We start from the raw sequence: 221,434 nt of genomic DNA on the forward strand, positions 1-221,434 counted from the left end.
CCCTGGGACATAGGACCAACACCTGGGGACATGGGACAAACGTGGTTCCATCGGGTGCTCGGAGGTCTCTCTCTCAGCAGAGCAGGTGGAGAGGCTCCTCCTGCTAAAGGTTTATGGGCTGTGACTGCTAAAGGTTTATTCCTGCTGTGATTATCCCAGCTCACTGGGATGCTGAGATAAGGAAGGAAGATTGGAATGTCCAATAACTGAGTAATTGTCCCTGTTCTCGGAATATAGGGCAACAACTTGCAATGGGTCTTATCTGTCCTTACCTATGTCACTTTTATGGATACTCTAAAAGCAATACAATACTGTGAAAATTATTAGGTTGCATTAGTTCTTTAATATTTACTAAACACTTATGGAAAGAAGCAATGTAGTTTCTCTTCAGACGGATTCTTTACATTTAATGTCCATAATGTTTATTCCTTTCAGTCTTTACATTTTTCACACCAACTGGCAGTAAATTGGGCTGAAGTTATTTCTGAACCAAAGCTGCTGCTGGTTCCTGATGCTCTCTGATAGATCATGCACTGCCCCAGCAAGAAGTTATCTTACTATTAACTGTGCCCATTACACAGCAGGATCACCTGGGAATAACAATGATCCCAATCAGGGCCATGGCCATTAAACCACCCATTTACTCCCTCAGCTCCCATAGAGATCATTACCAGGCTGATTCGCCAGTAACAGTTTCCAGTTGACTTTGGCTTGTGTTTCCAGAATGAGAATTAAAAAACACTTCCACGGAAGATGCAGCGAGCCAGGGATACACTGTGGTCAGTGGGACAAAATACAGGATCACACACAAGTCTTTACAGATGACATGGAAAATGGTATCACCACTCAGTGTCCCTTGGGAGGACATGGCTATCCTCGGGAAGGGCTGTCCCCAGCTCCAGCGACTGGCACAGCAAAACCCAGAGCACAGAGTGGCTCAGCTTGACCTGAGCTGAGCTTTACCTGAGCCCACCTGGCAGTGGAGCCTTGTCCCCCAAGCAGGAGGACACAGCCCAGCACAGCCCTGGTGGAGGGTTCTGACAGCAGGTGTCAACTGGAAGGGCCCTGGAAGGATTTTCTCACTCATACAGTGACATATCTTATCCTAGACTAACACATTGATAATATCCAAGAGTGACTCGAACTGGCTTGTGAGGGGCTGAATGTTTACACTTAGACCAAGAGAGCAGAGACTGTCATTCCACCTCCAGTGGGATTAAGGACAAGCTCCAATGCCGAGATCCTGCCAGGCTGGCTGTTTAAACCCAGCATTTTCCATTTTCCATTCTTTCAGCCAACCCCACTCGTGCTGCTGAGGGTGCTGAGCAGCCGTGCCAGCAGAGCCTGGGAACAGGAACTCCCAGGCACAGGTCAGCAAGGCAGGAGCAGCAGGAGCTATTTGTGGGGTGGATCTGTGCCAGGATCCGGAGCACTGCTCACGCAGCCCAGCACCACATCCCTGCCTCACACTTCCCTGCACACAGAGCATCCCCCAGAGCTCGGGACAGAGCCTTGGGAACACATGGACACACCACTGGAAACAGGAGCTGTGCTGAGCTCCAGGCAGCAAGTCCAGGCTGAGAAATGAAGAACAAATTCCTTCCCGGAGTTTTCTGCACAGAGGCCGAGCCCCTCCATGGGCTCAGGTGGCTCCAGAGGTAGGAGCAGGTGGGATCCCACAGCAGAGTCCTCACACAGGCAGGATGAGCTGGCTGGGTGCCCTTTTGCAGTCAGATGTTGGAGCTGGAGCTACAAGGATTTTTCTGGTTTTTTTACCACAAGAAGGGATTATGTGGGAATTCGTGTTTCCCACCCCAGGCCTGGAGGTCAGCTGCAAAGGGAAGCTGGTGGCTGCAGCATGAGCAGAGGTGCAAAAAGCTTTATCTGTTTTCTACCTACTTCTACATCCCTCGGTAACTTAAATTTTCTTCTTCCCTTTCCTTTCCAGCCAAACAAGAGGAAAAGAGAAAAGCCTCTCTGAAAACCCCCGTGCAGGACAAGTGCCACATCCACAAAGCCAGTGATCCCCAAGGCCTCTCCAGCTGAGCGAACATTCCCTGCAGGCACCGGAGAACATCCTCGGGGACACTCCCAGCACGTGAGCCAGGCTGAGGAGCAGAGCTGGGACAGACTCGCCCTTCCTGCCACCCTCCTCTGCGGCAGGTGACACTGCCAGCCCATGACACATTTATCGGGCAGGGCTGGAGGTCACATCCAACAGCGCCTGCAGCGAGGGCAGCACAGAGCTCCACCCGCGGCTGGTGAACAGCCAGGGCTGGCAACCAACGGAGCCATCTGCGTTTGATCTGCTTCTCCTCACGTGAGCCAGCTGTGCCCCACTGCCCCTGCTAAAGGCAAGTGCAGAGCACACAGCAGCAGCAGCTCCCTGGTGGGACAGGGCAGTGGGGATGGAGCTGCTCGCTGCTCACCCCTCACCCAGCCCAGTCCCACGGACTGCCGGCGGCACAGGAGAGAACTGGTTTCAGACACACCCCGAGAGCAGGGCGATGACAGCTGAAGGAGCAGTGGGAGTGGAATGAGAAACTGTCCTGTGTGCCCACGGCTGCCTGGGCAGGGCACTGCGGGGAGCCCCAGAGCCTCCGGGGGATGCCAGGGGCACAGGGAGCTGAGCCCTTGGGTGCTGCCCTGGCATTCCCAGGAGATGCTGCAGGGCACAGAGGGCAAGGAACACACTCAAGAGATGTCCTGGCTGGGGCTGTGCCAGGCACTGGCAGTGAGGGCACAGCCAGAGCTCATCCTTTACAGGCTGGTCCAACTGAGGAAGTTCCAGGCTCCATTTTTACCTCCAAAGTTAAAATAATTTCAGTTTTTATTTTCCTCTGCTGACTCCTTCCTTTCCCAGCAGCCACTTGAAAAACTCAACCAGTGAAAAAGGGGAATAAAAGTGTCTTCCTCTGTCACCAGTGGTTGACTCCAAGGATGCTGCTGCACACAGGAACATCAAACATCACAACTCTATTCCACTCACAGCTCTGAGAGAATTTCATCTCTTTAGGCAAATGAATGCTACAAAGGAAAAATTATGTTCATGTCATAAACATCACAAGCTATGAGGAATATAGATCTTTGGAGGGAAATGCATTGATCAGTTGTCATTATCCCATAAACTGCAGCAGAACAGTCCATAGTGTCCATTCCAACACACATCTTCCCACAGAAATTACTCTACAATCTACCTTCTACTTTGCACCCCAAGTTCTACAAGTGCTCAATGAGGATATACAATAGTTCTACAGAGAAATCACTCAAGTGGATACATAAACGGGCCCTTGGGGGTTAAATAAGATTTTCAATAGTTCCACAATGCTACATTCATGCTACCAAGTTCACTGAATTGGGATTTGAAAAAGAGAAAGGAAGAACAGTTTGCCTGTCTCCAGTTAGGAGGTGAAAGGGTCAGAAAGGGAGAGAGTTTTGTGTCAGCATTTTAATCCTCCCACAACCATTTCCTTCTCCAGATAATATGACTTTGTGCTTTCACTGCACCTCTGGCTCCCACCTCTCACCACAGAGCTGGTGGAAGCTCCAATGTTAAATAATAATTTCCATAAATTTGGGGTTCTTTTTTTTTTATATCTGGCATTTTCTTCCAAAAGCTACAGACTGGTGCCTGTTCTCCCCTTCACTGTAAGTCTGGCAAACCTGACTGAGTCCAGGGATGAGACGTGGCCACCAAAGCTCCTGAGGTCAGGGCAACTCCCAGCCAGGGGAGAAAAGAGCTTTCAGCAACTTTAAACCATCTCTCTCCACCTATTCCTCTCTTTACTTTATGTACACTATTTCTTCAAAGTTTTGCTATAAAACTGCTCTAAATGGAAAGGGTTCAGCAGTTCTAGCCAGGGGTCTGCTCCCCGAAATTACAACCACAGGTATGGCACAGGGGAAGGAGGACTCTACAGATCAGAACACCTAGTTCTTTTTGTAAGTAGTTAAAAGATTTGTACATATATTTTCCTTCACTTCACAATCAACAAATTTTAGATACCAGGAAATCAGGAAAACAAGGTAATCCTCCCCTGTTACTTCTTTTGCTTGTGAAAGAAATAACTTGAGTCACCTCCCAGAATTGCCAGTGACCTAGACAGACTCTAAGTACTATTTGTCCTCTGAAAGGACAGTAGAATGTGAAAAAAAACCCCATTCCCAAAACCAAAAAGCACCCCTTGACCTAACCAAACAAAAAGTAAAGATATTCTAAAAGATATCATCAAATATCAAGCACAGACCTGGGCTCTCAGGCTGCTCTGACAGAGCTTGGGGTTTTCTCTGTCCTACACAGGAAGGGGCTGAGCAGCTCAGACCAAGAAACAGGTCCTTTAGCAGGGAAAAGGGGTGAGTTATGCACAAACAACTGGCAATCAAGTGAACAGAGGGAAGAGTCAAACTCATGCTCCAAGCCCGTGCTGTGTCCCTCCAGAAGCATTTCTTCCAAATGCCTCAGTGCTTCCCACACGGGAAGAGAGCTCCTCTCCCAACACACAGCAAAACATTGGCATCAACAAGTAATTACCATGGCTATTAATTTCTAATTCATTTTTATACCAAAGCGAGCCTGACCGAGGCTTCCCAGCCAGGTCCCGTGTCTCTAACCTAAAGTATTTCAGCAAAACTAAAGTCCCATAGTTTTGCAAGCAGCAAAATAGAAAGTAATGAAGTTGTGGCTAATTGGAGGAGAACTATACATTCGTGAGAGCACGGACAGGTAGTGCAGCACAGCTACTCTGAAAGGAACCAAACCAATGCAGCAGACATGCAGGGTCTGCTAACTTATGTCAAAACCATGTTTGCTGGTGATTAAATATGTCTACAGAAGATATATTACCATTCTGAATATATTTTCAAGCAGACCAAAAATACCTCATCTATTGGTTATGGTGTGTTATTTTGAACTAATTAAATATCAGGAGGGATTTTACCCCCTCCCTCGCTATAAAAATTGCACTTATTTTCTATTAAACAAAACAAACAAACAAAAAAAGAAGTTAAGATTTCAACTCTATATCCCAGTATATATTCACATGGAAATGGGATCATCTTGCTCTAAGCTTGCAGGAGTAGGTGTAGCAGTCCTTGCTCTCCGAGACTCCCAGCACAGAAGGTCCCACCAGGACAGCCCCCTGCTCTCTCTGTGCTCTGGTGACTTCTTCACTGTAGTGCATGGGTTAATTGGGTTTGTTTTTTTCGTAAGAAAACCTGAGCTTCAAAAGTCTTTAAAAGGACCTGGAATCAAATCTGGCCCATTCTGACCCAAAACAGCTCAGTTCTGCCAGGAACTCCATCCTGTCCTGGTTTCACACAGCTCCTCCTGAGGCCCCACGGCTCGGACTGAGGCCAGCGAGGTGTCACTGTCACCCCCTTTCCCTCCAGTCTCTCTTAGCCCAGGAGACTTTTCCTCTCGACACTTCCGAGGGCTCCTCCTTCCCTCCCTTTAGCGCTGCTGCCTCCCGTAGGGCTGTGAAGGGCTCCCTGTGCCAATAAAAAAGTCTCTCTGCAATAAAGCATGACTTCTTGGACACTGGTGATGAGCTTCCTCTTGCAAAGTCTTCTCCAGCTCATAAAATGTCATCGTAATCCAATAGTTTGGAGTGCTGGCGGGTCTTCCAGAGGCGGTAAAGGCGGAAGTCAAAGTAAGTCTCAATCATTTGCTTACCTAGAAGTGAAAGGAGGCAGAGAGGTCACACCCTGGAGCACGAGGGGGGCAGGAGAGAGAACACAGCAGCACAAACCCCCAGCCCAGCCCGGGCAGGGCACAGGGACCCATCCATGGCAGAACACTGACACTGGGCACGTGGAGAGGCCCGTGAGAACCAAACATCTTTTTAGATCTCCTCAACCATGAACAGCTCTCAATAATCCCTTGGCAGGGTTTGTCCCCAAGGGCAGGAACTGAGCACAAAGTCTGTCTCCAGACTTTGACCTCTCTGCTCTGAGTGCTGGGGGGTGCTGGAAGCTGAAGCAGATCAGCCAATAGCCCCAGTGACCTGCACGAGGCACAGAACCTACAAACCAAGAGTTAACTTACTGTAAAGAAACACTAAAAATAATTAACACTGAAAATTCAAATAAAAAAATATATTTTTTCAAATGATGAGGTCATCTCTGTCCTGCTCCTGTCTGTGCTCCCAGCAATGAGCTCACAGGACACAGCAGTGCCAGCTCTGCCCCTCCAGCCCCTCTGATTGAAGAGGGTGTCCCAGGCAGCCACAGAGTGCAGGCCATGCCCAGAAGGTGCATTTGGGAACACAAGGGCAAACAACCCCACACTCAGACAGGGCTCAAGGAGGGGATTTTCACTTGTGAGGCCTGATTAAGATTAGTTTTAGATGACTTTACAAAGGATTAAGAGGGTACACTCTTAGTGCGTCCCAGACTGATCCAGGGGATAAATTCAGACGTATTCTTCAGCCCAGCCTCCTGAAAGCTCAGCTGCTTTAATGCCTGCAAACAGAACCCACTGCCTGGCCTGCTGAGCTTCCCACAAAAGCAGGAATTTCACTCAATTTCCCTGGCTCCTGAACACATCTGAGCACAGTGGCTGTGGGATCTGTGCAGGCACTGTGTGCAGCTGAACTGATCACACACAGACAACTGAACAGCCTGGTCTAGAGGGAGGTGTTCCTGCCCATGGCAGGGGCTGGAGCTGGATGATCCTTAAGGTCCTTTCCAGCCCAAACCAGTCTGTGACTGTGATTGTTTGAACTCTGTGATTGTGTGAACTCTGCACAGCACCGATGTGCTTAACTCCTGCACATTCCTGAGGGTGAAGGGAGGTAAGAAAAACCCAGCTGAGTCCAGTGCTGTGGGCAGCAAAGAAGTACCCACAGTGGTTTTATCTGCCAAGAAAACAAAGTGCCAAGGACTCCAGCAAAGGTAAAAGAACTTGGGCAAATTCAAAAGCTGTTGCTTGTGGAACTGCACTGCAAATTACTGTCATTGACCAGGGAGCAGGAAAAATCCCTCAGCCCCTTGAAATATCTTGAGCTACATGAAAAGAAAGGGAAAAAGGCCAACAGACTGAGCTGTAGAATGGCTCTGATGGGCCATATCGCAGTTGCTTTTAGACACAATTCCCTTGGTGCCAGTGGTTTGAGCCCTGGAGAAGAGACTCTGGCACACACAGGAAAGGTTCTGCTCCATGTGCATTTCTCCCACAGACTCTTCATGCCCCAATAATGACAGATTCTCCTACACTCAGCCTGGAAAGCTGCCTCCTCTGCACTGCCAGGATCCTGGTAGAGATCCCTCTGCAGCCTCAGGCACAACAAACAGGACATTTGAAATGTGAACATAAGGAGGGGGAAACCAGGGGCAGCAGCTGAACTACACAAGGTGGTCACAAGCAAAATGAAGACCATGACAGGACTTAAGGGAGTCAAAATTACTTTTTCAGGAGGATGCCTTCTGAAGGAGGCAGACAGGTTAGCAAGGTGTGTGTCTTTGTACAGGAAATAAATTACCTTGAGCTGATAGTTCAAGTGGAGACTCAAAGGCAACCCTATAAGGATTCATTAAGTTTTTCAGATTCTGAAATAGCTGAAAGGAAAACATATCAGAATTAGCAGGTGAAAACAATGACTCCTGAGCACCCAGAATTGCCCATCTTTGTTCCCTCCCTCTAGAAAACCTTCCACCCATGTCCTTTAAAGCATTTATCTCACCAGTAAATAAATAAATAAAGTGCTTTGAATGACTCTTATCCTCAAAGGCTTCAGTTATTTGTCCTGTATGTCACTTATCCTTCCTCCCCATCCCCTGGGAAAGGCACAATCCAGAGGATGGCTCTCCCCCTCACAGCCCCCATGGACAGCACATTCCCACCCAGCACAAGAGGAAGGTTTAGAGCTCCCAGTGTGACTCTGACCTCCCTGGGCCCAGCAGATGTTCCAGGGGTGACCCAGAAGCTCCTACCTTCTCCCCATTGGGGTTTCCAAGAACATAGCAGCCCATGATGTGGATGATATTTGGTTCAGGATTGACTTTACTCATCAGCCGGCTCAACCTCTTCCAGAAGCTGGAAAAAACAGAATGCATCATTAAAAAAAAAGTCTCTCCTCATAGGCATGATTAATCCCAAGGATGTGAGCACACACCACTCAGACAGGGCCCAAGGTTTGTAGCCTGGGCAGGAAACTGCTCAGGAAAAGCCACTGGATCTTAGACAAGGAAGAACAGGGGCAGAGCAAGGGCCTGAGGAGCAAGTCCAAGTCATATGGTAGAGAAGGAGGAGCAGCCCATCGAGCCAAGGAAACTCCAAGGTGAAGAGAAAGGAGCAAAGTCCCCCAGGAGTGTTTCTGGAGTGACAATTTTACCAAGCATCCCCTCCAGCTTCCTCTCTCCCACTTCCATCAACAAGTGCCCTTTCTGAACACGAGGGTTATCAATGCACTGGTTCGTTTCCAGGGCATGAATCAGCAGGGAACAGCTGGAGAGATTGTTCTCCAGAGTGAGACACAGCACAGCTCCATGTCAGCCTGTGCTTGGTGCTGCTCCGTCACACCCACTTGATGTGTAGTGACTGTGACCAGGCACTCAGTGCCTCAGAGATGTGAAACACAACCCCCTCCCCTGGGCAGAGGCTTGGAGCACACTTTTGGGGAGCTCTAAAGCCCGGAATTCCTCTGTGGGTTTTCCAATCAGACTGTAGCCTCAGCTCCCCTCAGCACTGCCTCCCAGGGGGGCACAAGCTCGATGGAGACATTAATTTCCAAGCTCCCAGGTTTTCAGCTGCGTGTTCACAGCTTTCTGCAGATCCCTGATTTATCAGCTTGGGAGCAGCTATGCCTGGGATGTGCTCAGAATCGTGGATGTGCACACGTGCTGGAGAATTCCACAGCCAGTGTTTGTGCCAGAGCACGAGATTGCCGAGCAGATGTTGATTTTAATACTCAGTTCTCATGCCAACAAAAAGTTGTGTAGGAACAGGTTGGTATACATCCTCTCCCCCACAGCCAGGCACTGTTAGCCAAGCAAGTTTCAGCCAGCACAAGCGAGTAGGCAGCAAAACAGGCAAAGCTTTACTCTCTGCAAGGAGAAGCAAAACTGCTCAGCACTCCCAGCTGACAGGCTGGCATGTTAGTGAAAAGCCTCCTCAGTAACAGGCTGGACTTTGAGCAGTCTTTGCAGAGACAAATTCCACTTCCCCCTGGCCAGAGCCAGCTGTGGGGGAGCTGCATTTCTGCTGCACTCTGCATTTCTGCCATAGTCACCAGCTTAGCAATGCTATCACAGCACCAGAGGCTCGAGGTGCATGTTCTGGTTTCTGGTCAGCAAAAAAGAAATACCTTTTTTTTTCTTTTCTTTTGACAGTCTCTATCCAGAGAGACACTAAGCAGATGAAAGTATAAATCTCCTGGTGATCAGGGCTGCAGCACCTCAGGGGTGAGCTCAGCTCTGTCACCTTTGCACCTGAATGAGCTGTGAGGTATTACTCAGTCCCCCATCAGCCTCCTCATCCCCTGACCAAGCCACGCCAGCTCCCTTCACTTCTCCTGCTCCACCACGTGCTGCAAACATTGAGCAAACCCAGCAGAAAAATGCCATGCAAGCCCAGAACACAACACAACCACTCACAGGATCAGATCTTCCTCCTTCTCCACTTTGGCAAAAGTGGCCACTTTGTTCTTTAGCAAGTATAAGTGCCCAGGGCCTCCCTGCAAGAGAGAGACACAGATGGAAATCCCTTTACACAAACGCCAAGGAAACAAACCCTGGATGCATTTGCTGTCCTGCCCAGCCGTTCCCAGAAGTGCCACAAGGGAGCAGGACAGCCCTGCACTGTGGAGATGCTCAGGGAACATCCACACATGGGCAATGAGCTGGGCGTTGGAATCTCTGGTTTTTGCTGTTCTAAGCCCATTTCACTCTAGAAAGGCACAATAGCGGACAAGAAACGCTGGAGAGTAATAGGGAAGACAGGAAAGTCCCTGTCACTTAGGGATGCTGGGGGTGGGCAGAGAAGAAGCTGAGCACAGCAGAGATAGCAGGCAAGGGACAGCACTGCAGAGGAACTGCACTTGGGCAGCAGGAGGCATGAATAGACACAAAACCAGGAACATTAAAAGTCACAGTCTCCAGGTCAGGGTGCAGCAAATCTGCTCCTCTGTAGCACTGGGCACTTGGGAGGGAGTTAAGTCAGGTCAGCTCCCTCACTTCTCATGGCACAGCTGCAGGGGAAATCCACAGCTGACCACAACGAGGAACAGCAAACCCGGGAAGGAAATCCCCAGCAACCCCCAGATCCAGCAGGGCCTGGACCTGTCCCAGTCACAGCTCCAGCCTGACCCTTCTCCTGCACCCTCTGGCTTCCAGCTCCCAGCTGAGCCATCTGCCAGTCTGACCCACCACACACACCACTGTGTCACTGTCACACACCACTGTCACACTGCAGCTGGATGGACTATGACTATGACATAACTATGACATTGCAAGTGCTTGTTCCTGACTCTGGAATCCTTTCTAGGTCTGTGCTGACGCTGCTTTGCCTGGGGTTCCTTGAGAGCAGCTGACAATCAGCCCAGCTCTTGACTTGGCTTCACTAAATCAGATTTGATTTCCTGCTGTCACACCAACTTGAGACTGCTCTGTGTCTGGGAAATGGGAAGTGAAAGCTGTGCCTTGGCAGCGACTTTAATGGAAGCTGACTCTGGAATATTGGTTCCTCTATGTCACTTGCCCTATAGAAAAAGACAAATTTGTAACAAGTCACCCAAGTGTTTAACAACTTTCATGTACCTGGCAAAATATCAGCATCTTCCAAATTTTGCAGCCTTTCCGATAAATGTTAAGTTTCTTCTCTATTTCCTCTACAAAAAAAAAAAAAAATCATGTTGGAAAACATGATCCATGGACAAAGTTGAAAATAAATCCTATTTTTTTACACTTTAGTCCTGAAGGCAGGAGGCTAAGCTGTCAGAGGTGTTCAGCAGGGAAAGCAGGAAATGCCAGCAGGTCCCAGGGCACAGAAGGGATGGAACCAGACACTGCTCTGTAGTGACCACAGCTCTGGAGCAGCCCCAGCCCTGCTGGTGCCCTGTTAATGCTCCCTCCTACAACCACAGGTCCAATGAACAGGCACCTGCAGCCCTGTGCCTCAGTTTCCCTGCCACAAACCAGGAGATTGGCATAGAAAATGGGCTCCAGAAGTAAAGGTTTATTACAGCAGTAGATTCAAGAGCAGCTGACTGACTGTCAGGGGTCACTGGGGTGGCAAAAACACCTCTGTGAGTGGCAGCTGAGGCACAGGGCAGCTGAGTGACTTAAATATTGATGGTTACATTTGAAATGGGCAGGAGGTAAGAAAAGGAGATAATATTCACGTACCCAGGATGTCATCAAAGGTGGCATGTTCATGGTCCTGGAAACCAAGACAGAAATGTAAAAATTCACTGTCACTATACCAGCTCCCTTGACATTATTATGGTCTCTAATATTCACACAAACCCATTTCCAGGTGAAGGGATGCTCTAAGAGCACAATTACACCAACTGATGACTGCTGGTCACAGCAACAGCAATCCCCATCCTAAATCCCATTTCAGCACAAAAGCTGAAGACTGAACAGCCCATGAAGACCAAATCCACCTGAAGGCTTGAAGCTGAATCCTGCAGACACATCCACAGCACAACTGTCCGTCAGTGCAGTCAGCATCAGCAATGCTATTTGCCTCTCAGCCCATGTTTTGTAGCAACCCTCTGGCATTACCCCTGTCCAAGCTGGCTGACAACAGCTGCACCCCCAGCACAGCTGCCTGTGGCACAGCAGGGTCACAGCACAACTGCACAGCTCCCCAAGGATGAGAGGCAGCAAGGTTAAACCCCAGCAGCGCTGCCTGCTGCACACCAGCACTGGCCCTTCTGGGCTCTCAGTGCCACCTTCCCTTGCACATTAAGTGACTAGGAAAGAGATCCATCACTCCCTATGGCTGTTTCAGACACCTGCTCAGGCCAGACTGAAAATTCTGAGTGTAAAATTTGAGTTCAATTAATGACTGACAGGGGTGCCCCACTGCATGTAGGATGATGGGTTTGTGCTTCACTGCCAAGCTCTGAGGTCCTGCTTATCCCAGGGATGAGCATGAGGAGGAGCCCTAAGCCTGGCAACAAACAGCTCTGCCAGTGATCCAGGCTGCCCTGCCTTCCCTTGATAATCCTCCCACACAGCTTGGCTGGCCCTGCAGAGCCCAGAGCCCACGTGTACCATTTCAACCCCACCTGGCTGTTCCACCTAGACCTGAGCCCCCACAAAGCTACCCCAGACCCCAAAACTGGGTTCAACACACCCCCAGCCCCCTCTGGCAGCTTTCCCAAATCACATCAGTGTTTTGGAGTCACCATAACAGGATTTATGGAAATAAATACCTATATGACTCCTGTTTTCAGGCACAGCAGAAATGAGTTACTTACATAGAGGATGGGGATGATGGAGGGGTCGTCCCTGCGGATAATTGTGGGGACATACTCTGCTTTGGGCACCTTGGAAGAAATGAGCTGCAAAGGGGAAGAAAGGTGCAACAGCATGAGGAGAAGGCAGAAGAGCCTGGACAGAAGCACAAAGGCCATAAAACAATGCCCTGTTCAGCTGTTCTCAGGTGTTACTCAAGGAGCAGCACTCTATCCACATCCCAATGGAAGGTTCCAGCCCAGAGCACCCCCAGGCCTGCCAGGCACCCCAAGTGTCACCATCTCCTCAACCCCCATCACATGAGCACACAGCTCTGCCCCACAGGCTGCACTGAGCCAGCAGAACAGTCTGGAAAGGGGAGACTGGGGTGCCCAGAGGATGGAGCAGCCTGAGCATCACCAGGGGTGGCTGCATCCCAGCAAGGATCAGTCCTGCACAGCCTCCTGCTGGCTGTAGGGAGTGCTCAGTGCCTGGTGGGACATGCACACCTGCACAGGGAGCAGCCAAGGGCTGGCACAGCACCAGGCACAGCACCAGGCACAGGGCTGCAACTGTCAGGCAGTGCCTGGCAACTCTGGCTGAACCCTCTGCTCCCTCCAGCAGCACCAGAGCCTGAACTCTGGTGTGATTCCACGCCCTTCCACTCCTCTGCTGTGGGAGCAGAGCTGGCAGTGGTGCTCAGGTCTCTATTTTCAGGGTTTACAAGCCTCAGGCTGACTTGTGTTGGTGTCAGTCCTGCTCTGACTTGGACTACAGGTCCCTCTTTCTAGTTTTCTTTCAACACATTATCTCCTGCAATAACAGATCTAAACCCATGTCATGTCTTGGCTGATCTCTGAGTGACCCTCACACACACCTGAGGCAATGCTCATACAACAGACTTCCCGTGAAGATCATGAACTTAGCAGCTCTGAAGGGACAGAGCCCGAGCTGGAAATCCTCACCATTATTTTTGGTGGAATAAAGTCTTCTCCGTCACATGCCATGGCTTCAAGTTCCTTTTCTGCTTCCCAGTTCAAGTCAAAGTCACCATCCAGAGTCCCGCAGGAATCCTGAAGGTCATGGCCTGCCAGAATACAGGGAGCATTACAAGGGCAGAACAGCCTTCCCCACTCCATCCTGCTTGGCAGCTTGTCACAAGAGGTGCCACGAGACTCGTGCTTTCTTGTCACCCACAGAGTGACAGACACCACTTTGGGGTTGGTGTCTTCAAACAGACAAACACGTAACAAATGAAGAGTGCACAGAGAGCTCACACCATGTGTCACAGAACTTCATCACTCTCGCAGTCACCAAGCTTGGTTTTCAAATGCTGTGTCACAACAGTCACCCTTGTCACTCCAGAAATGGGAAAGGAGACAGAACACAGACAGACTCTCTACACTTCAGCACTGCCAGGCTGATAAGCAAAAGTCCAAAGATTTCAAAGCTGGTCTCCTTGTAGTAATTACTGCTCTGACTACATCTTTTGAGGGATTATAAAGAAAATCTGCCTTGTTGGTCAGACTGATCCTGGCAGAGAAGTCTTAGAGCGTGCGTGAGGACAGCTGCAACAAACACAGTCATACTGCAACAGTAGACTCGAACTTGCTCTCCAAATTGACCTTACCTGGTGGCCTTCAATGCCTCCTGGGGAAAAAAACATCTGGAAGGAATATAATTAACCATTAAAGATTAAAGATAGAGATGATTGCTGGACTGAGGAAAGAGAACCGAGGTGCCACTGTTTGTGCCTTTGGGGATGTCCGAGTGTCGCTGGGCAGTGCCTGGAGCATGTCTGAACCACGGCTTTTCCATGGCTTTTCCATCCGCCTCCGGGCAGCTGAGGGAGCAGGGAGGAGTCAGACTGCCAAACAACGGGGTCATGCTTTGAACCTCCCCCTGCAACCTGGGTCTTCTACAGCTGGCAGGGCCAGATCTTGTGCTTACCTGGTAGATCAGGTCATTTCATTAGTGAAATTCACCTCAACATGGGCAAACTCACATCCACCAAGCTCCTGCCTACAGGCTTGCAATAAAATCTGTGTAAAACAGCCATTCCATTTATAAGAATACAGTGGGAAGATGCTGGCATTTCTTCCTGTAAATTAACACAACAGCATCTCAGTCCCCTCAAGCAGAACACGGCAGCATTACTGGGGATTCCCAGAGGGATTCCTAGCAGCCCAAATGAAGATCAGATTGCCCCAAGCTATCACCTGTGCAGCCAGCACAGCCAGGAAATCAAAGCTTGATCGTAATAGCTGTGTTCTTGAGCTATTCCAGGCTAGGAAAGAGCTCAGAAGGGGCTCCTGCATGGGAAGCCACGTTAGCCCCACTGTGGTGAAGGTAGCCTTGGACTGGTGAGCTTCCAGAGAGCTTGTTTTGGTGCCAAGAGGATAAAGGGATGACAGGAAGAGAGGGCTGTAAGAGAGCTGTACCACTGGGTACACTTTGGCAACTGCTCAATAACCTGAGGTTGGATGAGTTGTGCTCTACAAATAAATACAGTACACACAGATGAACAGGTACATACACCTGGAGCGTTACCTGCTCCGATCTCAGGAAACTAAAAAAGGATCACAGACAGGACAGAAGGGCACAGAGGAGTTACTCCAGTGGGACTCCAGTCAACAACTGCTGGAGGGTTTGCCCACGGGAGGAAGCTCAAAGGACTCAGAACTCACTTTCTCGAGAGTCATGGAAGGAATCAGCTTTGATGGGAGTCGGGTCACTCCAGGACCTGCTGAAGCTCCTCTCACGCCGTTCGGCAAATGCTAGGATAAAACCAGAGCACGACATTAACAGATCCCAAAGCACCTCTGCTGCTGCCAGCAAACAAAACATCCAGCAGATTGCCACCAAAGCCACACATCACAGACTCCCCTGGGCTGCTCCTTCCACTTGCCAAACGTGAGTCCTTTCCACACAGCAAACATGGGTCTCTCTTCCACACAGTAGAGACAAAGTGCCCACTTGTGCACAGGACAGGACGAGGAACACAGAGAAAAGACAACACTGGATGGTCTCTCCTTAAACACACATGGCTCAAACCTCAGTTTAGCCAAGGCCATTCCACTGTCCCAGTGTAAGTGCTTGGACTGCAAGGCCTTACAGAAACATGCACTGCACAGCTAATGACACCTGCATGGCTGCAGCTCTCCAGTCAGGTCTCCCTTCACGTTCTGCTGGCATCCCAATCGGAGCTGGACCAAACAGCAGGGTGGGGATGTCTCTGGGATGTCTCATACTGTCTACATTTTGTCGCAAAAGAGGAAATCCTTCAGCATTAGCTTGCCTGCACTCTTGTGAGCACTACTCATGGCTTTTTTTCCTCCCAAGGAGTGTTGTATTGTTTGTACTGGCATTTCCCAAGCACAATCCAGGGAGCTTGGCTCAGACAGCTGCACCACAGGCAAATTCCTGGGAACTGGCAACCACCACGTCTGACTTGGCAAGCCCATGTGAGAGCCATTATGCCAGGATTAACAGCCACTTATGGGCACTAATACCTATTTCTGGTGGCAGACAGAGTCTGCAGCACGGAACTCAGTAACAGCAGCACAGGAATTCACTGCGGACCTGCACAAAAACAGCAGTCTGGCCCCTGCTGAAGTGTGTCCAGGGTGGGTGTCCATGGAGACAAACCACATCTTCAGGTCTTCAGGTGATCTCCATCCTCAGCTTTCAGTTAAACCCAGGCATTTAGCTACTGTGCACATGAAGAAAGCTTTGGAAACCTGACCCAAGAGTTCCCGAGGCAGACAGCCTGAGCTTCCCCACAGCTCTGGGGGAGGTGAGCCCTGTCCACGTCAGGCAGTGCTAACTCAGATGCCAATGAAGACTCTGGAAAGGGCAAAGCTCTTTGCTGATCACTCCCACAGCAGATGAGAAAGGAAAGAATGCAAATTGAGCTCAGCAGTGCTTTGCTGTGGGCAGTCTACACATGATGCCTGGCCAGGGGGTGGGAAGAGCAAGCTGTTTTCTCTTCTGGAGCAATCTCAGCTCTTGGGAGTAGGTTACACCAGTTTCACAGCACTAAGGGAGCTGCCCAACCAAGTCATGGAGGATTGTTGCCTTCCTCACGGAACTGTTATTTCCCAGGCCTAAGAAGTGATTTCTTCCCCAGTGAGGCGTAACACTCCTTACTTCCCCCTTGCTTCAATCTCTTCCCTGATCTTCTTTCTTCCTTCCAGCATTCTCTCAGTTCCCACCAGGCAGCTTTCCCCCAGGTCCTGCTGTGGAGATGGCAGTGGGACAGGGGACGAGGGGACAGCCAGCAGTCTGTGTGGCACATGGAGCACCAACAGTTCCAGGGAGCCACAGCTGGCCACAGCTGCAGAGAGAGGCCAGGCAGCTCTGCTGAACCCCCAGCTTGGGTTCTCCTCGCTGGCTTCCACACCAGTGATCACCAAAACCCACACACAGGACAAGGATGCTGCAGCTTTCCTTCCATGCCTTGCATCATAGATCTCCCACAGCCACTGCAGAGGGTCCTTGGAAACAGCCTCCAGGCTGCTGCAAGCATCCACATGCCCTGGGCACCTGCAACCACCTGGCCTTCTTGTTTGTAGGGTTAAATGGCACCAGCAGGTCAAATCCTCTCTCCAGCCCAAAGCCAGGTCCTTTCAACCTGTATCTGCATGTGACAGAATTCCCACAAACCCCAGCTGCTCACAGCCACACTTACAGGTGATCACTTACTTTGTGCTTTAACCCTTCGGCTCCCCACCATGCGGAGGTGCTTCCGAAAATTCCTGAAAGAAAGGCAAACAACCTTTGAGAAAGGTGACACGAAGCGACACCTGGGACCAGCAGGACTGAAAAAACAGGGAGGAAAAAAATACAATGGAGATGACAGCACACTTCCTTCTGGGCATTCCAAAGCTGGAGACCAGGTCCCCAGCCTGCAGTGATTCAGTGCTGGGGATGGTGATGTTTGTTGAGTGGGTCTGTTCTGAGCTGCTCTGGCTGATGGTAGAGGGCAAGTGGGGTCCCACAGGGCAGCCCCCTGCTCATGGCCTGCTTTCTCTTTTCTGTGATTAAGGTTTACCTGTGCTGTATTTCCTGAGCACACCCACTGCCCATGCTCTATTCCTGTAAAGAGCAGTAACTGCTCCCCCCTCTCCAGCAGGACCATGGGGTACCCAGGCTCTGCTCATTCTTAAACACAGCAGCTCCTCAAACCCCTACTGTGCTGTTGGTCACTACGCAGCCCATGCTGCTCTCCAGGCAAAGAGCTGGGGGAGACCACAGCAGGTTCTCCCTCTGTGGACAGCAAAGTTCAGTGATGCTGCCTGTCCCCACGAGCCTGCTCTCCCCACGTGCTGCCCTGCCCTGGACTCACAGGCAGGTCCAGAGGGGCAGCAGGACACACAGCTCCAGAGGAAAGCTCTGGGGAGCAGCTACACCCCATAGTCAGGTCTGTGTAAATAGAATGTCCTGACCACTCCTCACAGGCCATGGCACAGAGACTCTTTTCCAGCCCCTCTGAGTGGAAGGGGCCAGTTTCTCCTAGTTGTTCATCACTCACTAGGCAGAAACAGGACAGGAACAGACAGGACACGAGAAGAGACACGGAGAAGCAGTATCAAGAAAAGTGTCACCTCTCCAAGAACCCTATTTAGTCAGGGTGGCTTCACCCCACAGTGCAGCCCCAAGATGACACAGAGCCCATGCACTGGGCACCCTACATGGAGTGGGGGAGTCTTCTGGATTCCTTGTTCCCCCAAACACACAGGGCAGACACCAGGCAACAGAGACCACAACTAGTGAAAGGGGTAAGTGAGATGCCATCTAGCTCACACACAGATTAGTGGGATGAGTAGGTACATGGTACAACCATGCAGATGCTTTAGCAAACTGATTGGACCAGAAGACATTTTCAGTACTGACACAAAGTTGTTCAGAGAAACTCAGATCCATCTGCTCCTGTCCAGGAGATCCACACAAACACAGTCCTCATGGGAGAGCATTTAACCCACGTCACCTCCTGCACTTGCCCCCTTTTGGCCTTGGATCCCTTGTTGTCATCAGGATCCAAATTCAGCAAGAAGGAAAACCAGCAGCTGGAAGCAACATTATTCCATACCAAACTTCCATCTGTGCTTGGGCTATTAATGTTTTCCAAAGATATATTTTCTCTTTACTCGGGTACATGAAGATTCACTGCTCTGGATCAGACAATTACCCCTTTAGACACATCCACTGGACTGGCTCTCGTTCAAAGCCTTCTGGGGTGCACCATCACTGACAACTGGGTCTGTCTTACAGTACTTTAGATTAAAATCCAAAGAAATACAACACTTTAAGGGAACCAGGGCTTTTCTTGACACAAAAAGGTCTTAGACATATGTTATATGGAAATCTTTATGGTCTATTGTGAGCCTGAGATCATACCAGACACTGAGCACCAGTGTTAATCACCAAGGCCATTGTCACATCCTTTGGGCTTTTGGCATTTTGGAGTAACATCCACTTTTCAGTTAAATGCCCAGCTGTCCTCTCCACATAGGGGTTTCTTCAGACCCTTGGGGCAGAGGGGGTAAAGCAGTCTTTGCCAGAGAAGAATGCTGCTCTCAGCTGCCTGGACAGCTTGGGCTCTCCCATAAGAGACCTAAATACTGCTGAGAGCAGCTCCAGGGAGAATCCAGCTGTTCAAGGTTAACCACTGCGCTAAATGCTCAGAAAGCAGAACAAAGGCTTTGTGCTCCATTCTTTTCCTCTAGAAAAAACAGCACTTTGGAAAGAAGATGCAAGCCTAGGACTGCCTCTTCATGTGGCTATGCTGTGAACACCTAGATCCTTCAGAGGGCTTTTTGCAGCTGCCTTGCACATACCTGCATATCAGGGTGACAGGACTGGCCCTGGGGAAGCTGCAACCACTGAGCAGTGGGGCACCCCAAACCTGCTCCATCTTCCAGCCTGGCTCCTCCAACGCACCCAGAAACCCTGTGGCATCTGATCACTTACAAGATCTCTTCACCCATCACACCACAATCAGAATCCCTCAAGTTTCAGTAATGAAATCTCCTTATTACTCCCTTTTCTGAACAGCTTTCCTCCTGACAGGCTCCAGCATGCATGAGCCCCCAAAGCACCTCCAGGATATCAATCCCAGGTATCCTTCCAGGGTATCCATCCCAGCCAGAAAGGCTCCCAAGCACTGCAGCCCCACTTCACACCCTGCAGCTCTGCCTGCAGTGGGTCACCACACTCTGCAGAGAAGCCTTTTCACTACCCAAACTCCTGGCAGCATCTCTCACATCCCTCTCCCTGGCTGCTCCTGCAGTGGGCAAACCTCTGGGCACTGCCCCACTCCACAGGCAGCATCCCTGCAGCCACACCCCACAATCCAGCCTCCCTGGGCACCAGGACTCAGCCCTGAAGGGGCTGTGTGAGAACAACTGAACCTCAAAACACTCATGAAGGGCTGCACAACAAGCACCCAAACCCACAGCAGGGTTCTCCTCGCTCCCTGCAGGAGAGAACTGAGCTCTGCCAGCAATCCCTACAGCCAGAATTGCACCAGTGCTGTCCCTCCTCCTCTCTGGAACACAGCAGACACAGACAGATTCCGCCTGGACAGCCCTGTACCCTCCAGTGTGCACAGGAGAAGTGACACACTGGACACATGTCTTGGGTGACTCCATACTCTCTCCTACACAGCACCACCAAGGTACACAACTGCTCCTGGACTCACAGCCCACATGAACAAGCCATTTTCTAACCAAGATTTGCCTCTGCCTAACAAATTCTGAGAAATCTCTCTTTTTAAAGATACACTGTCTATTTGTTTTGAGCATCTTCAGTTTGAATTTTGATTTCCCTTTGTTATTGATGAAAAAAGCTCACCACCCTGAAGTTGCTAAAATAAATTAATATTGCCTGGCAATTTCTCAGTTAAGAAAACCTGATGTTTTTCTCCCACTTGGTTTTGAGCAGTGCTGAAGTGATCATGGCAGTTTTTAACCAATGACACAGATGCTGTGTTATCCTCTTCAGCAGGCTGCCAAAGTACATAAGCCTTGGCACATTTGAAAAACCAAACCAGTTCTGATTCCTACTGTGAGTAAACAATGTGCCACAGGAAGCCTGCAGAAGGAAACCAGGTCCTTTGGTAATACCTAGACAAGGAATCAGTCCCCATCCACTTTTATTTCCCTTCTATTATAGAAAAAAAACCATTTAAAAATAGACTTCTGGTTACTAGAGATGTTAATTTTGCCTAGATCTCAGATTTTTGAGGTGCATTTGTGTCGCTGTTGAGCAGCTAGCAGAGTAATGAATGCATCAGTTCTCAGTGGCAAGAAGGAATGACCTTTATTGTTTTGATTTCATCACATATATAGAGTTCTCAAAAGTCACCCAGATTGGTCAGTCAGAAGTCTTCCCCCAGGCCTGATTGGCCAGGCCTGCACTGCCCAAGTTCTGGGACACTGTTCCAACAACATCCAAACTTTATCTTTATTTATAAAACACAAGAAAATTTCTCATGGGAAAAACCTGTGCTAGCCACACATTTGTAGATGCAGCAACAGCACATACAAATATTCAGCTAGCCTCAAACAAATTCCTGCCTGTGGCAGGGGAGTTGGAACTAGAGGATATTTAAGGTCCTTTCCAACCCAAGCCATTTTGTGATGATACAAAATTCCAAGCTGGAATGGAGAAATTGGATCTCTAATTTTTTAAATATATATTACATATTTTTCTGCCTGAGGCACAGATCATGTCCACTGTATCGGGAACGTTAAAAGCAACTCGACAGTGTTCTTTAAGAAGATGGAGATCAGCTACCCTGAGCACCATTCACCTCCACAGCTGCAGCAGAGCCACTGCCAGTGTCCCCAGGACAGCACAGAGACAGGGACAGCCACGGTCAACGCCACCAGGGTTCACTAGTGACCCCAAGGGCCCATGCAACACCAGTCACAGCTACGGGAGGGAAGGGGCCCTACCTCTGGATAAGAGCTGCAGAATCATTCTCTCGTTTCCGTCTCTTCCTCTCTGCGTAGCCCCTGAACGCCCTGGGAAACCATTTCAAGCCATTAACCAAGTCCACAGCTTGGAAGTGCAGAGGACAAGGGACACACAGAGGAAAGCTCTTGGCACACAACGGAGGTTGGGCTGCCCAGGGGCACAGGCAGCACCGTGTGTGGGTCAGGGCTGGGCAGGGCACTCACCAACCACAGCTCCTCACTCCCTAGGGCTGGACAAGCAGCTGCTCCTAGAATATCAGAACATGGCCCAGAGGAGCAACCACCATCCCTGCTCTGGAGAATGGACCTGGGAGCTGCAGGCACACCCTCTCTGCACACCTGGATTGAGAGGGACAAAGTGTGCCAGCAACTGGGGGCTGCCCTGGAGGATGAGGATGGTTTGTGGGATCCATGTAGGTCTACCAGGTGTAGCCACCTAACCTCCTGCCAGCTGACAGACAGCTCTAGCATGAGTGAACATGATGGACAGGAGAGGAGAGTTTATGCAGGACACCAACACACAAGGAAATAAATTAAGACCATACTTACGAGATGCTAGAGATTCCAGGAGACGCAGGGAAAAAGAGAGAAGAGGAATTCATTAGTGCTCAGCCCCAGCCAGCGTTCTGAGGGAATTCTCACTCCACAAGGAACTTTTCTTGTTAGACGGAAGGAAATTGCTTTTTAAATTAAACATTTCTCAGTGGTGAGACTCCTCCTTGACTGAGCTCAGTCCTCCCTGGGGCAGGGTTGCCATGTGGCTTGGGTGCAAACTAAGCTCTGTGTAGAGCCAGAGAATGTGGAGATGTACAAGAGCTGTGTGTGGCTGTCAGACTGCACCACCACGAGCTCCTGGAGCAGGGAGAGCTTCTCCCACCATGATAAACACTGGTAAAGTTGGCTCATGCTGTCTGCTCCATGAAGGGAGCAAACACAGCAGGATGGAAACACTGTTACAGAGGCCAGGGGCACCTGGGGAGCTACCTCAGCATTTTGAGGACATATCCTAAACTTCTTAGAGGTGTTTCTGTGCAAGTTTTAGAGGCAGCACAGAAGCTCCACAAATGCTAACCACGGAGCTACATTAACGAAGGGAGTTGTGCTCCTCAAGGGTTCCCTCAGGGCACTGTACCCCAAACCATCGTTGGCCTTCAAGCCCTGTAAGCCCTGCCATGGGCCACCCTCCTGTAACAAATCTGCCCAGCAGCTATGAATTCAGACAGCCAAGGCTGTGTCCAAATGTGCTGATTGTGCACATGGTTTGTGGGTCAGATCAGAACTGTGAAATACCACGGACTGTTAGCAGCCAGTATTTTTAAAGTGACTTTTTCTGGGGGATGCAACGACCCCACTCCTCAGCTCCAGATCCAGCCCTCCCTGCATCAATCCTTCCAGGTCTGATCCAGTCTGGGTTATCCCAAGAGAAATAATCAGCTTCTTTTCAGGATTTGGGAAGGGAAAAGTGCAAGGGAAAGAAGAAATGTCAGAGAAGCAAGATTACAAAAAGGACAGCAGATTAGACAAGAAGAAAAGAGAGAGAGCCAGAGAGCTGAGGGTGTCCCAGACATTAGAAGAAACACACAGGAAAAGTGACTGGGCTGGAGAAGGGCCTTGGAAGTCAGAACGGTGTCTCATTTTCCTCACTGCTTGCCTTGGTTTTTCAGTAAGGTAGGAAATAGCTGAAACCAGGAAGGCAGCACTCCCTGGCAAGCCAGGTACAACCTGGAAACAAGGCTTCCTTTACTCTCTTCAGCCCTTTGAGAGCTGCCCAAACACAGCAGCCAGGGGCACCAAAACCTGCATGGAGTGTGGAGGGAAAGGCTCCTCCTAACTCACATCCCTTCATACTTTGCAGGGATTTTACTGGCACCTTCACATGTGCAGACCAGCACAGAGCTGTAGAGTTACATCTTATCCCAGAGAAAGGCACCTCTCTGGAGTGGGGGATGCAGGGCAAGCCTGGAATAACCTTCCCTTGGGAAGTGGGTGCAGCAGAAGCAGCTGGTGGAAGGTCTCAGCCGGTGCTCTCCCAGCACCCTCGCTCTGCAGGGGCAGCCAGGGCACAATGTCACAGACAAAATCAGGGCAGCACAGAAGAGCTGGGTAGCCCAAAGAGTTAAGGAAGGCAAAACCAAACAAATGAGAGCAGTAGGAAAGAACGAGTAAGTGGGAAAGAAAATTAACAAGAGACAAGTTTCTCTCTTTCTCTCTCATCCCTGGACAGTGATGCCAAACACTCAACTCCTGCTCCAGGCTCTCAGCTTTGAGCAAGTCTGGACTCTGAGATACACAACAAAAGCCACAGCAGTGGTTTCACTTACGCTTGCATAGTTGTAGTAGCAGTGTGAAAACTGAAGAGGTTCTCTTTTGGGAACCAGGTTCGTATGGGGACATCATCTGCAAGAGAGAGAGAGAGCAGAGCGTGAGCACCCAGCAGGCACAGACATCCTCCACACAGCCACATTTCCTTCCCGAGCTCCTTCTCTTAGGACTTTCCCTCAGCATCCTGCTCTGACTGAACAGGAGCTCAGGAGTCTCATCATCCTCATATAAAAGCACACTACCACTGAGTTCTGTAAATTCATGCTAAGCCCGTCTATCAGGCAAGTAAGTGAAGAATAAAAGCTCTATCTTAAGCACGGGAGATTAGAATAATCCAGGAATTACAGAAGTGACATCTGAACTAGAAAAAAAAAGGGGGAAAGAGACTTTTTTTTATTAAAAAGCATTTTCCAGCCTCTGCCTTTTCCTTTATACCACTGATTTAAACTGTCCTATTCCTCCAGTTCTTTCTGATACAGGCCAGTAGAAGATGAAAAGCATTTAATTTCCTCTCCTCAGCACTGTGAGCCTGACACATCCTCTCTTTTCTGCCACTGAACTTTAATAAACCCCTCCCACACCTGCTCCTGGAGACTTGCCCTTTAGGAGTTTGTCTGCTTTGGAAGTCAAACCACCCATCAGCCCCACAACCTGCAGGTAACTGAGCTGATTTAGTCACCTCTGCAAACTGCCATGCACAAACCAATTGTGGGTTTTTTCCTAATTCCAGGGCATCAGGACATTGCATCATCTTTATGGAATGACCACTAAGACAAAAAGCAGGCAGGAAAGTAAGTCACCACTTATGTGTGTGGGATGGTGGTGACCAGGAGGAGGAATCTGCCTGAGCTGAGGCTGGAGCCAGGCAGGCAGGGAATCTGAGGGGTATTGAAATCCACTGGCGCCTCTCAGAGGACTGGATTCCTGGGGTTTGGGCTACCTGATTTTTCATCTTGCTTCACACCCAATTTGTGGCTCCCTTGCCCAATGCCTTGCCCCATGCTGCTGATTGTTTCTTGCTTCAGTCATTCAAGTCTTCAGATCTGATAAGATACCTGATAATATCTAATATTCTGGCATTGTCAAGGTATTTTTAAATTCACTTTTGCTGGCTCAAACCCAAACTCCACATGCCCATTGCAGACATAATCACTACAGATCAGCTATCTTACCAAATGTTTTGTACAGATCATCATATCCTATGGACTATTCCCTAAAAGTACAGAAAGTGGCTGCAATTACAGATGCAAAAGATGCTAACTGCAGCTGGGGAACCTTCCTTTGAAGTGCAGCTTCCAAGAAATCTATAGAAAGCTGTACCAGACACTCCTTCTCAGCTCACAGTTTACGTCAAGTCTTGTTTAAAGGCGCTCCAAGGAAATATATATGTTAAATGAAACTGCATTCCAGTATGCTAAAGACTTCTGATGCAGTCCCAAAGTCTGCTCTCCTCCAAAACACAGAGTCAGAAGCAAAGCAGAACAACTCAGACTGTAAATTAATTACTTGTTTGAAGTCTCCAACCCACAGAAGTGGTGAAGGAGAAGTCGTACAAATTCCTTTTTAGCCAACAATTCTGTACAGGCTTCTCAGGGACTACTTATCTCAAAGGACTGACAATCTCTTAATGTGTTTTACAGCTTTTAAGCCACTAGCTTTGGTTCAAAGCAGAGCTTATGAACAACAGCTAATATCCTTAGGAGGCTTTGCTGGCACCATTGCTGGGAGATTTTTCTCCTTTTCTCATAGACTGAAGTTAACTTAGGAAAAACATCCCTGCCCTCCACACAGTGCTCAATGCAGAACAAAGCATTTGGGACTCTTCACAGGTATCTCTTTACCAGCCAGCAGTAGAACAGCTGCAGAGGAGCTCACAGGTGGGGACTGGGCAGCACAGCTCAGCTCCAGAGCTCACTCACCAAATTAAAATTCAGATTATAGGTATGGTAGTTGCTGCCAGGAGCAGGCAGCACATCCTTTCTGGCCAGGCAGAGGAGCTTGTTCTTCTTTCTTGTCACCATCAACTGTGATGAAACAGTGGAGGAGCCACAGGCCTGGTAAGACTGGAGGGACACCAGCACCATATCCACTGCACCCAAATCCCAGCACCTCTGTCCAAGAGTGGATGTATCTGTATCAGATGCTGGGAGCAGCCCAGGAGATGACAGCTTGTTCTTGGAATGGTGTCAGGCATCATAAATTCAGCATCAAAATCCATATTCAATGATGCCAATGGGCCTGGCTGCTGTAAGTGTTGGTTTGCAGCAGCAACTTGTCATGTAAATGCAAACAGAAGCAGCACTGTCAGGTGAACCCCTGGGGAAATCAGCCTCTCCTGCCTCCACTCCTCTCTGCTTCCTTTTCCCTGCTAGCCAGGCAGGAAGGACATGCCAGGGAATTCTTCTGGCAACCTGTGACACTAGTGCTGTTCAGCTCTGGAGTTATCCCAGTGACAGCACTTGAATAGAGAGTGCAAATGAGACCAAGCTGAGGAACTCTCCTTCCATGGTGCCAGTGCTGGGATGGAATTTGGGCTTGGAGACACAGCCCTGCCTCTGCAGTCACACAGCCAGGACCCAGAGGCTTGAGACAACACTGAGGGAGCTGCTGCCTGCTTGTCTGAAAATGGAATACTCATGGGGGCATCCACAGGTTCAGCACTGGCCACTTTGTTCCCATTTCAGTAACTACTCTGACATCTTTTCAGAAAGACAAATCTCCACATTGATAACTGGCCCCAATGAAAATGGCTGCCTAGTTGAAAACAGATACTAAATTCCAAGGCTCAGAAACAGAACATGACATCTCCCTATGGGATTTGCCAGGACATGTTTTCCAGCAAACATACCAGGTTAGCTGCAGCTATGAGGAGTCAAACCCCTCCATTAGTGACGCAGAGCTTTCTTTGGTTGAGCATCAATAAACTTCCTTCAGTTCCACAGTGCAAAGTGCAGTTCTGATTTCAAACCAGGTGTGCTGGTTTGGGCTGGGATAAAGTTCATTTTCTTCACAGGAGCTGGTATGAGGCACATGCAGTGTCTGATGTGAAGCCCAAAAAGTACCAAGAAACAGAGGAACAATGCTTAAAAATCCCGCACAGGATTTCATGGGGCTGTAGTTTTTCCATACGTTTGATAATCAGCTATTTTTTCAATATTATTCTTCAGTTTAGGCCATATACTCATGTAGTCCCATAATTTCAGGTATCTAGGCATGAAAACATGGTCCAGGACCCAAACTTTTGGTGATTTTACCTGTAGTAAACATCACTGTAACATTTACTAGAAAACTATGAACCCAGGAAAGCTGGACAGTTTGATCTCCATGAGTCCTTATACACAGTTTCTTTCCAAGGACAAAGCCTTGACCTTTCCTGACCAGACTCTCTGCTCTAAATGCCTTGATGTGTGTTTACAGGAAAAATCAGACAAATTAGGTCAGACCCTTTGCCAGCCACATACAGGCAAAGATGGACTGCACATCAGTTTATAATTTAAAGCACACAGACTGTGACATATATTTGATTAATGGTTCGGTTTTTAAAGACAATCTTTCCTTTTTTTTTCTTTAATGTAATTGAATAATTACAAGCCCTATTCCCTGAGAACATTGAGCAGGGAAGAAAGCAGGAAAGAAAGTCCAATACTGTATTTATGGGAAGCCCATGAGGTGGCACTACATAGTGGCTTCCAGCCCTGCAAACAAGCATTTTGGGAACACACCAAAGTACAGAACACCATAACCTGAGCCTGAGGCACCACAAGCTGAGGCTCCCACAGAGCATTATGTTACATTCATGAAGATTTCCCCTGCCCAGCATAAGACAGAGAGAGGGTCCTGCTCTGAACTGCCTCTGGAATGAGCATGGATGTAGGGCTTTGAAAGTCCTTCCTCCCTTGCTCTTCCTCCACAGTAAGGGAGCCCACAGAGCTCAGCCCCACTGAGCTGCGTGAAGGAGTCCTGAAAACACCCAGAGCAGCTGCTGATGACCAGGAGCTTGGATGAGCTGGCCTCTAACTGAGATCAGCTCACTTCAAACTCTTCTTTTGACAATCCCTTTCTAGGAATGGGAATCCAATCCCTTTCCAGGAATCGGAATCCAATCCCTTTCCAGGAATGCTGGCCTAGAAGAGCCCAAAATCAACACCCCAGTGCTGGGATGAGATGGGCGTCACCTTTCGTGTCACCCAGCGCTCACTTACCAGACACTCGGTCGACACTGTACATCCTCTCCAGCCTTTTCCTGTGCCACCCAGCCTCGCCAGGCGGGTGCTGCTCCAGCTCAATGGACTGCTGGGAAGGGGCAGCCAGCCTGGTGCAGTTGGGGCACTCCTTGGAGCCCTGGCGGCCTCCTGGCCAGGCCTTGCAGTGCCGGCCGCTGTGCGAGCCGCCGGCGCCGTGCGCGTGGTGGCCGTGGTGACACTCCTCGTGGGCAGTCCCCTTCATCACCACCAGCTCCATGCTGTCGTTCTCGTGCTCCGACAGCATCGGCCTCTCGCCAGAGATGGTGTACACTCGTGGCTTTGGGCCCTCGCTCGGCATCTTCTCCGCCTGCTCCTCGGTGAAACTCCTCTCAAACTTGCCGTCCGAGATGACTGAGAGCCTGCGCTTGTTCTGAGCCGCCTGCTGCATCTCAGGGGAGTCCTCCTGCCCGATGTAGGAGTCTGCAAGCAGGTGATCTGAAACAAAAGGCACATCTTCCTTAAAGCAAAGCACCCCAGACACAACAAATTCAGGAGGGCTCTTTGCTATGGCTGTGGAGGGGAGACAGGTACAGAAGGTCCCTCCAGGAACCATTTCAGATGAACATGTGCACCTTCTAAACCTCCAGAGCTGGCACTGAAATATTTCTCACAAAGAGGCCCAGTATTTTAAGCATGTGTGGCCACCAGGCAATTCTAGAAGTGAATGCAGGTCTTATTGCACACCCTGAAAATACTGCCACACAAGACAGCCCTGGTTCAGCTGTGGCTCTGTCTGCTGCTCACAGTGCAAGGACAAGGACCAGCAGCAACTTCTCCAAGTGCCAAACTCTGAGTGTTTGGCGCATTAACTTCCTTCAGAACACTGGCAAAGAGGCAAACCAACAAGGTTTGGGTTTTTTTTTTCCTCCTGATTTCCTGCCAGGTGGTTTGACAGGAAAGAAATGCAGCAAGACTTCAGCTGACAGCTGCAGCCCAGCATCCCGCTCCCGGCACGCCCCGGTCTCACAGATGGCCACGGCACGGCCCGTGGGAGCTGTCCTGAAGGAAAACACAGCCACTCCCTTCATAGGGAAGAAGATCGAAAGGAGAGAGGCCCATGAGTGCAACTATCTTTGGAGCCCACACACTGGATGAAGTGCCAGGAAATCTCAGCATTTCCATGGCAATTCCATGCATGAACCCAACAGTAGCTCCCACCCACCTGCTAATCCTTTTTCAAGTGGCTGTTAATTACCTCTTACACTTCCCTTCAGATGGGAAGCAGCTCGGGGACTGGCAAAAAGGCTCAGCAGGGAATGCATTATTCATGTGACTACTACCCAAAAAATGAAATCATTAGTGTCCAGCACAGACAGCAGCACTTAAAACAGAGGCAGAAAGCAAATCCAAGCCTCTACTTCAGTAGATATTTAAGGAACATACTTTCTTTAGCTACTGAGTCATGACCTGGAAGAAGTCGCCCACAATTTGAGGCTTGGCTACCTTGCAGCTGGCCACAAAGTGAAGAAGGAAGAGGAGGCAAGAGTGGTGGTGCATGTGTGTAACATGGAATGTTTCATTGCTGCCTCGTTCTGCTGCTTATCAAGTGCTCCTGTGCCCCTCTGAGAGGAGCCCTCCCAAGCTGATGCCATACACTGTCAGCTTTTGAATCTGAAATCCATTCTGGATCATGTTCCTATTGCCCAGGGCCTCACCCCCTGCTCTGTTTGCAACCAGAACTGAGCTGGTACTGGTACCAGGGTGTCACCCTTGTCTCATTTTTCTGCTCGAGATACAACTTCCTCTAGCACCACTAGGAAATAAATCAGTCTCTGGCCACACCACTCAAGAAGTGACTGTCAGGGTCGTTCAGGCTGACACAAGTCAGGTTTCATTTGTCTCCTCACAGAATCTGGACTCCTGGAGCTGGCCAGGAGGAGACACTGTAGGAGTCCTGAAGAAAGGGCTGTGCCTCTTGAACCTGCAGCTGATGCTCTTTGCAGGTTTCACATGAAGTCAAAAATCCATGCCTGGGTGTGGGGAGGGGTAGTATCCCTCAGATACTGCACAGGTAAAGTGAAAGGCTGGCAGGGTTCTACCTCCCCCATGGTCAGTGTGGACATCTGCACCTGCTCCTTGTTGCCTGATGGACAATAAGGGCCATTCCAGTGGAAGAAGGTGCTCCACAGGCTGTCATCCAACAGCTTGTCCACCCACCTGCAGGACACAGTGTCACCAAGCAGTGCAGAGAGCGGTCACAGGCTCCAAAGTCTCTCCAACCACGTGTCACCCCCCAGGAGGCAGCAGGTCCCCATCATCTGCTCTCCAGCAGCTCAGATCCTCCCCAGCTCCAAGATTAACTGTGCTCTAGAGTGGGCACATCTTGGGAAAACACCACCAACCGACTCCCCGAGATCTGCCAAGAGCTGTGCTCGCTAATAGTGCCAAGCAAACCATTTTTAAAATTAAAAACAAAGGCCAGCCCTAAGTACTCGTCTCAACTTGTCAAATTTACTAATCTGTGTGGGCACAATGACGCTACAGATTTCTTAAGACACCACAAAATCGTGGCTGACAGCTGCCCCTGTTCCTCCTGAAACTGATACTTGTGTGGAAGATGCACAGCCCCCTCAAAGGGAACACACAGGAGTGTCACCTGCACTCACACACTGACAGCTCCAGAATGCAGATCCAGGAATTCCTGAGCTCAGGGACCTGTGGCAAAAAAGAAAAATAAAGCCCCCAAAGCACAGTATGCCTGAAAATGCTGATGATCTCAAGCAGAAAGAGACCGATTGCAGTCTCTGTTTTATAAGCATTGAGATCTGTTCAGCTCCATAAAATGTATGGACATGCAAGTGGGCCATGACTGGTTTCAAGGAAGAGTCAACTTTTTACTGAAATCCTGGCAGGATTGACCAGATATACTTGACATAAACCACCTACCTCACCCAGCATGCAATATGTGAGGATAGTTCTTTCTTCCTACCTTACTTGCCCCCTCCTCAAGGTGTTTTCACTTGTACTTATGTAGGAGTTTTCATGATCTGCACTACAAAGGGCTGCCAGCACCAATGTGCTTTCTTTTTGTAAAACAATTGGATAATCTTCATCTTCATTCAATTTAGCACCTTCAGTAATTACACACTGGAGAAGCAACTTCATATGCAAAGGGAATATGAAGCTTTATTCTTATTTAAAGAGTTGTCATTAATAAAGAATTTATCTACAGAAAAAAATAGTGTGGAAGGAAAGGAGACTCAAATATCCATCATAATGAACTATTGGCCTCTAAACCTGAACACACACCATTTCAGGAGCCTGTGCTGGAGGTCACACACCAGCAGCCCCAAGATGTGACCAGTGACCCTTGTCTATGCTTGCAGTGAACTGGACTCAGGTGTCAAAGCACTGCACCTGGTGCCATGATGGCATTTAGGTCAATAGTTTGCTTCTGCTAGGAAAGAAGTCAGGCTGGTGCAGGAATCAGTGCTGAATTAGAGCTGAGCCACAGGGATGTTCAGTGAGGAGAGCTGAGGGACACTTAGGGGAGCTGCCTTCTGGAGTCAGCTGCAGCAGGCTGCTGTTAACACCCTCGCCTGCTACTGCTGCTCCCTTTTCATTTTCACATTGCTCTTGCCACCTCTCCCACTCCCAGCTGCTCCATCAACCTGTCACAGCAGCCCTGGCCAGCGTGACTGGAAGACTGGCACAGCTCCCTTCTCTCCAGTGGAGCTGACCTGGGAATGACTCTGCTCCACCACCTGCCTTTGTCAGCAACACCTTTGTCTCACACAGCTGCAAAGCTACTTAGGACCAGACAGAGCAGGTTCCCCTGGCAGATTTCTCTTCATCTTGATTCTTGTTCTACATGGATTTATCGTGCCCAAGACACTGAAGATGAAGGGAAGAAGACCAGCGTGCTTCATCTCCAGATCATGTGTCCATTGGTACCAGAAACATCCAGATGGTATTTCCATCACTTCCCTGCCAACCTGGGCCAAGTCCAGCAGGGCTTGAGGTTCAGTCCTGAGGGGCAAACCTTCTCATCCCCCTTGTTATGTACTTGAACATACATCTTTGTCTTTTTGGTTTCACTCGCTCCTGTCTGACATTTCTTTCTTCACCTTCCACACAGCACTGCCCAACACAGGGCACACCAAAGAGTGACAGCAGTGATAATCTGTGCTGGGCAACTGGCAGTGCCTTGGGAAAAAAAGAATCCACATTCTCAGTACATGCAGCTCCTGATAATGAATGTCTTATTAGTATTAGATACTTACAATACATCCTTTCTCATTCAGTAACTCGAGCACTCACTCTGACTTAGAGAACTGAGAAAGGACTTGCACATTTTCCTTTCATTGCCACCACATTTCTCCAGAGCAGGGAACAGGCTGGGATCAGCCCCAGGTGACTGATGCCCATCCACAACTGCGGAGGGACTCACCGAGCCAAACTCCTATCTGCTGCAGACTGCCTTGTGACCCTGTGGGATAAGAAGTTTATAAATCAAGGCAGAATATAGCCACAAGGCATAGACAGAAGCTCCAAATTTATTCCTGTATTTAGCAGCTAAACTGATGATTAAAGCACCCTAGATTTAAAGCCTCCGCTCCAGCATCAGAGGCAAAGTGGCAAAGGGGAATCCAGATAAATCCTACTAAAAGAACATCTGTCATCTCAGCAAAAGAAATTTCAATGAGAGTTCTCTCTTCCCTGTTCCTCCTCAGCTGGAACTCTCTGGACCTGATGTTCATGACAATTAAGTTCCAACTTTAAATGAACAAACTGCTCTAGTCACTGAAGATTAATGGAAAGTTTTTGGGTGTACAGCACATAGCCTTGCAGAATTGCTCACAGAGTAATAATAAAGCAAATTATGGTTTTACCTTACAGCAGGAGGAATCCAGGTGATTCCCTCAGTGAGGAGAGCAGAGAGGTGCTCTGGCCAGAGCCCAGGGCACTGCAACACCAGTTAACATCCTTTCAAACAGCACAGCTGGGCAGTTTCTCTTGAGATCTCAATTTCAAGACCACCCCATTCCTGTCACTGCCCCTCAGGTGCGCTGGCAGGTCCTGGTCTCCTCTGCTCTCTCTCAGAGACATAATGCAGAGCTTCACCCATGCCAGCTCTGCTCCTTCAGCAATGTGACCCCCAGCACAGGACAGACAGCCCTCCTTGCTGGGCTCAGGGCTGAAACATGATCAAGGAATAGTCTTGGGAAGAAATGGGAATTTTGTTCAAGTTACTGAAGCATGAGGCAGGGATATAAAAACAAGAGATACAACAATAAAAAAGGTCACAGTGGCATTTCAGCCATGCAGTAGCTTCAGAGCCAAGTGAGTAGACAAAATATCTGTGGTTGGAAGTGACCTCTGGAGATCACCCAGTCCAACCCCCACCCAAGGCAGGGTCACCTGGAACAGGTGACACAGGAACCTGTCCAGGTGGGTTTGGAATGTCTCCAGAGAGGGAGGCTCCACACCCTCCCTGGGCAGCTGTTCCAGGGCTCTTTTTACCTTTCTCATGCTGATGTGGAACTTCTTGTGTTTTAGTTTATGGCCATAGCTCCTCATCCTGTCACTGGCAGCAATGAACAGAGTCTGGCATCATCCTCTGTCACCTCTTGGAGATATTTATGTACATTGATGAGATCCCCTATGAGTCTTCTCCTCTCCGGACTAACCAGACCCAGCTCCTGCAGTCTCTCCTCATATGAGAGGCACTCCAGAGCCCTCATCATCTTTGTGGCCTCTGCTGGAGCCTCTCCACTAGCTCCTTGGCTTTCTTGAGCTGTGCACAAGGACATGTCCAGTGTTCACTATGGGTTAGTCTGGCCAAGCCAGCCCCACCCTGCCTTTACTGGGCACCCTGAGCCCCCTGCTCCAGATGAAGGAACATCACACACTTCCCTGCAAAGCCACAGGCAAAATGCAAAGGCTGCTTCTGTAAGGAAGCTGCTCTGAGGAACCAGAAGGTCACTTAACTATGACAAAATGGTTCTCATTAGTCTTCAGTGCTCAAATGGGCTCAGAAAACAAACAAACCCAAGATAGCATTGACCTGGCATCTCATAGGTGAGTAACCTTTTAGTCTGGCCTGTAACGTTAATGTGAATAGATGAAATTGCTACTGTGAGACACGACCCAAAGGAGCAAGTGGCAGCTCCATCACCGGCCTCAGCATCTCCATGGTAACACTGTGACCTACCTCTTTCTTCCCTTTATAAGCCAACAACATATTCCACAGCAAGTTGCAGGATACACCCACACCATGCTTGCACTGGCTGATGCTGCAAGCAGCCTGAAGCCCTCAGAGATGAGATTTCACATCCCTGCTCTGTCCTGAGCTCAGGCCACTCACAACTCCCTCCAGAGCACGGGCTCTTCCTAAAAAGGCCTCCTCCACCCATCAGCAGAGGGATACACCTAGGGCAGGGCCAGGTGCACCACTGGGTCTACTGGGCGAACATCCTCTAGAGAAAGAGGTCAAGCTGGTGCTTACCCTGAACCAGGCTCTGCTGGCAGCTCCACAGTCTGAACCCAGCAAACTGAATGTCCCTCTCAGAGCACTGAACAGCTACAGCTCTGCTTGCTGGCTGCACAGAAAGCTCAGCTCGCAGGTCACTCAGCCTGAAGCACCTGTGAAGCCTCACCTGGGGTTCCTCCAGCCCCATGCCAGTTTCTGACAGTATCAGGAAGCTCCTTTGTGCATGGCTGCTCCCCCCAGACACACCCACAGCCCCTCCTTGGAAGCAGCCAAAGCTCAGGCTCCAAACACAAGTGGCTGATCCAGTCCTGGCTCCACTCCTGGCTCAGGAACAAACACGGTTTTGCTCCTGCCACCCCTCCCCACTTGGCATGGGGAAGCTCACAAGGGCCCTCTTCTCCTTACACACTCAAACTGATGACTGAAACATCATGCAAAAAACAAAGGAAGACACAAAGATGACTTTTTTGAGCTTAAAAAGAAGTTTCTTCCAGTTTCATGTAACTGCCGCCTTTGGTTTGCCCTGATGCAAACCAGTAGCCATGCTGGTTTAGCAGGAGCCACAGAGAACTTGGGTCAAGGCCTGCTAGGCAGCTCCTGCCCAAGGCCCATCACCTCTGCAGCATCATTTTATATTAGATCTCTCCTTCTCTCTTGCTTCCAGAGCCTTTCCCACACAGCTTGCCCAGAGCAGCCAGTCACAGCAGGCAGCCTGGTGCTGCATCCCACAGCCCCACGCTCCAGCAGCAGCAGCTGCCCTCCCAATAACCCCAATGGGCGAAACAGATTTAAAAAGTAACAGGAAAACCCCCCCACAGCTCCCTCCCTTTCCTCAAGGGATGCTTGTGTCTGAATCCCAGCTCACCAGGATGAATCCCTGCTTCCCCAGACAGGAGGGAGTTTCCCAAAGGCACTGCTTGCTGTCCTTTTCAATGTCACTGCCCCATGCCCTGGGTGCCTCTTCCTCTCACAGCTCCAGAACATGGAGATAAAATCTAACGCATTATCTCAGCGTGGGCCTCTGACACCTAAGCTGGAGAATGTCCAAAATTCCATGAGCTCTGAGAGACTCTTGAGCGATTATTTCTTCCATGCTTTGTTCTCTACAGCCTTTTTACACTTCTCTTTCACAACATTTTAATCCCTTTCCCCATCTTTCTTCTAAGTCTGGCCCAAGGGACATCCACTTCTACGCTAAAAGGTACCAGAAAGCTACAAAAGCAAGGATTCTGGCCACAGCCTTGGAGGCAGAATGAATGCTGAACATGGGAGAGTGCTCTTTGTGGGAACCTTCCCAGACCTTCAGCCTGCATGAATAAGCCAGCAATTAATAGAGGCAGGAAGAGAGCAGGAGATGCATCACCATCCTGGCACCACTTCCCTCAACACATCCGTATCTTGTCACCTGCAGAAGAGTCCAACCCTCCCTTTCTTTCTAATTCCTCAAAATATCTTAAAGTCCAGGGGAAAAAAACTGAGTGATCCCAAAGGGACAATTCCTCCACCCTCTGCATTCACACCCCATCACCAGGCAACTGCCCTGTTCCAAAAGGGAAACTAAGGGAAGAAAACTCTGTGCTGCCATCATCCCTGACGTAACCTCTGAGAAAGAGGGTAAATGCACCTCTCCAGTCACCTGGAAAAAAACTCTTCCAGAATAAGACACTGAAGAGTTGCATAGGAATAGTCACACAACCTTTTTGAGCCATGAGGTTCTTGGGCCTCACATCAGGAAGAATCGGAAGTTGTAACCAACAGTAAATGCTGTCCCTCATATTTTTTCCTTCCATGGACACCCTGCAACACCTGCAAGCCTCTCTACCTCCTGCAGCTGCACAACTCCACACCCACTGCCCCAGCAAAGCAAGCAGAGCATGAACACACTGAGATTTTACTGAAAACAGAAGGTAAACACAGCCTTCCACATAACTCAGCCCTTGTTACAATGCCTGGACGTGGCAGCTGGCCCTTCCTGCTGATCTACAATCCCTCTGCAGCTCTTCATTACCACTCCCCAATTTCTCAGAGACATTCTGCCACACACATACACACCAGCTCTCCAGAGGAGCCACCAGAAATAGAAGTTATGACTGAAGAAGACGCTCTTTGATCAGCTGTGCAATGTGAAGTTATGAGGGATGCAAAAGCCATTAAATCTTTTCCTTTCCTTGAAGCCAAGGGACTCTGAAGATAAAAAAGGCAAACCAAAATGGACAATCCTCAGAGAACAAAGTGTAGCAGAAGTGGAGCAAGCTGAGGCAGAGTCTGCACACTTGGCATCTCCCTCCATGTCTCCGTGGGTCTCCTGGGGCTACCTGGGGTGTCAGAGCTTCATCCTTCTGCTGAGGAGCTGAACTAACTGCTAAAGCAGCAGAACTGACATCCCAAAGGCTCACACCTGCCTCATTTTCTGTATAAGGGCTGCCCTGTGCAGGGAGAGAGAAGGGTGCTAACTCTGGGGTCCACAGAAAAGGAGGATCCTGCCCTTCTCTCCTCTATTTATGCCTTCATTGTCCTACTGATGGCTCTACCACCTTCCTGCTCTTCAAAATCCTTCTTTCCTTTACTTTTTTCATCAGTGACTTTAAACCTTTCTTAAACCTTTTTTTTTCTCGACTGAATCAAGGCCTGCCTCCTTCCAGTCATATTTAGGCCAAAGCCTTCATCCCAGCTCAGTCTACCCAAGCACAGAGCTGGGGTTATGAGAGCAGAAACAAGCCTGTCCCACCAGGTACAGATACAAGGTGAAAGTCCAGAGCACCAGACACATCCAGGCACTGAGGACTCAATCCTTTGGAGCACTGAGCTTCCGGGACCTCAGCCACCAACACATGCAAGTGGGAATTCAACCACAGGATGCAGGTGGGCTTTGTACAGCTCTTCCCTGCCTCTCTGTGCTCCCTGAGAAGCTGGAGCAGATTCAGGTACCTCTGGATCTGTACTATGTCCTCAACTTCTGCAGCAGAGGCCCTTCCTTTGTTTCCCTGGAGTCACTGGATGACAGCTAATCCTGGAGCTCCAGCACTCTGCCCAGCCAAAGGTGAAGCTTCCACAAACTGGCACAAGAGATGGAATTTCTGCAGGAAGGAAAGATGTGACTTCCCTGTGATTGGGCTGCTGGGATGAACTAAAAGGAGCCAAATTTTCTACTCACAGCATTTTTTATTGGATAGCAACCTTCCTACTGGGGTTATTTATAAAGAAGTGTTACAGACTGTGTTAAGTTATACATTGCAGAATTTCGAAAGATGACTTAAAAATGACGCTTCTTTTTTTCCCTCCCCTCTTCTTCAGAATTTTGAGTAATTTCTAGGGAATTTTATTCCTTTCCAAGTGAATACTTAAGGATCCCATAAGTATTGTGGTATTTCCATGTGTGTCTCTCACTGCTTAATTCTTGCCTGCGGCAATTAAATTCACTTGGATTCAAAAACGATCTCAAGGCTGATACACCAATGGGTTAGTGGGTAAAAAGGCTCCCCTAGAGAGCTTATGGATGTCACAAATATGGAGAGAGCTGAAATGCTGCTCTGGAGAGCCTGGTGCAGCACATGACCCAGCAGTCACATCAGCTTCACTTCCACGCTCTCATCTATGGCCAGAGAGGAGCCAGGAGCACCCCAAGGACGAGTTAAACAGCTTTCTAAGTGCACATCAGAGAGGCTCCAACTCCTTGGATCTGACCAGGGCTCCCCAGGCACCTGAATGGATCTGAAATTTCCCCTTTTCTCCATCACAGATTCTCTGCCTGGCCCTACCATGACCCCTCAGGTACTACAAGGACACTACAAAGTGAGCAGGAGCCAACACTTCTCCCTGTTGGAAACTAGGAGGAGGGGGATGCAAAAAGGACTGGCAAAGACCACAGAAATGGCCATGATGGAAGGAACAAAAAAAAAAAAAAAAAAGAAAAAAAAAAAAAAGGTTTTGCCATTCTGAGAAGCTCCTGTCTCTACACAGTCTGCCCAGCCCTCCCTTCCTGCTGTCCCACAGACTCCTCAGCTCAGCTGCACTAAACCCCAGCTTTTCTCTACCCTTCCCTTCCTAACTCCATGTGCTGTTCTTAGATAAAATATTTTAAGTAAAGTGTCACTGGAGTTCTTAATGAAAAAATCCAAGAAAACTGCAGTATATTGTCTTAGAGCACTTCCATTCACAACATTAGCACAATTCAGCCAAGGACAACTTGAAGGTCATTAGATCCAAGAAAAAAAGCAAAGACTCAGCTGGCTGCCAAAGACTGTGTGACTGCTCTTATAGCAAGAGATATCTCCTGCACAGGTTTAAATGCACACAGCTTACCTAAAACGATAACATCACTCTACATGACGTTGTATTTAATAACTTTATCCCCTCCAAAACAGCTCAACATCACAGAACAATTTGTTACTTGTTCACACAGGATTTTCTGTGGATTCCACAGGATTTTCTATAGGTTTTGTAGTGAATTTGTTGTCTAAAAACTATTTTCTTTCATCACAGAGAAGACACAGCCCTGTTAGGAGTCAAGTGAGTTTACCTTGTGCTCTCCTGCCCATCAAGCAGAACTCATGATAAGCTGATGGGGAAAATATCTGCATGTAAAATACTGATACATTAGCCAGCACATGTGGTGCCCTCATCCAGGCAAATTTCAGTTTAATCCCCGTTGAAACAAACCCAGGGAATAAGTCCAGATGTTACCTTTGCCAGCAAGGATTCAAACAGTGAACAGAATATAACTCACCTTTTTTAATTCCCTGGTGAAAGTAAGACCCAGGAGTGCCAAACAAGTGCAGAGCCCTTGTGCAGTGCTATCCCTTCCCACCTGAAACTTCTCAAATAGACATCTGCACCAGAGGTGAATTTATGACAGGGCACTTGTCCACTAAATGAACTCATCCCCACAGACTGCCCAAGTCTTGGGTCACCAAACTGCCTTTTGAGTCACCAAACTGCCTTTTCTCCTCGAGGGCAACTCCTCCTGCCTCTCTGCTGCTGAGATCTCATACTGTTTATGACAGATAAATAAATGCACTTTCATTTTAAGGCTATTAACCAGAGGTTGAGGCACACATAGGCATAACCAAGGCACATCAGTTCTCTTACCTGAGCCGTTTCTGCCTTCAGGATGGTTTTGTGAAAGGTATTCTCCAAAAGCCCTCGCCGCTCTGTGTCCCAGCATCAGGAGGCAGCACAGGAGAGAAAGAGAGAGATGGGTGATGGTCAAAAGGCAAGAAGGAACAGTTCAATACCCACATACTGCTGTGCTCCTGCAGCTGCCATTCCCTCAGCCTCAGGTGACACCCATGGCAATATGCTGCTACAGCAGTGAGGATTCCAGTGGTTCTGGTTGATACCTCAGTGTTCCCCTGCCCAAAGGGGGAAAAAGAGCTGGGTTAGAAGTCCAGGACTACTTTAGGCTTTAGCTTCTCTGTTATAAAACTGAAACATAAAATTGAAATGCACCTGCATTAAATCTGTGACGCACGTAGGAACTGGCTCACTGCCTCCAGCCCCCCTGAGTTAAGCCTCTCCTGGCAACCCCAGGAAGGTTTCTCCACCCCAGAGCCAGGCACTACTCCAGGCTCCTGCAGGTCCTGAATGCTTCCACCTGGAGAGCCATCACAACTTATATGTGGATGCTAATGACCATTTTACCTACCTGAACCCTAAGTGCTCAAGCTCCAGCTATGTCAGTATTTGGATTACTGGACAAGCTTATTTGAGAGACACCCACAACCTCCCACAAAAGCAGTTCCTGCTTCTGTGACGGATTCCGGTCCTGTGGATGACCGAGATTTTACTGGAATATATTAAGAATCAAACAAGCAGGGTGAGTTCAACCCTTATCACACATCCAGGCCTACGTAAGAGAGCAAACCTATGAATATTCCAACCAGGGAAGAGCTTTCTGCTTGCAACCCACACAGGAAATGAATCCTTGGTCAAGGCATGCATTCCATGGAGTACAGGAACCTCTAGACTCCAATTGCCAGGACCTTTGTAATGTCCTAGTGCTGTGATTGCTCTCCTGTACCCGACAGACCTGTGACTCAAGAGAGCCAGTACTAGAGCCAGCTTTTCCCCAGCCATCCATTTTGCCCAGGTTTGTAGAACAATCTCTCCAAGGTCTGCAGCATCCCAAACAGGCTGAGCTGCCAATGGGCAGCCCGGGGTGAAGACTGGCAAAGAAGGAGGTGAAAACAGCCACCCACCTCCTTGGCAAGCCAAGCCAAGCCAACAAACCCAGAGCTGAGAACTCTCAGCCCTCAAGCACATCAGCATCTCCTGGGGAAGGACAAGATTTGCTGCAACAGAGAAGCCTCTCCATACCAAGGCATCACATCCACTGCCCTCCTTCGAAGGTGCTCAGCCTCAGAACATCCAGTTCAAGCAGCTGCAAAAGGCTCATAATGGCCATTAAATATCTAAGTGGAAAATGGCTTTGACCTCCAAAACTACCTTCTGCTTTGCATATACCAATCTGTGTTGCCAGGATCTTCCCCACTGCTTTTACATCCCACCTCCCAAAGGAGAAAAGGTTAACAAGGCTACAGTGCACTTCCCAGAGTGACTCGGGCTGGAAAGAGTGGGAAGTCGATTTGTCATCCACGGCTGGCAACAGAGGATCAATATGAACGATGAAGAAAGAGTAATTTAATCACCCCGGGACTAAATTTCAGCACTGCCAAATGCAAAATGCTTTGGAGCAGCACAGCTGGACTGTGCGAGAAGCAAGGTTTAAGATTCTGCATCTTTACAGACTAACAGACAGCACTGAGGTTTTCCCTGTTTCTGGATTCTTACGTGTCCAGTCCCAGGCTGTACCTTTACACACTAGCTTGGGGTGGCAGCTGCCCAAACTGTCCTCTTCAGAGCCTAACACCTCCAGAGATGGTCACACAGGGGATCTGTCACATGGGAAGCTGTACAGTCAGCCCACAATCCCCACTACAAAGAGCAAAGGGATGACCATCATGGTTCACCCATCCAGGAGGACAAGTACTTCATGGATGTTCCTGGCACCCTCAACCTTTCTGTCCAGGCAAAAAGCAGGACTTGATCCTGGAGCAACACACAAATGCAAAGCTGAGAACTGGAGTGTGGCTACTTCAGGCAAGTGGTTGAGTCACCAACCCAGGAAGTACAGATGTGGCGCTTGGGGACATGGTTTAGGGGACGTGGAAGGGTCTGGTTTGCAGATGGACTCATTTATCTTAGAGATCTTTTCCAACCTAAACCACTCTGATTTTAACATCAGGCTACTCAGCTGCAAAAGAATTCCCGAGCAGCTCCTGCACTCCATCTCAGAGGTGGTTAAAATTCAGCAGAAGTCACATCTGATCTTGCACACCACCAGCAACAGCACAGCTCTCAGCACATAGCTAGACATGAGATTTCAAGATCTCTTCCACCAAAACTTCTGGGACTCCAAGGCTTCCCATGGAAATGTCTGTCCTTGCAAGGCATCACCAACACCATTCACTAACAGGGCACGCACTTACACCCTTGGGAAAGACTTTGAAGCTTCTCTTTTGCATCAGCAGTCATTTCATGTAGAAAAAATAATAGTGAGCAAGTTCTCAGGTAAATTATCAGTAAGAGAACATGGTGATTTACACAAAAAATGACGACAAAATTTAGTCTGTAACTAGTTCAAAAGCCCCAAATTCATCTGTCATTCTGTCCATCCATCTCTTTACCAATGCCTGAAGATCTCATCTGTCTGAAAATCTGAACCAATACTTCACCTTTAGCCTGCAAACCACAGGCTCAAAAAGCCAGTACCAAGCACTTCCTAAGATCCAAACTGAAAAATGGCTAAGACAGAGACAAGGAAGCACTGCTGCCCTCCAGCCTACCTTGTTCCATGGTGAAAACAGTGTCACTCAGAGTAAGAGCCCAAGCTGGAAGGTGCTGCAGGGTCTCTAACCTCACTCTCTGGTTTCCCCAAACAGAGGAGGTAGGAGGCTACAATGCCAAATGCCAGAACTCCCAGAGAACAGTTCATACCCAGAGAACAGGCCACACCCAGAGCTCCAGTGCAGGTCAGCAGCACAGTCAGGGAGCACGGAGCTGCTCAAAAGCATTGCTCCCTGCCCAGGCTGCAGCTGCAGTTCTGTCCCGGCTGTTCCACCCCACAGCTCTCAGACCCTTCAGGCCAACCCAAAAGCACACAAACATGGACATGTGGGCACAGATCCCCAGCCACGGCAAACATGGCAACAACGCCTCCACAGCACAGCGTGCAACAGGGGGTTTCCAGCCAATTACACTGGAAACTTCACACTAATTATTCTGCCTATTATCTCAGTGGTTCCCTTCTACATTCCCGCTTTCCAAGTGCCATCGGCTTCTCCTTGGCTGTGCCTCAGTGGAGCTCCTGCAGATGCCTGCACGTGCCCTTTGCCAAGGGGACTCTGATGGCCACACTTGCTCCTTATGGCTACTTCCCCCTTGCCAAGCCTTTTGTGTTCCTTCCCTGCTCTCACTGTGCTCACAGTCACCCCAGTTCACCAGCACTTGCCTGGATCATTAATGTGCCACTTCCCCCCTGTTCTTGGCTACCCACTGGCTTGATCAAAATAAAGCCAGAGCAAAATGCAAACAGATGGTAGCTGTTCTATTTATCCCATTCTTTTCTCTCTCTTTTATTTATTACCACAAGTCACACAATCAGACTTTTCTCTCAGCTCAGCTTTACCTCCACTATTGCTGCCAATGGAGTTCAAGTTCCCTCATGCCATCGGACGGCACTGGACATAAAACCCTTCAACTGGGCCCTGAGCAGAGACACCTTGGGATAATTTAACTGGCAACAGATGCAAAAGAAACCTTGTTTCACATAAATGAGATGAAGTACAAGGTGCCTTACAGCTCCACGGGCCGGTGAGCTATAACCCTGAGTGTATGATACTGCAAAAGCTGCATACAAATGAGCAGGTAGCACTGAGAGGTGATCAGCTGATGACATGACAAGTTTAGCCCTGACTCATCCGGAGAGAGGTTTTCATTTTAGTGGCAGATCGGACCTGCAAGTCACACAGTCAGCACAGCTTGATTTAACAAAAGGACATCAAGCAGGGAGCAGGGCTCTAGCACGCTGTGCTGCTCAGTCTAACCAGCACAGACAAGCCTCAGAAAACGCCAGCATTTCCTCCAGCATTCCATCAGAATGGCTCCAGGGAAGGGAGGAGAGATGGGGCAGCACAACACAGGCAGGAAAGGCAGCTCCCCTTCTGGGGGCATTTTTCAGTACTCACTGTGCCTCAGATGTCAGAGCGGGACTCAGGTCTGGAAGAGAACTGTGAAGAAGCACAGACAGTCTAGACAGAGATTTGCTCGAAGGAGCAAAGCCGCCAAATAACTAAGATCTCAATTACAATGTGATAAGCACAGAATGGCCTTCATGTCTCTGAAATAATCACATCAAGAGGATAAAAGGGGCCTTGATGCACACGAGCAGCTATGAAAAGCTGATGCACATAAATTTATTCACCAACCTGACACTTACAGAGTGAAGAAATGCGGATTGAAACACTCAGAGATACAGGGAAGACCTCAGATAACTCCATTTAGAGCACAGCAGAAAGCTAAGCAAAACCTGGGCTATTCAAGAGCATTACATGGAAAAATAAAAAACACCCACCACCTTCTTGTGCTCCTTCAGAAGTAATGCCCAGAGGAGTTGCAGCAGGAATCTGTTGTGACAGCATCTGACAGTGCTGCATCTCAGGCACACAGGAGAGAAGAGACCTGCATCACCAGGACCTACGTCCTCCTACAGTAGCAATCCTGCTCTTGTCACCAAGCAGAGAAGGGAACACCTCCAGCACATCCACAGTTAACAGCTCAGTCATTAAAGACTGTTGACACCTACGTTATTTAAGCCTAATAGTAACAATACCCTGACAAAAACTAGTTTTCAAAAAAAAAAAAAAAACTATGTAGAGAAAAGGTAGCTGGAAAATTGTAATTTTAAAATTCTCACTCTCAGGAAAGGGAGATTGGATGTCAGCAATGGATCTCAGAGACCCCACAGTCATGGAGCAATTTATGATCACAAAGTTTAGACAAAGAGGAGAGAGGAAGAGCAGGCAGAAGTTAAAAGAAAAAGGCAGTCAAAGGGACAGTTCATACCACTCATAGGAAAATTCACAAGCAGAAAAAAAAATCTAGATTCCATGAAGAACCCCAAGCTAAGCCAAAAATCACTCACGCAGCAAGAAACCTGGGATAAGGTACATGGTCACTTACCTCTGCATTTTCTCAATGAAAAATGTACCCTTTCACAGCAACTAAAGCCACTTTTCATTCCTTTCTAGGCAGTAGAGAGGGACTGAGAACAAATTCTTATCTCTCTGTGGGCTATCCTGGACTCAATGCCAAGGTAATGAAATTGGGCAAGACAAACCACACTCTCAACTCACGTATTTCTTGCGCAACAACAGCAAGAAGAGATGGTTCTGGAACACTCAGCAAAAGCCTCATGTCTGATTGCTCTCACCGTCATGCTCTCCTAAAGAACAGCTGTAGGCCAGCACACTACAAAGCAGAGCTACAGGAAAACATCTGCTTTATTGCAACATTTGGGGTGCCAGTGTTTTTCTGTAGGTGTCAAGGCAGCACAGGCAAAGAGAACCCATTTCTAAGGGCTTTGGTTCTTCTGCACCCTTGGAAAAGTTCTAAGGAAGCCAAGGAGCAGGGGTGAGACACCCCCAGCCAGGGCTCTGGAGAGAACCTGCTGAGCCCAACCAGCAGCAGCCTCAGCGCTGCCAGCAGAGGGGCAGCACCAAGGTCACCACTCAAGGACAACTGCGTCAGCCCTGCCTTCGGCTCTGGGGCTGCAGGGCAATAAAAGCACACGCAGGGAAGGAACAATCCGACGGGAGGATCTCGCACCCGAGCCCTTCGGAGGTGATCAGAGCAGCAGCACTGAGCACAGCCCCTTCCCGGGCGCACAGGGCGCCGCAACTCCCTCAGGAGAAGATGGCCATGGAAACCAAAGTCAGGAGCATCGTGGGTGCTCTCCACAGTGTTGGCACAGGGTAATTGTGTTGTTAGTTTGTAAGAAGCTACTTAAAAGACCCAGCACACAACAAGCTGCATGGAGCTTAATTAATTCTCCTGGGACAGGAGACTCCCGAGTTGCTCTGCAGAGATTTTAATTTAAGAATCTAGGGAGCCTGCACCTCCTGTTTGGATCTCATTAATCACACCAGCAAACAAGCACTGCTCCTCGCTCAGTAAGACAGTCAAGTGTACACACACACACTCCAGCCACACATAAGAAATACACACCATGGCCACTTGGACTTGCAGTGGAATTCCAGCAGATGATCTTTCGCTCTAAAGAGAAGTCATGAGAAATATGAACAAGGCAGAGCCCAGAAGATGCAGAGAAGCAAACCGAGGGTATCTCCTTCTGCAGCACAAGAACAGGATCCCCCAGCTGCCTACACCCACAGGGCACATGATCATTGCAGCAGTGCTACCCACACAGGTGACCCAAGTGCCCAGCCCTCATGGGGTGGACAGAACAGGCTGTCTCTGTAGCCTTATCCAGGGTCCTGCAGAGTCCTTGCTGTAGGTAAGGACATGGGGGATACGTGCAGGAGGACCCAGGGCAGAGCAGAGGAGCTGTGTGTGATGAGCTCCAGGAAACCTTTCAGCAGGTGGGTCATCACCTCAGAAGAAATTCCAAGCATGGCACAGCCCGTGGAAGCAGGGACTGAGCCGTGCCTGGAGCCCCAGGATGGAGGCACATGGACAGCACCTGCCACCCCCAGCACCTTCTCCATGCAAAGAGGCTCTGCAGAGAGGCTCTCGATAAGTTCACTGTCCTCCTCAAATGACTTTTGGATCAGGAATTTCTAGCACAGGCATCAACAGGGAGAAACATAAAAGCACTTATCTTGTGCCATGGTCTACATGACCAGACACTCCTCAAGGGCATTGTGTACCCCAGACCAAGCCCACTCAGAACTTTTCTGGTCAAACCACCTCAATTCACACCTCCCAGAGACACCTCAGAGTTCCCACAAACCTGTATCTGCAGCTTGTCGGTAGTTACAGCAGGTATGGAGCAACCCAGAACCCCAGAGGCACCTCCTGGACTCCACAGAGTTGATACAACCAGAGTAGCATCTGCCCACCCTGGTGTAGGCTAACAAGTCATTATGCTCAAAACACATTAGTCGCTCCCAAACACCCACACTACCATTTGAAATCCTACCAATTACTGAGTATGCTGTTTGTGTGACTGCCTAATCCCACTCCCAGAGCCCCATCACAGCACTTATGGTGCTTTACGTGTCATTTCTGTATATACACCTGGCTGACATCACCACAAAGAATCCCACTGCCAAATCTCTGAATGCCATGGAAAGCATTAAAGGTTTCATGACTGGTTATGGACCGGGTGCAACAAAACGTGGGGAAAAGTTGCAGGCTCTGCCTGGAGAGCTTTCCCTTGAGATACTCCAGAGTTTGAAGGATGGATTTCTTTACAACTCAAACAGATGGCAAGATACAGACAGCTTTGCATCTCTTCACTCCAAGCCATAAGACTTCTCTTTCCTCCCAGCACAGCAGAGATGCCATAATGCTCAGTTAAAGAGAGAGGTGACTGCGATCTCACAGCAACACGGACTGAGCCCTACACATGACTCCAGGTTATTCTAATGCAATTCTGTCTAACAACACAAAGAAGGTGTTATATAATGCGGCTTGAAAGTTCATTTCTCCCTAATTTTTCCCCAGCAGCAAAGAGCCAGTCTAGCAGTAGCAGGGACAGTGACAGACCTACCCCTGGCACAGCTGTGCTGAAGGAGCAGTTAAAGAGCTGCGCCAATGCCCCCAAATAGTCACCAGATGATTGTGGTGACAGTTGCACTGCAGCGCGGGAGAACAGTCCTTTTATCTGGGAAAGGGCACTAAGGCAAAGCTCATCTGTGACAGCTTTTTAAACCTAAGTACCATTAAGCAGCAAATGTATTTGCTAGGCTTTTCCATGTTTGATACTGAAAAGCACTGGGACCAGGCAGTGAACGAAATGCTACACTGTAGGACAAGCAATATAAAGCCAGAACAGGCACAATATAGAACACAAATCCCTTAACTGGTCCATGTAGTGGCTTGGGACTCTGCTGGGGAGGGCAGAAGTGGTGGGTGCAGATTTTCACAGCGCAGTTTTTCCACTCAAAAGAGCGAGACCCCTTGAAGGAGGCTGCTGACTTTGCCCTCGGACACGCACACGGCATTTCAGCCCAGAAGAAACCACCCGGGCAAACCGACCGCGCTTCCGAATTCCCGACAATTATAAAGATCCATCCCTGACAAACCCACTTCTGACACGCTCCTTGCCAAGCCAGCGAACAAAACCTGCGGTGCTGTGGCCGGGCCGGCGGCGGGGACGCCTCTGGAGACAAGTGACCTCTCCGGAGGCTGAGGGTCCGCGGGGTGCAGGGGAGCACGGCTGACCGCCACCACCAAGTGCGCGGCTGCTTTGGGGCGATCGGGGCAGCCGGCGAGGGGGACCCACCGGCAGGTGCCATTCCCCAGCCCCAGGATGGCCCCGGGGGACAAACCCCAGGTCGTGCCCGCACCGGTGCCCGGGCTCAGCCCGCGGGTCTCAGGGCTACCGCAGCCCGGCACGACTCCTGAGGCGGCCGGGGGCGGGCAGGGTCCCGGCACCGCGCGGCCCCCCGAGGTACCGCCCGCCGCGCCCCCGGCACCCACCTCACTTTGGCCGCCACGGACGACATGGCCTCGTTCCTGAGCGTCTTCCTTTTGGACACGGCTGTGCCCATATTCGCGCGGGGGGTCGCGGCCGGGGGAGCGCTCATCGCCGGGCTCCGCGGCTGCCCATGCCGGGGCGCGCCGCCGCCCCTCGCCGCCGCACCGCCTCAGCGCCCCGCCATGCCTGCCCCCGGCCCGCGGCCCCGGCCCGCGCTGCGCTCCGCACCGGCCGCTGCCGCCCCATTGACTGCGGCAGGAGGGAGGGAGGGAGGGAAGGAGGGACGAGCCCGCCCCGCCGCCCAGGAAGCGCCGCTATATTTGGCCGGCGGCACCTCCTCCGCCCGCCTGACATCATGGCCGGGGAGGGGACGCCGACCCCGCCTGAGGGCCGCGCGGGGCGGTGGGTGCCTGCAGCGGGAGAAGGGAGGGGCGAGGGGACACCTCAGGGGCTGCAGCCTGTTCCCGAGGGGTAGCTCCCATCTCTGCTCTCTGTGACAGGGACAGGAGCCAGGGAACGGCTGGAGCTGTCAGGGAGGGTCAGGCTGGAGATCAGGAAAGGTTCTTCCCCCAGAGGGTGCTGGGCACTGCCCAGGCTCCCCAGGGAATGGGCACAGCCTGAGGCTGCCAGAGCTCCAGGAGTGTTTGGACAATGCTGCCAGGGATGCACAGGGTGGCATTGCTGGGTGTCTGTGCAGGGACAGGAGCTGGGCTGATGATCCTGGTGGGTCCTTCCAGCTCGGGATACTCTCTGATTCCACGATTCCACCTGAGGTTAACATGCAGCCATCAGCCGTCAGACAGGCTGCCAGGGGAGGCCCAGGGGTCGCTCCCTCCAGGCTCCTGTCAGGAAACAGACATGTAACCTGCAAAAAAATCAGTCATTTTGACACAAAACTGCTGCCTGCCTTTGACAGATCGGGTGAAAAGTTTCACACACGGTTTATTTTCCACAGCTGGGCGCTGTGTTGGCAGCAGGGCAGTGGGTGAGTGCAGCCATGTCCCTCTGCTCGTGGGGTGCACATGGTCACGAAGGTCGGGCTGTCAGGTTTTGCACGACAGCCCTGAAGGATTGACACAAACACTGCTGGCTTTGTCCCCTGATGGTCACTGCTCACCACCATTGTCCCAGAGCAGGCACCACAGCTGTTCCCAGAGTCACTGGAAGCAGCGGAGGCATGAGGCAGAGATGGGTGCTCAGACACCTCCTTGTGCCCAGTGTCACCTGCCAGAGCAAACACCTGCCTCGAGCTCATGGAATGCTTGAAAACAAACCCAGCACAAGGAGCTGACTGATCGCTCAGTCAGCCCAGCCTCAGAGCATTTTCAGTTCACACAGTCACAGAACTGCTTGGGTTGGAAGGAACCTTCATAGATCACTTACTTCACCCTCTGCCATGGGCAGGGACACTGTCCCAGGCTGTTCCTTGTCCAACCTGGCTTTGGACACTTCCAGGGATGGGGCAGCCACAGCTTCTCTGAACAACCCCGGGGTCTCATCACCCTCATAATAAAAAATTTCTTCCCATTACAAAACCTGAATCTCTGCCTCTTATCCTGTCACTACAGGCCCTAATAAAGTGTCCCATCATCTTCCTTATAAGCCTCCTTTATATATTGCAACACTGCAAGAAGGTCTCCCCAGAGCCTTCTCTTCTCCATCTGAACAATCCCAACTCCTCCAGCCTTTCTTCACAGCAGAGGGGTTCCAGCCCCCAGATCAATTTCATGGGTTTAGGTTTCGATCCCTAGGAAGGCTTGGAAAAGTGCTTTGGGAAAGTATTTAATTTATAAAATACTTTGGGAAAATGTTTTTAGATTTTTAGATTTTATAAATCTACTTTCAGGGCACTTGAATGAGTGGGGCAGCAGGTTCTTATATATTATTCATAATATATACAAAAAAAGCACTTGGATTCTCCCCCTGACTATGTAGGTGAGTGCATAAGTCCCAAAAATTGAGAGCCACTTGTTCAACAATATTGGACTGAAGGGTAAAAGTTTTATAGATGATTAAAGTTCCTACAGGCTTTATGAAAAGAGGCAGCTGAAGGAGGCAGTGACCAGCTCACCTTGTCTTGTCTGTACCTGAGGAAGGGCTGTAGCATAAGTTTGTGTTTCACTGTCCTTCAGAGACCCTGCGTGAATAGATCAAAAGCTGGGGGAAAGCTTCAATTCTTTCTCTCCACAGATTCCAAAGTAAAATCTGCAAGAAAATATAAGAGGATTTGAACAAATTAAGTTTCTTTGGTCTACTAATCTACCCATTGAAAAATAAAGTAATTTCTGTAGAGAGAGGAAGAAAGATGAAAAGGTACCCAACTCCCCTGGTTTGTGTGGACAGAAGGAGCAGGATACAAATACCTCACCAAGCAGAATTTTATCATAATCTGGGGAATTCAGATTATGTTATGAGTAATGTAAAATTGTTATGAGTAACAAATTTTTAGAGCTGTATCTTTGCTGAGACTCAAGCTGTGAGCAGAAAAAGTGCCATGTGTGCACAATGAAGACATGGCAATAACTTAAAAAATAAGGTCAGCCTATGGTCCCCCTGCCCCTTTTTCCCTGTATGTAAACTAGATGGGGGAAATGTTCTTTATTTCTACGTTTCAATATTTTGCCATTTGAGGCAAATGCTATTCCTTAAAGATACAACTCACCCTCCAAACTAGCAGGCAGTTACTAACTCTAGTTAGTAACTACTCTATGCCTGACAGAATCCCCAGCAGATCTACCTGGAAACACCCCAAAGTTGCTCACAGTGACATTTTTCATGTACAAAACAAAACCCAATCTCAATACATTGGATTTTTTCCACCAGAAGATGACTCCCATTAAACCTCTACTCATGACTGTCCCCCCACCCTGGTTTTTGTTGCACAGTCATGTCACCAAAGAGTTCCTACAACAGAAAAGGAGAGAAAATCCATCTGTTTTGAAGGAGCAACTGAAAAACATGTGTCGAGAACTGGAGCCATGCGAGCAGTTACAGTCTGCATGAAGCTGTTCCCAGGGCTGACAGTTCCCAGAATTAAAAAGCATCCACATGGATGCCTCCATCTTCATCCCATGCTCAGGCTGCTCTTACTGGTGCCTCTTGGAGCTCCCTCAAATTCTCCCTTGCCCATTCCCTGGTAGGTCACTCTTTGAGCCTGAGGAGGGTCCAGCCCAGAGCAGGCTCACTTTGAAGGCACATTGGCCCAATGGGTTTATTTTGAACACCTCCAAGGATGGAATTCAAACAATGATTCAAAGCTCTGATCCATGCTCCAGGGCTGCACCACTCCCACAGGGAAAGATTTCCATAGATCCATTGGGAATTTCCCGTGTTGGTCTGTGTGCCCTGGAGATGTGCCTGGCTCCATCACTCCATAGCACCCCAGGAGCCCTTGCCCATCTCCCTGCAGGTTCCTCTCTTGCTCTCTGCTTCTTCCCTGCCTTCCCTTAGGGTTTCCTCCCTACCTTTGGGTTTCTCCCAGGTATTTAGGGGTCTGGGTTACCCCAGAAGAGGAGACATGGGTCCCCAGCTCATTACAGCCAGAGATGCCTTTGCTTCATGCTAGGAAAAAGAGTCAGCAGAGCCAGGCAGACAGTTCCCATGGCTTCTCCATGGCAACAGGGCCTCCCAGACAGATGCACACAGGCAAACGGGCCGAGGGGGCCGGGAGCATCACAGCCCCTCCACCCCAGCCCCAAACCTCCACTCACGGGGCTCTCATGGAATCTTACCCCGAAACAGCTTCCAAAATAATCACAGCTGGCCAGAGGATGCTTCCTCTTTCCACTGGTGAAGGTGCACTGCCCTGAAGCCCAAGCCAGGCAAAATCAATCCCAATCAGTGATGGGTTTTGTCCAGAGAAATGTATCACACTTGAAAATCTGGTGTCTCAGCATCCTGTCAAACCAGACAGCACATCTCTGCATGGAAAACCCAGAACTTCAAACCTGATTAGGTCTAGATCTTAGATCAGATTCTGATACTCAGATTTTAAGGAACCAGTTTTTTATGTTTAGAAAAGTAATTTTTGTCTAAATGAGAAAAAAATGTGTATCCTGACAGTTTAAATGCAAAAAAAAGGAGAAATAAGGCAAGCCAAAACCAGCCACAGCAGCAACCTGCAAAATGGAGAGGCAAACAATAATAAATACTTCTTCAAGCACGTCAAACTGGAGAGTCAGAAATTGGCTATGGTGCAAGAGAAGCATTCATAGGAGATAAGGTCAGAACAGAAAAACAATGAATATTTTGCATCTGTAGTCAGTGAGGAAAAGCTTGGAGATGTTCCTGTGCCAAAAGTCATCTTTATATGGACGGGGCATTGGATTTGGCTCATGTTCAAGTGTCAGCAGAAGGAGTTGAGGAATAAATAGCCAAACTAGAGAGTGCAAATGCATCAGGCTGAGATGGTTCACCTAAGTGCTCAGTGGGAGCTCAGAGGTGAAACAGTTTAATTACTTAATTGTAGTATGTAATCACTGTGTGTAACAGCCTCAGTGTCTGAGAGCTTCAAGGTGACAGATGCAAAGGGTTTGAGGTTAAGACAGAACCTGAAGTCTGAGGTTCCCTCCTGGGCAAAGTGAAATTGTCACTAAGAATCCCATTAGTGCAGAGCTGGATACATCTGAAATACTGTGAAGAAAAGAAAGTTGGGTTTCCTGGAAAGAACAGAATGCTCCATAAACCCGTTAAGAGTTCTTTAGAGGGGTCAATAAGCAAGTGGAATAGTCTGCCTGGATTTCCAAAAGGTCTGTCACACGGGTTTCTTACAGGAATTCAGCTACCACGGGATTGATAGAAAAGGCTTGGAATAGATAAATACCTGGTTAAAGGATTCTCAAAGAGCAGCTCTCAGTAGGCAGGCTCCTGAATGGAGGGAGGACAGCAATGGAGCCCCACAGGGACCTGGGCAGGGCTCTGCTCACTTCAGTGTATTCAGAAATAATCTTGAAAATGAATTGAAACAAAAAGGAGTGACAAAGCTTGCTGCTGATGTTAAGGCATTCGGGGTCATAAATACATGAGACAATGTGAAGAGGTATAGAAGGACCTCATGGTAGTGAATAGCTAAGCAACTCAGGACAGCCAGAGGAGATAATTACAGAGATAAAAACACAGGAGAAAAACAATCCCAGCTTCTCAAGCACTGGGCTCTGCACTGATCCTTATCCTCAGAAACAGCCTATTTTTCTTCCAGGTTCAGCCGAATATCATCCTTCACACGCCAGCTGCGTTTGTGCCTCATGCTGACCCCTGGCTTTGGTGGGAATGTAAACCTGGGAGGAGAAGGGAAGGGACTCAGCAGTGTGTAAGCATAAAACCAGGATCAAGTGGGGTGTTTAATGGCCCATGTGAGATGACTGCAGTTCCTGTGGTCCAAATTGAGACCAGGCTTGTTTGTGGTCCATGCAGAGAACACCGTCAGTCACTCAGGTCCTGGGAAGGGCAGAGAACCAGGGTCAGCAGTGCCAAGGGACGTGTGGGACACCCCCCACCCCACGGGCATTTCCCAGGGCTGCACATCACCACAGCTTAAGCCAAAGTGCAGGTGCCTCCCCATGTGTGCACATGGTGTGCTCAGAACACAGAAGTGGCACAGACAGGACAGGGCAGGGATGGTTTTAGCCTCCTGCCCCATTTCTCTGCACAAAACAACTGGCCCAAGTGTGTTGGTACTGGAGGGGGAAAGCACCAGGCTGAAAAGAAAGGGCAAACCTATGTGCCCACTGTCCTTAAACACTCTGCCCCAGCTGAGCTCTTCTGACAAGCCACAGCAGCCCTGAGAGCTGGTAATAAACCCACAACACTGAGGCAGCTGAAGGTGCTGATGGGGTTTAGTCACACAGCACTGTTTGGAAAGAGTTTGAGGAGAATGGTTATGGCCAAGTGCCTGAGAAGCTCAAGGTCTCCAGAATGCCAGAAGGTCACTGAATTATCACCTCTCCACCTTCCTGCTTGGCCAGTTTAGTCACTTCAAGATGTTGCTGTTAAATTCATCAAGTACATACTTCACTCTAATGAGGCACTGTAAGAAAATATCTCTCCCAACACTGGTCTAACTAAATTAGACAATATATCACTGAAGCAATATCAATAGCAAACAAGTTGGAGTTTGCCAAGAATTATGGTTTTGCTTTGAGTGAATTCACTTGAGCAGAGCTGGCCAAGCATTTGGCATCAGGGAAAAGGAGCTTGGTTAAACCCAGACCCAAAAGTAGTCCTGATCCCCGGGTGAACAGTTCCAAACCAGCTGAGATTCAGGACACTCAGACCCCATGTTGGCCAGGTCAACCCAGCTATATTTAGTAAAAGACCTAATCAGTGCTTGCCAGGGCTGGGTACAGCCTTTCAGCCCTGCCTTCTGCTACTGACATATCCCAGCCCCGATGTGCTCCTGAGGGCAGCACTGCTGGGAGGGGAACTCAGCTCCCTGAGACACTGACCACAGGGTTACCTGTGCCCAAAGAACAAACCCTCTCCTCCATCCTCCTCAGTCACTGCATTTTCCCAAGTTTTATAATTTTTCTAGCATTATGAAGAGGTTGAATGTTATTTTATATTATCTGTCTGCTCCTGCACAAGGCAGCAAGGTCCTGGCAGAGGAAACCAGAGCAGCCCTCCCAGACTGGAGATTTGGAAGGGAGGCTCTGTGCTCAGCTGTGGGTGGAGAACAGGGAAAAACAGAGCTTTTTATCCCAAATTTGGGAAAAAAAACCATTGAAAAAGGTCTTGGGGGCTTACTTCCCATGCATGGTCACAGTCTGGGGTGATTTGAGGGCGGGATGCACTCTGCTGGGATGAGAGCAGCAGCCTGGCTCTGGCAGAGCATGGCTGGGAGGGCACAGTGCTCTCCTGCTGGGCATGAGGGGGTTCCCAGGCACAGACACCTGAGTGTCCCTCAAATCCCAGCCCCAGAGCCGCTTCCTCAGCCTCTACTGACCTCCCAGGCTGGACCAGCAATGACTCAGAGCAGGAGCAGTTCCAAACTCGGTCAGTGGCAGCAGCCTGACTTCCCACTGGGAGACTCCCAGGGTAGCACTGGGTCTGTCTGGCTCTGCAAGCACAACCTGAGCACACTTCACGTGCTGTTTGGAAAGGTGGGGAAGTGATGAGTCTGTGGGGTTTATTTTGCCACCTCTTCACAGAGCCTCAGCAGCTTTCTCTGAGAAGATATTAGAGATGGGGAGGAGAGGCTTCAGCTTAGCACCATCATGCAACAGCAAGTGGCTGGGCACTGCCTCTCCCTGCTCCCTGCACTGCAGCAGCAGCACTGGCACAGCACGACCCCAGTGGGAGGCATCACACCACTTAAAGAAAATTATGTTGCTGGCCTTTTCATTATGTTGCCCAGCAAATGTTCCCATGAAATATAGGCCTAATTATCTACCCACGTTCAGATTACTCTAAGATGCAATTTCCTTCTACTCTGTGGAGTTTGCTCTCCTTCTGTGGATCTCATGATTGAAATACACTCAATTAGTTATTACTCTGCTGGCTGAAATCTTGAGCTGCCTTCCTGATAAGACTGCTCCATTTGGGTCTTGATGACCTTACAACAACCAGGTGACACCAGGTCACAGGCAAGCCAGAAAGATGTCTCAGCACTCAGGCATGCCTGTTATTTATTAGATTTGTATCAAAAATAGAAACTGGTCAGGACTGAGGGCTTGAAATGTGAAATATCAGCATCATAAACCATTAAGGTTGGAAAAGCCTCTAAGATCAGCAAGCCCAACCATTCCCCCAGCACTGCCAAGGCCACCACCAAACCATGTCCCCAGGTGCCACATCTACACATCTTATAATCCCTCTGGGGCTGGTGACTCTACCAGTGCCCTGGGCACCCTACTGAACTGAGAAAAGAAACAGCCTCAGCACAGGTGATTGCTGTGGTTGGTGTCCATCCCTTGGGTGGGATCTTTTCAAAAGCATGATCCTAAATCCCTGTGAGGGAACTGCCCAGGAGAGGAAGACTCTGGGTGAGACACCATGATTCTGAGTCAGGAGAGCTGACAGGAGAGTGAACATTTCAAGAGCAGCATAACATTACATACCTCTTTTTCCCTTAAAATGATCCAGTGGGTGAAGAGAAACAAAAGCAAGGAGCATCAGCTATAGCAGGAAGGAGGATTTGAGCAGGGTGGTAATGTAATTTCATTCCTATTGACTACATCAAACTGACATAAACCAGTCCCTCAGAATAAACTACAATAAATAATAAAACCAATTAATATAACAGAGGAAACAATGATGTGGATATGTCATATCAAGAAAAGATTCCTTAACTTCTCCACAGAGTTGCAGAAACCCTGGTGTGAAGGCTCTCTGGAAGTCTTTGCTGAAAGTCTGGCACAGCAACTTCTCTTGCTCATACTGACACATTTGCTAGACGTTGATCTGTCCCAGGTTGACCTGTTCCACACTTGACCACCCTCCTGGTGAAGGGAAGCTAATTTTGTACCTACCAGAGACATGTTTTGCTCCCAGGAATCCAGGGACTGCTCAGCAGCTGTGGGGGTGCAGGACTTGGCCCTTCCAATGGAAGTTTCTCAAGGTTGGGACTCCAGAAACAGCTCCAGAAACAGATTGGGTGGTAATTGATTGCTCAATGATTCAGTGATTACTCAGTTTTTGCTCCATCCACATCTCAGTATTTCATTGTTTGGCAAAATATCAGCCTGACTTTGTCCTGACATTGGCACCACGCAGCAGAAGAAGAGCTGAAGTTTGAAGTGACTGTGTCATATATAAGATGGAAGAAAAAATGTTGTGATTATGGGAAAGTTTGTTTGACTGTGTCCCTGGAAACACCTCACTCCCAAAATTCTGCTCCAACCCTACCCTGCACCGTGTCCAACCCTTGCTGTATTTAAAAGTTCTGGGTGCAGAAATGAAGCCATTGAAATGACACATCTGCTGGCAGAAGGACTCAGATTATCTGCATCAGCAGACAATGGGACTGCAGATCTTATCTATATGGACTTCTGACAGACCTTTGAGACAGTGCCCATGATTGCCTTCTCTCTTAATTGGAGAGATGTGGACCTGATGGATTGACTGCTTGGTGGATGAGGAATTGGTTGGATGGTCACATCCAGTGGCCAGTGGCTCAATGTCCAGATGGAGATCAGTGACAAGTGGTGTCCCACAGGGTCTGTATGGGGCCAGTGCTGTCAAATGTCTTCACCAGTGTCACAGACAGTGGGATTGAGGGTGCTTCAGCAGGTGACACCAAGCAGTTGTGGTGTCAGCCACCAAGTGGTGAGGTTCACACACCTGAGGGAAGCTGGAAGAGCTTCTGAGGGCAAGGAGCTGGAAATGCAGCTCCCAGCAGAGCCCAGGGCATGGCAGGAACAGCTCCCTCCAACACGATGCTTCTGCCCATCACGAGGCTGCACAAGGGAACAGCAGTTGGGCACATGGGGACTGATCCTGCACAGAGCAGGGAGAGAGCAGGGAGACACATTCAGGGAGGGTGACTCAGAAAGTTCAGCTGGAGGATGAGGAGGGATGCACACACAGTCAGGGCCATCAGCAGCTCCTGGCCATGGTGAGGGTGTAGCAAAATAGGTGCCATCTGCTTCAGCTGGAGCATCACACAAAGGCACAAGCAGGAAAGAGCCTCTAGCTGAGACCCTGTTGGCAAGGAGAACACATTGCTACCAAAATAGCCCAAGGCACAGGAGAGGAGTGGCCACAGTGCACATGCAGGTTTTCTGTTCTCCTGTCCCTGCCCCACTTCCAAGCTGTCCTGTGGAGAGGAAGGAGAGCCCTCCAAGGGTTCATAGGGATTCAAAGCAGTGCTGAGTGGCATTTGGCAGAGGGCTTGAGATGGGCAGCAGCTCAATCCATCACCATTCTGCAGGAAAGGACCTGGATGCTGCTGCAAATCAGCAGAGGAACCAGAGTCAAAAGTGCTGTGCTTGTGCAGAACAGGAGAATGTCAGGGCACAGGAAATAACACAGTAATGGTGCCATCGTGTGTGGGCTATGCAGGGCTGGGACAACCAAAGCCTGGGATGCTTCAGAGGAGATGTGGACTGACTGGAGAGAGCTCAGAGGGAGCACCAGGAGGGGCTGAATGGTGCAAGAGTGCAACCTGTGAGCAAAGGCTGAAATTAAAGACCTAGGGGAAGCCACAGCAACACACACTGGTTCTGTACAAGGCTGAAGACAGGACAGGGCAAGGAGCAATGGGGTTATACCATGGTGGGGAAATTCAGGTTCCACCTGAAGAAAAACTATGTAAGGATTGTGAAGCAGTGGAACAGAGTTCCAGGGAGAGCAATGATGCTCCAGAGTGGAGCGAGCAGTGCAGGTGTGACCAATTGGAGCAGAACCTCCCTTTGGCACCAGGTCAGATGGGATGGGATCAGCACAGCTGCTCCTGCCCAGGACATGCCACAGAGTCACCCAGCCCTCCCTGGGCTGACAGGGCTTGTTGGCCTCTTCATCACTCATGGAACCAGCAGCTTCACAAACCTCATGGAGATGGTAACAATTCTGAGAACTCAAGTGAAAAAATCTGCAGAGAGGGAAATCAGCAGTTCTCTGAGTTGAGCTTGCAACAGGGCAGAAAAGCTGATATTGCAGAGTCAAGAAAATGTAACTTTGGCTGAAAGCCCATCCTGTAAGTTGGTAATCCTGAAAACAGCCACTGGAAGCAAAATGACACTAGATATGAAGAGGAAGAAGGGAATACTGATCAACATGCAGCAACCATCACAACAGGCTGTGGAGCAGAGATATTGATAGAAGAGGATAAACAGACAGAGGAAAATCCATGTCTGGCAAAGCCACAACCAGTAAAGAGTTGTTCACTAAATACGTTAGAAACAAAAGAAACATTAATGATGTTGTAGACTCATTTCATAGACTTAGAGAAGCATTAAAGGATCTGGGTCAGAAGCAACCTCAGGTGTCTCCAGTCCAACATCCTGCTTGGAGCAGCACTGATATCCAGGTGACACTGCCTTGCTCAGGGATCACCCAGGAGAATTTTGAAAATTTCCAAACATGGAGAGGCTCTAGCATTCCTAGATGAGGAGGTCTGCCAGCAACCAGGCCCTCAGTGGGTCCCTTCTGCTTTTGGAAAGGATGGGAATGTCAGACATGAGGATGATGAAATTGTCTGTGGTCTAATAACAGCCCAGAGCATATCTCGGGTGCCATCTGTGGGGTTTTGAAAGCAGCAGATCTGTGTGATCTGCACCTGAGGGCCCTCGAGCAGTGCACTGAGCTGAGCTGAGCCACCTTCTCCCTCTGCTGAGAGTCTGGAAGCCTGGGAGATGCCAGCTTTGGCAGGATGCTGATGGGGTGCTCGGCTGCTCTGGTTAACAGCTGCTCGGGCCAGCACGACACATGCAGATTGAAAAATGGAGAGGACAGAGGATTCAATTAATATAGAATTCAGGGATTAAAAATACACCCATCAGCATGGTACAATGGAAAGTGTCTTGTCAAATGAGCCTCAGTTCATCCTTTGAGAAAATTACAAGTTTGTAGATAAAGGTTACCACATAGCCATTATTTGCTTAGCTTTTGGCAACGTGTTTGACTTAATATCCTATGACACCCTAATTACAAATTTAGTGCTATACAATCCCAATAAAGCCCACATTAAATGGATGGAGAGCTGCAAACCCAGCTCCAAAACAAGGACTCGTCAGTGAACAGAGATGATTTAGAGGGATTCTGCCGGAGTTGGTCCCAGCCTGACACTAATCAATGTTTTCATCATTGATTGAGAAACGAGCACAAAACACAGCTGATAAATTATACAGCTGCTGGGAGCAGAAGGACTGGCAGTGAATAATTATGACAGAGAAGTTCTACAGAGCGACTGGGATCTTTTCTGTGCACAGCCCATTTTCACTTGGCAGTGGTAAAATAGGCCAGCTTTCAAACAGGAACGGAGGAAAGGTTTCATCCAAAAGAGCTGGGAGGAAACATTTCATCCAAAAAAAGGATGGGAGGAAAGGTTTCACCAAAAAAAGATGGGATGCAAAGAATCTAGACATCATCAGGGGAAAGTAAGTCAGAGCAGCTGCTCTTGCATCACTCCAGGACCACAGCACTGGCCCTGGGTGCTGAGACTGGAGGCAGAGGATGAAGAAAGAAGGACAGTCCTGCAGTGCAAGGAATGGTGGGCAGAGGACATCAGAGGTGGCTCCATGGGACAGCTAAAGTACCAAAGGAGTCAGACAAGGCCCCAGAGAGGAGATGGACAAAGTCCCCAAGCTGCAGACACCCCATGGATTGCAAGTCATGGGGCTGGGAACAGGCACCAGCTTGAACCGACTGTCACCTCACCTTAGAGCAGCACAGATACCTGGCTATGCTTGTCCCTGCAGCACCACTTGTCCTCGTCCTCTTGGTGGCCTCCAAAAGCACAACATTAAAGGAAAAACACTTTCACAAAAGAAAAAAATTGCTTTGCTGAGCTCTTGCATCAGGCTGGGGTTCCATCCCTCCCCTTGCCATTATTTTCTGCCAGTAATTGTTAACACGAAATGAAGGGAAGCTGAGGGGCTTTTCTGAGGGGGCAGATGAGAAGGCTGGAAATGAGACATCCCAGGCTCACAGGAGGGTCTGTGCACAGAGCAGGGGCCCAACTGCCAGGTGACCTGCAATGATTTATGCACCACTAGCAGAGAGACATTTTTTTGTGTAGATTCTGCACCTGCAGCCCCAGAGAGGCTTTTCCATCACCTGCTCCTAAACCAGCCCAGCCCCAGCAGCCCCAGCAGCCCTGGTGACCCTCTGATGGCCACAGTCCGACCCGGTGAGGCCATAGCCCCTCGCAGCTGCTGGGGAAGTGCTCAGCTCTGCCGGTATTTTTAGCTCTGCCCACACCATCGCTCGAGTTCACGGCGTGACCTACTTTGGGAAGGCAGAGCACTCGCCCTGCTGGGTCCCCACGTGCTGGGGAAGATGCTGCCAGCCCCAGGAACAGCCTCCCCAGGGCAGTCTGTCCCCAGCACGTGGTGCTTTGCCTCCCCGTGGATCTGCACAGAACCCAGGGGCAGATTCTGGGGAGGAGGAGGAGGGTCCTGTGGGAGCCAGGGCTGTCTGCAGCAGGGCCATGTGCAGGGCTCTCAGGTGGGTGCTGCTCTGCAGGGACTCAGCAGCCTCTTGGCTGGGCTCTGCATTTCCACTTTTCCTTCGCCTCGGATGAAATCAGCAGCTTCCAGATTGGCACAGACACAGCCTGGATTTGGGTACCCAAGGGAGTTATCTGCAACAGCTCAGCTTCCCAGTGGGCCAAACTGTGTAGCCAGCCCAGCTGGGCCTTATGGAGCTCCCAGCTTGACTCTGGTGATGATAAAATCACAGCCTGGGTTGAGAGGTACCTTAAATCTCATCGTGTTGCCATAGGTAGGGACATTTCTCAATGCTCCAAGCCCTGTCCCACCTCGCCTTGAGCACTCGCAGGCATGGGGAGTGGAGCTGCTCTGATGTGTGCTCCATGCTCAGGGGCTGGTGTCCATTTTGCCCATGGCTCGATCAGGGACCAGGCTCATTCCCGTTGTCACTGAGCAGCTGATGAATCTGTCCTGATCTTCTCTCTCGGGCACTTGGGAAACCTCTTTCCTGACACTTGGAGTGCATGGCAAGGTTCACTTCTTTGTAGAACAGCTCTATAAAGAGACACACTCAGCCCAATACCCCTGCAAAGTTCAGCTCTCCCCTCTGCTTTCAGGACCAAAGTCTCCTTCAGCACCAAGTTCATGTCCCAGCACGAGTCTCCAAGGTGGCTATGGCTGCTTGGCTGTTCAGCCCCGTGTCAGCACTCGTGTCAGCAGCCCAGGCACTGACACACGAGGCCAGAACAGCCTCATCCTGGCCAGCTCTTTGCTGCCTCATTACCCCTGAAATCCCAGGGGTCCATCGCTTTGCCAGCCCAGCTCGAGAAGCTTTTCTGAACTTTACTTCCTTAAAAGCTTTCTATTTCCAGCAAGGATGCAAGTGAAGGGGAGGTATTTTACAGCCACCAGGTGACAGTGCTGGGGCTGAGCCATGGGGCAGTAGTTCAGTGTGAGAAGGGGAGAGAAAGGGAGAGAGAGGGAGAGAAGTCACCCACCTACCACTTCCAGCAAATTCAGCACCCAAATCAGGACAGGAACAGCAGCAACAACCTGGTCACACCCTGGGGGAGCAGAACCACACCAGTGGGAGAGAGGAAAGCACAGGACTGAGAACAATGACACCAAGGACAGCAGAGCTGACACTCGTGTCCCTCATCTGCCCATACAAGAGCCAAAACCCCGCACAGGCTGGGCAAATGCTCATTCCAAATGCATAAACAGCCCTTCTGGCAGTGGCAGGGATCAGCTGAAACCTTCCCCCGAGAGCCTGTGCCTCGAGGCAGCCATTAGTCACTCGAGGAAGGAGGGTTTCACAGCTCAGCCCACGCAGAGCTGGACGCTCACGTTTCAGATGGAGCAAAACCTCACGCTGGATGCGAATGCAGCTGCAGGCACAGCCAGGGCCACAAAGCACCTCCCTGTGCCTCCCTGGCTCCAGCAGAGCACCCTGGCCAGCAATGCCAAGGGCAAACAGGGCATTTGGGGTCACCTGTGACCTCTATACTTGCCTATGCAGCAGCAACGTGCTCAAGCACACTCAGCCCAGGGCAGGGCTGCTCTGCACCAGTCTTACCCGACACATTCCCCTGGGGCTGTGCATCACGTCTAATGTGCCTTCTTCAAGGAAAAAATGTGTCATTTATGGTACATTTAAAATTAATGCACATTTGGTGTTCTTGCTGATCCCAAATTATCCCCCGCATGAGTGCTGCAGTGAGGAGCTGTGCTCGGCCCTGCCAGGACAGGAGTGCCCACAGCACTACTGAGCCTCCCTCACTGCCAGCCACACTGCCAGGGACAAATCCCCAAAAAGGAGGATTTCCAGCAGCACTGCTCGCACTTGTACCTCACCAGTACCAACTCCTGCCTGGTGTCAGGGGTGTCTGTGCCATCCAGGGCTCAGCACAGCTCTGCCTGGAGGGCACGATGGACACAAATGTCACTCCTTAGGGATAAACCACTGCCTTTCGAGAGCTGGGGCCCTGCTGCTTCCTGATGGGAAGCTCATTCCTGTCCATAACCCCTGAGTGCATGAGGCTTAATTAAAGCTGTCCTGCTGATGCTGGGGTGGTGAGTGGTGACCACAGCTCTGCCACATGAAAATGCTACATCTGAGCTAAGTAATGCTCAGACCACAGGCGCCTTCCCAGTGCTCAGAATGCTGCTCCTGCTGCCTGCAAGGAACCTCCAGGAACCATTTTGGCACACACGTGTATATTTGTGGTATATTCTCTTCCAAAACCAGGAGGGACATTAGTACCACTTGGGGTTTACTTTTCATTTTCCATATTATTTTTTTTCAAAACAACATGCAAATGCTTTCATTGCCTTTGCTGGTGCCACCAAAGCTTCCCCAAACACCCCCATGTCAGAAGGGGGTTGGCAATGCTGACTTGAGGCATGGATGTCCCCAGGCTGCAGTGAGCTGGACACGCTGGCATGTCCCAGCTTTCACACTCAGCATCCACAGGTGGCTGTGCCCAAACCCAGTTTCCCAAAGCGGAAAACATGGCATGCAGGTAAAAGTGTGGATGCTCTGCCAGCTCCTTTCAGCACTTTTTACCAAAGCCAAATTAAAGCCATGGGGAAAAAGAGGGTCAGACCCTCCATGAACAGGGACAAAGAGCACAAATGCAAACCCCACCAGTGCCAGTGGGAGCAGAACCAGCCAGCAGCTGGGAAGAGATATTTATGGCACTCATTGCCAGCAAAATGTCCCAAAATCCTATTCATCAAACAAACAACACCTTACCAATGCCAGTGCCTCCTGCCCTGGGACAGCATGGTGAAACCTGGTGTCCCATGGCCATGTTTTGGTGGGCCTCTCAGGATAGTGGCAGTGGCAGGTGCCAGTCCTGCCACGTGGAGTCCTGGAGGGAGAGAAAAATATTTTCCATGTATTTCTTGTTTGCTGATTTTCTTGCCAGCTCTTGCAGCAACAGCGAGTGAAAACCAGTGGCTCAGCAAAGCCCCCACATCTCAACAGCTCAAACAGCCCTCGGGTGGCACACAGGGAAAATCACACCTCGGGGGAGGTCAGGGAGCACGAGTGAAGAGGATGAGATTAATTTGGGAACAACACGCAGGGAGAATGACGTCTGCCAGGGAAGGAGCATCGCTGGGCCCCAGCACAGCCTGGCCATCCCTCTGTGGAGCAGAGCCTGCAGGGGCTGCAGGGACACCTCAGCCCCACACAGGGACAGAAACCTGAGAAACCACAGCAGGAGCTGTCACAACCAGCTGGGCATGAGCCAGAGCCCCACTGCACAGATCAAAGCTCTCACCCAGCCTGGGCAGGCTTCTGGAGGTTTTGGACAGGAGCTTCCTTCTTCCTTCTAAATCCCACTGGAGATTCTCTAGGTACTCGTGTGGCTGCTTTAAAGAAGCAACTGAGTTTGTTGCTTGCGCTGAGCCATTTGCAGTAGATTGGCCTCAGGGTGCTGCCCATGGCAACAAGAGTGCCACTGCCACCAGCCCTCAGTGGGGACAAGCCCAAACACCCTCCCTTCCTCTCCAGAGGGAGCCTGGTTCCCTCCCTGCTGAGTGGCCTCAGGACAGCAGCCCTGGGCACTGCAGAGCCCATGGGTGTTCCCTCACTCTGGCTGTTTGGAGGGCTCAGCCCAGGCAGTGCGCAGGATGGGAGTTCGAACTCATTTCTGCATGCTCAGTCAAGGCTTTACCCCCACCAGATGTGTCAGCAGAAGGTTTGGAGGAGAACATTCCCACTACAGTTCCTGCTCATGGCCATGGCTCCTCAGCATCTTGCTCCAATCCTGCTGCCTCAGGGTTGGCACTGGCTGGCACCAGGTTTGTTGTGGGAATAAGCTTTGTGTCTTCATCCTCAATGAAGCCTTCAGACCTCAGCAGCTGTTTCAGCTCCTCCAAGAAAGCCAAATTCATCCCACTTCTGGCCAGATTTCACCTTCCTGGGGATGTCACACACCTATGAGGAAACTGCAGGGTGGTTTCCAGGTGGCACCTGGCCCAGGCCAGGAGAGAGGAGCCTCAGGCTCTTTCAACCATGCTCCTCCCACAGCATTTCCAGCAAAGCACAGCCTGGGGGACAAAGGGGTGACACAGCACTGGCTCCTTGGGGCAGGACTGGTGTCCAAGTGGGCAGGGAACGATTCAAACCTCCTGCCATGGAACTGCACAGGGACATTGGGGTGCCCCTGGGAGTAGGAGCAGCACAGGGCTGATCCACCTCTTGGACTTTGCCTTGCCCAGTCAGGCAGCTGGGCAGCACCCAGCCAGCAGCAAAGTGAGATGGAAAAACAATTCTGCTTTTAGATTTGTACCATTATTAGTTTGCATTCCTCAGCATGGAAGAACAGATTGGTTTAATGTCCAGGGCTCAGTATGGAAGAGGCAGCAGGGAGGAAAGACGTGATCAATTATTTAGGAGAGACTTTCAGTCTCGCATCAGAAGTTCATCTTCTGAATTCATACATCTGAACTAAGTGCTGTTCCCCCGTGGCACAGGGTACAAAGCAAATAGAGAGGCTCTAATTAGCACACTCAGGAGCCCAATATTTGTGTTTTCTGTGGCTCCCTCAATGAGCCCAGCATTTCCCACCCAGGCTCCAGGAGCACGTCTGGCTGCCGGGATGTTTATAGGGAAAATACACAGCTTGGAAATGAATTACCTGTTTCAACAGAGGGGAAGAGCTCTCCTGGAACTCGAGCAGCTAGGCTCAGGCTGAAAGAGCTCTCATTCTTCTGGACAATAACCCGAGGTGCCTGTTCTGTCCCTGGCTGGGGGATGCCCTGGGCAGAAGGAACACAGGGAATTGGCTGCTGCTCCAGGAGCACAGCACAGGGATGTGACAAACACAGTCTGTCCATTGCCAGGAGGTTGGATCCAACTTCTGCTGAAGGCACTTTCGGTTTCAGTTGTATCCTTTGGAGGCAGATGGCTCAGGATGGGCTTGGTAAGGGCAGCCAGAGGACCTCGGGCATCTCTGGGGTGTCTGTGCTCCAGTTCTGATCCCCATTTTCCAGGGAGAGGTTCCTGGAGTGTAACCACCTATAAATACAGACACTGAAGGGCCTCACATCTGGTTTGCCAATCCCTTACCAAGCAAACAAAGCTCTGAACTGTGCTCCTGCTGCACAAGATGTTTGCCTGGAGCAGATTTGCTGGAAGCTGGGCACTCAGCTGCACTCACTCACCTGCACTGACCCATGCTCACTTTCAGGAGTAGTCCCAGCTGAGAGCCTTTCCCACAACCAGCACCACCATCGTGTAACCAGCCTCACCAGAAATGCAATCTCTCCAGCTCCACAGGCAGCCTGTGCCTCCACAGAAGCCCCCGACTGCTCTACCTCCACTTCTAAATCCATTTTTAAATTTTCTTTGTGAGAATGAACTCTTTATAATAGCAGGGAAAAGCCTCCAGCAACTGCAACATATTCTATACAACTGCATTAATCAAAATCTGCATCAGAGATGTGGAGGATCTTTGCAGGGAAGATTTCCAACTGCTTCCATTGCTTCTGGATGGGGCTGGGGCCACAGAGAGGTGCAGCCGGGCTGGGTGGTTTCACCTGAAAACAAAACACTGACCTGGGGCTCTGACACTTGAAAATCCCATTTTGTGTCAAAGGAATGGCCTCCCTGGGTACAGGTTGTGCATTCATGGACATACCCCATCCCTGGAAGTGTCCAAGGCCAGGCTGGACAGGACTTGGGGCAACCTGGGATGGTGGAAGGTGTCCCTGCCCATGGCAGGGGATGGAATGGGATGAGCTTTAAGGTCCCTTCCCACCCAAACCATTCTGGGATTCTGTGACAGAGTAAAATACAATGCAGGGCAGTTAGAGGAGAGCAGGAGTCTGACAGGAGAGGAGGTTAAATGCAGAGAACAGGGCAATTCACAGCTTTTACAACCACCACGATCCTCAGTGGTGCCACCAAACACATATCTAGCCTCAGGGTGCTGCCCAGCTCTGGTGATGCCTGGAGGGCCAGGAGAGCTGAGGGAAGGAGGCAGCTCTGGGGAACGTCCTCGGTGCTCTGCTTGGATGACAAATCCCTTCAAGGCAACAACACCTGCAGCTGGGGCTGAGCTGGAGTTCACATACAGCCAGAACCAGCTTGCTTATGCAGCCATTGGCAGTGACAGATGTGACACAAGCTGAGCAAGCACCACAGGATGTCTGGACAGAATCCAACTCCCATCGACAGCTCCAGCCCTGGGGACAGAGCACTGGAGATATCTTCCCAGTGCCTGACAATACCCAGAGTGACTCCTGCTGGGGTGAGCAGCTGGAAACCGTGTGTGTTCCTTTGCAAGTCTGATAAAAGCAGAGGCAAGCTGGGCTCTCGGTTGTTGACAGCTTTCTCTTTGTAGGATCTGATGCAAAGAAACACGCAGACATTTCAGTCCAGCAAAATAACTTTATTTCAACAGGGCAAGTACAGCCAAGTGGTGACTCCAGAGTTGCCCAGCAAGTGTCAGTTCCATGATCCATCAGTAAATGTCCCGCTGATGACTCGAGGATCCAGGCTCTATGGCCACCCTTCATAATGATCTCTTAGGTTTAGATTTCAAGTGAAATACATTCAGATTTGCTCCTGTCGGAGCATTGCTCACCAGTACGTGGTTGGAAGTCACTGAGGAGTTAATTACACAGTTACCTGATTTGTAGGAAAAGAAAGCAACGCTGCAACCCACAAACCCCTCCCTGTCTCCAGTGCTGCTGCTCGGAGCCTTCCCAGCACCTTGCAGGGGAGATCCCGGCGTTCCTTGGGCCTTGGCAGTAAAAACAACGGCTAAAAACACGGCAGCAAACACCAAGGCAGCTTTGAACTGCACATTTCCCCTCCGCCAGTCTGGGATCAATACCTGCTGCTCCTGGCACCTGCAGAAGGAGTGAGGCCATGGCAGCAGCTCCCTCTCCCTGGAGCTCCAAGGGGACTCGGGCACAGTGCAGGCTGTGCTCAGTGCTGTGCCCAGCCCTGGCTGGGGAAGGATGAACTCTGGCTTCATTCTTCTGGGCATTGGTTTGGTTTGGTGAAGTATTAAATAAATAAATACGGCTGCTCTGGCAGTAGGATGGGCTGTGGCTCTCAGCTGGCAGCTCAGGCCCTCCCGAGCTCTATCCTGGCTCTCCCGTGCTGCTCGCCTGGCCCTCCCCGCTGGGGACATTCCTGCGCTTCCTCAGCTGCATGTCTTCATCCTGCAGGAGAAAAGGAAGAACAAACTGATTCTTCAGTGCCCTCTCTGAGCTGGATAAAACCCTCAGCCTCTTCTTTCCCATCAGCTTGGATAAGCCCAACAAACAAAACCCCCATCCCTCCAGCTCGTCTCTCCAAACAGTGACCCCATCTGACACCCTCACATGGACCCTTCCAACCCACCCTCGTGCTCCCACTGAGGAACTGTCCATGACTAACACAACAGGCATCTTCCAAACCCACCAGCCACACTCAGAGCAGCAGGGGTGGGACCTGGCTGAGCTGTGCTGCTCAGCTCGGGGGTCACACCACAGCACACCTGGTCTCACAGTGCACATTTACCTCAAGGTGCACCTGCTGTCCCACAGAACCAAACCCCTGTGGTTGGAAAGGACCTCTGGAGGATAAATCCAGCCATCTGCTCTAAGCAGGGCTGACTCAGGTGCTGGAGCTGGTTCTTCAGGGCATCGATTTTGCTTTTCAGGTATCTACAAGGGTGGAGTTTCTGTCTCTCCCTGCACAGCCCATGGTGGTGTCAGCTGTGTGCACAGGGCAGTAGTTGCCACTGCACCCAGGGAGGGTTTCTCTCAGCACAAGTTGTGCCTTGTCACCTCTTGGCTTTTTGCTGGGCATCTCTGCTGCCATCTTCCCCATAATCACCTTCTCCATACCCACCCTGCAGGCAGCTGGCAGATCCTCCCTTCAGCTCCTCCCTTCCCAGCTGGAGGAAGCAGCTCCCTCAGCCTCTCCAGCCCTGATCCATTCATGAACAAACCCACAGAGCTGCAGGACCAGGATTTAAGTGTGGCCAGGTTATGCCACATGTGGCACACTGTAGCTGACTGACCTGTTCAGGGTGAGCATGTGCCACTCAGTGTTTGCCCTAACAAAAAGCAAACTCCTTTCTGCACAATCCTCCTCGGCCAGTCTTTCCCAGATGCTTCTCTCAGCATCTTTCCCAACACATCCACCTCACCCCACTCATCCAGGACTCAACAATGACCAGCCACTGCTTGTTCCAGTTCAGTTCGTACCGAGTCAGAGTCTTCCTCAACCTGGTTGCTTATGAAATCGAGATAATCATCCTTCTGGTTGTCCAGAACTTCTTCCTCGTACTCAGTCTGGTAGTCTGACTCATCTAAAGAGAGGAGAGAGAAAGCACAGCGTTTAACTGGCAGGCAGAGAGGCACAGGGAATGGGGAGAGGAGTGATTGTCACTGAGCACAGCCATGGGCAGGACAGGGCCAGCAGCTCTCTGCAGCTCAGTGAACTGGGACTGCTCACACAGAGCTCTCACCTCCCCAGCCACTTAAAAATTAACCATCTCTGTAAATTGGTGTCCTGGAGCCCTCCAGAATCCAAGGAAGCACAGCAGGAACAGCCCTGTCCAGCTGTCCAGGTCATTCTGCTGGGTGCCACTGCCCAGCCCAAGGGACAAACCCTGGTACTGGGGGGATGCTCCCTGGGGAATGTCCTTCACAGCACAGCTGCTGTTCCACCCCTCAGCCCAACCAGACCTGTGGGACACCTTCAGAAGCCTTTGAGCTACTAATCCAAACTCCCCATGACACAGCAGTCCCAGACTCTCTGGAAACAGGGATCCCAGGCATCCAGTGAGCTCTGCCTGGAGCAGAGCTGATAACTGAGTGTCTCACAATCTCTGTTCCACAGGGGATGGGGACACTCACATGCTGTTCCTCTCTGCAGAGAACAATCACTTGCTTTCTCCAGTAATCCAGCAGATTAACATAATTTAGGGAGCCTCGAGAGCTGTGCACTGCAGCAGCACACAGCAGCAAGGCCCCAGTCCCAGCCTGTTCCCATGGCATGAGGACACAGCAGTGCAGAGCCAATTCCCCTCCCAGCACCTGGAGATCACTGAAACAGGCAGCAGGAGCAGGACCTCACAAGGGCCTGGAGTGACAGAATGAGGGGGAATGGCTTTCAGATGAAGGAATGCAGAGATAGATGGGACATTAGGAAGAAAGTTCCCTGTGAGGGTGGGCAGGCCCTGGCACAGGGTGCCCAGAGAAGCTATGGCTGCCCCTGGATCCCTGGCAGTGTCCAAGGCCAGGCTGGACAGGGCTTGGAGCAGCCTGGGATAGTGGAAGGTGTCCCTGCTCATGGCAGGAGGTGGCACTAGATGAGCTTTAACGTCCCTTCCAACCCAAACCCTTTCATGACTCCACCTGATGTCAGAGCTGACTCCCCTCAGCAACTCCACACTCATGTGCCAGGCTGGGGAGCCCATCAATGGCCCCAGCTCACCCCAGGGCACCGGCAGCCCCTGCAGAGCTGTCCCAGCCCCAGGTGACACTTGTGGGCAGCGAGGCAGAGCCTGTGGCAAGCAGCACCTTCCTGTGCTGGCAGCATCTTCAGGAGGCAACTTAAGGCGTGACAATGACATTTTATGGTGACCATTAAAATCCCGTCTGTGTGACACCAGCTCTTCCACCCCTTTCCTGAGTTAATTCCAGTGTGCTCTGAAGCAATACCTGGGATTCAGCCCACTGGGGAAGAGAGTGGCTCCTGTTTAAACCGGATCCTTGATTAAGTATTTCTCCTGGGAGTCGTCAACAGCATCTGCTCCATGCTGAAGACAACAGCACAGTCTGTTCCACAGCCGTTTCTCCTAACACACAACCACAACCAACTGCTAGAACATTGGGATTAAAGACATTTGGTCTTTTTTATTTTCTTTTATTATTTTAGTGGGGTTTTTTTACTGTGAATTAGAGAGTGATTGTTAGTTTTTACTAAACCCTCTAATGATAATACACCAGAGAAACTGGAAACTCATCTTAACAGCAACAGACACCACAAACAAGAGTTTGGAGTTTATACATCCAATAAAACCAGCTGCCATCAAAACCAAACTCCTTGATTTTCCCAGAACTACTCAGCATTTAACAGGTCTTTCTACAGACACAAAACCAAGAGAGGGGTAACCCTCCTCACATCTTTGCAAAGGAGCTCTGGGTGCTGGAGGGGAGGAAATGAGAGCAGGAGGTGGCCCTGCTGTCCCCAGATGTCACCTTCCATGGAGGCTGAGGCTCACAGTGACTCTTCTGGGCACTACAAAACCTCCCAGAGGCACCAAGCAGGACTGAGGCCTCTTTGCTGTGCTTAACTCCCCACCACCCAAAGAGCACAGCCCAAAATCCAGCCAGCCAAGAGGAGGTTCCAGCATGGAAAGGTCCCTGAGCAGGGAGAGCACATCCCTGCAGAAAGGGCAGGTTTTCCCCACTCAGAGATCTGCCTCATGCTTCTGCAGCTGGTGGTATTTCTTTGATAAGTGCCTGATTCCTGCAGGCACAAAGCTGGAGACACTTGTGGTGTGGCTGGAGAGGTTCCCACAGTGGCACTGCCAGGCCTCGGGGTAAATCAGGAACCAGCAGCTCAGCACAGCCTCAGCCACATTAGTGCTGCTTCTGAAAAGTTCTTTTTAAGCAGAAAAGACACAGAGAATGACCTGGTGCCTGCTAATTGTGTCCCTGGAGAGGTTTTGGGATGTCTCCTGCTCCAGCTGAATGGCAAACCCAGGCGTTTGACACCACCATTAATATTTCTCTTTCCCAAATCCTTTTATCCAAAAAATTACCATTGCTACAAGTGCTTGATCTCCTGGGCTCAGCTATCCCTCCCAGGTGGCAGCCTGAGCAGGGATGTGACAGAGCCACCCTGGGGAATGGCACCTGTGCTCCCCTGGCCACAGCCACAGCACTCTGAACCCAAATTACAGCTGAACAGATGGATGATCCTGGCTGAGGATGGAGAACAGGAACAGGACCACCAATGCTGCTGTGAAATGAGGCACCTGTGCCCCAGCACTCTGCTACCTGGGTCCCTCTGCTCAGCCCTGCCTGAGGGACAGGCTCCCTTTTAAAAAAATTTAAATGGCTTTGGTCACTGCTCTCAGTGTGCTCGAGAGTAGAGAAGAAACTCCCCAGCCCTTTTCCCACAAAACCCACACATCTTCTGCCCCATCCAGGCTGCTCACCCTCTGTGCTGACCCTTCCCCATCCATCAGAACGTGGGCCTTTCCCTTTGCTTTCTTCAGAACAAAATTACTGACACAATTTCCTCACCCAGCCTGAGAGCTGCCGTGTGATGTCAGAACAGGCAGAGCCTTTTAGTCTCTGTGATCAGAGTCTCCCTCAGAAGGGATTTCCAGGGAGAACAAAGGTGACAGTGCAGGTTCACAGCCAGGCCACCAAGCAGCTCCCTGTCACCTCCCTCCATGGGCCACAAGCCTCAGAGCACCTTTACCAGCACAGCAGCCCAATGCCAGGGCTCACCAGCCTGGAGGAGCCATAAGGCCACCCCAGGGAGGTGTCACCCTCCCCCTGAGCTCACCTGCCACACACCTGCCTCCACAGCTCCATGTACCTCTTTAGCAGAAATGGTGTTGTGCATCCAGTACACAGAGGAATGTCACTGCTGTCACTGCCACCCAAACACAGGCAGGGGCCCTGCAGCCACTCACAGCAGCAACACCAAGGAACCTCCACCACACAGTGCCCACGTGCACGACTCTCCTGCCATCCCATCCTGCCCTCCCCCAGACTCTGGAGGATGGATTGCAGCATCCTGGAGGAACATGTGGCTCCTGCCCATCCCATTCCATCCCCAGCAGCCCCTGCACTGCCCCTCCTCAGCCCACAGTGTGCCACATCTGCTCCCTGAGCCAAGTCCATTTGCTACACTCACATCCACAGCCTCACTCGGCAGAAAGCAGGATCCTAACGAGGGAATAATCAGGAACTATATAAAGGAGGAGGATCTGTCCCAGTGCTCTGGTTAAATCTTAGCAAGTCTCAGTGCCTGAGCCTTAAATAACCACATACCATGAACTCTTCACTCTTATTCACAATGGCTGCTTCAACCACACTTGATTAATATTTTCTTCGTAAGGCATATGATTGTAATTAGCATTTCAAATTACCACAGGGACATCTCTACAAACAGTCACAGATGGGAGCACTGCTAACTTTAGCTTTCCCTCTGCAGGAACAAGAATCAGGAGGAGGGGAAGAGACTGTTTAGAAAGAGCTCCAGCCCTGGTGACACACTCGGGGGTTTCAGGCCTGCAAGGCTCTGATCTGGGCTCTGATTTTGGATCTGGGAGCTCCAAGAACAGGGAGCTGCTCTGCAGGGCAGGGCTGTGCCAGGGCACAGAGCACCTTTGTGTCACCATGCAGGGGATACCTGCTCCTCACCAGTTCACTCTGCTCCCATCACAGGAGCACACAAAAAGCACTGAGCCAGTGCTGTCACTGAGTCACTCCTGATCCTACTCACGACAGCAGGGAAAACATCCTGCAGGCAGAGCTTTAACTCAGCCTCCTCCCAGCTCAGCACCAAAGAGGAGCAGAGCCAGCAGAAGGACACAGGACAGCCCCAGGGGATGGAAGCTGAGCTGCCACTCTTGTGTTATTTCCCTCAGATGAGACTTGAGCAGGGATTATTCCCACCAGGACCTCACACTGGAGCACACCAGGCTGCCAGCAGGTGCCTCACCATGGCAAGGACATCCTGACTGATCCAACTGTCCTGGAGGAGGTGGCAGGAGGGGACACGGAGGGTCTGTCCTGTGGCACAGCCCAGGAGGGGCTCTGGGGGAAGCAGGGAATGTCCCCCCATGGCTGGCAGTGCCTAGCAGGCTCCTCCCTGCTCCCAGGGAGCAGGCAGGCTGGCAGGCAGAGCAGGAGCTGTCGCTGCTGCTGCCCTTCCCTGCCCCACTCACCGTCTGCCACTGGAGCCTTGACAGGCTCAATGCGGGACACGATCTCTGCCAGGTCTGTGAAGGACGTGGTGGGACAGGTCACGTTCTGAAACACAGGCACAAGGTGAAGGTATGTTAGCAAATACACACAGAAAATCCAAACAAGTCGAGACTGGATAAAAACGATAGCGAACAGACAAAGCTCCAGACACACAGATTCTGCACAGCTGCCCCCTCAAAAGCCATTACTCATCAGTGAGAAATCCTCACAACAGCTCTCCTGAGGCAGGTCTGGTGGCAGAGATGGGATTCCCAACAGTGGAGCATGCTCTAATGGCTCCTATTCCACCCATGCAACAAAAAGCCCTATTAAAAATCTAGCCCACTATAGAAAAGACCCCAGAGACCAGAACAGGAGGGTCTGGGCCCTGGGACAGACAGAGCTCACTCCACTTGTTTACTCTCCATCAGCTCCACTTTATAAGAGGGTCTGGCTGGGCCAGGTGCAGCTCCCAGGGAGACTTTGCTTTCCCTTGGGAGGTGTCCAGGTGGGACACACATACAGCCCACCCCTCAGCTGGAGGGATGCCACAGAGGCTGCAGGGACAGGTGGCTGCTGGGGTGACCAGGAACCCCCAGGGACCCCTGCAAACCCCAGAGCTGTAGGGGCTGCAGCGAGCAAGGTCCTGCAGAGAGACATCTCCCACTGCCCTTCCTCTTTCCAATAACCTTTGCTATTTTTACTCCATCTCACCCAAGCAGTGAGCTGAGTGCTCTCTGTTTTGAGAAGCTCCTGCTCCACTCTCCTCTAAGAAAACCCAACTCTGGCATTGAAGAGCTGCCTGCAGCCCCACCTCCCTGCTCGAGGCCAGGCACAAGGTCACCAGGGGGACACCTGAGCACCTCTCACCTTTTTTTAACCCCAGGGAGTTTAATGAACACAGCAACAGCCCCAGCCCAGAGGAAAGCCATGGGGAAGAGCTGGCAAGGGGACTGGGCTGCCAGGAATTGCTGTGACAGTTGTCTTTCCAAGCACCCAGACCTACCCACATGCTCCCAGCCTGGGCAGCTCCCTAACACAGGGGTTTATGAACAATCCTTTGCTCTTCTGGCAAGAACAGCAACCCTGAGAATCATACAACCCCTGTGGGGTCACAGCAGCAGCCCATTGCTGCTGCAGCAAAGTGCTCTCAGTTGACCTTTCATCTGTAGCTGATTTTGATGTGATTTAGAACAGCCACAGCACAGAGCAGATCCAGGACATGCAGCTGGTGGGCAACAGTGGGCAGAGAAAAGCCTGGAGGGAATGAAAAGGTGCCTGTATGAAATGGAACAGCAGTAGCTCAGGACACACACACTGGAAAATAGAAAGAGGTTGGGAAGCTCATTGTGACTGTGAAGGAGCTGCTGGAAAGGATTAGTCAGCCCAGGCTCACTTTGAACATCCAACCTGAATGTTCCCAGTGCAGCATCTGCAGAAAGCTCTCCCCCAGGACAGGGAAGAAAAGCTCCTTGGCAGCTCCACATGACTCAGTGAGGGACACTGCAGCCTCTGGCCACCCCACAGACACAGCCATGGCTGAGGCTGTCCCTGCACCCCAAAACCCATGGGGACAAGGACAGAGCACAGAGCACAGAGCACTGGGGCACACAAGGCCAGGCTGTCCCTGGGAGCTCCCAGCAGACAGAGAGCAGCTTGGGATGGGATGGGATGGGATGGGCACCTGAGCAGGCACATGCACCCAAAACCTCAGCACCAGGACTGGAAAACCACTTGTGGGAAACCAGGTGTCTTCCCACACTCCTTTGGTGCTTTACAGACAGGAGTTTAATGTTTAAGTGCTTCCTCTCACTACTTTTAAGGACAAAATCACCCTCCCATCAGATAACACAAAGCAAAGAAGTGTCTCAGATCCACCTGAAAGCTACTCTCAAACCTCTCTGATACTTCTTCTTTCCAAGGAGGAAAGTCTTCTCTTTGGCACAATCTTCATGAAATAAATTAGAGGAGAAAGACAGTTACTATTGTAGTCTGCTGGATTATATTTAGCTTTGACTATGAATAACACCTCAGTAGACAAAACTTCCCCAAGGAGATCCAATTAACGGTGCTGCAGCATTCCATGCTGGGGAAGAGTAAGGGCTGCACAAAGTAAAGTTTATGTAAGGTTCCTGTTGTTTGTGTCTTCAGTATTTGCATTTTGCAGACAAGATAAACAGGGACTGAATGATCAAAGCAAAGGGAAAGCATCTAAATGAATAAATATCTGGATTTTTAAATAAAATTTCAATGCTCACGACATGGAAACGAGACGATAAGAAATGGCACTCAGCTCTCAGATGTTGTGCACTCCAGAAATAGATGAAGAACTGAAACATATAAAGCATCAAAACCTTTGCTAATGAAAGGCAAGTTAAAAATATCAGCTGCTCTGCCTGGAAGATAACACAGCTAAAGGACTTAAGTGACTCTAACGGACTAAGGAAAGCAAGACAAAGGCCCCAGTGGGAGCTGCAACAGCTGTTATTCCACAGAAATAAATCTCCCAAAACAAAAGTCAGATGCAAAAATCTTGGGTTTCAGTGGGCTCTGGAGTTTTAGGAGGATGAGCAGATGATCCTGCAGGTCCTTGGGAGCACAGGCTGGAGCAGGGATGCACAGAGCCCCTGGTTCCTGCTCTGTAACCCGTGAGGTTGGTGAGTCACTCTCCCAACCCTGTTATTTCCATGCTTTGGCACCTCAGCAATCAGCACTTGGTGCCTCATTATCGAGTGAGTGCAGGGCCAGGCTGTGTGTGCCATGAGGAGGTGAGACATTTGATCTGCAGGGCAGAGAAGTGTCACAAAGCCCACGGTGGGTGTGACAAATGTCCATCACGCTGCTGTGATACCATGATTTAAGTGAAATATTCCCCTCCATTACTGTATCCCATAAAAGGGCAATTTTAAAAGCAGCCTTCTTTAAAATAAGTGTTTGTCAGAGCAATGGAAATGTTTGAGCCTTGTTACTGGCTGGTGATAGAAGGGAGGCTGAAGTAGGACACAACAGTTTCTGAGACACACAATTTCCCCTCCCTTGACTTCTCCTTCTGACTTTCACCACAAAACCTGAACCCCTCATGTCTGATCAGGAGAGATCAGAGGTGGATTGAGGACTCATCTTCTGCAGTCACACTACAGCACCTCCTCATCCAGGAGGAAATCACAGCCTGAGGGGTCTGGGGGCTCCTCAGCCTCATGGATCACCTCCCTGGCTGTCCCTGTGTGCTCCTTCCAAAGGCACTCTGGCCCTGCCAGGCAGCGTGGGCAGATCCACCTGCTGATGGAAGTGTCATTCCCCTGGAGCTGGGGTGACATTCATCTCATCCCAGCAGAGCCATTCCATCCCCTCAGTGACTCACAGCCTCTGCTGACACTGAGGGATCATCCACCCCTCATCCCTGGGCTGTCCCTCCTGCCAGGGCTGCCCTTCCTCTCCACATCTCCAAAGAGAGCCAAAGTGCTCTGCCTCCCACCCTGGAGAGCTGCAAATCCTCAGTGTCGTCTGTCACCTCACTTGACTTCCCTCAGTGAGCCTCACCACAGTTATGATTCATTCTGGCCATCACTTGAAGAATTACTGCTCATTTCCCTCTCTCTACAAGATGATAAAGAAGAATTATTGGGTAAAACGGGAAGCCTTTGTAGCACTTGGGTTTCAAATCAGAGGGATGCAAAGGAGAGGAAGGATATTACATTAAATATATTATAATATATTATCCAAATTCCTCAAAAAGGTGGTAATTGTTTTTTAAAAACTGGAACTTCCCCACCAAGAAATCCAAACCACTGAGCTGTGAAACCAACTCCAGGGGCTGAGTTCAGGCAAAACCAAGAGGTTTTTCTCTACTTGTAAGTAGACATCCACAATCACACAGCAAGAGAATCCAGCCTGTGGATTTACCATCCCCAGGAATTCACAGTAACTGCTTGGCTGTGCTGAACTGGTCAGGATGAGGTGTGGGACATCCCTCAGCAGCACCACAGACCTCAGGAAGGCTTCTACAAAATGCCTTTGGGAAGAGAGGAGTGAGGAAGAAAAGCAACAAAACAAGAAGGCTCCATCCCTGCAGAGATGTGAATTCTTGGCTAGAAACACCTCTCCAGCAAGGCTTTAAATCAAGTTTTCTGAAAGCATCTGAGAGTCTTTTGAGTCACAAACTGAAAGCCAGCTGGGATCAATGCCAGCTATCCTGATTCACATCCTTTGGGACAGAGCAGCTCCTTGTAGCAAGAAAACTTCCAGGTACCACCCCAGGTTTGTGGAACAAGAAATGAGAAATAACTCTCCAGAACAGAGCATTTCACTGAGCACTTACATCAGTTTTGGATTTGCAGATCTCTTGCCTGTCCTTTAACATCTTGTCAAGGACTCCACTCCTGCACCACACATTAAATACAGTTTTCCCATGCTGGTATCCCACTTCCTGGAAAAAATAATCAGGACAAAAAAAAGTAATTAATAACTGCCACTAGCATCGAAACAACTGGAAAAAATAGACCCATAGCTCCAAGTTTTACTCTTTTTCTCAGAACACAGTAGAAATTACATTGAAAAATCAAATGGGAAGGACAGAGCAACAGGTTTTGAGAGCCCTGGATCCCATCTCTGGGATCTGGCAGCAGCACTAAACCTCTGCTGTTGTCTCTCCTCTGGTTTTTGGATGAGCATTCAGAGCATGGGAGTCAGTCAGGCTGGAATTCACCTCACACAATCTATCCCAGCCCAGGCTGGGGGTGATTACCCAGGAGAAAAAGGACTGACAGCTCTGCCCTGGCTGGGTCAGGTTGACCCAAAGTGACCATGAGAGGCTGAGCTGCAGGAATGGACACAGAGCCACCACTGCTCTGGGATCACACACAAGAGGGCTTTGACAAAACCAGATTTTAGTTCCTTGGCAAATGCTGGTGCCCATTTCTATTTTCTGTAAAATCCAGGCACACAGCTGAAATGAAACACCCACAACTTCCCAGCCCCTAAGGATAAAGGACTCCCTGGTTGTCCTTCCCCGTGAGGTCAGTACAGTTTGAAGCTTCCTTGTGGACAGAAGTTATTTAGCTGTGCTGCAGGGAATGAGGACCCAGGAGGTGCTGCCCCTCCATCCCTGCCATGCCTTGTGCCCAAAACCTGCTCATAGACTGACACATTTGAGGAACTGCACTTCTCTCAAGTTTTATGGCACTGACAGAATTTGCCTGGTGCCTTTACATCTCTTTAACAGCACCACATTAGAGCAGCATGGGGATGTGACAGCTCACGATCTGTTCCTGTGATGAACTACCACACCTGTCTGTCAAGGCTTTCAACTCAGCCAGGGCTCTCCAGCTGGCAAAGAGTATTATTTATCAGCAAAGTCCTAGATCCACTGGCAGATAGCAGTGTTTGCCCAGGAGCCAAGAGGCACCAAATATCCCACAGAAAACATTTAGACTGGGGAAATCAGCTGGTGGTTTGGAGTTTATGGTCATAAAGTTTGTGTGTCCTAAGGAGTTTCTCAAATGTGAAGCTGCAGGATTGAGTTTGGTCAATGTTTATGGGTTTGGTCAGTGTTTATTAAGCCAGGACCAGAGAAATCACTCTGCAGACTAAGGAGCATCACAGCTTCTCTCTAAACTGTAACTGAGATGAACCTAAAGAAGGAGTGGTGGTTTTCCAGCCTGGGAGAGCAGCAAAGCTCTGCAGGAATATCTGGAGATGGAAGATGCCTGCCTGGCTAAAACAGGCAAAGAATAGAAGGAGACAGTAAAATCACCTTCTTGACAAGAGACACTGAGCCAGAATGGCTTTTGCTGCCTGACCTGGGCAGGGACATTTCTGTGAACGCTGGGTTATGTCACCAAAACAATTCCCTGCACACCTGGAGCCAGCTCTGCCCATGCTGGGTTCTGACACAAACAACCCAACCCCAGTGATGTGTAACCTGTCAGTCTTTCCACTGACATTGGTGCCATTTCCTGAGCCTCTACTGGGTGCAGAAGAATTGTGGATGATGTTTTATTAACAGAAGTGCTGAAAAGTTTAGAAAACCAGGTACTTTCTCACTGTTTCCAGGATTCAAGGTCTCCCTGACAGACTTCTGCAAATCTTTCAACGCCACAACAGCTCAAGAAGGAAGGGAGAGCAACGGCAAACCCCAACCCAAACCAATGACAAACCCCAACTGCCCAGAGCAGCTCAGCCACCCACAAGCTCCCATCGAGCAGCAGAGCAGGAACAGAGCGAGACAGCCCATCCCTTCCCAGGTCATTACATAATCAAGATTACTAACTCAATTCCTGCTGCTAATCCAATCTCCCGGCCAGGATATCATTCCCCAGCATTATTGAGCGTCAGTTATTCACTCCCCGCCAGCCAACTCCTCTCCCCTCCGCCAGCCCCAGCAGCCATGAGCAGCAGCAGGCTGTGAGGAGCAGCCAGGGGAGGCACTCACACAGATCTCGTCGAACTTGCCGAAGTCCAGCGTGCCGTAGCGGTCGATGGGCGGCCGGATGTACTCGCAGTAGTCGCTGTTCTTCACCATCTCCAGCTGCCGCACGCAGCACACGTACGCCAGCCGCGTCTGGATCTCTGCCATGTTCAGCACCTGCCCAGCACAAAAGGCACGAAGGCAATTGCTCAAATTGGATTGCAGAATGCGTGCTCTGCCTTCTCCAGTTGTCACACAGGGCTTGGGGATGTCCTCTCACTGCAGCACCTCCAGCTGTGTCGCAGTGGGGACAGGCTGGGATGAGTGTCCAGCAGCAGAAAGGGAATTGTCTTCCAACAGATCTCTGCAGTTCAAGGTTGAGCCAAGGCTTTCATTCCAGGATATAGTGAATTATATCTACGTATAACTTATAGATCTGTGCTGAGGAGAGGGTCACAGAGATCCTTCAGGGCAGAAATCAGTGATGCCCCTGGATCCCTGGAAGTGTCCAAGGCCAGGCTGGACATGGCTTGGAGCCTTGGTGTCTCTGCCCAGGGCAGAGGGTGGAACTCAGTGAGCTTTAAGGTCCTTTCCAACACAAGCTATTCTGTAATTCCATGATTATCTGATCTGTCCAGGGCCAGGGCAGAGATTCTGCAGAGTGGCTGAGGTGGACAGAGACCCCTCTAGATTGCCCAGTCCATCCCTCCTGCCCAGGCAGGGTCAGCTGGGGCAGGCTGTCCAAGACCACATCCAACTGAGTGCTGACCATCTCAACAGATGGAAACTCTACCATCCTTCTGTTCAGCCAGTGTTTCACCATCACCAGTAAAAAAAAAAGTGGTTTGTGGTGTTTAGAAGGAATTCCATGTTTCCATGGGAGCCTACTGCCACTTGGGCAGTTGGAATATTTCACTGGGTACTACTGAGATCAATTCCAACTATGGAATGCAGTAGAGAGGAAAGAATTAAAAGCAATATTCACTTAGGGGGCAGCTGCAGAGCCAGGTAATTTAGGAAATGCAGAACAAGGAACAGAGTTGGCCTGACCACATGCAACAAAAGCAAATAATAATAATAAAATCAAACTCTGCAGACCCATGTTTATCAGTTGTACTTAATTAGTGCCTAGTGCTAAGATCTTCCCATATCAGCAGTTCAGAGATATGCAGGACAGAAACACCGAACTGGACAGATTTACTACTTTCATTGGCAAAAATAACAAATTCTGACTTTACCAGAACTTACGCAGCTCTAAGATGTTTCTTTGCTCTAAAAATTCTGCCAGCCCCTTCCCATCCTGGGGCCCTAACCCCTCCCACATCACTGCCCTCCCTGTGTGTTCTCTGCACCAGTTCTGTGCTGTTCCTGCCCAGCTCTCTGCACAAGAACTCGATTCCAGCAAAACAACAGATCTGTCACAGACTTGCTCACTGAACAGCAAGGGAAGCTTCCCACTTCTCCCACCATTCCCACTTGTGTGGAAACCCAGTTGCCATTTCAGTCTAGCCCCCCAGTACCTTGACTTTCTCAGCCAGGGGGTTCCACCTCTTCCAGAGCAGCCACCAGCCGGACAGGCAGTCGCCGTAGTTGGTGAGGTCAGTCTCGTCCCGGCTGCCCACGTCGATGGCGATCACCACCTTGGCCCCCATGGACCTGGCCACGTCAGCTGGGGGACATGAGGTGTCAGAGCCCCTGCTGCCCTCCCTGCTGCCCTCCCTGCTGCTGCCCTCCCTGCTGCCCTCCCTGCTGCTGCCATGGCCACACAGGGGAGCATACAGATGTGTGTGGCCCAGGTGTGTGACCTGAGGTCACACCTACCAGGAGGGAGCAGCCTGGCAGAAGTGACCATCAGTGCCCAGCCCTGCAGGGGGTCAAAAGCCAGGTGGATGTGGCACTTGGGGACATGGGCTAGTGCTGGGGGAACGGTTGGACTTGATGATCTTAGATCTTCAACCTAAACAATTCTGAGATTCCCTGTGAATGTGTGCAGCAGCTCTGCCCAGACCATTCCTGCTCAAGGACGCTCCATGTGGAGGGAGGAATCCCAAATCCTGCACCAACCAACCCCTGAGGGACCCCAGGGTGATCCCAGTAATCAACTGCTGGTGGACATCACTGCCAGGGAATGCTTTGCCCAGGATCAGTGGGGTGACCTGAGCGTCCCTGTGAAGCAGCAGGGGACAGGGGTTGGGGCACACAGCACCAGGACAGTGACACCACGTTGGGTATAATGGGACAGAGCACATCAAACCCACATTAGTTCCAAAAAAAGACCTGGGGGACCTGCAGAGGGAACAAGTGGCAGTGCTTTACAGAGGGGAGGGAGGCAGCAGTGCCAACCCAGCAGAGGGAAGGTGACAATGGGACCTGCCAGCGGGGAGAGGCTGGATGTCAGCCTGAGAAAAGCTCTGGGATCCAAGAGAAAGATTCACATTTGAAAGTGGGAGAGAAATGAGGCAACACTTCCTACTTCAAGGTCAGTGAAAGGACGAGCTGCAGTCTTTGGATACGGGTGAGGATTTAGGGAAGCGCCAAAGGAGGGAAGAGAAGGACATGAACCTCACAGAATGAATTTATATTTCTTTCACACCCCCAGAGTCCAAGATAGTTGCAGTTTCCAGAATAGTTTTGCGTAGGAAAACCACAGCTCTGAAGAGCCAATTTAGAGGCTTAATTTAGACACTTCTTTAAACCAGATCTGTTCTGTAACTTGTATTTATATTCCTGGGCTCATTCTGTCTATTGTGTATTTCCCACCCAGTGTCACCTGTGTGTGTCTGCTCTTTGCTCTCTCCAGCTGTGCAGATGGAAGAGGTGCTTTGGCTTGCAATTCCTGCAATTCTGTGCTTCCAGACACAGACAGGGAGTGCCAGATGCTGATTTGGGGGATCTACTCTGTGTTATTTCCATTTCTGGTTTTTAGGTAAATACAGCACTGATGGAAAAATATAGTCAGGGTTTGTCAGGAAGAGGGAACTGACTAGGGGTGCTCAGGTGGGGAGCTCTGCCTGGACAGAAACTCCAAGGTAGACTACATCTGTGGTTTGATTCCTACTCTCTCCCTTCAATTAATTCCCTTCAAATTATTATTTTTATATATTATTTTATATATTATTCAAATTAATCCCTTCAAATTATTTAGCAAGCTCTAAAATAATTCAGAATTATCTGGGAGTTGTATGTTCAGAATAGGGCTGTCAGGAAATATTTCATAACAAAAGACAGTGTTAATCAAGCCAAGATAAAGGAAACACCCTGGAAACTGAGAGCAAGGATTGCAGGTAACCAGCATGAGGTTAAAGATGTCTGTGAGATTTCTCCTTGTTTGAGGGGAAAAGCAAGAGGCCCGAGGTTTGCAGGCTGTTTGAGGGGCACTTAAGGGAATTCCTCCCACCTTGAGCTGTGCTCCTACCTGGCAGGTTGTTGATGTAGCCTCCATCCATGAGGAGATGGCCATCCTTGGGGTCACACAGGGGTGGCATGTACCCCGAGAGGGACATGCTGGCACGGACATACCTCCACAGGGAGCCTGCAGGGAGGGCAGCACCATTAATTACCCACCATTAATTACTGCCACGCAGGGGAGAGCCTGCTGAGCTCATTAAAATAATCAAGAGATAGAGGCTTTCCTCAGAACACCGCAAGGAACTTATTAAAGCAGTTTATTATTTTCTGTATCATAATCCTGCCTGGGAAGAAACAAAGACTGTGCAGCCATCAGGCAAAAGCCCCAGAACCCCCAGTTTGAAGCCCATTCCTCACATTTACTGCTTTCTGTGAGATCTCAGCATTTTCCTGACTGCAGGGAGCACCAGGGCTTGGTGGAGCTGGGGCTGAGAGGGAAGGGAAAGCTTTCTCCTGAGGACAGAGGGATGGACAGAGCAAGTGCAGCTGAAATCACTGTGCTCTACAGAGATCCACAAACCCCTGACTTTTAGCAGGACCTGAACATGAAAAATACAAGCTGCAGAACCTCCCAAAATTCTATTTTCCCTCCTCTGCAACAAGCAAACATTTTCACTGTGAAGCCACTGCAAATGCCTGGTGGGGATCATTATCTTCTCTCGGGTCATTTCTGTTAGTGCTGTAAGGAAGAGTTATAATCCTTTAAGCTGTTAGAAACAAAGTTTAATCAAGTAGAAATTGATTGGATGTGTTTCCTGTAAAACATTCTGCTTTAAGGCTCTTATACACTGATTTTTCTCTTAACATTTGCATCAGCCAAATTGGGAAGACACTGCATTTCCACAGGCCAAGAGTCTTGTCTGAGCAGTGAATCTTTAAAATACCAAGAATAAGTGAGCCTTGCAGAGTTAACTCACTGCTCAGTAATTAACTGCTTGGTGCTTCCAACAGCAACTCTTCCCAGCAAATTCCCTGGGAATTGATTTTTTTTCTTTTCAAAACAGATAAAAGCTCTGTTTCTAATTATAACCCAAGCACTCCTGCTGTTAGCACAGGTTAACACTGGCACATTTGGGGTTTATTGTTAATAATTTTAGTGGAACTTCCACCTGAGGGAACTGCTGATGTGTGTTACACCTCACAGACCCAACCAAGAGGGGAAAAGGCAGCAGCTGGGAACTTAATTTATCTCCATTCAGTGGAGACAACCATAACCATTCTCCAGCTGATTGCTATCCTTACATCAAACTTCCCCAGGACAAGCAGCTGGATGGAGTGAGTTTCCTGACCTCAGCTGGCTTAACCTGCTGTGGAATGGGAACACAAAACCTCTAAGAAGGGTTAATCCTTTTTCTGCTTGTTTTAGCTGCCCTGATCAAAGCCCAGAGTCCTTCAGCAGCCCCACAGCCCCCTGGAACGGCAGGAATGGACAGTGTGACCTGTGCCAGCTGCAAGGACAAACATCAGAGAGGTGGCAGCAAAGGCTGCAGCTCCCCACAGGAGTATCTGGGGCACCTGGAGGCCTCCAGTGCAGTCTGAGTCACTCAGTCACCTCCCCTTAGCCCAGACAGACAAAAGTCCAAGGCAGTGTCCCACAGGGACACATCCCAGGCACCTCAGATCCTTCTCCCCTCTTCACTCAGGGAGAAACAGAAAGGACTGACCAAAAAGGAGAGCCTAACCCAGCCCCTGCTTCAGGCAGAGTCTGTTCTGGGGGAAGACAGCTTCATTCATAGGGAATTTGAAAATTCAAAGGTTGCTTTAAGTCTGATTTATGGCTAAAACACCTGCACTTCACTTTAAGGATGCTTTAAGGAAACAGCAAGGTGCCAGTGGACCCACTTTCTCCTCAAACAGTGAATAGAGCATCTCATTTAATTCCTTCCCAGCAGCCCTGTAACATGTTAGCTGTGTACAACCACAGTTTGGTGCTCAGCAAACAACAGAGAAGGGAGAAACAAAAGGGAAGATAAATTTCAAAGGTGAGGAGAAGGGGTGACCCTGAATGTCACATCATGATTTAAGAGCTGGAGAGGCCATGTGCACACTCACCATCCCTGTGGACCCTCATGGCCGAGGCAGTGATGTCAGTGGTGATGGTGAAGTAAGGAATCCACAGATCCTGCAAAAAAGGAGTCTCAGTTTTACTAAATCCATAACCTTGTACTTAACCACACCCTGTGCCTGACACACCAGAGCAACAACCTCTGCACCTCACCAGACAGCTACAGACACACCTCTGCATGGATGGAGAAAAACCCCTGAGCCCTAAATTTAAATTCACAAATCTGCCTCTCATGCAAACAATTCATTCAGAGCCAAGGCAGACAACAATCCTCATTTCCTTTTTGCAATACAAGAACCTCTTGTTCCAGCAGTGTGCAGAGGCAGCACACAGAGCTCCTCATGCAGAGCAGTCACCTTCTGCAGAGTGTCTTTATTTTCATTTCAGATGAAGGGTGGGGTGTGATGGTCACTCTCATCCCAAGGGATCCCACAGCTGTTTAGGGCTGGAGAACAATGTGGGGGAAGATTCACCTTTCCTATGTTTGGTTCTCACCTCGGTCCCCCTGCTGCTCTTGGCCTGCCCTGGGGACACAGCCCTGAGCAGGAGAGACCTCTGATCTCACCAGTCTGACCACTGATTTCACCCAACTCGTTCCACCCAGGTGCTGTTTGTTCCCTAAGCTGAACAAATCACTCCATGGATTTGGAGACACCTCTGGGCAGAGGGAAGAACATGATCCATGGCCTCTTCACTGAACAATGTTCAATTTGGACCTCCTGGTGATGGGGCCAGAGCTCATTTCAGCAGGAAATGCAGAGCCAACATCTTCTGGAGTCAGAGGACAACCCCAAACCTAGGAGCACTGGCTATAGGAACAAAGCACCCTGCCAGGTAGATCTCCAAGAAGATTCTAGAGGTTTTCTGAGATGTTGCAGGGTAACACAACAGTGGGGAGGGTGGGACAGAAGGAGGCTGAGACACAGAAAGAATGGCCAAGGGTTTATTCAATGGGGCCAGACCAAAGCACCCAGGCCAGCTGGTTTCAGCTGTGCCTCACATCCCACCAGCTGGAAAAGCCAAGGGAAGGTGACCTCCCAGCTGTGCAGGGCTTTGCTGGAGAGAGAACAGTTTTGGAAAGTTTCCATGGAGCCTGGTGAAATGGTAGCTGCCAAGGGGAAGGAGGAGGACTTGTCTGAGTAAAGTGAGCTTCTGGAACAGCTGATACTGCTCTGTCAATCAGAAATGCTGAATCAAGACTGAAGAGGAAAACCTGCTCCCCCAGGCAGCCTTTGTTCACTGGACACAGGGTCTGGGCTTTGTCCAGCACAGCTCTGCTGGGCCTTAAACTCAAACCAAACACAGGTTTGGCCTCCAGGACCACTTGGAGCTGGAAGTCTTCCCTCACTGGTCAGGCTGCAAGTTGTGGTGTGATTTCTGTGCTGTTCAATCTGAAATTCTGCACTGCCAACAAGCAGCAGTTTTTTTGCTGGTGAGTTTATCTCTTCAGCAGCTCTGCAAAGCTGGTGGGACTGGGGAGGACTCAGAGGCTGCAGCATTATCACAACCCTGCTGTCAATGCCAGAGGAAAGTGGATGAATAAAGTGTAATCCAGAGTATTATAAAATAATACCAGAGTATTAAAACATCAGAGTATTAGGGTGCCTCTCCATGCTGAAGATATTCTGGTGATTGCAGTTCTCAGAGCATCAACCATATTAAGCAAAAACAGGGGAAGGAGAAAAGAAGCCTCTCTGACACCTCCTTTCCTGCTCAGGCAAACACCTGCACAGAGCAAACCAACCCAAGCCCTCCCACGCAGCAATAAAATCTGCACTGCTCAGGGATTGTTCCACTCATTTTGGAACAGAGCATCAGTCAAGTCTGAAACAGGACTTAATAAAAGTCTTGTCTGACTCCTCACACCTGAACCCCAAGTGAGATGATTTACAAGGGCATTTTGGCATGGGAATAAGGATTCTGGCACAAAGAGTACCAATTCCACAGGCTGATGTTCTCACAGAAGAGTGGGTAATTGGAGAGGGAAATAGCTGTATTTCTATTTCTTGGGAAATTTCTCTGAAGCACCCTGTCCTGGCTTGGTGTCCAAGTGCCCCATGTGGGTTTCTGTGAGCTCCCTGAGGGACTCACAGATCATCATCACAGGGATGATCTCTGCTTGGGCAGTGCCTGGGGCTGGAAGCAGTGCAGGGTTCTTGTCACCAGAGCCCACAGGAACAGCTCTGCTGGGAATCAAGAGACACCCACGTTCCAAGGGTTGGCAGGGAGCAAATTCAAGAGAAAATGGAAACCTCCCTTTCAGTGTCAGAAATAACAGCTCAACGTAAGAGCTGCTGGCTGTGCTGTGGGAGAGGGGTGAGGAGCTGTGGGAAGCACAGGGGGGGCACCTCACAGCCACAGGAGCCAAAAGGAGGGTCTGGCCCAGAGTTTCTTCATTTTAAACTTTTCTAGAGCCACGAGGGTCAGGACTCACCCCAGCCCCTTGGGTAGGAAGTTCCCAGGTTTTCCTGGGATCACTGCAGATCCTCCCAGGAAGGAGCAGTTGTGGCCAAACACCCAAACACAACCTCTGCTTGTAAGGCTGTAATTAACCCTTATTAATATTAATTTTCCAGTGGAAATCATTGCTATCCACCCAAACCCACCCCAGTTAGGGAGAAAATACAGATGTTTGCAGTTTGGATGCTTTAAATGCTTTGAGAAAATATTTTTTCAAGCCTCAATGTCCCTGGTTCAGCTCCAGTTCCTTTCTCAGCCTCCCTTTACTCCAGGGCAGCTCCCAGTGCCAGGAGTGGTTATCCCACACTGACAGTGGGAATTGCAAAGGAGTCACTCCCTCTGTCCTGCCTGAGCTACACAGCATTTTTCCTTATTATCTGAGGGAATTCTTCCCCCATGAGGAAGCCCTTGGGTACAGACTGAGGGGCTGGGATGGTCAGCACACCTCACAGAGGTGATGCTGTTGGATGCCTCAGAACTGCACTTCTCTTGGACAAAACCTCCCTGTGTCTGCAAGGGAAGACCAGAAAATGCAACTACAGCTGTTAAAATTCCTAAGGAAGGAATGTGCTGCATCTTCAAAGGAAATACAATGAACTGACTGCTGGAATCCAAAGCAGGGATGGACAGAAATGGCCTCACGTTGCACATGGCGAGTTTAGGTTGGATAGTAGGAAAAATTTCTTCATGGAAAGGGTGGTTAGGCATTGGAACAGCTGCCCAGGGCAGTGGTGGAGTCACCATCTCTGGAAATGCCCAAAAGCCATGTGGATGTGGCACCTGGGGACACGGGTCAGTGCTGGGGGAATGGCTGGACTTGATCATCTTCCAGGCTTTTTCCAACCTTAATGATCCCTTGATTCTCCAAAACCTGCTTGGCTCCAGCACCATCCCCTCTGCACAGCAAACTGCTATTTTAAAGCCTCATGATGATTAATCACTTACTTTCATACTTCCATTTAGGTAGGGAATGTTTGGGATTATTTTTACCAAATATATTTAAAGTATATACAGTGTTAATTTGCTACATGATCTTTCATCACAAGGATGCAAACACAGGAATAATTTGGTTAAAATTGCAAATCAGGTAGAATTCCAAGGTTACCCAAACACTCTCTAAACTGGGTAATGTAGGAAGACAAACACTGATAATGTGCTTTACAATCTGCTGCTGCAGAGGGTGGAGGAGAGGTGGATTCCAAAGGTGGCTCTTGGCTCAGGTGGACCACACAACACCCAGGGACTACAAAAAGGTCACCAGGAGCAACCCAGGTCACAAAGGACTCTGTCTTTACTGCAGTTTCCAGTAGGCTGCTCAGGAGAACTCACTCCAGCTTCAAAACTAAAATTCCAAAAAGCCAAACCCATTGTGACCCAATTCAAGCCCTTCTCTGGTGTGCCCTGAAGGTCTCTGAGACCTGATTTGCAGAAAAGTAATGATGAAGCATTCTCAGCTGCTCTTCCTCAGAATCACAATTTTCACTTCTTCTCTCAGACAATGGGGTCCCTTTGTCAAACAGAAATAGCTACAAATCATCTACAGCTTGTGTTTTCTAAATCCACCAAAAAGAACAGGCTCCTTCCTGCAGTCATGCAACACCACATTCACAGTTTCACCACGTGTTCAGTCACCCAACAGCTCCAGATTTCCCATTAGCATGAAAAAAAGCTCTTTCTGCTCCAACAGAGCACAGGGACATAATTTCCTATCCACGAGGTGAATAAACAACCTACCTCTATCTGCTTATCTTTGAAGATGTTGTTGATGCTGTTGTTAAAAGCTGCTCCAGAAAACATAGAGGTTATTGGGTATGTCAAGTCTAGAATAGTCTTAAACACTGAGTTCATAACCTAAAGAGAAATAAAACAAAAAAAAGGCATTTAAAAGGTAGAAGGTAGATATAGGCCAGAATCCATAGGAATGTGTGCAATTCCAGAGAATATTCCAGAGCCCAGAGCCGACATGCTGGAAGCATCACAAGTGCAGAAAGTGTTGAGGGGACAGAAATACAACTGCAAAATCTACAACCAGGAGCTCCTTGTGTGGTAAATTCACATTTAGTAAATCCCAAAGCAGCAGCAGCAGCAACCCCTGGCTCTGCAAGAACGTGCATTGCTTCCCCTGTGCCCCAAAATCTGCCCCAAAATCAGCCCCAAAGCAGAGTGTTCAGCACAGCTCCCAGCCTTTACATATGGACATGGATGGTGCAGCTTCATCCTCTATATTTATTTAATTTAAAAAAGATGTTATGAGTTATCTTCCTCTTCACTATCCTTTCCACAGCACCTGTGTGGTTCAGTGGGGTGGGAAGGAAGCCATAAATCCATGGTAGAGGAATTCCTTCATCCAGCTCTTCTCATTTGAGGATCACACCTAAGTTTTCTCCCAGACTTTTCTCTGCCTCAGTGAAAGCACTTAGAAAATCATGCCTGGGATTCTCTGGGACTGCAACAAGGTTCAGGCAGGCACATGTTAAAGAGCTTTAAACACTCTCTGTGTGTCAAGGTCCATTATTTTCCATACAGTGAATTACTGGGATATGTTATGGAGCAGCATTTAACTGCTGCAGACTCTGCACCAGCCAGGGACACCAAACCACTTCAGGTTCCTTAAAGCACTACAGATCCCTGTACACCAACCCTTCTGAACTCAATTATTCTAACACACAGATCCTGGAATTAAGCTTTCATGGATTCCTTTTTTCTCCATTTCAACAGCATTATTACACCTATGTACTAACCTACAGGAGAAAATGATGAAAATCCCTAAACTTTATGGCATTAGGGCCATAGAAATTGTCCATAACCAGGCTAGTGCTGTCAAATCCTAATAAATCTTAATGAAAGTCAATGCTTAATATATTACATCATAAAGTGTAAAAGAAGACCACAAACCACATGAATCCCTTTCAAATTAAATAGGGTTTCACTGGATGAAATATTTCTACAAGATGAAATATTTTCTCTCTCTACATGTTCTCTGTAATTTAACAAACAACTTCCCAGAGAACAGGGCATGTTCCCAGGCACACACATGGAACAGCCTCAAACCTGCCAGCTGTTAAAGCAGCTGTGAGCAACATCTGGCCTTGGCTTTACTCTAGCAGTGATTTCAAGAGCAGCAGGATCAGCCTACATTGTCCTGCCCAGCTGCTTTTCAATTTCCATCAGGGATCTGCCCAGAAAATACATGCAAGGATAAAAAAAGATCATTAAGAACAAGTATGGGAACAGGAAATGTGGGAGAAATGTAAAAGGCTGAGCACAAACCCAATTCTGAACCGTCAGCTTCATTCACATCTTCACTCTGGGTTTGATGTGGTGAGGACAGTGTGCCAACCTAACTATAGACTGCTACCCACAGCTTCAGAGGGAGATGGAATTAGTGCTGCACCTAAAATAGGGATTAGGTCTCTGACAGTAGTCAGAGTGATTAAATCAGGGGAAGAGGCATTTACAAAGAGCCCTTTATTTAATACCGAAGAAAAATCTCTCCCACTCAGCACCAGGCTTCCCTTGTTGCAAATGATATTTATAATGCTGAGTGTCTACATTTCTCCTGATCCTGAGAGTGGTCTTGTCCAGGGACAAAATACTTCTAATTAACAGTTATTTCTTAATATTCTCATTTCTCAGAGCTGGAAGATGCCCTTTAGCTGATGCTGATGGCCAACAGCCTCCCTCAGCCTTCCAAGAATAGCTGCTACCACCTCCTGTTCCCTGGATAAACTCAGTTAAGATCACCCTCTGGGAAGGCAGACAGAGCCTTCTGGCTTTGCTCCACTTCCTCCCAGGAGCTCAGGGATCACAGCTCCAGCAGCTCCAAGAGCTTCATCCCTGACACCAGCAGGATGGGAAGCCCAGCCCTGAGCCAGCAGCTCTGCCAGTGCTCTCAGGGACTCTAGAGGTCATGGAATCACAGAATGCACTGGGCTGGAAAAGACCTTAAAGCTCATTTTGTCCCACCCCTTGCCATGGCAGGGACATCTTCCACTATCCCAGGCTGCTCCAAGCCCTGTCCAGCCTGGCCTTGGACACTGCCAGGGATCCAGGGGCAGCCACAGCTTCTCTGGGCACCCTGTGCCAGGGCCTGCCCACCCTCCCAGGGAGGAATTCCTTCCCAATTCTTCAGTAACTTCTCATGGACTTTCATTTCTACAGCTCTGCTGCAAGTTGAGTTTTCTTTTTAAAAAAGACCCTCAATCCTAAAATGATTTTTGAACATGACCCTGGGGTGTAAAAAACTTCAATAAGGAACAGACAAGGTTCTGCTCCCAGAGCAGAAGGACAAGAGCAAACACATGTGATGATGGACAAGAGGAATCTTCATCTCTGGCTCTTTTGTTCTTTGATGCAGAATTGTGGGAAACTGGTGTGAAAAGCCAGTATAATCCCAGGATTTTTCAATGTTCCTGACTATTAAAAAAAAAAAAAATCCAAGGGTATGGGAAAACTTACGCAACAACAAACATTTCAAACTATCCAATATTTTTAAACTACTCAAAAGATCACCCCATGCCTTCTCAGCATTCACCTATACAGTTTCAATAAAACAAGGAAAGGAATTCACACAAAATGTTAAATAAATCAAATAAAAACATAACGCAGGGCAGCAGTTTCAGGTAAACAGCAGAAATAGCTGTTTCTGTCAAAACAGAAAGAGCTACAGATAATCTACGGCTTGTATTTTCTAAATCCCCCAAAAAGAACAGGCTCTGCTGTGCCCCTTGGCAGGGTGGGGTGCCCATCCCTGGAGGGGACACCTGGGGACATGGTTTGGTGGTGGCCTTGGCAGTGCTAGGTGGATTTGATGATCGTAAAGGTCTTTTCCAATGGCTCCATGATTCCATGACTGTAAGAGGAGTATCAGGACCCAGTCTAGGAGCAGCCTGGGCTGACCCAGCTGAGGCTGCTGCTCTCCTCCCCCAGCCCTGGGCCAACCCAGCAGCTCCTGGGGCTGAGCTGGGTGAGAATCAACACAACAGGGAAAAAACAAACAGGGCTCATTCCTGGCCAGATCAGCTCTTTAACCCACAGCATCTCCCAGTGTGCAAACAGAGCAGGTCAGAGGCAGAACCTCGTGGCTCCATGCTCAGAACCCCACATTTATTTGAGCTCTCAGTGCCACCAGACAGGACAGGCAGCAAACGATGGCAAGTGTCCCACCCAGCCACCCTCCTTCCCATCAGGAGCAGCTTGTTAGCCACACACACCTACAACCATATTCCTTTTAAAGAATATTCCATTCTCTGTGAAATATTTATACCTCAAGGTATTAATCCTCTTATTAAAAAACCCAACAATCTGCAAACACCAAAGCTTTGGCTTGTTTGCTTTGCTGGTTTAATAGAGGTACAGAAGACACACAGAGACAATAAATAGTAACTAATCTGACTGGGAATTTTCACATTTCCCCCCGTATTTTGACAAGAGTCATTTATTTCTTTGCTGCTTCATTAGGTCCAGAAAACACATCCCTTTAAATATATCTCTTCTCCCAGCACCAAGTGTACAACTAGAGATACGCCAACTTCTAAAAATACCAAAAAGAGAAATAACTGCAGGACAAGCAGCATTTAGTCTGATGGATTAAAGAGATACACAAGAAAAGCTCAGAGTTAACTAATCCATCCCAATGAAGACATTTCCCAGCTGCCCCCAGGCTGGAGTTGCCAGGCTATAACTCAGCAATAACCTTCAGCAGCACAAGCTGACAGCTTGAGGAGCAGGGAATGCTGCAGCCTGCTGAAGGAAGGAGCTGAAGGAAGGAGCTCCTGGGGCACCTCCTGCACAGCAGCTGCTCTGGGGACAGCAGGGAAGGTCCTGCAGCTTTGGGACACGGGAATTTGGGGTTATCTGAGGGATGTTTCACCTCTCTCACACTCAGTCCTTTGGAGTGTGTGGTGTTAAACACACCATCTCCACCATGGCATGGTGAGGACACTTTATTGCAAAAATCCAGGGTTCTTAAACTGTTCCTTTGTTATGAGTTTCCATACTTGTGAGGCACAACAAATGTGCTTAACCAACACCACAGACCATGATAGGAACATCAGGTGTGACCAACCACAGCCCCACTGTGTGAGCACTGATTGGTTCTGATAATTGTTTTACAATGTATAACTTGGTTTTTACCTCTAGTTTAGCTGAGTCATTCCCAGAATGCTTTTCTAGTTAGCCAAAGGAACAGAAGTGAGCAAGGATTTGACAAGGGCAGCAAAGCCCTCACTTTGCAAAACCTTTCTGCTCTGCAACAGGAGTGGATCTTCCAAGAATCCCCAGCAAACCTCCTGGCTGTTTCCCACACTCTGGGGTCAGGGAAAGGAGCCAACCTCTCCCTGCTCAGTATAAACACCATACAAGAGTCAGCAGCTCAGAATAGCCACTGATAAAGAAGATTTATCATCCCCCAAACCCTCTGTACATTCAGGGTGATCTTGGGGATTTCAAGGCTCTCTTCAGTTTGCAGCCATTCTGCTGGACATCACTGATGCTAGTGGAAAGAGTCTCAAACAGAGTAGGCTTGGTTTTTGCTCTTCTCAAGCCCTTGGACAATTTCTGGGTTGGACATGGACCTGCCAGAACACTCACGGAAGTCCTGAAAATCCATTCCTCATTAATAAGATGAAATATTTGCTCTAACAGAGGTCATTAACCTCTTTTCCCACTACTTACTGGCAGATTTCAAGGCACCAACACCTGGAAAAGCCCCAGGCTGGGCCAAAAATTACCTTTGAATTTGTGAAACATTCTCTGAGCTTTGCAATTTGTATTCAAACATTAATCAATAGATTAAACCCTTCATTCCATCTTTAACTGCTCCTGGTCAAAGTGACTGTGACTCCAGCTTAGGCTGGCAAGCTCCAGAAGGGGAACACAGTCCTGAGAAGCCCAGGAAACATCTCCAGCTCTGCCTCATGCCCTGCACAGGAGAGATCTGACAAACAAGAAGAGAATCCTTTGGACACAGAGGAAAATTCCATAGCTGTAGCTTAACCAAGAGCTGGGAGAGAGGGCAGAGAGCCACAGAGAGCTGGGAATGGCACAGCCCTGCAGGGAGGTTATCAGCACAGCCTCAGATGCTGCCCTGGAAGCATCTGCTAGTGACCAAGGTGGGAAAGGGACAGCAAGGTTAAAGGGATGTCTGACACAATTCAGTGCAGTTGGTTTTATGTCTTTAATCTTGAGCCTCCCCCAGCTTTGTGCTTCCAGCAAACTGCTCTGGATCATAAACAGTTTATGTTTTGGGTGCTTCCCAAGCCAGCCAGGCACAAGCAGTTCTTAAATAAAAAGCATAAAATCTATATTCTTCTGGCAAGAAGTGCTGGGGAGGTGAATCACTCCCACAGTGCTCTGCCCACCAGGACAGCACAAACATCCAGGGCCTCAATCTGTGTTTTAATGCCTCAGACAATCCAGTTTCCAAGAGACAGATTTTGTTGCAAAGCCACAGCAGATTAGAAGATCCCTGGGAGACATAAACAGTGCCCATGTGCCAATGACAGGCTCCTTCCTATTTCCCCCTGAGATCCAAGAATCTTAATCTCATTTATAAAATTTCCTATGTTACTCCATTTTCAGTAAGAAAATCTACAGGAAAGTGTGGTTTTGACATGAACAACACGAAGTTGTAACCAGCAAACTACAGAAATGACCCTCACCTTCAACCAGTCTGAACCAGTGTCACCTGGGACAGCTTTTATCCAACATCTGATCAATACATAAAACCAAGGCCAGGTTGGACAGGGCTTGGAACAGCCTGGGATAGTGGAAGGTGTCCCTGGCCATGGCAGGGGGGAATGAGATGATCTCTAAGTTCTCTTCCAACCCAAACCAGTCTTTGATTCCATGATAAATAAACTTGCCTGCTGAAGTCGCTATTTAAAACAACCTTCCCAAAACTTGGGTTAACTTTAAAAATAAGATTTTGTTTGTATTCAATATTGAAAGTTCAGAATTTCTCCTGACCCAGAGTCCCACCGCTGTGGAGTGCACAGGCAGGAGCAGGAATGACACATTTGGTAGTTATTTAGAGAAGGATTACCTCTGTCACTCAGTTCCACTGACACATGACAGCATGTGAGAAAGAGAGAGAATTACACAAGAGAGAAACACATTTGTTGAGAGCTGGAAAGGAAACAGGCCCAGCACATAAAAACAGAAGATAAACCAAAGATAACCACAGGTGAGCACACTGAAAAAACATCACTGCATCGACAGTGAGAGCAGAGCCAAGTCAGGCAGTTGCCTCCTGACTCCTTGGACATGGAGCAGCTTTTCCAGGTGATCCATCAGTGCCAGGCAGGGCTTGTTCTGTGGCACAGACTGAATTTCAGGAATTGCACCTTGCTGGGGTGCTGCTTGTGCCCTGCTGTGCCTGGAAAGGGCAGGGAAGTGCAGCATTCCCAGTGGAGGGAATCCAGGAGGGAATTGAGCATTCCCAGGGGAGGGAACTGAGCATTCCCAGGGGAGGGAGTTGAGCATTCCCAGTGCTTACCATGGCCCACTGGCGAGCTTTGATCCTCATCTGGTTGTAGCTGCGCTCCTCGGCGTACAGAGCGCTCATGAAGGCGCCGATGGATGTTCCCCCAATCATGTCCACGGGAATGCCAGCCTCGATCAGAGCCCGGATCACACCCACCTGGGAGCAGCCCCTGTGCCGAGGGAGGGAGAGGGAAAGGGAAAAAACAGCCACTGTCAGACAAGCAGTCATTGAGGGAGTGTAAAGACATGAATGGTGCCTTCTAAGGAAGCCGAGCCCGCGCCAGCTGAGCTGCCAATCTCTTGCTAAACAAGCCCCGGTGCCAGGAACAAACATTATGAATGCAGGAATCTTCCCAGAGACTCCCAGAGGATCCCAGGGAACACGACCACGCAGCCTGGCTTCAGTGGGAAAGGCAGGGAGATGAAATCAGCCAAGAGCTGAGCTGTGGATGGGCGAGGGGAACATCAGTGTGGATTTGAGGGAGCAGAACCTGCTGGGCTCCTTCCCAAGCAGCCAGGAAAGGCTGGATTTTAGAGCCCTTCCTGAGAGTTTCTTTTCCAGTGATTCTTCACAGAAAGTGAGCCAGCCTGGGATATTGGGAGGGGGCACCTCATGGATTAATAATGAATTTGAAGGTGGAAACAAAAGCATGCAGAGACAAACAGAATGACAGCAACTCAACTACCCAGGAGAGGGGCAGATGAGGAGACAACTTTTGAGGATGATACAAATTCCCTCAGGAGACTAAACATAGTCCTTGATGTTAAGTGCAGAAGGAATTCTGAGCAACAGTGGGGTCAAGTGATAAACAACAGATGAACCTCAGTGCTGATGGGACAAGAGGAAAGCAGAAGCAGCAATGCCCCTACAGCAACCAGCTCTGCTCACATGGATTTGGGAACCCCTGGGGATATTCCCTGAGAAATATTAACCCACTGCTCAGTGCAAGCTCAAGTGGCAAAAAAAAGAAACGAGAAAAAAAACAGAAAACATAAGAACATACATCCAGGATGGGCCAGCATTTGGAAAACTGCGAGCAAGCTCAGACTTCTCGCCCAAAAAATAGAGCAGAACGAAAAAATGACAGAGAGAAGCACAAAAGTTGACCAGAATATGGGATGAACTTCACAGAAGGAGAAACTAAACTCGAATCACTGACTGGGGAAGATCCTGAGTGATGGGAGACATGCAGGGCCAGCAATGATATCATCATGCAGAGATTTTAATGGAAAGGAAAGAATTCACAGACAGGTGTACACAGAGCCCAAACTGGGGAAACCACTGCTAGCACATGCTGGAGAGGTCACAACACAAATGGATTTAAATGTGGAAAGGATGAATCAAAGGTACCAGGCTGTCAGTGGCTACTAAACATGACAAATGGGAGGTGCAAGCTGGTGTTCAGAAGGCTCAGAAGCTGCTAATTGCTGCAAATAGTTGTTTTTGAAGCAGTTGCTGCTACCCACCATCGGAAATGAGGGAGCAGAGGTGGAACGTCTGATCTGATCCTGTGAACATCTGATCAAATCTATCTTTTATCCCCTGGTGGGAGAGGGATCCCTGTCCATCCCACACACCACTGCAATGAAGGCCAATTGCCTTCCAAGCAGTCCAAACCTACAGCCTCTGCTTTCAAATGCTTCGTCCAATTAGTAAAAAAGCATTTTTGATTAGTTCATCCCACCTATGATGGATGCTTTACAATCTAAGCCATAAAGCAGTAAAAAAACTTTCCTTTTGCCATTTTCCTCCCATTTTCTGTCCCCCACAGTTTGCTCTATTTCCATCCTCCTTCCCCTTACTGTTTACATCCTATAAATACTTGCTAACAGCTGCCAAGTCCACCGTAGGTGTCATTTGGCCAAGCTAAGCTGAGTACATTCTTTCCATCCCAATAAATCCCCTCCAGCTGCTGAAATGCTTTGGGACAGGTTTGTGCTTATACTGGGTGCAAATGACTTCAATGACAGATCAGTGCTGCTGTAATCCAAGGGCAGAAAAAGGATCATTTCGCTTTCCTCTCCAAATTCTTTCCTCTCTTCTACTGCTTAGATGCCCTTAGTTAAAGGAATTATACTTCTATCCTGCCCATTGTTTTTAGGCTTTTAGAGTGCAGCTATTTTTGCACTCTGCTGCTCGTGCCTGGCACTTCCCACTGCCTCAGCCCTGATATTCCAGCAAGGAACAGAACTTACCCTACGCCAACCTGCTCTCTGGAGACACCCCATGTGCCTTTCTTAGGGCATGGGAAGTACCTTAAAGCATTTCCTACTCAGAGGACAATTTTAAACAGGCCAGGAGTAGCTCCAGACAGGATTCTCTACCTTTAACTGTTTCTCCTGATTCACACATCCATAAGTACAAGGGATTTGACGTGATCACTCTGGATTTGCCCCTACTTTGTTGCACGGTGCCTTTGAATGAATAACAAAAGATCATTACTACTTTTATTGGCAAGTCATCCCCTCCTTGTGCATCCACAGAGTCCCTGCTAATATCCCACTAAACGTGTGACAGGCACAGATCTCCAACAGATTCATTGATCCCAAAGTGGAATGGGAATCAAAGTCCTTTTCCTGCTTGTAAAGGGACCTCCCATAAGCTGCCTGACTAAATTATGTTTCATTTACACACAACCACAAAGTTGATTCTTCCAGCTCCAGCACCCTGAGCAGGAGAATTCATGACGGAATTTGCAAACTAAATTCTGAAAAAAGGCAAATGTGCCTGAGCACTCCCTGTTCTCCAGGTGCCTCCTGCAAGATACAATTTTTTTTTTCCCCTTCTCTCTACATCTTTAGGCCATCACTGCCCCAGCAATGTTACTACAAGAGACTTCTCAACAACTGCTCTCTGCTGGCTCTCTCCTGGGCACTTCTTCCAGCTCCACACACACGGGCAGGCAGCCAAGGGAAGCGTGTGCCGGCACCCTGCCAGGCACTCACATCCCAGAGCTCCCACTGAGCTGCACTGGGCAGCTGCACACTGAAGAGGAAAAGAAATTGAAGCCAGGAGCAAGATCCATGTTAACAGCCAGAGGAGTGGTGCAGATAAAAACAGGGATTGTGCAGTTCTTGTAATACCAGGCCCAATTTCACAGGGGACGTGTCCTGGTTTAGGGAAATATGAAAATACAAGTGTTGGGCAAGAGGAGAACAAAGGGAGATGGCTTGTGCCAGTGCTGTACCTGCACAGCAGTGACACCACAGGGACAGGGAAACCCTCCTGGGTGATACAGAGCTGAATGTCACTGACTGCAGAGGAAAAGGACAGGGGAGGAAGGAGCATCCCAGAGAGGGGAGCACACCCAGCATGTCCCTGGAGCTGCACAAGCAGCTTCCTGAACCCTAAACTGCCTGGAGACCTCCCCTGCCAGGACTAACACTGTCCCAGGGTGGGGACAAGTGACCAAGGACAAATGACCTACAAGATGACTTTCAATCATTTCTATCAGAACCCAAAGATTTGCCCAGGCAGTGCAGTCAGTATCTAACCAGAAACTCTTTTCCATTGTACTCACTGCCTCAGACAGGCCTGATTCATTAATGCACTTTGCAGAGAGCTGAACCAGCATCACCCAGCTCCAGGAGGAGCTGGAAGTCAGAGCCAGGCTGCTCTCAGGGTACTCTGAGCATCAGATCCCCAAGTGCTGCTTTGTGCACTCACCAAATCATAATCCCTGTGCTGAACAAGCCTCCAAAAGCAGTGCTGTGCTGGCTAAACTCCAAACATTGCTCCTTCCTTACTCCTCATGATCACAAAGAGGTCACTTGGTCTGGTCAGCTGGACAAGAGGAGACTGAGGGGAGACCTTACTGCAGTCACAGTTTCCGTGTGAGGGGAAGAACAGGGGCAGCTCTGATCTCTGCTCTGGGACAGGAGCCAGGGAATGGCTGGAGCTGGGTCAGGGCAGGGTCAGGCTGGAGATCAGGAAAGGTTCTTCCCCCAGAGGGTGCTGGGCACTGCCCAGGCTCCCCAGGGAATGGGCACAGCCTGAGGCTGCCAGAGCTCCAGGAGTGTTTGGGCAATGCTGCCAGGGATGCACAGGGTGGGGTTGTTGGGGTGTCTGTGCAGGGCTGGGGTCCCTTGCAGCTCAGAATATTCTGAGATTCTGTGAAAGGAATGACCACAAAACGAGGAGAGGAGTTGTGGGAGACCTGCTTCCCTAAATACCACAGCCCAGCTCACACAGAGAGCTCAGCCTTTCTGCCAGGAGGTCTTGCAGGAAAATTCCTGCTGCTGAAATGAGCCCTTGCTTTCATCCCCTGGGGAAGTGCTGCTGGCATGTGACTGCAATGCACGAAGGCCAGAGCAGAACTGATAAAAGGAAAATTCCCCTGTGAGCTGTGCATGTGTCAGCTCTGCACGTGCTGCCAGGGCTGGGATCAGATCTGGCTCAGGAGGAAGGCAGTGAATGCAGCAGGACATTCCAGATTAAAGAGCCAGCAGGAATGCAGGCTGCCCTCCCTGCTCAGGCCAGGGGCTGAGGGAAACACAATCAATACAAATCCTGTGCACCAATGTTTTCCCCACAAGCCACGTTTAACACATCAGCAGATGTTGCCTGCCTGAGTCTGAAAGAAAAACCCGAGCCTGGGAGCAGCCAGAAGGGACACTCATTTTTCAGACCATGGCTAAGGGAGACACCAGGTAAAGATGCAGCTCAATCACCTCCAAAGTCCACTTTAGCTTCAGAAAGGAAGGGAGAATGCAGCCTCAGGCACTCAGCCTCACCAGCACCCAACTCCCCTCCTAACTGACTCAGCAGGATCAAGGAGATCTCCCTGAAAGCTCCAAAGAGATGCTATTTCCTTTGGTTAAAAAAAGGATTAAGGCCATGGCTGCTGCAGAGCTCTGCTGTGTCTCCCACCAAAGCCTCCCCAGAGTGGGACACACAGCTTCTGCCTCTCCTTCCTGATGGAGGTACCTGACAAAGGAGGCAGAAAAATAGAGAAATTGTCAAGGCAACTTTATTAAGCTCCATTAGAGCCCAACAAACCTGAATGAACACACCCTCAGTAGCCTAAAACTCCTGAAGCAGCAAAGCCATAAAACCAACCTTTCCCTGGAAGGGTTGTCTAACCCTTCCCAGGCTGCCCAGGGCAGTGGTGGATTTCCCAGCCCTGGAGGGGTTTAAAAGCCACGTGGATGTGGCACTTGGGGACATGGGTTAATGGTGGCCTGGGCACTGCTGAGGAAATGGTTTGACTTGATAATCTTAAAGGTGTTTTCCAACCTTAACAACACTATAATTCTATGAATTTGAATTTACCACGTCCCCTTTAGAGATGTGCAAAAAGTGGTGCACTGGGCAACCACTCCCCCAGCTCTGCTCTGAACCCAACAGAAATAAACTGAAGATGCCTGAGCTTCCAATCCCATGGGAGTACAGAGAATATCCTGAAAGCCACCAGGACCACTGACATTTCTGGGACCAGGATCCCAAAAGTGGAGCTGATGACTGAGCCTGCAGCTCTCAGAGTAACAGATGCACTTCAACCACCACAGAACTATTGTCTGAGATAGTTCTGGTGGAAGGATCTACATCCAACTGGTGCTGGTGGATGTAGATCCTTCCTGGGGTCACTGTGGAGGTTCTCACTGTACTGGAGCAGGGGAAATTGGATCTTGTTTATGTGAAGAGCTACACAGAGTGGCATCACCAAAGGTGACATCAGGAAAAGCCTCTTCTTTACATAAACAGCAGCATTTTTTGGTGTGTTCTGCAGTGATCCTGGCACTGAGTGGCTCAGTCACTGGCTCAGAAATGGAGCAAGTCTGCTACAAGTTGCAACTGGATTATCTCCAATTGGCACCTCACAGCTTTTGCAGCACCATCAATATACCCAAACATTGCTTTGAAATCTAATCCTAGTTATATCTTTCCAATAACATTATTTCCCAGCTTTCCTGACCATAAAACTTCTCAGGATCATAAATCTGCCAGAGCTGTTACAGTGATTTTCTGCCAGCTCCAAAGGAAACCAGACCCCTGCATTTCTCCTGTGGTACTACCTGGGCACTTGCAAGGAAGTTTCCAATCTTGACATTAATTAACTGATCAGCTAAGCACCATTTCTAACCTAAATAGAGAGAATAACCACACAATACTGGATTGTCATCCTAAAATCCAACTACCAGCAGGATCTTTCCCAGCAGCTGCCCTGGAGGAAGCTTTCTTTCTTCCACAGCCCACACGTATTGATCCAGAGAGATCTGAATTTTTCCTGTCTTCCCCTCCATTAACAACAGTCTCATTCCATCCTCCCACTTAGCTTTGCTCTCAGATTTCCACCATCTCCTTAGGGCAGAAATCACACATTAACCCTGTGCCAGGCAGGCACATCTGGCAGAAAAAGCATCTTCTGTTTATCACAAGCCCAGTGAAACTCCCTTCCTGCAAGAAAATCCAAATATTATGTCCTTTTATAGCCCTGATCTTGTTTCTGCTTTATAGACTAACTGTAGAACAAGCTTTAAACAAAGAGATTTGTGCCTGACACAGAAATAAATGAGCAAAATGTGTTCAGCCATTCCAGGAGGGCTGTCAGGGCTAGCCAGCCCTGGGGTGTGAAGGGATACAAGAGTCAGGCACTGTAGGGGAGAAAAAACACAAAATAGTCAAAGTAAATCATAAAATACACCAGGATTTTTGTTTTCTGATCCCAACTGGCAGCAGCACTCTCAGACAGGGGCACAGGAGCACGGAAGAGGCTGAATGGCAAACTGGACCCACTTGGGGATGTCACAAAAACCTGTCTCTTACTCTGAGCCAAGGAACAACTCAGTTTTCATCTGCAAAGGAAGACAATTTCTTCAGAAAACAAATATGTCCTCCTTCCCCACCCTTTTGAGACTTATTTATTAAGGCCTTGGAAGAACCCATTTTGAGCACAACATCTGGAAACTGCAGAAATAAGACCAAAGCATTTTAAAGAATATAATTGTGAATTTACTGAGGACTTCTCTTCAATCTCCTTTTCTTTAACAGGAAGGCTCACTGCCCAGGTGGGTTGGCCAGAGATCTCCCAAAATCTCAGGAACCATACTCCTGTAAGCACAGGGACTTACCAACAGAGCTGTACAACTGCTCCATGGGAAGTGAACACAGCACATGCTTTTACATCTGATAAAAAAAGGTGCAAAACCAGCAACAAGAGCTGATCCATAACTTCACCAGCTCCTTGTTTAATTTCACCTGTTTATCAAGGCACTGCTGTGAATGAATGAGTTGGGTGGGTTGAAGGCTGGAGAGCAGGACAGGAGAGTCCAACTCAAGCACCTGTAATTAATTTTAGGGGGGTTTTAAGCCATAACTTTGGAGTAGATGACTCCCAAGCTCCTGCTGCTTGAAGGGTTTAGTAGAAGCTGTTATAACCTTCAACCTCCATGGCAGATGGGAGCAAATGAGCAATTACAGAGGTGCTGCAGATGGGAAAAGGAAAAATCAGCTCATTAAGCATTCTGTGGGTGCCAAAGCCATGTGAACACAGCTTTTGTGGGCACGTGGTGACCCAACTGTTACACAACTCTCCAGGCAACTGGCATTCAGCTCTGGGATTTTGGGAGCAGCCACAGGCTCTGCCTCTGCCCCTGCTCACTTGGAGGCAGAATTCTGAATTGCTGCACAAACACAATTAAAACCACGCTGAATGCACTGGGCATCACTGGGGATTGTCCCTCCCTGAGGAAATCAAAGCAGAGCCTCTCAGGAGCAATTAGGCTGCAGTCTCTTCCCATCCATCTGCAAACACAGAGCCCAAGGCCCTCAGAGGAGCTCCCAGCCTGTCCCAGGAGCTTTGCTCAACAGCAGCAAATTCAACTCGCTGATTTATTTTTAGGGGTTGTTTTTTGTTTGTTCAAACAACTAACTCCAGGGCTGACCTGGATAAGACTCAAATTAGATATCCAAACACACATTATTGCCATCTTTTCCAAGTAGGAGCCCACCTTCCTTCCCTTTCTCCTTCAGCCTCTCCAAAACAGCAGCAGAAAGTCAAACATCAAGTCATTAAAACATCAAGTCAAAGGTGCAGTTTTATATTTAAGGATAAAGAGTTTTGCTGCTTCTCTGTTATTTTACCTCCTATATATTGTCCTGGAATCCAGTCTGGTTTTTGAAAGACACAGGGATGCCAGGAGCCTGACTCTGGAATTCAGCTTTCCCTCTGCTCTATCTGCATGTGGCAATGGATGCTCCACTGGTGACAAGAGCACAGCCAGCCAGCCCAGGCCACTTCTCTGAGCAGCTACAGGAGCAATTACAGCTCTGGAGCCCCTAATGCATCAGTCTGAGCTTCAGAAAGGGATATCACACAGAAAAATGCCACTCCACCATGCACTGAGGTACAGACATTTATCTAAATACACAAAAGTCGTCATACAGGTCACCAAATAGTTTCCCCTTTCCCAAAATGCTCCCAGCCCAGTGCAGGCTGTGTGTGATGGGGGAAGGCTGCAAAGGCCAAGAGGATTAACCTCAGGGCTGCCAACTTTCTGCCTTTCCAATGTCAAGAGACTGACTGGCCTGGTGTACACAGGGATTACTCTTAAGAACAGGAACTGGAGGGAAGATATTTCAAGTATTCAGAGGTTGGGGTGGGTTTTTTTTTCCATGACACAAAGCAGATTCAGCCCCTTTTGTATCATTTTCCTGCTTCCCTACTGCAGAAATCCTGCTTCCTCAGCTGTTGCTGGGCACTGACAGACTGCAGATGCTGCACAGCAAGCCTGATTTTTCCATTTAAAACAAGGGGAAGAAGCATTTTTCAAGTTCCTTTCATACCTCAGCCTAATTTGCTGGAACTTTAGAGCATGATCAGGGTGAGGAATGGGATCCTTTTAGCAGCACATATTCTTCAAGACCTGTCTTGCTAGACAAGAGGAGAGCACAGCCCTTACATGCCAGCTCTACCTTCAGCAACACTTGGAAATGGAACAGGAATTTCAGGGATGCTGCCTGATTGCATCAGGGGGAGAGAAAGAATTGCAAAAAAATCCTTGCTCTTGTCTGGCATAAGTGGAAATCAGGAAATGGTGTGAACCCAGTGCAGAAGGGCCTGGGCTGTGCCAGGCTGGCTCCATCCAGGGCTGCCAGACACCAGGCTGGAGACAGGGATCTTGGCCAGCACCCAGATCCCTGCTGCCAGAGGAGGCAAAGATCCCCCAAAATCTCCTGCAGAAACCCTGATCATGCCATGCACTGCCCCCAGGCAGCACAAGGTGTCACCTGGTCACTCCTCTGCAGGCTGGAGTTGAGTCAGATCGATCAGAGTAACTGGAAGGGAAGTTTCAAGCAAATTCCCCAGACACATCCAACCCACGAGGAGACAGCATAAATCCATTTACATTTAGAGGTAACAACATCCTCCTGAAACCCCAAACAACAACTCCTGGTAATGGTTTATATTCTCATCCCCCAAGTGCTGCAGAGCAATTTCCACAGGGGGATCTGCCCAGCTGCCCAGCTGCGTTTCACCAAAGCAGAGCACAGTTCTGAGGGTTTCAGCCATTTCCTCAATTCCATCAGGAGCTGAACCCCAGCACCATGAAATCCTTTCTGTCCCCTCCTCTCTCCAGTGATTTAAACCCCCAGAGCTGCCTGTGGCTGATGGCACCATGAGCACCTTGGAGAGGCGGGTGCTGCCCTTCTAAACACCTCCTAGCCAAGGTCACAACGAAGAACAATGGTTTTAGCAACAATTTTGTTCCATAATTTACTTCAGAACAAGTATTTTCTCAGACTATGTTTTTTGATCACTTCAAAAAAAAAAAACAAAAAACCAACAACCCTGAATCCAATTTCTACACATTTCAAGCTGTCAGCTCTGTGCCCTGTGAATTTTAAGCAGTGAGGCAGAGACACCAAATTAAGGGGATACCTGTACCCCATTATAAACCACTGAAAACAAAATTAAACATCAATAACCTATTTGCACTCTTGGTGCAGTCCTGAAGCTCACTGCATGATCTGGAATGATTTCAAAGCCAAATGCATTTCTGTTAACACACAGGGACAGCTCCAGGATGGCAGAAGCAGTTGGCAAAATGCATTTTTTTCACAATAGGTCCTTTTGTGAGAGGACTTGAAAGCAGAGACTGAGAAAGGAACTAAAGGGCAGGTGTAAAGAAGACAAGAAGCAACGAGTGTGGAGCAACAAGAGAGCAAAGAAATTCAGAAATCTCAGGGCTTGGATGTGTTAGAAAGGGAAAAGAGACTTCCAGACTGGCAGACACAGTCAGGTGGGAAAAGAAAAAGGGAAAATAGGTTGGAAGTGTGGAGAAGATAGGAAGGGAAGTGTGGAGACACATTATTAAGCAAGTTCTCAAGATATTACTTTTATCTTCCAGCACAAGCAACCGGTTCCAACAGCATTTGGGCTCCAGAGACTCCTTATCCCTCCCACCCTGGGATGTCCCTCAGCAGACTCAGTCCATGTTAGGTCTTGAGCCCAGCAAAGGAGCTGAAAAACATTTACTGTGTTCCAACTTATGTGAGGAACATCAAGAGCACAGGAAATTCCCATGGGAATTTTCTTTCATCCCTTCTGGAATTCTACATTGAGTGTGTTTAGGATCCCACAGGGGAAAACACTGCTGTTCTTTATGGTCTGGGTGCCTGTGGTCAGGTTTAACAGCTTAAAAAATCAACTCCCCCCATATTTCCAGCTCCTTCCCTGTGTCTGAGGTTCAGTAATTGATCTTATGAACCAGCTCTATCTCAAGTTCTGCAGCTCTGCAGTCAGAGTTTAAACAACATCCACACACATACACTTCTCCTGACATGGTTAAAAAGCCTCCTATCATTAGTTACCTGCCTTAGCTGAGGAATAAGAATTAATCTTCCTTAACTGCTGGAACTGAACCTGAAGCACCTGCACCATAAAACTTCACAGAGTCTCCCCAGGAGGTTCTGTTATTGCCCAAGATTGAAGCCCAGGGTTTCATAACCACAAAGCAGGAAAAGGAGCTGCAGCCTGGGCAGGGAGCTGTCAGCACCATGGGAGCTAACTGCCCATCCCAAGGACACCACTTGTCATTGGAGCAGCATTTCCACCTCAAATTTCAGCTTTTTATCCCTCAGGTGTGGCATCACGTGCTGGAAGTTGGGCTGTGAGGTGTCAACTCCATCACTGCACCACCAGCCAAGCCCTTCCACCCCTTGGAGCCAAACCTCAGTCCTGACAAGGGGACATCACCTTTATTAGGCCCTAGAAGACTCACTGAACTTAGATATTTTCTGTTTTCTCTCCCTGTGCTTCTTCCTGCTTTTATGGACCATGGAGTAAAGGATGACATCCCAGGAGGGATCTCAGCTCTTCTCCACAGCAGCAGAACTGCAAACCAGACCTCCCCATGTTGCTGTTTGACCTTGGTAGAACTAAAAACAGCCCCAAAAAGCAGAGGTGCTATTTCTACCCTCCCTTCCTCACAGCACATTCCCCAGCCTTTCCCACTGTTGCATTACCACGTTATGCTGACGAGAATTTAAATGTTCATTAATTCTGGCAGCTTGTCAAATTTTCCTTAACGAATTCAAGCAAGGGAAAGAACTTCATGGCTTCTCTCAGGAAAAAAAGCTGATGAGAATTTCACAGGAGGAAAGAAAGGAATTTCTTTGGCCTGCAGTGCCCCTCTTGCCAAACACCAGACCTGCACCATGCAGTGCAGAATGGAAAGTTTCTCAGAGTTAACACAGCAAAATCCAGTTAAGGAGCAAGTATTGAGAATCCAATTAACAGGGTAACCACCAAACCCTGTCTGTTCTCAATTAGCATGAGACAGGGACAGAATTAAGAAGCAGCTGCCCTCAGCCAGGATGGGACCACAAAGGTTTTGCTTTAAGGCTCCTCTGCATGTTAGAACAAACCAAACAGAAAAATCAACCCCCAAAACTTACTAGTGTCTTTATTAATCATTTCTGACTCCTCACAGGAGCATACTGCAGATTCAGCTTCTGCATCCTGCCAGCTCTGACAGCACTTAATTGCTGGGGGTGTAATTAAAATGCTGTGTCACCAGCCATGGAACAGCAGCACCACAGCCCTAAAGGCAGCCAGGAGCTCCCCAGACAACCTGAGGAGGAATATCAGATCTCACAGCACAGCACTTACTTGCTTTAAAGTGTTTTACATGGATAGATCAGGTCATCAATCCCCAAACTCCATTCCTTTTTTAGCAGGATGGAGCGGGGGAAGCACCAGAGGGTTTGTTCTAGGCAAGAGCTCCTCACCTCCCAGCCACACTTGCAGGCTAAAAGCACCAACAGTCAGAAAAGGAACATGATCTTCTAGAGCTCTGAAGTTCTCAAAATCTGTGTCAAGTTTTTCCTTATGGCATGTTGGGAGCTTTGCATCATTTATTTCCTGCCATGATTGCTCAGGGATGCAAAGGGACACAAAGGGGCAAAGCCCTGCCATTGTGCTGCCACCCTGAACTCAGCCCCAAATCAAAGCTCTGGTGCCTCACTGGAGATGCACAAGTGCATCCACCATGTCCCCAGGTGGCTATGGGCAGATCCCACCTGCTCCTTGCTTGCCCCACAGTTGAGGACAGTGTGACCTGTGCATCCCTTCCAGGCACAGAGTGCAGCTCTGCCCATCCTGCCTGTGCCAGGGGTGGCTCAGAAGCTGCAGGGCTTTGTCCCACTGCAGACACAAATTCTTTGTGTCTTCTGGAAGAACAGATCAGTGTGTGGTGGCAGAAAAAGGCAGCAGCATTGATAAGTAGGTTTTTACTCAAAGATGCCTGAATGAGCTGGAGCTGCAGCCAAGTGTCACAGCACAAAAAATCCTCCATGGTTTATTATTCCTGCAATCCAGGAGGTCAAACACAGAGTGCAGAGAGCAAATGGGATCTCCTTAGAGTAGAATAACTGAGATCTGCCTCTCAGGGACTCTGCCAGCCTCTTTATCCCTGGGTAAAGCCATAGAATGGGAAGATAGAGCCAGGCTTTAAGGAGCTCAGACTCTACTGCTGGGCTCAGCAGCAGCCCATGAGTGACCAGGTAGGATGGACCTGTCTGTCCTCTGAGAGCTTGGAGTGTGAGCACCCTGCACATGGCCCAGGCTGCAGGAGCACAGACAGGCAGAGGAGACAACAGGATTGTTCATCAGACACAGAGATCCCACAACAAAAAGGGCAGAACTTGCTTCTCCTATACTGCTGCTTTTATCCTCCTGTTTCAGAGCTGGAAACAAAGAAAAGGCAGAAAGGACAAGTTGCTGAAACAGGCCAACTGCCCAAAATAAAAAGGTCTGAGCCACGTCTGTAGAGTCAGCAAGAAAACCGTGTGCAAAAAAAACCCAACTACTTGACACATCGAGTGGTGAGGTGAGATAATAAGTTTGAGGAGAAAACTAAACAGAAAAAGGAGAAATGAAAAGACGCCCTGATGAAATATCTATAAATATCCTTCAGCAGCAGCTCCTCAGGAGAGGCTGAAATGCTCTGCCTGAAGGGCAGGGCTGTGGGGAGAAGGGAAGGGGTGGTGTGTTCACAGCCTGGCCAGCCAGGGCTGCAGGCTGGCAAAGGGCTCTGGCACCACACCCACTCACCCCCTGCATGAACCTGCAGCTGACAACGAGTGGAGACAGCATCTCCAAAAAAGACCAAAGATTCCTTATCCCAACAGCCCCTTCCTCCTCCATAAGGGCATCTCCTGCACACCATGGATTTGTATCAGGTGATCAGGTGCTTTACTGCAAACACAGCTTCTCACCCAGCCTGGCACAACTCTGATGCTTTGACTTTTCCCTTTATGCCTGTGTGGGACAAGCACAGGCACTCCTAGAATAATGGCACTAGAATCAACCCCAAAGCTTGTGATCACAGCTTTGCTGAAGTCAGGCACAGGGTGGGCTTGTTGGGGTGTTTGTGCAGGGCCAGGAGTTGGATTTCAATGATCCTGGTGGGTTCCTTCCAGCTCAGCATACTCTGATTCTGAAACAGCTCAACCCATTTTCCCCGAAGTCTTAGGGATCCCCAGATAGTTCCGTAATAATTATTTATTTCCTACAAATTTCAGTTTTAAAACAGTTCTGCTAAGGCAACCATAGCAAACCAAAGAAGAGGTGAGCTGTATGTGGGAGGGCTAAAGGTCAGGACAATTATTTATGGAAGGTTCATGCCTTTGTTGCAGGGCTTGATGTGTCATTATTCTCATAACTACACCTCAAAGGTGTTATTTTCCTAAACACAAATCCCCTTTCCTTCCCTCAAACTCCACAATGTTTCTAAGTGAAATTAAGTTAGCATTTAACAAAAGCGAAACACTGTAATTTTAGAACAGTATCACTTCAAGTTGTTTTATTTTTATGCTCACAGGGGAAAGAAAACCTTTAGTTCCTATGAGCCTTTTGTCATGACAAACCACAACGATAATTACTAGGAAGCTGCTCTTGGTAAAACCTCCCAATGCGGCTGTCACTGGGAAGCCAGACAAACATTCCCAAAATAACAACTAAATAATTGACATTACTGGAGTCACACAACACAATACAATACAATACCTTGAACAAATACCACTAGCCAGCCCCTGTCACTATTCCCTCTCCCTGGCTGGGTGACCAGCGTGATTCCTGCTCTGAGAGCAAGCTGGGAGGTTACTCATGTAATTATTATCCAAAGGCCATCAAGAGTCTGAGCAGAGACCATGAAGATATTTTTAATCTCACTGTGCTTTAATCACAGGATGATTTTAAGTACCTGGTGTCTAATCTCTTGAAATTCCCTTGTTAGTAGAAATGGGCAATCTAAGAATTGACTTTGTCCTTATTGACTTTGTCCTTCCAAAAGCAGAGGTTCAGAGCAATTCTGAACAGTTCAGAGTGATTTTGTCCTTTCCCCAGTCTTAATTATGTTCTCACTTACAAAAATGTTTATCTAACCACAATTTAGATGATTATTTAATGACTAGAATAGCATTCTGTACCTTTCCATGGAAAACACAATGCTCACACCATCCCTGTGCCAGCCTGAACTCCCTGAACAAGCATTTCAATCTGTGGCATAGAAAGCCTTTCAGAGAAGGAAGAAATATCCCATTTATCCACTCTGCCCTTAATCCTCTCCAAGTCCTCCCTGTTGTAGGGATGCAGAAATGAGCATATTGATGGCTAATGGCCCATGGCTCATTGCTGAATGGGTGATGAGCATCCAGAGACCCCAAAGCCAACACAGCAGCAGAGCAGCTTTGCAGAGAGGGACACACAGGACCAACACAGGCTCGGTGACCCTGCTCCTCCTTACCTCAGATCCTGCACACCCGCAGGTGGGAGCTTGCAAATCAAGCAGTAGAACAAAAAAACATAATAAACAGTTTGGCAAAAATTACAGCAGAGTTACAGAAGGAAGGGAGGGAACGAGCAAAATGTGCTGCCAGCAGTACAGGAGTGCACAGATTTAGCACGACACAGGCTTTGGTAGAGGTAGAGATATCAACTGGGAACAAAGAACAAACCACAAATGCTTTGCATCAGTGGATGAGAAGCCTCCTGAGATACTCAGATAAAACAGAAGCTCCCCTCTGCTGCTCTGCTTTGTGTCTCCACAGGATAGAGCTTGTCTCAGAAATGAAATCCTGAAACCAGCCCAGGTGAAGGGCTGGGGAAGGGAGCAGGATCAAGGCACCTGTGAGACACTGGAGGAAGCAGCTCTGGCTGTCTCAGCACCAGGGACTGCTCAGGAGGAGCACAAAGGAGCTCCAACCTTTCCTGCAATGAAGGCTCCCCCAAAGCACGCGCTGGCCCGACGACAAAAATGTGATATTTCTGTGCACTTAAACAGACAGACTGCGTGCAAATGAGGGATTTTGGTTTTTTTGAGAGCTGCATTTCAAAGCACTCTTTTAAAGCAGGGCTTCAAGAACACAGCGATGGAGACAACGAAGGCGGCGCTTGCTTGAGACAAAGGGCAACTCAACTCTGTCTCAACAGAAAACTCTCCAAGTAAAAAGGGATTCCAAAGAAAAACGCCAGTAATAATTTATTTCTAAAGCTCACTGGGGTTTCAGATGGAATTCTAACAGAGTGCTCAGCACACACCTTGTCCTTGTGTCTGCAAAAATACACTCTTTCTGTAAGGTAAGGCTGTCAAAGCATATGGGCACCTGGGGGTTTGGAGGATTATAAAGATGAGAACATTCTCCATTAGAGGACATAATTCCTGTTACTGCTAGGACTTTGAAGAGCTTTGAAATACTGTGAGCCATTTTCTAATATAAGAATCCATAAGGAAAAAAAATCCATATTGTAGGCCAACAGAAAAACGTCATCTTTAGTGCCCTAGTCACCTCCTGGTATTAAACCCAACTTATGAGAGGTCTCAGGAGGTCACAAACACTCCTGTTCCTTCTGCAGAAATTCTGCACAAATCCCCACAGCAGGCTATGTTTGTTTAACTCCTCAGTGTGTCCTCCCCCAAATGCTGCTTACTGGTGTCACAGGGTGTTATCTTGAAGGATCTGTCCCAGCCCAGGGACAGCAGGGCTCTCGGGTCTGGGAAGATAGACCAGCACACAATCCTGGAGTGGTTTGGGTTGGGAGGAACCTCAAAGCTCATCCCATTCCACCCCCTGCCATGGGCAGGGACACCTGGCACTGTCCCAGGTTGCTCAGAGCCCCACCCAGCCCAGCCCCATGCAGGATGCCCAGGAGCAGTGCCCTACCTGGCCCCTCCGCCGCCAAGCACCAGCGCGATGGCATTGCCGGTCAGCACCCTGGCCAGCCGCGAGAAGTCGGAGTGCCGGTCTGGCGTTTTCTGGAACACTCGTTCATACATCTCCACCTGCAGAGGACAGCCAGGCATGGGCACTGCACAGGCAGGGCACAGGCAGCCAACAGCATCCTGCTAAAAGCTGCTGCGAAGATGGGGAGACTGCAGCATCTCTTCTGAGGGAAGGCTGCAGGAGCTGGGGCTGCTCAGCCTCAAGGAAAGACTGAGAGGGATCTCATCCATGGCTGTCCCTGTCTGCAGGGAGGGCTCACAGAGCAGGGCACAGGCTCTGCTCCATGGGCCCAGAAATGGGACAAGAGCAACAGGCAGGAGCTGATCCCAGGGAGTTCCACCTGGACAAGAGGAAGAACTTTGCTGTGCAGTGACTGAGCACTGGACAGAGACCAGAGAGGGTGTGGAGTCTCCCTCAGTGGAGATACTCCAAACCCATCTGGGCACAATCCTGTCACTGCGCCAGGGGATCCTGGTGAGCAGGGAGGTGGGACTGGAGGAGCTCCAATGGTCCCTGCCAGAATGAAGCTGTCAGAGCTGTTACAGCTCTTCTTCAAAGGACCAGAGGCTGAGGAACCACCCAAACAGCTCTAGTGACCAGTGGCATCTCTCAGTCTTTTACAACCTCCAGGAAAATTTCATGGTAGTCTTGTATTTCCTTTGGAGCTCCTTCTCTTCCTTGACAAGGATCTGATGTTCCTGGGAAGCATCCCAGGCTGCCTCTGCCTTATATTCAGCATGGCTTTGGGAAGCACAGGGATCCTCCCAGCAAAAAGGACTCTATGGCCTGGACACACCTTCCCAAGGGACTCTGAGATAGTGTCACTCATTTCAGGATACTGAAATTACTCTTTTCAGAATATCAAAAAGCCAAGTATGCATCCATAAAGAAAACCTGGCCCCTTATCCTTGTTTCCTAAATCAAACTGAGGCCAAACAGATTTAAAGTGAACACTGTCTGTGTAAGAATATCATGGAGTATCATTATCCCAGGTTCCCTTTGATACACAGATTACAGATAAAGTGGGGGACAGCAAGAGACCAAACACCAAATCAGGAATCTCTTACCAGCTTGGGCAGACTCCTTTTGGAGAAGACTCTGCGTGGGCAGTGGATGTGGAGATGAGCAGAACACCAGCTCCGCATGTTGAGCCATTCCACAGTGCGGGAGGGGAGAGGCCCATCCTCCTTGTGCAGCAGGATCAGCTGCTTCTGGGCTCTCACTGCAGTGTTCTCCAGCATCCTCTCGAGCTACAGCAGGTGGGCACACCCAAGGAAAGGGCAGTCAGCTCAAAGCTGCACCAGTGTCAGTGTGAAATGCATCCCCACCCCTAGTCCCACCTGCATCCAGACAACTCTGCACACTCAGAACCCCCAAACATGATGGAATTAGATGGCAGTGCTGTTAACTCTGGGCTTACACAGCACACAGAAGTCTAAAATCAGCCAAGGATTCAAATCTGAATGCTTACAAATGAAGGTTTTTGACTTAAACCAGGCCATTAAATGCACAGCACAGGCAGGCACTGCTCCTGCAACGTGAGATGCTGCCCAAGTCAGGCTCAAGCCTACAAATATTCCATGTTTTTTTCCTTCCCTTCTCATCAGTCCACTTTTTTTCCTCCTTGCATTTCTGATTTTGATTTTTTTTGTTGTTGTTTTAGGCAACTGCTGGCAGCCTGTTCTGCCTGTGCTTCCTGCCTCCCACATCCAGGCAGGAAATCTCACACAAAGGGACACACATGAAAGCTGCACGTGGGACCAGCCCAGGCTCTTTGCAGGTCACACTCAACACTTTACCATCCTAAAAACCCCCACTTGTGATCCCACTTTTTTAAATTTCTTGCAGAATTTTTGTCAGGTCATACGACTTTGGTCATAAAATATAAACCCATAAAAATACATAGTAAGGGGAAAAAAAATTACAGCTTGAGATCTGTAATAAAATATCATAAATAATTCATAAACTGCAATTTAGATCTACTTTTTCCTAGGCACACACCATGAATTTGATCCAGGAAGAAAATAATTTCTCTGTGTGGAAACCCTGCAAAGAAATTCTGGGCAGAAATGCAAAGCTTCAAAGCAATTTTTGATTTATCATTGGCCAAAATAAATCTTTAGAGGAAAAGAACTTTGCTAGAAGTACTTCTACATAAAACTTCCCATTCCAGAGGATTCTCATGCAATTCTTTTGCTATTCCTAACATGCATTTCTCAGGAATATTTCATTACATATGCCTCACTGGCTGTTAAACCCAGGAAAATACACGAGTGTGAAGCAAGCTGCTTTGCCCTGGCCTGTTCCCAGGGCCAAGAGGAGAACAGAGCCATTGCCACACCTCTCCCACAGTGGGCTCCTGGTCTCCCAGCCCCACGATGAGGATGCAGTCAGCCTGGCGGATGCAGCGCTGGGTCCAGGGGGTCAGGGTGCTGTCAGCCTGGTACAGCACAATCCTGTGGATGTCCTCCTGCTGGCCCAGCCAGCTGGTCAGCCTGTACTCATGGATGCTGGGGACAGAGAAGGAAAATGTGGAATTTAACTGGTTTTATAGCACAGCTCCCAAGAGAATAGAGGGGAATCTTACACAGGCAGAGACCTGCACTTCCTGCTCAGCCCCAAGCTCCTGCTGGCTCTGTTTCTCCAGGATTTCTACCACTATTTAGATACACTGAGGCAAGAGAATGCCTCACTTCAGTAATGCACAGCATCCCTAAGAACAAACACACTTGGAGCAATTCAGCTTTTCCAATATCACAAGCAATAAAGCAACTTTGGAGAAAACCCACCCACACCTGCACCAAATACTCTTGAAATGGTAATGTCTCTAACACCTGGACCTGAAAGCCCAGTGTATGTGAGAACACAGGATTTTATTCCCAAACTCTGTATTTACAGCATCTTTCTGAATTCCCCTGAGCAGCACCAAGGGCACTCACCTGTCGAGAGCAGCAGAGCCCAGGCGCTGTTTGATGTTGTCACTGGTGAGCAGCAGGGCAGGACCTGGGGGAACAAGGAATTTCAGTTTGAACTTGAGCTCCTGATAAACTGCGTGGAGAAAACTGCCCAGAGAAGCTGTGGCTGCCCCTGGATCCCTGAAGTGTCCAAGGCCAGGTTGGACAGGAATTGGAGCAGCCTGGGATAGAGAAGGTGCCCCTGCCCATGGCAGAAGGTGGAACTGGATGAGCTTTAAGGTTCCTTCCAACCCAAACCATTCTATGATTCCAATAATTCAATACCATAAATTTGCTTTGAAGATAGTGATGGATCAGTGCATCAATCAGAGCTGGCATGAAGTCTTCACAAAAATTTTCACACTTTTCTAGGAGTACATCTTCCAATCCTCCCTATTCCCAGAGCTCTGTTAATGCATTAGTCACAACCTGCAAGCTCTGTTATCCCATTCCTGGTGTCATATAGGATCACAGAATCATGGAATGGTTTGGGTTGGAAGGGACCTTAATGTTCATTTTGTTCCACTCCCTGCCAGTGAAGGGACACCTTCCACTATCCCAGGCTGCTCCAAACCCTGTCCAGCCTGGCTCTGCTGACAGCTCCCATTGCAGCTGCATTTTCCCAAACTCAGCATTCAAAACATCACAGACTTTTACAATCACAGAAAGCCCAAGAACCTGGTTTCAAAGAAAAAAGCTATTCCACTGACCTCCCAAAATGCAGAATTTGTTCATCCTGCACTGAACCAACTCCCCAGGTGAACCCTAAAGCTCTCTGTAGCATTATTATTTCTCATTCAACATGCCAGCAGGATTCTACACCACTACCAACCCTGAAAACATTCCACAATCTGCAGGGCACAGTCAAGCTCCACTAGAGACACAGACACATCTGGCAAAAACCTTCTATCTGAGTTGAACTCTGGTGCACATAAAGCTTCTTGCAGGCACTTTAGTTTAATTTTCTTATTAGCAATTCTATTGCAGCAGCAATTCGTGCCATATGTGGTAGAGGTTGCAGAGTAACTGCAGCTAAATTAAAAAAAATAAGCAAAGAAAACATAAGGGAATAACTCCACACCTAGAGAAAATATTACCTGTCTCTTATTGAGAGGGAAATTCATATTTACAAAACATGACAGAGCAGCACTTTGTATTCGTGGTTTCATTGTGCAATCCCTCATTGTTTCATTAATAACAGAACTGAAATTCATGTACCAAATAACAAAACACTTCATTATGTGAGGCGTCTCAAGGCAAGGTTATAGTGTGTTCAGGAAAAATCCAGCAACTGTGAACAACCAACACGGGAGAACATCCAGGTGTTCAAAAAGCAAAACCCACATGTACAGATGTGGAACTGGCAATCCTGACCTTCAGGGCCAACTCATCTCCCCCCTCAGGGCTCAAGTCCTGCTGCAAAGGCTTCACTCTGCTTTAATTGACTTTACTATTAGACTTGAAATAGTTCACAAGTGTCATTTTTCAGCTCATACTTTCCAATACCCAAATAACATTTGCTGTTTGCCACACTGATTATCATGGAAGAGCAAACAGAATTGGACAGAAATATCCCATAAGCAGAGACTAAAAAATAAAGCTGGTGAGAGAGCACAGACAGCAAGATGACCCAAGAACAGAGTTTGACCTCCTCATCCTCCAACATGAATTCTCTAAGTTGGTTCCTATGAAAGCAACAAGTCCCAAGCAGAGGGAATGAGCAGCATTCCCAGAGCAGACCTGGGCTAGCCTGCCTTCCCTCCTCCCTCTGCTGCTCCCTGAACCACCCAACTGCAGGAACAGCCCCAGGGTTGGAGTGAAGGGTTAGCACCTTATTTTTAACACTGGTAGATTCTTTTCTCTGATTCACTGTTCACCTGATGTGAAAGCTGGTCTGGCACAGCTTTGAGTGGCATAATGAGATAAGAGAGATCTCCCAGAGGAATTACTTGCACAGGATGGAACAGCAAGGGAGAGAGGGCAGGTCAGTTCTGCAAGCATTCAGCAGCAGAGTGATCATCAGTGTTCATTAACGTGTCAGAGTGCTCAGCTAAATAGAAATTACATGTAGATTAAATATTCTAACAGGATATGTGGCTTACAAAGCTTTCTGGCAGAGGTGGAAGTTTAGTAGATAAAGACAAACAGCCTGGAATGCCAAATGAGCCAAGGAATGCAATAAAAATGGGAAGTAAGAGAGACAACACCAGGGGAGCAGCATGAGCATCTCTGCCTGTCCTGGGCACTGAGATTTAGGAACATCAGCCCCTGGGGATGCTCTGGGGCCAAGGCCCTCAGGGGACACCATCAAAGCCAGGGACCTGCAGCCAGAACACCTTTCATCCAAGGTGAGAGGCAGAGCTGGTAGGGCTGGGGTGGATCTTTGGGCTCCTGCAGCCAGAGCTGCCTTGACCATGGACAACACATGCCCAGCAAGAGTCTTCAGAGCCTTAGAGAGGCTTAGAAATGAAGCCCAGACGTCACTTGTGATTTGGGACAGCAGCAGCTCACAGAACAGGACACAAACAAGGGTGCCCAGAGGGACCCTGGCTGTGCCAGCTCAGGGGAAGCCTGCCCAGCACCCATCCCTCCACATGCCAGGGACACGGGACAGAGATTCCCAGACCTTCACTCAGCCCCAGCATGGAACACAGTGATGCTTCCAACAGAACCAACTTGTTTTGTCTCAGAAATATCAACCATCTGCTCTGTGCTCCCAATTTCTAGCAGGCTCCCAATTAATTAGCCATTAAAAAACTTCCATTAATGCGACCAAGAACATCAACATATGTGAGCTCAGAGAACAGAACCAACAAAAGTGTAACTTAGACTAAACTGCTGAGAGGAACCAAGTAATGAAAAAATATTATTCTCATCCCTGGAAGACTCCAAGGTCAGGCTGGACAGGGTTTGGAGCACTCTGGGATAGTGGAAGGTGTCCCTGCTCATGGGATGAGATGGGCTTTAAGGTCCCTTCCCACCTAAACCATTCCATGATTCCATGATGATTCAACTCCACACCCCTCAAACAGCCCCACAGCAGGCAGGAGTGACCAGGTCTATGCACCAGTGCATCCTCCAGTGCATTATCACAGTCACACACCTCTAACCACCCTCTCTCCACCCCTGGCACCAGCCTCCTGGGCACCTTCCAGCTGCAGTTGGCAACACTGCACATCCCTGCAGCCCTGGGTGCTCTGGCTGGAGGATCAGGCATGGGCTGAGCAGCTCAGAGTGAAGAGCACACGAGAGGTGATGTGAGGTAACATGAAATATTTACCCAAGCCCTGTGGTGTCTCTGCCAGCAGCCAGCAGCAGATTGCTGGGGAGGAGGAGCACAGCAAGGAAAACTCAGTGCCATTCCCTGAGCCTCCAGCAATCCGCAGCTCGTGGATCTCTCCAGCCTGAGGTGGTGACTTAGAATAGCCTGGCAGACTTTTCTGTCAGCCAAGAACTCCCAGGGATCCTGAATCCCAGGACTTCTGTGCTCCAGGCTGAGAGAACTGCAGGCAGTGGCCTCAGCCCAGGCACAGGGATCGTGGTTTCTGGGAAAACCTCATGGAGCATCTAAAGCTGTACACCAGAGCCATCTGTTTTTCAGTACAGAACTAAGAATTCCAGGAAAAAGAAGAGAAGGAAAAGCTGGCAAACAGCAGAGGTTTGGTTCATTTTCTCTGCTAAGAAACAAGGACACTGAAGAGAAGGGCGGCAGCAGCCCTGCAGCAAAGCTTCCAACCTCCTCTCCCAGTGAGGGGAAAACAGCATCACACAAGACAAAAAATCCTCCCTTTCCTTCCAGGGTTGAGCAAACTACTCACTTTGGTCATTGTTTTTCCCACAAAACATTAATTTCCTAAGATATGCAGGAGCAGAAATACAGGTGTCCTACTTCTAAGTCTAATAAAAACATGGTCCAAAAGTTGCCTCGAGAAATGAGAGGCCAAGAGGGCAAAGAGTGATTTCTGAGGCTCAGAAATGGTTGCAAACCCACCTCACCTGAAAAAACACACCCACATCAAAACACAAGGCCAGCACAAAATTTAGCATAGAGAAATTTTAGCAGAGCAAAGTTACTTGGTTGGACTCTATCAAAAGAAGATTTACTTTTGGCCTAATAAGAGTCTACAAAATTATGTGTCAAAGTCACGTAACTGATAAATTAGATGGATATCAGAGGATCTTGCCCAGCAAAAAATACCAAATTATGCCAGGGGTTCAGGCACCACAGTGAACATTTCACATTTAAATCTAATCTGTGTGTAAAGACAGGCAGAACTGTAATTAAAAACTCCAATAAATTATTAGCAAAGATATTTCAGTGAGCTCTCCAATACATTTTACATTTTTAGAACTGAAAAGAAGGCTTAAATTTAAAGGGCAGAAAGGAATGAGAGAGACACATATGTTGGATTTGAATCCCTCTCTACTTCAGTTTGAAATTCTATGAGATCAGAGGGCTCCCACATAGAACCAGAATTTGCACAGCCATGTGGCGTCTTTTAGCTGGTCTCAGTAAAGGAACAAAAAAATAGTCAGGCAAATACTTTTGAAAAATCTGAACACTGCAGAAGAACTTCTTATCAAAAGATGCTCTCAGCTCTACCAAGATTAAGAGGAAGAGAATTAATAATAAAAATAGACACCATGAACACTGACCAGAATTCATCAGCATGATGAATTGCACAGCAGTAAAACCTGCCCCCCTTCCTGGCACTCCAGCTCAGAGCTGGAAAATTCTGTTCCTGCTTTCTGGAAGTTCTACATTCCACAGCTTCGTTCTTTGGAGACCCAAAGGCCCAGATTGAGAGGAAGGGCTGTGACACTGGAGCCTGCAGCACAGCCAGGGGACAGCAGGGACACAGCCTTGGGGTCACTGTGCCCTGCAGGACCTTCCTGCTCTGCCCGCAGAGCTCAGAGCATTTTCCATTCTCTGTCTCAAGGTGAAGGCATCTCCATACACAGCCAGATCCCAAATAAATCCTTCATCACACAGCTCTAGATAGCAGCAGAGCTGCCCCAGCCCTGGGGAACAGCACAGCAAGGAGCTGGAGCTGCTGGAGAGAGTCCAGAGGAGCTCCAGGATGGGCAGAGGATGGAGCAGCTCTGCTGGGAGGAAAGGCTGGGAGAGCTGGGATTGTTCAACCTGGAGAGAAGCTTTGGGGTGACTGAATTGTGGCCTTGCAGGGCCTGAAGGTACAGAAAAGATGGAGAGAGGTTATTTACAAGAGTTTGGAGAGCCAGGACAAGGGAGAATGGCTTCAAACTGCCAGAGGGGAGGTTTAGTTTAGAAGGAAATCCTTCCCTGTGAGGGTGGGGAGGCCCTGGCACAGGGTGCCAGAGAAGCTGTGGCTGCCCCTGGATCCCTGGCAGTGTCCAAGGCCAGGTTGGACAGGGCTTGGAGCAGCCTGGGACAGTGGAAGGTGTCCCTGCCATGGCAGGGGTGGCACTGGATGAGCTTTAAGGTCCTTTCCAGCCCAGGCCATTCTGTGACTCAAAGCTCCATGGAAGCACAAACATCCCTTAGCATTTAACTGGGACACAAGCACTGTCTGGAAACAATATGTGAATTATCATAAATCCCAGAAACACCAAATGCCAAAGGAAGCAGCACAAATGGGTTGGGGAAAGCTGTGGGTGGTCCCACACGCTGGTGCTCCCTGTGTGCAGAATGCACCCCTGATGGAGAGCAGGCTGCTCACCTGAGCTGTTCCCATTACAAATCAAAACATTAAAAAAAAAAATTGGAAAAAAATGCAATCAAACATACAAAAAATAATAAAGCAACGAAACCACTAAGCCCTGTCTCATTACATGCAAAAGTGTTTGAGGATTTTATTTCTGGGGGAAGGAAGACTCTGAACACTTTTCCAGTTTTTGTGGACAGTATATATTCACTATCAGACCGAGATTTTCTATTTATTATTTTTATATTTCTTTAATAATACAGAAGTAGCTATGAATTACAAAAAAAAATAAATCCTGTTAAATAGATTAACCTGCAGCTAGCTCCAATTCCAAGCACTGCCCACAGCCTTCTCATGCCAATTCCAGTTCCAGGAAAAGGAAAAGCACTTTTTAATTGTTGTATTACATGACAACCCAGCCTGCGTTCCCACCAGGACTGGGCTCAGCCTGATCCCAAGGCAAGGCTCCTTCCCAGAGCTGCAGCAGCTGATGATTCCTGCAATGATCTCTGTTTCTGCTGCATCCTCCTAATTCCCTCTATCCTCATCTCCAGTCTGCAGCAGGGAAATTCAAGGCATCACTGCAATATTCAGCTAAGTTCATATTAACAGGAAGGGGAAGGAATTTTCTATAATGAATGTATTTAGTTGCAAAAGAAAGCTAAAACCAGCTGCTCTTCCCTCCCCACATACTAAGGCTGCTCTCCACTGCTCTGGAACGTATTTGAAGCCCAGAGCAATGAAATTACATGGATCAAATGTTAAATATGGATTAAATGTTAAGTATTGTAATCAGATGCTGCCATTTAACTTACAATTAGAAAAAAGGTTGGTTCAAGAAAAGAACCAAAACATAAACACCAAAAAAACCGTGAATAGCAGCAAATCTACCCAGCAAACCCCCTTATTTTCCAAACTAGGAATACTGAGAGTTCCTTCAGAAAAGATTCTCAGTGAAGCTCTCTCAAGGACATGAACACCTCTCATTCCCATGAAGCCAGGGCAGGTCTGATCGGGTCACACCCAAAGCCCAAGTGCTGCTGAGCCCAGCTGGGAGCTCAGAGAAATGCTCAGGTGGCAGCAGCTGCTCAGCCAGGCCCCAGGGCAAACCTTTCCACACGGAATCATGGAATGGCTTGGGCTGGAAAGGACCTTAAAACTCATCTCATTCCACCCCTGCCATGGCAGGGACACCTTCCACTATCCCAGGCTGCTCCAAGTCCTGTCCAACCTAGCCTGGGACACTGCCAGGGATCCAGGGGCAGCCACAGCATCCCTGGGCAGCCCATGTCAAATGTGCAGGTGAACAGCAAGACAATCTGAAAATAAATCAGAATTTCACTTCACTACTCAGTTCATTTTTTGTTGCAAGAAGACAGAACAAAAAAATCATTCTCAAACCCAGCCCCTTCCCTGAAAGGAAAGCAACATCCACATGTGGCTCCCAGCACCTTGTGAGGCACTGAGAAGGAACACCAAACAACCCACAGGCAAAGGGGAAAAGAGAAAATATAAAGGCTACAAGTTAGAAAAAACAGGAGGAAAAAAGAGAATGCTGCTTCTGCTAAATAAAGAAAGAAAACCTTCAGGCTGCCAACAACCCCAGCAGAGCTCTGCAGAGGCTCTGCACTGCCTGGGAGCTCCGTGGGGCTGAGGGAGCTCAGGCTGGGTGAGGAGCAGTGCCTGCTGAGGCCACAGAGCTCCTGTGCCAGCGGTGCTGGGGACAGATGGCTCCCTGTGTTTTCCCACAACACTTTCCTCTTCCCACTGCAGCCGTCTGCTCCCTTTTGGCAACAGCTCCAGGTGCCAAGGGTGTACAGAACCATCTCGAGCTGCCAAGCACTGCACAGGGCAAAGAGAAGGAAAAGGGTGAGGGAGGAGAGGCTGAGTGACCCCACCAAACCCTCTCTGGCACATTCCTGTTGCTGTCAGCTCAAAATGGGCATTTTTATTCTGAACAGTCCATCTACCTACTTAAGTTTCTGTTTGTTTTATTTACAGGCTCTTAGTGTTGTCACACATCAAAACAAGCTGGCAATGATCCCTAAGGAGTCCCCATTAGCAACACAGCTCCATTATGGATGGAACATTTTTCTGCCATCTCAAAATAATAAGAATCTTCAAACACCCACAAGTTCTCACAGTACCAAGTCTCCACCACAAGCTGCACACAAATTCAGACTTCAGAAGGTTAAAGAGCTCAAGCACCATCAGCTTTTTTCCTGTGCCTGTTCACCCAGAAGATTTTTAAGCACAAACAGGAGAGTCAGCTCCAGACACCAAAGGTCAAAAACAAAATAACCAAAAAATGTAAGTGGTTACACCTCAAGCACCAGATAACCTGTACTTATAAAAATTATAAGCCACGAGAGAACAGACTAATAATTCCTCAAAGGACTACAGAGATTCACTGAAGAAATCTGTGACAGCATTTGAGGATGAGAAGAGGATGTTCAGGAAATGTCAAATAGCAGTAATGAACATAAAATGAATTCTGAATTAAATGCATGGGTTTGTGAGCAACTGGAACTTGCACAAGCAAGTTCACCCATGGATAAAGTAATTAATGACTCAACCATGAGCTGAACACATGGTGTCGTGAGCATGAGACAGACAAACAAGCTGGCAACAAATGGGACAATGATTTCAGACTAAACTTTGGATTTCCAGTGCCAATCTGGATCTCCTCCACAAGCCTCTTCCACCAAGTCTTATGCTTATCACTCGTGTACAACCCCAACACAAGAAAACTGCCTAAGAAACCCTTTGCTGCATGAAGCTTTTCAACTGAGGAGGCCTGGAAGAGTCTCACCTAGAGCTGGAGAGAATCAGACTCTCAGGGCCATGGGAACAATGCCCTGGTGTGGGATGTGTCTCCTGGAGTGCCTTAGGGGTGCTGAGCACAGCCAAGACAAGGGCCAGACAGGCTGGTGAGTATTTCTAAGTCATTAAGACTACAGAGTTTTCCACCAGATTTAAATGCACATTAGGGATGGAAATAGAGAAGCAAGAAGCCATGAAAAGGGCTGATTCTGACCACTGCTGTAGAATCACAGAACGGTTTGGGTTGGAAATAACTTTAAATATCACCTGTCCATGGGGCAGGGACACCTCCCACTATCCCAGGTTGTTCCAGCCTGGCCTTGGGCACTTCCAGGGATCCAGGGGAACCACAGCTTCTCTGGGCACCCTGTGCCAGGGCCTCCCCACCCTCACAAGAATTTCTCCCTAATCTCTGATCTAATCCTGCCCCCAGTTTATAACCATTCCCCACTGTCCTGTCACTATCTGGCCATATAAAAAGTTCCTCTCCCTCATTTTTTATAGGTCACTAGAAGCCCACAGGATTCTCCCCAAAATCCCCTCCCCAGCCCTGTGCCCATCCCCAGGCACTGCTCCCCCAGTGCAGCAGGAACCCAACAGTCCCTGGCCATGCCCCTCTCAGTGACAAGCAGGGTTTGTTTCCTGGGCTGCCCCACGGGCACTCACCCACAGCGCTGAGGGCGTGCTTCAGCTCCAGGGTGAAGGCCGTCAGCGGCACCTCCTCCGACACCGGCATGATCGCCACCGTGGACAGGTTGCTGGCAGGATTCCCGGCGTCCCACTTGCTGCTGGAGCTGTGCAACCCCAGAGGGTGACCTGCCCACAGAGAAAACACTTGCCATCAGTCAGCCAGGCTGCAAACAACGGGATGTCACCTGCAGGCAGGAGGGGAGGTGGCACTGTGTCACCAAACTGCTCCACGGCAGAGGAATGTAACATATTTGTGTTCTCTCTGTGAGAGCAGAGTTGCCACATATTTCATCTGAAGAGGATGAAGATCAATTGCCATCAGTTTTGGTTCATGGTACAGCATATGTGGGTTGAAGTTAGGCAATGTTAAAAATACGCCAGGGATACTTTAAATGAAACATGGATTTACCTGACCCAGGAAGACAAAGACAAAAGGCACTTTAAACACCTCTACCACAATGTTGGAACTGCTTTACCCACAGGAGGAGTTAGCTTAACTAACAAAACCCAAAACTTGCTGTCAGAATTAAAATTCCTGAAAGTTAACAAACCGTTTTTAATGGTATTCCTAAGCAAGGAAGTAAATACCTGCTTTCAACAAAGCTCCTACAGAAAATGTGTACTTCCACCTGTTTTCACCTCTTTCCAAGATGCAGAGGTTTACAGATATGGGCTCAGGAATATTAAAATAATATACAGAACTTCTGCAGTAGCAGCAAAGTACCTGGGAACTATCTCTAATATAATTTGGTGAGTAAGGAGAGAGAGTCTGGGCAGGGGAAAAGCAGTTTTTGAGAGAAATCTGCAATGCATGTGAGAAAGATCAAGATATTCCCAGACAGCTTAGAGCAGGTAAAGGTCAATGTTCTACAAACTGTTCTTATTCTGATACTGTTCTTTTCCTCTCTAGCTGAGCCTTCTCAGCCAATCTCACTCTGCTGCTAATGCCTGTCAACTCAGCTCCAAGTACACAAAACATTTTGAGTCTAAGTTGGGATTTCACATCCTGCTTATCTCATTTCACCCAGCAAAGGCCTGAGATGTACCACCAAGATGAATTCTTGAGCTGAGCATATGGAAATGCTTGATATCCCCTGTGAAAGGCTCAATGCCAGAGCACAGTACACTGCAGGACACAAAGAAATATCAGATAAACCTGTTTTGAAATATATTCAGCAATTGAGTTATTCATTTCCAATGTTCTAAAACAGCTCTGCACAGAACATTAAATAGTTTTCCCCACTCCTTTTGGTGATCTTCAAGAAGATATCTGTAGGTTCAAAGAGGTGACACATCACAGCTCAACCCCTTCATCTCCACAGGCTCTTCCCCTCCTCAGAACTTCAATGGTGATTCTCTGAACTCCTGCTACTCTCACTAATTTTCCTCCCACTTACTCTGTTTTCCCCATTTTGTCCTGATTCCCAGGCATGTCCTGGGCACAGAGGCATTTCAGCAGGCACAGAAGTTTAAGTACAATTATCACCAGGCATTTTTGCACAAGTGATTGTGCCCAGGAAGCTGAGCAGTGAAGAAGGAGCAGATTTCCCTTCCCCAGACTGCTCTGAAACAGGAAAGTGGGTGACCTTCATTCTCAGTCTCCTTGGAATTGTGCAAAACTTGCAATTGAAGTAATTAAAACCCCCCAACCAGAGAAAACCCAAACAATCCTCAGCATCAAAGAGCCCCACAACACCCTCAGTAGTTAACAGGCATCTGTTTGCTTTTAAAAGCTGCTCAAGAAAATTGGGAAAATTCCCTCCTACTCCCTTCAGTCAGTAAAGAGACTTTGTGTTGGCACTGCCACCAAAACAAAGCTTCAGAACCAACCCAAGGCAGGCCATTTCCTCCCAGACAATTCATTAAAATACTGCAAATACAGGCAAATTCAGTCAGTCTCTGCTGATGCTGCTCAGCACAGTGCTCTGATTCCAGCCCATTAGAGCTGCTATTTCCAATGCTCCCTTTACATTGCTCTTGCAAGAAATTCCAAGGAAATTTCACTGCACACAGGCAGGAACACTTCTCTATCTCAACTGGGAATCATTTCATTCCCACACTCAGTTAACCATGCTCTGCCAAAACCCACATGTGTACACAGATATCATAAAATCACCTCTGACTTGTGCCTACAGCTGTTACAGACCACAGAATCCCAGACTGCTTTGGGTTGGAGAGAAGCTTAAAGATCATCCAGTCCCATCCCTGCCATGGGCAGGGACACCTTCCATTATCCCAGGCTGCTCCAAGCCCTGTCCAGCCTGGCCTTGGACACTGCCAGGGATCCAGGGGCACCACAGCTTCTCTGGGAATTCCATCCCAGCCCCTCCCCACCCTCCCAGCCAGGAATTCCTTCCCAATATCCCACCTCTCCCTGCCCTCTGGCAGTGAGAAGCCATTCCCTGTGTCCTGTCCCTCCATCCCTTGTCCCCACGTCCTCTCCAGCTCTCCTGGATTTCCTTTAGGCACTGGGAAGAACTCTTAAGTTCTCCCTGGAGCCTTCTCTTCTCTAGGCCAAAATTGAGCAAGAAATTTCCTTTCCAAGTATGCACTGTCTGTTTCCAAATTTAGGGATGCAAGTCTGGCTCCAAGGAAGCCCCAGCATCAATGGGAATAGTCCAGGAATGAGTCTTACCTCCCTGCTGCAGACTGCCAAGAATCTTCTCACCCAGCAAGTGAATAAGTCTGGTCACAACCTGGGAGGGAAAGAAAAAAAGAAACATTCAGGCAGAATGTACTGAAAGTAGAGCATCCACATGGAGACTTCCAAACTTTTTGAAGATGTTCCCTCAAGATGAACCACACAGAGATGAGGGTTTGTAGCTGTAGCCTCTTTCCTGGCTGTAATGTAGGGTGACTGATCATTTGTCTTGATTTCTCCTACCTTGTTTTCCTTTAATTTGGAAAAACAAGAAAACAAAACAACCCCAGAAAAGGCAGGATTTAACTTGCTTTAGGAAAAAAAAGAAGAAAAAAAACTGATTATTTGGGGAAACGTGTCAAATTGCATTTTCAGCTCTCCTCATTTCCCTCTGCAGTTCACCTGCACCTCTAAGTCACCCTCACTGCTCAGTGGGTGCTGCACAGCTACACCTTTTGTAGGTGCTAAAGGCTCAAAAAGGTTCAAGTCTGTGGTCAAACATCCTTCCCCAGTCCTGGTGCCACCTGACCCCCTGTGGACCAATTTAAAACATTTGGAAAAATCAAAGAAGGGATAAACACACCCCCTAAACACCTGCAGAATCAAAACAAACTCCCTAAGAAATTGCTATCCCACTCTAATCATGCTTGGCTGGTAATTCATGTTTGAAGGCACAGATGTTCTCCCAGCTGTTTTTTCCAGCAAGACTCACATCAATATAAACTAATATTCCAATAGCCAAATGTATTTCCAAACTGACAAGCCTCTCTCCAACACGAACAATCAATAATTCCTGACAAGTGAGGTAGCAGAAGACTAATCATTGCAATATCAAAAAGTGACAGACATGGAAAATGCAGCATTTATTCTGAAAGCTCTCCACAGATGTTTTACCAAATAACGAAAAGAGTTATTTAAATGCATTAAGGATTAATAGAGCAATCATTAGATATTCTCCCCCAGACAAATAATTCAAGGTCAAAATAGCTCAGGAGGACATAAAAAAACCCCAACATTGCCACGACAAAAATTCTCCACAGTTACCAAGCAAAACAAGCAGCAGCCAGGTTACCTGGGCAAACACACTGTTCCCACAAGAACAGGCACTGCAGGATGCACCTTTCAATTAGAGGGCCATAAGGCAGGTCAGAATGCCCACCTGAATCATTTCTACATTCTGCTTTAAAAATGAAATCTAAATTGCCCAGAACTATGAAACGCTGTGGATGAAACACTAATTTATTTTAAGTCCTCTATGGAAAATGGAAGAAGAGCAAACAGGAATCTTCCAGCACAGGGTGACTTGTAGTGGAGCACAGCAAAAGAGCTAACCAAGGTTATTTCAGGCATTTCCCAGCATGGTTTGGGGTGGAAAGGACCTTAAAGCCTATCCAGTCGAACCCCTGTATTGAGCAGGAACATCTTCCACTATCCCAGGCTGCTCCAAGCTCTGTCCAGCCTGGCCTTGGACACTGCTGGGGATCCAGGGGCAGACACAGCTTCTCTGGGCACCCTGTGCCAGTTCTGCCCCACAGCAAACTCCTGAAGATGCCACATCAACATCTCCTCAGAGACCAGGATAAACCTCTTTGGAGTCCCTCATTGCCCCAAGAGCAGACACACAGTGTCCACACCCACTGCCACCAACGTGGGAATGACAGCAGGAAAGCTCCCAGCCTCCTGCCTCATCCTGGAATCTCAGACAGCAGACAAAATGCTTCCATTTCTCCAAAATACAACAGAATGTGATGATCAGCCAAGCAGACAATTTGTTACCACCTCAACACCACTGAGCTCCGTGGCTCTGGGATTCACTAACAGCACTGTGTGTGGCTATGGAAAACATCCCCAACCATGGGGAACAGGGAGGGAAACAGGGAATTCTTAACAAAAATAGACTGATCACCCTTGCTGAGGGAGATAACCTGCCCCAGAGCACATTTGCTGTACCCAGCTCACAGGCTTCACCTAAACCTGCAGAAGGATATCAAGACTTTCCTTCAGCAGTTTCGGGAGGTGCTGTGAACATTTTACACTTCTGAAGCACTTAAGCATCAGAATTTTAATTACTTACTAAACCCATCTCCTATATTTATAACTTTTTCAGCTTTACAGGCAGCTAAGGAGAGCTCCAGCTAAGTTACAAAATATGTCCAAGGTTAATGATGGAACTAAGAATAGAACCTATTGGTCTCATTTTCCAGTTGGCTGCTCCTGTTACTGGGAAATATTATTTGTCTTGTTTGCCGGAGCAAACCTTACAGCCTTGGTATGTATAGATAGGGAAAATTATTTCCCTGGTGACTTTGTACAACAAGCAGAGCTGCTCCCCAGAACGGGATGAGTCACTCTGTCGCAGTCATGGCAACGTCCAAGGAACATCAATTCGGGATCCAAGCTCGGAACTGAAATTTTCACCGAGTTTTATATTACATACACCAGATATCCTTCCACAAAAAGGCAATGTTTTCCTTTAAAAGAGATTTGTCCATCCTTCTGAGGGAGAAGTCAATACAAATCACATCCCTCCATGGACAGCAGACCTGACCTGATCGACCCACAGCCTTCCCTGTGCAGGGCAGAGGGAGCAGCTCTCCCCAAAGCCAGGGCAGCTGGGTAGAACTGAAAACCAACAGGAAAAATTCATCCTTCAGGTTTCCAAGCCCTTTTGTTCTCACTCCCACACAGCAGCAGGGCATGGGAAGGAGCAGCACAGCTCAGTGCAATGCTAGAGACAACAAGGAAGCCAAGGGATGTGGGAGAGAACCAGGATAGCTTGGGCAGAGAGGAGAAGGAACAAGCAGGAATTAGCCCTTGGGCTAGGAGCAAAATGACAGGGATTGAAGGGAAACAGCTATTCCAAGTGTGCCTGGAGGAGATGGAGGCACAAGGACAGGTAACAGGGTGGGTACCTCAATGAAGAATCTGGGCTGTGACTCAGCAGTCTCTTATCCCTTATCCCTCCTGTTCAGCTGCATTTTGTAGGAAATTCAAGGTGGGGCTCAGTCTCTTCTCCCAGGTAAGAAGTGATAGGACATGAGGAAACAGCCTCAAGCCTGGGGAAGTTTAGCTGGATATTAGGAAAACCTTCTTCACTGAAAGAGTGCTCAGGCACTGGCACAGCTGCCCAGGGCAGTGGTGGAGCCATCATCCCTGGAAGTGTGGATGTCACTTGGGGACAGGGGTTATTGGTGATCATGGTGGGACTGGGAGTGGTTGGACTTCATCTTGGAGGGCTTTTCTGACCTTAACAATTCAAGACTCTATGGAAGCTCTGGGAACTGGCAGTGAAGCCTTGGGCAGAGGGATAGGGCAGGAGCTGGACTGATTCTAGAAGCCACAGTGAGTTTCCATCCTGGGGGGTGCAGCCCCCAGCACTGTCCACACTCCTGAGCCAGGGACAGACTGGGCACTGCTTCTCCCACAGCCTTCTGCCCCTCTTCCCATGGAAATGCCAGTCCTTCCCAAGCCCAGTTCCCAAACAGCCCCGAACACTTCCCAGACATCTGCACAAGCAAAATTCTCTCATTTCCAGGGTGTCACCTCAGCCAGGGCTAGACAGCCTTCCCAGTCGGAAGCGTCTGGCATGCTCATCCCTACGGCACATCCTGGATTTTACAGCCTCTCCTAGCATCCAAGCACCCAGCCCTGCAAACACCCCTCCTGCTGGCACAGCATCAGGCAGCTCCCATTTAAGGCTTGAAGAAAAATCTGCAGGAAGGCACCGAGTCAGAGCCCAGACTGATCAAAGAACACCAGGAGGTTCCTAAATTAGGCGAGGATCGTTAATTGTCTGTAAAGCAAATGCAACTCTTGGACCCCTCGTGCTGGGGATGGAGCTGAGCTTGGTTGAGTTGGTGAGGAAGTTGAATTAATCCTTCCTCATGATTGGGAACAGCAGCAGCAGTGAGTGCACTGGGCTCAGTTAATCACAGTTAATGACTGTGACCACTAACGAGCAGCAGAGCTGTGCATTGGACACTTGGCTGTCAGGACAGATCTGCTCAGAGCTCCCCCACCCAAAGTGTGCCAGGGGACACAGCTGCCCACCCTCTGCTCCTGCCCAGGTGACTCAGGAAGGTCACAGAGCACCTAAAGAGGCACTACAGCAGCTCATGGAGTGCATTTGGAGCCATGGGTCTGCCTGGGTCAGGGAGATGACCAAGCTGACTACCAAAAATACCCTCAAAAATATCCTCAAAGCAGAAAAAAACCCTATTCTCCTGAACTTATGTGAAAGTTTTCAGGCCAGAGGGATTGCAGGTCTAAAAAGCAGAGTAAATCTCCATCTCAGAAGCTATTTGGGGCTCTGGGTGCACCAGTGCCATTGACCTAAACCCTCCCTAAACCCCTCCTGCTCCCACAGACCCCACTGCAAGTGTCAGCTCATAGCCCTGGCCCAGAGCAGGATGGTCAGGTGAGATATTTTACAAGGGAAATACCCATTCCCCCTCCTCCTGCCACCCACTCCCCTCTCCAGATGAACTCCCCAGAACATTTTTGTGCAGGGCAAAAGAGGACGAAGAGTTTGTTTCTCAAATGGTGTTGGAAAGCACTTCACTCAGAGCAATTCCACCCCTGACCCAGCTCACCACTCAGCACCTCATCTACCTGCAAACATCTTGTCTTCCTGCCTGTTTCTGGATCCACTCCATCCTAGTGAGACCCACTCAGGCTCTCTCAGCACCCCAAAATCCCCCAGGTCTCTCCTATGGAACATGATAGTCTGTGCCTGCAGCTGCTACAGAAAAGGTTCTGGGAAACCATTAATTCTCCCTCTGCTTAACTAATGTTCAATTACTCCCCAGACCTGCAGCCTCTGCATTCATGGCAGGGCAAGGCCTAAGCACCACATCCCAAGGGGCAGTATTTCCTTCCTTTAGGATGATTTATTCCTCTTTCAAAAGCAGGATGTGGCCAGGCAGGATTTCAGCTCTGCTATTGATGGTGCCAGCACAGAGCTGAGTGCTCCATCCATCCTGGGGCTGAGGTGTTATCAGAGCACCACTTGCTCCACAGCCACTCTAATTCCCACACCAAGAGGTTACAGTCACTCTGCAGTGCTGCATTTCCTATAATCCCTTTAAATATTTCAAACTATTACCTATCCCTGCTAATCTTCCAATGCTGGGTTCTGGTTAAAGCTTTTGTTCCTATTCAGCTGTGAAACTCAAGAGCTGCTTTACAAAAAGCTCTTTTGAAAGTGATTTTCATGAGAATTCAGCTGTAAAATATTTTCCTATGGATATTTATTTAGTTCTGTGAATACTATGGATTGGCTGGCAAATTGATTATCTGCTGATAGACAAATTTTCCAAACAAAGCTTGTTCCCATTTTAGGTAACTTTTGAGTTAGAGAAAATTATATCTGAAGGGAGCCTACAAGAAACATGGAAAGAGACTCTTTACAAGGGCCTGGAGTGCCAGGACACAGGGAATGGATTCCCAGTGCCAGAGGGCAGAGTTAGATGGGATATTGGGAAGCAAATCTTCCCTGTAAGGGTGCTGAGGCCCTGGCATAGGGTGCCTGGCAGTGATCCCCTGGATCCCTGGAAGTGTCCAAGGCCAGGCTGGACAGGGCTTGGAGCAGCCTGGGATAGTGGAAGGTGTCCCTGCCCATGGCAGAGGGTGGAATGAGATGAGCTTTAAGGTGCCTTCCAATCCAAACCAGATTGGAATTCTAAATCAGGGAAAAATTTCACAAAATTGACACAAATATTGAAATTCACAGCAACAATTCACAGATGTAAGATCCCGAATGCTACAAACTCCTTTTAGTTACAACAGCAGCATCTTATATAAAAACATATACAAGAACAAAACATACAAACCCCAAACTAAAAGATACATTCATCACCTGAGCCCTACCCTGTACCAAGGTTCAGCCTTAATTGTACATGATTTTAAATCAAAGCTCCTGTGCAAGGAAACAAAGAGCCAGGAGGTATCACCATCCCTGCCAGCACTGTCTCCCTGCAGGTTCCTGGGCCAGGAGAGCAGCCTTGGCTGAAGGAATCAACCTGACATGGCTGTGTCCTGTACAGCCAAGAGGGGTGTGCAGCCCTGCAAAGCTGAATGGGGTTTTCCCTCTGGATCCTCCACCCTCACCCAGACCCAGCAGACCAGGATGCTGCAGAGAACAAGATGCCTTGGAGGGGAGCTGGGGACTCTCTCCAGTGACTCTGAATTCTAAAAATAAGAGACTTTGTAGTTAAGCTTTTAAAACTTCAGCCATCTACAAGGTCACCCCTAAACAGAATCCTCTATCACAGAGCCTCCTGAGCTGGAGGGATCCACAATGATCATCAAATCCCACTCCTGTCCCTGCACAGACACCCCAACAACCCCACCCTGTGCATCCCTGGCAGCATTGTCCAAACACTCCTGGAGCTCTGGCAGCCTCAGGCTGTGCCCATTCCCTGGGGAGCCTGGGCAGTGCCCAGCACCCTCTGGGGGAAGAACGTTTCCCTTATACCCAACCTAACCCTCCCCTGACAAAGGTCATTGGTCAGCAGAGAGAAGAAATTAAATATGTTAAATAAGAATCTACTGGTGCCTTCACAGCAGGGTATTGCAGAGCTTCACATCCAGATGTGATTGAGTTAAAGCACCTGTAAAAGTGCCACACAGACCCTGGGAATGAGCTGCCATGAAAAATAGGCCTGCCAAGGGTTTTCTGCTCAAAACAAAACCAATTGGAGTAAAATAGACCAAACAGCCATTTTACCCACAAAAATCCACAGAACAGCTTCTGCTCTTTCCAGGAGCTGAGATTATCCCCTACCTGCTTTCTTAAGGGCTTTTTCTAAGGGACAAGAGAGGAGGAGAGGTAAATTAGATCCTCAGCTTGAATAAAACCAGGGTGTTATTGAAGCTTCACATGGCCCCAGATCAGAAAAACACAGGCTTGTCCTGGAATCAGGGAGCTTAGCAAGGGGGCTCCGACTGAAACTTGTGATGTTTGATCAGCGCCGTGACAAAGCAAATCCTCCATGCTCCCTCACAACAATCCCTGGCACCTTTTCAAATGCTGCTGAAGCTTTATCCTGGGGCTGTTTGAGCTTCTAACGCTTGGGATCAATCGTGTCTTGAAGAAAAATGTCATTCTGGCAGCGGTGCTCTGATTAAACCCCCCTGCTCCTGCCTGCCTCACTCAGTGACCACAGTGCTCCCACTGAATTCCTTCTGTCCTCCTCACATCCACTCCTCCTACAGTCGAGGAACACCTCTTGGACTGGACCAGGAGGACAAACACAGAAAAATCCAGAAGCTCAGCCTCTCCTGACCTATTCCCCAATGCCACATCAAGCTTAAGCCATGACGCACAATCTACCCAAATTCCTGTGGGCAGCATTTTGAAAAGAGGGCACTTTACAGAGCTCACTTTGTAAAAGAGATAACCCTGGGGAAGGCTCCAGCCACTTCAGAGAGCCTCTGGTTCAAATACACATATAAAGATAGCAGAAATCCAGTTGGAGATGGATGACAGGTTCTGAATATATTTAAACCCCAAGGGCAGACTCAGAGAATTAAAAGAAAGATGAAGAAAAGCTCTTTCTATTTTTCAGCACGCGTTTCCAGCACGCCAAAGGTTGTCTCACAGTTCAGCCCCCACAGCTCCCAAGCAGTTTCTCAGCACCATTTCCATCAGCAACCAGCAGGTCTAAATTTCAAGTTAGAATTCTAAAAACTAACTCAGCTCAGGAGAGGCAAAGCTAATCTAGGAAATGTGATCCCAGCTCTGCAGCGATGTTGGAACATCTCTGTGATCTGCTCACAGATTTCTGTGCTCTCGCTGCTGCCTCGACGCTGCTTTGCGGTGCCAGGAATCGTGAGCTGCTTCCCTGTCCTACTTTCCAGAACCGAAGGCAGGGATGAAAATAGAAAGAATCAATTCCTTTTCCCTCCTGCAAGGCTGGAAAGCTTCAAATGGCACCAGAAATGAGCACGGAGGCTGTCAGGAGCAAATGCTCTGGCTGGCAGAGAGCCACGAGGGCTGTGCTGGAGAGCTGGGGGCATCAGGGTGGACAAAATCATAAAGTTTGGCACCATGGACCACTTTCCATTGGGAATGTCTAGGATGCCATATCCAGAGTGAATCAAGGTCGAGATGCTTTCCTGAGCAGCCAGACGATGTAGGCTTGAGTGCAGACTGAGCAGGATCTAGAAATCAACATCTGTCATTTCTGGGCACATAATCTGAAGTTTTGGCTGTTATTTATAACTGAGGTCAGGCTCCCCATGCTCACCCATCTGTTTCAGCCCTCGGAATAACCTGGGCTATGGTGGCTCACATGGTTGAACCCAGCAGATCAGCTCCTCTCTCTCTCAGGACCAAAGCAGCTGCCCAGGAGACAAAACAGAAGGCACTCATATGGATCCTCCCCAAAGATCAGCCATGCCACTTCTCCAGATTGTAGCTCAAGGAACTGGAATGACTGCCTGGACTAACAGAGCACGATTTCCCTCATTTCACACAGCTCTCCCTGGCAAGCACCACCCACGTCCTACAATTTTCTTACGCACCAGGTAATGTTTTCTTACAACGCACTCCGGAGTTGGAACCTTTCCTGGATCACCTACAAACACAGCATGGCTGAGGGGAAGTCTGCAGGATGGAGTCCTCCCACTGACTCCTAAAATTAAAGGGTTTTTCACCCTTCATAGGCACTCTCTGGAGCCTCCTCATGAGGGGGCAGCTCCAATCTCTGCTCTCTGGGACAGGGACAGCACCCAGGGAATGGCTGGAGCTGGGCCAGGGCAGGTCAGGTTGGAGATCAGGAAAGGTTCTTCCCCCAGAGCGTGCTGGGCACTGCCCAGGCTCCCCAGGGAATGGGCACAGCCTGAGGCTGCCAGAGCTCCAGGAGTGTTTGGACAATGCTGCCAGGGATGCACAGGGTAGGACTGTTGGGGTGTCTGTGCAGGGACAGGAGCTGGGCTGGGTGATCCTGGTGGGTCCTTCCAGCTCAGGATTCTCTCTGGTTCCATGGATCTAGTAAAGCTCAAGGGTAACAAACTGAGAGGGAAATCCAAGCTCAGGAACTGCCCAGGTTTTGGCTGTTAACACACACACACTGTTTAGGTACTACTGCCTAAGGTTCTACAGCCTAGGAAGCTGCCAAGAGAAACACCAGAAAAAATCCAGTTGTCCCTTGACTAAGAGAGGATTTCACCTGCCTCAGGGGATCAGCACCACTGTTTGATCACCACCCACCAAGTGAGACCCATGATTACCCTCACCAGGCAGTGCAGGAGCATGGAGCTGATAGAAGTAGAGTTGCTTTTTGTCCCTCTAATAGCTGTTTTTCTGCTTTGCAGAGGGAAATCCTCCACCATTCCAGTGAATCACCAGCCAGCTCTTCCTACCCAGTCAATTATTTCAGAACTATTGCACCTGCTATCCCTTCATTACTTTATTACTTCTGCTTGAATGGGGAAAACAACATCATAAACCCTGTGTATAAATCACTCCACTAGAGTAACAGCCAAGAAAATAGGACAGAGAGAATTCATTTGGTCCAAGCATTACTTCACTGATCATTTTAGAAGAGGTTATAAAAACAAGTAACAATCTTTCAGCCTTTCTGTGGAGCAGAATCAGCTTTTTCTCACTACCCAACTGCTGCCATTTCAGCTCAGTCCCAATTGCTCTGTTCCAGTGTGGTGAGCAGCTTCTGCCCTTGCTGGCACAAGGATCTTTATACATCTGAAAATAGCTACCATGCCTTCCCCTAACCTTTCACAGGCTTTTTGTCTTTATAGGTCAGTATTTCTAACCAGCACCATTTTGTCCTCCAGACTGCCTTCCTTTGGTCTGCCTCTGCCTTCAAAAGTGCTGCCACAAGCTGGTGCTGAAGCTTTTCCAGCAGCAAGGACAATGTCAGGATTTCTCCACTCCAAAAAGCATTCTGCTAGCATAGTTAATATTTTTTGCAACTGCATGACACTGTCCAGGCATGAGCAGCTTTTGATCTTCTGATGCCTGGATTCTTTTTCTAAGAAACAGTGAAGCAGCCCCTGTCCTCTGCACACCATTTATGAGCTTCCAGCTCAAACCCTCATCTCCAGTAAAATCCTGTAAAGTTTACTTTGCATGTTCTGGTTGTCTCAAAATTTTCAACCCTATAGTTTCGCTCCATCAGTTCTTCAATTCTCTCTCTCATTTCTGTCCTTTCCTACCTGCATCAAAAGCAGCCTGGGCAGCAGGACAGGGGGGATTCTGCCCCTCTGCCCCCTCAAGTGAGACCCCAGAGACCTGCAGAGCTGCCCCAGCCCTGGGGAACAGCACAGCAAGGAGCTGGAGCTGCTGGAGAGAATCCAGAGGAGCTCCAGGATGAGCAGAGGATGGAGCAGCTCTGCTGGGAGGAAAGGCTGGGAGAGCTGGGATTGTTCACCTGGAGAGGAGAAGCTTTTGGGTGACTGAATTGTGACCTTGCAGGGCCTGAAGGTACAGGAAAGATGGAGAGAGATTATTTACAGGAGTTTGGAGTGCCAGGCAAGGGGGAATGGCTTCAAACTGCCAGAGGGGAGGTTAGTTTAGAAGGAAACCCTTCCCTGTGAGGGTGCTGAGGCCCTGGTACAGTGTGCCCAGAGAAACTGTGGCTGCCCCTGGATCCCTGGCAGTGTCCAAGGCCAGGCTGGACAGAGCTTGGAGCAGCCTGGGACAGTGGAAGGTGTCCCTGCCATGGCAGAGGGTGGCACTGGATGGGATTTAATGTCACTCACAACTCAAACCATTCTGTGATGGACCTAACAGACAAAAGGAGAACACATAAAGGCTCTGAAATCATATTAAAATATTTTAAGTTCTTAAGAGAGTCTGAAGGCATTAACTGCATAAATCACCTCCATAAAGTCTATCTTATGTTCCTCTATTTCCAGTGCTGGTTCTAAAATAATCCCATGGGGAAAGGAAAATGTAAGTTCTCACATTTTTTATACCAGCTTAACATCTACGTAGAATTTGGAGACCTCAAACAGCAGCACAAATGTGTCTTTCTAACAACCTGTGTTGCAACACATTTCCTTTAAATATCTATTTTAGCATTTTGTTTCATTGCAACTAATTAGCCAGACTATAGGCAAGTCTAGAGAAAATTAATTCCATACTGGAAAAGGTCAGGAATTTGAGGCTGATGGGCTGTACTCTTTAGACATGGGAAGGCATTTCAATTCTATTACAAATAAATGTTTTGAATTGTGCTATAAATGTAACACTCAAGCTCAATTTTAACAGCAAAGCAAAGAGATTCACAGCTCCACAGAGATCACTGTTCAGGGGAAAACAACTCTGCCAGCTGGCAGAAAGGGAAGAGAGAGAAAAGAGACACCGAAATAAAGTGCTGCCCCAGATAAAGAGGCAGAATTAGAACCCAGCCTTAGTGCAGAGCAGTGTTCAAGGCACTAAGTGTTCAAGGCCAGGTTGGATGGGGCTTGGAGCAACCAGGTCTAGGGGCAGGCGTTCTGCCCATGGCAGGGGGTGGAACAGGAGAAATTCTAAGGTCCCTTCCAACCCAAACCAGTCTGTGGCACTGGTAATTCACAGTCTGTTTACCAGTAACATTTAAAATCATCCACCACACACAGGGGGTTTGAATCCTGCCTGGGTCACCTCCTCCCCTCTGGATCAGTCCCAAGGACAGTGATGGCTAGAAGCAGCTCCAGAGTGAATGTCACATGTTTGGGATGTCCCCAGTTTGTGAGGAGCTCTGTGCTGAGGTTACATTGCTCCCAGCTCCTGAACCTGCCCAGGGAATCTCTTAAATAGAGAGGAATAAACTCACAGCTCCATTCAAGTGAGCTCCAGGGATCAGAAGTTAATAATTCCCAACAGAAGTTCAGAAACACTTTAGGAAAAATAATCCTTACAGGGAAACCAGGACAATTATTTTTTGCTGACATAACTTCTGAATACTTATTGCCATAATTAAATTCTCCTGGCAATAATACAGACAAACCCCCACAGTTTTGGTACAATGAAAATGCCTGAATAGTGGCTTTATATTGTACAGTTTAAAAAAAAGTTGTTATAGGTGCTACGAAAGCAAGAGAATACAAGTATTTGAATTAGGTTTATTATTTTTGCAGGATTTTTTTAAAGAAATCTGGTAAAAAAAAAAAGTGCATGTCTTAAAGACAGCAAAATGAAAAATCAGAAATAATTTGAAGTAACAGCATTAAAGAATTGCCTGTAAGGCCAGTGCAATGATTTAGTGCTTAGTATAATGTCCCTGATGCACTTAGGGAAAAAAGAATCAAATTTCAAGTCCGTCAGTCTCCAAATTTGCAGGAGAGAGATATAATGTCAAGTGAATTAAAGAAGATGGATGAGGTGATGGATTCAAAGGGAGCAATCAGAGTCTTCAGGACACAGCCAGATCTGGCAGTTGCAGAATGAGGATTGACAACCTAAAATAGCAGAAGAGGGAAACCAAGCCCCAGATATTAAAGCTCTGGAAAGAAAGGTACAGAGAAGCAAGGGCTGACTCTGAGCCCCAGCGAGGAGGAGGAATGAATAACATTTTTAAAGGCATTTTAGAAGCCAAACTTCCATTTCCCATCAGTAGCACTAAGTGATTTCCACTTTGCTAACATCCTGCATTTAACAGAACTCCTTCCAGACCCACAGAGCAGCCCTGCAATAAACCTGCAGGGTTTTGTATTGATGAGAGCACAGAGCAGGGAGAGCTGGGCAAGGCTGGGATGGAGCTGCTCAGGCAGACAAGGAGCATGGAATGTTCTCTCAGAATGCATCAGTCCCACAGAAAACCCAGAGGACTCAGTGCTAACAGAGTTTGAGCCTCTCAGACACCCTTTGAGAGAGACAGGGAAATGCTTTTAGTTCCCTTACCTGGGGGAATTTGCGTTTGATGGAGATGAGAGCTCCCTCGGGCAGCTTGGCGAGCTCCGAGTCCCGCACGGCGTGCACGGTGGTGGCTCTGGGCTGGTGGGTCAGGGCCTCCACCTGCAACAGGACACAGCATTGGGGACAATCCACAGCCTGTCCCAAACATGGAACACCTCCCAGCCTGTCCCAAGCACCAGCATGACAGGACTGAACCATTCCCCAGGACTGGTGCTGCTCCCACACAGAGCAGAGCCCTGTCCATCCCATCCCAGGATGTCTCACCCAAGCTGCCCCATTTCTCCATCCCAAATCTCCCAGACACACACTTTGCCATAGGGCAGCTGCAGTTTTGCACAGAAGCAGAGCCCACAGTCCCAGAGAGACTTTTTTCCCAAGAGGAAGTTTTGTCTGAGCTTTGGCAGCCTCACACACCTGCAGAGGGAGGGAAGGAGTTCTTCCAACACCTGCCAGAACAACCACCAGCCTGAACTCAGCACCACAACAACCCTGAGAGCTTCTCATCCCTCACTTCTCATGCTGATGAAGCCAGCTAAGAGCCAGGAAAACCTTATTTCTACACTGCTCCCTCCTTCCTCAATGCTACCCTGAGATACTTCCATTTTATCTCTGGAAGCTGAATGCCAACAACCTTGAAATAACTGAGACTTCCTAAAAATTGAAGAAAGGGCAAGGAAAATCTGTGCCAGAACACACCTCCCTGACCAGTGCCCAATTATTACACCTAGAAACATTTCTTTTATTGACAGTAGAAGTTTATAGGCAAAGATGGCAACACAATGAGAATTAACACAGATTTCTCCTTTTCAGGGAGAACCTGATACCATATAAACAAGAAAAGCAAAATGCAGCTACTCCCCAAATTCCCACTTGTCCCAGACCTGCCACTGCCTCTTGTTTGGAAATGCAGAAATCAAATTCCCTGCTGAAATATATTCCCATGGCTAATGAGTTATCCTGCCAGGAGAGATGGCATCACTCAGAGCTACAACCTTTAATTGCTTAGGAACAGCCTGGTGCTCCCTTTTGGGAGTTCCAGCAGCAGGCAACGTTTATTGGGCTTAAAATCCATAGATCAGCCATTTCAAAAAAACATGGCTGTCACTGTAGCAGCTGAAATTACTGAGGTTAAAACACAAACAGAAAAATCCCTCCTTAACTGAAATGTTCATTTTGAATCAAAGTGAACATGACTTTGCATTTTTAATTTTCCACTAGAAAAAGAAATAAATAATATATCAGCTTAGAGCTGTTTGGGTTGTTTAGGGGCTGGGGGTTTGATGGTTTTATTTGTTTGATTGAATTTTAAGGCTTTTTGTCAGGATTTTTTCCAAAGCTTATGTTGACAGCAAATTCCAACACAAGCAATTGATTCTTTACAGAACTAAGGGCTCTGACACACAAAGTGAGCACCAGGTATAACAATAAATAGAATAATAGAATAATAACAAAATAATATAATACAATAATATAATAATAATAGAATATAATATAGTAATATAACAATATAACAATATAATAATAATGCCCTCTGCAATACACACAGCTCAGCAACCCCGCTTCCAGCAAGATCCCTCCTTGGAATGCTCCATGTGCACAAAATGGACAATCCACCCAGCCAGAACATCTTGAGCTCAAAAACTTGCCATTAGTCCAAAAAACTGAGATGAACTTGCCAACATTAACTTGAATTTCACCAGCACCAACTGCTCTGCATGGAAAACTGCACAGGAAAATTTAAAGCACCTTCTTTTTGCAAGCCCAGCCTTTGTTTTTTGCTCAGGTACCAGGGATGTTTTGCTCTATCATCACATTTTAAGCTAATTAAATAGAAGGGCAAAAAAAAAAAAAAGTCATCCTTGTACATCCATTTCTGGAGAAACAAACCCCCTTAAGGCTCCCCAAAGGGCTGTATAAGATGTTCTATCTCTCTCCCCTATTACCAGCTTTTTATCGCAGGGTCTTGGCTCTGTAATTTACCTTCCTCCTCCTGAAAGCAGGTTAAGAGTTTCAGCTGTTAAAATAAAACCTTTCCTCTCAGCCAGGCACCTCCTGACTGAGTTTAATTTGTATCAAGAAGAAAAACACTCAAACTGTCCGAGATCCTTTTCCACAATTTCTGTGATATATGAGTGCATAAAATTAACTGTGCTCCAAGGGGCTCCTGAGCCTTTCAGAAGAGATGAAATTTGTAAATTTGTAGAAAAGGGAATTAAATTTTAACTTTAAACACAGCCTCAGGGAGGGTTTTTTAGCTCCAAACTGTAACTTTGTCTTTTTGACAGAGCAGAGGGCACAGGGAGATCTTTTCCAAACCTCCTTGCCATGGAGCTATTCAGATCTGCAACACCACCAGAGAACCCCCAAGGGCTGAATGCAATTCCCAGGTAAATACAGAAACTCAGTCTTGGACTGTTCTTACATACAGGTACTACAGAAGTCTTTGATATTTTGATTTAAATACACCCCAGTATTCCAGCAGGAAAAATATCTGCATCCCAGACACTGCACACAAGGAAATTCAAACTGTGCTTTCCCTTTGGGTATAATCATCTGCATTTCCAACCTCTACGTTTATTAAGAATCCAAATTATTCACTTATTAATTATCCCAGAGAAGCTGTGGCTGCCCCTTGGAAGTGTCCAAGGCCAGGTTGGACAGAGCTTGGAGCAGCCTGGGACAGTGGAAGGTGTCCCTGCCATGGCAGAGGGTGGCACTGGATGGGTTTTAATGTCCCTTCCCACCCAAATAATTCTGGGATTCTATAATTAATGAAATATCTCCTCCTCACTGAAGTGTGAGGGCTCTCATTTGGATCATCTGCAGGATTATTCTCAACCTTCACCACGTTGTCCCCTCTTCACACCCTGTGGTTTTAGAGCCTTTTTTGCACAGTTCTACATTTCCTGCACGTGGAAATCTGCCAAACCCATTTGGTTTTGGCTATTCCCATCTCCTTTGGAGATCAAAAACATTCTAACATTGAGTTGCAGTTCTCCCCTGAAAATAACGCTTTTTTACTTTGTGTTTTTTAAATAAACCATTTGAGATATCAACTGTTTAGAGATCCAGGTATTTTTCTTCTTGCTTAGGAAAAAAAAAAGAAGTCTCATGCAACACTAGAATTTAAAATCATTTAAATCTTAAGCCATTTTATTCATGGCTTTCACTCAAATCCTTGGACTCTGCCCAGTGAACCTTTTGAACAGGTTTTCTTATTTTTCCAGGTTTGTAAAAGTACAAGACTCAGAGATCTAGCTTGAACTTGAATATGAACAAAATCCACTTGTGATCAGAACACCCTAAGATAATTTCCTTGGTCATAAAAAGGGAAATTTCACATTCTGATCACCCACCACAGATGCAGCAAACACCACAAAACCACCTCCACAATAACATTAATAAACAAATGTTTCAAGAAATAGCATTCTTATCTTTCAGCTCTTATTGAACCTGACTGGGGTGAGTGTTTATTTATACATTTGGTTTCATAATCACCCAAGGCTCTCTCTTGAGCTCCTTCCCAGACTACCATTAGCATCACTCACCCACACCAGCATGAACACAGGCTCAGCATTCACTCCAGTGCAAAAAAGAACCAGTGGACTCTTTCCCACTTCTCCTCAAACTCAAGCCAACCTATTTTGCTCGAGGCAATTGTACATCTCTGTTCTTCCCATTTCACATCCATTCCTCCTCCTTCCTCACAAGCCTCTAAATAAGTTCCACCTCACTGCCCATTTCTGGGCTTCTCTTTCACTCTCCTGCACTTGCCATCGTTGTTGTTCCTCTCTCCCTCGAACAATCCTGCAGCTTTCCTGGAGTTCACTGAATGCTGAGCCAACCACATCCTCTGCTCTGCCTGTTCTTCTCTTTGCCACTTCATTATCTGGTGGTGTTTGGTTTTCTCTCATGTTATAAACTCAGCAAGCCCACATTACAGGGCTAATTTCTCTTGGAACTCCATCTCTCTGGAATCCTGCTATGCCTTATTTCAGCAGTGCTAAAAAATGCTGAATATTCCCTTCACCACTCTCCTCTCTCCAAGGTCGACCCCATCCTGGCTCCTCTCCTCAAAATCCCTCTGTCTCCAGCCCACCCTCAGAAATCTGTCATCCATCACTGCCTTTACTTCCATTCCATCTAATTTGAGGGAAGTAAATAAACAAAAACACCCAATTCCCCCTAAAAAAACCCTAAAAACAGACCTGTGCTCTTTGTACTGTTCCAGTTAATTCTGACAGGGAAGGGGTCTGAGCAATCAAGTGGAGGGGGAAAGGGGAGGAACTGGATGATCTTTAAGGTCCCTTGCAACCCAAACCAGTCTGGAATTCCATGATTCTCACAACTTCTCTTAGTTCAGTATTAAACAGTGACAAAACCAGGTTTTGCTGCCTCCATCCCATACGATGCACATGATTCACAACCCTGCCTTACAAGTTCTTTCTGAAGAAAAAGTGTTGCTGTAAATCTTTTACAGGGAGGGGGAAAGCAATTTATACTCTCACGACCTCTTTTGACTTCATTTCCAACATTCATTCCTGACAGCTCTTACAGCTCTCCAAATTACACAGTTGGGAAGTAAAAATCTAGCAAGTGACATATTCTGTGAGTTGGTCTAAGCATAAATTCCTTTCTGAGCTGCATTCAAGAAATCACTTTGACTATTTGCTCAGCTTTTGTTGCATGCACAGCCTCAGTGTGATGAGCAGCTATTCTCCGGCTCAGGCTTCAGCATCTCTGAGACTTCCTGGAGGAAATTGGGGCTGCTGTAGGGCAGTTGATTTGCTGGTAAGGAAATGTTGCTTCTCCGGAAAAATGCAGCCTGTTTGACAAACTGTTGGGTGACTTTTCTCACAGTCAGCAGCCACAAAAATGCCAATTATTTCCAAGTAGTTTCTTGTGGAGATTATTCCTTTTCAAGTGAGATCTCAAGCAGTGTGGTGCATGAGGAGACATGTCCAGTGCCAATGCTCACAGTCCCAGGGCTGTCCTCCCCAGCCTCCAGCCAGGAGCACATTTACACCAGCAGCTCTTCTCCTGCATTCCCATCCCATCCCATCAATTCTGTGATTCATTATTGCCTTCAGTTTCTCTTCACTCTGGCCACTTTTCCAACCAAGAACCTGTCATCCTCTCACACCTCATATTTCTTCCTCTCCCATTGATTTTTCCTTGCTGCCAGCTCTCAAAAAGCAGCAATCTCTGCTCCCCCAGGGAAAGCTCCTTTTGGCCCCTGTGCTGACATAATGCAGTAACAGCACTCAAGTGAAAGCATCAGTTACAAGGAGACCCTGGGAAGCAGGTCAGGACCTCAAGGATTATTAAATTATGTCACTTAAACTCTTCACTTTCCAAATCCTCCTCCAAGACAGCCACAATCACTGCCTGGTAATTAACCTGATACTTGTATTGTCATCTCTTCCAGCAGGCTTAGCTCCCAGCAGGAGCATCAACAGAGCAGGCAGGGACTGTCCTCACAGGGTGCAGCTCCAGACACTGCCAGCACAGCTGGGTGACACTGGGGTGCACAGACAGCCACCTCCCTTCTGGAAAGGGAATCTGCCAGAGCTCCTCACTCCATCCTCAAACATCCACCCCAAAGCAGGGCAGGGTCCACACAAAGCCACCAGCTCAGGGTGCTGGGGAAGGATGAGCATGGAGGGGACACAAAGGACAGGGATGAAAGGACAGGGAGAAACATCAACACTGACATCTGCTGATACTCAGGAGGCTCTGGAGAAGGGCTGGGCAGTCCCAGCTGACAGGTAGCACACCTGTGCCTCAAGGCCAACAGCAGCACTGGCAGAGCACAAAGAGCCACCTGTGGATTGTCACAGCAGGATCCTGTCCAGACAAGGGCAGGAGCTGCTGCTGCTGCACCTGAAGCCAGTGATGGAATATCATCAATGTTACATGAAGGGCAACCAAACACTACAAGGAACATTGGCTTTTTCTGGCTTAAACACGCTGCCCTCAGACCCTTGTCCAGCTCATTTGCACCTGGAGCAGCAGAGGATGCTCACCTCAACAGTGTTTGCTCCAGCCCCAGCTCAGAAGGACCTGAAATATTAATGTGTTTGTATCAGAAAAGGACAAAGGAGGAGACACTGCTGGAAGCAGTGAATGAGTGGGAAGAGCAACCAGACAAGCTGCAAATCGATGCTATTTGTGGGAGCAGTGCCAGTGGATGAACTCAGAACACCATGTACTCTTCAAAGTTGTTCTAACAACCACCTTCTGCAATCTCCTGCATGCCAAGTTAACCCCGTGACTGAGGACATCCAGCCCTTCTGCTGTGTGCAAAGAAGAATCCAAACCTCCCTCTTTCATTTTTTAATAGATAAATGTATTAAAAAACCACGACAGACTTACACACACTCACACATGTAAGCCTAACTTTGTGTATCTGTGAGTGGCTATATGCAAGTGTAGGTCTAAAATATCACTAAAAGTTAAATAAGGCTGAGCTTGGTACCTTTTGTAATTAGGGCAGATGGAGTCATGCTACAGGTTCTCCCCAAAGGACTGAGCCTGCACTTTGTGGCAGTGCAATACAGTCCTGTTGCAGCAGTGAACGTCATTAAGGGACAGAAAAAAAGAAGATGAAAGCTGGGAAGGGAATTGGCAACAGCCCAGCCTCCTGTATTTAAGTTTTACTCCTCATATACATGTGGCTATAGAAGCAATGTGAAGTTTTGTGCATGTTTTGCTGCCCTAAATCCAACATTACAGTCAAAACAGCACTAAAAACCATGTCAGGAGCCACCTGAGACACCCCCAGCAAACACCCACCAAAACCATCACATTTATCTGGGCTGTTGCAAGTGCAATGCCACAGGCAGGCTGCTCAATGCCACAGGCAGGCTGCTCCTCTGGAGGAATCATAACTGAATTTCCACAAGGGAAGAACAAATAACAGCCCACGACCTGCTCAAATACTTTCCTAGAAAGGAGAGATCCAATTGCTTTTGACTCAGCTTCACACAAGAGTCCCAAACCTGGCTGGAACTTCATAAAGAGCCTTCCCCATCCTCCACTGCTCACTCTTCCCCCATAAATCCTTCCTGTCACCTCCACTGGACTCTCATCCCTCACTGCCCTCCAAGCATTCTGCTGGTGATGACAAGGATCACACTGCTTTTCCCTCTCTCTCTCTCTTAGAGGCTTTTATTTAATTATGCTTGCAAAAAAAACAAAAGAAAAAAAAGTACTATCAAGGAAAAGAAAAATTTCTTTTGCTGTCAACTGCCTTGTGCATTTGCCAGCGTTAAAGGGGATGCAATATCAACCTCTGCTGTTCCCCAGCCAGCCTAGTTCCACATAGCATCCCTCAAAATGGGAGAAAGGTGAAGGAGGCATGGGAAGTAAAAAGCTGTCCTGTAGGGGATCAGAAGGTGTATCAAGAGAGGCTTGATAGCTGGAATTAGCAGATATTATCACAAGAGAGTTCAGCTGGAAGCAGAAGGGAGACACAAAATATCTCAAGGAATGGCAGTCTAATGCATGAAATCACCTGTCTGGAAGCCAGCAGGTCCCAGTCTCTGTCACTATCTGTCATCAAAGCTCCTCATACTCTCTGAAAAGAGCCTGGCCCAGGACATAAAGCACATAAAGCACTCTGCACTGTTATCTGAGGCAGCTCCACAGCCAGATGACTTCCCCACACAACACAAATCCAGGTAATTTAGTGCCAGATCCTGTCAAAGCCATGCTGTGGTTTTCCCAGCCAGCCAGAACACTGAACTGCACCACAATTTGCAGTTATAGAGGCTCTCCTACTTCAGCAGCTGTTCAGAACTTGAGGCAAAAAAAGGTAAAAGAGGAATTGCTGTTGATAAAAGAATAAGTAGCTGTAAAGAATCTGAAAAATAGACAGCACTCAGCAGCTTCACTCAGGGAAGATCCTTGTAGAAAACTCAGGTTCGTTCAGATGGCTTAGATCAGTGATTTGAATTTAACAAAATCACTCTCAAGATGGGATTGGAAATCAGGACTCTGAGCTTCTCATTTCACCCTGACACTAATTCAGCTGGGCAAACATGAACTCATTCCTCAGGGCTTCCTCTGCCTGCCTTTGGGGCTGGGAAATCCTGGGGTTTGCTGTTTGTGGGTTGGGGTTTGGTTTGGGGATTGGGTGGTTGAGGGTTTCCCTGGATGGTTTGGATTTTCTGGGCTTTGTGTTTGTTGGTTGTTCTAAACACGAGTTCACACCTGAGATGCTGCTAGGAAAAGAATAATTTTCAGTTATGTATTACCAAGAGACACAGTCAAAGATGAAAAGAGAACAATTCCTCCCAGGGCCATGTCTTCCAGCTCTGTTCCTGAACCTCATCCACCTCCAATTCCCACAGCCACGGGCTGTGCACAGCGTGCCTGAGGTGCCACTAACCTGAATTCACCTGAAATAGCTTTGGAGTGTCTTACAGCTTCAGCAAATGAAGTAGCCATGGTTTGACAAAATCACAAAAATGCAAGGAACTGGCAAAAAAATTCACACGTTTAAAAAAGGCAGAGCAAATTAGCCTTAATGTGGAGGGTGCAGTGACATTCAGCTGTGGAGCTGCCTGATATCATTAATGCTGATAAAGAACAAAAGCCTGACAAGTGTAATCCTGATACTTCCCTTTGTGTGATTCCTTTGAGGATTACACAGCAATTAAAGATTTCTAACAGTGTTATATTTCCAAAGGACAATGCTCCAATCCCCTGAGGAAATCATAAGCCATTTACAGATTCTTCTTGGGTTTCAACTTTTCAGAGAGAAAAAAGCCATGGACATTTAGCTGTCGTAATTAGATGAACAGCTTAACATCTGAAAAATATTTAAAATGTCTGTTATTTCCAGAATGTAAAACATGATTTCCTGCCCAGCAGGACCAGTGTGCTGCAGCACTGGCAGCTGAAGGTTCTTTTTCTGCAATTTATCCCTGTGTTCCAAGAGTCAGTGCACTAATACCTTTCTACACTTGTTCAGCAATTTCTCTACCCAGAAGTGACTGGTAAGAGGGAGATTCTGGTTGTTAAAGAGAAACAGAAAAGGTGTTGAATTTAAAAAAACAAAAATTGCTGCAACTTCCCCCCTCAGCAGGTATTTCGGAAAGCTGGTTTCTGGTCAGCACACCACAGCTTTATGGGAAGGGTTTACCAGTAAGCCCAGTTCCACACCACCTAAAAGCCCAGCTCTGGAAAATTTTGGGAGTTAACAGCTGTTGCTGAGGCCCTTGAGACCTGCCTGGTCTTCAGTCATCTCACCAACACTGCAGCCATCCTTCAGAACTCAATTCAGACAAAGTGTGCACTTGCACAAAAAGCTCACTGCATTGAAGGTTCCATCACCTGCAGGTGTTTGAAGGGTGCAGGCAGTGCACAAATCATTTGAATTCAGCAGCAGATCAATCAGAAATGCTCTAGAGGGTTTGATCCTTTCTCCTCACCCACTGCTGTCCTCCCAAGAGTACAAAAAGCAAGGAACACCCATCTCAACAGATGCTCAGAGTTGTGACCCTGTGTTCTCACAACCTACTCTGCAGGCTGGAATGAACCATGGAATAATTGCCCCAGTCTCAGCAGCACTGCCAGGAACAAAGGTCAGAGCCTGGGCCTGTTCACCTGCTATTGATTGGCACAAAAATCAAATTAATGGGAATCCTCTCTCACACACAACAAAGTGCAAATAAGATCAAGAGAACAAGAGCAAAAACTACCATCTCCAATGGTTAATAAAGATCAAAACCAAAGCAGCAACAACAAGAAAAGAACTGACAGACTAAGATAAGCATTTTAAACAAGTCGCTCAGTGAAGAGAAGCCCTTTCACTCTATCAACACATGGTTGGCTTCTCTCATCTCCTCTGGGATCATCTGGACACAGCAGAAGTGACATTGGATGAGTCACCCTTTAGCTGGCAGAACAGTTTCAGAAAATTCACACTGCAACATTTTTTCTCAAGTGCACCTGCAGCAATGGCACCATCAAATTAGAAGGTTTCCCCAAAATGGGTCAAATTTTAGTCTCTAGAAAGCAAGGCTTATGTCAACTGTATTTCAGCAGGGAGGGAATTATTTAACAGATTAACCATTGTCCTTTAAAAATCACTTGGAAGCTTTTAAATTGAGTTTTGACTTGATCTGACCAGATCCAGTGACTGGAGCTGCCCACCAATAGGGCCACCAGCAGTGTCCCTCCAGAAAGGCTCCCAGGGAGTCAGGATCATTTTCCCCTGACAGAACTGTCCTTGTTAGCTCCTCAAGGAACTCCACAGGGAAGGAAACTTCAGTTTCTAGTCTGTTCCTCTCCCCTGAATCGACAGACCTCAGGAACAGATGCCATTGAGTCAGTAGAGGGAACAAAACAGTTTGAGCCACAAGTCGAGCCTTGGGAGCTCACGAACATGCTTGAAAATTAACATCTTGTCTGCAACCCTTCATCCTGCAGTGCTTTTCTTCTGAAAGCAGAGATGGCAGAGCCTCGTCTCTTATGCAAATGACACGTGGCATTTTAAAGGTTCTGACTTGAAGGCAGTAAACAAAAAGACATCGACAAGACTCTGGTATTTTCTTAGTGCCCACAATTATGGGTGGCACAGGAGGGTTTTGGAGGGGTTCAGGGAGAAGAAAGCCACCAGTTGACCAAAAAACCAATTACGAACACCTACTGCTGCTTTCATTCCCCATAAGCACCTAGAACCCCAATTATGTTAATGTCAGGGGAAAAAAACCCAACCCTATAGCAGGTTTTGAAAGGTTTATAACAGATTCCACAGAAGGGGATAAACAAAACTTTTAAAAAGCAAAAATATCATTTGGCTAATGCCCTCTGCATTAATGCTGGCATTCTTCAGAGATCCTCCCCCATGTTTGCAAAAGGCAGCCAGAGCATGGAGACACTTTCAACAAATAGCACGGTGAGTCAGTGGGGCTCTGAGCTGTGGGCAGGAAGGAGATGACAACGTCCATGGAGTCACTGAAGTCTCCAACGTGATTCATGTCATAACATGGATCCCAAACAGTGACTTAGGGTTTAGGCACCAACCACGTGGGTATTTCTGTATCCCTGCCCAGGCACTCACCAGCAAACATGGCTTTGTTACAGCAAACATCCCAGTCCATCCACCAAAACCACCTCCTCCTTCCTCCCCAGATAAACAGTTGGGACAGCCTGGAATGTGACACCAAACCAGTCCTTGCAGGGAGGTAGAGTTTGGACCATTTCATAGAATCACTGGATTGTAGAAAAGCTTGAGTGGGAAGGAACCTTAAAGCTCATCCCATTCCATACCTTCCACTATCCCAGGTTGCTCCAAGCCCTGTCCAGCCTGGCCTTGGACACTGCCAGGGATCCAGGGGCAGCCACAGCTTCTCTGGGCACCCTGTGCCAGGGCATCACCTCCCTCTGAGCACCATATGCTCCCCTGTCACTCAAGACTGCTTTCAGAAAGTAGAACAGCTCTGTTTTTAACCTGAGAGTTCTGCAAAACTCCAGGAGCTTGACAGTGAAGCTGCAGATCACCACAGGCAGAGGAAAGCAGGAAAATGCCTGTATGTGACAAAGCTGACAAACCCTTCTTCACACACCAAAAGGCCTCACACCATCGTGGTTAGTCACAAAAGATGTCAGCTTTAGTTCCTGTCAAACCCTGTCATTTCACCTTTAATGAGGGATCCCAAAAAAAGAAAAAAAAAAACAAATAAATTTTGTGGGTGTGCTTAGCACATTCCAGCACAGACCTGCTTCTCCAAACACCATCCCAAGCCAACACAACCCCTCAGCCAGAGCAGCACTGAGTGTGGGAAGAGATCCTGAAATCCTGAGCACATGGAACTCAACAGAGATGGTGCAAGCAGCAACCCAGCCCAGCTCTGCCTCTGCTGGGAGTTCCACCAGAACTGCCTCCTGCACTCCACAGGCACAATTTTGGATCAGATCTCCAAGGGGAGCCTTGGACTCCTCCTTCCCCTTCACTCCTACAAAAAATAATTTCTTCCCATAGAACTAATCCCAATTCACATGTTTTCTGGCTTCAGAGCTATGCTAATTCTGCCTATAAACAGATACACATTCAGTGTTTAGCTTTTAGCTCAGGAAGCAGAAAAGGGCCTGAATAACAAGCTCAGAACTTCAGAAATCTTCTAATTTTAAATATAACAATCAAACGAGCCACGCATATTTATGACTTCTATTTCTGCACTTAACTAGGTCTGAGAAACAAAAAAAAATGAACATAACAGAAGTTAAACAAGGATAAATACTACAATTCTGAAATGAACAGCTGCTTTAATAACTATAATAATTGCACACTCCCTGAAAAACCTGACAAAGCTGTGAAGTCAGCTCTGCTAACTCTGTGCAGTAGACACTTCCAGGGAGGCCTCAGCCAAACTTCTTATGGCACTAAATTTATTCAAATCTCCATTTAGTGCACATTCCTGCAATTCCTCCAAACCTGATTCAACAGGCTGCACTCCTCTCACTGGGAGGAAGTAACCCAGAGCACAGACAAGCACTGAGCAGGACCTGCTGGTTTGGCAGTGACCTTTTTTAGGTTTATCTTTCTCTTCAAACCAAGCCTAGTAACCCCATTCATCAATCACTTATAAAAACTTTCCAGGCAGTGATGCCTGATGGGTTTTTTGGTTTTTTTCACTATACTTTTATACCCTTTTTATATGCTCTTTACCCTTTTCCATTCCTGTACTTTTTACTCTCTGTATTTTAGCCCCACATGTTAATAACCCTTGTACTCTAGCCTTGTTCAGAATTCTTTGAAGAAGACGAAACAATCTCCACAATATCAAGAACATGAGGCACCAACCTTGAAAGAGCCCCATCACTGGGACATGTTTTTGTAAACTAAGTTGTAACCTTTTGGGGGGGAGGTAATTTGAATAAGGGGGCAATTACTTCATTTGTTAAGTTTCTTATTGGTGAATTTTAGATAGGTATGCTAATTGGTGAGGTCCATAAAATTGTACACTCGTTGTACCCAGGAGCTCTTTTCGTCATGGTGCACCTGGGACCCTATTAAACCAAGGTAATACCCTTTTCCCTACACTGCAGTGTCTGCGTCTCAATTTTTACCAGCATTTTAGGCATCAGCAGAAGGGACTTTCTGTGCTTTCAACTTCGGAAGCCCTTATGATTACCAACAGACAACAGGACTGTGTGTGCCTGGCATGGAGCAAAGCCCAGTTTCCCAGCTGGCTGGTCCCTCAGTGCCCCTCTCACCACTCCAATGAGGTCTCCCCGGCCGTACTCCCCAGTCAGGTGCTTCTTGCCATCGTCCATGCGCAGCACGGAGCGCAGGCGGCCGTTCAGCACGATGTACGTGCAGTCAGACTTGTCCCCCTGCCTGCAGGGAAAAGCAGAAATAAATACCATTAGTGAGGCATCTCTGCTCAGCAAGGCTTGGAATAAGTTGGTGATTTTCCCTGCCTGGCTTGGAAGACACAGGGAAGTGTTTAATTGACACTTAAACATAACAAGCAAACAAGAAATGGAAGAGGCACTTGTTAAAAGGTGACTGGAAATCTGTTTAATGTGTAAATGTGCAGTTAGTTGAGGCAAGGAATGACAGGAGAAGGGGGAATGGCTTCAAACTCAAAGAGAGTAGGTTTAGATGGGCTATTGGGAAGGAATTGTTCCCTTTGAGGGTGGGCAGGTCCTGGCACAGGGTGCCCAGAGAAGCCCCTGGATCCCTGACAGTGTCCAAGGCCAGGCTGGACAGGGCTTGGAGCAACCTGGGATAGTGGAAGGTGTCCCTGCCCATGGCAGGGGTGGAATGAGATGGGCTTTAAGGTCCCTTCGAAGCCAAGGCAGTGTGAGGCTCCACGTCAGGACTGGAAGGAGATGACCAGGATGTGAGTGCAGCCCAGGGGACACTGCAGGCTCACTGCTGTTACACAGAGCTCATTCCCACTGCAGTGGTCAATGTGGATATGCAAAGAAATTCTGCAGGCCACAAAGAAAAAACCCCAAGTGGCTCCAGATCTGGATTCCTGTTGGTGCACACCCCTCAGCCTAGCAGGAAGTTTTTGCCATACCCAGCTGGCACGGTTAGGAGTGCTGTTTGGAATGCAGAGTTCAGCACATGGATGGAATGCCACACTTCTGGTGGTGGAGTTAAAACAAGTGCAGGGAATTGCAGAAGATTTTAACAAGATATTGACAGCTAGGATTGCTTTGATGCACAGAGTAATCCAAAACTTCCATCAGCATTGGTGCTGCAGGTATGGGTATGAAAATCACAATTATACAGATCATGCTCTAAATGAGACTGTTATTCTCCCACCACTGCAGCAACCACATAACATCTCAATTGCATCCTAGTACACAGCCATAAAACTAAGTTATCCCAAGGTAACTGTTGCCCCTTAAACACAAAATTCCTATTTTCAATTTACTACTGAATAAGCCTAACTGAATTACCTTTGAGTTTTGCCGTTTATTTCAGAAAGGCTGAAAACATCTGTGCAATAGATGTCCATGGCCTCAAAAATGCAGAAACTACCACCAGAACACAGATCTGCCTGTGTCTTAATCAATTATATCACTTTAAAAGCTTGGCAAGACAACAGAAAAGGATGAGAAACAGTATGAAATTATTTAGTTACACCTGGAGACAGGAGACTGAAGTGATGTTGAAGGTACTGCAGAAAGAAAATAATCTCAAAATACAAACCTGATGGAATGGTTGATAAACACAGCCTGAGGTTCTCATTCTACACATCCCCCAAGGAAGCACAGCTCTTTAAGCAGAGAAATTTCAACAAACACTCAATTTTGTCCACATCTCACCTGTAAACAGCTCGTCCAGCCTCGACCTCCATCCAGTCCAGGGCAAAGTCAATTTGCCTGACAAAGGGGGACATTCTCTTCACCACGGTGTGAGCCACCCCCAGCACCACACTGGGCTGCTCCCTCATGATCCTGAGGAGAAGGGAAAGGGTTATTCAAGCAGCTCCCCAAAAGAGGAATGGGTGTCCCCAGGCCCCACATGCCAGTGCAGCTGGGCAGGAATTCCCAAGGCAAAGGCACACCCTCACCAGTGATTCTGACACAACTCAGGGCTGCCCAGCCTTCCAACCCAGCCCAAATGGAGTGGCACTCAGAGTGCCACTGTCCTAGCAGCAGCATGCCAGTGCTGCTGTCTGGCCCAACTCCCTTCTCCCAGTGCAGCTGGATGGCCAGGAGCCATGGGAGCTCATTTCCCTCCTCATTTCCATCCTCATTTCCCCCTCACACAGGTCTCTCATGACTCAGGAAAATGTTCATGCTGTCCCCAGGATCTCCCCTCCCTGCTGTTCTGCACATCCCAGTCTCTCACTCATTTTCCCCCACATATCACATCAGAATCTTTTCATATGTGAAGTCTGATGCTCTTAAAAATAAAAGACCTGCTCTGCATTTCAAATATTCCCTTTTCCATGTTGCAAAGACCACAAAGAACTGAGACATCTTCTAATAAAGATCCCAATCTTCACACTGAATGTTTTTAGTCGTGCTTAAAAAGTCTCTAATAGTAAAGACACCATGTAATTCAGTATATTCCTCAAACTGAAAAACTTTGAGAAGGTTCTGCCAGGACAATCTCAAACTCCACACTGATTGTGAAGCCTAGCAAAAATCACTCTCAGAGACACTTGGGAATTGCTCAGGAATGTCTTATCTCTTGTTCTTTTTAGACTGAAGATCACTGCACCCTGTCACCGTGGGAGTGAGCACTCAAATTCCTCCTGGAACACTCCCAGGAGGGAACGGATCACTCACATGTCAGGCTGCTCTACCTGTTAGAGCAGTTTATCTTTCCTGTTCCTGTGGAACACCAAGAGCAGACTACTGAAAAATCATTATTTCACAAGAGAAGTAACAATTCACAAAGAGGTTGATTCATGTCTGCAGCCCCAGCAGGAGCAGTGCACACAGAGGGAGCTGCATGAAACCTCTTTATGGGCACAGGCTGCTCCAAGCCCTGTCCAGCCTGGCCTTGGACACTGCCAGGGATCCAGGGGCAGCCACAGCTTCTCTGGGCACCCTGTGCCAGGGCCTCCCCACCCTCACAGGGAGCAATTCCTTCCCAATATTCCATCTCTCCCTGCCCTCTGGCAGTTTGAAGCCATTCCCCCTTGTCCTGGCACTCCATTCCTTATAAATAATCTCTCTCCATCTTCCCTCTACCTTCAGGCACTGCAAGGTCACAATTCAGTCACCCCAAAGCTTCTCCTCTCCAGGCTGAACAATCCCAGCTCTCCCAGCCTTTCCTCCCAGCAGAGCTGCTCCATCCTCTGCTCATCCTGGAGCTCCTCTGGACTCTCTCCAGCAGCTCCAGCTCCTTGCTGTGCTGTTCCCCAGGGCTGGGGCAGCTCTGCAGGTCTCTGGGGTCTCACCTGAGGGGGCAGAGGGGCAGAATCCCCCCTGCCCTGCTGCCCAGGCTGGGGCTCAGCCCAGCTTCAGGGGGTTCAGGGCTAGGCAGCTCCAGCTCTCACCCCCAGCACCCCCAGCTCCTTCTGCCAGGGCTGCTCCAGCTGCTGGATTGATCCCAGGGATTGCCCTGATTGCCTTCTCCCAGGGGCAGCTCCAGCACTTGGTCTGGCTAAACCTCCTGACATTCCTTCTGCATCCATATTCCCTTCACAAGGAAGATGCCAGATTGATTTAAAAAAATCTGCTTAGGAGACCCTGTTATGAGAGAGCTCCCCCTGCACAGAAATCATGTCAGCTTTGCATCTAACCTCACCCCTTAATAACAGAGGAAGAGAGAAAGGTGTGAAAGGAGCACTGTCACTCTTTGTTCCCTAACTGGATTACAGTTCCTTGGGGACCACTGTAACAGGCAGAATCTGAGAAAGCCCAAACAGAGATCCACAATGCAAGACTGTGACAGCAAAATCAGGGCCACCAGGAGCTCTGCACTGCCTGCACGAGGCACAGAACTGCCCTGAAGTCTCTAAAACATCAGCTCTGTCCTTCATTATTGCCCCTGCTGCAGCCAGAGCCCCAGAGCTGCCAGAGCTGAGGCCAGTGCAGCACACAGGAGCTTCCCTGGACACTGCTCTCCTCACCCAGGCCTCCAATCACTACTTTTGGAATAATGAAGCCTATAATTCCAGCCCAAATCCCTGAAATTGAAAGGGCAGAGATCCAGGGGCACATATCCCTATTTCAAGTTGAACTCACCACACTCATACCCCTGCACTTGAATGTGTACAAGGTAAATTAAACTGAACATCAGCTCTTACATTTGGAACACTTCAAATCCAGCCAGCAAACACCATTAGCTTTTCTCTCCTGACCCTCTTCTCTTGCCCTGATTTTTCCATGACACATGGAAAACACCCAGCCCTATCCCCCTTCTCAGCTGATTCAAACGTTAAATAAAGCTCCTAAAAATTCCTGAATGGTTTAGCTCATTGGTTTTACTCCACTTGCTTATTTAGCCCTCAAAAATCTCCTCCCACACAGGCTGTCTGCTGTCGTCAATAAAAGCCATTTACTCCTTTCCTCCCTCACAATATACATCTTAATACTTAGAGCATTCCAAATGCTTGAAGTACCAACAGGTTTCTTTTATTTCCAGCTGGAGCTCTCTTATCTCCCTCAGTGCCATGCAGCTTCTACACAAGAAATAATAGAGAAAGTAAAACCCACCCTTATGGAAGAGAAAAAAGGGTTTTTTCCCCCCAGTACCAGCCCAGTTTCCTTCCTCTCACATGGGCATCTCCATCCTTGCTCTTCTGCTTGGCACTGAGAAAATTAACATCCAAAGCTCTGTACTACAGAGGTTTCTGCAGGGACCTTGAGGATTCTTTATTAGAAAGCTCACCAAATATAACAATGAAAGGGCTAAATACTTTCTGTGAAAGCTTGGGACTGCTGCAGATATCCTTGGGGATGTGGCTGCAATGGGGTTTTCAATTTGGCTGCCAAAACTAAATAAAAGTCAAAGCATCAAAGCTTGCACTCTGCATCTACAGACAGTGATTTACTCATGGCAGCATCACAAAAAAGGCTCCTGCCCCAAAGTTTCAGGGGGAAGGAACTAATCCAACATCCAACACTCAATTCTCCACCCCAGGCTCTTTCCATGCCTGTGCTCTTTGCCTCATGGCAACCATTGACCATGTGCTTCCTGCTGACCCTCTCATTAATTATTGAGAAAAAACACATGGAAAGTTCCAGGGCAGCACAGAGGAGAAGAGGAAATACATGACAAGAATGGAAGAATGAAATTTTGGAGAATAACTGCAGTTCTTGTCAAATATCACCAAGTCTGTAAGCTAACAGAAAAATAAACTAATTAGGACAAAAACAATTCCTCTGAGATTCCAAGCAAAGGAGAAAGCCAAACATTGTGGGACTATCAGCACAGAATTTCCATAAAAATGCAATACATAAAAAAGAACTACATCTTACTTTATTAACAAGTTTTTCCTTCTCACAGAGTTCAAAGCAAAAATGGACCACCCTGAAGAAACCTGATGCTTTTCAAAGCCTTTCTCCAATGTCAATTTTAAATATGGGCACAGAAGTGCCATAAAGCCTGGGGTTCAGGACACATTGTGAAGATGAAATGCTGGAATATCACAGAGCTTGTAAAATGGAGAGAAGAGATAATAGACTTTAAGGGAGAAAGATTTGGAAAGGACACAAAAATGATGATGAGGTGATACAGTGATGGGTCTTGATCCCTGACTGGTAAGGGGTTAATGGAAGAAGAAAGGTGAGCTGGAATAAACAAGAGGTAATTCAGTTCTTGAGAGAGAAAACACAGGAAAATGAGCTTCAGCAAATGAGAGAAAGAACCCAGCCCTGAGTGAAAGGAAAAAAAAAAAGGAGGAAAAGGTAGAATCTGCCTGGCTGATTGAGACAACATAATGAAATTTCAAGTCAGAAACAAGTAGGAAAACAACAGTAGGAAAAGACAGAGAGAAAAAGTGGATGTTTAGAAGAACTAGTCTGGTACCACATGGAATGGCACAAGTGGGAAGCATCTCTCAGAAATTAGGCCAAAGAGTTGACAAGCACTTCCCAGCCTGGGGAAAACAGAGCTCATCACCAAGCACCTGCTGAGCACAGCAATCCAATCCCACAGCCCTGCAGCCTCCTGCCTCAGGTGGGAAAACCCAAATCCCAGAATAAGGATTCTGTGGTACAGTGGATTAGGAATACAAACAACTCCAATTATTGAGAAAGCAGGAAGGATGCAGAGATGTACAGTGTAACAGTAGAAAACACAACCACCCCCAGAACCTGGAACTCAGGATTCATAGCACATTCCAGAAGCTGGAAAAGGAGTTTATGAAAGGAAATTGTGCATTAGACACAAATTATGTGTGTGAACCTATTGTAACTCTAAATGACAGGATCACAGAAGAAATCAAGGACATTAATCATTATTATTGGCAACCAGGCTAACCACAGTCATCATATTGAATTTTTAATTACCTATATCCACCTTTAAGCATTAAGTCCCAAGTCAGGTGCTACTTCCAAGGTCCAGGAAGGAACCTGTCTTGCACAGGGGAATTATTCCTTAACCTCTTCTATTAGTGAGCATTCAAAACCCACAGTTACACCCAGACCAATCACTCACAACACACCCAACTCCCTGGCTCTGTCTGGGAACAGAATTAGGGAGGTTTTTTAGCAAAAAGGAATAATAAATCCAAGAAAAAGGGCCTGGCAAAACAGCAATTAACCCAGCAAAGTGCAAGCTCTGGGCAGACTTTCTCATTTGGGTTATGAAGTATACGAATCTTGGGCCATAATTCCCACCCCACTGGGTTAAGTGGTCTATAGGCCTTGAAGAAAGATGTCACCATTTAATATTCCCATGTTCCCTGAATTGCTTCCTGCTGGAGTTCAGCCACCTGACAGATGTGCCACAGCTCATCCAGGCACTGATCCCACCCCATAATCTGCATGCTTTGCTGTGGGATGCACTGCAGCAGCACAGACACCCAACACTGGCATTTAAAATCATGGGATCACAGCTGGAAAAGCCCTCCAAGATCACCAAGTCAAGTTGAACTGAATACCCCCTTGCCCACTAAACCACACCACAAAGTGCCACATCTACGCTTTTTCTGAAATGTGTCACCTCCAGGGATGGTGACTCCACCACTGCCCTGGGCAGCCTGTTCAGAAGTCTGACCACCCCTTCCAGTGAAGATATTTGCCCAATATCCACCCTGAGCCTCCCCTGGCCCAGCCTGAGGCTGTTCCCTCTCCTCCTGTCCCTGTTCCCTGGAGCACAGCCTGACCCCCCAGCTGTCCCCTCCTGTCACCAGCTGTGCAGAGCCACAAGGTCCCCCTGAGCCTCCTTTGCTCCAGGCTGAGCTCCTTTCCCAGCTCCCTCAGCTGCTGCTGGAGCTCCAGCCCCTTCCCAGCTCCATTCCCTTTTCTGGACACTCTCCAGACCCTCAACATATTTCTAAAGGTAAGAGGCCCAAAATTAAACCCAGGATTTAGTGTGTGGCCCCAACAGCACCCAGCACAGGGGGACAGTCACTGCCCTGGTCCTCTGCTCAAAAAGGCCACAAAAAATTTTTTTAATACTTCAAAAAACCCAAATCAATGTATATTTTAATGGCAATACTCACTCATAGAAATGGGCCTTGGAGATGGAGAGGAAGCTGCAGTCTCTGTTGGCCTTGATGGTGAAGATCAGAGGCTCCCCAGTGAGCACAGCCAGCTGACCCACAAGCTCCCCAGGGTGGGTGATGAAGAGGCAAGTGTCCTCCTCAGAGTCAATCTTCCTCTGGTACACGTGGAGCATCCCAGAGACCACAAAGCAAACATTGACATCCTGGAGCAAATGGGGGGAAAAAAAAAAAAAAGAGCTCAATACAAATCCCCCAAGATTTTTAAAGCAATTATCCCAGTGACAGCACTATCACGACCGATCTGTTTCCCAGAAAGCTCCCTGTAGCTTTTGAACAATTAGGTGGTAAAATAAGACACCATTGTGAATTATTAAAAGCAGGTTATGAATATATAAAACTAAGCAGGCACAATATTGAAAAATGCGTTTCTCTTTGGGTGGTTATGAAAAATGAAGGCTGCATCTTGGAGATATCAAGGAATAACAACAGGATTGGGAGTGGAGGAGATAATGGGGAATCAGAGCAGCAGGATGAGGGGCATGGCAGAGATAATGGGAATCCCAGCAGCAGGATGAGGGGCATGGCAGGTCAGCAGAGCACTGCAACTGGAGCTGCCCATCACCTGCTTTGCTTAGGCTCATCTATTCACACAGGATTATCATAAATGGAGCTTTTCATATCCTAAATACACTTTGCTATAAACAAATAATGCTGGATTCATTTTGTGTGGGGGAGAATACTTTACTGCAACTGAGTGACAGAGGCAAAAGCCCAAAGTGCAGGATGTGGGAAAAAGCTTCCCAGTCCTCACAGCTCCTGAGGAAGGATGAAGGAGGGACAGTCCCCACCTTCCCACAGGGTCCATCAGGGCTGACAACACCAAAGTACCACATTCCCACTCTGGCTGTGGCTGCAGCACCAGCCCTGAGTGCAGCAAGGCCCAGAGCTGGGGGTGTTTCACCTTCAGAAGAAATGGCTTCCAAGGGGGCAGGTGGGAATGCTTAATTTTCCATCAATGTGCATAAATACCTCATGCAGAGGGGCACAGACTGAGCCAGACTCACCTGGTCTCCCTGCCTGGACAGCACAGTGCCAGCAGTGACCTGGTGCAGTGTCACTTTGCCATTCAGCAATGCAGGATTCTGGAGAAGAAAGGGTGAGAGGCACAATTTACTGCTTTGTGTGATGAAGCACCCAAAAAAAGCAAGTAAGAATACTAAAGATGGTGTTATAAATACTTGAATCTCTAAAATAAGGCATGTATTTTTATATTTCTCTACCCAACAGACATTTCTACCAGAAGAAAAAAAAAAAAGGTTTGATCAATTTTAACTGATCACACTTGGATTCTTAATGATTTTCTATTTGTCAGTTTTCCCTCCCAGACTCTTTAAAGGGTCTATAATGAAAAGAGAGCTGTAGCAGCTGGCTTGAAAATCATGAAATAAGAAGTTACTTTCAAAGGCAGGTGAATCCAGAGGAGACTCTCTACACCATGGAGTAGTAACTGGACAAGATGATCCAACACTTGATTCTGTCAGGCCAGCCCTGGGCACACAGCTCAGCAGAGCAGCTTTCCACACACACTGCAGAGCAAAACCTTCCCAAGCTCATGAACTCCTGTGCTCAGGCACAGGAGAGCTGGAATCTCCCTCCCAACTGAAGAGCAGATAGGAGGGAGAGCAGATCTTCCCAAAAGCCACCCTCAGTCTGTACCCCAATCCCTTGCAAAGCCAAGGAGCTGAGCTGGCTGAGCTCAAACATTCCTTTCACCCAAACATTTCACCACCATAACCCTCAGTGCAACACACAACCAAGCAGGCATGGAGAAACTTTTCTTTCCATCTCAAAGAGCTGCCCACACAGTTTGGGGTCCTGTGTGCAGTCAGGATCAAACCCTAATGCTTCAGACCACCTTTGCTTTGGTATAACTTTCACCCAAACCAGCAAATCACAGAATCCAAACTGGTTTGGTTTCAAATAGACTTCAAAGCTCATCAATTCCACCCCTGCCATGGGCAGGGACACCTTCCACTATCCCAGGCTGCTCCAAGCCCTGTCCAGCCTGGCCTTGGACACTTCCAGGGATCCAGGGGCAGCCACAGCTTCTCTGGGCACCTCTGCTGGAGCCTCACCATGCTTAAAATGAAGAATTTCTTCCTAATAGCTGATGTAACCCTGCTCTCCTCCAGCTTCATGCCATTCCCCCCCGTCCTGTCACTCCATGCCCACAGTCCCTCTCCACCCTTCCCATAAATCTTCATACATTCAGCATTTTCTCATCACCCCTGAATGGGCTGGGGCAGCAAACAAGGCTCAGTTGTGGGTTCCATGTTAGGCTGAAGAGAGGCAGCACAGACCTGGCTCTCCCTGGGCGTTTGGCTGTGCCCAGGCTTTGCCACACAGGCAGAAGCACAAAAAGCAAGAGCTGCACTCACAGGAAGAACCAATCCAGCACAAGAGCAGAGCAGAATGTGACCTCAGTCATTAACCTCACTCCTGCAGGAAACCAGCAGAGCAGAGATGTAAACACTCCACCAGTGTAGTTGTACTGCCAGCTTTGAATTTTTCCATTTTGGGTTGGAAAAAATAGTGCAAGGGAAATAATCACAATTATTCTTTACACCTACTGCTGATAAAAAGAACATATTTTTGTCAAAAAATAGTTTTATTAAAGCCAATCTGTTTCATGGGAACATATCCAATGCAGAGAACCTGACAAGCACCTGTCAAAATATTTCAGTTCAGCAATAGCAACTAATTTCTATAATGTTTTTTTTTCTATATTTAGACATTTATGGTTGTATAGTATTATCTATTCTTAAAGACAAAGTTGTAACTCTGAAAGTGCCTCTCAGTAGGGGAATACAAGCTCCCCCATGAGCTCTACTTATCAAAAGCATTTTCAGGCTGCATTAGCTCTAAGAAAAATTGCTGCAAAGCTTTTCTTCATGTCTAGGACTCCTTAAGCATTGGGCTAGATTGTGCTCAGAGCTGTGAAAGCTTTATCATTGGAGATCTTTAAGAACAGCTTAGCCAAAAACCTGCCAGAAATGACTTGGCAATATCTGATTCTGCCTCAGGCATGAGCAGGGGCTGAGTGACCTCCCAGCAGCCCCTGATATCCTCCTCTGCTGTGCTATTGCTGCCCCATTAAGCAGTGGAAGAGCTGACAAGTCAAACCCATCATCTTCTCACCCTCAAATGGGTGAGACCAGCAAACTCAAATTCAGCACTGCACAGCTGCAGGGGTTAGGCTAAAAATCTGCACTGATCCCCTCCAGCCACGAGTTTTTAGGAAAAATAAGTCATTACCCCAGCAAACTCCATTTCCCAGCAAGTTTCTTTCTTGGCATGAGTGTAATAAATGATTGCAGCAACAAACCCAACAAATTTGGGTCCATCAACAAATATCAGAAGTAACAGAGGTTATTTTTTGGTAACAAATTAGCAGGGCTTTATGGTAGAGAGGTGAAAACACAAACCAATTATAAACAATTTAAACAAAGCAATAATTAACTGGGACAAATAATTCTTTTGTCAAAGGAAATTCCCTTATAACTCAGAGGAGATGCCCTGCAACACTGCTTAACCTTCCTATCCTAACTGCAGATAAAGCTGAAAAACACACAAAAATTGTATGAGATTGAAAACCATTCATGTCAGAGATCCAAGGAATTCAGGTTATTTAAAACAAAAGGGAAAAAAAAAAGAAAATTTTAATTCCAAAGTCAGATACCTAAAGGCTATGACACAATGCCTCTCTCCTAGAGACATTTACCCCTCTCTGCTACATGAAAAAACCCCAACAGCCAAACCAACCCCAAATCTACCACCACCTGTCAGCAACACATCTTGATTTTATTCACTCTGATTAGCTGCTCTGAAAAATGACAACTTAAAATGCTTCCATCCAGCAAAGAAAGAAATCAATTTTTTTAAAGAGAAGAGCTTATAAGAATTCATTTTCTTTTATGTAAGCAGTATTGAATGAAAGTATTTTGTGCACAATAAGATTTTTCTTCCATTGCCTGTAAAAGAATCAACTTTTATTATTCCTACATGGAAAAAAATTGAGCTTCCAGTGAGATTTCTCAGATTTGGCTACATCCCATCAGACCCTAATTTGCTTGTGAGAAATTAGGTTGCTATAATATCAAAGTGAAAATGCTACCTTATTTCACTGTTACTTAGATCTTCATGTTACAAGCACTGCCTATTAGGTGCTGTGTTTTAAGGATAATGTTGTAATAAACTTTATCTCTAAACTGCTACGTGTTAATTACTGAGAAATTTATTCTAGACTACTAAAAACAATGCTGTAATCAGGAGCTTCAGTAATCTTGGAATTTTTGCTTATGATCTAATAGTTGTACCAAGAACAGAACAGATGAAGCTACTGAGTCCTGCTTTACTCCTCTTGTAACAAGAATTCCTTCCCAAATAGTCTGTAGCCTTCCATGAGGATATAAATGCCTGAAAAATCCTGAAAATGAACATAATGATACAGGTGAGGCTCCTGCAGAGTGAGAGACCTCAGGTCAGTGATGACATGGAAAAGGCACCTCGAGCCTCAGGACTGGGAGCTGGAAGAACCTGACAGGGCTTTTGAAGCTGCCAAGGGGAATAATTTTGGAAGTCAGGAGAGAATGCTAAAATCCAAAACGAAATCTTTGAAGTTCTGGCAGGTGCTGTTTGGTGACAGCTCTGAAGGCAGAGAGGAGGAGCAGCAGCTGTGCCCAGCCTCTGGCAGCACCAGCAGACTGGAATTATTGCAGCACAGCCTGCAACAAACCAAGGATGGCTGGGGCTGACTGAGACAGATGCACAGTTTTCCCCAAATTGTCTCATTATCCACATGAACAGACACACCTCCATAATGAAATGCAGCTGGAATGACTGGAATGATGAAAACAATCATTTTCAATCTTTCTTACAGCACCAAGGGGCTCAGCAGGGCTGAGCTCAGGAGGGACCAGCACAGCACTGCCACAGGCACAGGACCCAGCTGGGAGAGCACAGGGACTCAATTCCAAACCCCAACCATGCCCTGGGATGCAGTGTCTCCAGGATTCATGGATTCAGCAATCATCTTTACCTAACTTCACACATTCACTGAGAGCATGGAAATAGAAGGTGGCAGGAATTGCACATGTGCTGCTTGCAAGGCTAACTCTGCACAGAGAGAAGATTCATGCACTGCATTCCAGCATGGCCTGTTGAAGTGGCAGAATAATTCAAATTTATTTCAGCCCTTCTAATGACTTCAACAGACTCCTGAATAAAACATCCAGCCCATCTCCAGCACGCTGAGGAGACAATCTACTTTGTAGTTCCTGACAGAATGAGACAAAAAGCAGAAACCAAGGCAGCTCCCCCTGCAATAACTCACATCAAGTTTCATCAGGGTTGAGAGGTCTTTCTTTGCTGCTTCCATGATGGCATCAATGTGTTTGCTGTTACAGGAATCCTGCACAGCACTGTAATGGAAAACTGCTGAAGGAGTTTCTGTCACTGTCACAGTCTTCTTCAATATCGACTGCAAAGAGAAGAAACACATGAGGGATCAGTTTAAGCATCAGAATTGGCACCTACCTGGCCAAAATTAGCCTTTATAACCTGTATTCCCTACCCACCACAACTGCTGGTCTGCAAAAAAGAAATCTAGGTTTTCAAAAAAGCAGCAGCTTGCTAACTTCATTATCCCTGTATTTTTCTGCAAAGTCTGCCACTCGAATCAAACAAAGTTACTCATCACAGCTTGTGAAAGGGAAGAATAAGAGACTTCTCAGAAGCTGGGCTGCTGCCAGCTTGATGGAACTGAAACTTCATCAACACTGCACACAAAGATGGAGGAAAAGATAAAATGTCTGTGAAGGTCACAGTGAGCAATAGGTTCATTCCAGATTTTGGTTTGCAGTTTTATAACTCATGAGTGTTTTTGTGCTCTTGACTTCCAGGTCAGTATTTGTAAAAAGCAGACCACCAAAATAAAAACAGATTTGTAAATAATGACAGGAAACCTACAGCTGATACAGGTTTTTCATTCCTTGCTGCAAAGTACCTCTCACAAATAAAGCATGGTCTGACAAACCCAAATAATCCATTTCATGACTCAGGGGAAGAAAATACATAAAAAGTTGCAGCAGTGGTTTCCCATTGCTCACCAAGGGAATCTTCAGAGAGTTTCAGGATCTGCACTAAAAAGCCTTGACAGTCACCAAAATCTACTGAAAAACTCTAAGTTAAAAAACAGTAACACAAAAACCTTTCAAGGACAGGTTGGGTGGTCTAGAGAAAGAGGATTGGACCAGATGGGCTTCAAAGATCCCTTCCAACCTGTGGGGGGGGGAAGGGAAGGGAAGGGAAGGAAAGGAAAGGAAAGGAAAGGGAAAGGAAAGGGAAAGGGAAAGGGAAGGGGAAGGAAGGGAAAGGAAAGGAAAGGAAAGGAAAGGAAAGGAAAGGAAAGGAAAGGAAAGGAAAGGAAAGGAAAGGAAAGGAAAGGAAAGGAAAGGAAAGGAAAGGAAAGGAAAGGAAAGGGGAAAGGAAAGGGGAAAAGGAAGGAAAGGAAAGGGGAAAGGGGGAAGGGAAGGGAAGGGAAGGGAAGGGAAGGGAAGGGAAGGGAAGGGAAGGGAAGGGAAGGGAAGGGAAGGGAAGGGAAGGGAAGGGAAGGGAATTCAATGACTCCAAGAGTGATGATGTCAGAATCACAGGGACAGGCTGGATGAGGGGGACAAGGCAGACCCACCCTGGCCACAGCAGGGCTGCTGGTGATGTCCTCAGGGACAAGCTGCACCCTGGCTCTCTCGTAGGCCATGTCCATGTCAGATTTGGAACCACTGGAGTTGTCTGCAGGCAATGCAAAAAGCTTGGTTTGAGCACCTCCTGTGCTGCAGCTCCTCACAAACAGCAGATAAACACACACAGTGGAGCAACTTCAGCACCCTCAGGTTCTTACTGATTTCCCAGCTCCTTCTGACCTGGAACTTGAACTCCTCCCATCTGAACTCAGGTCTACAATGTGTCCCAGAATTCCCACATCCACTCTTGTACAATCATTATTTGAAGGTTTGTTGTGGGTTTTTTTGTCCACTGAGAATTGGCAGAGCACTGGGGAGAGGGAACTTCTGATAACTTAAAACTTTGAGGGTTTGTTGTGGCTTTCTGCAGAACTGCCTGAAGTGATGCTGCTGATGGTTCATATCAGCTGCTGCTCTTTCTTTTCCATACTCTACAAATCCTTGAAATCCTTCATAGGGTTAACATTAATTTTCAGAGGCCAACTTCCCCACTTGTGAGAGCAGCTCACCCTCTGAGCTGATCTGTTTGTCTTTCTAGATGTTGATGGGTTTATAGAAAAAGGGGAATCTGCTAAAGAAAACTGTTATTTCTTTTAAAAGCCTTTTTGGATAAACTAAGCAGATCTTCTATTTGGTTCCATATTCTTGGAAGTCACAGTGCCCAGGATACAGCTGTGCTTTCTTTATCATTCCAGGTTACTTTTTATCTCCCAAACCAGGCTCTGCACCAGAGGAGGGAGTCAGGAAGAAGAATAGACAATAATAATAGTAATAATGATAATAATTTCCAGGAAGAGGCAAATGGCAAATTCATTAAATTTTCCTCACTGTTTTCAGGAAATTATTCTTATTAACCTTTTCTTCACCAAACAAAAGAAATTTTTGGTACCAAATAAATTCCCATTTCACAGGGAGAAAATTACAATCAGCAACTTCTAAAAGTCTCTCCACACAAAGCATTTTCCCTCAACAAATTCAAATCTTTTCTACATCGTGTTCAAAATGTGGTGCTGAAAGTTACATACAAACTTCTCTTACAGTTCTCATTTATTTAATTCATTAATTTGAAGTCAATACAACTTCTGTATCTTACTTTCCAATTTTAATAGATCTTAATTCCATTAGGTCCTTGGCTGTCCCATCCTCCTTCCAGGAACATCTCTGAGCTAATCAATAATGAAAACATAACTGGGAAACTCTTCCTATTTGAATACCTTGAACAGCATTCCCACAGCCTGAAGATTTACAGATGAGTTTAAGAATCATCCAGAAATTGCAATTTCTTTTAATAAATAAACATATAATAATTTCAATCATATTTCTATGCCTAATAATAATAAATAAACTATTCAGGAAAGTTTACATTATCTTCCTTTTGCCTTCAGTCACTACATTATTCTCACACTCTTGCTTTTATAAATACAAACTGCTGCTCAGGAAGAGGCTGAGCCCTTAGGAAAAGCAATTGTCTTTCCTGACTAGTGGATTTTGTTACCTAATTCATTCTAATTTTTAATTCTGAATTCCTTCCTCATCTGCCCCTCTCCAGAGACACAGACTTGAATTTGCTCAGGACTGCCCCAAGCTTTGGGAAGTTAGCTTTTGGAACCACCTGCCCAACATTTACAGCCTTGTGATCTATGATCATGGGACAATATCACCCTGCCATGAAGGGCTGCCCATAAATTTAATTTTAAAAACACAATTATTTTCTTTCTGAAGAGGCTTGACTCCTATCTCCCCCCTACCTGGGCCAAGGGGAGAATCCCACTGCCCCAGATATTCCCATCTAACTCAGGGTATTTTTCATGTCATCTTGAGGAAATGGCCTCAGGTTCTGCCAGGGGAGGTTTAGGTTAGGTATTAGGAAAAATCTTTTCATGGAAAAGTTGTAAACAACTGAACAGGCTGCCCAGGGCAGAGGTGGAGTCACCACCCCTGGAAGTGTTTAAAGAATGTGTGGATGTGGCATTTGAAGACATGGTTTAGTGGTGAACATGTGGTAGTGCTGGGCTGACAGTTGGACTTGATGATTTTAAAGGTCTTTTCCAACCTGGGTAGCCCCATGATGCTGTGATTACAAATGGGAACAAATCCCTGCACGTTGCAAATCCACATCTGCCACTGGGAACATCATAGTGTCATTTAATCATCAGCTTCCCACCAAAAAACCCAACAAATTGACTCAAAGTTGATCATCAGCAGAACTTACAAGCAGTTAGATAAAATATAAAAACAAATAATAAAGCTGTTGATGCTATTAACTGAATTTCCTACACATTGCAGCATTAAAGACCCTAAATCAGCTATAAACAGGAACCCACTTAGATTTTTTCATAATTTCCATGTTACTGTCCAGAGGGATGGATGTGATGGAGAAGTAGGAATTTGGCTGGTGATAAGTAGATCATTTTTCTAAGCCAGGGAGACAAATTAAGAGAAAATATTGACTGACCCACAGTCACTGGGATAGTGGAAAGAGCAGCTCCACACGGGCTGATCTGACTCCCTGTCAATCTCCCTGCCCCCCAAATCCCAGGGCAGCCAAACTCCTGAGCCCCAAACCCCAAGTGCATTTCAATCTGCACATACATCTCTCAGGTCACACCCAAATACTCTGATTTTGGCCCCACAGGCAGGGAAAGCATCCTCTGCCCAGCCCTGCACCTTAAAAACCAGGCAGAGGAGAAGGAGGAGGCATTCCAAGAATGAAAGCTTCTCTCTACTCCACTCCTGTTCCCAGCAGAAGCCGTGGTGAATCCCACACAGTGATCAGCTCAGCTCTTGCTGCTCCAAGGGAGGGAGGCAGGAGCAGCAGGATGAGCTTCCAGCTGAGTCAACAGCCCGGGAGGCAGGGGGAAGGAGAGGGCTGGAATCTGCCTGAGGAACACATGGGATCCCACCCTCTGCTGGGCTGGAAGGCACTGCACAAACAGTGGCACTGCCACCAGCCCTGGCAGCATTCCCAGCTCTTCCCTGCAGTCCCACGTGTGCTGCAGGGCTGGGGGAAGCAGCTTCTCCAGCTCTTGGGGAAAAAACAGAACTATAAAAGATAACTGCTGTTTAGCCTTAAAAAAAGAGTTAGGAAGGCTTATTTCTAGGGACACCGAAGGGGTGAAGTTGTTACATCCAGAAGACCCTGCTGGTTTATTTCTGCTTTCTAATTCCTCTGTCCCCCAGCCCAGATGCTTCACAGGAATTAATTCCATCTTTCTGCACACAAAGTTAGTACACTGATAAAGCAGAGTAGCCTGAGCTGGCAGGATCCTATTCCCTAGCTATACAAGTTAGATAACTACACAAAAAACCAGAAGAACAAATCACACCCAGGCACAGGAGCAACTGAGGCAAAAGGGTTTTCTCCCAGAGCAATTTTCAGCAGTGTTTGTTAATTCTAACAACAAGCAAATCAAGGGGATGTTGAGATAACAGCACTTGTATGACTCTAACACAGACAGTTCTCTCCTCTCTGAATTAATAATAATCATAATCAATATTCTATGGAATCTGAACACACAGTAAGCACTGGAATAGAATCTGAAGAAAGATCTTGATCTTTTCATTGCAGACATCAAGACACTTTCTGTGTAAGTTAAACAGTGAGAAGAAATCAGCTCTGTTAAGTGAGGCAAATCATAATTACCCAATTAGATATGCTCCTTCTGTCAGTAAAAACTAATTTTCTTTCTCTGCTAAGCTCTATGTACCTTGACATAACTCTTATGACACCTAAAAGGAGAAAGGAAGGACAAATGGACATATCCACTGGGAAGTTTCCAGGGATCCTTCCACATAAAAGCTCCCAGGAACACACAAGGACTTTCCCTTAGAATTGTCCCAAGGCTGCACAGGCAGAGCTCACTGAATTGCCTCTTTTACCTGGGGGAAGGAGCTGTGCTCAGGGCAGGGATTATTCAATTTACCACTGAATCAAGTCTGCTGATACATTTTGTAATTCCTAATGTAAAACAACCTCATACACGTGAAAATCAAGCCAAGTCTTGTGTGAGTCAGTCAATATTTTCTCTTAATTTGCTTCCCTGGCTTGGAAAAATTATCTACTTACCACCAGCCAAATTCCTACTTCTCCATCAGATCCATCCCTCTGGACAGTAACATGAAAACTATGAACAACTCTAAGTGGGTTTCTGTACACTTGCCCAACAGGAACTGAAGAGGAAAAAAATCAGCCCTCCAGAGTTAAAGATGAAGGAATTGCCCATTTCTCTCCTCTGTGCACACTTAATGGGACAGCAAGAAGTGACACAAAGCTCACCCTGGGGAAAGCCCCAGTGCCATGGGCTCCCTCAGCCTGGCTCCCTCCTTCTCCTTGTCTCCACACTCTTCAACCCCTCATAGCATATTCTGACCTCCTAAGCCATTTAATAGCTAAGGTGAGCAATAAAAGCATCTTCTAAAGTACCCAGGACACCTTTATTCCACTGATTAAACATTTCTCTATGAGCACTACCTGAGCACGACCTTAAAATTCCTTCACAGTGGTTAATTTAGTCCTCAGCTAACAGAGACAGATGCCTGTGTTCTGTGACTGCCACAAGAACTCCAGTTTCTCCACCCTGGAACACAAACCTGCCCAAAACACCTGACTCAGAGGAAAATGTCTCCAGAGGAGGTGGCTGAAGCTCCCCAAAATCATACTGCAGCATCAAACCAGCTCAGCCTCCTAAGAGTCTCCTCAGAGCATCCCATGATCAATCACCTTTATTATCCACTCTGAAGAACATTCCTCTAAAAGCAGCAAAGCCATGTAATGTGCTTTTTGGGATAATCAGCCAAGCAAGAAACGTGTGTCATCTTTTATGTGAAAGATGATGGCCTATCATCATAATTCAGTTTGCTTCAGTAATATCAATTAATAAACCTCTTCATTTGCAGGTCTTGGTAGCCAGATTATGTTCCCCGTTGCTGATAATGACAGCAAGGGAATGCTCTCTTGGATAATAGTCCATTTGTTACTAAATAAATTCTTGACAAATGAGTTAGGAAGCAGCACCACTGCAAGACGATTATCTACCATGAACAGCACTGTGAGATGATTATCTGCCATGAACAGGAAAATTATCTAACCCAGCACTCCAGAGATCATGTGGTTTCCCCCCATGATTAGATAAATTACATATTTCCCACAATTTTGCCAAGCACTACTTACTAGAAGCCTCTGTAGACCCTGCATAGGGAGGTGATGAAAGGCTTCTTCTGAAAATATGCTCAGAGTTTTCTGCACCAGAAACCCTCAACATATCTGAAATTTAAAAACAAATGCTGTAAACACAAGGTACCCCCTAATAAATAAGTTTCACTAACAACAAAAACCTTTAACTACCCACTATTAAAGGCAGATTTAGATTTTGAAACACTGACGCTAAACATTGTTTAAACCTTTTTCCTGGTTTTGATTTAATTTTTTTTTCCATGTGCAGAGGCAAATTCAACTCTATCTATTTTCCTGAGTTTATCTTCAGTACTGAGTCTTTAGCCTGAAAGACACAATTCTTCTGCTGGTATCTAGAGTGCTGAATTTTCCCAACTCCCCCTCTGCATTCAAAATTAGGAGTCACTTATTTTTCCCCTTTCCTTCACCCCTCAATATCATTAAGAACACAGTAATATTTCCCTGTTGAAGCTGTGGACTACCCAAAGGCTTCAAACCTGAAACTGATCTAAAACAATACTTAACTACTCTGATAAAATAAAAATCCTCTGATCAATAGCAGTGATATCAACAGCAGATGAAATGTAGTGAAAGGACACAGGGAATGACCTCAAGCTGATGGAGGGCAGGGTTAGATTGGATTTTGGGAGGAAATTCTTTATTATTAAGGGCAGTGAGGCCCTGGAATGGACTCCCAGAGAAGCTGTGGCTGCCCCTGGATCCCTGGAAGTGTCCAAGACCAGGCTGGACAGGGCTTGGAGCAGCCTGGGACAGTGGAAGGTGTCCCTGCTCATGGCTGGGGTGGAATTCATGAGCTTTTTAAGGTCCCTTCCAACCCAAACCAGTCTGTGACTCTATGAATAGTGAAACAGTTAAAGAAGATTCCAGAGGACAGTTCCTCCATGTTTCCAGAAGCATTACCCATTTCCAGTGCTTCCCCAGACTTTTCAAACTTCTCTCCACGATCTTCCTCTGAAGCATTGGCCACTTGTCTCTTGCCCGCTTTGCCCGCGCTGCTGACGGAGATGAGAGGGATGGGCTGGCTCTGCTGGGAGCAGCAAGGGACAAACAGACATCAGCCACCCCTGACATGTGTCCCACAGCCTGCCCAGAGCCCCAGGTACTGCTCAGGTCGTGCTGATCAACCCCAGATCCCCACGGGTGACTTGTCCTGGGATCTGCACTCCCTCAGTGCATCCCACCTGGGCACTCTCAGCTTGACACTTGCATGGAGCATTCCCTGAGCTGAGCCTCTGCCACCATGGGGGCAGCATTTGTCACACTGCAGCAGGCAGAGGTGAGCAGGGATCCTCAGTACAGCTCAGGGCTCCTGAAGCCCCGAGCAGAGCACACACATCACTCTGGAATGATGCTCTTGGGAAGCTGAACAGTCCCTACCAACTCCCCAGGCAGCAGCGTGGGCTGGGCTTTATGGGCTGGTTATACAAGTGTCTTACTCCTCAAGCACTGTCATTATGAAATTAATGAGTAGCATTTGCTTTATGACCTTCTGGAGGAAGGAAAGCCTCTGTGTGCTCTGTCAGGAGAGCTCAGGGCCTGTTCCCCAGACTTACACAGGTGAAGAGCTCTGTGGTCAGCCCCAGGTAGTTGTGCAGAGCCAGGAATGTCACCCTCTGCAGCCTCACCATGATGATCTACAGACAGGGAATAAAGCAGCAATAGCAATGGATTTAGCATTCTCCCACACTTGTTCTGGCATTTAGATACAATCATGCACCAGAGTACCTGAAAGCATTCTATAAAATACACACTGTACCCTCAGCTGAGATTCCGTTCTAGCAGCTGATAAACTGAGACAGAGATAGATTCAAATGATTTACCAATGACTTCACAATCATTTGATAGCATGAGAATCCAAAGTCTTACTCCCAAACACCAAATGCTTTTTGTTTGCAATAAAAGTGCCTTGAAATAGAAGTATTTGCTTCCAATTTTCCCCTCTCATTAAAAAAAATTATTCTAGCTTCCCCCATACATACCCTGTGCCACTGCTCCACAAGCATTCAAACCTGACACTGCAATCAGTGCCACCTTCCTCTGCCCTGCCAGCTAATTCCCACTCCTGAGCCATCCTCTCCTTTGGATCAGCTCTCACAGAGCAAATTAATTTGGTGTTAATGATCTGTTCTCCTTCAGCCACAAGTCTGAGGAAGTTCATGTGTCCCTCATAAATCATCCAGAGACCAGCACAGCTTGCAAGGACAAAAAGATTTAGAAGTGATAGGAAAACAAAAGGACAGCCTAGATGACTCAGGTCACCCTTTGGCTGTGGGACAAGGCACCACTCCTGGAAATCCTTCATCCTGATCCCTGCAGGAGGTACCAGCCTGATGTCAATGCTCACCTGGGAGCTGCCTGAGCTCCTGCAAAGCAAGGCAATGTGAACATAGAACTGACAGCTCTCTCCTCAGGTGCTGACAGAGGCCTCTAAAGCAGGAATTCACATGTCAGGCTGAATTCTGTGACTTTTACAAAGCATCAGCCCTCACCAAACAGCTCCTGAGGGTGCAGCAGCCCTGGTTCAGAACCTGGGACAGTCTGTTCCTGACTCCAGCCGTTCTGCAGCCTTCCTGGTGCACACCAAGCTGCAGAGCCAACACCAGCACCTTTCTACTCCCCAGGGACCAACAAACTCACAGTGCAGCTCTGGCTGATTGCTGAGGATACCACAGGCAGAAACTCCATTAATGAAGATGTATAGATACATAGATTATTTCTTCCTGCATGTGATAATGCTGGATTTGGTGAGTCTAGGGCTCCAACAGCCAGGGGAACAGCAGAACAAGCCCAAATCTTGATGAGCTGTACTGAGCAGTTCTGTACCTTCCAAAGGATGATGAGCTTGCTGAGCCTCTAAATATCCTCCTGGAACCTGGAAATGAAAGTGGTTTTTCCTTCCCTCTCAGCTCTACCTACCTGCACCACCCTGACAAGGGTCTCAGGGTATTTCTGGAACACATCCTGGAAGGCACTGGCTGGGAGTCTCAGGATGGTGGATGGAGTGGCTGCCCGGGCTGAGACAGTCTTATAGGGAGCAGGGTGACCCTAGGAGAAAGTGCCAGAGACACAGGGTTAACCCAGCAATTATCCAACCCAGCTCTTCCCAAATTCCTGTTTTGCTATTGGACATGTCTGACAGACACCATCTGACCACAAAAAGCCTTGAACTTGTGCTCCATGACCACGGAGGGTGTGATGAGGGTGAATTCACACCTGCATTAGAGACAGGGGTACAGAAACAGGAGCTCCAGGGAGGTGGATCAGGTTAAGGCAAGTGCCAGCCTCTCAGCTCTGACACAGTTTTATTACAGAGCTTCAGAAGCATTGCAAATTCCAGCTAGTCCAGGCTGCAGAGGAAAGAGGGTTTGTTGATTTTGTTATCTGTACTGACAACCAAGCTATTTGCTGCAAAAACAACCCCAGACTCACACCACACAACCAGTAAAAAACCCAACAAAATTGTGTGGTAATTACAGACATAATGGATTAAGACAAAAGACAGGCAGGCTTCTTGTGTTTCAAGATATATATGTATCTATATATATATATATATATTAAATATTCCATGTGACAAAGCCAAACAGCTTCTCTTTCCTTGAGACAAAGTGGGTCTAGACCATCCTGCTCAAAGAACAGATGGAGAGCTAACAAACAAATGAAGAATAAAACTACAAGTGGGTAGAATAGAGAGATTTTTTTTCACACTGGAAGACAAGCCTCTGATTTTGGATTTTCCCCTTAAATGAGAATAGACTTTAACAAAAATCAACTGCCAAACGCTTGGATAAAAAATTCCAGACAGACAATGCCCCTTTTACCCACTTAGTAAGTGCAGGAAACATCTATAACTCCCTAAATTAATTTACTAATCCATCACATATTGATTTACACAGTATTTATAAGATAAAAAGAGCCCTTTTACAGCACAGAGCAGGAGCAAAGGAAGAAATGAAGTTCCTATTTTAACAGCACCTCCCAGCTCTGGAAGCATTGCCCCTCCTGAGCAACAGAAGGCAAATTTTTCCCAACATTGACATACAGATATTAAATGCTGATTACAAACCAAACCACCTGCAAGACTTGCAGAGCATCAGACAACTCAGCACAGGCACTTTGAAGGAATTCCTGCCTAAAGAACTCAGCAAAACTGAACAGGAGACTTGCTGTCCAGCTCTAATCACTCTGGAAAATAAAGCTGCAGCTCTGTCTGCCTGCTGGTCTGGAAGGCACCATGAAGCAGATTCTAAAATTAAATTAAATTAATTGGAACCAATTTCTTAATTACACCAACTTCAGCTGACCTTTTTATAAAATCCGGGGATGATATTAATAGCCTTGATTTTCAAGTTCCTGAGGGATTTGAAATTTTAAACAGCTCTTTGACCTACAGTGCAAAGCTGCCAGTGTCCTCACTTTTCCCAAGTTTCTTTTAATTAGGAAATTAACAAACAACATTTCTGTGCTTTGGCTGTACCCAAAAATAAATGCAACAATCCTCTATTACAGGCCAGTTTTAAGTCTGGCTTTAGATGAAGAAGTAATTTGGACTTCCTATACTTACATGGAAAAGAAAGTGTATATAGTCTGCTTTTAAGCACTGCATTTGCCATCAACTGTATTTCCTACCAACCTCTACAGCAAATATATAGTAAAATATATGGTAAAAAACTTTGAATGTTTAGTTGCTGGACAGGGATAAAGGATGAAGTTTACTGGTGTTTTGTAAGAGTCATTCCAAAGAGCAAAGCAGACCCTGTGCATCACAGAACTCTGCTCTCCAGTCCGCCCAGTAAAGTGTTTGGGTTCTTCTGGAAAGTGCTCATGAGAGGAGAGGCCAGTGCTGCCAATCTGAGCAGAACAGCTTCAGGATAATAACAGATAATGATGCAGAAGCCTTTTTCTCCAGAGAACAGCCCATTCCTCCAAGTTTTCAGCATATAATTTTGCCTCTTTGAAATCCCTGCATGAGAGCAGCTCTTCTGAAAGGACCAACACCACGGCTAATGGGGCTGGAACATGCTAAGAGCTGTCAGAGGAAATGTTCCATAATTGTCACTTCTCTCACATATCATGTTATCAGCAGCACTGGGAGAATACCACCTTTAAATTATACTATTTTGCAATCACACACTGAGATGACAAGAACAGTTAAGTTATAATCAGTTATGAAACAGGTTTTTTTTCCCAATGAGAACTTTTTGTTCTCAGGGCAGGTAACTATTTACTTCTAGAGACTAAGAGACATCATCTCCCAGCAGCAGCTGGAGGTGACAGCTAATGGCCAAACCCAATTGAGTTTGGTGAAGAAATCTGCTGCAAGAGACACAGATGCTTCACAATCTCCCATTCCTTTTTGGACCCCAAAATCTGGCACATTCTCCCTGTTTCCATGCCTGGATTTTGTCTTCCTCAGCTCCTTCCTGACATCCTCAACATCAACACTGCTGCACTCAAAGCTCTTGCAGCCATCAATCACTTCTTTATAACCTCATCTATCTTGTCAGCCCTGCAGGCTCTCCTTTATCCAAGTGTTTCTCCAGCTTCTTTCAATCCTGACTTTCATTTTTTCCCCCCCTCAATCACTGCCAATTGATCAATATCCCTCACAGCCTCTTCTTTTTCCAACTTTCTTATTCCAACTATGCCACCTGGGCCATTTTCCTAACACCATCTCCACGTGGAGGGTAAAAGAAAAGTCACCCCAAAGCTCAAGCCATCAGCACCACATCTCTGCTGGACCATTTCACTCTGGATGAACATTGACTGTTCTGGGAAAAGGTCTGGCTGCACACAGGAGCTCTCAGCAAGAGCTGCTGGAAACAGAGACATCAACAAGGCTCAGCTCAGAGATTGCTTTGCTATTTGAGGCACTATCAATTCAGAGTCATTAGGTGCACCTCAGAACTGCTCCAGAATACCAGGAAAGGGTCTGCATCCACTTGGATTCAAAAGCTTCCAGTTCCTGCTCAGAGGCTGGAGACAGCAGCATCGATCTGTTCTTGGAATAAGCAAAGGCTCATGTCACAGCTGCTCCCTTTGTGTTTAGTACAACTAAAGGGACTTTTCAGCTGAAAAACTGGAAGATTTGATTAGAAAAGTAGCTCTGGTGTGACCTTTCTTTTAGGTCCAACAACAAACTCTTTGCCACTTCCTGTAGCAGCCTCACCTTTCTTGCCCAACTCTCAACTAAGTGAGGAACCAGCCTGACACCATGTGCAACAAAATCAGTCAAAAGAATCACAAATTCAGCTCAGACAACTGAAACCCTCTCTAAATACACCCTTCCTTCATGTCAGAGCCATGTGTTTGGTGGTGCAGGGAAATTTAATTCAGATTATGGTATCTGCAGGATGGTCTGAGGGGTCTCCTCTATTTTGATTCTGTGCTACTTCCCCCTCTCCTTCCTTATTTTCATGCTACTCCTCTACCTAAAGTCTGCAAGGAACATAAGGAAGAGACAAAACAGAAATGAAACAAGCAGTTCACAAAGCTTGGAAAAGATGAACAAAAGAGTTATAAAAATAAATGAGAACAAGTTTAGCAAAAAATATTTCAAGGATTTTTCATTACAGATTGTTCTGCATGCTGCTAACTCTGTTCAACACACTTTCCATCATTTTTATTTTTTTACTTACCAGTGGTATAACTAATGAGAAAGAGGAAAAAAAATGACAGAATGAGAATTAAAAATGGAAAAAAATAAAGCCCAACAAAACACAAAATGAATGGCAACGACTTTTTAAAAAACCAAAGCCACAAAACACTGTTATACAACAATTTCTTCTCTTATATTCCTTTTGAACAAACAAGAACATGACTGGTATTCCTGCTACTTTATGAGGGTCCTGCTCTTTAGAATATCATCATGAAGAAAATTTAGTGGTGGAATTAACAACAGCAAAGGTACTCACATGAATTTACAAAGATATTAGGAATTTGACAGCAAAAACTAGACTTGTACAATCCAAATTATTCACTTTCTACAGAGGAAACTGTGACCAAACAAAAAATGTCATCAATAGGTTTTATGGGAACTATAGCTATAGATAATATAGATATGGAGATAATAGGGATATAGTATATGCTTGATTTTAAAAGTGGCAAAGAACACTTCAGGGAATCCTTTAACTACTCACATACAGAGCAATGGCACCTTTTGATGAACAGAGACAGCCAAGCATGAGAAAAACATGACCCAAGGTCAAACAAGAACAATTATTGATTAGATTATCTTCATCCTCTCAAATCTCATTCTACCAAAATCCTACAAGAAAGCAGAATGCTCCAGGGCTTGGGTATCACCAAAGATGTTGAATTCAACACCTTCCATTTAGGCATTCCTTAAGAGATGCACTGTGGTGATTTCAGCACAACCATCAGTGTCATTCCAACTGAAACAAAATCCACCAGTTTTGCACTCAACAGGACCAGCAGGCATTCAGCTCATCCTGGCCCTTGCCAAAGAGCTCAGCCCTCAGCTGGTCACCAGCACCACTGATGTTACAACACAAAATAAATCCAGCAGCTGGTTTCACAGCATAATTACAGTAATAACAACTGGCAGATTTATTTTCATTAGACTAAATAAAAACAAATTCATTAAGCAACCAATCAAACACGTAAAAAGCTGGACTGCTGGGCCTCAACCTGGCCCTGCTCCTGCCTGAGCTGTGACTTGAGCAAATCAAACTCTAATCTCAGTTCTCCAGACATACAGGGATCATTCAAATCCTCCTGCTAATGAGAAGTCAGTGTTACACTGTCAAGCACATGTTTCACAACCCATTTCCACACCACAGAGCTCAGTTTACAGCTGTAAGGGGCTGGGAGGAGGAGAATTGATAAAAAAAAAAAACCACTTTGCATTCTGATTCTTTCTGAGAAATGCTCAAGGCCTGCTTGCCCTGCCAGGCTCCAGCAGGACCCTGCAGCTCCCAGAACTCACCGTGATGACATCGAGGATGCTGAGGAGGCTGTGCACACTGTCCCCTGCCAGCACCTCCTTCACCACCACTTCTGTTCCATCCTGCAAGCACAGACACAGTGTTACTGCAGCCTCACAGCTGCATTTGGGCAAATTTGGAGCATTTCAGAAAGCTTAGACGCCTCTTTTCTCACTGCTTTGATGGAAATGTGCTAATTCCAATGACAGAATTTTAAACCAGCGTTCTGAAAGTGATAAATTAGAAGAAACAAGCCAGTGTTGTACAGGGGATTTGTGACCTGCTTGTCTTTGCTGTGTAAGCACCAACAAAACAAAGCTTCCTTCACTCTGAGGCAGAATGAGCTCCCTTTATTGAGGGATTACCTGTCAAGAGGTTGTACAAAGCAGGAGCAGCAAAATGTAAAAATATACAGAAATCAGCAAACTTGGCAAAATTTCCAAACACAAGCCCACTGCATTTTAAGACATGGGAAAACTGTTCACATCCTGAAGTTAAACTCAAATTCAGTCAGGCAGAAGATAAAAATTACAAATTTAACTTGGCAGAAGGGATCACAAGGGCTGGTGTTCAAAGTTTTAAGACTCACATGGAAAACAAACCATCATTCTTTTTCCCTGTCCACCCAAAAGTGAATCTGACTCCTCCACCTCCCAGGCAAACCCACTGACTCCTGTTGGGCTATTCTGAGCTGAGCTTGGTCTCTCCTGCTCTCTGTGCACAAACACTTTGCCCAAAGGTTTTAACAACCTTTCCAAAGGTGAACATTTCCAAGCCCACCTTGCCCCCTGTTCTCCCTCAACAATTTATCCAACTCCTGTGTGAGGATATTTCCAGCTGCTTCATCAGCACCGAGTTCTGCTCTCATCTGAGCCACGAGGGACCAGAGCTGCAAACCTTGATCTTTACAAATACCACAGCCCTGAAAAGCTGAGATTAATCCCTCCTAAACCACTCTGATTCACATGTCTAAGTTTAATCAATGCTTAATGATTCATGCCAACCTATCTGCTGTGCCAACAGATTTCTCCCAGGAAGTGCAGAGCAGCTTCTTACACTTTCTTGGATGCAAACTTCCAGCTTTCCATCCTGCACCACGTAGATGCTGTTGTCTGGCTGACCAGGACGGAAGATGTATTCACCCTCGTGCAGCTGCACAAAGAACATGTGCTTGCACAGCTCCAGGAACAGGGGCTTCTCAAAGTGCCCAAGGACCCTGCAGCGAAGAAAATGCAATGGAAAATCACCACAGTCCTTGGAAAATCCTTGCTAAATTAGCAAAGCCCCAGGCAGGAGGAGCAGAGGAAGGCCAAGGAGTGGCTGCAGGGTGGATGAAGCCTGGAGGAGCTCCCCAAAATAAAGGTGGAAGAGCAGCAGGAAACACAGGACTGTCAATGCTGGGGCTCCTTTGGAGGGACCCTCCAAGGAATGCCAGTAGGAGGCTCAGAAGTGCAGCCAACCTTCCTCCAGCAAATACCAGCATGGCCTCTGAGGGGAGGAAATAAAAAAACCTGCAAGATTCACACATTGCATAAGAAAAGTTCCCCCACAGAACTTCCCCTTTTAGAGCAGCTGCCCTGTCCACAGAAGCAGGGCACAGGAGAAGTACTGAAAACTTGAGGAAAAAACTCCTCTCATATGCATGTTATTGCAAATTTGGAATACTCCATCTCCTGCAGGTAACATGGACTCCAGTCAGTCACTGCCAGGCAGAGAGAAAAATGGCTCTAACACCTGATCACTCTGCACAGAGCTCCAACAGCTCCCATTTATCAGGATCAATCCATCAAATCCTACTGCAACAACAATTAGTCATAGGAGATCGTAATTCCACAGCAGCAAGTTCAGCTGACTTAAATAGCATTTTTATTTGACAATGTATGACCTTCAGGACTAAATTATACCACAAGTGGGAGAAAAAACGAACATCCACAAGCAAAACCAAAATTACAGATTGCAAGATCTCCTCTTCTGTGCTGTGTCAGCAAATTTAACCCCTTGCTGAAGGGGCACAAAGATCATCCCTTCTTCTTAGTCTGCCAAAGAGCTGTGGGGATTAAGTTGACTTTGATTTATCTGCAACCTTTTCAGGCAGAAAAGTAAAAGATTCTACAGCTCAGGGAGCTGTCAATATGGTATCCAATTAACATTTACCAATTATGAAGCTTTTCTGTACAAAAAAATTGTCTGATACAGCCTAAACAGAAGTTTTCAGATGCACTAAATCTGCTCATGTTAGAATACCTTCATTAGCACTATTCCCAAACTGAGACAAATAACTTACTTCTTTTTCCCCATATCTTCTTTTTTTAATGTATTTTTAAAACAAACTCAACTATTTTCTTAATGTTTTTACAAAATTCAAAGTCATTTATTCTGTCCTCATGCTCAGATGAGTTTCAGTCAACTCCCTCAGGATTCTGACCACTCAATTATCAAATCTGAGATTTGACACAAACTCTCAAATATTGACATCATTTGAACATCCATCAAAACCAAACTCCAAACTCCTCTTTCCATTTAACATTACCTGACATTTTTAAGCATGTACAGGACTTCTGATGGCAAATGGGAATTCTTGACATCAAATTCAGTCAGATCTGCCTCTAGCAAAGAGGGAGGAGGTTCTTTCCTCTGCAGAGTTGGACATTCCTTCTTAATACGCAGAATCCTACAAAGGAAAACAGAAGTTCAGGATGTTTGCTCACTTGTACTAATAGGAAATATCAAATTTGTACTAATAGGAAATATTCAATAAGTATGTAGTAAATCCTGAAAGTTCACCACCCCAAGCTGAACATTATCAACTAGCTAAAACATTCCACCCTCCTGCCTTTCCTCACCAAAACCATCCCAGTTCAGCAATCTCCCCAGCTGATCCACAGCTGACAGGACTGGGAAAACTACCAGCTACAGGAAAGGGCTCTGCTAGGGTTGGGTTAGGTTCCACACCACAAACAAAACCCCCCAAAACCAGCCTCCATGACAGGAATTTTCCCCTTTCTAAAATCCCAAGTACCTTTTAGCTAAAGATAAGACTTTTGCCCGTTTCCGCATCCTTTGGCGAGGCACAGTGTTCCCAACCAGAGAGTTTGGAAGAGTTGTAACCTAGGAGGAAATAGTGAAAGCAACAACAGTCACCAAAACCTAAAACCAAAAAAAACCAACCCACTAATTCTAACCCTGCTGAGGCTCCAGCACATTTCCCAGCCATTATAGTGTGAGCAAAGAGCTCATGTAAGACCTTGGAGGATTGGAATATCTACTTCAGATCACTTCCTTTCTATAAGGCAAATAGAGTATATTTTGATTTTGCTAAGTAATTAGCACAGCGGTGATGAGTGGTAGAGGGAAAAGACCGAGCTGTGGTTCTCACTCAGGAACACTCAACATGAGGAAGAGGACTAAGGCACTGATCTGTTCCTCCTGGTGACCTGGAGAAGATCCAGGGAATGGCTGGAGCTGAGCCAGGGCAGGTCAAGCTGGAGATCAGGAAAGGTTCTTCCCCCAGAGTGTGCTGGGCACTGCCCAGGCTCCCCAGGGAATGGGCACAGCCTGAGGCTGCCAGAGCTCCAGGAGTGTTTGGACAATGCTGCCAGGGATGCCCAGGATGGCATTGTTGGGGTGTCTGTGCAGGGACAGGAGCTGGGCTGATGATCCTGTAGGTCACTTCCCACTGAGGATATTCCATGATTCTATCTGGCTGTGATGCTGACAAACCAAAGCTGCTCGTTGTTTTTCCTAGTTCCCAAGTGCCACCCTCTGGAGAAACACTACAACTGCTACACTGAGAAAACTCCCCATTAGTTCCTTTCCTAACATTCACAGTTCTCCATTTATTGCCCTAATAGCTGAATCTCTACAAAAAGTTTCTGTCGCAAAAGAAATCTTTAATTAGTTTGGAGGGATTTTTCATTCAGAAGTAAAATCTTGAAATGATATAAAAAATCCATGAAGTGCAATCCACAGCAGTTTGGGTCTAACATTCTATGCCTGACTTGGGAAGAAAAGCAAAAAGTGAGGTCTAAAACCCCAAACAAAAAAGTACCTCAAATTACTTTCCCATGTGGAATTCTAAGTATTCTTTACTTATGTGAGTTACATATAAACAGCTTGGTTAAAAAGTATTAAAATTATGAAGTTGCACACACATGATTTCCTCTCACTTCGGGCTTTTTTGCCAAGTTCTATGTAAAGACTGACCTGCTATGCAAGATTCAGGGAGTAACCACCTCCTCCACAATGAAACAGCACTCTAGAACTAAATATTAAACCCACCAGTGTCTAATGAAGTCCAAGTGTTTGAATTCACCTCAACGAGGTGTGGGAGGCAGAGGCTGGGGCAGCTCACAGCAGGAAGTGCTCCTCAGCACAGAGTGACTAACCTTGGTTACTTCCCTGTACCTTATTTTTCCACAGATGTTGTGTTTCAGTGAGTGCACACCTGGACTTGGCAGGACAGGGAACAGCCAGTGAGGCTGGGGAGGTGGCACAGGGTGCCCAGAGAAGCTTTGGCTGCCCCTGGATCCCTGGAAGTGTCCAAGGCCAGGCTGGACAGGGCTTGGAGCAATCTGGGATAGTGGAAGGTGTCCCTGCCCATGGCAGGGGGTGGGATGAGATGAGCTTTAAGGTCCCTTCCAACCCAAACCAGTCTGGGATTCTGGGATATTTAAACAATCATCAACTCCATACAGGAGTCAGATACTCATGGATTTATTCCTACCCTCACTGGCTGCAAATATTTTTCAAAGAGGAGAGGTTTGGCCAGAAAGAGAAGCTACTGCTGCTCCACCAGCAATCCAGTCAGTATTCCAGGAGTTCTGAAACATCCACAAAATCCCAGTACAATTGTCCAGGTTGAAGGCCCCGAGCCAGGCTCAGCAAGTCAAGTATTGCAAACTTTACAGCTCCCAAACTGGATGTTACCAGGTGCACTCACCTTCCTCATGATCTTCCTCCCATAGAACATCACTTTGTCCCTTTTGCGAAACCTGTACTGAGGCACGTGTGGCTGAAGTTGTTCTGAAACAGAAGCATCACATCAGAAACCACCTTCAGCAGCTGGGAAAACACCTGGGCACAGCTGGGCAACTTTGCTCCCCCAGAACAGCTGCTGTGGGCAGAGTTTGGAATTTAAACCACTGTGGGATCCCTCAATGCCAGCTCTGGCCAAGGCAGACCAAGGCAGGGCTGGCTTGAGGTTCTCCCTCAGCCCCAGAGGAGGTAAAGGGCTCTCTGAACAGACACAAGGGTTGGGTAGTTCTAATCTCCTGAAGGAAACCTGGAATTCAATAATTTCTCATTACTGTGACAGTGAAATCACAATAGGGCTTTAATAACCTGCATGATTTACAACTGATACTGAGGCTGATATTGCTGATACCAAAGAAATAAAACCCTTCAGTGTCCTGCATGGACAGCTCTGGGTTCAGACCTGGGTGTGTGAATCAACACAAGTTCTTCACCCTTCAAAGCTGTTGTCCTACTAGAACTACACCTTCACAGCAAACACCTACCACAGAAAATTACAAAATGACTCAAGACTGATGGAAAGACTGGTTTTAAAGCTTACATAGTTATCAAGTACTTACTAGATTGTCTCACTCTTCTGTACACAACAAACACAACAACTGCTATAAGCAACAGTGCAACTGCAGCTCCAATTGCAATTCCAGTCAGCTGGGAGGGGAATTCAGAGAGAAAGAAGTTAGTAATTTTCAACGTCAGAAGTTACTACATATTTTTGGAGGTGCTAAAGAATACTCAGCTCAGTGAGATGTCTAAAAGTCAAGCATGTTCATAAATAATCCATTTTTAATTCAAACATCACATATGCAAGAAGTTTAAACTGCATCAGTGACCAGTCCTAAGCTCACATGCAAAATATTCCATGTTTTTCTTCCCAAAGATCTGTGAGCTGTTCAACTCAATATATGGAGTGCCAGGACAAGGGGGAATGGCTTCCCACTGCCAGAGGGCAGAGTTAGATGGGATATTGGAAGGAATTCCTCCCTGTGACAGTGCTGAAGCCCTGGCACAGATTGCCCAGAGAAGCTGTGGCTGCCCCTGGATCCCTGCAAGTGTCCAAGGCCAGGCTGGACAGGGCTTGGAGCAACCTGGGATAGTGGAAGGTGTCCCTGCCATGGCAGGGGTGGCACTGGAGGAACTTTAAGGTCCCTTCCAACCCAAACCTGTGTGTGTTTCTAAACAACAGGAATTAACTCCTGCCTTGTGCACAGCAACAGCAAAGCAACAAACCCTCAGCCTTTGGCAGAGACTTAGGAGAACTCCTGGAGCTCAGGAGAAGCTACTCTGGATTCACCCCAGCCTTCAGCCAGGTGACTGCAGCTATACTTTACCATGGTGGTCTGGATCCTGTCCTCCACAAACTGCAGCATGGGGGTCTCACCTCCTGGTGTCACAGCCTGGCACCAAAAGGAAGGTGAAATCAGTTTCCCACAACCAGCAAAAAGCCTCCACAAAACATCTCAGTGCCTGGTCTGGCACATCCAAACCAGACTGTGTCTTTCTTTGACTTACAACCCACTTTGCAAACACAATCATTCAGTGGAGAGGGGTCAGTAGCAGAGTGTTGTGTTCTGTCAGTTCAGTGCATTCCTAAACAGTCCTAAACCAGGGTCAAACAGTGAGATGATCACTTTTTTTAATCATTCTATTAAAATGCAGAGCAACAAGGATGAGAAGGGAATGTACAGAACTTTATGAGACTCAGAAAACAAGTCATAAAGCAGGAGATTAAAGTCATCATAAAAAGCAAATGATGCACACAGGCAGAAGCCCTGACCAGCACAGGACCTGTGCCCACCACTGTCACTCAGGAGAGAAACCTGGCACTTCAAACAGCCTCAAAAATGCCAACCCAAAACTTAAGAGAAAGGGAGAAAAAGGCAAAACAACTCTTAGGAACAAGCAGCAAACAATATGAGTACAAGGACAGATATATTCCCCTTCAAGTCTTGAACCTTAAAAGTCCTTAAATTAAGCACTACATACAGTTCAGGTCCCATTGCTGCCCTTGGTTCCAGATCTGGATGACATCTGAGCTTAGCTTTGCCACCAAGAGAAACATGAAGTGTACACCAAGTCACCCAACTGGTCTCTCTAATGAAATCCATTCCAGTTTTACAGCACAAATGAAACTCCTGCCAGACCAGTCAACTCACACAGATCCCTCTGCTCACTTTGCCTTCACTTCAGCACTTTAATGTTTATCTTCCCAACATGAGTCAAACTAACTCTATCATACTGTTATCAGTCTATTACTCATGGGACAGTAGTAAAAAGCCACAAGAATTTGAAAAAATAAAAAGCTGGAGATGTGTCAGCACCAGGTACAACACCTGGTGACACAGAGCTCCTGGTGTAACTCTGTTGTGGTCACTTAATGTACTTCCCCTTGCCAGTGTCAGGGACATTGGGACATGGGCAGTTCTGCTGCTCCCCAGGCCTGTATGATCTCAAATAACACCAAAAATAGTAATTGCTAGCTGACACTCACATTGCTGCTCCAGGAGGAAAAACAAATCCACGGGGAAAAGAATAAAACACCAACTTGCCCAGGCTCAGCCCTCAGTGCAGAAAAGCAACAAGGCAAAGAAGGAACTCAGAGCTCCAAGAAACACTGAGAAGTTCCTGTGAAGTTTTCACCAGTGCAAATGTGATATTCCCCAGCTCAGACTCAGGAGGGATCTTTTCCAGCATGGACAATCCTTGTGGACAAGCAGAGGAAGCAAAGCAGCCAGGCTGAGCTGTGCAGACACCTGAGACATGTCAGTGATTGCTGTGACAGCTCCTGGGGCAGGAATGAGGTCACAGCCAAGTCACCAGGGCAGCTCCTCTCTGAGGAGGGCTGTGGGCAGCACCTCAAGCCAAGGACATCACCTCGCCCAGCCCCAGACAACCCTCAGACCCACAGCACCTGTGGGACAACCCTGCAAGGTCCCTGAGTGCATCTGAGAATGGAGCAATGAGCTGCTGAGGCGATGGATTGGCATAAAGAGCATTTCTCTGCTTCCTGATGTTGGAGTTTCCTGAAGAAATCGAGACTTAGCAGCAGTCAGCAGGAATCTTCAGCCTCCCAGCAGCAGCTCACACCCATCCAGAGTACAGCACCCAACTCAGCTCTGCTGAGCCCAACAACTCCTCACCGCAGCCCAGGCAAACACTGAGACATTCCCCAGCCAGGGAGGGGTGGAAAAGGCTTATCAGCACCCAAAATGAGGCCTTAAAATTGGTATTAGCCCAAACCACGAGACTTCCTCATAGCTCAGAGACACTCAGGGCCACAAGCCTTGTTTTGACTACAGAACCTGGACTTTCACAAAACATTTTTGACTGTGTACAAGTACATTATCTTTGTTTTTTAGTTCTGAGAGGAGCTACTTCCTATCATGGGATTTGTTTTTCATGGCTTTGAATGCACCTCGTGCCTTGTTGGTCCAGGAGTTTCACATTTGTGATTAAAAAACAAATGCCAGAAGAGCAGTCTGCCAGAATTCTGCAACTCCTCCTTCTCTAGGCTAAAAATGAATGTATTTAAAACATAACACTCTTCAAACATTCTAGAATATGAAGCAGAACGTGAACGGTTTGTAAGAAACTTTTAAAAATAATAATAAACACACACACTAAAATGGAACCAATCCTTAAAAGTTTGAAAGTATAAAACTCCTAGCAGGAAGGGCTCTTTCAAAGTAAAAGCATCTACAGTCATTGTCTCAATGCTGTCAAATTAGGTACAGCTGCTTTCAGCTTCTGGAAACAGTCACAGGGAAATAAACAAGTCCTAAAGTAACATCCCATATTGTACCTCAAGGCTGGTGGTGTTGTCCCCTTCATCCATGGCTGGAGGTGCGGCAGGAGCGAAGACAAAAACAAAAAGAGAAGAGTTAAGGGATGACCACAGCTTGCGATCCAACCGCTTGAACAACACCAGGGGAACAATGATTTTTTAACTTTCTCATGCCTTTGTCTCTGTGCAGAGCGACCAGCCCAGCAGTGAAGGGCTGGGGACAGGAGTGCCCGCTCGGGGTCTCCTGAGGGAACTTCTCCAGAGCCACGGGAATGCACACACAACTGCCCGGGAGCCTCCGCACGGTGCCACAGCCCGGGGCACAGCCCGACCCTGCCCGGAGCGCCGGGGCAAGGAAACACCGGGATGGCATCGGGATGGCACCGACACTGCCGGGCAGCCCCGGTGACCCTCCTGCTCAGCCCCCGGCCACCCCCGGCTCACCCTCCCGCAGAGCTGCGGCTGCTCTGCCCGGCCGCTCCGCCCGGTTACAGCTCGGCACGCCGCGCGAAACAACAACCTCCTCCCGCCGGGCCTGGGGCACCGGCACCGGCCGGGGCAGCGCGGGGCTGCACCAGCCCGCGAGGCCCGGGTCCCGCCGCTGCCCAGCGACCCGCGGCACCTCTCACCCGCTGCCGCCGCCATCCCCCGGTGCCGGTCCCAGTGCCGCTCCCCGTCCCGCCCGGCTGCTCGCGGCTCCCCGGGCCGGGGCGAAGGGCGCCGAGCGCAGAGCCCGCCCTCCTCCGCCAGGGGGCGCGGCAGCACCAAGCCCCGCCCACGCCGCGGGCCGCGCACTGCTGATTGGCGGGGAAACCCCGGCGGCGCCAGGCTCCGCCCCCGCCGCGGACTGCTCGCTGCTGATTGGCGGAGAAGCCCCTGTGCGCCGGGCCACGCCCACGCCGCGGGCCGCGCGCTGCTGATTGGCGGGGAAAGCCCCTCTGGCGCCGGACCCGCGTGCCGCGCTGGGGCAGCATCGGCACTGCGGATTGGCTAGCGCGGCCCGGCCAATGGGAGCGGGCGGTGTTGGGGTGTGCGGGACAGGGAGCGCGGCGGAGCGGCCCCGGGCCGTGAGGGCGATCCGGGCCGTGAGGGCGATCCGGGCCCGGCCGGCTTGAGGAGCTCTCAGCGCCCACAGGGAGCGCGTCTGCCTCCACCCAGCTCCCCCTGGGTGCTCTCCGGGCCTCGCTCCGGTTTCGCTGATTCCTCGGTGCCCTCGCTGAGCCCCCCGTGCCTGCAGGGCCCGGCTCCGGCCCCGCCGAGCGCCCGGTGCCCGCTATGGGGCTGCTGACCCAGCTGGCCCGCGGACTGGTGCGCGGCGCCGACCGCCTGTCGCCGTTCACGAGCAAGCGCGGCCCGCGCAGCTACAACAGGGGCCGCGGCGCCAAGCAGCTGGGCGTGCTCACCCGCAACAAGAAGTTCCTCCTCGTCAAGGAGATGGTGCCCGAGTTCGTCGTGCCCGACCTGACGGGCTTCAAGCTGCGGCCCTACGTGTCGTACCGCGCCGCCGAGGGCTCCGAGCCGCCCCTGACGGCCAAGCAGCTCTTCGACGAGCTGGTGGCTCCGCGCATCGAGAAGGACGTGAAGGACGGCACGTTCGACCCCAACAACCTGGAGAAGTACGGCTTCGAGCCCACGCAGGAGGGCAAGCTCTTCCAGCTCTTCCCCAAGAACTACGTGCGGTAGGGAGCGGGCAGCGGCACTGCCGGGAAGAGCATCGTGCGTGTCACACCGCTGGCCAGCACGGGACAGGCTCTGTCACTGAACATTAAAGCACATCCTTTTCCCTTGTCCTGCTGTAATATCTGATTTAAATCCTGGGGGAAGTCTGCGGTGTGATTTCCCATCCATGACTGGTGATTCCCCTGTGAGACAGTTGTGCCTGGAGATCACAGCTCTCTGTGGGAGTTCTAAGGGTGAGGGGTCCGTGAGGTTTCTAAATACTAAGTACTGCCGAGTTTAAGAATTAAATTTTAATTATTAAATTGAGACTGAAAACGTTCACTTTGGGAGAAAGGAAGCATGTTTAGCGGATGGTCTGTGAGCACTCAGTCTGTAAGGAGGGCTGACAGATGCATCGTTAAGGCAGCGGTTAAAAACCCCTATTTTCGAGGCTGGACAGGGCTGTGATGGAGCGGGAAGTGCTGCAGCCCAAAATCATAGAAGGACAAGTTGTGAGCAAGCATCAGCCACATGGGAGGGAGGGAAAGCACAGCTTTTCTAACTGAACTCTGCATTTTTCACTTCCTGTGAAGCTGATCAGAGCAAGTTACACACAAGTGGCTGTTTCCTGCCTTCAGCTTTGGCTGCTGCTGCTCTTGGCAGAGGTGGCACTTCAGCCCTTCCCCTGTGAGACTTTCTGCCCAGCCAGACACTTTGCAGGTGGCTGGAGGGGGGCAGAGGGCAGGGGATTGCAAGGCTGGAGAACAGGATTCCCTGAGTCCCTCTGATGCCAATTCCAGTTTGGTCTCACACCCCGTGTGAAGGCAGATAACAATTGGGTCTCCTCATTTCTCTGAGCAAAGAAAGGACTGGCCCAAAGCCCAGACCAGGCTGGTCCCAGTCGGTGACACCATTCCAGCTTCGCTGCCCTCGGGCTGTTTCCTCTCGATCTCACAGGGCAATAAAAAGCATTACAACCTGTAAAACAGAGTCATCAGCAGATACAGGGACACACCCTCGGTTTTCCCAGGAAACTGGATTGTCCACTCTGACTCCCAACAAACACTCACACCTTGGAGCCTGAGCCATCCCAGGCCAAAGCAGAAGGTGCTCATGAGGACTACCTACCAAATCCTTTAAAACTCCAACCAACCGAAAAAAAAATCACTTGTATTGGTTTTATTTTAGAAACGTCCAAAAATAGCATGTTTTTTTCTTTAGCAAAAGCTCTTGTTTTCATTACTAATATGAATCTTCATGTAACAATGCTCAAGAATGTTTTCTAAAATACACATTCACCCTGGCAAAGGGGTTTTCAAAGCAGCAAAGTTCTCATCTGCTGGACCTCGTTTAGTTGCAGCACTGTTTGTTACACAGAGACCTGTTGCTGGTGTTTCTTTCCCTCCAGACAACTCATTCTTTAGGACCCTCAAAGACAAACCATGCAAGCTAAAAGTTACTTATCTAGTTTAAGCTGGTTTTCTGTTTCTAGGAATAGAGAAAATGTTCCAGAAAGGGTGTTTTGATGATATTTCACAGTGAAAAAAGAGAGCTAATGGAGCAACCATGAGAAATCCTGCAGCCATTCCTGGAGGTAGTTAGGGCAATGCTGTTAAGATTTTGGTTTCTGTACTTAACTTTGAACTTAAAAAGATCTCAGGAAACACTGCTTACACTTTTTGGAGGTTTTGATCTTAAAGCTGTTCACCTTTTAAAAACTGAGCTTGACTTTGGACCTAAATGTGGCTCTGTAGAGAGCAGAAAACATGAGCTGGATACTGAGAGGCCATGGAGGGGTTGGTTGAATGGCACCAAAACTTGGTGGGGTCACTACAGGATTGATCTAAAGCAGGGTGTGCTCAGCTGTGAGCAAATGAAGGACTCTGCAATCAGGTGATGAGTGATGGAAAATGCTGGAGATGCACCAGGATCCTCACAAGGCCCTGCTTCCCAGAGCGCTTCCCATCACACCAGGCACTCTGCACTTCCCTCTGAACCACAACTTGCCTCTATTAACCACCACTGTGAGCACATTGCACTGCAGCTGGCCTGTCTGAGCTCTTCTCCAGGGACACACACACATCACACAGCCAAGCCTCTGCTCTGGGGCTTTGCTGAGACATTCAGGGAACCTTCTGATCACTTACTGGGTCTGCACAGCAGCACAGCCAAGTCTGGTTCGTGAGGGAAGGAGGAGAACGGGCTTAACAGATCCATTGTGAAATGCAAACCAGCCTTGAAAGGATTCAAATCTGAGGTACAAAGCAGCAGCCTGTGAGAGGAGGGCAGTCCCACTTGGAACTAGGACATTAAAGGAAAAAAACTAAATAAACCTGTCTGGGCTTGACCACAGGCCTCTAAGCAAAGGCTTCCCTCCGTGCTGAAAATAAAATACCAGAATTCCATCAGTGTTGGCCTTGAAGGACTCCCAAGCTCAGCAGTAAGACTGGGAAAACCCAACAGAAGTTAGGGTGTTAAGTTCAGCTGTTACACTCAGTTCAGGAGTTTTCCTCCCTCTTCCCTTGGGACTGGTCAATGCAAGCTTTCAGCTGTTCTTTCGGATGGAGATCTAGGACTTGGCACATCTGGAGGGGTTACCAGGCTCATCTCCCACTTCCAGACATGGAGGATGTTGTCATAGAAAGAACAAGTGGCTACAATGCTCATTTCTTTGGGGCTGTCTGGAGACCTGGCTGAGTCACTGCCTCTGTCCAGGCCCATTCCATTGGGTCTCTTGGCTCCTGAGTCAGAGCTGCTGGCTGACCCAGGCTCTGCCCCTTGGGCAGCCAAATCTAAACTTCCCTTTAAACCAGAGCTCCTGACCAGTCCAGGATCCCCAGCCAGCTTTGAACCTGCCCCTGCTGCAAGTGTCACAGCAGGGCATTCACTCTCCTCATCCAGGATTACATCAAAAGTAGCTGTAGGAGACTCATAAATTATCTTCAGGTTCTGGACCTGCAAATTCAGCCTCTCATCTCCTTCCCCTGATGCTCCCAGGAGCTCCTCCGAAGGCTGGCAGGCAGCAGCAGGGTCCTGTGTGACAGGCAAGGGATCCTTTGGACACAGCCTTGACCAGTCAGCCCCGTAGGCCAAGGAATTGTGCAGCACATAGGACGACAGGATGATACATTCCTCCGTGTTTTCAGCTTTAAAAAAAAAATAGCAGAAATCAGGTTGTGGTTTGTGGCAGACTGCTCAGCAGCCATTCCAGCATTGGCTGTGTCCCACAGGAACAGTTCTCTGGTTATGGCCTTCTTCACCACAGAGTGAAGCATTCCAGAGGAATGAGGTACTGACCATTTTTCAGCCACCTCTCAATGGCCTTGATTCTCCCTGGGTCAGTGGCAGATGAGGAAAGGGTTTAACACACAGGAGCTTTAAAAGCATCATTATTCAAAGTACCCACAAAGGCTCAAGACAGACAAGACTGATCACACCACACCTTCACTGAGCCATGAACACACCTGGGAGGTTGCCAGGTCCTGGTTATTAATACACCACAGATGTTCTTCCTGTCAGCTTTCAGCATTTCATTCTGACAGTAAGTGGACATCAAGTTCCTTCCTTCCGTACACAGGGGAAATGCTATCCTCATTTCCTAAGCTGTAGATCTGCCCAAGGTCTGGAGAAACCCAGGAAGGCAACCATCCTCTGTCAGACTGCATTTGTAATGTGAATTCAAACAGCTTTTCCACCATGGAAGTACCTCGTGATTAACACGAAAGGCTTATTCATGTTATTCTGGATTAACCAGGCTGCAAAGCACTTCCTTCCTGAGGCAATAACCGATTCCCCAGCAGGTCAGTAACTCTTGCTGACAGGAAAGCACCACCTGACATTCAGAAGAACCTCTCTGAACCCTCACAATGAACCCAAACCAGAAAGGTTGTGCCCTCACACCAAACACAAAGGCCTTCCTTCTGTGAAAAGAAGCCATGAGAGATTTACACATGAATAGTGACAGGGCCTTGGCACAACCATGCAGGCCAACAGAGTGGACAGATGTGGAAGAATTACCTCAAACTGGAACAAAAGTCTATGGCTATTAACATCATCTCAGTCCTTCCAGCAAGGTCAGAGCTGGAGCTCCCCATTAAGCAGGAGGCAGGAAAGGAGAGCAGCAGAGCATCCCCAGAGCACCTCCATTCCCTGGACACTCACCCAGGCTCCCGCGGCAGTCGAGGATCTTGAACCCGCTCTGCATGCAGGCTGCCAAGAGCACGAAATCACACGTGGGGTGCCACTTCAGCCTCCAAACCCCACCTTCCACGTGGGTGTCAGCCAGCGGCTGCTTCATGTTCCTGGTGTCCCACAGCAGCACGTGCTCGTCGTAGCTGGGGACACACCACAAACAGGCAGAAAAGCAGCACAGCCAGGTCAGGGCACAGAAGAAAGGTGGGAAAGATCACGTGCTCTGCAGCACATGGAATTTCTGAAGAGGCAGCAGCACCTTCAGGTAACAAAGCAGGTTGGTCACACTGGGGAAGAGCAGCTGGAAGGGACTCACCTGCCTGTGGCCAGGAGATTCTCCCGGTGAGGACTGCACTGGATGCTGCACACACCCATGGAGTGCCTGCAAGAGAGGAACACAGAGCAGAGGGAAGAGACAGCAGTGTACAATTTGAGAAGGGCTTCTTGAATTTCACGCATTTTGAGTCCACATGATTGCATCAAGATGTCTCAGGAGAAGCAAGCTCACAATTTCAGTCCAGTGACCCACCCAAGCAGAGTTCCATCTGTACAATCTAACAGCCTTCCCGGGGCAAAACTTCTACTCACACCATCTCTCAGCACCATTATTTTATAGTAATATTTACCCCATAAACTGCTGTTCAAAGGCCCTAAGAATTCCAGCAGTACAACTCCATTCCTAAGAGACTTTACTCCCAACAATAATATTTCCATAGCAATAGTCCCCAGTGTAATTTATGTTTACATATGGAATTCCACTGGACAGCTGTGTATATTGCTTTAATAATAATTTAAAATAAGATACAGAAAGAAAAGAGATCACTTCAAATAACTAAAGACAGTGAAGAACCAAACATTTTCTTAAAAAAATTCCATAATAATATATCCAAATTTAACACACACAAGAATTGCCAAAATAAAAGTGTAAGTCAAGATCCTTTTTTAGAAAGAAACCACCACCAGGAGTAGTGGAATTTTCACATATGGAGGTTAGTTTTCACATATGGAGGTTAGCTTGGTTTATTGTGTTGAAGGGCATGGAAAAGAGCTTCAACCTGTCCTGATGAAAAGAAACTACTAGATGCCTCCATTTCCCAAGGCAGGCAGAACCAGGACCCACTGTCACTGCAGATCTCCAAATTCAGTGGCTTGGGAAGGGGCACAGCAGCACTGGCTGTTCCCACACCATTGCTGGAGGGTCTGGGTGTGGACAGGGCTCACTTACCTCCTGCTGGTGAAGACTGGAGCCTCCGGACTGCACCTGGTGTCCCAGCCCTTGAGCAGGCTGTCATCTCCTCCTGCCCAGGGACAAAACACTGTGACCCTCAGCACCAGCCACTGCAAAGCAGAGCAGAGTCTGCAGCCTCTTCCCGAGGGACAGCTCTGATCTCTGCTCCCTGTGCCAGGGACAGCACCCAGGCATCGGCTGGAGCTGTGTCAGGGGAGGGTTTAGGTTGCGTATAAGAGAAAGGTTCTTCCCCCAGAGGGTGCTGGGCACTGCCCAGGCTCCCCAGGGAATGGGCACAGCCTGAGGCTGCCAGAGCTCCAGGAGTGTTTGGACAATGCTGCCAGGGATGCACAGGATGGGACTGTTGGGTGTCTGTGCAGGGTCAGGAGCTGGACTGGGTGATCCTGGTGGACCCTTCCTGCTCAGACCAGTCTGTGATACAGAGCTGGTGCCTTCCAGTTGTGAGATCTCATAGAATTTAACAGACACACCAAAAATCACATTAGTCACAATACCCATCACCACAGAAAAGACATGTTATCAATATCCTTTGGTAAGAAAAAAAAATTAGAAGTCAAAAAGACTGGACTCAAAAAGCTCTGTGGCTCTTTTGCACAGTGCAAGAGAATATAATCTTTTTTTTGCCAATAGCCACCTAAAGTACAGTTTACAGGGAACAGCTTCTCCTAATTAACTCCAACCACATCCCACCACCAAGAAGCCTTTCAGCCCTAAGCAGAGGCCCCAACTCTTTCAAGAGGTGATGCAAGCAGCATAACCAACCCTGGAAAGTAAAATCCCAAGGAACATATCCCTAAACAAGGGGCCCCCTCCCCAACAGCCCCAAAGGAGATTCCCAGCCCATACAGACCTGAATATATAATATCGGTGTCCCAGTAATTAAAAGCAGCAATCCAGGCCTCAAATTTGTGAGCTTCCCACTGGTTCAGGACATGCACAGAAGGAGCAGATTCATCTATGGAGAAAAGATTCAGCTTCCCCTCTGAATCACTGCTGATCACTCTCAAAGGACATCCACTACAGTGGGGTACACAGAAAACATCAGGAATTACTGCAACAATCAAACTTATTGATTCAACTAAAACCTGACAGAAACTGGCAGCATGGTGGCAGGAATGGCACATTCATACAATTCTTTTCAGCTTCAGTCCATTTCATCTTAAAATCACCTGCCACAGTGACTGCCACTCTCTGATCCCATGGGGAGCAACCACTCACACCCATGTCAGGGCAAGACCTGCCCCTGCCTCTTGTCTTTCTCAAAGATGCAAAACTTGATTTCTCATATGTTTCAATTACATCAACAAATTCCATGTGAAGAGGCATTTTTTTTTCCTCCAAGTCAGACTGATAAGGCCCTTTCAGAGCCTCTTCCCTCTGCTGGAGTACAAAGAGATATTTTATTTCCTTGCTATCACTGAAACCCGAAGCACTGGCTGATCCTGACCTTTCCTACTCTCTTCCTGTGCCCCACTACAGTTGCAGTTTCTGGACACAATGACCTTGGAGCACTGGCAAATGCTTTGCAGTTCCCAGTGCACAGATTTTCTAACATTTCCTGACATGAACTAGGTCCCTTCTGTTTGGTTACCTGCAACTGCAGGCACTGCTTTGGTGGCCTGGGGCTTCTTTCCAGTTCTGCATCAAATTATTCAAGCACACTGAATCTCCCAAATTCCCACCTAAGAGATACAGGGCCACCCCCTTCCTACAGAGATGTGAACGATGTACATTTGGCTTCTAGGAGAAGTTAACTGGTTTCTCAAATGACAACAATGACAGGCTTTTCATCATGGCAACGATCATTTCTTGGGAAGGACAGACAAGAAGAAGGAAACTAAGAATAAAGTCTAACTGGCAATTCCACTTACTCATTAAACAGCATGCATAGGAACAGCTTTAATTAGCAAATTTGCCCTACAGCATTAAGCAATGACTGCCTGCCTGATCCCCCTCGTTTCCAGCCTCTCACCAAAGGCACTGCTCTTTATCTGCACCTACAGAACACATTTATCCCTCCTCTTTCAAGGTGCAGCTAATTCAGGTTATTTCATGCAGCAATGCCATTTCTGAAATCTCAGAGAGAAGGAGCCACTTCCAAACCAATTCTCTCCTGTTTCTCACTAACCCATGATTAAACTTCCTACATGTGTTATTATTAGCAGTTCTTAAGAACTTCACACTAAAATTTCAGCTTTTCTAAGAGCAGAGTTGGAACCAGTGGCTCCACTTGCATCCTGTTCTGCTCTTTCCTTTTAGAAAAGGCAACAGAAGACACATCCCTGGCTCACCTGCTGCCATCCCCTAGAGCACAACCTCACATTTGTTGTTGGTTTAGTCTCTGCTCCTGTTCCAGTGGCCACAGTGTTTGTGTTCCTGTTACCTTTGCTCTGGAAACAGCAACTTCCAGAGCAGAGCTGGGGAGACAGCTGGGATCAAGAAAGTCAAAACCACTAAAGACTCATTCCTCCAAGTCCTCAGCTCCTCCAGAAAGCTGTCCCATATACCAGATCTCCAGCCCCAGCCTCCATCTCCCATGCTCACCATTGCTCTCGTCCAGTGGACCAGTCCAAGGACAAGGCCAGTCGCTGTGCCCCGAGATCCACCCTGAAGCATGGCTCCAACCTGCAGCTGTTCTTCTACTGGAAACAAAAGGAATGGATTAAGACTGGGAAGACAGGAGGCACACAACAGGTTCACTGCTTGCTCCTACAGCAGGTTTTCCAGAGACTGATGAGCAAATGAGGGTCTCCCATACTAAAGAAATTAAATGTCCCACAGCACCCAGTACTGGATGAGGGGCAAATGTGCACACACAGGATCCCACCCTTTGCTGCTCATCTCCCACCAAACCAGCCTTAAACTCAGCTTCCTCTCAGGGAGTGGAGTGCAGGTGTGATGACCTGACTGCTGAATTCCCTTGCAGACTGGCTTCTGCTTCCTTTGCTCTGTGAGAATGGCTCTGATCGCTCTCTTCTCTCACCAACAAAAGAAACCCCACTCCAAAAATCCTCCCTGCTTTTAACTTTGCACCTTCTTGCTGTTTCCCAGTTAGTCCATACGTGTTTCCAGGGTTTGCTTCTGCTCCCCTCCTCCCTCTCCTCTCCCACTCTGCAGGTGGGTAGAGCCCAGCCCAACTCTCTGATGCCACAAACAACTTTGTAGAATTCATGACAAACCTTATCAGAAGACAAAAGTGCTTAAAAAGCTAAGCATGCTGAGGAAGCCATGCAAACCACCCAGCTTTCCTGCAAGCCTGTACACACTGCTAATAAATGTAGAGATGTATCAAACATGGGTTAAAAACAGCTGCAGCAGCCGCAGGCATTGCATCCACCCACCTCACTTCCAGTCAGGTGGCAAAATTCCACGGCGCCTGTGGAGTTTGCGATGCCAACCATGGGATGTTCTGCAACAGGAATGTGGCACCTAAAAGATGAAGGTAAACAAATCTCCAATGTCCATCTTTCTTGTGTAGGAAGAGAGCAAAGCCATAACTTTCATTCCAAGATGCACAAGAAAGTATGTGACCAAAAAAATCTCACATTAAGAAAATCTAAGGCTTCTCAAGTTCCCACACACCTGCGAGGAGGGGATTCTATACAGGGGAGATCTACTATATGTTAATATATAAATAAACGAGGTACAAAGGTACAGCTGCTCACAAGTGAGCAGTAAGTGTGCAACAGAACCGAGGCAGTCTCTGCTCATTGGAACAAACCAGAGAATATTTCCCTCCGAGTCAGGAACTGTTCCATTAGTAACTACTGCTGTTGCTGCCATGCCAAAAAAGGACCTCCAGAGGAGCAGAGCACGCTGCTGTGGCACCAAGCCTGGCCGGGCCAGCGTTACCATTTGATGTCGAGGATGGCAGCCGTGTCGATGCGCTGGATTTCGGTCAGGGGGATGTAGGGCTGCTCCTCGTTGTAGTGGTACAGGTAGAGCCTCCCCGTCCGGTCACAGACCCCATTGCTCCCTCGGGAATCGCTCTGTGGCAAACATGGCAAACAAAAGGGCAGGCTCAGCCGCGCTTCTGCCTCCCCAGCCGAGATCCTGCTGGCAGCGGGGAGCAGGGCCCCCTTGTCTTGTCCCAGCCGTGAGGGATGAAGGCCAGCCACGCTCACCAGAGAGGCCTCTCAGCCCCACCTCGAGCCACCCCGGCCGGCAAAAGGCACAGCCCCGCCGCGGGGACCGGCAGGACCGGGGGTGGGGATGGGACTCGACCCGGAGGGGCCAGGCGGGGATGGGGGTTCGCCCCGGAGCGGTGCTGGCCCGGGCTCACCTGGTCGGGCGGGCGCAGGTGGTAGGTGCCGCAGGCCAGGATGCTGTGCCAGCCCTCCACGGGGCACCACTCCACCGCGTCCGCGCTGAACTCCGTGTCCACCACCTGCAGCGTGCGCGTCCGGCACGGCGCGGCCATGGCGGGCCGGGCCCTGTGCGGCTCCCGGGAAGCTCGGCGAGGCGGGGCCGCCGCGCGTCTGCTTCCCGGTCAGGGCGGGCCCGGGGCGGGGCTGTCCGCGCAGAGCCGCCCCTTCCCCCGGCCGGGCTGCCCGCGCACGCCGGGCTCCCTCCGGGATCGGGGGCGTTCAGCTCGCTTGTCCGAGCTCCCTGCCAACGCCACCTTCCCGAGGGAAGGGGCTGCGGCTCCAGCGGCCGCCCGGCGAGGGAACTCTGCCCTGAACCCCGCAGCTGCTCACGAGAGAACACCGCGATCGGCCTTCCCTCGGCATCCTCCCTGTGCCTCGCCTGGAGCTGTTCCCCACGCCGGCACTTCCCGAGGAGACTCGAGTGACATCCCTGTCGGTGCGCAGAAGCTGTTCCGGGGCGCGGAGCGATCCTGCTCCCTGCCCTGAGCCTTTCCCTGTCCCCTCACTCCTTTCCCGGCCGGAGGGCGACTCCTGCACTCTCGGCATGCATCCCGCGGCCATTCCCGGCGCCGTGCAGCTCCCTGCGCTCCCCTCCTGCCCTGCAGCCATCGCCGCTGCTCCCCGGCGGAAATCCTGCGGTTCACAACCCACACGTCTCACTGCTGAGTGACAACAGTCAAGGCCTCGCCGTTTGGTGTTTTCCCGTAACCAACCCTACATTTATTGACACTGAATTTCACCTCCCATTCTCTCATAACATCCTTCTGCAATTCACTCTGCCATTATTGTATTATTAATATGACACTGAATAACCTCATCAATGGATGTTGTCAGCTTCATTATTCATTACTTCTTTTCTAAATTATTTTTTAATATATTGGGCATCCAACTGTTTACTTCCCACCTCCAAAAAACCCCTCCCTTCTACACTTCCTTTCCTGTCTTTTAAAGAGTTATTTGTCCCCATGTGACATTCCCCCTTTTCCACCAGCAGCCTTTTTTCCTCAAATGCCTTGAGCAAAGTCATTATTAAATACATTTTGGGAGTTCAGACTGTACCAACCAAATCCCCTTTTCCCTGTTTGATGATACCTGGAATTGAGCCAATTACAGCAGAGTTTTGAAGCTCAATTTCCATCTATAAAAACCACACTGACTCCTCCCCAGTATTCAACCACTGGTGCTGCATCACAGCATCCATCGATTTGCAAAGTGCAAGTGGCTGTAGTTTGAAATTCCTTCCAGAAGCTGCTGTGACATTTGCTGTGACATTGTACCAAGGGAGAGGTCACCATTCCAGCTGGGAGCTCGGCTTTTTCATCCCTGAGCTCCCTCAGAGCCGTAGGTGGCACCGTCTGGTCCTGGCAATTTGCTGCTGCTCATTTCAGCTGAACTTTAATCTCTCCTTAAAGCACTTCTGTTCTGAACAGATTCTCTGAGGAGCTCTCCATATGGAAATATTCTTGTGTGAACTCCACCAGCTCTTTCACATGGAACACATATGCAAACAATTCCCTGGATTTTCTTCTGCTAAGACTTTCATCTTCAGGTCAGCCCTTCCCTTCACTGTGCATCAGTCTCTCCTGACTCCAGCAGTGCCCCTGCTCCTGACTTTTTCCAAACTACTTGTGCAAGTTTTATGACTCGAACATTCTTCATATTCCATTTTTCTTTGCATTACTTTGGTGGTTTGTTTTGGAGGTTTTTTTTTTGTTTTATCTTTTTCAACATTTCACCTGCCAAATTATCTTTCCATCTTTTACATTTGGACTCAAGTTCAGTTGATAAAGGATTTCTTCTTACTCTGAGTATCCCACGCTCTCCTGTTTAATCACACCAGCGTCCTTTTGCCCTCAGTGCTGTTTAGCTGGCTGGTGAAGCTTTGCTCCTGGCCCATGTGGTGTCTTGCACCATCTCCATGCTCCTCACAGGCATTTAAGTCTTTCAGTTGCTCCTTTTACCTTCACCAGTTTCATCTAAAATTAACTCAGAGAGGAAAACGTAAGACTATAACTCGATGGTGTATTCAAGGTGCAAGTACCAAAACACCGAGCCCTGCAATCCACTGTATTTCATATTTTATATTCCTTAAGCCAGCCAGGACTTGCAGTTGTGTCTTCTGCATGTTTGGGATTGGTGATATATCCCTACTTGGATAGGAAGGAGCACCTGGGGCATACCTGTATCAACATTTCATGGTGTGTTTACAGATGGTGTGCAGCCCTGTGACAGCCAGCATTAGGAACACTGCAGCCTCCTGACCTGGGCTGGATTTACCAGATTTCCCTGCAGGAAACATCTTGGATGAAGAGCATCTCCATCAAGGGAAGCCCTTGGGAAGTTGGTTCTTTTATCAGAACTGCCCAGGTCTGGTCCCTGATAGATGAGTCCAACCCTGGGGTTCTAAACACTTGTGCATATAAAGCTATCCCTGGGCTCTCTGTGGCTAAGGAGGGCCTTTACAAGAGCTCCATCTGTTGCAGAGCAGAAAGGCCTTGCAAAGTGAGGGCTTTGCTGCCCTTGTCAAATCCTTGCTCACTTCTGGTCCTTTGGCTAACTAGAAAAGCATTCTGGGAATGACTCAGCTAAACTAGAGGTAAAAAACAAGTTACATGATTGTAAAACAATTATTAGAACCAATAAGTGCCACACTGTGAGGCTCATGGTTAGTTATACCTGATGCTGTGCCTATCCTGATCTGTGGTGGTTGATTAAGCACATTTGTTGTGTCTCAAAAGTATGTAAACTCGTAACAAACTAACAGTTTAAGAGCCCTGGGTTTTTTCAATAAAGTGTCTTCGCCATAGAGATCATGTGTTTAATGTCAGATCCACCCTCTGGGATGGCTTGTGGAGGCACCACCTCAAAGCTCCTTTCTGACCTTCCTTGCCGAGAGGCAAGATCTCTGTACATAGAAAGATCTCCCAGAATCGTTGATCACACAATCTCCCACAGCAACCAGGGAACTGCTGTGCAGGCAGGGATGTGTTTACTGCAGTCCTCACGACCTTTCCGAGAATCAGAATTCCTGTAGCCACTTCTCTCCTCTGGCACAAGGACAGTCTGGAGTCAAAGGTCACACACCCAGCTCAGAACCTGTGTTATTTTCTGGAGCCTTTGCAGGATGTCTGGGCAGTTTCTTTCCACTGGGTTGGTCTCACAGCCCTTAAATCCCCTGAGCATCTCCCCTCCCCAGCTGCTGCACCCCATCCTGCCAGCCCCTTCCCTCCCACATTCCCTGTGACTGGGATTTCCCCAAGCACCCTCCATTACCCATTAAAGGAAAATTTGATTAGGTACTGCTTGGCTTTTTCATACTGAAGGGCATTTTGGGCTGCCTGAACAGAGAAATTACACTACAACCATGGTTTAAGAATGGCAACTTGAGCAAGTGCCTTCGAGTGAACTTCCAGCAGGAAGTTTCAGAAGTTCTTTGCTATTTCCCAAGATGCTTAAAGCCAAAGGATGAAAACCCACCCAAATATTAATAATTCAGAACTTCCTGTGCAGATATTAGAAACAGAATATAATATTGGAAGTCCACAGCAGATCAATTTTCTAACAAAATGAATACAAGCAAGACCAACATTGCAACATGAAGTGGCAAAGTGAATCCTGATTGAAAAATCAAAATTCTGAACGCCTTTTACAAAAATTTTTTCACTAAGCACTCCAAGAAAGGCTCTGCATTAAGCACTCAGCAGCTCACATTCTTCTACTGAGAAGCAAGACTAACACCTGGCACTAAATTATCCATTTAGTTCTTCAGGAAACTCAACTGATGTTCCTTACACTTCTAAGGCAAAAATGAAAAAGAAAATGATTATTCATGAAAAGAAAAATAGGCATGTGCTCTGCAAGGGAAATCCTCCTCCCATACTACTTTTACTCATTAATAAAAAAAATAAATCAAAAATTGATTCTTGGATTGATGACAACTCTTAAAAAAGTAAATAAATAATTCATATTATCCAATATTAGGTATTTAAACATCTCTGCACACGACTGGAGTGTTTGCTATGCTACGGGGAAGCCACAAGGGCAACCACATCCACACACAGCTGCTACCTCAGCTCCCCTACCACTGCCTTCTGTACAAGGAGGTTGGAGCAGAAAGCTGATCCAGCTTCCTAAAAATCCTGCCTGCTCCAAGGCCCATCCCCAGCAGCCCCTCCGAGGCAGCCTGAGACACAGATCCCAGAGGGTCCCTATGCCAGCTCCTGGAGCACTGCTCCTACCCTGCAGGGACTCCCAGCACCCAGGGGTGACTGTGCTCTGAAGGCAGCTGGAAGGGAAGGGGAAGAAGCCAGAGAGCAGACATGGATTCATTCCAACCTTTACTTTGCTCTTTTTTTGTTTGTATTTTTTTTAAATCGAGCTTCCATGCAGAGTTCTCCAGAGCTAGTGCTGATGCCGGAGTCTGCCCCGCCGGCCTTGGCACTGCCACAGACACTTCTGCCACATGGGAGGAAAAGCTTTGCTACATGACTTTTTTTCTTTTTTTTTTTCTTTTTTTTTTTTAAACTTTTAGGCCAACAACATGTTCTCATCTGAACATTACAGTTAATGAGTGCTATCAAGAATTCCTAACAAAAACTGTACATGAGTTTACAAACGTATTAACATATAAATAATGAGAAGCTTCCTGCCTGGAGCCTCCACAGTAGTCTTTTTGCTTGAGAATATAATACTGGAAGGGCAGACCCGATCCCTTTCCACAGCACCAGTCAGAGCTGGCTTAGTCCAGTCAGCCGTTCTGCTCAAGCATCACAGGGTTTTTCTTCAGTGCCTCTGGCTTCGATAAGCAGTCTGTCATACTGTGCAAAAGCAAGAGTCCAATGCCTTTGGGAAGGAATCCTGCTGCTGAGAGGCCTCTGCCACCCGGTCATCGTTCTGGTCCGAGCTCCTGCTGGAAGGTCCTTTTCTTCTCCCGACAGTGTTTCTTGTGAGCAGGCCAGTCCTTCTGCTGGCACTGCGACCCGCAGTACCGTGCCACCTGGCAGCGGCCACAGATGTTGAATTCACGTAACTGAGAACAAAAGGTGGCGTTAGAGAGGCTGCTCAGGGCCCAAGAGAAAGCCAGCATCGCTCCCCAGGGGCACCCCAACAGCATTCCCAAGAGAAGCCAACAGCATTCCCAAGGAGCTTCGTGATCAGGTCTTTCACACCTGTCACAAACAGGTGACAGGACACAGATGAAGAGCCTTAAGCTGAAGGAGGATAGGGTTAGATGGGATTTTGAGAAGAAACTGTTCCCTGTGAGGGTGGGGAGGCCCTGGCACAGGGTGCCCAGAGAAGCTGTGGTGCCCCTGGATCCCTGGGAGTGTCCAAGGCCAGGCTGGACAGGACTTGGAGCAGCCTGGGACAGTGGAAGGTGTCCCTGCCATGGAACAAAATGAATTTTAAGGTCCCGTCCAACCCAAACCATTCTGGGTACCCTTCCAACCCAACTCGAACATCCCACTGTGTCAGAGAATCAGAAGGGTTTGAAGCTATTTCTGTGGTTTTACAGTTGCTCTTGTAAAATGGGTTTAATAGACCAAATATTGGAGCACTGCACATTGGCTGTCACAATGCTGCTGTTTTGCCAACTTAAATTCTGTTTTTGACTACAAACACCTGAAATTCAGAAATTATCAGGAGGCTGCACAAGCTCAGCCACTGCCAAAGTTACTGTTATCCAGGGAGCTTTTGGGCACAGACCCAAACAGAAAGCAGAGCTCACTCTTTTTTGAATACAGGGAATTTAAGATCATTTTTGCAAACATTCTATTCCCCAAAGCTGAAAGTGAAACACAATGGGTTTAGCCTACTCAGCATCTGCTATCACAAGAAAAGCCCTTGTTTAAAGATAAGGCACCTGTGTGACAGAAGCACAGCTCATTCTCTCACTCTGGATGTTGCTTTATCTACCTCCAGCAGAACTTGCTTTCCACCCAGCTCTACCCTGAATGAAGGCCACTCCAATTCACCTTCTGCTCAGGAAATGGTAACCAGGTTATTTTTTGATTCCGCTACTGTCCAAACCCTCTTTCAATGCTTCCTGCTGTCTCACAGAGCTGCTCACTCATCCCAGCTCTGCTCCCTGGAGGAAAGCTTCCACCTGGCTTTTTGTACACTCTGCAGAAATCACCCTCTTCCCAGTAGCCCAGCAACATCCACTGCTCCAGTTCAAACCTACATTCCCTCCAACTGAAAATTATCACAGGGTCTGGAGGTTCAGGCCAAAGAAAACCTGAGTGGAAGAGAATTACTACTTTTAGCAACTGAATGGCTCAGGTAAAGCTCTACATTTTCAGGAACAAATAAATCCCTGGACACACACATTACCCTGAGGTATTCCACGCTCACTCCCAGCTCTGTGAACACACCTGTTTTTCAATCATTGTGCAGGGGGGATAGTGACATTCATAGTAAGTGCAGGAGTTCTCTTCCTCCTCCACAACATCCCCGTTAGCGTTGTAATATCTTGTTACATTCAGGACAGGAAACTGCTCTTCTATGGGGTCTGTAGGAAGCTGTTGGATTGCCAGCCAATACAGACTTTGTTCCCTGGAAAAAAAAAGAAGTACAAATTTGATACATCAATTCATAATAATCATACAGAGAAACTGTATTTATTCATTTATTTATCCAAATTTATTAACAAATAAGGTTAACATTGTATTTAGCCTCAGAGCGCACATACAGCTCATATACTGGGTATTTTTAGGGTTATTTTAGTCTAAGTGCAAAAACCAAAAGTTTAAAGGTATCAATCAAGAAACATTTACATCAAGCGAAGTTTACACCAAGTCAAAAGTTATTTTTGGCTTGAAGCGTGTTTCTTGTTCTTGAACCCCCAGAATCATTTGGAGCATTTGTAATTCACTACAACTGCTCCAAATCAGTGTAAAAAGCTCCAAACATCCCAAAGACATTGCAAGTGTTTCAGGAGAAGAGTGTGATGTGAAGTCTGTGGGTCTCCCACTGCATCCCATCACTGATTATCCAGATCCCCCCTGGCATGAAGAGTTTGATGTGCTGAGAAACATCAGGGAAACCCAGCCTGTGGGAAGCTCCCACAACCTGCTGGTGAGAGGTGCTGGGAGCTGAGCCCAGGAACTCACACTGAGTCCAACCCCAGTTCACTATTTCAATCCCAAGCATTTTGCAGCTCCCTGTGCCCAGGAACTCACACTGAGTGACTCCAACCCCAATTCACCATTTCAATCCCAAGCATTTTGGAGCTGCCAGTTCCCACAGGTCACATTGGAATTTCGGTGCCTGCAAGGCAGAAGGCAGTGAGATGTGCAGATTTTCCAGAGCCTCTGCTCAGCTGGGAGCGAACAGAGGCTTCCTGCTCCAGCTGGCCCAGCAGGAGCTCAGCACAGCCCCGAGGGTGAGATGGTCCTTGCCCAGCAGGATCAGAGCACAGACTGAGCCCCGGGTAAGGATGCCAGGGCAGAGTGATGTGTAAGGAGTCCAAGGTCAAATCAAAAAGGCTCTGCCAAGGTAAAAATCACTAAAGGAGATCACAACTGAAGAGATTTTCATTCCCCCTGCCAGGTGCTGCCAATACCTTTGTTTGCTAGAGATTTCCTCAGCTTTTGGCTTCCATCCCCACGGGACGAGGCGCAGATTGTCCAGGCGGTTGTCCACTGTCACCGAGTTCAGGTGCACCACTTGGAAGCCAGGAGCAATCCCTCCCCGGTGCCTCTCCCTGCAGGAGACAAAGCCAGCCTGAAGGTCAGTGGGGAACAAGGCTCCATAGCCAAAAATAAAGGTTCATACCAATTGCAGGAGTGATGTGAGTTGTGACCTGCTGGCACTGGGCTACCAACAGACTCCAGTGGCTACTTCAGAGTGAGCAATTCCCAGGAGGAAGTGCTTGTTCCAGCAGATTATTTCCAATGTAAAAGAGTTGAATCAAAAGACACTCAAGAGTATAGAGTAATTTTAAGCATATTTGCTTAGTTCTAGAGTCTGCTCCTCCAGTTACTGCTAGAAATCCATGGAATTACAGTGTTCCACAGAGCAGACTTGAAAGGTGCCAACACTGGTTAATTATTTTAATAGGAAATTCTATCAGACACATTTGTGCAAGTTTTGCAGAGGTGTTGAGTCACAGAGCTTGTTATTTATGAAGAAACATCACTGAACAGCAACAGGACAGAGGTTTCACAGAGTATGCAAATGCTTTCTAGGCTCTAATTGTGTGTAACACACAAAAGCTGAAATGACTCCACAATTGACCAAGAGACACCTGAAAGTTGCCCAAATCCCAGAGCAGAGCTAAGCCAGGATGGCTGCAGGGGGAATCTTCCCTTCTGCCTTCTAAGAGTTTCCATTTCCCCTTCTCCCTTCTTTTCACCTCTCCTTTCTCTGTTTCATCAAGTATCAAGTTCACTGTCAAACCCCCTCATGCCTGGACAAGTTTCTGTATCACTTCTTGCAGGAATCCCCATCCCAGCTGAAATGCAAGGCTTGGACAGAAAGTTGTGTCCCGATGTTTGTTATACCATGAGGAACTTCCCAGCACAGGGAGAACAAGGACCAAGCAGAGCTGACAGCACTCACTGAGGGTCACCCAGCACCTCCTCCCAGGAGAGCCTTCCAGCAGCTTCCCATAGCTTCACCCAAACCTGGACACTGAGTCCTGCTCAGCCTTTCTTGAACAGTTCAGCTCAAATAGTTAATTTAATTTTGAAGAGATATTTGTCTGAGTTAAAGAAATCCCACTTTTTTTCCTTTACAAAGCTCAGAACTACCCAGCAGAACAAGGAACTCATTTCAATGTGACTGGCAATGAAAAATGTAGGATTTTGTTTTCTTGGTCAAAATCCATTCAGATATGGCTAAGTTATATACCTTGGGGTAAGAAAAACTCTTGCAATTCACTCATGCCCCAAAACTTCCTAGAATTTAATGGGCAAAATTCCCTTGGAGAGACTACAAGCAGCACCTACACACAGACTGGGCTCCAGTTCCCACAGGGTAATTCCTGTAAGGACATCCCTGCTCGAGAACAGAGCCTGGAGCCTCCTGCCAGGCAGTCTGCTGGGCCTCCATGGAACAGGGAAAAGCTCTTCCCTTTGAAGGTAAAACAAATAAAGCCCTTCTTCTGGGGGAGAAAGAAACCAAACTAAACACATAAAAGCAAACTATGGCAAGGAGTCTGCTGAAGGGTCTACAGGAGGAATCCCTGAATCCCAGCTTGATTTAGGTTGGAAGGGAGTTTAAAATTAATCTCGTTCCCTGCCACGGGCAGGGACACCTTCCACTATCCCAGGTTGCTCCAAGCCCTGTCCAGCCTGGCCTTGGACACTTCCAGGGATCCAGGGGCAGCCACAGCTTCTCTGGGCACCCTGTGCCAGAGCCTGCCCACCCTCACAGGGATGATTCCTTCCCAATATCCCATCTAACTCTGCCTGCTGGCAATGGAAGCCATTACAGGAAAAGCTTCTTTTGAACTGTTGAAGGCCAGCAGAGGGTCTGGCAAAGGGAATCAGGAATCATGAGGGCTACACATGGAACCCAGGAGCTGATGAAGTGCTGAAGGTGAGCAGCACTCAGCTATGGAGACAGGGAAGGAGTTAAGGTTCTCAGAATGAGCCTAGGACAAAGTGCCAGCTGGAGAGATGGGATAGATAGGAAGGAGGAATCTGGGAGGAGGAGACAGAAGTTCAGAGCAAGAACAAACTGTGCAGAGGGGAGAGGGAAGGGGAATCCAAGACTAAGTTAAGAAATATTTTTTAATTTGGTTAGATGGGAGTTTAGAAACTGTTGGTGTTGGGGAAAGAGGTAGGATCATGAGAGACTGTCCCTGACACTGGAAGTGACAGCAAGTGGCACATTCCTACCCCTGCTCCTCCACAGCCCAGATCTGTACTCACCACCCCAAAAAGCAAATTCTGACCAAATCCCTTCCCACACTCAGCCAGTCTTTCCCTCCTTGTATGAAACCACATTTATCTGTACCACTGCCAGCTTTCCAGGGACCTCAAGTGACAAAGGCCAAAGTAAAGGAAGCTGGGCCTTGCTGAAGGGCAGTCAGTGTTAAACACCACTGCACTGAGGTACCAGAACTGGAAATGCCAAATTCAGAGTGGCTCCTTCTCTCCACACACCAGGAAGGAAGCTTTGAACACAGGAGCTCACTCCACTGCCCTCCCCAGGCCTCAGTTTGAAACATGAACTATCCCAGTTCATCCAACCTGTACAGGAAGGAAAGGCTTTGGAGAACCTGCCTTGTCCCCTGCAGAAGGGGTAGAGAAACAGCCAGAACTCCTGCAGAGCTGGAGCTTCTGCCTCCCCATCACACCTGAACTCTGGCAACAACACCCTTCAACCAAGACTTTTCAGGGAATTTGCTGGATTCTGTTCTTTTGGTATTTCAGCAGCTCAGAACTGAGGACTGGAATACAAGTGCAGACACAGCAAATCCAGGAACCAGATCTGAGCTCATTATAGGCAGCAAGATGGTAAGTGCTCTAAAAAAAAACCCTAAAAACCCCCAGCAATCAGGTCTTAGATGTCTTTTTGAACATGCAGTTGGTGATGCTTATGACTAATCTCCTGCTGCTGCTGTTCCCCAGGGAACATCTCTACACCCAGCAGAACACAGCGAGCTGGGATTGCTCCCCAGGGAATGAATGGGGTGAGGGGATGAGACTTCTGCAGGGACAGCCAAACCCTGCTCTGGGGGAGCCAAAACTCCATGTGGGAATCACAGCAAGCACAAGAGACTGAAGAGCTTTCAGGAAGTTCTCCCTGTAAGAAATTTTGCAGCTCATGTGGGGAATTTTCAGCTCTTGGTTGCCTTTTGATCCCACAGTTTCCTCTTCAGAGGGCAGCATGACGGCTCTGGAAAAGGTCCCTGTCATTATTGCAGCTCCAGGCTTTCTATCCCAAGGGCCTAGTGACATGAGCAAAGATACCTCCTCAACTAAAAAAGAAAAAAAAAATTCAAAAATCTGGTTTACTTGCATCTACTGCATGTTACTCAATGTATCTTAAATCAGAGGCATACAGCTGGGTTTTCATGGTTTTGGGGTTTATGTGCAGAGAACAACTAAATTACACAGCCATACCTGCAGTAATCCATGTTCTTTGGTTTTCATTCACCCAGCAAGTGAGGCTGGCACTGGGAAGTGCAATCAGTGCTCTCCTGACTCTCCCAGGCTCCAAACCTCCAACACTGCCCCTCCTCACCAAGGGAAGGATCTGCCACTACTCTCCAGTCCTGGTTTGAGCTCAGGGCAGCCCTAAAACTGCTCTGTTTAGGAAGAGCAGAAGCTTCACAGCCCCTGCAACCAAAGCCACCAGAGACTCAGGCAGGGACCTACAGGGTTTGGGCTGCAATTAAAGATCAGCAACACTAACACCTTCAGGACCAAAAGGAACTCACAGGAACAGAGATACTTTATATTTTCTAGTCCAAAACTTTGACTTTGTAACTTCAGAACTGCAGCTCTGTTTGCTGGCAGCTGACAGCCCCCTCTGTGCCTCTCCAAAATCCCCATTACACACAATGTTTTATTTTTAATCCCAGCCCATGCTCGAGTGATACAATTTGAATTTCCTAACTGAACATGCTTGAATTACTTCCTAATTTGAGTAAAACAAGCCAGAAGAGGCAATGGCTGGGCTGTGTCATAAGCAAATAGCTGGGCTGTCCTCATCTGCACAGCCTTCACCAATTGACCTGAATAATTTTAAGGTGCTGTTTAATGCTGCTTGCAGATAATAATTATGACTGCCTGAGGTTCACAGTTAGCAGTAGCTGTCAGCAATTTGCTCCACATACTGCAGCCAATTTCATAATTTCAACAAAGTTCTATGTGCAGTAAGATTAAACATTAACAGATGCAGGTTAAAATCCATATTTAATGAGCAGATCGGAAATAATAATAATAGCCTGATATTCTTCCTGTCTCCTTCCTCTTGTGCAGAGCCTGGCTCTAGGAGATAAAAGGTAACCTGGAATTATAAAGGGCATCCTGGGTACTGCAACTTCCAAGGATATGGAACTCAGTAGGAAATATGCCTAATTTTTCCAAAAAGGCTTTAAAAAGAAATAACAGTTTTCTTTACAGATCCCACCTTTCCTATAAACCCATTAACATCTAGGAAGACAAACAGATCAGCTTGGAGGGTGAGCTGCTCTCACAAATGAGGAAATTGGCCCCTGAAACTTAATCCTATGAAGGATTTCAAGGATTTGTAGAGTATGGAAAAGAAAGAGCAGCAGCTGATACGAACCATCAGCAGCATCACTTCAGGCAGTTTTGCAGAAAGCCACTAACATCTCAAAGTTTTAACTTATCAGAAGTTCCCTTTCTCCAGTGCTCTGCCAATTCTCAGTGGACAAAAAAATCCCAACAAACTTTCAAAGGTTTGTCTTCACCTACTGAATGCTGCAGGTCCCCTGTTCCTACCCAGCTGAAGTTTGGGTAACATTTCTCAGGTGTAAAGAAGGTGTCCTTGAGCCACACTCACCTCTCCCTGCTCTCCCTGCCTAGAATGCTTCCCAGGCTGTGCTGTGGGAGCACTCAGTCCTGTGGGCACCCTGGGCTGGGTTCCCAACTCTCCTGAGGGAAATTAAACTTCTCCAGGCAGAGAAACCACCCCATACAAGTTGGTGGCAGCCAACGGAGCCCTCAGCTGTGCTCTGTCTGCAATACCCACCAGAGCAGCTCGTGCAGGAGGCGGCCTGAGCCCCGGCCTCGGTTCTTGTCGAACGCGTAAGCGAAGATTTTAGCACCATTGCCATCTGCATCCACCTCCATGCGAGCCTAGAGGGAAGGGAAAGGCAGTCAGATCACCCCACAGGGAGCAGCAGAGCCTCTGCTCTGCTGGGATGTGGGATGGAGGGACAACATTTCACACTTGTCCCCAGAGGTCATTGAGCTCGGTGGGATCGGATTTGTTTCAAACCCCCAGGGGGACCCAAGCAGCCTGGTGGGGCTGGGAAATGGCAGGGAGGAGCTGAGAGCCTGTCTGGATAAAGAGCAGCAGGAATTCAGCTGTGGGGCTGGGATTCACATCAGGATCCACCCTCTGTCCCTGGGCAGCCACCAGCAAGTCCCCAAGGCTTTGTCTGAGCAGTGCCCCTACAGCCATGTCACTGGGGTGACAGGGAGGGTCCTGTCCCTTTCCCTGCACTCCACTTCTTGGTGCCAAAGCTCACAAAGTGCAGCAAGAACTTGAGACATAGGGGACAGTCACAGTGTGTTAGCAGCAGCAGTGACAGAGACACTCACAGGGGCTGCCAGAGGGGAGGAATGGACAAACAGGGAGTGTTCTGGCAGCAGCACAGCCACAACTCCTAAAATTCCTGAGAGCAGCTCCAAAGCTGCTCACTGCACTGCAGGAATTTAGCAAATGATGGTCCCTCCTCCAAAAAACACCCTTATGTGTTGAAGACTTTGTAATCATTTTCTTTCACTTCCCAAGCCTTGGTAGAACCCACTTACCCTCTTCCAGTGGATATTAAAAGGAAACACTTTTTTTTGTCCCATAATCAGTTACAATAATACAAGTTTTTTTCATCCAAGACTAAGTGCAGAATGAACATTTTTAGTGTTTGCCAAACCCCGGGAGGACAAATTATGCTTTCTCCACAAGCATACAAATAGTACAAAACCAAAAAGCTGCCTAATAAGTTAAGAAATATATATTTTAAACCAACGCTCGTCTATCTAAAAAAACAAACGGAAACCCCCGAACTTTTCCCGCTCGGAAGCCTGCACGCCGGGACTTCAGCAGCTCCAAACGGGGTGTTCTCCCGACCGGGGAGCTGCAGGCACAGCGCTTCCACAGCGGCGGGACCGGAGCGGGGCGCCAGGGCAGGAGCAGCGCGCTCGGCCCGCGGCGCGGCACGGCGCGGCACGGCACGGCACGGCGGCACCGGGAGGGCGGAGCGGGGCCGGGCAGCCCCGGGCGGGCAGGGGATCGAAACAGCGGGGAAACGACGTGAGGGGAGCGCGGGCAGCGGGCGGGGCTCCTCACCTCGAACGAGTAGCTCTCCACCAGCGGGATGTCCTGCTCGTCGATCAGCGTGTACTTGGTCTGCAATACAGCGAGAGCGCCGTCAGCGCGGCCGCACGGCTCGGCACGGCCCGGGGCTGCACGGCACGGCTCGGCTCGGCCCGGCGCTGCACGGCACGGCCCCGGCACCGCACGGTGAGGCCCGGAACGGCCCCGGCACGGCCTCAGCGTGGCCCCGGCGCGGCTCGGAGAGGCCCGGTAGGGCACAGCGCGGCCCCGCACAGCACGGCCCTCCCCGCCCGGCGGCACAGCCCGACCCGGCCGCCCGCTGCCCCCCGCCCCGCCGGACCCCTCGCCCCGGCCCCGCCGCCCCCCGCCCCGCCCGGCGCGGCGCGGCCGAGCCGAGCCCTGCCCGGCGGCGCGCCCCGCTCACCTTGCCGGCCACCCGCCCGAGCCGGACGATGCCCAGCTTGAAGTCGGTCATGGCGGGGCCGGGCCGGGGCCGCCGCTCGCCCCGCGCCGCTGCCACGCGCCGCCGCCTCGCGCACACCCGGGGGGCGGGGCCGCCGCGCCACCGCCCCCCGCCGCCCCTCGGCCAATGGCGGCCCGCGCCACCGCCCACCCGCGCTGGGCGGGCCAATGGCGACCCGCACCGCCCTTGCGTCACCCCCGCGAACGCCGCCGTCGCTGCCAATCGGCGCTCGGCGCGCCGCGGCTCGGGTCACGTGGGACGGGGCCCCGCGCGCGGGCGCGGGAGCGGGAGGCGCGGACGGTGACGTCACGTTCGCGGGCAGCTCGGTGCCGGCGGCAGAGGGGGCGGGGCCGCGCTTAAAGGGACCGCGCTGCCCCAGGGGCCGGGGGGACACGGGGCCGGGCGCGGGGACACTCCGGTGGTGGGAACTGCGCGGAGACCCGGGAAAGGGCACAGGGACACCCCAGGGCCGGGGAGCCCCGAGCTCGCTGCCGGCGGCACATGGCCCCGCCGCTCGGGGCGGGCGCTCCGGGGCTCGGACAGCCCAGCGAGCGCGGGGAGCCACGGCCCGGCCGGAGCGGGCGGCGATCGGAGTGTCCGGAGTGGGAGGAACCCGCAGGCATCATGGAGCCCGACTGCGCAGAGCGCCCAGCAATGCCGGGCGGTGTCCGGGGGCTGGCAGGGCCGAGCGGAGCCCCAGCTGCCCCCGGGAGCTGGCTTTGGCACGGCCCTGGGATGTCGGGGGTTGGTGATGTCCGTTTGCGGTGCTGCTCCATCCCTGAAGTGCCCAAGGCAGGGCTGGACAGGGCTTGGAGCAGCCTGGGACAGTGGAAGTGTCCCTGCCATGGCACTGGATGAGCTTTGAGGTTCCCTCCAACCAAAACCGCCTGTGGCTCCATGATTTCCGTGACCTGTTTGTGGCCAACAGCTAAACAAAGTTAAGAATCTCTAGAGCAGAATAGGAGCATTCTCTCCTGGAAAACGTGAATAATGAGAAAGTGAAATTATCCCAGTACTGGGAGCATTTAAAGAAGACAAAAGTTCAATGCAAGTATGAATCAAACATTCATCCCTGCGATGCAGCAGCCCCAGGAAGGGAGGTTTGCCATAGAGATGGACCAGGGAAATCAGAGACAGGGAATTGTCATTGCTGATTGACCTGTGAGAGGCAGGGAGCACCTCATTCTGCAAGTGCTGCACCCCACAGATGGGCACAAACCTGGGTGCTTTTCTCATGGAAAAGGAAAGGTTTTAAGGCTGAAGAAGCCTCCTGAGATCATCGAGTCCAACCATTCCCCAGCACTGCCAAGGCCACCACTGCCCCATGTCCCCAAGTGCTACATCCACATGGCTTTTTAACCCCTCCAGGGATGGGGACTCCTTCTCTGGACCACTTCTCTGGGCAGCTGTGCTGATGTCTGACCACCCCTTCACTGGAGAAAGTTTCCCTAAAATGCAATCTGAGCCTCCCCTGGCCCAGCCTGAGGCTGTTCCCTCTCCTGCTGTCCCTGTTCCCTGGAGCACAGCCTGACCCCCCGGCTGTCCCCTCCTGGCAGCAGCTGTGCAGAGCCACAAGGTCCCCCTGAGCCTCCTTTGCTCCAGGCTCAGCTCCTTTCCCAGCTCCCTCAGCCTCTCTGAGCTGAGCAGTGACCACTCCTGTTGTCTGATCACAACAACAAATTGGGCGGGAGAACCTTTGCAACAGGATAGCAAAAATAATTGTGTTTCATGAACTTTGAAACAAAATACCTCTGTGGTAACAATGATGTTTTGCTTTTTAAAGAATTTGTAAGGGGGGAAAGAAATCTGTAATAAAGGAAATGGTTAATTGGAAAGGACTGTGAATTAGTGAATGTATTCATGGGCTTATTGGGGTGGGGGAGGGATTGGAATCTTTGCCGATTTTGGGGTTTGATGATTGTTGCCAGACGCCTGAAAGAGAAGAGAACCCCAGAGCTCAGGGAGCTGCTCTGGCCACAAGCTGGTTTGGTGCTTGGCACACAGGGCCATCGTTTTGGGGTGCAAGGAGCTCTGGCTCCCCTCAGCCCTGCTCACCCACAGGCATTGGAGATGCACTGAGCAGAAACTGGGGGTTCTGGAGCCCTGAGTGGGAGAGGAGTTTGTCTGGGCAGGGGGAAAACCTGAGTGCTGCTGGGTTTTGCCTGGAGGTGCTGATGTGACCCCAGGCAGGAGCTAAGGAGCCCAAACTGGCTGTGCCCTGCCTGGGGACAGCAGCCAGGCCCAGCAGGGACAGGACAGAGGGACCACAGAGCTGTTGTGGGGTCACCCCAGGGGACTCTCCATGGGAGCAGTTACTGCCAGCACTTCCAGCCCTTCCAGCACTGGGGGTTATTTCAGGATCTGTGACAGTGTCACAGCAATTTTGTTGTACAGATTTCAACCCAGGGGATTTTCTAAAAAACCCTCAAGACTTGTAGGATTACCTCTGTTTTAGCATTTATCTCCTGCAGGGACACGCTGCCTGGCTGCCAGGCAGGGACAAAGCCCTGGGTGCTGCTCTGCTCACATGCTCAGGTGGAGCTGAGCCCTGGATGTGCTGCCCAGCCCCATCTCCAGTCAGGTTCTGCCCACTGCTCCTCCAGGAAGCAGGTTCATCCCTGCCTTTATGCCAGAAAAAGCTCCCTTTCCTATGTGCCTTCTCCCCCTCTTCTGACACCCTCTGTGCTTCCCATGTCAACCACTCATGCTGTCCCTGCCCTCGAGGATGCTGTAAGGGCTCAGGGTGCTGAGGCCGAGCTGTGGCAGGAGGGGATGGAGAATTTCTCTGCTCCCTTTTGGAGAAGCAGGAGATCTCCCAGCTCTGGGGGCTGCCAGAGGGAGGCATGGGGTCAAATTCCTGCCTGTGGGAACACCCTCAGCAGCAGCAGCACCATGGCACCACAATTCCCCCAGGAATTGTAGGAGAGGTTCTCCATCCTCTGATCACCTTGGGGCCTCCTCTGGACTCTCTCCAGCAGCTCCAGCTCCTTGCTGTGCTGTTCCCCAGGGCTGGGGCAGCTCTGCAGCTCTCTGGGGTCTCACCTTAGGGGGCAGAGGGGCAGAATCCCCCCTGCCCTGCTGCCCAGGCTGGGGCTCAGCCCAGCTTCAGGGGGTTCAGGGCTGGGCAGCTCCAGCTCTCACCTCCAGCACCCCCAGCTCCTTCTGCCAGGGCTGCTCCAGCTGCTCATCCCAGCCTGGATTGATCCCAGGGATTGCCCTGATTGCCTTCTCCCAGGGGCAGCTCCAGCACTTGGTCTGGTTAAACCTCATGAGATCCCATGGGCCACTTCCTGAGCTGTCCCAAGTCCCTCTGGATGGCATCACTTCCCTCAGGTGTGTCACTGTCCCCTGGCTTGGTGTCACCTGCAAACCTGCCAAGGCTGCACTTGACCCCTTCATCTATGTCATTAATGAAATATTAAACTAACTAATAAATTACCAGGAAGATGGGTTTAAATGTGATGTTAATGGTTGTTATTATTTTTGGAGCCCTGTGCCTCTTTTTGAAGAAGACTGATTTGGGAAAAAATGAATTACTGGCAGGGCAAACCCTCCTCCCAAGCACTGCTTGGTTGTACCAGAGCATGAGCCCTCAGGCAGCATGGGAAAGGAGAACCCCCCTTAAGCAAAAGAAATTATTTTTTCAACTATTTCAACTATTTTCAACTATTTCCAGCACTGCCAAGAGGAGGAAAACCCAGCACGTGTGTGGGTGTGGGCAGTGAGACACAGGACAGGCCTGACAGGAGGCTGAACAGCTCCCACAACTCTCAGGGCTCACAGCAGAGTAGGGGCATTTCTAACACCAGGGGCACGAGCATTTTAAACAAGTTTAAAGCAGAGCTGCTGCTGAAAGGGGGCTGCAGCCTCTGCCAGGTTGCCTCAGGCAGCTCCAACATTTGTGCAGCTTTGTTGTGGAATCACTGCAAAACCTCCCCTGGAAGGGACCAAACCCTCCCCTGGCATGGCAGCCAGGGCAGCCTCGGGATGAGCCCCAGGGATGGAGATCCACCATCCCTCTGCAGCCCCATCAGCCTGGGACCACTCATCACACAGGGTTTTTTCCCCCTTGTACTTTATCAGCATTTGTGCAACCCAAATCCTTTGAGAGATGGGGATGGTGGCAGGTTGGAGGAGGAGGGGCCACACCTGACCCTGTGCAGAGAGAATCCAAGGTTTATTCCCAGCTTCAAACATGGTCCATTCCAGGCAAAGGAACTAAATAGAATATCCTCAGTGGGAAGGGATCCACTAGGATCACCCAGCCCAGCTCCTGTCCCTGCACAGACACCCCAGCAATGCCACCCTGTGCATCCCTGGCAGCATTGTCCAAACACTCCTGGAGCTCTGGCAGCCTCAGGCTGTGCCCATTCCCTGGGGAGCCTGGGCAGTGCCCAGCACCCTCTGGGGGAAGAACCTTTCCTGATCTCCAACCTAAACCCTCCCGACACAGCTCCAGCTGTTCCTCAGCATGGCAAGTGCCTGGGATTTCAGCTGTGCTTGTTTTATTCCCTGGCTATCTCAGAGAAAGGCCCTACAAACACCCGAGGGAAAAGTAGAAGTGCAGAACTCCTGGTTTTGATTCCATCAGCTGAGGCTGCACGTGGAGCTGGCAGCAGGGAAGGAGAGAATGGCCAGCACAGGCTTGGATCCTGGGCAGATGCCCAAGGCACAGCCACACCAGGGAGGGACAGACAGACCCCTGAGCTTGCAGGAATCCCATGTCTGGGAATACCCAGGTCAGGCTTTGGTCAGTTTTGCTTTAGGAGTGAGGAGAGTTCAGCTCCCCTCCACACAATCAGTGTCTGCCAGGGCTTGTGGATTTAATAAAATAG

General features: G+C 48.3%; 5 protein-coding genes across 9 annotated transcripts; 1 reads left to right on the forward strand and 4 right to left on the reverse strand.

Annotated features, from left to right (window-relative positions):
- Nucleotides 1–320: 320 nt before the first annotated feature.
- On the reverse strand, nucleotides 321–48,348 carry NSMF (NMDA receptor synaptonuclear signaling and neuronal migration factor). 4 transcript variants are annotated; one of them, XM_085076425.1, is made up of 15 exons: nucleotides 48,102–48,348; nucleotides 39,468–39,529; nucleotides 27,905–28,381; nucleotides 23,702–23,777; nucleotides 21,360–21,428; nucleotides 17,104–17,156; nucleotides 15,087–15,176; nucleotides 13,365–13,486; nucleotides 12,423–12,506; nucleotides 11,341–11,374; nucleotides 10,753–10,823; nucleotides 9,592–9,671; nucleotides 7,930–8,032; nucleotides 7,479–7,554; nucleotides 321–5,671 (listed from the first exon to the last, which is right to left on the reverse strand). In XM_085076425.1, exons 1-15 carry the CDS (start codon nucleotides 48,206–48,208, stop codon nucleotides 5,574–5,576), a joined length of 1,602 nt encoding a protein of 533 aa, XP_084932551.1. In that variant the 5' UTR covers nucleotides 48,209–48,348; the 3' UTR covers nucleotides 321–5,573. The 4 variants fall into 4 exon arrangements, with proteins under 4 accessions (XP_084932551.1, XP_084932553.1, XP_084932552.1 ...); XM_085076427.1 differs by lacking the exon at nucleotides 15,087–15,176; XM_085076426.1 differs by lacking the exon at nucleotides 21,360–21,428 and having other exon boundaries at nucleotides 48,102–48,347.
- A 19,219-nt stretch (nucleotides 48,349–67,567) lies between these two features.
- Nucleotides 67,568–191,426, reverse strand: PNPLA7 (patatin like domain 7, lysophospholipase). Of its 2 annotated transcripts, none has more exons than XM_085076430.1 (36): nucleotides 191,320–191,426; nucleotides 190,709–190,743; nucleotides 188,238–188,303; nucleotides 187,470–187,557; nucleotides 186,818–186,900; nucleotides 184,898–184,986; nucleotides 184,409–184,549; nucleotides 182,935–183,094; nucleotides 181,881–181,961; nucleotides 176,852–176,980; nucleotides 175,489–175,569; nucleotides 174,836–174,959; nucleotides 173,912–174,004; nucleotides 168,690–168,790; nucleotides 167,334–167,480; nucleotides 163,006–163,083; nucleotides 161,939–162,144; nucleotides 156,135–156,266; nucleotides 154,566–154,689; nucleotides 141,324–141,437; nucleotides 128,468–128,528; nucleotides 125,809–125,958; nucleotides 116,621–116,684; nucleotides 116,023–116,191; nucleotides 114,749–114,931; nucleotides 113,622–113,740; nucleotides 96,969–97,125; nucleotides 90,206–90,322; nucleotides 85,999–86,068; nucleotides 83,954–84,070; nucleotides 82,059–82,207; nucleotides 80,563–80,715; nucleotides 78,451–78,558; nucleotides 74,114–74,198; nucleotides 69,402–69,505; nucleotides 67,568–68,369 (listed from the first exon to the last, which is right to left on the reverse strand). In XM_085076430.1, the coding sequence occupies exons 1-36, from the start codon at nucleotides 191,333–191,335 to the stop codon at nucleotides 68,289–68,291; spliced, it is 3,975 nt and encodes a 1,324-aa protein (XP_084932556.1). In that variant the 5' UTR covers nucleotides 191,336–191,426; the 3' UTR covers nucleotides 67,568–68,288. The 2 variants fall into 2 exon arrangements, with proteins under 2 accessions (XP_084932556.1, XP_084932555.1); XM_085076429.1 differs by having other exon boundaries at nucleotides 174,836–174,962.
- Nucleotides 191,427–191,702: 276 nt separating this feature from the next.
- Nucleotides 191,703–192,478, forward strand: MRPL41 (mitochondrial ribosomal protein L41). The gene has a single exon (XM_085076433.1). It carries the CDS (start codon nucleotides 191,966–191,968, stop codon nucleotides 192,371–192,373), a length of 408 nt encoding a protein of 135 aa, XP_084932559.1. The 5' UTR covers nucleotides 191,703–191,965; the 3' UTR covers nucleotides 192,374–192,478.
- Nucleotides 192,479–193,513: 1,035 nt separating this feature from the next.
- On the reverse strand, nucleotides 193,514–202,928 carry DPH7 (diphthamide biosynthesis 7). The gene is made up of 9 exons (XM_085076432.1): nucleotides 202,072–202,928; nucleotides 201,642–201,778; nucleotides 201,131–201,218; nucleotides 200,334–200,428; nucleotides 198,640–198,806; nucleotides 197,766–197,838; nucleotides 196,857–196,922; nucleotides 196,511–196,683; nucleotides 193,514–195,495 (listed from the first exon to the last, which is right to left on the reverse strand). Exons 1-9 carry the CDS (start codon nucleotides 202,207–202,209, stop codon nucleotides 194,882–194,884), a joined length of 1,551 nt encoding a protein of 516 aa, XP_084932558.1. The 5' UTR covers nucleotides 202,210–202,928; the 3' UTR covers nucleotides 193,514–194,881.
- Nucleotides 202,929–205,661: 2,733 nt separating this feature from the next.
- Nucleotides 205,662–216,690, reverse strand: ZMYND19 (zinc finger MYND-type containing 19). Its single transcript, XM_085076434.1, has 6 exons — nucleotides 216,561–216,690; nucleotides 216,149–216,208; nucleotides 214,826–214,932; nucleotides 209,718–209,858; nucleotides 208,528–208,708; nucleotides 205,662–207,185 (listed from the first exon to the last, which is right to left on the reverse strand). The coding sequence occupies exons 1-6, from the start codon at nucleotides 216,609–216,611 to the stop codon at nucleotides 207,042–207,044; spliced, it is 684 nt and encodes a 227-aa protein (XP_084932560.1). The 5' UTR covers nucleotides 216,612–216,690; the 3' UTR covers nucleotides 205,662–207,041.
- Between the last annotated feature and the right edge of the window lie 4,744 nt (nucleotides 216,691–221,434).

Source organism: Lichenostomus cassidix, chromosome 17 (genome assembly GCF_008360975.1).
Source record: "Lichenostomus cassidix isolate B80296 chromosome 17, HeHo_3.0, whole genome shotgun sequence".
In the NCBI taxonomy this organism is placed as follows: domain Eukaryota; kingdom Metazoa; phylum Chordata; class Aves; order Passeriformes; family Meliphagidae; genus Lichenostomus; species Lichenostomus cassidix.

Coding starts and splice junctions, on each gene's coding strand:
- NSMF (XM_085076425.1), bottom strand. CDS start 48,208: ATGAGCGCTCCCCCGGCCGCGACCCCCCGCGCGAATATGGGCACAGCC. Junction 9,672..10,752: donor AGATGCTGATATTTTGCCAG/GTACATGAAAGT, acceptor TCTCTCTTGCAG/GGAGGCCCTGGGCACTTATA. Junction 5,672..7,478: donor ACTTGAACTATCAGCTCAAG/GTAATTTATTTC, acceptor TTTCACTTCTAG/GTAAGCAAATGATTGAGACT.
- PNPLA7 (XM_085076429.1), bottom strand. Junction 114,932..116,022: donor AGGAGCCCACTGTGGGAGAG/GTGTGGCAATGG, acceptor CACCTGCTGTAG/CTCGAGAGGATGCTGGAGAA. Junction 90,323..96,968: donor AAGCTCGCCAGTGGGCCATG/GTAAGCACTGGG, acceptor ATTTCTCTTTAG/GTTATGAACTCAGTGTTTAA.
- MRPL41 (XM_085076433.1), top strand. CDS start 191,966: ATGGGGCTGCTGACCCAGCTGGCCCGCGGACTGGTGCGCGGCGCCGAC.
- DPH7 (XM_085076432.1), bottom strand. CDS start 202,209: ATGGCCGCGCCGTGCCGGACGCGCACGCTGCAGGTGGTGGACACGGAG. Junction 198,807..200,333: donor TCCACTGGACGAGAGCAATG/GTGAGCATGGGA, acceptor ACCCCACTGTAG/TGGATGTCCTTTGAGAGTGA. Junction 196,923..197,765: donor CCAGTCTTCACCAGCAGGAG/GTAAGTGAGCCC, acceptor CCTCTCTTGCAG/GCACTCCATGGGTGTGTGCA.
- ZMYND19 (XM_085076434.1), bottom strand. CDS start 216,611: ATGACCGACTTCAAGCTGGGCATCGTCCGGCTCGGGCGGGTGGCCGGC. Junction 214,933..216,148: donor TGGAGAGCTACTCGTTCGAG/GTGAGGAGCCCC, acceptor CCTTCCCTCTAG/GCTCGCATGGAGGTGGATGC. Junction 208,709..209,717: donor GAAATCTCTAGCAAACAAAG/GTATTGGCAGCA, acceptor TTTTTTTTCCAG/GGAACAAAGTCTGTATTGGC.